The 280036-nt window shown below is 44.9% G+C and overlaps 5 protein-coding genes, 2 long non-coding RNA genes and 3 pseudogenes across 17 annotated transcripts in view; 6 read left to right on the top strand and 4 right to left on the bottom strand.

Annotated features, from left to right (window-relative positions):
* Positions 1-24860: 24860 nt before the first annotated feature.
* On the top strand, positions 24861-25686 carry LOC308419064 (large ribosomal subunit protein mL46-like; annotated as a pseudogene). The gene has a single exon. The product of its transcript is annotated as a large ribosomal subunit protein mL46-like (transcript).
* An 8974-nt stretch (positions 25687-34660) lies between these two features.
* On the bottom strand, positions 34661-39399 carry LOC308419251. The gene is made up of 4 exons (XR_013974986.1): positions 39044-39399; positions 38844-38907; positions 37428-37510; positions 34661-36319 (listed from the first exon to the last, which is right to left on the bottom strand). It is a non-coding gene; the product is annotated as an uncharacterized lncRNA (long non-coding RNA).
* Positions 39400-50425: 11026 nt separating this feature from the next.
* On the top strand, positions 50426-144089 carry HOMER2 (homer scaffold protein 2). Of its 2 annotated transcripts, none has more exons than XM_080914498.1 (9): positions 50426-50611; positions 105736-105892; positions 118212-118343; positions 128302-128394; positions 131706-131845; positions 134607-134763; positions 136630-136740; positions 137695-137775; positions 138595-144089. In XM_080914498.1, exons 1-9 carry the CDS (start codon positions 50607-50609, stop codon positions 138781-138783), a joined length of 1065 nt encoding a protein of 354 aa, XP_080770624.1. In that variant the 5' UTR covers positions 50426-50606; the 3' UTR covers positions 138784-144089. The 2 variants fall into 2 exon arrangements, with proteins under 2 accessions (XP_080770624.1, XP_080770623.1); XM_080914497.1 differs by having other exon boundaries at positions 50477-50611; positions 131739-131845.
* Positions 144090-152767: 8678 nt separating this feature from the next.
* Positions 152768-184893, bottom strand: WHAMM (WASP homolog associated with actin, golgi membranes and microtubules). Its single transcript, XM_080913655.1, has 10 exons — positions 184295-184893; positions 181689-181862; positions 171871-172021; positions 163273-163442; positions 161960-162125; positions 159307-159494; positions 157324-157410; positions 157153-157248; positions 155275-155692; positions 152768-153275 (listed from the first exon to the last, which is right to left on the bottom strand). The coding sequence occupies exons 1-10, from the start codon at positions 184880-184882 to the stop codon at positions 152986-152988; spliced, it is 2328 nt and encodes a 775-aa protein (XP_080769781.1). The 5' UTR covers positions 184883-184893; the 3' UTR covers positions 152768-152985.
* Positions 184894-188399: 3506 nt separating this feature from the next.
* Positions 188400-223845, top strand: FSD2 (fibronectin type III and SPRY domain containing 2). Of its 3 annotated transcripts, XM_080914681.1 has the most exons (13): positions 188400-188535; positions 195240-195896; positions 196234-196329; positions 200544-200774; positions 201793-201815; positions 203330-203451; positions 205298-205453; positions 209037-209171; positions 209853-210003; positions 212901-213034; positions 214669-214801; positions 219490-219666; positions 221543-223845. In XM_080914681.1, the coding sequence occupies exons 2-13, from the start codon at positions 195282-195284 to the stop codon at positions 221793-221795; spliced, it is 2226 nt and encodes a 741-aa protein (XP_080770807.1). In that variant the 5' UTR covers positions 188400-188535; positions 195240-195281; the 3' UTR covers positions 221796-223845. The 3 variants fall into 3 exon arrangements, with proteins under 3 accessions (XP_080770807.1, XP_080770808.1, XP_080770809.1); XM_080914682.1 differs by lacking the exon at positions 209037-209171; XM_080914683.1 differs by lacking the exon at positions 219490-219666.
* Positions 192672-193024, bottom strand: LOC308419196 (transcription elongation factor A protein-like 8; annotated as a pseudogene). Its single transcript has one exon. The product of its transcript is annotated as a transcription elongation factor A protein-like 8 (transcript).
* Positions 223846-225572: 1727 nt separating the features above from the next.
* On the bottom strand, positions 225573-233094 carry LOC308418752. Its single transcript, XR_013974967.1, has 3 exons — positions 232904-233094; positions 228161-228313; positions 225573-225917 (listed from the first exon to the last, which is right to left on the bottom strand). It is a non-coding gene; the product is annotated as an uncharacterized lncRNA (long non-coding RNA).
* Positions 233095-256509: 23415 nt separating this feature from the next.
* Positions 256510-257884, top strand: LOC308418761 (elongation factor 1-alpha 1-like; annotated as a pseudogene). Its single transcript has one exon. The product of its transcript is annotated as an elongation factor 1-alpha 1-like (transcript).
* A 5035-nt stretch (positions 257885-262919) lies between these two features.
* LOC308418961 (uncharacterized protein) lies at positions 262920-265321 on the top strand (the record flags this gene model as incomplete). The annotated part of the gene is made up of 5 exons (XM_080914463.1): positions 262920-262937; positions 263545-263676; positions 263922-264123; positions 264330-264577; positions 265289-265321. 5 exons carry the CDS (start codon positions 262920-262922, stop codon positions 265319-265321), a joined length of 633 nt encoding a protein of 210 aa, XP_080770589.1.
* Positions 265322-266062: 741 nt separating this feature from the next.
* The window catches only part of AP3B2 (adaptor related protein complex 3 subunit beta 2), a gene marked incomplete at its 5' end in the record, with an annotated part of 32460 nt that continues 18486 nt past the window's right edge, over positions 266063-280036 (top strand). For 2 of the 5 annotated variants that reach the window (XM_080913922.1, XM_080913921.1), the window contains 5 exons: positions 266063-266175; positions 273779-273854; positions 273981-274055; positions 274380-274475; positions 280023-280036. The exon at positions 280023-280036 is cut by the window's right edge and continues 147 nt beyond it. In XM_080913922.1, the coding sequence (XP_080770048.1) occupies positions 266063-266175; positions 273779-273854; positions 273981-274055; positions 274380-274475; positions 280023-280036 (374 nt within the window). Of the gene's footprint in view, positions 266176-270165; positions 270408-273778; positions 273855-273980; positions 274056-274379; positions 274476-280022 lie in introns of those variants that run through there. The other 3 variants (XM_080913920.1, XM_080913919.1, XM_080913923.1) reach the window with 2 other exon arrangements.

The following is a 280036-nucleotide window of genomic DNA, read 5'->3' as shown; positions in this document are numbered from 1 at the left end:
TGGGGGTGCAGGTCTCAGTGTTGAGGAGTAAGAGCTGTCAGGATCACAGAACCAGTATCATTACTGAGTAGGTAATGGAAGACAAACATGCGGAGAAGTGCAGGGTCCGCTGCTTCAGGCCTTGAAGGTGGCACTGAAGAGGAATTTCAGTTTCATTTAAGCCAAGTGTAAAAGTAGTGGAGAGCACAGAGTGATTAAGAGCTCAGTGGTGGTGCCCAGCCAGCCCTAGGGAGGTGGAGGTGGGCTCATGAGTTCAAGGTCACCCTCAGCTACATGAGACTCAGTCTTTTTAAAAAAAAATCCTGGTTTAATAGTTCATCATAAAAGTAACAATGGTGTGTGTGGTAACCACTGTATAAAAGAATTCTGTGTTTATAAATAGTCTTGTCTTGATTAGTTTCTTGTATTGATTGAACAGTTAAAGGCAAAGTCCCTGGGGAAACTAACATATTATACTCCCCTTTCTACAGAATTTAGTGTAGAATTCCAAAAGCTTACATTTAATGGGGGTGGGGAGGGCTTATAAATGTAGAAGTTAGAAGCCAAACTGAATCTCACACTATCAATAAAATGAAAACTGTCCATTTAAACAGTCAGCCTGGTGTTGTGAACTCCTGTAATCCCAGTACCCAGGAGGTGGAGAGGGGTGGGTGGGGAGGTCAAGGCTGCAAGAGACCCTGTCCAAAAAAAAAAAAAAAAAAAAAAAAAAAAAAAAAATCAAGATAACCTGAGTTGGGTCCCTAGAACCCACCTTGTAGACGGTGAGGACTGACTCCTGCAGCTTGTCCTCTGACCTCCCTATGTGCACTGTGGTACAAGGTCTCTCTCACCACGGATATACATGTACACTAGAAATAAGCCTGAGAAAAATGCATTTCAAAAGTGAATCAGTCAAGCTTCTTCTTAAGTACCTCTCCTCATAAGTAGAGAAGCAATTAGTAGAAATATCGTCAGCTTCTGTAACTTTTTCTAAAGTGCTAAATACCATGCAGGACAGACCAAGGACTATGTACTGTGAGTTTTAGAGACTGGTCCCCTGTCCCATGAGTCTCATGTGTCACTGTCCCAGCAGCAGAGACATTCAGGGAACCAAGGTTTGGAAGAGCTTACTGTCCAGATCCTCCTGCTGAGGACAGCAGAAACAGGACTTGCGGCCAGGTCATGGTCATGCCAAAGCTCACCATTTATTGTGCTATTAAACTCTTACTAATTACTGTGTCTCAGGGTCATATATTATCAAACCAGGGATACAATTCTTGTAAGGCACAGTTATATCAAGATGTGTAACACCGTCTATTAACATTTTCATAATACAAATACACCAACTGAAGGTGTATCATCACAGTTTCAGGAATGCTAAAAAGTTTACACATTTATACATAGTACACTCTTGTGTGCATGTCTATTATGTGTGTGTATTACACACCTTCAATAAAGTATAGTGAACTACTAGCCTTGAGGCAAAATATTTATTATGCATGTTATAAAGATAAATTGCTCTCTGAATCCTTTAGAAGGGTAACTGTGTCATACAATAAAAATAGATAAAATTTAAATGTGAATAATAGGTACCTGCAAGCATTTGCTAGCACTCTCTTTTTAAAAAGATATCTGTGTAGACTGGAAGGGTGGCTCAGCAGCTAGGAATGCTCACTAAAGAGTGTGGATTCAGTTCCCAGCACCTAATCAAGTGGTTCACAGCCTCCAGTTTTAGGAAATTCAGTACTCATTGGTCTCCTTGGGCACCTTTGTGCACATAAACTCATGAAAATATACTCATGTACATATTAAATGATACAAGTTTTATTTCTCATCTGTGGTATTAAGCCGTATTTTATGCTGTTGACATCTTTCTGAACTATAAATATTAATGTCAGTTATATTTTATACATCTGTGTGCGTGACAAGGCAATAAACACATTTATATTTCATTAAAAACAGAGTTTAGCCAGGCATGGTGGCTCATGCATGTATCTCAGCATTTGGAGGATTGCCCCAAGTTTGAGGCCAACTTGGCCTGGCCGGGACTAGGCAGTGAGGGTTTTTAGGCTAGCCTGGGCAGGATATTTGTTTAAAGACACATTTAAATTTTTAAAAAATCTGTGTCTCTGTGTGATCCTGCACATGTACACCATGTATGTGTGGGAAAATCAAGGGCAGAAAAGGGTGTGGGACCTCATGGAATTGAAATTACAGGTGGTTATGTGCAGTCTTGTGTGTGCTGATAACCAAACCCAGCTCCTTTGAAAGAGCAGTAAGTATAAAGCATATTTCAAATATTCACCTTAAAAAAACAATTTGTCCTCTGAATGTTAAGGAAAGCAGTACAAAATTCTTATTCCACATTATAGCAAATATCTCTGATACTGAAAACAGAGCCATGTGATCCTGTAGAATCAAAACGACCATGCACATCTCACGAATGCACTCGCCACACAGCTATCTGATTGCAGATGTGCTCAATTTTAAAGGCTTCTTCTCCTCTAAGAAAAAGGGTTTGTGCCCCAAACCCATAGTGTCCATCCTTTATCAGATATATAGCCCATTGTCCACCAATGAAGAGAGAACTAACATCACAAATTCTGGTGCTGTCCCGAAGTTCAGATTCATTCTCTACCTTGGTATGTTTCATAAATCTCAAATATGAAAACATACAGAGTCATGAACACCTTTTTTTACCAAGCCGCGATACCAAATTGGGTAAAGATGTAGCTCAAGATCTACAGCTACAAATCTTCATTTTGCAACCAAGAGCAAAATACACCATTACCAATAACCAGTGTCTACCTGGTACCGTTGTCAGTGCAGCAACATTTCCAAGTTTTCTGTCTGGTTCGGAGTTGGAAGTACAGAGGCAAACCCTTCCAGGGCTGGTGGTAAGTGGTGTAGCTACGACAATCATAGCCAACAGTCAATCAACTATTCTGGTAAATACAAACCCCTCATTCCTTGTCTACAAGGTTCATTTCCAAAATCAAAGGTGAAACATGTCCTGGCATGCTTTCTTCTTTTTAAAAATAATTTAAAACATTTTGAGATTATAATTCATCCTTCACCCCCCTTTCCCCTCACTCAACTCCTTCCATGTCTTCCTCTTGTTCTCTTTGAAATTCATGGCTTTTTAAATTATTGTTGAATTTATGACTTGCATATTTATATATTCCTAAATATATAAATACAACCCGTTCAGTCTGTGTAATGTTGCTTTTATGTATACGTTTTCAGGGCTGACCATTTGATACTGGATAACCAGTTGGAGTGCTCTTCCCTGGTGAAGACTTATTTTTCCTGCTCTCAGCATTCTTTAGTTGCTTGTAGCTCTTTGTCTAGGGTCAAAGCCTTGTGAGCGTTCCCTGTTGTATGATAGCATGTATTATGGTGTCATTCTTGTTTGGAACATGTTTAGGCAGCCATGTTGACGAAATTTCATGGTTATAGTAGCTTGTTTGGCATTTCTAAGAGACACAATCTCACAGCAAACTCACTGGTTCTCTGGCCCTTACACTCGTCTTGCCTGCTCCCCCACATGTAGATGTACCATTGGGATGGGCTCTACAGCTCTGCATTCTGGTTGGTTGTGGTATTCTGATATGGTCTCTATCTTCTTGATGAGGAGTGAGAACCATACTTATCTGTGGGTGTAATGATAGATATTTTCTGTGGGAAGCCACTGTATTCGCCATTACAAGATGGCGCCCAGCCCGAAGGGAGAGTGGCCAGTTTTGAGATAAACAACCTAAGTGCGCATGCACGCCTGCCTGTTTTTGCTGAATCATGGTGACTGAGTATGCTAATTAGGGCGCACAGAATGCACCAATCAGGTGGCGGCACAGTCCTCCTAAGCATATATAAGGAGAGCTGGTTTCTGGGCTAGGGGTCTTTCGCTACTGCAATCAAGCCCGCAATAAACGCCTGTAGAAGGATCCTGTTGTGGCGCGTCTTCCTTGCCGGCGAGATAGGCGATCGCTACAATTTTCAATGTAGTTAGGGATTATGTTGGTTCTATAAAGTGATGATTATACGTTTTCCTCTAAGATCTATGAAATCACTGGCCCTGGGTACTTAACTTGGCTAGATTTCCAGTACCAAGCATGATTTTCCTCTTGTTGAGCCTCCCTTAAGTCCAGTTAGACAGCTGTTCATTACCATCAAAGTATGTGTGCCACTATTGGACCCTTAGGTTTATGCTGCCATCCTGGTCATTGTTGTGGTTTATAGGTGTCATATCAAGGTAAGGCTATTGGTTGTTTCCCTCCTTTGGAAGCTTGCACAGTGCCTTCTGGTAACATGAAAGATAGTTCTCAGAGAGGAGGTTTTTAGTTCAGATCCACTTCAGGGTTCTGGGTTCTGTGTCCCAAGTGCATGGTGTCTTCAGCAATAGGGAGTTACCTCTGAGGGTTGGAGGGAATGAAGGGCAACAGCAGCCACTTATAATGTCCTGAGAGTGTCTTTGAAATCCCCAACCAACAATTCAAAAGATGGCTTCTCAAGCTTGGTATTAGGATTTTTGTTTGTTAGTCTATGGCTCTTATGGAGAACATTGTTATCCTAGAGAGAACTTCTTCATTGAACTATATATGTATATACAGATTTACATGTAATATAGTTTTTGGGTACATACATATCAGTATAATTTCTTATGACTTTTTCAGACTTCTTTATTGTATCCTATCCCTCTCTAATTACCCACCTCCATTTGCCCCGTTCCTCACTTCAGAGCATTTGTCCCCCACTGTTCCCCTCTCTGTTGTTCCATCCACCCTACAATGGTCTCTTTTTACTTTCTTGGTTTCTGCAATTACTCAAGATTATGTATTTACATCTGGAGACGTGGAGCTAGGAACCTCAGATGAGCGTGAACATGTGATCGTTGTCTCCCTGGTCCTGGGTTACCTCACTCAATGTGAATTTTTCTAGATCCATCCGTTTACCTCTGAGGATTTTATAATTTTATTTTTTTTTCAGCTGGATAATATTCCATCAAGTATATGTGCCACATTTTCATTATCTGTTCATCAGTTGAAAGACAAATAGGCTGTTTCCTTTTCTTATCTCTTATGAATAGAGCAGCAATGAACACGGCAGAGCAAGCATCTGTGGAATAGGACCAACATTCTTCATTCCTTAGGCATGTCTGGAGGGTTTACCTCCCACTACATTATGAAATTTTAATATCAACTGTTTGACATAGAAACACTTCAGAAAGAATGTTAGTCTGCAGCCTTCTTTAATTTACTTTGATGATACAGATTAATCTAGAAATCAGACAACCAAACAGCCTTCAAACTAGGAAATTCATTGCTGTATGAATATTTATGCTCCTTTCTGAAAGTTAAGTATCCCAAATTATTATTTATATACATCTTGTCATCAATGCATGTCTCTATACATAAAATAAATTAAATGGGGAATTGAAAGACTTTCAAATTGTCACGGTGCAGGCATACCAATCCTCTATCCCTCCACCCCCAAGTCAATAATGTATGTGTCTGTTATATCAGCTTTAATTATTACTCTAGGGAAAGTTAATTAAAACTATCCACCAGAAAATAGTTTTCATTAGTTTTGGGAGTATTGATTTGGTGGTTATTAGCATTTCATCAAAATTTAGTACAGTGATTTGAATGAGAATGGCCATATGGGCTCATATGTTGGAAACTTGGTTCCTACTTGGTGGAAGGATTCAGGACATGGCCTTCTTTGAGGAAGTGTATCACTGAGAATAGGCTTTGAAATTTCAAAACCTCATACCATTGTGAGCTCTCAACTGTTCATGGCTTCATACCTTTGCCCCACCATCACAGACTCTGACCCTCTGGTACCATGAGCTCAGTTAAACACTTTTATAAGTTGCCTTGGTCATGGTGCTTTGTCGCAGCAATAACAAAGTAACTAGGACAAGTAGACAAGAAATAATATGTTCAATTTATCAGTGTATTTTGAGTAAAAGCAAGTAAAAAACTTGTATAGTCAAACAGTTGATAACCTTTTAGTAATTAAAATAATACATTTCACAATCCAACAGATTTAAGATAAGACAATACTCTTATTTAATGTCATTACTTTTTATTTTTTATTTCTCTCTCTCTCTCTCTCTCTCGCTCTCTCTCTCTCTCTGTGTGTGTGTGTGGATACCCATGGAGGCCAGAAGAGCGGGTTGGCTTCCCTTGAAGCTGGGGCTGAAGGTGGTGGGGAACCCTCTAACAAGAGTACTGGGAAGCAAACTTAAGTCTTCTTCAAGATCAGAAGTTATCTCTAGTCCTATCACTAAATACTTAAAGTAAAACACTAATTTGTTATGTCTGTTGGAGAGTATTTGTTGTAGTAAATATTAAAAAGTAGCTTAACCTTATGCCCAAGCTAGTGCCGGCTCCCACAGGCACCATAGTACTGAAGGGATCTCTAACTTGGTGCTCTATGCCGCCTCTGTTAACTCCGGCGTGGATCACTCTACCGCCCCTGGTTTAATATTTACCGCAACAAGTATTAATTGTAAGAAATATGAAGTAATGGAAATTACAGCTAGTTTTCCTTTGGTGTCAAGAGAGGTAATGTCAACTCAAGCCTGTCATTTTTGAAAAAAAGCAGTAATAATAATATTTTCTATTAAGGCTAGATAAGGCAGCTCAGTAGGGAAGGGGATCCAAAGGCAGGCAACAGAGTCAGAGACAGCCCCTACTCCAGTTGTTAGGGGTCCCACATGAAGACCAAGCTGTACATCTGTTATATATGTGTAGAGGCCCTAGGTCCTTCCCACGATGGGGGGGGGGGGGAATGAAGGGATTGGGATTTCCAATTGGAGGGAGGGAAGCCATGATCCAGATGTAAGTTAGATTAAGTAATTAATGAAGAAAGGAGTTTTTCCTAGAGAGAATGAGAATACCATTAGCTGCTGTGTCAGGAAAAATGTAGTTAAGACCTTTTACCAGTCTGGATGTGGTGGCATATACTTGTAATCTCAGTGCAGGGTTAGGGGAATGGCTGAGGCAGGAGGATTCCATGAGTTAGTTCTAGGACAACTTGGCTATAAAGTGAGTTAAAGGGTAGCCTTGGCTGCAGAAGAAGACTCTCTCTCTCAAAACAAAACTATTTTTAACCTGCTATAATGATTTGCCTGGTTTTATTGTAAAATCGATCTTGTCTTATTTGTATTTGATAAACAGACATTAGATCTTTCTAATTTTTGGCAGGAATACAAATGCAGAAGCACAGACATGTCTTCAAATTGTTATAACATGGTCTCTGGCTGTTTTTAGTAACATTAATGAAGTTTAAAAGTAAAGAAAAACTAGGAGAGCTCATAGATGAAGATGTGGGAACACAGTGCTATCTCTGCAAGGTCAGCCAGGAGTGGTATTTAGTTCTATTTCTATTTCCACTTTACAGCATTTGATGCTTAGCTAACTTTGAAGAACAAAGAAGGTGTGGTGTTATAGTGGTAGCCTTGTAATAAATGTCAAGTAGCCAAACCTGCCAGATGACATCCTCAGAAGGTACTCAGATACCTAATGACTATGGAGAAGACATTCCAAATACTCCACACAGTGTACAGAAACAAAGTCTCACAACTAAAACTAAGGCTTCAAATCTTACAGACTTTCCAAGATGTTTTCAGTTATATTTTATCTACCTCAGACGTGTTCTTAAGCTGGAGATATGAAATATCCAGAAAGTCTAGAATGTCTTTGTAGTTTTTCTTTCTATGTAATATTTCCATTAGGAACAATCTAATTGCAATCCTGGCTGTTTTTAACATAATAATATAAATCAACAGTCTTAAATATTTTAAAAATCAGTTTCACTCTAGAAACATATAAAATAAAGACATGTCTCAGAATATCTGCCTCAAATTGATGTAACTGGATCTAACCAGTTAGCTTTTCTATTTAGTTTCCTAAAATATTAAATGATTTGAAAATTATACAAACTATAATTTGTGTTTCTGTTGCCGTGATAAACAGGACGACTAAAGCAACTTGGGGAGGAAAGGGTTTCTTCTTCTTCTTCTTCTTCTTCTTCTTCTTCTTCTTCTTCTTCTTCTTCTTCTTCTTCTTCTTCTTCTTCTTCCTCTTCCTCTTCCTCTTCCTCTTCCTCTTCCTCTTCCTCTTCCTCTTCCTCCTCCTCCTCCTCCTCCTCCTCCTCCTCCTCCTCCTCCTTCTCTTCCCCCTCCCCCTCCCCTTACTCCTCCTCCCCCTCCTCCTCCTTCTTCTTATAAAGATGACATTTAACTGGCTGGCTTACAGGTTTAGAGGATCAGTCCATTATCATCAAGGCAGGAGCATGGCAGCATCTAGGCAGACATGGGACTGAAGGAGCTGAGAGTTCTACCTCTTGTTCTGGAGGCTGCTAGCAGAAGACTGCCTTCCATGAAGCTAGGATGAGGGCATTAAAGTCTACACCCGCAGTGACACACCTACTCCAACAAGGCTACACTTCCTAATAGTGCCACTCCCTGGGCCAAGCATATACACCAAGTATTCCAACAACTGAATTATTCTGATTCTAGCTAGCCTGTATATAGAGACCCTTTCTCAAAAATAAAATAAAATAGCTAGGTATGGTGACATATGCCTCCAATTCTAGCAGTTGGGAGGTAGAAGCAGGCAGGTATCTGTGAGCTCAGGGACACTGTGATCGATAGTGAATCCTAAGCCAGCCAGGGCTACATAGTGAGACTTAGTCTCAAACCAACAAACAACAATAAAGTAAAATAAGTCAGAAAGGAGGGCTGAGACCAAACGCTTGTGGATCTGTGTTCACTAGTCCTCAGGTTCACAGTTGTGACTGATCGTGTATAATGTGTGCTTAGGAGCCAGTGGGACTTGCATATAATAAAGATCAGATTTGGATAATATCAGGATAACGATGGGCCTGTTTCCATTCAGCAATCGCTTATTCACATTTTATGTCTAGTCAGCAGTCAACAAATAGTTACCGCGTGTATCTACAGTGTAGTGAGCACTGGTGTGCTTGCTGGGAAGAAAACCTTGAACATGACGGGCAGAAAGTCCCCACCTTTAAGAAAACAAGTTCCTCCTGGAGAGCCAAGAGGAAAGAGGAGGTAGACAGACATCTCATCTTCAGTTCCCATTAACATCACTGATGTTCACAGTCTAGCAGATTGATGGACCACTGACCTAAATACATATGTTGCTTGGCTTCCTCAGCCTTAGAAAATGTTAGTCTTAATTTTTTTTTAGGTTTGCTCCCTCCAGGGCCCAGCCTTTTCCACCAGTCTTTACCATGTTACCACTGTCGGCTTCTCTTACTTTCATAGCTCCTATGCCTGCTCAGCTATCAGGCATTTAGGCCTAAATCCTTGAAGCTTAGAAAATGAAAGGAGAATAAGTAAGAAAATAATTTTGGGGACCTACAAACAAGTATATGTAGAAGTTGGACTGTTCAAAGTTCAGTATCAGCTTTGATTCTACCGAGCAACAGGGCTTCGGCTTCTTGAATGTGGGTATTCATAAGCTAGGATAGTGTTGCTGTGCAGAGCTTGTATTCACAGTAGATTATAGAAGGTTCATCAGAGGCTGTCATAGCAATGACGTTGTGAGGAAGTAGCAGATAGTGACTCATGGAGGGTGATAAATGCCCTTTGGAGGCCACAGATCTTTGAACTGCATGCCATCCATGCCTAGGACTATCCTGAGGTTCCTGAATGGCACCCCCACCTTGGTTATGGATTCTTCATGATCAATTCAGGTTATACTTTTCTTGCGCAGACAGCACTTGTACCTTCTGACAAAACCGTGTCAAGCAGGCTGGAGAGATGGCTCAGTGGAGGGAAGGGTTTCTTTCAGCTTATAGTTACAATCTGTCATCCAGGGAAGTCAGGGCTGGAAACTGGAGTAGGGAACTGAAGCTGAAGTCATGGAGACAAGTGCCTCTTCATGGCTTGCTCTCAGCTTGCTTTCTTACACCATCAGTGCTGTCTGCCTAGGAATGGTACCACCCATTGTGGGTGGACCTTCAACATCAGTCATTAATCAAGAAAATGGAAGTATTTTCTCAATTTGGATTCCCCTTTCTCAGGTATGTCTAAGTTTGCATGGGAGTTGACAAAATCCAGCCAGTATAGTAGCATATAGGAAATCCTAATTTATAAAAAAATTGTACGTTTCATTATCTGTATTACGCTACTACTATAAGTGAATAAACTCATACATTCACTCCAAAGTATCAATATTGAGATTTATGAAACATATATATTAAGACAAATGCACCAGCACTAGAACACATTGATAATATACCTTTTTAAAAAATGACTACAAATTTCTTTTATATGATGAACTTTTGGGTCAAGAAGCTTTTGAATTTGAGATTTCATCTTAAACCTGACAGAATAGCTAAGATCAATGATACAAATGACAGACAGCTCATGTTGGTGAGGATGTGGAGCAAGGGGAACAACCCTCCATTGCTGGTGTGAGTGCAAACTTGATTAACCTCTATGGGAGTCAATATAACAGTTCCTCAAAAAATTGGGAATCCATCTACCTAAAGACCCAGCTATATCACCCAAAGGACTTTCCACCATACCACAGGGACACTTGTTCAACTATGTTCATAGCAGCTTTATTCATAATACCAAAAACTGGAAACAACCCAAATGTCTCTCGACTGATGAATGGATACAGAAAATGTGGCACATTTACTGTATCCATTCATCAGTTGAGAGTACTATTCAGCTATTAGAAAACTTACATCATGAACCTTTTTGGGCAAATGAATGGAGTTAGAAAAAAGTCATCCTGAGTGAGACAACCCAGACCCAGAAAGACAAGCATGGAATGTGCTTACTTAGAACTGGATATTAGCTGCTAAGTAAAGGATAATCATGCAACAGTTCACAGACCCAGAGGCTAAGTAACAAGGACTCTAAGGGGGACATGCGTCTTGCTGGACAGGGGAAATAGACTTGGTGGTGGACTGGGGGAAGGTGGGGATGGGAAGAGGAGACATCAGATTGGAAAGGGAGGGATGAAGAGATTATTGGGAGAGATGCCTGGAATAGGGAGGCATTTAGAGGGTGATGTGGAAGCTCAGTGCAGTGGAAACTCCCTGGAACCTCTGAGAGTGACCCTAGGTTGACTCCTAGTAATGGAGCTATCTTCTGTAACCAGGCAAAGATTCTAGTGATAGGGCTGGGACACCAACCCAACCACAAGACCTTCAACCCACAACCTGTCTTGTCTGCAAGTTATTCTGGAGTGAGGGTGGCTCAGAGCTTGTGGGAGTGGCCAACCAGTGACTGGTCTAACCAGGCCCAAACCAGGAGAGGGAGCCCATGGCTGACACATTTTCTTGAAATTATTATCTGTATTAGTGATTGGAAGAGTCAATCACTCGATCCCAACAGGAAAAGCTTTATGAGAGACTCAGCTGAAGGACTGAGTTTAAATCCTGCAGGCCGAATAGTATTGCTTCTAGTTGCAAAGAGAAGGGTGGCTTTTGTTATGTCTTTAGAAACCCTGAAGCTTGTATATATGACATGTGTACTATAAAAATAGCACTAGATTTTTGCAGAGTCTTATATCTGTGACAGAGGATGTTACTAAATGTTTCTGGTTAAAGCCTTTAGACTCTGCTTAAGAGTCCCAGAAGCCATTTTGACTCTTATTGCAGGCTAGTATGTCTTTATTAACATTTTGTCACTTAATGCTGCTGAAACTTTTAGATGGCAAGCAGTGTGCTCTAGTAGCTTCAACATTTGTTTACTATCAGGTTAAATCAGCCATATTTGTTGCTGCATTTGTCATGATTATAATCAGTACCATACCATCAATGGATGAAAAACCATCTCTAATTGGTTGGTTATTTTCTGGTGCGTAAATGAGAAAGGTAAAGATAGTTTTAGCCAGACACTATGGTATATGCTTATAACCCCAGTAGCTGGAGAATGGAGACAAGAGCGTCTGGAGTTCCAATCATCCTCTACTGCATAGTGAATCTTGGGCCAGCCTGAGCTACATGAGACCCTGTCAAAAAAAAAAAAAAAAAAAAAAAGAAAAGAAATCAGGAACAAACCAGTCAACAGACAAACCAAAATGCTAGGTAAATGACCAAAGAAAGGTTAAGCATCTTGCCAGCTTCTGGGTAGAGACTGTCTCAGAACTTCTGGTTCATAGGTATGTTTTTTGACAAGGGCAAAGAAGGAACTTTCTTGTGGCATTAAAAGACTTAGAAGTTCTTCCTCTGATATCAGATGCTTTCTCTCAGAATTATTTTTATTAACACAGACTATTTTAACTGTATGTGAATCAAGTTTTGTGTTTCTGAATTCATCTAAAGCACTATTACAGATTAAGGCTTTGTTGATGCACAGTCTTTTAGTTTCTTTTGGAGGGGAGATTATCCGCACAGTTGAAATATCATTTCTAGGTTTGTTGCTTCTCCTCACTGGATCTTTACTGAGCTCTAGGTGTTTGGGTAATTAAATGATGACTCTTTTTAATGATGTTGTAAGCTTAACACGTTAGAGATGGGGAGGCATGAATTTTGGCTTCATGAGCATTGGAACTGTGGTTAACATCTCTATGCTGCCGTTTGTTTTCTGATGATCAGACCAAGGTGGAGACTAAATGTGTTTTGCTGGAGTCCGGCACCAGTGTCTCTTCATCCCCCGTGGCTGTCAGACACATCACAGGCTTATCTAGCTCTGGAAGTACACCACTCTGACACAGCACTCACAGCTACTGAGGCTCTACTGTAGCCTTTTCCTCTAATTCAAGAACTGCATCTTTTTTTTTTTTTTTTTTTTTTTTTAGGAATATAGATTTCCATTCCCAGCACAGCTTTCTGAAAGATGTCCTTATAGTATAGTATAAAGAATTATAAATTCTTTCTACAAATTGTTTTTTTAAAGATTGCTTGAATTTGTAATCTGCCTCTGAAAGCAAACATTCATATAGCAAGGACTTTCTAATATACTAAATGGATCAATAAACTCCAAGCTAATGGTGCTAGGTAAGAAGTTTCTTATGTAATTATCCAAGCAGGTTGATGATTTTAACAAAGTGGCACGAAATTACCAGTTAACTTGAAAATGGATTCTCTCTGGAGTCCAGGTGGGAAGTGGCAACTTCATTTACCTTGCAGTGGAGCTCATCTGACTGAAGCGCTGATTTTCTTGCAAACACAATTTCAACTTAGAATCTCTAGCTACTCCTCCCTGGGGGCCTCTACTAGAAAACCAAAACCCCTTTGCCTCTCTGACAAGTCCATCTGACTTTAACAAGCAGTTGTAACACACAGAAAGGGTTCAATAGTTTTCTTGTCTCCATAGTTTTCAGGACTGTCACTATTTTTGTAGTGTAGGAACCAGGTTCATTTTCATTCCTTATACAGTAGAAAATTCCAGAATGGCCTGTCATATTTCCCTTACATTACCCCATCTCCTGCCAACAACAAGCATTCCTTGCCCAATGGAATTTAAATTGCCATATTTTTGTTTTTAGGGTTTTTTTTAAGCAAAATTGTAAAATAGAAAATTCTATGAAAATGTTAACATCAGGTAGTTTAACGTTGTTAGAGACATTCTGCTTATCTTCCTTTGTTTTATTTTGTTTTAGTATTTTTCTGAATTTGAAAATTTCAAACAATATATTGTAATTATACCCACCTCAACTCCCTCTTGAACTCTTCCCAGATCCACCACCACCACTGTAGTCCCCAGCTTTATGTTCATTGACTCTAATTTGTGCCACCCATATACTGCTGGGTGTGGGACTGTCCACGGGAGTGTGGCCAATCTACAAAGAGTACATTCTTAAAGGAAATTTACTCTCCCTTTTTTGGAAGGCATCATCTATCCAAACCTCTTCAGCCGAGGTGGGGTCATGAACCACATGCTAAAATGTTGATTGGCTTGATCTTGCGCAGGTCTTAGGCAGGCTACCATATAGTTGCTATGAGTTCATGAGTGCAGCCCTTCAATAAAACATATAAAACATAACTCCTTAGCTATTCTTACATTCAGCTCAGTGACATTAAATATTTCACATTGTACAGCCATCATCTTTAGAACTTTTTATTTTCTTCCTAAATTAAAACTTTGTACTAATGGAACATTAACTTCCCATTTCCCTTTCTCCCTAGCCTTTTATAACCTCACTTCTGTCTTTTGTTTCTGTGAATCTGACCTCTTGGCATCTCTATTAAGTGGACTCATACTTTAGTTTCCTTTTGGTGACTGTTAGTTCATGTCAACATAATTTCTCTAAGATTCATTCACACTATAGCATGGATCAGCAGCACATTTTTCCTTTTTTAAGGTTAAGTAACATTTCATTGTGTGCTTATGCTATGTTTTAGTTAGCTTGGGTTGTCTCTGCAGATTATATAGATACAGGTAATGATTTGAGTCCTTCTTATCAATGCATATGGGCTTATATCTAAAATTGGAAATTCTGGATCAAATAGTAAATTCGTTAATAAATAAATTTTAAAATGTTTTAAAAAACATTTGGAGATACATACCTTTATTTCCAGAATTTGGGAGTCTGAGGCTGATGATTCTCTGAGTTTGAGACCAGCTTGGTCTACAGAGTGAGTTCCAGGACAGCCAGGGCTATACAGAGAAACACTGTATAAGCAAATCTAACCAACCAAACAACCAACCAACCAAACAAACAAAAAAACCAGGAAAGAAAGAAAGACACGAAAATTCTTGGGCCCCCATTATAGCTTGTTTTCCCTGGGCCTCACAGCACTGTATCAAAGAACACCACACAGAATTTGAAGGTGATGTACCTCTTAAGAGGATACCTGGCAAGGAAAAGACACTCAGTACCTTTTTAATGCCTTTTTCTATTTAGAGAAATGTTACTGGTTAATATTTTGAGGAACTGGTGTAATGTTTTCCCTAGTAGCATTTTCTTTTCCCACCAACAGGACACATGTCCTGGTTGGGTTTTTGTCAACTCAATAAAAAGCTAGACATATCTGAGAAGTGGAAATTTTAATTAAGAAAATGCCTTCATAAGTTTGTCCGGTGCATTTCCTAGATAAATGAATGGTGTGGGACGGTCCTGCCTAGGGAGGTAGTCCTGAGTTGTACAAGAAAGCATGCTAAGCAAGCTAAGGAATACAAGCCAGTAAACAACATTCTTTTATGGTCTCTGCTTCAGTTCCTGCCTTCAAGTCATTTTCTTGAGATCCTGTTGTGACTTCCTCAGTGGTGGAGTGTCATTTGAGAGTTGTAAGATTAGATGAATCCTTTTCTCCCCAGTTGCCTTTGGTTGTTGTATTTTATCACAGCAATAGGAAATTAACAAAAGATAACACAATTACTAGAACTTTAAGCCTTATCTTGACTTGCTGATGTGGATGCAAAACAGACTTAGCTCGGGTCCTGGGTAATAGTATCATGAAAAAGTCCAATTTTCAGATGCTGTAAGTGACAATAGATAGTGAGTATTGTTGTTTGAGCATCTTGTCTTTATTATTTATAGGTGGTTTCCTTCATTGGATGGCTGTCTTGGATAATTCATTCAAGGAAGATCACTTAACCCAGCTCTACAGAACCTGTGTCCTTTGCATACAGATGGCGATATTAGTGCAGGTATTGAGGTTACCTTTCTGGATCAGCAACTATTTGAGTAGGCACCGTCAGAGTGAGAACCCTGGTCAGATTTCACACAGAGCTTCAGGAGAGCTGCTGGTGACCTATTTTGCTTCTGCAGGTGTAATAAGGCAAAAGCATGCAACAACCACTTTAAAGATAATGCTAACAGCTAAGAGGTTGTGTAATGAATGCATTCAAGGCTACATCCAACAGAGGGGGCATGGAGCAGGTACTTCAGAAGCTTTGTGTTCACTTTGATTTTCCAGCTCAATAATCTTAAACCACATTAAACAACGTGCTAGTCCTTATGAGACAGGGTAGAAAGCCAGGATACGGTTAAGAGGCCATAGGAAAAGAAAAGAACTCCCCCATCATCCACTTCAGTCTGACTTGTCGCTCGCTGGCTGGAGACTGCCTTTCTCAGAAGCTGACTACAAACATGGGATTCTTTTTCTGAAGATACCACAACCAAGACTATTAAGATAACCAATATGAACCATGCCCAGGAGAAAATTCTACCTCTTAACGTCTCCGAATGACCTATGTAAAAAAAAAAATTACTTTGTTTCTATTTTGTATAATTTTACTAGTGTTTTTACCTTTGTTACATTTCTTTCTCATATGTAAGCCTGCTCCTGCTATCATAAATCAGCCTGCAAGTTCATTTATAAAAAAACTTCTGTGATAAGGAATGAATAAGTCAACACATTCTTCTCTCTTTCCTCAAACTTAGTTACATATTAATCCTTTCAACAGTATGACTCCCAGAGCTCCAAAGTTACTGATACAGCTGCTGCTCTGATACAGCTTCCTTTTTCCCTAACACCTCTTCTTGTCTCTCTTCAAGTTTGTCCTTTCCTCATTAATAAACTCACTGTTTGTTTCATTCTGGGTCAAGATGGAATTTGTTTCTGTAACAGGCAGCGTTTAATCAAGAAGCCTGGCCACACTGAGAGATGACCTGGTGTCCCTCAGCAGCAGTGTTGGACTTCGTTCCTTTACTGCCTGTGACACCTGCACTATACCTAGTGATTGTGCTTCTTAGTATCATTCCTGCTGTTGGTACCATTTCATCTCCATGTGTTGACGTCTTACAGTGTTACTCCTCACCACAAAACTTCTGATTTTCTTTAGGGTCAACCATTCTGTCCTCTGTGCCTTCAAAATATCACCCAAACCCTAAATAACACCTTAAGACAACCGTAGCAGAGCCTCCATTGTTATACTCCACTTAGAGCAGAGCCCTGGTAGCCTTTGCTACCTCTCTGCTCCCGTAGCCTTTCTGCCAAAAGGCAAAGCCACAAACTGCTTCTTTCATCACACTGATTGTGTTGAAAATAAATCCACTGAAGGTACATCTCACAGGCAGAATTCTATCATATTGCTAGTCCTTAGTGAAATGGAAAAGTAAGCAGACTTGTTTCCTTATCGGACAGGCAGGACTCATAAGGCATCAATTTCTCCAGATAGAAGAGGGGCATTTAAAAGGTAGTTGGTGCTTTTCTCTCACCAGGTATCCTTGTAAGAGTGACACTGTCAGGTGTGGGATGGTGGAGCACACCTTTAATCTCAGCATTCAAGAGACAGAGGCAGGTGGATCTCTGAGTTCAAAGCCAGCCTGGTCTACATAGTAAGTTCCAGAATGGCCTAGACTTGGTAGAGTAACCCTGTCTCTAAATAGATGAATGGATGGATGGATGGACGGACAGACAGACTTGTGGGTAGATAGATAATAGATAGATAAAAGAGTGACAATGTCTTCAAACCTTGTGCAGTACTCTCTGAAACACTGCTGTAAATGGAGGCAGATGGAGTGGCCTGGAAGCTCAGGAACTTTCTCTCCTTTTCTTTGTTGTGTGTGTGCACATACATGTGACATGGAGTGTGTGTACAGGTCTAAGGACAACTTGCACGAACTGGTTCTCCCCTCTACTGTGTGGATCCTAGGGATCAGACTCAGTCAGATCGCAACATGTTTCTCTCCTCTGGGTTCCCTTAAACGTATCCAACTTCTGGACTAGTATCAAAAATACTTGACTGTGAGCCTCTAGCAGATGCTACAGATGCGTGTGTCCTGCAGAGAAGGTCATGGCGGAGGTTAGTAGGATCACTATGATGTATAAGACCATTCCAGGCTTTTTGTAAACCACTAAAACGGGAGATCTATCCCACCCAATAAAGTACCAGTCATTGGCTGCTCTTTTGCTGTCATCCCACGTGAAGTCGCTGCTAACCCAGCCTATAGGCACCACCACCATTCAGGTCAGCAGGGGGCATTACTGGAGTACTGCGTGTGTGCAGTGTTGAAGACTGGAGACCGTGGAAGCCAGGGGAACCTCACTGATGAACATGCGGAAGTTTCCTGTCTTTGGGCTGATCATCCCAAGTGTTTGACAGTGGTGATGGCCGGCCACTCTTCATGTCACAGAGGACACTGCATTTTTTAAATTTGTGTTTGTTTATTGTTTATTTTTCCAGGAGCATGCTCACAGTCTTGCCAGTTTTTTTTTTTTGTCTATGGATGGACAAGATTGTATCGGTGCCCTGTCATATCATCAGTCAGTATTAAGCAAGTCCTGGCTTTGTAGAGAACAAGTACACTTTCTTACTTGCCGAACAAGTCAAGGCCTTCTTGGTTGATACATGTGCATTTATTTGCAGCCACTGCCTGGACAGCCATGGCACTGATCTCTGTTTGTTTGTGTGTCTGCTTCTCTTATGTGTGCTGCTGGCTAGTTCTTGTTATAAGCCTAAGCGTCTTTGCTCTGCCTGCCTCCTCATTAAATGTGTGTGCTACTCAGAGAATATATAGCGCCTATGAGACTTATCTAGAACTTTCTCTCAACCTTCCCTCACATAATATCCTATCCTCTGGGCAACTTTCCATAATACTTTCAGTAAAGTAATAACCATAGTTTAAATGTTAGAAATGTTCTCTGAGAACTCACAAACGGGATGTGCAAATCAGGGTGCTTATCTTGGGGACAAGTTGCTGTCCTCTCTCTTTTAAGAAGAGTCAAGTCCCCTGGGTCATTTTACAATCTTTATTTTGTTTATGTGTGGATGTGCTGTCTGGTTTTTATATAAACGTGACGCAAGTTAGGGTCATCTGGGAAGAAGGAACCATAATTGAGAGAATGTCACTATAGGGTTGGCCAGTGCCCTAAACCATTGAGCCATATCTCTAGCTCTTTCGTGGGTCTCAAATCTGAGATCTTGGTACACTTGTTATTTTGGTGGCAGGTGGCTTGTTCTTATGTGAGTCTAGTCTTGTTTAGTAACCTTTCAGAAAGAAAGCACTCGCCCACATAAATGCCCCTATCTGAACAGAGAGGTCTTTAAAGCACAGGGATTGAGGACGGATGCATGTGTGAACTGGGTCAAAGGTCATCTGGTAAGAAGGCACAAGGCTTGCATTGCATATTCCTCTAGAGCATCACTGGGCCCCTGGGCCCCTGGGCCAGCTGCCGGGCCTCAGTCTTCTCATTCACTTCCTGTTTTGCAGCATTCATTCCCTATGGTTCATCAGGCCCATTCCTTCTGCTCTACCTCATGGCTTGCCTTCTAGGCTTGTGTATCACCTGTGTTGTTTGGTCAGCACCCCTCTACGTTCCTCTAAAAGCTATTGCTGCTGTTCTTTGGTCCCTCTTCTGTCTTAAACTCTTCCATTATCTACTTCTCCCTCAGACTGGCTCAGGTTTCTTCAGTATCAAGGCCGAGACCCTGCTCTCAATCCTGGGAGCTTTTCACAAGTGGTATTTCAGCCCTGCAGTTCACATTTCCCACATTCTGACTCACCAGCCAGGCCTCTGTCCTTAGGCACTCCACTGACATCACTCTGGAAAAGTTCACCAGGGCTTAATTTGAGACTATCTATCTCCAGTCTCCTTCTTACCTGGTCAACATTTGATGTGTTCATCTCCTTACTCCTCCTTCCTTCTCTACCATCCTTCACTTACTGTTTCTTAAGATTCTCCTCTGCTCTGGTTGCTCTTTCCTATTGTTCTGCGTTGTGGTGTGATCTATTAATCTTTCCTATGATATTTTATGTGGCCACAGAAGGCACAACAAGGCTAGAGAAAACAAAGATACTACTCATAAGTGCTAGTGACCTCAAACAGGACCAGGGAAAACAAGAGTCAGAAGACAGATATGGTTATTGTGTTTATCAAAGAGAGGCTTCTGACTGAACCCTTTAATCTTAAAAAATTGCTTATCTATGGGTGATAAAGACCTTTGGTCTCACCCAAGTCAGAATGAGGTTTTTTTTTTTCTTTAAAAAAAAAAAAAAAAAAAAAAAAGATGTGATGCTTGGGCTGAGGATGTAATTTAGTTGGTATAAGTGCTTGCATGTGAGGTCTGTGAGGTGTTAGGTTCAATACTCTGTATGGCATGAAACCAGGCATGGTGATACATGCATGTAATTAGCTCTTAAGGAATGGAAGCTGAAGGGTCAGAAATTCTGGATCAGAAGTTCAAAGCTGGCTTGCGTCCAGAGCTGACCCTGTGCTACAGCTCTCTATACCCAGACCCTGCTGGGAGAGAGCTGGTCCTGCAAAAGTGGTGAATCACCTGAGAGCACAGGTAAGACCACCAGGATCCGACCCAGAACATGCAGGACACAGGAACCAAGGAGCAATCTGGGACAGGATCCTTCAGGTTTCTGTCTGTGCCCTGTGCTGACCCTGTGCCACAGCTATCTCTACCCAGACTCTGCTGGGAGATCTGGTCTCTCAGTAATACTGACACACAAGCTTACAGGGGTGTCAAGCCACTGTCAGAATCACCAAGACTAGTTAACACCAGAGGTAAGAAGATGGTGAGAGGCAAGTCCAATAACCTAAGCAACAAAAACAAAGGCCACGTGACATCATCAGAACCCAGTTCCCCCTCCACAGCAAGTCCTGGATACCCCAACACACCAAAAAAGCAAGATTCTGGTTTATAATTGCAACTCATGATGATGTCTGAGGACTTTGAGAAGGTAATAAATAACTCCCTTAAAGAAATACAGGACAACATGGGTAAAAAAGTAGAAACCCTTAGAGAATTACAGGAAGACACAAGCAAACAGGTTAAGGAATTGAACAAAACCATTCAGAATCTGAAAACAAAAATTGAAACAATAAGGAAATCACAAAAGGAGACAACCCTAGAGGTAGAAAACCCAGGAAAGATACCAGGAGTGATAGATGCAAGCATCACTAACAGAATACAAGAGATGGAAGATAGAATCTCAGGGGCAGAAGATACCATAGAAAATATCGACACAACAGTCAAAGAAAATACAAAGTGCAAAAAGCTCTTAACCCAAACATCCAGGAAACCCAGGACACAATGAGAAAATCAATCCTGGGGATAACAGGTATAGAAGAAAAGGAAGATTCTCAATTTAAAGGGCCAGTAAATACCTTCAACAAAATTAAAGAAGAAAACTTCCCTAACCTAACAAAAGAGATGCCCATAAACATACAAGATGCCTACAGAACTCTGAATAGAATAGACCAGAAATTCCTCATGTCACATAATAGTCAAAACAGAAAATGCACAAAACAAAGAATATTAAAAGTAGTAAGTGGAAAAGGCCAAATAACATACAAAGGCAGACCTATCAGAATCACACCAGATTTCTCAACAGAGAATATGAAAGCTAGAAGATTCTGGGCAGATGTCATACAGATCTTAAAAGACCACAAATGCTAGCCCAGGCTCCTATATCCAGCAAAAGTTTCAATTAACATAAATGGGGAAAACCAAGATATTCCATGACAAAACCAAATTTACACAATATCTGTCTACAAATCCAGCCCTACAAAGGATAATAGATGGAAAACTTCAACACAAGAAGGGAAACCAGACCCTAGAAAAAACAAGAAAGCAATCTTCTTTCAACTAACCCCAAAGAAAACAGCCAAACAAACATAATTACACCTCCAACAACAAAAATAACAGGAAACAAAAATCACTGGTCCCTAATATCTCTCAACATCAGCAGACTCAATTCCCCAATAAAAAGACACAGACTAACAGACTTGATACATAAGAAGGACCCAACACTTTGCTGCATATAGGAAACACACCTCAGTGACAAAGAGAGACACTACCCCAGTGTAAAAGGCTGGAAAATAATTTTCCAAGCAAATGGTCCCAAGGAAAACACTGGAGTAGCCATTCTAATATCAAATAAAATTGACTTTCAACCAAAAGTTATCAAATAAAGGTAAGGAAGGACACTTGATACTCCTCAAAGAAAAAATTCACCAAGATGAAATCTCAATTCTGAATTTCTATGCTCCAAATGCAAAGGCACTTATATTCATAAGAGAAACATTATTAAAGTCCAAAGCACACATTGCACTTCATACAATAATAGTAGGAGACTTCAACACCCCACTCTCATCAATGGACAGATCATGGAAACAGAAACTAAACAAAGATACAGTAAAACTAGCAGAAGTTATGAACCAAATTAATTTAACAGATATCTATAGAATATTTCATCACAAAACAAAAGGTCCTTCTCCAAAATTGACCATGTAATTGGTCATAAAACAGGCCTTAACAGATACAAGAAGATTGAAATAATCCCATGCATCCTATCAGATCACCATGGACTAAGACTGGTCTTCAATAACAACACAAACAACAGAAAGCCCACATACACATGGAAGCTGGATATCTACTCAATGATAACTTGGTCAAGGAAGAAATTAAAGACTTTTTAGAATTTAATGAAAATAAAGACACAACATACCCAAACATATAGGGACAATGAAAACAGTGCTAAGAAGAGAATTCATAGCATTGAGTGCTTTCAAAAAGAAACTGGAGAAAGCATACAATAGTAGCTTGACAGCACATCTAAAAGATCTAGAACAAAGAGGAGACCAATGCACCCAAGATGAGTAGAATGCAGGAAATACTCAAACTCAGGGCTGGAATAAACCCAGTAGAAACAAAAAGAACTATACAAAGTATCAACAAAACCAGGAGTTGGTTCTTTGATAAAATCAAGAAGATAGATAAACCCTTTGCTGAAGGGCACAGAGACAGCATTCAAACTAACAAAAATCAGAAATGAAAAAGGAGAAATAATGACAGAAACTTGGGAAATTAAAAAAAATCAGATCCTACTTTTAAAAACCTACATTCAACAAAACTGACAAATCTGGATGAAATGGATAATTTTCTAGACAAATACCAGGTACCAAAGTTAAATCAGCATCAAATAAGCCATCTAAACAGGCCCATAACTCCTAAAAAAATAGAAGCAGTCATCAAAAGTCTCCCAATCAAAATAAACCCAGGACCAGATGAATTTATTGCACAGTTCTATCAGACTTTCATAGAAGACCTAATACCAATACTCTCTAAACTATTAAATAGAAAACACAAAATAGAAACAGAAGGAACACTACCCAATTCCTTCTATTAAACCCCAATTGCACTTATACCTAAACTACACAAAGACCCAACAAAGCAAGAGAACTTCAGACCAATTTCCCTCATAAATATTGATGCAAAAATACTCAATAAAATTCTTGCAAACCGAATCCAAGAACACATCAAAACGATCATCCATCACAATCAAGTAGGCTTCATCCCACAAATGCAGGGATGGTGCAATATATGGAAATCCATCAACATAATCTAATATATAAACAAACTCAAAGAAAAAAAACTACATGATCATCTCATTAGATGTTGAAAAAGAATATGAAAAACATTGAACACACCTTTATGTTAAAAGTCTTGAAAAGAGCAGGAATTCAAGGCCCATACCTAAACATAGTAAAAGCAATATACAGCAAACCAGTAGCCAACATCAAACTAAATGGAGAGAGACGTGAAGCAATCCCACTAAAATCAGGGACTAGATAATGTTGCCCACTCTCTCCCTACCTATTCAATATAGTACTCAAAGTCCTAGCCAGAACAACTAGACAACAAAAGGAAGTCAAAGGGATACAAATTGGAAAGGAAGAAGTCAAAATATCATGATTTGTAGATGATATAATAGTATACTTAAGTGACCCCTAAAATTCCACCAGAGAATTTCTAGAACTGATAAACAACTTCAGCAAAGTGGCTGGATATAAAATTAACTCAAACAAATCAGTAGCCTTCCTATACTCAAAGGATAAACAAGCTGAGAAAGAAATTAGGGAAATGATACCCTTCACAGTAGTCACAAATAATATAAAATACCTTGGTGTGACTCTAACCAACCAATTGAAATATATGTATGATAAGAACTTTAAGTCTCTGAAGAAAGAAACTGAAGAAGATCTCAAAAAATGGAAAGATCTCCGATGCTCATGGATTGGCAGGATTAATATAGTAAAAATGGCCATCTTTCCAAAAGTAATCTATAGATTCAGTGCAATCCCCATCAAAATTCCAACTCAATTCTTCATAGAGTTAGAGCAATTTGCAAATTCATTTGGAATAACAAAAAATCCAGGATAGCCAAAACTATTCTCAACATTAAAAGAACTTCTGGGAGAATCACTCCCTGACTTCAAGCAGCTGTATTACAGAGAAAGAGTGATAAAAACTGGTATTTGTACAGAGACAGGAATGTAGATCAATGGAATAGAATTGAAGACCCAGATATGAACTCACATACCTATAATCACTTGATCTTTGACAAAGGAGGTAAAACCATCCTGTGGGAAAAAGACAGCATTTTCAACAAATGGTGCTGGTCCAACTGACAGTCAGCATGTAGAAGAATGCGAATCGATCCATACTCTTCTATCTGTATAAAGCTCAAGTCCAAGTGGATCAAGGATCTCCACATAAAACCAGATACACTCAAACTAATAAAAAAGAAAGTGGGGAAGAGCCTTAAACACATTGGCACAGGGGAAATTTTCCTGAACAGAGCACCAATGGTTTATGCTCTAAGATCAAGACTCGACAAATGGGACTTCATAAAATTGCAAAGCTTCTTTAAGGCAAAGGACACCGTCTAGAGGACAAAACGGCAACCAACAGATTGGGAAAAGATCCTCACCCATCCCACATCTGATAGAGGTTTAATATCCAATATATACAAAGAACTCACAAAGTTAGACTCCAGAGAATCAAATAATCCTATTAAAAAACAGGATACAGAGCTAAACAAAGAATTCTCAACTGAGGAATATTGAATGGTTGAGAAGCACCTAAAGAAATGTTCATCATCCTTAGTCATTAGGAAAATGCAAATCAAAACAATCCTGAAATTCTACCCCACACCAATCAAAATGGCTAAGATCAAAATCTCAGGTGACAATTTTTGGGGGTGGCTAGAGGCTGGTGGCAGTTTGACAGGCTCTGGGCAGGTAGTTCTTGTGACCTGTCCCGTGACCTGTCCCTTGAAACTGTGCCCTCAAGCAGCCGGTCTCCATGGCGTTTGTCCGGAGCCTTGTGTCTGCAGAGGCCACCGTTGATCACCTAGTTGCCCACCCCATTGCAGGAAGAGATGGAGGCTCTCTTACAGCAGGTAGAGGTACAGAGAAGCCTGTATTCAGACCATGAACTCCGTGCTCTGGATGAAGCTCAGCGACTGGCAAAGAAGAAAGCTGACCTTTATGATGAGAAGCAAGACCAGGGCATTATGCTCACACAAGACTTAGAAGATATATGGAAGCAGGCATTCCTCTATTTCAGACCTGGAGCTAGGGAAACAGAAACCGATAAAAGAAGTGACAGAACCTCGTTGCATCGCAAGCTAGACAGAGAAACCTTGTCCTCTTAGTCAGAGAAACTTGGAGACCAAGAATTTTGGATGTTTCCTCAAGTTGAGTGGCAGCCTGGTGAGACCCTTCGAGGGACAGCTGAGCGAATCCTGGCCACACTCTCAGAAAACAACAAGGAAGACAAGTTCCTAGGGAATGCACCTTGTGGCCACTACAAGTTCAAGTTCCCCAAGGTAATTCGGACAGAGTGACCTTGGGTCAAAGTCTTCTTCAAAGCTCTGCTGCTCACTAGCGACTTTGTGCAGGCTGGGGAAAAGGGTCGCTATGTGTGGGCCAGTAAGGAAGAGCTAGGTGACTATCTGCAGCCCAAGTACCTGGCTCAGGTCAGGCGATTTCTCCTGGACCTCTGATGAACTCAACTGCCTGTGAATGTTGCTTACACAAGTCAAGTGTTGGACCTCAGGAACAATGTCGATGGGCCATTTATGGAAACCTTTAAGCAGTAAACTCAATTCTGAGATTTAAATGTGTCTACTATTCTGTTGAATTTTGATTGTCCTTGGAGGACAACTGGCTTTGCCCATTGAAGAGGGGCCAAGGCAGAGTATTTCTCTATAACAAGTAAAAGCATTATATTACAGTGAATTAACAGACCTACTGGGCCCAGAAAATAAAGAAACGAATTGACCTAAAAACAAACAAACAAACAAACAAAAAAAAAACTCAGGTGACAGCAGATGCTGGTGAGGATGTGGAAAAAGAGGAACACTCCTCCATTGTTGGTGAGATTGCAAGCTGGTACAACCACTCTGGAAATCGGTCTGGTGATTCCTCAGAAAATTGGACATTGTACTATGTGAAAACCCAGTTATTCCACTTCTGGGCATATACCCCAAAGATGCTCCAACAAACAAGGACACATGTTCCACCGTGCTCATTGTAGCCTTATTTATAATATGCAGGAGCTGGAAAGAACCCAGATGTCCTTCAACAGAGGAATGGAAATGTGGTACATAACAGAGTCTACACCACTATTAAAAACAATGACTTTATGAAATTCTTAGGCAAATGAATGGAACTAGAAAATATCAGCCTGAGTTAGATAACCCAATAAACAAAAATACACCCATGGTATGCACTCACTGATATGTGGATATTAGCTCCAAAGGTTGGAATACCCAAGATACAATTCATAGACCATATGAAGCTTAAGAAGAAGGACGACCAAAGTGTGAATGCTTCAGTCCTTCTTAGAAGGGGGAACAAAAATATTATCAGGAGGAAATATAGAGACAAAGCTTGAAGCAGAAACTGAAGGAAAGGCCATCCAGAAACTGCCCCACCTGGGGACCCAGCCCATATTCAGCCATAAAACCCAAATAATATTGCTTATGCCCAGAAGTGTATGCTGACAGGAGCCTGATATATCTGTCTCCTGAGAGGCTCTGCCAGAGCATGACAGATACAGAGGCTGATGCTTGCAGCCAACCATAGAACTGAGAACAGGGTCCTTAATAGAGGAGGTAGAAGAATTGAAGGAGTTGAAGAACCCCATAAGAACAACACCAACCACCCAGAGCTTCTGGAGATTAAACCACTATCCAAAGAGTACACATGGACGGACCCATGGCTGCAGCTGCACATGTAGCATAGGATGGCCTTGTTAGGCATCAGTGGAAGAAGAGGCCCTTGGTCCTGCCAAGGCTTGATGCTGGAGTGTAGGGAAATGTCAGGGTGGGGAGGTGGGTGGGTGGGTAGGTGGGTGAAAACTCTCACAGAAGCAGGGGGAGGGGTGATGGGATAGGGGATATGGAGGAGTATTCGGGAAAGGGGATGACATTCGAAATGTAAATAAAATATATCCAATAAAACTAAAAAAAAGAATTCGAAGCCATCCTCAACTACCTAGTGAGAATGAGGCCAGCATGGACTGCATGAAACCTTATCTCAAAAAGTGAAAAAAAATACACATATATACATATATACATTTGTGTATACACACACACACACACACACACACACACACACACACACACACACACACACACTAGTGATTAATCCCAACTGTCAACTTGACAAGGTTTGGAATCACCTATGAAACCCATCTCTGATTATGGTTGTGAGGTTGTTTCCAAGGAGGTTTGACTGTTGTTGGGGGTTCAATCCCATAGCTGGGGTCATAGACTGAATAAATAAGAGAGAGAAGTTGAATATCCATATTCATTGCTTTCTCCTCCTTGACTGTGGACACCATGTGCTTACGTTCCTGCCACCATGCCTTTTCCTGCTGTGAAGGACAGTACTATTTAATTGTGAACCCAAATAAACCATTCCTTCATAAAGTTGCCTTTGTCAAGTATATTTCTCTATAGCAATGAGAAAAGTAATGGATGTATATATTTACCATCACAATATACAGAAAATTAATCCTTTGCACACAGCATACCTCTCTGTTTTTAGATGAGTCTATTCGTGTTTGTTCCTTGCTGAGTGACTTTACTGCGCTCACCTCAGATAGAAAGGCCAAACAATGGCAGAGAAACAGGTCTACCCTTGTAGCTTGGTGAACCAATGAATCAACATTGGTTCTTTACAAGAAAGCATGGGTGGTGGTTACTTACAGGACCATAGGGAACTTATGGGTAGCCACACCACCAAAGAGTTTTCCCTAAGTTCAAGAGATTGTTACCTTCTTATATATTCTTGAGTATACGCCTCACCCCTAACTTCCAAGATGGAAATGGGCCTGGTCTTGAGGGTCTTCTTACTCACTGCCACTCAAGATGTCAACAGTCATATCCAACCTCACGGAAAGAGCCACACAGCATCCTTAAATACTGGGGTCTCCTCTTGTTGTCTATGCTGTCTGTTCCTCAGTGGCTTCACTTTCCACCTCTGTGCAGACAACTCAGTGATGGCTTTCTCCAGTCATCCATCACATCTACGCTCCAGACTCATAAATACTCGTGTGTACTAGATTTTTCCATCTGGATCTCTAGCAGGCAACTGCAAGATCTATCTAAATAAGCATTCATCTTTCTTCTGGAACCTGTTTATCTACTTCTATTCCAGTTCATACGGAATTCTTCCTTCCAGTTACCGATGCCAGATGCCCAGTAGGCTTCCTGATTCTTTCCCCTTTCTTACTACACACACCCATTTCCTCTCTACGTGCCTTGTTGCTCTAGTTCTCTTCTTTGTGTTACTGTTAATTCTGGCCCTCGTCCTTTCTCACGTAGAACTGACAGCATCTAACTGATCCCTGTATTCACCCTTGCTCCCCTGAGAACCCCCTCTCCACTGTACAGATGGATGTCCTTACTTTGTGATTATGGAATAGACAGACTTGATAATAAATCGGCTGTTTCATATATACCTACCAGCCAGCTCAGAGTAGACTTTTTCTAAAACAAAACATCGATTACATTTGCACCTTCATCTATCCTTCCAGTGTCTTCCTCCCTCACCCCAGGCCAGAAATCAAATGCAGAGGTTTACATATGCTAGACAATTCTCTACCAACTGAGATACACCTCCACTAGCCTCCTTTGACAAATATTTGCTTCTCGGATACAGTTAAAGCTCCTTAAAGCATAATGCACAACCTACCAAGATTTAGCTCGTTCCAGGGTAGAGCTCATTGGTAGAACACTAGACTAGTGTGCACAGGCCTGAGGAGGAGCCACTTCAACACTAAGCATTGCAAATAAAGTTGATCTCTCTCTCTCTCTCTCTCTCTCTCTCTCTCTCTCTCTCTCTCTCTCTCTCTCTCTCTCTCATCCCTCACCTCCCGCCACTCTTCCAGAAAGAACTAAATGCACATCCATATCAAACTATAAGGTTCCTGGCAGGCCATATGCAGTGCTCCACGCACAGTTCCTTCTGTGTGCAGTTCAAACTTCCTGTAAACTTTAGACTCCTATTTTTTTTTTCCTTAGAAATCTGTAATACCCTCACCAGTCCCTATCTCCAGGTAGAACCAGTTTCCTCTTTTGTGGCTTTCACACACACACACACACACACACACACACATATTTACAACTTTGTAACAATTACTTATGACTCATTTACATCCATTCGAACTATAAACTCTTTGCGGTGAGCCTATCTTTCACATCTGTATCAATTAGCATAGAGTCTAGCAACCTGAGGCACAATCGGCACTCAGTTAATCCTTGTCAGCCTGGCCCCGCCAGTTTTGCATTTGATAAATCTTCCTACTCACTTCCTCCTCTTCCAGCAATCACCCAACCATTGACCTAACACTCGTCTTCTGTGTGTCCACTTTATTTGAATCTGTTTTTGAGGTAGGAGTTAGGTAGGGGTTAAGCAGTAGTTAGTTAGTTACAGGGAGCATTAATAAAAGCGTTACCCCACCTCCTGGTTCTGATCTCTAACTCCCACTGGCTAACATCCTGGAATTTCAACATCACTAACCAAACTACCCACCGAAGCACTACATTTTCCTTTCTGGGAATTAACATCAGTGGGGTTGTTGAAAGGGCCAAAGAACCACAACACTTAAGTGCAGATCTCCAGTCACCCAGGGCTTTTTTTTTTTTTTTGATTGATGTTTTTACCAGGTCACCCCCTTCTCTACAGGAAGGCCTCCACAATTCGTGAGGCTCTTCTTTCAGGACAGAATTCTGTGAATTTGAAGATATGAGGACCAGCAATGCTTCTCTTAATTTCTAAGCCTTGGTGGAGCTAAGTCGCAGAGCTCCCAGTCACAGGCGTGAGTACAGCTGAGACATGCAGCGCCCCTCCCCTAACACTCACACGGAGTCTCTTCTGTTTAACCCATAAACTCACCAGTTGTGTTCCACTCTGGCTTGTCCTGAAGTTCTTTCTTCCCTTGCAAGTCAAGATCCTGGTTGCTCTGCCAGAAATATCCAGGTGCATTTCCAGTTGCCAGTGACATTTTTAAATCCATCTTCTCTGCTGGAGCATAAGTGCCAGGAGTCCAGGGACCGTGTGTGACAGTTGTCCTGCATCTCTGCCATGCAGCAGAGCAGAGCAGTGTTTGCGAGTGTATGAATGGAAGGCTTCGGCTCGCTGCTCTCCCAGGGCTCTTCCAAGTCCCAATCTGTATTATTTTTGATTCTCAAAACTGTGACATAATCGAAAAGTTCTCCCTAAGCAGATGGTCCGAACAGTTGAAGTACCAGTTCGAATGGTTGGCAGATATGAAAGCAAACAGTTAAGAAAGTGAGTCAGAATGAAGGTGGTGCATCCAAGAGGCGTGGGAACATGAGCAAAGCTGGGTATCAGTGTCACAGGCACCCCTTAGCACCTGATGGTGTGTCCCATATGTCCCCTCATGTGTGCCGTGAGAGCGTCTTAGGTAGCTGCTTGACAGCCATCCTATGACTAAACCCCACTGGCAAGAGAGGAGTGAGTGTAAGCTAGTTTCTTTGCAGAGAGAAAAAAGGCCCTTTCCCTTCGTGTTTCATTCTAAGTTGCTCACTTTTGTAAACCAAACACAATGTCATTCATTTAAAATTTTGTTTCTATGCTGATGGAACTCTAGGAAAAAGCTTCCAATCTCAATATTCTCCAGATTGTGACCTCTCCTAGGTTTAATTCTATAGATATTTGTTGATATCCATTTTATTTCTAGGCCTAGGATCTTGGGGCATGGACAGAAAGCAAAAGAGGGTAACACAAACCATAAGACTAATTGAGGAACCACCCATAAGGTAGATATGATAGATCTGCATGTCTACAGTATTATAAAACAGCTCATGACAACTTGACAGTGCTCAGAAAACAGTCATTCTCACCAGATCCATGAATATAGAGGGTCTTCATTCAGGATAATGAAGAAATAAGCAAAGCAAAGGAGTTGGTGACTTGAACAGGCTTATAAGGCCTGTAGACACAACTTACCTCCCCCCCCCCCCATCTGCGGGAGATAAATTGCTGTGGGTGGAGACTAGATTGCTGTGGGTGGAGACTAGATTGCTGTGGGTGGAGACTAGATTGCTGTGGGTGGAGACTAGATTGCTGTGGGTGGAGACTAGATTGCTGTGGGTGGAGACTAGCCATTCTTCTGCGGTATATGGTTTAGAGAAGGACTCCAAATGCTGCTCAGTTTCTCCACAAGCCCCTTCACAGAGCTCCTGATTAGTTCTTTCTCCTGTGTCTGTACCATCAGGAGTCCTAGTGTGATCCTGACCTCATCATATATTCAGAATATGAACTGTGATTTAGGCTCACTTGGAAAAATATACTCCTTAACTTAACAGTGTTCCATTTGACATTGCAGAGCCCTGACTCCACTCCGAGCCCCCAATCCCTGAACCTCCGAGCCTCCACCCAAGGTCAGTTTGGCACAGAGCTAATGCTCTGTGGAGATCCTCAGTGTTTTTAGATGGAAAGAACAGTGACTTCGAGTAGACAACCTGAGTGACCTTCACAAACATTTTTCTGAGAAATGAGATTATTTTCTGTGGTCTAAATTATAAAAATTAACAAATGTTGGTGGGTAGTTTGCCTAAGTTCATACAAGCCAATGGGGATGGGGGGTTGGGGAGGGATGGTATTTCAGCTTGCCCATCTCTCTAAAAGCTTGTGCCTACATAGAAAGATACTGAGGAGTCTATGAAACACACTGGAGCTGTAGTTCTGGGAACTCAGAGCTGTATAACAGGTTGGTTCAGATTGTTTTGTGGTAAGAGATTAGAATGCAGACGTTCTATAGCATCAGTGAAGCATCAACATTTGCTTCCATTTTAGACACTTGAGCCAGAAGCTGGTGTCTATCTGGAGTCCAAATGACACACTGATGAAAGAAAAAAAAAGGGGGGGATGGGAGAGCAAGCGAGACAGGAAGGCAGGAGACTCCTGTTGTCCCTCTTTCCTACCCGTGGCTGTGTGACCATTCACACAGACTGAGATGTCTATTAGGTTCAATGCACAAATGCACACAGAGCTGTGTTCATCTCTTTGTGTCCCAGCACAGTTTATATAATCATTTAAGTCAGCCTCAAGGAGCCACCTCACCTGGGCTTGACTCCTATTCAGGAGGCCCTGAATCCTGTGGTAGCAGCACTGGAGGGAGTCTCCGTGTCGCTACCCACACCTTCCTAAGGTATGCAGGCATGACATTGTCAGAACTGAGGAACCTTCTTCTTGCATTCATGGTTATTGACCACTGAAGACTTCTTGGATAGTATCTTTAATCCTCAACTTGATTCATACAGTCCAGAGTCTGAGAGGAGAAGCCACAATTGAGGAGTGTTATAGGAATGTATACAAATGATTCTCTTAATTATTAGTTGATATATAAGGGCCCAGACCACTATAGGTGGCACCATTCTTGGGCAGGCAGTCCTAGAATGTATATAAAATCCAGCTAAGCATGAGCCAGAGCTGGAAAGGAGCATCCACCATAGTTCTTGGTCCAGGTTCCTGCCTTATGTTCCTGCCTTGACTTCCCTCGGTGATAGAGAATAATCTGGAAGTATAAGATGAAATAAAACCCTTCTTCCCTTAAGTTGCTTTGGATCATCCTGTTTGTCACAGTCACAGAAAGGAGACTAGCCAACACCCAGATTTTGTTCACAGAGGAAACCAAGAGAGACTGAAAACAAACCCATGATTGATAGGGGGTAAGATGCAGGTAGGGATTGACTACAAAGAGTGTGGGGATCTTTTGGGGGAGTCATGGGAATGTTCTAGAACACATTGCAAACACCATAAGTTCACTGCAACTCATTAACCCATGTACAGTGAACTCTCTGGTCTATAAATAACACTCAGAGAGAGGGGAGAAAAACAACAGGAAGAGAAAGGGCAAGCTGGGAAAGGAGCTGTGGACCAAGAGCCAAACAATGAGCTTGACCCTGGGGGAAGCCCTAGGATAATGTCATCAGAGCACAGAAGTCAGTTTCCAGTGTATGCTTTAGAAAGAGGGCATCCAGATATCAGCAATCCCTGTGGCAGAAAAAGATAGTTCCTGAATCCATCTTCTTCTTACAAGAGAAAGTTTGGAGGCGCTGGTCCAGGACTAGGCTGATCTTACAGAGTTGGTAGCAAGAGCTGTTCTTTCTTGCTTCCAGGAATCCTCTAAAATCGATTAGAATTTAAAAATTATTTCACAGTCAAAGTTGCCTCTGCAGAACAGGGCAGACAAGCTAGCTAGCCAACACTCCCGTCCTCAGTGCTGTGACCACCAAACTTTCAAAATGTCAGTTCTATGGGATTTTTCCTTACAGATGAGTAAGCCTGAATAAATGAGAGAAACCGAGCCTATGTTAATCACTGTGTTATTAAGATGCTCCTCACAACCTGTCCCAAACATAAACAAAACCTACGGCAACAAGAATGACACACCCATGCACTCATACATGTTACTCTGTCTTTAATTATATGTCCTCTCTTTGAACAACAGAACTACATACTGAAACAAGAAAAGACAACCCAGGAGGCAACAATTGTGCAAATACAGACATCCTGTTTGGATTTATTTATGTGTTTAGATTTGGGGAGGCAGGGTTTCTTTGTGTTCCTGGCTGTCCTGGAACTTGCTCTGTAGACCAGCCTGACTTTGAACTCAGAGACCCGCCTGCCTCCACCTCCCGAGTACTGGGATTAAAGGCATGTGCCACCACTGCCCATCTTATTTAGACTTTTTTAAATCAAGGGAAATCTATTTTGTTATATAAGTCTTCTATATACTGCAATAAGAGAGAAGACAAGAGAAGGTGGTAGACACACGAAGTTTATTTTCTAAACATTTCTTTTGTTGCTGGTTCTAATCTACTTTTTGTTTAAATAAAATACAACTGCATCATTTTCTCTCTTCCCTTCAAATTCTTTTATATCTTCCTCCAAGTCCCTTCCAAGTTTATGACCTATTATTCTTTAATTATTATTTTTTGTGTATACGCATGAATGAATATATAAATTCAACAATGTCAGGAAGTGTACTTTTGCTGTATTTTCTCATCAGCTCTGTCCTTTCCTCTCTGTCTTTCTCTCTTCTCCTCTCCTGCCTGCTTCAGAATCCTTGAGAGAGAAATGACAGAGTTCCTGATGTGTATGAAATGAACCATCCCAGTGCCCTTGGGAGCTTAGGACTATAGGGGGAGGTTGTGGTTTTTGTTTCGCTTTGTTGTTTTAATGCTCCACTCCCATCAAAGGATTTTAATTACCTTCAGCTGTACTTGGCCCAGCAGCCAGGTGTGAGCTGAGAATTTCCAGAAACTCAGTGTTGCTCACAGTCAAGAACTGACTTTTGTTAACCAGACTCAACAATGTTCTTTTAGTAAACCAGATGTGGGTTTATAACCTAAAATGAGAGACTCTTGTAGAGTGGCTTACTTCTCACCAGGGATCCAGGGCCCACCTTGCCCCCATTTGGGTGACCTGGTGTTTCTGGAGCCCATACGACGCCACATTTCCAACAGGTTCAGGAAGACAGTTGCTGCTCAGTAAACGTTTGCCAAGTGGAATTTAATATTGCCAGAGTCAAGTCGTTTTATCTGAATGATTTGTGACTGGACAGGAGCTGGGGGTGTTTTAATCCGCCACTGCTCAGCAAGACTGGCCATAAGGGCTGTTGTTGGGGGTTTCTTTTCTTTAGAAAGGGTGTCACCCAGCTTGGAGAAGTCACCTGGCACGATGTGACCCTACTCCATTTGTCTCTTTACTTTTGAAGTGAAAGATCTAAAGGTCGCACTGCATCTTGGGTAATAATGGAGTAATGGAGCAGGCAACCACAGACTGTCCACTGTTTGTCCTGAAATAGATTCTCCCGGAGAAGGAACAGCGGGCCTGTCATTCACTGAGTCGAATGGGAAACAACGATGGGAACAGAAGACCAAAAAAGGCGAGTGAGTCAGCCGCGTCCAGTTTAGCCCAGAGAGCAGCATGAGCTGGCTATTAGGGCTGTGCTCCGTGAAAATTACATTGTTTGTAAAGGAAGTGTCCTGTCTGTCTGTCAGGGCCCTAGCGACGGGGCCTCTGGCTGACAAGGAACCTCTTCTCCGTCTTCAAAATCACAGGCCCTTCCTGGACCCTCTCAAATCGCTTGCTGAGCTGGATACCCTAAGTTTCCCCCAAGGCTCCTGGAATCCCTCTCCTCTGTCCTTCAGGCAGGAAGAACTCCTGGTCTGAGGAACCGCTTTGCTGTCTTGGTAGCCACGATGCTGCCTTTTCCATCGGGTGCCTACGGCGCTGCCCTGGGCCTCGTCTCATTCCATAGGTTCACCTAGGAAGCCACACCTCTGCCTGTAGCTTCAGCCCACGCCTATGTTCTCCAGGTTGTGGAGGTCCACTGTGTGGATCCCACTGGAAGTCTCTCTCTCTCACTGCTGTCAGATGCCCTAGGTCCTCCTCATCAAACTCCACGTTCAGTTCAACAAACATCTCGTTCCTGGGCTTGATAGGATCTTGTGTGCATTTGGAGGATACTGAGAATCTATTCTAGCCAAGTGTGGTGGCTCCTGCCTGCAATCCTACCCATGGGAGGCTGAAGCAAAGGGATTGCCATGATTCTGAAGTCAATCTAAACTACATAGTGAGTTCCAGGCTAACTTGGGCAACGGGGTGAGACGCACCTCGAAACGAAACAATCTGTTAACAACAACCAAGGTTCTACTGTATCTTTCTCTTGTTTATCATTCATTCATTCGTTTGTTTGTTTGTTTGTTTGTTTGTTTGTTTATTGCTTTCCAGTACTTTCTAGACTCCTGAAAGCCTTGGCTGTTGGCCACTGTTCTTCTCTTCCCATACCCTCTCTAAGCTTGTTCATAACTGTGTCTTCAATCTTATGCACATAATTTTCAAATATGTGTGTTGGGTGCAATTGTTTACCTGTCTCCATCACCCTATGCACTTAAGGCATTTCTTTATTTCCTTAAAACATGCATTTACAGTAGCTCTAGCATCTGCTCTGTCCAGTGCAGGCCAGGATGGGGAGACCCCGTAGTAAGTCACACTGTGCCCACACAGGCCGCTTTAAGCACCTCTTTATGCTTACAACCATTTGTGGACGGTTTCTTCTGCTTTTTTTACACACGTTTTCAATTTCTGCAGTAAGGAAGTCTTCTATAATCTGGGAAAAAAGCAAGAGAAGAAACTAGAGCTGTCGTGGGTCAGGAGGTAGAGCGGAAGTGGAGCAGCAGTTCGGGGTCTCTCTTGCCAGTGGGGCTTCTGGCTGGTGTTTCTTAGACCCAAAGCTGCACATTGAAGCCAGGGTCTTGCATGTGCTGAGCACACGGAACACCCGGTTCATACCGTTCACACCGTTCACTGCAGCAGTTACACACGGCTCAATCCCTTCTCTTTCCTTCCCATGCTGCATGGCTACGGAGGTATCAGACATTACAATTAACGTTGAAGCTAAAGCCTCTGGTTTGCTATCCTTCTGTCAAAAGAAAGTCTTTTTTCCAGCCTCTCTCTGGAAAGGCACCATACTGGATCTACTTCTGTAGGCCCAGAACTCACTGTAGAGCACAGAGTGTGTTGGCCTTAGGATAGCTCCTTTCTCCAGCAATGGCTCCACCCACAGGTGACAGGAACCTAGCACATCAATTGCCATGGAAACAGCCAAAGCATTCCCAGAAGACATCAGTTCTGAATCCAATCTCCACCTGGGAGCAAGTCACTACCCCTACAAAAGACCGAAACCCCTCCTCCTCTCTTTCTTTTCTTCTCTTCGCCCCGCCTCAACCCCTGCCCCATCCCGTTCTATTAAAACCTCTCCAACGTGGAACCCTGTTTGGTGTGGTCTGTCTGGGCATGGGCGAGAAATCTAATTAACAGCAGAGTGACATAGTAAAATGTCATGCAGCTATGCAGAGGAAAAGCTCTGAGGCCAGCGAGATGGCTCAGTGGTTAGGGTCCAGTGCTGCTCTTACAGAGGTTTGCTCCCATGTTGGGCAACCCATACCGGCCTGTAACCCCAGATCCTGGGGATCCAACACTCTCTTCTGGCCTCTGAGGGCACCTGTACCCCATGTGCCATATAATTCACAGACACATACAGGTAAATAAAAATAAAAACGCATCTTGTTTTGAAAAGAAAAGTTCTTTTGTTGTTACAGAGCCATCTCCAAGATACGAAGGAAAGGTGAGCATCCGCCGAGCAGTGTTTAAATCCTGGCCGCCGGACTGCGTGCTTTAAACACAAGATCTGGCTGACAGGAGAGGGTGGACAGTACCTGATGCTCTGAACCGATCCCCAGAAACAACTCCCAGGCGGTGTCCTCTGGCTTCCACATACGAGTCATGGCATGTTCCACCCCTGCTCCCATACACAAATGTACAAATCAATCTTTTAAAAACATGAACTTTACAACGATTATGCATAAGTGACTATAATATAAATGAGTGGATGACAGCCTAAAATGCACATTAAATTTATATAATATGTCATATACTAATTATGCTAATTATATTAATATAGAATATATATATATACATATATATATATATTAGATGACTTGTCCACTCAGCGTTTTTAATGGAAAACTCCATTTACATATAGAACTAGGACAATAATTTGGGCCATGTTTACCCAAAGCTTCAATAATTAGCCACTTAGAGCCCCTCTAACTTAATTTCTATCCTAACCCCTTTCTCTCTCAAACTTGCTGAATGTCCCTGAAGCATGGCATCAGACATGTCCAGGCCCCTTCACGGGCATCCTTTTTGGATTTAATGCTTTGTGATTTGTAAAGACACCAAACCACTTTCCCCAGAGCCAATGACTAAATTCATTCTTAGCCATTGTGGGAGTTTGAATAAGGCCATCTCTAATCTGAAGGTGCTGCAGGGTGGGGCAAGGACCCCAAAAGTTTGTTTCCACTCAAACTTTGTCCACAGTGTTCCTGAGGAGCTCTTTCTCCTTGAGTGGCCCCTGATGCTGTATGGTAGTAGAAGCCAATCGTGAAATGTCAGGGAGCGCACTGAGACTCAGTTCTACTTCACAGGGCTCTGTGGGAAGAGCTCGCTCCTGCCTGATGCTCCCTCCCTTCTTGAGGACTGTAGTGAAGTTCACTTTGCACATTGTCTGCAATAGTAACACTGGCTGTCAGCTTCCTAAGACAATCAAGGAATAAGGGCTTCACTTAGGCACCACAGGTGACAAACGATCCTGACTGAAAGAAATTGTGGAATTCAAGTCTCTCTGTCCCTCTCCTCTGTCTCTCTCTGTCGTGTGTGTGTGTGTGTGTGTGTGTGTGTGTGTGTGTGTGTTTAGAAAGCATTTAATGACCCACATAAGCATCTATTTTGATTCTCTCAGCCAGTGCTGGGTATGGAATCCATAGTCTAGTCCATAGCCAGACACTACGGAACCCCATAAGTATGCATTTCCATGTAACTTGTCCTGAGGTTCACTCCAGTCTTTTGTGTTCTTCCCGATACTTTAGTGAACACTCTCCTTTATTGTGGGCCTATTGTCCTGGCCTGCACCAAATGTAGATGCACCCAAGAAGGTCTGAGCATAAGAGCTCTTTTCAGTTTATTCCCACTCTCATGTTGACTATGCATCCAAAGCCAAGTCCACTGTGCCCACTACAGCATCCACTGGTTTATCTACCCAGAGATCAAGCCCAGAACTGGGATAAACTCACCTCCCATCTGGAGACAGTGTGAGCCTGTATCTAATCTTCCGCTCAGCCTTTTACAGATGGGCACCTTGAGGCGCAGAACAGATGGATAAAATGTCTGAGTTAATAAGTTATCCCAGAGAAAAATCCAGAGGTCTGACACAAACATAGCCACTCCCCTCTACCACTGAACCCTCAAAGTGCATGGCTGCAGAGGACAGTACCTGTGACAAAGGACATTCGAAGTGGCAACTGCTTGTTCCTTCAGAGCCACTGTCCTTTACTTCAGCATCCCCTGAAGTGTCTTCTCTGGGAAACTAGTTAAAGCTTCATTGCTAATAAATGGCACTTACTTTAAGAATTGTCCAGGAGTTTCCAAAATCACAATGATGTGCTAAAAGTTTGCTGCAAAACAGCGAAAAACTTACATGACATTTTTAGCCCACTGTTCCCCACACCCAAGGAGCATGGGACCTTTCCTTAACGCAGAGCAGCCACTAGTACCCATGAAGACTCTCCACACTGTCCCACAGGTTTTGGTTATGACAAAGTCTTTCCTCATCTGAAGGAAGAAGCAGGCTCTCTGTACAAACAGCATCTGATCTGATTTTCCTTCTGACCACTGTTTGCAGAGGTGGCTGTGGGTATCAGGTGGTTATCTTGTGGTTGTGCAGTGAACACCGGAACAATATGACCAAATGAACCCCCCCCCAGCTCCACCCGCTGTCTTGTATCACAAGGGCACAAGGTGAATTTTGAGCTTCAGTGATTATTGTTGGTATCCGACGTCTTGTTCTATAAACACCACATTAGATTCAGTAGATAAGCTTCCCAACTTGTTTCCATGAAATGATCCAGCTGGATCCAAAGGGAGAATATGATGTCACCAGCTGCCTGTAGCTGTTCTCTAATTAATACCTGGCCAAAGAATACATGTCTCTTTTGTTCTAAATCAGGACTGTGTCTCATCGCCATTCCACTGTCAGGGATCCAGACTGGGATGAGCTGCCAGAGCACAGGATCATCGAGGGTCTTGGCCACAGAGCTGGCAGTAAGAGGCAATGGGATCCAGACATCCCGTGGAAGATGTGGAAGACACATAGAAGTCTGGGGCCCCAAGGACCCTGCAAGGGCTTGTAGCTGCTCAGTGGTCAGAAGAGCTCCCAGGAACCTACAGTGAGTCTGGCAGGGGGCCTTTGCCTTACAGCCCCAGGCAGCTTACTCATCCCCTCTTTGCTAATGAAACTCTTCCATTCTCTCTTCCTAAACTTGCTTTTCTTAAGAATCATTTCAGGCCATTGTGAAACATGCAGTTTCTCCAACTCTGCCCCAGCAGGTTTGATAAATGTTCTCCTTCTTCCCCAGTCTATGGTCAGATCACATTTCTCTGCCTTTTGTAAAAGGGAGAAAAGAAGCACACGTGGGCCTTACAATAGAAGCCAAATATTCTGGGGGCTTAAGTATAGGCAGAAAGTTCACCAGTGAGCAGCAATGTGAAGTAGGTGGTTTCCAGAGAAGACATCAGCCACTGTGAGGACCTAGATCTACAAATAAAGACTTTGCTTGGAGCTGGTGAATTAGAGGCAATCAGAACCACCGAGGTCTCCCAGATGGGGCTGGGGAGAGTGTGGGAGTGGGGCCGTGTGCCTGATAAACCATCTGTGGTCAATCTGGCACTTAGTAGGCGTTCAGTAAATATTTGCTACATTGAAATGGATAGTAAGCCTACATGTGTCATATTTTTATATTATTTGTTTGTTTTGTATGTTTTCATTTTACCAACAGAGGATTTTTTTATTCTTCAATAGTTGATATTTGATGAAGATAAATATCATCAAATTTATCTGAAGGGGGATTAATCTACATCTATAACGGAATGGTACCCTAGGTCCCGAGACTACCCTTTCATCCCCAGACTTCCTTCTCTGTTAATTCCACCCTTGTCTCCCTCCTCCTTACTTGTGTTCACTTAACACACTCTCCTGCATTCAGACACCCGCTTGTCAATGGCTCCTAAGTCTCCTTTCTAAACAGTTTACACATGACATCTAACTGTCTGCTCACATCTCCTTTTTCCCATTCTCAGGGTCTGGGGCATGGTAGAAAAGCATCCTGTCACTGATCTCTGGTCCAAGGGTGCCTGCTCTTGTTTGTTCCTTAGATTCCTGTATCCCAGCATATCTAATATTTCCCTTGCCATACTGATCCTCTGACTTGCTAATGTCTCTTTCCTTCCTGGGTTCTATATACATGTTTGCATGTGTGGACGATGCTAGCATCTCCATCGAACAGCTCTGTGCCCACATGATTCCAGGAGCTTCCAGCACATCTCTCATCTTGATTCTGCCTCAGAGATGACTTTGAGGTTCATCTCATGCGCTTATTGTTGTTGTTGCTACTGTTATTTTGTTAATGACCTACTATTTGGTGTTATTGTTCTGATAAAATACTAACCAACACTAATCTTCATCTTACAAGTTACAGACCTTCACTGAGGGAAATCAGTGCAGGAATTCAAAGCTGGAAGCTGGAGGCAGGAACTGAAGCAGAGACCGAAGAGGAAGGCTGCGTGCTAGCTTGCATTCACAATTCAGGGCTGCCTGTCCAGGAGTGGCGCCGCCCACAGTGGGCTGCTTGCATTCACAATTCAGGGCTGCCTGTCCAGGAGTGGTGCCGCCCACAGTGGGCTGGGCCCTCCCACAACAATCAGTAATCTAAAAAAATGTTTGTACTACAGACAGGCCCACAGGCCATCTGGGGGAAGCAGCTCCTCAGTTGAGGTTCCTTCTTCCCAAGTGATTCTAGTTTATGTCCAGTTGACAAAGACAAAGTGCATAGTTCGCATACAAAGTCACGGGTTTCACATTGTCCATAATGTTCATATTTCGTGCTCTTCTCTCCCCATTTCCTTCCACCTCTCTCACTATTGCCAATCCTTTCCTTCAACTCCAAATATCCCCACTTCTGCATTCATGTCTTATAAGGTACATTTAGAATACAGTATGTTTATACATACTGTATAACTATATATATATTTATATATTTATATATAACTATATATATATAATATATATTTATATATAACTATATTTATATATACTATATAGTATATAGTATGTTACACATACTCTCACATATGTTTCTTCTCCTTTTTTCCTTAAGATCTCTTCCTGGCACAGTCCCGTTTTACTTTCATATCCTGGTATGTATGAGCACATACATGCACACTATATAGTTTGGATATAAATTCCACACATGAGAAAACATGCAGTATTCGTCTCAGTCTGATTTATTCTGCTCAACGTAATGATCCCCAGTTCCACCATTTCTCTGAAAATGTGGTTTCATTCCTCTGTTTGGCTGAAACCCCACTGTGTACCTCATTCATCTGTCGATGGACACCAAGTCTGGCTCCATAGCTTAGGCTGGCCTTTTTGAACGTGACCTTTCCCAGATATCCTGATTTACAAACAGGTGCCAACTAGATAAACACAATCCATACAGTACCCATGTCCTCTATAGAGAGCAAACTGAATTTAGAATTTTCCCCCCACCCTGTGCCCACAGGAGGTATTTGCACTTGTTTGGTTTCACAGACACATTTGGATTTTTTGTTTTTTCTGCAGAGCCCTAACTCTCAGGGTGGCTCAGCCAATGAGCTCAGGTATGCTCTTTTTTGTTTCCATCAACTTCCAAACGCCTGGAGCTCCAGGGCTTCTCTGTGGACACCAGTGGGCTTAGAGAAGGCCACACTTTGAAGTCTGCTGGAATGAACGTTAAAGGGTTACTAATGTCTGGACACTTCTCTGACCAGTTGTGCTTTGTGGGGGCGGGGCTCTGGTGTGAGTAGTTTGTCAAGGCTCCCGAGGTGAGTTTACTGTTTAACCAAACTTGAGAATAACCTATTTGAAGCATCTATTTCCACTCTGTCTGCCTGAGAGCCTCAGCACTGTCTGCTCTCTAGGTAGCCCCTGGTTAGTTCAGGAACAACTCCACTCTGAGTCTGTCTTTCATCCAGAAACTCATCTGATAGGCTGTAGCTGGAACTGGGAAACAAAAGTAACAACACACTTACTCCTGCATTGGAGAGGTTTTTGCCAACACCCCAAATCTATTATTCTTGATTTTCATCAAGGTTTCTGCTCTGTCTCAGTCTCAGACAATGGCTGTCTTGAGAAGCTGCCCGCACACCCCACCCACCCCAGCCTGCTTGTTAAAGAGTCCATTCCCCTACCCACAGTGATGGACTCACGGATGGGCCTGTCCCCAAGGCAGGCCTGTCAGTCACAGTGAGACCCCATCAGAACATTTTGGTTTGACCTGTATTTCTTGCTAGACTTGAACATGAGACTCAAAAGAGAGCTTGTCTGAGTATGGGGCCCAAATAGAGAAAAACAAACAAGCTTAACCCAAGGGAGGGATTCAGTCCTTGAGGACCACGAGATAGTGGAGGAGATTCAGTTCCTTAAAGGAACAGGAAAGGTAACAGCCTGCAGGACAGCTCAGGTATCTGGGCAGCACCTGGATGCCTCTGTGCCCCTACAGGCTCTTGCAGCTGGCTGGCCAGCTAATGGTCATTTAGCGGGTCATTTCTATTTTCGCCTCAGAGGGTTGCATTCTGTTGGGAGTCAGCCACTGAGGTCCAGTCTCTCAAGGTTGTGGTGTTGTAAGAGGGTCAGCCCCACCCCAGCAGCTGCAACTTCCCCTCAATGAACTTCAAGCTGGTGCAGACCTCCTCCCCCTTGCATGTTCTTGACTGGAGCCTGTGTCTTGTAGGACTTTCTAGCAAGCTTCTCTTGCCTCTAGTCTCTGCCCCTTTAAATCATTCTCTCCACTGATCCCAAGAGGATCCAAGATATGCTGTCTCCCTGCATCAGAACTTACACTGGTATTCCTGCGGCAATCAATCAAATTCAAATATCTCGCTTGACTTCCTGACCACATCCCACCATCCACCACTGAGCCAGTCACATGAGCATTTCTGTCATCAGGGTATGTACGTGTCCTCCCCAGTAATGCCCGTGTCCCTATGGCTTTCCCTCCTAAATGTTCTTTAAGACCATACATTCCTTCTCTACATCCTCTCTCACGCAGAGGACTATCTCCTGGAATTTATTCATTCTCTTTGGCTGGCTAAGTTGTTTGGGGTTCCAGGCCTGCTCAGAATGGGTGCTCAGTAAAGGGAGATGAGTGGATAAAGCCTATCGAGAACTTCAGGAGTCTGCTAGGCTTGATGGACTTGGGAAAGATGCAGGACAGTAGGAACACCGAAGATTGTTTATAGTTCACGTTTCTAAGGAAAAGTTCTCAGCTAGTTTGGAAACTGGAGGGTTGGAGGTTGGTAGTCCAATTTTATCTACTATCACTTAGGAGAGACAGACTACACACTCCTCAGGCGAGCAAAAGTCTGTGGCAGGAAGCACCTGAGTTGTTTCCGTTAAGGGAATGGCCTCCAGGATTCTCTGACTCTAGGCGGTCTTAGTTTCTGAGATAGGGTCTCATATAGCTCAGCCAGCCTCCATATATAGTCCAGGATGACCTTGAATTCCCGACCCTCCAGCCTCTACTTCCCAGGCATCGGGATTACACTCAAGTACCAGTTTCCTGTTAAAATGTTGATTATGACCATATTAACTCAGTCACTAAGAAAACAGAAATGTCACCCTAGTTCTGCCACTAGAGTCAATACTGTAGCAAGGATGTAACACCAGGGATGGATCTAGGCACTTTCCAGTCATTATCTCATCTCCTCTTCCTGATGTCCAATGAAATAGCCCCACTTCAGAGACGAGAGAGATGAGGCCCAGAGAGGGAAGACCTTGCCCAAGGTCACAGGGATGTGGTCAATGGCTAAGCCAGGTCTCAATGCTGTGCCAGATGTGATGCCGGTCCCTCCGCGTGATCCTTCCGCTGTGATCCCTCTGCTCAGTCTCTGCTGTGATCCCTCCGCTGTGATCCTGCCACTGTGATGCCGCTGCCCTGTCATATGCACCATCATCTTAGAGCAGCTATAACCCAGATTATTTCATGAACTTTATATCTTTAAATACACAGTCCATCTTGATAAGTCCTGATGAATCTCCCTTTGAAATAGTTCTCTAGTCTGGGATCCATCTTTTACCCTTAGATAGAGGGCAGGGCCGGGGCCTCTTTAACTGCTCCCTGAGCTTTCCCTCTTTTGTTTTCTAGACTTCAAAGATCCCTTTTAGTATATTTTATTTATTCCTTGAGGATTTTATACACATACACGAACTTGGTTTGGGTACATCACCTCCCCTCCGACTCCGTCTAAGACTTCCCACTCTCAATCTCCCTCCCAACTTCCTGTCTCCCTTTTCCTCACTGAGTCCAATTATTGCTGCCTGTATTCACAAGGGTAAGGGGGTGTCCATCCACTAGACTCTGGTCACTAGAGCATGGACAGACGACCAAGGACCCCATCTCTGAGGAAATCTGACGCTCCCTCCCCGAAAAGCTTGTCACCTTCTTGTCCCTTCTCCCAGGAGACAGAGTGACCTTTAAAAAATGAAAACAGATCACGGCATTTCCAGCACATCCGTGGCTTCTCAGTGTGTTTGGATGAATCACAGATTCTCAGCCTAGCCCCGGGGTCCTGCACACCCCCTTCACCCGTCTCATGCTTTGCTAGACTTCCCGTATTCTACCCACACTGGCTGATCACTCCAGAGCCTTTAGAGTTTTCTCTGCCTAGGACCTCTTCAGCCATAACCCTGCTGACTCAGACTCTTCGTCTTCAGACTTCCTAAATGCCTCTTTAAAGAGGTCATTCCTCAGTAACCTAGCTTAGAGCCTTCAGTCACAACTTCATATCTTAGTGGTCAATTGGCTGGAGCATTCTCTGCAGTCTTCTACATCTGTGGCAGAAGGGCTGTGGCTTATTTTCCTGAGCACTGTGTTCCTAAAACCCATCATGGAACTGGGTACATAGTAGGTGAACAATATTTGTTGAAGGAATGATTGCTTTTCTATTTTTACACATATGGTCTAATGGCTTTTTATAGTAATTAATAATTTTTCATCACCTTATGTCTCTAATAGGATATTTGTTTCATATGCAGTTGAGTGAACTGGACCATTTCATGGTTGGAAACAGCATATCAGTCTCTGTATCGGTGATGTCAGACCCAGCTCACTAATGATAATGTTAAATCTAGATGCTCCATCTTAACTTTGCTGTTGAAAAAAGATATCTATCTATCTATCTATCTATCTATCTATATATATATATATATATATAGATAGATAGATAGGTTATAGGTTTCAAAATCAATTTAGTAGGCTGTGAGCAGGAATGCTTTTAGAGATGGTCCAGAATGAAAGTGTCAGAATGTACTTCAGGTGAGAGGAGAGGAATTATCCTGTATAACTTGTTTCTATTTGATTTAGATAAAATCATAGAGAGTGGAAACATCCAGTTGTCGTAAAATATACTTCTTACTCGGTTGCAGTTTTTAAAACTTCGTTGACTTCAGTGGCCCCATTTTTAGTTCTGTAGGTCTTGTCTTGATAAATCTCTTGTTCTAGTGCCACAGCAGCCTAACATATGTGCAAGACTGACTGTGTGTGTGTGTGTGAGAGAGAGAGAGAGAGAGAGAGAGAGAGAGAGAGAGAGAGAGACAGAGACAGAGAGACAGAGACAGAGACAGAGAGACAGAGAGACAAACAGATAGACAGACATGGAGAGACAGGACCTTCTCCTAGTCACCCTCTTTTATTTGTTGTTGTTTTATATGTATTCACCTCTATTTTATATGCTTTAGTGTTTTGTCTGCCTGCATGTCTTTATGAGAATGTCCGATCTCATTATATATAGTTGTGAGCTGCTATGGGAGTGCTGGGATTTGAATCCAGGTCCTCTGGAAGAACAGTCAGTGCCCTTAACTGCATTTCTTCTGACTTTGTTCTTGTTTTTAAGGCAGGGTCTTAATGTGTAGCTCTGGCTGTCCTGGAAGACTTACTATGTAAGACTGGCTGATCTTGAACTCAGGGATCTGATTGCCTCTGTCTCCTGAGTGCTTGGATTAAAGGAATAAGGTATTGTGGCTGCCCAGTTTCCCCCTTTAACATCTTATGTTACCACTAGATCCTTTGTTATTTAACTAAGGGACCAACAGGGCTACATTATTACCAAACTCTAGACTTGGTAAGTTTTGGATTTTTTTTTTTAAGTTTCATTTATTATTTGTGGGGCCAGAGAAGCTTGCATGCCATGGTGTACATGGGAGGTGAGAAAACATGTGTGGAGTGAGCTCTCTCCTGTGAGCCATCTAAACTGTCCAAACGCTCGTCAGACTCTCTCAGGACCTGAGGAGATGCCACATTGGTAGTTGCCATGTTCCAGTCTCCTCTGGTCTTGGAAGTTCTTCCATCTTTCCTTCCTTCCTTTCTTTCTTTCTTTCTTTCTTTCTTTCTTTCTTTCTTTCTTTCTTTCTTTCTTAAGATTTATTTATTTTATGTATGTGAGTACACTGTTGCTGTCTTCAGACACACCAGCAGAGGGCATCAGATGGTTGTGAGCCACCATGTGGTTGCTGGGAATTGAACTCAGGACCTTTGAAAGAGCAGTCAGTGCTCTTAACCACTGAGCTATCTCTCCAGCCCAACACTCGTTTTAAATTTTTTTTTCCAATTCCTATGTGTGTTTGTTTCTTATTTTTTATACAGTTCCCACTTCCATTCCTCCTGACCTCCCATCTTCCCAAGAGCCAACACTCCTCCATTTTTTTTCTGAAAAAAAAAAAAAAAAATCAGGCCTCCCAGGAATATCAACCAAACACAGAAACCCCTATATCAAGGCTGGATGAGGTAACCCAGTAAGAGAACAAAGGTCCCAGGAGCAGGCAAGAATCAGAGGCATGCCCCTCTCCCCCCAACCCACTGTCAGGAGTCCCACCAGAACACCAAGCTACACAATTATAATGTACCTGCAGAGACTGGAGCCCAGACCCATACAGGATCTGATTGTCCCCTCAGTGTCTGTGAGCTCCATGAACTCTGCTTAGTTGATTCTGTGTTCTCCTGGTATCCTTGACCCTTCTGGCTCCTATAATCCTTCCTCCCTGTCATTTTAGGGGTTCCCCTAGCTCTGTCCAGTGTTTGGTTGTAATCCTTCTGTTTCTAACTTGGCATCTCCCCTATCTGTTCTCTCCTGCATGCTCACTAGGTGTCCTTGGTCCCTCAGGTGCGCTCCAGGTAAACCTTGCCCCAGCCTTTCCTGCCTGAGGCAATACCTCTTCCCTTCTCCAGGACTAGCTCCTTTACTAGGCCCAGATCACATCTTCCCCTGTCTTTTTCAGCTTTGTCCCCATCACTGGCTCCTTTTATACCCAGCTAAGTGGCCTGCATAGGCCTTTCATCTTGGCCTCAATCACCATCCAGCAGAGAGTCTCTACATTTCAGCCTTCCTGAAATAGCAGATTTCACTTGTCGTCTCCATTGTAGACTAGGGCCACTGAGACCACAGGGAGGAGAGATGATCCAAAGTAGATGTTTGTCAGCATTGGTGTCCACAGAAGGCCTCTAACAGGGAAATGAAATGCCCATCTCCTGGGAAGAGTCCAAGATGATGAAAGAGTGGCTGTAAAGACTCCTCTAGAGGATGAGATGGAGTGCGGAACCATCAGAGAGAGCTCTCCGGGGGAGCCCTGGGGTGAAGGAGAGGATGGTAGTAGAGGGCACTTTCTGCATTCTGCTCTTCTGGAGGAGCTTGGAGAAGGTGAAGAAAGAACAACTTTCCCAGACCTTGAGTCTGATCCACCCTCTCCCTCCTCCCTCAGAGCCTTCTACGAAGAGGAACCTTGTTTAACCTTGGAGCAAGTGCTTGACCTCCGAGATGGTTCTGTCTCCTGCTGTCTGTAAAGCAGCCAGAGTTTTTCACCACCCCACCTACTCAGCTCATTACATCTTGCCAAGGTGATGTGGGCGCACCTGTCCATCGGAGGACCAGAAGGGACCTCCCAGCCAGGGCTTGGCTCCTTTACTCAGAGGGTCTCTTACCTTTCATACCCCAAATACACAGTCGCTGGCTCCTGCTTTTGATCCTCCTTCTGCTAGCTTCTTTCTTGGTCTCCACTAGTGACAGCTCCCCTTCAGCACCTTGGCACAGCCCTGGTCTTTGGAATTCAGCTTGTGTTAGAAGAACTTGCTCTGGGGCTGACTGTTCATTGGCTCTGAACAGAGTCACGTGTGCATAGACCCAGACCAATTTTGTGCAGATAGGGCTTGGTCTATTTACTTATTCATTCAACAAATATTTGTGGAAGACTTTGAATTCCCATTGTAGGTAGTGGGGAGTTACAACGATGGGCCAAAAGCCACGTCTTTCTAAGAGTTTGCAGGTGTGTCTGGAATATTAAACCAATAAATTCACATTACTAACAGTGAGTGCAAGGAAGAAAACTGTACACGCACAATGGTGTCTGTGACCTTAGATAAAGCCTCTGAAGGAAGCTGAGAATTGAAGCACAAGTAGGAATTCCGAGGAGGAAATCTTCCCGGACAGAGAATAGCACGTGGGAAGGCTGAGAGAATGGCCAGCTGGCTGGCGTGCAGAGAGCAAGGCAAAGTGAGAGGAGAAAGGGCTGGGGGTGGTAGTGGACTGGCCAGGCTCATCCCAAGGACAGTGGGAGGGAAGCCCCAGATCAACGTGCATTTAAGAAATTACTGACCACCGTTTAGAAATGGGGCGGGTGCTCTTGTGAAGTGAAAGTAGCTAGCCGGTCACATTTGCCCAAAGGGAAATGAGGGCAGGGACAGGGTGGGGGCCTTATTCTACTTGCTTGTCCTTGTCTCCCCCTCCCAGTCCCTGTCCAGGAATACCTGGCTTGTGTGGGCAATGTGCGCTCAGCAGAAGACAATCCCATGGAAGGCCCATAGTGGGGTGATGGTTAGGTTGGAGCCAGGGCTGGCTTTTGGTAGGAAATCAGGACCTGGTGTGTGTGAAATGGAGACATACTGCCTTTAGCCAAGCTTGACAAAGCCTCTTAAATTTTGCCAACTCGCTATGCTGAGGGGTGCGATTCTGTCTTTACCCAGGGAAGAGAGTTCAGGGCACCTGCTTTGGGCTGCAGGACCCTCCCTGCCATGTTAGCCTCCAGTATTTTAAGGCCACTCAGCTAGACAGGCGGGCTGGAAGACTAAGGTGGGCTTTAAGAGGTTGGGGAGCAGGTCGTGGTCCTTCCCATCTCGGACTCAGGGGACCTGAGCTTTAATCTGAGTATGTGACCTTGGTCACATCATTTCTCCTCCTGAGGGGGCTTCGGTTCCCTCGTCTGCAAACTAAAGGTGGCCAAAAAGTCCCTGCCAGCTGCGACTTCAAGTCCAGCAGGCAGGACATCCCGCCCGAGGCGCCTTGCCAAGCCTGGCAGGGCGCGCGGGTGCGGGGTCGACTCAGGAGAGGAGGGGGCTGCGGGAAGAAGCGGCGACTGCGCGGCAGCGCGGGGAGGGACTCAGCACACGCTGTCGCGCCCCCCGGCTCCAGGCGGGCGGCGGCGGCCCGGGGGCCACGAGGTTACGTAAGGAGCGGGCGGGAGGGACCGGCGGCTCCGCCCGAGCGCGGCCGCCCAGCCCCCGCCCTCCCGCCCGCCCGCGCCTGGCGGCGGCCCCGACACCGGCAGAGCAGCCGCGCAGCCGGCGGAATGGAGCGGCGCCGGGGCTGAGCCGGGCGCACTCGGGCCGCCGCATGTGCCGCGCGGGGAGCAGCTGCCGAGCGGCCGGAGAGCGAACGCCAGGGGCCCCGTCGGAGCGGCCGCAGGAACAGCGCCGGAGATGGGGTGAGTGAGCTCGTGGAGCGCCCGCGAGGGGCTACGGGCCGCCGGTCGCGTGCTGCGGCGGGAGCTCGGGGGTCGGGGGGCGGCCTGGCCGCTGACTTTGTGCCCGGAGCCCACGGCCCTTCCCGTCTCAGCCAGCCGGGCGCGGAGACACCTGGCGGGGACCCGCGCCCCGGCTGGTCTCGGCGCCTCGGCCATTCCGCGGTCTCCTTGCCCCTAGCGCGAGCAACTCCAGGGCCTGGGTTTGTGAGTGTGAAAAGCAGTTTGCCGTTCTTCACGGCTGCATTTACAGCCAGCGACATGGAAATCGAAGTTTTCCTGGAAAGGAAACACACCCAATAATAACCCCTCGGCATAGGAATAGTGGACTTGTAGGCAACGTTGAGATGGCTGGGGAAGGTGACTAGCTGTTAGGAACCTAGGTGAGGCTCCAGATGCTTGGGAGGGGAAGTTGGAGCACTCAGTTGAAGTGACTAATGCTTCTGAGTATATAAAGTAATTTTAAAAGCAGGATTGATATCTGTTCGGCGTCTCTCTGAACAGTAGGCTCTGTGAGTCAGGAGCCACTGTGCTAATAACACAGTAACTCTTTACGTCTGCTCACCGATGTGAGCGCACACTCACGGTGTTTCATCTCTGGGCTAGGAGGGGTGTTTGTGCTTGCTCTCCACAAGAGGAAACCGAGGCCAGGAGTAGTTTGGAGACTTCTCCCAGCTTGCACAGCTGAAACATTTGTAAAAGGAGAGAACCTAGTGTGTGGTTGCTCATGGGCAGAAGCTAGGCCACTGCCTGACCGCCCATGAGGATGGTTAAGGTCCAAAATCTGTCCTCTGCTGCTGAGCCCAGCATTCGTCAAGCAGCCTTCCATGGGACCCGGGCGTCTGTGCTGTGTAGGTCTAAGAGAACTTGCTTCCCTTTGGTGATGAGTGCAGTGGGAAGAGTCACCATTGCCCTGGTGGCTTGACCAGTCAGTCCCAATGGGTCAGTCAGTGGCTTTCGGTGCTTAGCCCCAGACAAGCCTCTGGAGTGGCGTTCCCTGTGGGGCTTGTAGAGTTTTGGAGGGAGCAGAGGCAAGCAAGGTAGTGCTTGGGGAAAGAGAACAGATGGCTGTTGATGACAGGAAGGGACATAGGGACAGAAGGGGACAGAAGGGCCCATCGGAAGTTTGCTTAGGAATATTGATGCCTCTCCAAGAGACTTACGTTGGACAGCTGGGAGTCCGGTGATAGACTGTCATTCTACCCAGAAGGCAGATTTTTGCAACATTTTCAGCCATTTCTCAGCAGACATGAAAGAACTGATTTTTGAGCAGCAGGAGTCTTTGATACTCTCAGGTTTCATACTTAAAAACAAAATCTTTGGGAAGGTGTTAGCAAATGTAGGTCTCAAGATGGAAGATAGAAGAACCTGGTAATTTTGCCTCTTCCTTTGCCTCTCCTTCTCAGATGACACAAAACCAGTGAGCCTACTTCAAAGCAGAAACAAATATTGAAACTCTGGGTAAGATAGGTTTGTGGGAATGAAAACGTTTACTCATAAAAGCTTAAAGAAAAAACCAGAAAATGATTTTTGTTTGTGTAAAAGCAGGGAGGAGTAGCTTGGGCATTTTGTTTAAACGCGGAACACGTCTTTCATGTAATTTTAACATTACTCAATAAATGGGTCTTACTCACTTCTTGTAGCTAATGGCTGACTTGCAGCTCTTACCTCTCCCTGCCATTTTACTGTGTATTTTCTTCTGTAGTTCATGTGACTGTACAAGCCATGGTTTGTAAGTTGAGATGGGGCTAAAGTCTGGATACTTAGTTTAGACAGAGAAGGTAGAGGGAGGGAACCATTTTAATAAAAAAGAGAACTCCCGTTATCCTTTCTGAGAGTTGTGTAGGGTGAGCATAGGAGGGAAGCACCAATGAGAGCAGCCTGTGGCAGACCTGGCTATAGTTTTGTCAGACCCCCTCAGGGCTCTCTAGAATGAATGAGACAAGAGTTTAAGGAAATTAAAAAAAAAAAAACTGTCTGCTTTCCTTCCTCCGGCGAGGGTATATTTCCCCTCAGGTGCTTACTGCCCTTTTCCTTCTGTGAAGTGTTCTGCATTAAGTATGTGACATCTCCAGTGTTTGCTTTCCTACTCAGATATGGCTGTTTTCAACTGGCTTCTTTCAGATGTTGCTTGCCCTTTCTGTGCATACCCCTGTCTCCTCTTTTTTGGTTCAAGTAACAGTCACAGACCCAAGGAACCCCTCCCTCCATCTTCCCACCCTTCCTACAGCAAGAATGTAGCTTGTAGTAAGAGTTTTGGCTTCTTTTCTTTATTTAAAGATTTATTTATTTATTATATGTGAGTACACTGGCACTGTCTTCAGACACACCAGAAGAGGGCATCAGATCTCATTCCAGATGGTTGTGAGCCACCATGTGGTTGCTGGGATTTGAACTCAGGACCTCTGGAAGAACAGTCAGTGCTCTTAACCACTGAGCCATCTCTCCTGCCCAAATTTTGGTTACTTTAAAAAACACAGAAATATTGTGAGAATGTTTTCATTTTAATCTCAGGCCTGGGATAAGGGGCTGCTTCAGATTGTCCATAGCAGCTGATTATGATTTGCCTCATGCTCTGGCAGGGGCGTGATTTTGCCAGCAGCAGATAGTCTCTCTGATTGTGTGACATTTTGGCATTCTGGGGACTTTTCAGAGGGTCTATAACTACTAGGGACTCAAAGAGGGTGGGTTGTTGGTTGGTTGCAGTTTGCTAAGTAGTCGTGTGCAAAGAAGAAACAACAAGAAGATATTAGATATTCTGACAGTGAAGATCAAACTTGCCCCCAAGGTACTTGATGCTCCTAACCATCAGGGAGTAATCCAATGATAGCTTTGCCCCATTTCCAACTATCCTTTCTTCTCTCCTGTCCAGTGTTAGGAAGTTTAAAGGCAGAAAAAGAATGGGGAAGAGTGTTAGAAAGAAGAACCCACAAAGTAGCCAAAGTCCGGATATAGTAGCTTTCTCTTTCCTGCCTGTTTTCTTGCTGGCCAGACTCTCTACTGATGTAGACTCCACCCAGACCCTTTCACCTTCCCAGAGGATCGCTTTAACTTCCCCTCAGCATCAGGATAGGAGCACATTTTAGCTCAGTACTGTCCCATAGAATTCTGGGCAGCACTGGAAATGTGCTGTAGCCATAGGGTTGGCTACAGCAGCCACTAGAGGCTACTGGGCACTTTAATGTACCTACTGTGTGCGACTCAAACAGTGACATGTAGCTGGTGGCTGCTCCCTCTCCTGATCCTGCATATCTGTCCTGTTTCTGTCCCTTTTCTTGTCCCTTTGATGACATCTCACAGACAGAGTACACACATTGTCCACATTCATTTTCTTTTCTACCACTTGTTTGACCTCCACACTCTAGTGTGGCCCCTGCCTTCTCCTCAGCATAGAAACTTCTAGATGCCAGACCCTCCCTTCTCCCAGCCTTCCTCAGTGTTCCTCACTGGAGACCCGTCCTCTTCCTTGAGAAGGCCCCCCTCTCAGCTCCTCTGACATCACACCCACTGCCTTTCCTTTCCTTTGCTTCTGAGGCTCAGCGTACCTACTGGCTGCTCCTTTGTCTGACTGCTGGTGGTGGCTATGCTTAGGAGCTGCTCCTGGTTCCCTTTCTCAGTCACTACGCCACTCTTGGTTATTTTATTGGTTATTTTATCCAATTCCTCAACTTATCCTGATCACCCACAAGCTCTAAAGATCACTGTCTAAATATCGGCAACCCTACATTTTTATTTCCGAGAAAGACCTGTGCCCATCCCGGGAGCTCTGGCTGGTGTTCACTTTCCCTCTGCTGTCCCACCAGCCGTCTTTTTGAGTCATCCCTGGAACCCCACCCCTACCCAATCCCATATCCAGGCTGCCATTGGCCCTGTGAGTTCTACTTCTCAAGTACACTCGAGCATTCTCACTCTCTCACAACCTCAGGGCTGGCTCCTGCCCGCCACTGCCTTCCTCTTGGAAGGATAAACTTTTCAACCCACCCCCAGCTTCCAGGCTGGGTTCCTGCCAGTCTAGTCTTTTCCTAGGAGCCAAGTGACTGGCTTTTAAGATTGCAAATCAGACCTTGTCACTCGCCTGTCTCAACACCCTTCAGCAGACAAAGGTGTGGGCTCATGGTCTCTCCAGTGTCACCAGTCACTGCAGGACCACCTACTCTATCCTGAAGATTCCTGGCCTCCTTCACAGAGGACCCCTTCATCCACCTCCTCCCACCTTTCCTAAGGACCACTTTCTTTCTTCCCCTCAACATCAGGACAGGAGCACATTCTAGCGAGGCACTGTCCATAGAACTCTCTGCAGTGCTGGGAATGTGCTAATCTGTCGTCCTGGGGCCTTTGGATGCTGAAATCCTCTTACCCTGGCTCTGCGGACACCAGAATCAGTCTTTCCGGCCACCACTCCCAAGGACTCTTCCCAGAACTGTCACCCACCCCCACCTGTGTAGCCTGCAGCCCCAAGCACAGCTGTCATTCCCCGGGCTTGGTTGACTCATTTATACCTGTCATCCTCCAATCATTTCATGAAGAGGGGACCGACCTTTTCACCATTGCACCCCAACATGTGGTACAGTGGCCTCACAGGCCTGCCATAAACCCATAAACATTGTATGATTAGGCTACTATCCGAACTGGGGGGCGGGGGCTTGCTTGGATACCAGCCCGAAAGGGCCTTCTATAGGATTTTCTTACATGGGCAGAGAGAGAGAGAGAGAGAGAGAGAGAGAGAGAGAGAGAGAGAGAGAGAGAGAGAGATATCACTTGGATGCAGTTTTGTTTTAATACCAAAGTGGGCCATTTGGTCTTTACTGTGATGTGAGTTAATTTGCAAGCCAGGTGCTGTCACTCGAGTATCTGTAAACTGTAGTCTAACGGTTGGTCTATTGTCAGCTGTTGTGACTTTAGCTGATTTTGTCGGTGTTTACAAATACAATCTACTGTATCACTGGCCGCCTGCGTGTCACGCTTGCTTGGTTTGTTCAGCCACAGGTTACTCTCAGTGGATGAACGCCACAGTCACCGGATACAGCTGGCTGCCTTTCTGTGATCTATACTGCTTAACTTTCTTCTGATGTACTTTCCCACCTCGGAGCCACACTGTGTCCTCTTACAAGTTGTGGGGCTTTACTTTGAGTTCTGAGTTAACTAACGTAGAGCCAGTCAGGGGCTGGAAAGTCAGCTCACTGGTTAAGAGCACTGGCTGCTCTTCCAGAGAATACAGGGTTAACTCCTAGTACCCACATGGTGGCTCACATTTGTCAGTCCCAGGGGATGGATCACCCTCTTCTCGCCTCCACAGGTACCAGGCACACACATGGTGACGCAGACAGAACACCCATCACAGAAAATTACATTTAAAAATATTTTAAAATGACTTTGGTTTCTTCTGGCCCAGTTTTTGTTTGTTTGTTTCTTTTTTTGTTTGTTTGTTTAGTTGTTGTTTGGCTTAACTAAGGTTTGAACCCTTCATCTGTGAGACATTTGTCTAGTGCTGCTGCAGCACCAAAGATGAGCAGGCCCACCAGTTAATTCCTGCCTCTGTGGGGTTTATATTTAAAAGGGGTGATGGTACTTGCTTTGTGTTTAAATGCTGTGAACAGCAACAAAACGTTATCATCTGAAGGGGTAAAAGGTGATGGGGGGATGTCTATGTGTTTGAGAATCTAGGGAGCATGTCTCGCTAGAGAGGAATCAAGAAGACTTGGCATCTTGGATTACTCTAGTTCATTTAAGTAGCAGTGTCTCCTTCAGTTCCTGTATTGGGAAAAGACAGAGAGTTCGGAAGAAACTAGATTCCAAATGCACAGATATCAGTCAAATAAGTAAACAGGTGTAGATAAATATTCTTTGGATTGTTTTTGTTTCGTTTATAAAATTCAGCTTATTAGACAACCCTGAAAGTAAGGGGTGGGCTCAAAGATGCGGTGGCAGAGGAGATTCTAGATAACCAGTTGGAAGGCCTTACTGAGAAGGGGGCTTACAGACCCAAAGGAAGCAAAGCAAGCCCAGAGGGAGCTGAGAGAAGAGTCAACAGCAAGTGCAAAGGCTCCGAGACAGGGGCATGCCTAGAATGTTAGCAAGCAGTGGAGAGGGCGGAGGGCTGGAACAGGGTGAGAGGAAGAGTGGAGAAGAGATCAGCAGGTAGCAGGAGCTGGACCAAGTGTCTGGGGTCACTTCTATTTTAGGAAATACCATCATGAGTGTTGGAGCCTCTTGTCATTCTTAACCTTGAGGGCAATTATGACTGAGTCGAGGTCGCATCTGTGGCTTGTAGACAGTCCCCTGAAGACAGGCTTGGAGCAGGTGATTTGCTTTTCTAAGGTCTCAGTGGTTTGTGGACATTACCACGTCTTTTTTCTGTAATGCCTCAGATAAGTGTGTGGTCACTCTTAGCACACTCGCCCAGAGCTCATTCATTGTCTTCTTCCTAGCTCAGTCTTTTGGAGAGTGTGTGTGTGTGTGTGTGTGTGTACGTTTACATGTATATGCTGAGCAGTGTCTGCACATGTGGTGAGAGGCAAAAGGTTGGCATTGTGTGTGTGTGTGTCTGTCTGTCTCGTGTTTTGAGACAGTGTCTTACTAAATCCAGAACCCATCATTTCAGTTAGCTTGGTGGCCAGTGAGCCTCGGGATCCACCCATCTCCCCATGCACATTTTAGCGTGTCACTAGATGTCTAGATGTATGTCTACAAAGGGAAATATATTTTTAACAAGATGAAATCATTTTTCATATCTGTTTTGTAACATTTTTTACAACCAAAGAAGAAAAAGTCTTGAGTAGACATCTTCTCCTGCCCATAATTATACAAATACATCATATTTAGATCTACACCTAATTCTAAGCTGTCATTTTGCCAAACTTGATACATTTTTTTTGTAAACCTGCTAAGAACAAGGCAGAGTATTTTTAAAATGTCTTTCCAACAGTTCCTTAAGGCAGTTGTTGGCTTCAAATGAATTACCAGGAGAGAGAGAGAGAGAGAGAGAGAGAGAGAGGAGAGAGAGACAGGAGAGAGAGAGAGACAGGAGAGAGAGACAGGAGAGAGAGAGACAGGAGAGAGAGAGAGAGAGAGAGAGAGAGAGAGAGAGAAAGAGAGAGAGAGAGAGAGAGAGAGAGAGAGAGAGAGAGAGAATGGTAGAACGCAATTAGTGTCGGGTAATTTGGGGGAGCCTGTGTAATTTTGGGTGAGTCACTGCTTCTCAGTGAACCGTGGTGAGAACATTAAGGACTTGTCTGTCGTCGTGGTGAGGGTGGGTGGTGGATGGAGACCCAGTGGTCTTACTAACTTAGAAATTCAGGGCAAAGTCATTCTACTTTAAGACTCAGATGGGATAGTTCTTTGGGAGCCCAAGCACCTGTGTCCCAGTTAGAAATCCTCTTTGTGCTTCAAAGGACTGTTGTCCTTCTCTTCAAAGGAAATTCCCCGAAGAGAGGACATCGCATTCTTTGCTTTATGTATAAGACAATTTTAAGACATAAAAAACAAGCACCAGGGCTGGGGTGTAGCCCAGTGTTAGAATCCTTGCCTAGGATGCTCCAGGCCCAGGGTACCATCTCCAGTATCACAGAGCACACATGCGTACACAAGAATAAACAGATTCAATAATGTCTTCTCAGCCCGAAGCAACTTCCAGAGGACGACTTCCCTTTGGCTAGTCAGGTGGGCACAGAAACTTATCATTTGACAAGAAAAGTTCCACTTTGCCATATACAAAGCAAAGAGCACCACACAGTGTGTTTACAATAGAGAAAAGGGTTCTCAGAACACCAGAGTCCCTGGGGTATGATCCTGACCTCATAGGGCTTCAGAGTTACACGTTGCTTAATGAACTGAGCAGAGAGATGTGTGGTGAGGAGCTGGAGCAGAAAGCTCCGTGTGTTGTTTCTGATTCCCTGGCCTCGTAAGCACTGCGTTGCTGTGTTCCTGCATCTTCTAAGCACTGGGCGTGCAGGCGCCCCCAGGCATATTTATAAGTTTGGAGGTGAGAGTTGGCATTATTCACGAGTCTCCTAGCATGCTGTGTTCTGTGTGGGACAAGGCAGGATGGAAGCCTCTTTGAAAGCACTACAGAGTCTCCAAATCTTCTGCCACCAAGGTGCTGTTAGTCATATGGTATCATTCTGGTAGAAATTATTTAAATTATATTTCAAATTAGCTTGTTAGAATAAAAATACTCTTGTGGGGAACACATTTAGACATTTGTCAAAGACAAAAGAGATTTTTTTTTTTCAACAACATTTTTATTCACAAACTTGATAGTCGTCATCTTATTCTCAGAGAAATTAGAGAACATGGACTCTCTGCCCGAAGAAGCCCTTTGGTACCTGGGTGCGTCCTGACCAAAGGAGGGCTATTGAGCTTGCCTCCCCCTCTGCTGGGAGGTGGGCTCCGGCAGGCTCTGCTGTTTGCCCTTCCTGAGGAAGCATAGGTCTGGATCCCACAAGAGAGTAGCTGAGCCCAGCCATCCCTTTGGTAGCTCTGAGGTATCCTGTCTGGGTCATGGGGTAGGGCAGTCCACAGGGACCTAATTAGTGAGGAACACTGCAAACCCCACAGCCTGTGCTGTGAAGCCCTTCTGGGATCTTTAATTGGGAAAGTGTTTAATTGGAGCTGTTCAGATAAGTGGAGAAAAGAGAGTTGCTTTGGCCTCTGTTGTCCTGGGAGAGAAGGGTAACTGAGACGGTCCTCAAGGGAAGAGGGATGCAGCCTGTTCCAGGATGCTCCAAGGGGCAGGACTGAAAGCTGTCAGTGAAGGTGCTGCTATCGAGGCGTAGTTTAGCTCATGTGACGAAGGGGTCTCTGCCTCCTCCAGGTGGACTCTCTCACCAGCACATTTGTCCTGCCCACTGTCAGTGGAGCTAAAATGGGTCAACCCCCAGCTTCCTGGTTGGCTGTGTGAGCTTTGATAAGTCCTTTCATCTCTGTTAGAAGCCCCTCCTTCCCTCCTTCCCTCTCCCCCCCTTCCCATCTCATTCCACTGAGCTACACCCCAGCCTCAAACGCACTGTATTTCACCTGTTGAATGGCTGAGAGGTGCTCAGGGAACAGTTAGTCCTGCTGCCAGAGCGAGGACCGACCTGGGCAGCGAGTTGGTTTGGGAGAGAAAGGAAGGCGGTAGAAGATAAGGGTAGAAGGCAGACACATGCTATCCCTGGTCTTCAGTCTGCAGCAGTGAAGGAATAGCTTCCATTTTGTAGGAAATAATAAAAATCTTAGGGAAGTTATTTTAGAAGAGGGTGTCGTGGAGAGTTAAGGGATTAGGAAGAAAGAGCTCACGGCAGCGTTCTCAACCTTCCTCCTTCTGCAATCCTTTAACACAGTCCCTAATGCTGTGATGACCTCCCACCCTATAAACATGTCCCCGTTGCTACGTCATAGCTATAATTTTGTTACTGCTATGAATTGCATTGTAAACATGTTTCCCCATGGTCTGAGGTGACCCCTATGAGAGGCTGAGAACTGCTGCCCTGATGAAAGAGCCACAGTCCAGGGGAGAAGGGAAGGAGGCAGAAAGCGAGAAGACAGATCGGGTAGAGATGATGCCAAGTGAGCCAAGGCCTCCTCCAGGACGGCACCTGCATGTGGGACCCTCCCTGGGGCTCGGAGGGTCTTCCCTATGCGCTTGCTTAACTTGGGCACGCATACGCTTATGTGACGAGAGTGTGGGGCTTTGCATTCTTGAGGACGTCCTCACAGTTGAATCTGAGAGAGTCAGCAAACCGTCCCAGCTCTCACCCAGGAAGGGGCTGAGCTGGGAGGAGAGCTTGAGCCCATTAGAGAATAAAAGTCGCGTTCTGTAGCCGTGCTTGCTGGAGGCCTGGGCCTTCATGACAGTCGCTGGAGGGAGAAACAGAGGCCGAGTTGTCAGAAATGTGGATGGTTCTAGGGTCTGTGGCTGGTAGTGGTGACCCTGGCTCACTGGGAGCGGAAGACCCCCAGACCCCCTTCTTCAAAGGGACACAACACACAGGAGTGGCGCACTGAGGGGTGGGACTGAAAAGAAGTAGAGGAGACTGGGTAGAGGAGCTTCGGGAGAGAGTGCTATTAACTGGATCATTTTCAGCCAGGCAAGTGACCTCCTGACCTCCAGAGGAGGTGAGACCCAGAAGGTGGCTACTGCTAAATACTGTAGCAGTGGGACTGTCAGGATGACGAGTGTGAGAACAGATTCAGCTACGTGTGTAAACACAGACCCATTCATAGGAGAACCTCACATAAGGAGCGAGGGCTGGGGGTTGGAGTAGAAAGTGGTTGGAGGGGCGTCAAGGTCAAAGGAAGGGTGGTTTTGGAGGCAGAGAGCAAAGCGAAGGGGACACTGGAGGTCTCAGAGGAAGAGGCTGTGATGTTGGAGGTAGGCAAGAAAGCGGTCCAGGAAGAGCAGGTGTGTGCCACAGCATCTTTGTCCAGTTGCATAGTTTGGGGCGCTGAGAGAGCCCCACATGTGTTGGCTCCACCACAGAGCTGCACTTCCCAGAAGTAATGTTCCACAGGAGGGAAGAAGCAAGAGTGGGCTGGATCTGTTGATCGCTCCCTTTTAGGGAACCAAAGCTTATCTAGGAGCTGGGGTTAGATCAAGAGGAAAGGGAATGAGCTAGTCAGCTGCTGCCGTGGACTGGGGCAGGGAGTTAGCTGAAGCAAATGCAGGCTTATCGCCAGCCTTCAGATGTCTCTTGAAGAATCGAGAAGATTATTTTAAAGGTGGCTACAGTAAGGCAACTTGCCAACATGCCAAGAGATCTAGGTGTAGGAGCAGAGGCAGGAAGCCCTAGGTCCTGTGCTCAGCAACTGTGGTCACTGAGCAGATTCTGAGAGTTTTGCCATCGGTAGGTACAGGATCCCATGTGAGGAAGGGGCTCCATCTTATGACTCACCTCTCTGTCCTTGCACCTCATTGTTCCCTTAACGTTCTTACAGACTTTCTCTTTTTAAAAAATGCATTAAAATTCTCCCCAGCATGACCTCTTTGAGTGATGAGATCTGTGAGAAGTGGATTTCCTTGCTCCTGGGAGCAGACAGCCTCCTGGAGGGAGTGGGCATTCATGCGCAGACCTGCAAGGAGAGCTGTGGCAGGAAGTGGCTGAAGGTGGCTGTGGCTGTGGTGTCTGCTGTCTTCCTACTTTATGTGACTTAGCATGTGTCCCGTGGAAGATAGCCTCGTGGTTTCCCCATGTTGCTGTCCCTCAGCCCATTCAGAATCCCCTGGCTGTGATGGCCAGAGAAACAAAACTTAGAACAAACCTTTGTTTCCTCCAGCATTTCCAGTTCTCTGGGCATGGGAGAGAGAGTGGGGAGTGGGGAGTGTTGAGTTGTGAGCAGACAGAGCTATCAGGTGGCATGCCATTCACAGTGGCCTGTATGACCACGTTGAGACATCTCTGTCACACTGATAATGGCCTTCAAATCTGCATTCATGAGGGCACTTGACATAAGCTGCCTGGGCGGCACCTGGACAAGCAGCAGTGACTCATTCCTTCAGCCTCATTAATGTGACATTTCCAGTATGTTTCGCCTAGCCCAACCTTCCTGTCCTCTCTGTATCCTGTAACACTTTGTGCCCCTCTACAATGTTCATCACATCAATCATTTCATTATAATTTGAAGCTGTGTCTCCAAGTGCCATAATTGGGCATGATATAGCACCCCCGCTAATCAAGCCAGTACCCTCTAATAGAAACATCTTGGTAATTATATATTTTCCAATATCACATCAAAAAAAAAAAAAAAAAAAAAAAAAAAGAAAAAGAAAAGAAAAAGAAAAAGAGACAGATGAAGCTAAAATCTTGATGTGTTTCAATCCACCAGGTCCAGGATACTATTTCAACACGGAAGCAGTGGTATGTAAAACAGATATGATCCTTGTCTAACTGCGATTTGCATTTTAAGGAATGAGACAGACTCTGCTTGTGAGCAACCCCTCCAACCCCCAAATAAATCCTATAAATGAATCCACCAGCAAAATCTCTGCAAGTTGTCCTCAAGGGGAAATACTCTAAAGATGACCAACTTCAAATTTTGTGCATAGGAGATGTGCCCCTGAAGTGGCCACTGCATGTGGAGACACAGGTGCACACATCAAGAGTGGACAGAGCTGTCCTGGATGCTTGAAAAACTGACATCAGACCATCATGGCAGGATCTAGGCAGGGGAAGGAAGGAGCCCAGGCTGGGGTTGGAGAGAGAAGTAGGCCAGGTTCAAATCAGGTGTGACTGTGGAAGTGGCAGGGACCTAGGTGGGTCCCTGAAGCAAAGAAGATGACTCTGTAGGTGAAGGTGCTTACTTGTCAAGCCTGATGACCTGAATTTAATCCCTGAAACTCACCTAGAGGAAGAAGAGAAGTGACTCTTGCAGATTGTCCTCCCATCCATCCACCCATCCACCCACCCATCCATCCATCCACCCACCCACTCACCCATCCATCTATCCATCCATCCACCCACCCATCCACTCACCCATCCATCTATCCACCCATCCACCCACCCATCCATCTATCCACCCATCCACCCACCCATCCATCTATCCACCCATCCACCCACCCATCCACCCACCCATCCATCCATCCACCCATCCACTCACCCATCCATCCATCCACCCACTCACCCATCCATCTATCCATCCATCCATCTATCCATCCATCCATCCATCCATCCATCCATCCATCCACCCACTCACCCATCCACCCACCCATCCATCTATCCATCTATCCACCCACCCATCCATCTATCCACCCATCCACTCACCCATTCATCCATCCACCCATCCACCCACCCATCCATCCATCCATCCATCCATCCATCCACCCACCCATCCATCTATCCATCCACCCATCCACCCACCCATCCATCTATCCACCCATCCATCTACCCACCCACTCACCCATCCATCTATCTATCCATACGCCCACCCATCCATCCACCCACCCATCCATCTATCCATCCATCCATCCACCCACTCACCCATCCATCCATCCATCCATCCATCCATCCATCCATCCAATAAATATCTCTGTTTCCACCCCATGTGTGTGAGCTGAGTAATGTTGAAGGACTGTGACAAGATCCTTATTAGATCCAAAGGCGATGACCGTTGTGCTCTGTGGAAAATGAAGGGACAAAGTTGGGGCAGGATAACTCTGTAGGTCAGAGTGAATGCTGAGGCTGTATAATCACATAGGAAGGTCTTGTTTCCATACATGGTTTGTTAGAAGTCTCACAGGATGATGACATGTGGGTCAAGAAGAGAGAGGACATAAAGGACTTTGACATAATGCTGCTAGCAGAGGTGAGGATCCTAGAAGAGAAACTATTAGGAAAGAGGGGCAGAAGCATAGGTATAACTGAGAAGGAAGCAGTTGATTATAGAACTGGGGCTCACCAGAGAAGCTAAAGAAAAAATGAGGACAGGGTTGAGCCTGGAGCGCCCATCCTCTTTTGGACAGCCAGATAAGAGAAGCTAGCAAAGAAGATGGAGAAGGCAAAACTTAGAGTAGCAGCTGGTGGGAAACATGCCAAGAAGGGCTTTGGCATCTCAGTGAGCTCCAGGGAGGTGGTATGTCTGCTGCTGGACCAGACTTAAGTCAGTGTCAAGGCAGGGCTAGGGGTCAGGTGGCGCTCACGGGAAGCAGGGAAGGAGAGTTACAGAGATGGGTAGACCTCTGTTTTGAAGTTGGCCTTAAGGGAGCAAGAAATCAAATGGCAGCTGAGGCTGAAGGGAAAGGTGGAGGGTTTTGATATGAGGGAGCGCCAGTGAGCCTAGCTGCAGAATGGAGTGGTTGCTGTCAGGGAAGGCAGGTGACAGAGAAACCTCATCCTTAAGATGATGAGAAGCTTGGTTCAGAGCAACAGGGAAGGACGGTGCTTTGGAGAAGCAAGGGAGATCTCTCTCTTTAAAAAGGAGGCTTGGGTGTGGTGGGAGGATCCTGGAGTCCCATGCCTCCTGCCTTTGACGAGTGGGAGGCTTGAGAGCAAGGGTGGAGGACAGGGTGGGGAGTTAGAGAGATGGCAGTGAGAACGTATTGTCTGGGAGAGGATGGCGAGGGTACCGCAGAAACACAAGCCTGTGAGCCAGTGGAGAATGACAGTTTGAGGTCAGAGAACACGAATTTGAAGTGAAACTCATCCACCCAGTTTGCCCAGTGGCTTGGGTGTGGGCTGTCTGCATTAGGTCAGGGTGCTGCCAGGTTGGGAGGCAGGATTTCTTTCTCCAGGATTATAACAGTGAGGGACCATGGATGAGTGTGGGCTAGCCAAGAAGGAATGTGAACCTAGGCCACAGCTGACGGAGAGGGGTTACGTCTGGATTGGAGAGCTCTGTGGGTTGGTATTGTTTAAATGGGCTAGAAGGATGGGCCATTCAGAGGTGGGGAATGGGCAGTTCATATTTTAGGATGACTGGGTCCAGCACATAGCTGTGGGCAAGGGTCACTGAAGGAGCAGGCAGAAGAAGGCACTGGCGTGGAGGAAGCCAAGGAAGATGGCACAGCGTGTTTGGGTCTTCTATGGGACTGGGGACATGGCATGGCTGGTGGAGAAGCTGTAGCTCTTGGTCAATGACAGTGACTTAGAGGCAGGTGCACAGGAAGCAGGTGCCTGGGATGGCCTGGGCTTGGAACAAGGACACCAGCTGCCTCTGTCTGTGCTCTGCATGCCAGTGTAAGAGGACAGAACAGCTTGTGGTTTGGAGGGGCTTGTCCTTGGGGTCAGCTGGTTTTAGTTACGGGGAATATTTGAGCAAGGACAGCTAGTACTGACTGAATTTCAGTGTTTTCAAAGGGCCCGTGAGGACCTTGGAGAAAAAGGGAAGACCCACCCAGACTTGGAAATACACGGATCAGGGGACCTTGGGTCATGGCTGTTCAGTGACACGCATACATTCTCTCTGGGGTGTTGTGTGGACGTGAGCAAGAGCTTTGGTGAGTTTGAAAAAGACCTGGGAATTTCCAGAGTTGGTGAGTTTTCTGTGAATCAGCTCAGGGAGGTGCTGAGTAAAACCCTTTAGGCTTTAGCTAAAGTGTGAAGGAGCTATAAAGAGGGAGACAGAAAGTCATGTTAAATCTTGGTTCTGGGTGGGTGCCCAAGGTCATTCAAATGCAGATGGTAGAAGGGTTTTTTGTGGAGAAGCAGAATGAGAGAGTCTGGACATCTGTTTCCGTGGAATTACTTAAAGAGACGGGTTGGGTTCTGCGTATGACTTTCCTGGGGAAAATGTCTGTCCATCCCTGATCATCAGCGAGGGACTGGAGAAACAATACCACCCAAGTCTAGCTTGATGAGCCAAGAAATTTAATTAGTATTACCTCCAGGAGCATGGGTGGGGGTCAGCTACAGGACAGTGGGCAACTTACTGGCAGCACTATTACTGAAGAAAGGACCTCTGACTTTAGCACTTAAGATCCATTTTACATTCTCTCGGAGTGGCAGACTTAGATAGTGTTGGCTCCCTTCTTCCACGAGGGAATATTAGTGGGACATCTTGGCAGGATTCTGTTAGGTAGCTCTGGTTTAAGGCAACAGCTGTGTTGGGTCTGGAGGACAGAGTTCCACACAGGGTTTTCCGCTTTATGATTCTGATTTCTTCTATTATAGCTTTCCCTTGTCTAATCAGATAAATATGTGTGAATAATTTTCTAATTGCTAGCATATATTTGTATAAAATTATGGGCTTTGTTGTGATGTTTTCACGTATATCTGAGATGCTACGACCATACTCATCCACTTTCTCCTTTTATTTATTTATTTATTATTGGATCATAGCTCCCCACTCCTCCCCTTCCCCCCTTACATAGCTCCTCCTCCAGTCTCCTTCCCTTCTCCTCTGAGAATCCTCTGGGTATCAACCCACCCTGGCACATCAAGTCACTGCAGGGCAGGGCGCATGCATCCTCTCCCACTGAGGCCAGACAAGGCAGCCCAGTTAGGGGAACTGGGTTCCATGGGCAGGCAACAGATTCTGGAACAGCCCCTGCTCCAGTTACTGGGGACCCGGATTAAGACCAATTGAGCTTCACATCAGCTACATATGTGTGGGGGGCCTAGGTCTAGCCTATGCTTGCTCTTTGGTTGACGGTTCAGTCTCTAAAAGCCCCCACGGGTCCAGGTTAGTTGCTTTCACCCTTTCTTGTCTCCCAGCTCCTCTTGTTTCTCACTGTAGCTTAATAAGCTCTTTTCTACCTTCCCATCTCTAAAAATGTACTTTGATTATGAGAAGGGTTCTTTAGCGTTTTAAAATATATTTTTTTAATTCTTTGAAAAGTTAATACAATATAGTTCGGTCATATTCACGGGCCCTCGTTTCTCTCTCACCTCTCTCCAAGCCCATCCCCGCCTGTCTACCCATCCCTGTTTCACAACTTCTGTCACTCTTGTTACAGCTTCCAGTCCAGTCTGTGCTGGTCATGTGCTCTTGGGGGTGGGGCCATCCACTGGAGCTCAGTGGGAGGACCAGGGGCCACACCCTTAAAGAAAACAGCTGATGTGAGTTCATGAGCACAGTGGCTTTGTGTGAGAAGGCAGTTAGTTATACTCTGGTCCTCTTTGGCCTCTTGCAATCTTCCCACTTCGCCTTCTGTGATGGTTCCTGAAGGGCAGGGGTGATGAAAATGGGTTGTCTGAGACTCCCTTCCCCAACAGAGCTGTAGATGTATGTCTGTGCTTTTCTGAGAGCGTGTTTTACCTATTTCCAAAGGGGTCCTTGCTTGACCCAAAAGAGATTAACTAAGAATTTGGGCGTATATGACCTAAAGAAAAGAATTATTGGACCTGGAGGTGAGGATAGGGGCAGGGGAGAGTTATCTGTATAGCTACCGAGGGTAAGGGGACCATGAGAGCACCTGTACTGTGGGTGTGCACGGAGGAGGCCTGAGATTCTGGCAAAAGCTTTGTCTACAGCTTCTTGTAGGAAGGAATTAGCACATTTGAGCTTGGCCAGTGTTTCCTGGTCCTCAGACACACACACACACACACACCCCAAGCAGTCATAGAGCTTAGGACTCCCAGATGTGCCGCTTAGGTCTGTCATCCCAGACACCTCTCCACATTTTCTTTCTGGAGACAGCTTGTTAAGTACTGCCTTAGTGGTTGGTGTCCCTCAGTGCCCAGGGTCCCCAGCTTCTTCCTTGGCAGTGGAAAATGTTTTATACATTGCCTTTAGGTGTGAGTAGCTCGTTAACATCCGATTCAGGACTCCATTACCAAGTTTTTCTCTGTGATCTGGAGTAGAAATCACAAAGCCTGGAGTAAGCACAGTTTTATCTTTTCAAGAACCCAGCTAACGCCCTGCACCCAGTGAATTCCCAGCTTCACTCTTACTTTGGCACCAATAGGATCTGTTTCGCTAAATTTAAAGGTGGTTCCCGTGGGATCAAGCTGCTGATTAATACATTGGCTTTCTCAAGCCTCCTTCTCCAGCCTTTCCTCGCTGGTCTTTTGTTTTCCTCCTCTCAATTTGTTTCTGAAAGTTGTTTGTTCCATTGTTATTGTTTTTGTTTGATTGTTTTTGAGGCAGGGTTTTGCTGGGTTTCTCAGGCTGGCCTTGATCTTACCACTGTCTTTGTGCCTCAGCCTCAAGTGCTGGGATCACAAGTTTACTCTGCTACCTCTACTTGGCTTGTTTTTTTTTGTTGTTGTTGTTGTTTTTTTTGTTTTGTTTTGTTTTGTTTTGTTTTAAAGCAGGAGAGCTTTATCAAGGGTAGAATATTCTGGAAAACTAGAATTGAGGCCTGACTGAAAGACATATTATTTGCTTCGAGGGAGGGAGCTAAATAAAGCTACTTGGCTTCTCCCATGAATTTTAAATGCTCTGTAAGCTTTGCCCCACCAAGAAAACAATGCCTCATGGCCTTGAATAATTAAACGGTGAACACTGAACCTGGCAGTATCGACCCACACTGGTCACACCGTGGTCTCAAGGGTAAAGCCAGCTGAGGGGCCTAAGGAGGTTGCAACAAAATCAATCAACTTTAAATGCTAAGCATTTGGCAAAATTGGTAAAACGGTTGAAATGTCACACGGGGGGGGGGGGGGGGGGGGAGACGGCATGTGTGACAAGAGCTTCTCCCAGCAGTGCCAGCCACAGCAGAGCAGTGACCTCTTTGTTGATCTTCTCTATTTCTCCACTGCCAAAGGCTGGCCAGGTGAGAAGACAGTAGCCTTAGGCAAGGTCTCTGTCTTCTCTACCACTAATACGGGCACTGGCTTTCCCACGTTCTCGATGGAAATTTCTGGACAATCTGTGAAGAAAGGAGAATCTATCTATCTATCATCTATCTATCTATCATCTATCTATCTGTCTATCATCTATCTATCTATCTATCTATCTATATCTATCTATCATCTATCTATCTGTCATCTATCTATCTATCTATCTATCTATCATCTATCTATCATTTATCTATCCATCTATCATCTATCTATCATTTATCTATCTATCAATCATCTGTCTGTCTATCTATCATCTGTCTGTCTGTCTATCTATCTATCTATCTATCTATCTATCTATCTATCTATCTATTTATCTACCTACCTACCTACCTACCTACTTTTTTCCCGAGAGTCATCCCTCCCTAGCAATGGTGGCATTTTGGATCAGCCCATCATTTCTTGGCTGCCTGCCCATCAGGTTTTATCTTGGAGGCCACAAAATGACATGGTAAACACACACAAAGTTGGCCACAAGGTCACAATGGTGACCACAGTGCCCGTGTGGAGCCTTTCTTGCCTTCTGTGGACCTGCTCTTTCCTGATCACCCATGTGCATTATTTCATCGAAGCATCCATGTTTCAAAAAAAAAAAAAAAAAAATGGAGCTTAAAGACACCAAGCCACTTGATTCAAATTGTGCGACCAAGGCACAGGTTTCACACATTGTCCTACGCAAAGGCACGACACTCTAAAGTTCAGATTTTGTACAACTTTCACAGTTGCGTGAGGGGGAACAAGAACACCTTTATTTACAAGAGTACAACTGAAGGTCTAGAGGAGAAGGCAGACTCGTCCCTCAGGGAGGTGTGGCCACAGAGTTTTAAGAGGGCAGAGGTTGAAAGTAAGATGAACTCTGACATGCACCACTTGACTGCAGATGTCATCTGCCCAACTCCTATGATAGTACAGCATCTCTCTCTCCCAGCCTTTCCCTGGTCCTTCCCCTCAGATTTCAGTAGTGATTGCCGGATGGCTGGACTTCAGTCTTGTATTGCTTCTTACAGCCGCTCATTAAGGTGTTATTTCCGATTACGCCATAGGAATGCAGATAAGTAAACCTGCTGGGCTGGATCTGTGCGTTGGTCTCTTCGATTCTGACCCTGACACACAGTGTGGCGATGAGCCCTCCAGAGCCTGTGCTGCTTGCTTGCTTCTGGCTATGACGCAATCCTTCCTGTTTTCCTCTGTCCACACTCAATGGCTACTCTCCTTATCTGAGTCTGAGCTGCACAAAAGCTGTCCTTTACTGTTGAACCACAGAGGCTTCAGGATTTGGTCCCCAGCCCTCTAGAGAAGTTGGGGTTTGAATTCTTAGGGGTTACACTAGTTCCTCTTTGCATATCTTACAAAAATTCTTTGATTTCTCTATAGGCTCTTTTTCCTGGAGTGAGTCCTTTATCCCCTAAAGGGAAAGTTAACCCAGTGAATCATAGATGCATTTGGCAAGGAACACTGAACTCATGTGATATGCAGCCTAGATGGGGTCTCACTAAGTGTTTATTGTTGGGAGAAAGTCACAGTTGAGGCCTTCTGTGGTCTGTGTTTAAAAGGGAAGTTTCAGGTAGCCTCTAACTTTTCTTGATAGACATGTAGATGTTTTCCTATATCCATGGGACCAAATATTTTGCTGGCTGAGGTAGGTGTGCACTCAAACATCTGATATAGAGGTCTCTGATCTTTCTACTTGGTCTTATCAGAGTCAATAGTTTTATTTGGTTGCCTGCATTCAAGAGGCGCAGTGAGAACAGCTTCCCTTGAGCCACTTGGGAGGTGGTTAGCCTAGTAAAACCAGCAGATTGGGCCCAGCAATGCCCTTTTTAGGTCCCCCAACCACACACTCATTGATTGATAATTACTGCGTACCTTTAGTGTTAGCAGAGACAGACTTGGCCTACCTTTGTAGACCCAGCAATGGTTCTCAATGTCCCTAACAATGTGACCCTTTAATACAGTTCCTCATGTTGTGGTGACCCCAACCATAAACTTATTTAGTTGTTACTTCATAATAATTTTGCAACTGTTATGAATTATAATGTCAATATCTGATATGCAGGAAATCTGATATGAGATCCCCAAAGGGTTTGCAACCCAAAGGTTGAGAACCTCTGCCTTTTTCCCTTTCATAAGGGAGCACAGCTAGAAGGTGCCATCTGTTAGCTAGAAAAAAGATCCTTCTCAGACACCAAATTTACTAACACCTCCAGACAGAACTGTGAGAAATACAGCTGCCCAGCCTCACTGCGTATTGTTATGGCCTGGAATGGACTTAGATGATGTGTATTTGTTTCAGAGAGAAGGCTCCAGGAAGTAAAGATCGTAGATGGGTCGGAGTTATTGTCATCACAAGTGAAGATTGTAGCTGGGTTGGAGTTACTGTCACAACAAGTTAAGACAGAGAGTAAGAGAGGCTGAGAGGGAGGAAAAAGCTTAGGTCTAAAAGGCCAGTTGGAAGGGTCATCTCTGCATGCACAGAAATCACCAAGAATCAAGGGGACTAACAGGGGGGTTGGGAGTTGATATAGCAACAAGGGCTTCTGGCTGTCAGTCTCATGATGAGTCAGACTTTAGATCATTTTGGCCTGGAATGATGTACAAGGATGAACTGGTTTACTCAGAAGCCAGCTGAGCATCCCAAGAATACTTCATCTTGAACATAGAGGAGAGGCAATGGGCTGAGGGGGTCTGGGATGGAAGGAGGGTAGAGAAACCAAAGGTATGGGCAGAACCAGATGCACAGTGGAACAGACGTTACAGGAGCCTGAAGCATCATGGGTATTCAGTGCAACCATTGTGTAATGAATGTTTATAAACTCCCTCTCCCTCCCTCCTTCTTCTCTCTCTCTCTCTCTCTCTCTCTCTCTCTCTCTCTCTCTGTGTGTGTGTGTGTGGTATTTGGATACAGGGTTTCTCTATGTAGCCTTGACTATCCTGGAACTTGCTCTGTAGACCAGGCTGGCCTCAAACTCAGAGATCCTCCTGTCTCTGTGTCGCAAGGGCTGAGATTAAAGGTGTGAGCCACCATTGGCTGGCTTGAACGAGTTACTTCATCTTTTCTTTTAGCTACTCACCTCTGCAAAAGAAGCAATGGTGCTAATCTCAAGGCTGTCAGGAAGATTGGGAGAGGTCTCTCCAGTGTCACTGGCCAGTATGATGCCCACACCAAAAACGACTGGTAAACATTGCAATCTCTAGATGCTACCTCCTCCAAAGCACTGCAGAGACCTTGATAGGACGGATCTCGGCATTGCTATAGGGCCACAGGAAGGCTCTTTCTGTTTAGAAGAGAGATTCCTTATGAGAGAGATATGAACTACCCTGGTGCTCAAGATAAAATGTGCTTGGAAATGGGTGAATCTGAGGATAGAAGTTTGAAGTGTGCTTTGAGAAGGCAAAAATGAAGTGGGATTGTGTTGGCACACAGACCATCTGGCCCCACAGGGGAGCTGGGTGACATGCCCTTAGTTCATGGGAACGAGCACGGGCTGTTCTGAGCCTCATTGCAGCCAGGACATATGAGCCCCAGCTGTCTGGACCTTCCTGCTGGCAGTTGAGCCCCCAGACTTTTCCAAAAGAGAAAAGGCATTCTAGAAGAGCCAATATGGAGGACCAGCCTAATTGTTCATGGCTTATTATCCACACAGCAGCCAGGGCATCTACAGGGTGTCAGGAAACCATGTGATTCTCTGCTTTTAGATCATCTGGATCTTTCAGAGACATCTGAACAGAGCCTTAGTGGGTGTTTGTGGCTGTCTTCTCTCATTCTCCCTCTCTCTGCGTGCCCTTCTCTCCTGCCTCTCTGTTGACACAAGCTCTGCTGTTCGGCTGTCTTGAACCTGGCTGTGAAACGGCAGATATGTCACAGTGAGAGCCTGTGAGTTTACCCAGTAAGCTGTGCTTTCTGCATCCCGTCAGGTCAGGTAGAGCACAGTGAGAAAGGTCACTTGTACAGGACACAAGGAACAGATTTCTAGTGGAAAAGTTCAAACTAGGGTTCCAGATACTGGGAGCTGAGCAGGTTGGGGCACTCCAGCATGCCACTGTGCGTACATGTGTGTGCCCACAGGCTTGCATAGCCAACAGCTCTACTGTAGAAGGTCATTCTCAGGTCCTGGTACCATCCAGCAAGGGGCTGCTTGCTTGACTTTTGGGATTGCACTGGGTCCTTAGCTTGGTATTGGTTTCTCTAAGCTATGTATGTTTTGGTTGTAGTCAAGGTGTTAGCTTCAAGCTCTGCTCTAAGATTCATTTGTATTAGTTTAAATGATGTGCATTTGTTTGTGCACAAAGAAAGGTCTATCTAAGCACGAGTGCAGGTGCCCACAGAGGGCAGGGGTATTGGGTCCCCTGAAGCTGGATTTACCCATAGCTATGAGCTGACTTAGTGGGTGATCATGACTTGTGTCCCCTACAAGGATGGTAAACACTCTTATTTGATGCACCATCTCTCCAGCCCTATACTTTCTCTCCTGGGGTACTCAGGGTCCACAGGAAAGAAGATCTGGTCCTGGCCTAAGGATTATTGAAGGGAGCTAATGACAGTACTCCGAGGTGAGGCAGAATACAACACGGGGACCACAGAAAAAGCAGAGAACAAGTTAAGCTTCAACGAGAGAACTCAGATTGATGGTCCTGATGCATTTGTGCTAGCCTTGTAGCATGTGGGGTTTTGACTAAGGGGAAGTGGGCTGGGTTGAGGCAGGGAGCTGTGAAAAGGGCATTCCTGGGGAGGGCACAGTTGATGGAAAAGACAGGAATAGCCTCCCAGGAGCTTCCATTGTGTTAAGCCTGTTGGCTGAGTACAGAGATTGGAGAGGAGGAGACCTCAAAGGCAGGAGTTGGGTGATGATTGGGGCTTCAGGTCAGGGACTGTCTTTACAACTGGCTTATGAATAGAGCCACAGGGTAGGTGCTTGTGTGGCTGGAGGGAGCTGGGCATAGATGGACCTGGGTAACACAAAGAAGCTAAGCACTCAGAAGGCTCTCTTGGTGTCTTGCTTGTTTGAGGTCCATGAGAGCTTTGTGTTAGATTTGCACTCTCTGGGTGTCCTCTGAGCCAGCATACACCCAGTGCCATTGGGCTTTGGAGAGCGGAGGGCACAAACTATTTTTGTGTTCCTTCAAATACCCATGTTTATTTTTAAACTCGGGACTTTGTAAAGCTGTATCATGCAGCCTTTGCTTTTGAGTAAAAAGGTTCTCTGAGGCCAGCGGAACCTGCAGAAGGTGTTCCTGGGCCATGCAGCTGCAAATGTCTCTGATTTTAGAAGGGAGAACTAATTTGCTTAAAAACAAATCCTGGAAAGAGGAAGCCCTCATGTGGCTGGCCAGTTCTTAACATGCGCTGACTGATCGGTGGCAGGCAGAGGCATTCATGGACGGGCTCCTTATTGGAGGCAGGTCCAGTCGGCAGGCTGGGGTGTACATCTGAACCTGCCATTCTCCATGATAGCCCAGACAGCAGCCTGAGGATTTAGAATAGAATGTCTCTTCATTTTAAGCATATGCAAGCTATAACTGAAAAAAAAAAGAAAGATTAACTTAGAGTTCAAGATGGAGGACTCATCTTGGGTGTATTTATTCTTTCTCTACCCAGAACCCATTAAAATGATAATAAAGAGATTAGCAAAGTGTAATCCCAGGGCACCCATATGAATAAGAGGGAATTAACAGAAATTGAGAGATTGGTACAAGTTTCTGGATTGTAAAGAGGAAGGGCAGAAAAGGCAGTGTCAGAAAGCAGGAGGAAGCCAGTCCAGCCTGCAGATTCCCAATGGCTCTCAGCTCAGCCAAGCCATCGGAGAGCATGGCAGTGGGAGATGGAGGCCCTGAGACGCTGTGCTTAGAGGGAATGGAGACAGGCAGGCATCACTGAGGCAGCCCAGGCTGGAGTCTCCCTCCGTCTGCACAGATATCCAACAGTGGAGAGTCAGTAAGAGAAGGAAGAGTCAATACCAGAAGATACCTCAGATAAAATGGGTGCATGAAAGGTTAGGGAAGCCTGCTGAATGGTTTCAGAAAGAAAGTAAGACTTTAACCTGTTGAAGAAATCACTGTGAATAATTAATTACAACAATTAATAATTAATTGATCATGAATATTTAATAACTGCTACTAGTTGGTTACTCTTGACCACTACTTCAATCCTTCTGTGAATATGCATTTGTGTTTCCTGTGATTACAGCTATGTGTATGTCAGAGTAAAAGTGGAGGTCAAAGAACAACCTGGGATATTGGACTTTATCTCCCACTTAATGAGAGATGACATAGTTGGCATTTTGCCATGTGTGTCCCAAGCTAACTGGCCTGTGAGCTTCCCAGGAGTCTCCTGTCTCTGCCTCCCATCGGGTTGGAGGACTGCTATGGGTGTGTGCTACCATGTTTGGCTCGAGGGTTCTGGACTCAAGTTCTCACACTTGTGGAGCGAACACTTCTTCGCTCAGCCTTCCTTCCAGTCCTGGGCTTCAGTTTTCAACCAGCTTGCCTCTGGCCTTGCAGTGTTGAGATTATAGGCAGGAGCCTCTGCACCCGATGCAATGCTGGGGGTTGAACCCATGTCTTCATGCATTCTAGGCAAGCACCCTGCCACCTGAGCCCACAGATTTTATACCTATTGTGGCAGGCTGAAGAGTGTCCCTTAGTGATAGCAGTCCTAATCTTCGCAGCCTAGAAACTAATCTCGTGTGGTGAAAGTCTTTGCAGAGGTGAGTGAATAATGAACTGTTTTTGGGAGAGTCTCCTGAATTATCCAGGCCCAAATCAGTCATGAGAGTGGGACCAGAGAGAGTAAAGAGAGTTTCCGACACAGCCGCCGAAGACTGCAGGGGAGGAGGATCTTTGCAGAGAAGTTGAGGAGACTTTGTAGCAGGTGTTGAAAAGGCCATGAGCCAATGAGCCAGTTCAGAACAGATTGTCCCCCGCAGAACAGCGGTTCTCAACCAAGGGGTTGTGTGCCAGACATCCTGCATATCAGATTCTTACATTATAATTCAGAACTAGCAAAATTACAGTTTTGAAGTAGCAACAAAGATAATTTTATGGTTGGGGGGGTCACCACAACATGACAAAATGTATTAATGTTAGTAAGGCTGAGAACCATTGGTTTACAGGGAACAGTGTTTAACTAGTCCAGTAATGTTCTCCTTTGAAAACAGTTACATAATGTTCAATTGTGTTTGTTAACTGACCTGATTCTTCCTGACTTTACAGTTAATATTGGTTTGACCTTTTGTAGATAAAGCTTGAACTCAGGATTTTGAGTTCAGTTTGATACTGATACGTCTTTGTTGGAATCTTAGGAGAACTGAATTGTTATGTTTGTAATGTATAATTATATGTGGTGGGAGGGGCCCCAACTGCATGGGTGCCAGGTAAAGTCTGAAAAGAGGTGGTTGATTGGCATACCTAATAACTGGTTCCTGTAGAGGGCAGAGCCATTTGTGCTGGGCATCTGGCCAGTAGATCAGCCTGTCCCTGGCCCCGTATTAACAAGCAGCCTATAGGGACTTTGCCAAGGAGGGCCCCTGGGCCAAGGAGGATGTTGGGTGGAACATACATGCTGACTTAGGGGTAGGAAGGGGAGAAACTCAAGGCTGTTTATCTGCCAACAGTGAAGAACTAAAAACACAGAGGCCATTGTAATCTAGTCAGTGATGTTGTGGACATATGGAACATATTTGTAGAGCACTTAGGCAAGAAGACAAGACTGTCCACAGCGCACAGCCCTGTGAGCCCATTGCCCTGCCCTGCCCCCTCCCCTCAGGGTTGTGACATTCCCCTCCAACAGGCCACTTCCAGCCCAACTGGCATCTTTCTACAAACTGGAAAAAGCCACTTAAGCTTTTCCTTAGGACTCCTTCCGGATATGTTCCTGGCCAGGCAGTTGACCAGCATAAACAGTACACATCTCCTCACAGCACAGTCTTCACCTGCAGCCGTTTGCAACTGTCCGTGAGCCATGGGCAGCAGCTGAGAAGGAAATTGAGGGCCTGGGCTTCCGGAGAAGACAGTCACAGAGCAGGTGTTTCTGCCCTGTGCTAGATGTGAGACTCCCAGGATTCTATGTTTCTATGGGGACAGATCACATGGTGCAGGGAAATGAGGTGCGTATATGGGGTTCAGGAGAGACATGTGAGTTGGAGATATATATCCAGGCATTATCATGTAGAGATGATGCTTAAAGCTGCGGAACGGCGAACAAATTGCACAGACAAAAATTTGGGGAACAAGTGCCCAGCAGAGGATCTGCTAGGATAGGTTCTAATGATTGGGTGGAGGAGGGAATTCAGGCCCCAACTGGAGGGGAGTCTGAGCACAGTGGTTCCCTGCGGCTTCATACTGTCCTCAGAGCAGCATCCACCTGGGATCCTTCTACACCTGTCCACCTCCTGTCCTGCCTCAGGACAGATGCAGGAAGAACTTCTGGTCAGCGGCCACCATAGCTTGTCCTTGTAGACAAGATGGGACTTGATATACTTCTGGCCTTGACAATAGGGAAGTAATAGAACAGAGCCTTCCCTTCCTGGACATATGCAGTGTAACTTCCACATTATGTTAAAATCAAATAATTAGGTTTGTTTGGGTTTGGGTCTTGAACTGCCAGTCCTCCTGCCTTAGCCTCCCAAGTTGCTGGGCTTGAAGGGATGCACCACTGTGCCTGTCCATATTCTTAGCTCAGTGATGTTTTGGACTCACTATGTGCTAATGAAGGGCTGGTGAGCGGCATTCGCCTCCATATCGCAGTAAGCTGGCCGGAAGCCTTGCACTGAGTAGGCCTCCTTCCTTGAAGACTTTCCCTGGGCTTCAGTCTTCTGTAGTCCTGCGTTCTCAGCACACCACTTCTCTGTGTATACACTAGAACTACTGCTGTCCCCACGAGATCTGCCTGGCTTCACCTTTACTGTCATGAGCCGTGTCCTTGGGTGTGAAGGTGACGCTGGCGGCCCCAGCAGCCCTCACCCAGGAACCTGGCACAGGAGTTAGGTGCCCACAGGACTCTATTCTTCCCGCAGACAAAGAGCAGCTGTTCGGCGTTCAGGCAGCTTGAGCTGGAAGCCAGCACGCCTGCATTCTTGAGGCCACCTTGGTGGGTTCCGGCAGATTAGCAGGCTGCTTGGCAGTCACATGTGACTTAGACCAATAAGTGGGAAAACAAATTCTCTTTCATAAATATTGCCTGGGAGGCCAAAAACTTCCGGTGATGGAACCCTAGGGAAAGGATGGGTGATCAACTGGTACTTCTCGGTCAGTAGGTTGGAAACCAGTACATTCACTGTGAGCGAGAAACGAAACCAGATGAGAACAAAACACAGGCCCTGGCTCTTTCCAGGGTGATGTGTGGTTTGGACCTACTGAGTACAGCACCTGGATGCTTGGGGACTCCTTGGGTGCCAAGCTCCTGCCCAGCTCTGCCTCTCTGTTATCTGTGTTCTCTCCTGTTCACTTTGTCCAGATAGTTCTGGACCTGCTCTTTAGCTTGGGAATCAAGACATGTGCCACTCTTTCCTGGACAGTTTTTATATTCCATTAAAGCTCCTTGTCTGGACTAAACTGATTCCTGATTGTTTTCACGGAAAACCCCAGGTCTATAGCCTTCAGCATTCAGGATGCCTCCTGAGGCATATAGGTGCTCACATGGACAGTCAAGAAGCCTAGAATCTCAAGCAAAGGCTGCTACTGTCTCATTTCCTTTACAATTGTAGCCTAAGTGGTTTTTTATATATGAGTAGGTGTATTTATGAAGATTGGCACAGCGGAATGCTGTTTTGTAACCTCCCTTTTTCACTGTGATCTCAGTCCTACTGTTGACCGGTCATTGTCAGAGCTCTGGTTTGGTGTGTGTCTGTGTGTGAGAGTGTGTTTGTGTTTCTGTGTGTTTGTGTGTGTGTGTGTCTCTGTATGTGTATATGTATGTGTGTTGTCTGTGTGTCTATGTGTGTCTCTGTGTGTGTGCATCTCTCTCTCTCTCTCTCTCTGTGTGTGTGTGTGTGTGTGTGTGTGTGTGTGGTTGCAGTTCTTTGATGCAATAGACATCAAGTGATGGAGTGATAATCAAATCCTTCCAGGTCAGGTGATTGTGTTCAGTAGAGGAAAGTCTAAAGGCCCAGGGAGAAGTCTCAGTCTCAGTGGATAAAGTACTTGCCATACATGTATGAGGTCTAGAGTCTGGATCCCCAGAGCCCTCATAAAACCTGAGCAGGCATGCCCAGTGCCTATAATCCCAACATTTTGAGACAAACAGGGAGTCCCCAGGGCAAGATGGCTAGTGATCTTTGAGTTCAACTGAGAGACCTTGTCACAATAAAAGAAAACAATGAGAGCCGTAAAAGGAAGACAGCTAATGTCAACTTTGAGCCTCTACATAAAGACACATGCATGTGCATGTACACAGATCCCCACATATGCAAACACATATGTATACACTCATGCCCAACAGACACAAAGAGGAAGGGACAGAGAAGGGTGCAGCTAGTTAGACTCATGTTATATACTGAGTTCAAGACCAGCCTGAACCTAGGAGACTTTGCCTTTAAAAAGTAACTAGCAAACAAAACCCCTAAAGACTAAATGAAACACAACAAGCCCCATGGTGGGTGAAGAGGAAAAGAAAGTTTCCATGAGGGGAAATGCTCATTAGAATTCATCATCATTTCAAAAGACAGACTCTTATTTTAAACGCTTTAGCCATTGCTCTGGGTGTATTGGTTACTCTGGGTTTATTTTCACTTTTTTTTTGTTTGTTTTAAAATATTTACACTTATTGTTTTTAATTTTCTGCACATGTTGTTGGGGTGTGCACACACACTTGTGTTCTGCATGCCCCTGGAGCTGGAGTTGCAGGTAACTGTAAGCTAATGTGTGTGCTGGGAACTAAGCTGTGGTCTTCTGCCAGAGGAGTAAGCCCTCTGACCTGCTAAGCCGTCTCTCCGGCCTCCATTTTTTGTTTGCAATAAGCAGCTCGTTGGTGATACTCATCTTGCAGACGATCCCTGCAGAATCCCTTTTTATTGCCATTAAACAGATAAGGTTGCTGGGTTTAAGGAGCACGCAGCTTTAAGCTTTCGACATTTGACAATGAACAGATTGCTACAGAGATCTGTCATATTGCCTTGCTCAACAGGGGCGGAGAGACGAGCACACAGCAGAATTTTTTAGCTTTAAAAAAAATTGTGGTAAAGTGCCCCCCCCAACATGGGACCACTTTGGTGTTTTTGAGGTACAGCTTGGTGCTCTGAGCATATTCTCGACACCGTGCGGTTCTGGCCACCAGCTCTGAATGTCTGAGAATTTTGTTCCTTCTCAGCTTCTGCAATTTGATGCTAAAAAGAACCTCATTATCTTACCTCGCATTTCTTGCCCTTGAGGTGTAATATCTTTCGGTTTGGGGAATGGAATTCCATGGCTTGTGTGTGCCAGGCAAGCGTTCCACACCCAGCCACTTCCTGAGAGCCAGAGCAGATGCGACTGTCTGTAAAGAGACAAGAGAGCTTTGTTTCCTGGGAACTGTCCAGTCCATACCCCTCCTGGCTCCCCTAAGCCCTGTTGCTCATTCCCTCTAAATCACCAGGCTTCCTGACTTCCCAGAATGCACTTGTTCTGTGTTCTTGCTCACCTAATTATGACTACTGATTGTCTAGTCTTCATCTGGCAGTAATGAGCAGTTCAAGGCCACTCTCCCTCCCCTTCCTCATCCTGAGGACTCACCCCATCCCCAGCCCCGTCAGGATTCGGCAGCCAACCAGCACTTAGTTCTAGTAAATATATGCCATGTAAAGTTACTGTGTCATCATTTCTGTCCATGTCAGTGGCATCAACTACCTTCACAGCATGGCTGTCACCAGCCTCCATCCCAGAACTTCATCTCAAGGCGAAGCTGTATATCTGGCCTGTTCGGCAATTACCCTAGCAGACCCAACCCAGTAATCACTGTTCTGTCTCTGTGCATTTGGAAATTTGACTCATGTGAATGGACTCGAGAATATTTACCCTTTTATGGCGGGTTTGCTTCACTTACACTTGTTTCTAAGGCTTGCCTATGTTAATGGGATGTAGTGGGTCCTTTCTACCTCTCGGCTATTGTGCAGAGTGTCACTTTGAACTTGAGTATATAAATTGCCTTTTGGCATCTATATTTTCCATCCTGTGGGTTTGGATTAGAAATGGAATTGCAGGACCATGTGCCAGTTCTGTACTTATGTTTTTCAGGTACCATTAGACCATTGCCCATGGTCTTAAGCACATGTTTTTGGACAAACAGCCTGAGGAGGGTGACGCTGGGTTCACAGACAGAAACTCTGCCTCTCAGGGAGTGTGGGACCTTGACCGTTTTGGGTACAGCTGTCAGTCAGTTCCCCACTGAGCCCTGCTTCCCGTTGAGAGCCTTGCTGTTGGGATAAATAACAGAAGCAAGGTGTGGGAGATGAGGGCTGGGCAAGGCTGTTGTCATGGGAGACACCAGGAGCCACACAAGGGGTCCCACCTGCACTAGGGAAGTTCCAGAAGAATCTGAAGCTTGCTTTTCCACACAGCTTAGGCCTTCTTGAAAGTAACTCAGATTTAAAGTAAGAAAAGTAGAGATTGCAGCTTTAAAAAAAATTTTCTTATTCACTTTATATCCAACATCATCCCCACCTCTCTGCCCAGTACCCCGTCACACAGGTCCCCCAATCCTCCCTCCCCTTCTTCTTTGAGAAGTGGGACCCCCTCTAGGTATCACCCCCACAACCCCATTCTTCCCCACATAAGTCACTGCAGGACTAGGCACATCCTTTCTTACCAAGGGATAGGGCTATCCATTTAGGGGTTTGAGATCCACAGGCAGGCAACGGGCTTAGGGACAGCTCCCTGTGTCTGTTCTTGGGGGACCCACATGAAGACCAAGCTGCTCATCTGCTTCATGTGTGCAGGAAACTTGTGTCCAGTACATGCTTTCTCTTTGGTTCATGACTCAGTCTCTTGGAGCCTCAAGGGTCTAGGTTAGTTGACTCTGTTGGCCTTCCTATGGAGTCTCTGTCCTCTCTGGTCCCTGTTCCGTCCCCCAATTCTTCTATAAGACTCCCAAGTTCCATCTATGCTTTACTGCTTACGTCTCTTTCCATTGGCTGCTGGGTGGAGCCTCTCAGACAGACCCTGGGCGTTTGTGGTCACTTCAACCTAGGGGCCTCGGAACCTCGTGAAGAGAATGCAAATCCTAGAAGGGTGTGTCTTCCTGGTCTTTGAAATCTGGCCTGTGTGCCACCTGCAAGCAAGCCTTCCAAGGTTACACTGCACACAAATCTTTTATTTCACTAATTTCTAACTTTCTTTTTTTCTCTCCAACCCCAGTTCTCTACGATTTTATTGCCTTCCAAAGTGTTAATTTTTTTTCTTGTGTTAATAAGAGACCCTGCAGTGAGCAGCCCAGGGTGACGTGAGCTCGCTCCTCACATAGGAGCTGCCCAGGAGTGGCAGTGGGGAGACCATATATTCACAATAACTGCCTGGCCCGGCTCAGCTTGTCTCCAGATTGGCACGCGACTTCTCTCGGAGGTGTGCTAAGCATCCTTTCCCCACCCCCACACAGCAGGAGAGCTGACTCTAAAAGACAGACAGTAACAAGTGTTGACAAGAAGGTGGATGAATTGGAACCCCATACATTGCTGGTGGGCAGACAAAATGGTGCAGCCACTTTGGCACCACAGAAAGGCATAGTTACTAAGTCGCCCACACCTTCCACTCCTAACTATATGTCCAAGAGCCAAGAATGTGTTTGCCTATATAAACCTTGTGCATGAATATTCATAGCATCATTATTTATAACAGTCCAAGTATGTATCAGCTGAAGAAGGGATAAGCAGAGTATAGTATACCCACACAAAGAAATACTATTCGTCCACAAAAAGAATGAAGGACTTGGGCTGGAGAGAGGGCTCAGCAGTTAAGGGGACCGCCTATTGCTCTAGAGAACCCAAGTTCAGTTCCCAGCTCCCATGACTAGGACTAAAACTATCTGTCACTTCAGCTTGGGGGACTCCAGTGTCTCTGACATATTTGGGCACCTGCACACACACACACACACACACACACACACACACACACACACACGTACAACTATAACATACATTAATACATGCTACATTATTGATGAGCTATGCTGAGTGGGGGAACAAATCAGAAAGAACCACATAATCTGTGGCTCCATTTGTTCTGTATAATTCAAAGAATGACCTGGTATAGCCATACTTTGATTTTGAATAAGTGAGTTTATTAACCAGAGAAGAATAATAAATAATAAATAGATTGATGATAGAATAAAACCACCTAACCAGGTGTTCAGAACTTCCAGAAGAAATGCCCTGGGGAAGCCCTACAAAGGCAGACAGTCTGAGTTCCTGACAGAGTCCCTGGGAAACAGTATGTCCTTGTGTAGGGCTTCCAAGTAAAGAAGGAACAGCAGCAGACAGGTGTCATCACCAAGTTGAGGGCTTTCAAACATCTAGAAGAAACCAATGAGGGAAGTTGAGGCAGTCTGCTAAAGTCCCCCAGTGAGTTTTCTCTCCACGAATGAATGTGTTTACCCAGCCCACCTTCCCCACTGTGGGCATTTCACATCTGGGCTTAACAAACATCTGTTGGAAATGCTTGGCCTTCCAGCTAGTCTCAAGGACGCAATGTTTTTACTGTTGGGCTATTTTGCTGTTCTGTCCCCTTACCCTTACCTGCATTGCCACAGAATTGGGAGTTTGGCAGCCTGTCCCCAGACAAGGAGCCTTGGAGGACACATATGCTTGGATCTGAAAAGCAGAGAAGGGGAGAGGACACACATTCAGGGCCAGCTCCTCGGTGAGCCCCAACAGCACATGACAGTTTTCCATACACTTTACACTGTAACAGGCGGCTTCATAGCCAGGAATATCAGTGTGGCCAGGAGGACTGCCGGTAAAGACAGGACCCAGTTACACCGACATCAGGTAGAGATGCTGACCAGCTCCTGAAAGCCAGGGGAGCCTGTACTTCACAAGGGCGGACTTAATGGTATCCAAATTATATCTCAATAAAAAGTGTAAAAAAGATTCATTGTTTATCTAAAATATAAACATGGCCAGAAAGCCCCTGTTTTTAATTTGACAATCTTGTCAACTCCATTCTTGCCATCTATTTCATGAACAAAGCTTTATTTGAGCACACACACAAAATAAGCATTTGCCGGAGGGACCAAGTGGTAGCAGAAATAAACCATCATAAGCATTTTTGTGGCATGTCTACACCTCTGCTTTTGTGTTTTACGCCTTTTGTAATTGACTTGGTGAGTTGCCAGCATCGCCACACCAAACGTTCTAATTTTAAACAAGCGTGGTTCCTCAGCAAACAAAAATAGCATTTCCCCACTCCCCAAGGTGGAAGTCAGGGTTGGAGCCATTCCCCCCAAGGATTGTCTTCCAGAACTGGGACTAGACTCCGCTTTGTGGGCTGCTGCCCAGTCCTAACAGGTACGAAGGGCTCCTAAAAACCGTCACTGGAACCAACCGTACTCATTTTCCAGTCAAAGAAAAAGCTCATTTTTAAACTTAAAAAAAAATCAAATCATGAAAGCATACTGTTACTCCTTTTGAAGATTTCTTTAACGTCTGGTGGAAATAGGAAGAGGGAACTTTTACAGGTTCTCTGGGCTCAACTGTCTCAGGTGAAAAGGGATTGTCTGCAGTAGCATTTTCTGGCTGTAATTAACACATGACAATATTCCTTTAGCAGGTTGCCATTCATACCAAAAAGGCATTTTATACACACCACCAATCTTCTTTTTAAAGCTTCAGTTTATTTATCTATTCTCTGATAATTTCATACACATATATATAAAGTATTGGCTTTCTTAGCCCCTGCCCCCACTCAGCCCACTTAGTGCTGCCTGAATGAGGCTTCACACCCCCCACCCCAGTGCATGGTGGGAGTTTGGCTGGCTTGATCTTGTGACAGTCTTGAGCATTCATCCCCAACTGCCGTGAGTTCATATGCATGACTGCATGCACCAACCTGTTCTGCTGCAGACGTTACTCTCTCTGACTCTTTCACTTTCTACTTCTTCTATGCTTTCCGAGCCCGTGTCGGGGAGCATGGTGTGGATGTCTTATTTAGAGCATCTCACGATTGATCATTCTCTATGTATTGACTTGTTATGGGTCTCCATATTAATCATCGACTGCAAAAGGAATCTTCTCTGATGGAGGTTGGGAGATGCACTAATCTATGGATATAAAGATAAGAATTTAGGGGGCAGTTTATTGTTACATCCACTTAGCAGACTTGGAGTACTAGATTTTCCCACAGGGCCTGTGTCCTAGCCAACTACAAGTTTTAGCTCAGTTATTGATACCAAACATAGGTTCCATCCTTTAGAGAGGGCTAAAGGCCACCTCCTAGACCCCACCTACTAAAGGTCCACTTCCCAATTTCCCACCTAGTTGTGGAAAAACCTTTAACACATGGATTCTGAGGGACAGTCATCGTCTAAGTATTAGCATTTATTTTCTCAACAAAACTAAAAAAAAAAAAAAAAACAAAAAAACTGGAGCAAAAACTGCAGAGTTCTCCTGTTCCCACCCATATTGTGTGATGATTAATCTCTGTCATCAACTTGAAGGGATTTAGAGGAACTTTGAAGACAAACCTCTTGGTGTTTATGTTAAGGTGTGTCCTGAGTCTGAGGAGGGAAAACCTACCCTTAGCTGTGTCTTCCCTGCCATAATGGACCATATCCTCACCCCATGACCCAGAATAAGGCTTTCCTTTTCTAAGATGCTTTTGGCAGATATTTGGTCACAGCAAAACCAAAACACAAGACCAAGACAGTATACCCACTGCCAGCTTCCTGTGCCGGTGTGGACTTGCTACAGTGAGTGAAACTACACTGGCATTGTTGTGACCCCATGTCTGCCATGTACCCACATCCTAGAGTTGTATGCTCTGTAGGTTTGGAAAAACAAGTAATGGTAGGAACTCACTGCTACTGCAGAATCGTGTGTAGTACTGTCATTACCTAGAGATTCCTTTCTCCCCCCACCATCCCTGTCCCCTCTCCTACAGCAGTCACTGATCCTCTTAAGGACGTCTCTGTAGGTCTCTACAGGTTTGCATTTTATAGGGTGTTGGACAGTTAGAATCTATAGGCCTTTTCAGATTGGCCCTGTGTCTTTCGTGGTTTACTCCTTGGTTACTTCCATTCAGGTTATACCTACAGTTTATCTACTCCCCTGTGAGGGATATCTTAGTTGGCTTTCATGTTTTGATAATTTTTAATGGAACTGTATTAATTTATATGTTTGTTGCAGTTTTCCTCTTAACTCAGCTAGTTCCCAAATAATGGGAGACTAGACTATTTATATTTATTTAACAAGCTTTAAGGGCATAGTAACTGAGCAGTATCACTCTATTGTAAACCTCAGCTAATATGACTACCTCCCAGTCAAACTGCCAGTGATACTTGCTCCAGGTGTTTTCTCATGGTGTCTCCTGGACTCTCTCTTTGTGGGAAATCCTCATCTTCTCTCTCACCCTGTCCATTCTCCCCGGGCTGGGAGAAAGTCCAGCCCTGTTCTCTCCCCTGCTCAGTCATTGAGTGACCAGCTTCTTTATTCACCAATCAGGGAATAATTGAGGAGCGGCATTTTACCGCCAGATACGAATGCATAGAAATCAGCAATCAGGGTAATCTTTACACAGTGCACAATAACATTATGCCCACAGAACTGCAATACACATCCGCATCCAGGTCTCATGTGGATGGTTTTTCATTCATTTGGGTAGGAAGAAAACTACGCTAAGAGAATGTTGGCAATGCTGTCTTTCAGATTTGCTACATTTTCACCAGCAGTGGATGGTGGTTCTTAGTGGTCCACATCCTTGGAACATTTGATGTTATTGGTGTTTAGGATTTTGGCTACCCTAATAGGTGTGTCATGGTATTTTGTCATTTTTACTAGCAGTTCTCCAATGACATATGGTGTTGACTGTTCTTTTTTAGGCTTGTTTGCTGGCTGCTGTGATTCAAATATTTATACCTTGTTGAAATTTCACCCTAATGCAACAGTATTGGGGGTTGGGTTGGCTTGACTTTGGGAAATGACTAGGTTATGCAAGTTGAGCCTTTGTGAGTGGGGTTAGGAACTCTTGTAGGAGGGCTTGTGGGGGATCTGGCCCTGTTCCCGTCTTCCATGAGTGTCTGTTGCATCTGGGAGTCAGATTTTGGGTCCTCAACAGACTATAAACCTGCCATTGCCTTGGTCCTTGGCTTCCCTGGCCTTAAAGCTGTGAAGAATACGTTTTTGGATTTTGTTTCTTTTCTTTTCTTTTCTTTTCTTTTCTTTCTTTCTTTCTTTCTTTCTTTCTTTCTTTCTTTCTTTCTTTCTTTCTTTCTTTCTTTCTTTTTTTTCCATTTAAATACATGGAACCACTTCACGGATTTGCCTTGTAGGGGCCAGTCTAATCTTCACTAAATTGTTCCCACTTTTAGTATAGGTGCTGCTTCAGTGAACACAACTCCATGCTTTTTAAGAATCCAGTCTATGGTATTTTGTTATACAGAACAGCATGGGCTGAGCTATATCAACTCTCTGTCCTTCCCACTGATAGTTCCTGAACACCAAAGATTGTTATGTATTTTGTGTTTCACCTATTTAAAAAAAAAAAAAAGATGTGTGTGTGTGTGTGTGTGTCTCATGGTGATGTTCAGTCTGTCCTGGACCCCCTGAACTCACACAAATTTTCTTGCTCTGCCCTCTACATAGAAGACTGGAGAGAAGGTTGCTCACCATGCCAGACATTTTTAGTTGGGTTGCTGTGTTCTTACCGTTGAGCCGTAAGTATTCTTTGTATATTTTTTTAGGACAATCCTTTCTCACATGAGAAAACCTAGCTCATCAGTTATTTCTTTCCTGAACTGTGGCTTTGCTGCTGTATTTTACAGTCATCACCACACCTGTGTCACAGCTGTATCACACTGTGTCACACCTGTGTCTCTCCACACCCGTGTCTCTCTACATTGCTTCTGTGCTATCTTAATCCAGAGACTTTACAGTTATGCATTTCACATTTAAGTCTGTAATCACTTTTAGTTCAGTTTGTGAATGGTGTAAGATCTGTATCTGGATTATTTTCCACGTCTGAATATACAGTTGTTCTAGCACAGTTATTGGAAAGAGTATCTTCTCAATGCCTTTTGCTCCTTGGCAGAGGTCTGTTGATATTTATGTGGGACTATTTCTAGAATTCTGTATTCTGATCTTTTGATCTATTTTTTTAACTCCCCCACCACACACACATTTTTCACTGTCTTGACTATTCTGTGTGACAAGTCAGTGGGTTTTAGTTGGGTTGCTGTGTTCTTATTGTTGAGCCATAAGTATTCTCTTCCTCCTCCTCCCTCTTCCCTCTTATTTCTGGAGTGGGGTGGGCATTGAACCCAGACCTTCCTGGATTCTAGATGAATACCCTACTACTGAACTGCGCTCCAGTCTCTTGTAATTCTTAAAGATGCCAAGGGTCTTTTGTGCCTCTCTGTCTTGGAATCCATTTATTTCTCAGTATCTGTAAAAATAACTTGCTGGCGTCTTGATTGGGCTGCACCATGTCTATTGATAAGTCTTGAGGAACTGACAACTTCACAACATTGACTCTTCTTGCCTATGTGTCTGGAATACATCTCTGCTGTAATTTGGACATGGCTCATCTTGTGATATAAAAAGTGGTAGAATCTTCTAGGAGGCAGGACCTAGTGAGAGGTGGCCTGGTCATTGGAGGCACTGCCAGCAGAAAGATCTATGCCACATGGGGGAAGTGAGTTATAAGAGAGCAGGTCTGTCTCCTCACCCTGCCCAGCTTCCTTCTCTTCCCATGTTTTCTCCTTCCATCTGTGTGTTAACGTGGCACCGTCCACTGTGATCAGACATTGGAGCTCTCCTAGAATTAAGCAGGCTCTGGTGCTGTTTCAGCAGTAGAACCAGGACAGGGTCTCCTCACTATTCCTCTGCTCACTTGTCCAGTTTAGACCCGTGTACCGTCGGTGCTCCGTCCTGAAGTCTATTTCTGATTTTCTACAAGACTTCGATGTGTGATCTGTGAGCAAGGGATCTTTATCTCATCCTTCCTAGTTTTATAATCATTTCTTTCTCTTGTCATATTGCATTGGATAGGGCTTTCAGCCTGGTGCTGAAAAAAAAAGGAAAATATTAAAACTTTGAGTTTCTCACCATTAACTACTATGTTACCAGGTTTTCTGTAACTGTCCTTAAGAAAGCTGAGAAAGGCCCCTCTGCTCATCGATGATTGGCAGATTTTTTTTTTCTTTTACATGAATGTGTATTAGGTTTTGTAAAACACCTTTTCTTATTGATATGACAATGTGATTTCTTTTCACTGTCCTATTAATGTGATGGATTACAGCAATTGATTTTCAAGTAGTGGACTGCTTTATATACTCTAGGGGGTCTTCCACTTGATTGTGATGTATACATTCTTTTTATACATTATCGGACTATATTTGATAGTTTATTGGTGAATTTTCCATTTGTTTTCATGAGAAGTATTAATCACACTCCCTTTGCTTCTGTCTCCGAAGGAGATTTTAAAGAACTTACATAATTTCTTCTCTAAACATTTGACAGAGTTTCTGAGTGAGCCTCCCCAAGCCCGGCGCTTCCTGTTTTCAGCCGCTGATTGTACTGTTTCTGCAGATCCTATCTTTGTATTGTCTGCTTCTTGATACACTTTAATATGGGTTATACATGTCAGTGGGCAATGAGTTCATCATTTTCTTCTGTCTTCTTAATGCCGTTGCGTGTGTGGTGGCGTTCTTTCTTCGTTTCTAAAATCAGTAACGTTTTCTCTTTTCGTAAGTTCATAGTAGCTGGACAATAGTCACTAGTAATCTTGATCCCTTTTGAAGAGTGAGCCTTTGGAACAGTCGACTTTCTACTTTCGTTGTCACAGATTTTCTGATCTAACTGCCTTTATTTATTTCCTTATGTTTTTATTCTGTATTTAATTTTCTTTTCCAGTTTTCTAAGATGGACACTTAGATGACTATTTAGCTCTTTCTTTTCGTCTTTTCTTCCTCCCTCCCTCCCCCTCCCTTCCTTTCCTCATGACACCATCTCTTTGCAGATTCCAGGCTTTGACTTCCAAATGCTGAGATGATAGCCTGGGTATGGAGGGGAAATTCCCGCTGTGTGTGTAGTGTGCTGTAGTGTAGAGTAGTGCGCTATAGTGTACTATACTGTAGGTGCATTTGTGTGCAGGTGCATGTGGTCAGTGAACAGGAGGTCAGGGTTGAGCATCTTCCTCAGGCATTCTCTACCATGGTTTTTCAGACAGAGTCTCTTACTGAACCTGGAGCTCCCTAAACTGGCTCGGGTGGCTGGCCGGTGAGCCTCAGGGATCCAGCTGCCTCTGTCCTCACTGCACGCCGCCCAGCTTCTCCACATGGGTGCTGGGGGGTCTTCATGCTCACACTTCATTAACAGAGCCGCCTCACCAGCCCTCCTCTTCTTCTGACTAAATCTGTGAATTTCCCTCTCGCCTTGTTTCATCCACACATTCTGGTAAGTTACATTTTTACTCTCATGTAGTCTTAAAATCATCATGCTATTTCTTCTTTGGCTCATGTACTATTTGAAAGTATGCTATTGAATATCTCAAGGATTTTGTAATTTCCAGCTCTTTTGTTATTGATTTATTCTATCCCCCTCCCTTTCTCTTTCTCCCTGCTGGGGTATGGAACCCATGGTCTCCTGCATGCTAGATCAACACCCTTCCAACCAAGCTACAGCACCACTGTGCTGGTTAGTTTTCGTCAACTTGACACAAACAGACATTCCTGGGAAGAGGGACTCTCAGCTGAGAAACTGCCCCCATTAACTGTGGAGTATGCCTGTGAGCGGTTTTCTGGATTAACAGTTGATATGACAGAGCCCAGGGTGGGTGGTGCCACCCCTTGGCAAATAGTCCTTGGTTATGTCACAAAAAAAAAAAGGCAGACTAAGCCATACATGGAGAGCAAACCAGTAAGCCTTCAGTGGCCTCTGCTTCAGTTCCTTCCTCCATGTTCCTGCCCTGGCTTCCTCCAGTGATGGGTTGGGATTTAATAAACCCTTTCCTCCCTTTCCTTCCCCAGGTTGGTTTTGGTCTGTGTTTTAACACAGCAACAGAAAGTCTAAAACACACCCACCTTATTATTGTCAGATACAAAGGAGACTCGAGTCCCCTAGACTCCAAAAGGCAGTTCGGGTATCCAAAAATGGGCTCAACCTAGACTATAAGAGGATTTCTGGTCATTAGATAAAAGCCAGCATCCCCTGGGAACTTATGAAGCTGGTTTCTCTTTACTGAAAGGAGTCATTTCCCTTATCACCGAGGAAGGGACAAATTGCTGTCTGCTATGCCTGGCACACGAAAGCACAGGCTGGCCTGCAGGCTCCCTCAGTACCACAGCACCTGGTACACATGTAAAGCCTGTGTTAGCCACCCTAGATCCCTCCATCTCACAGGCTTCCCTCACACAGCTATTTATTCTCCTTATAACCCTGCTATTTCCATCATATTCTCTGTCTCTCTTCCTCTCTCCCCTCCTTCTCTCCCTCCCTCTCTCCTGTTTCTCTTACTATCTTTTCTCTGTTCTCTCTCCCCTGCTTTTCTCCCCTCGCAGATAGCCCTAGCCATGTCCAGTCTGATGGCCACGTCTGGTCTGATGGCCATGTTCAGTCTTCTTTCTCTCTCTGCTATAGACTTCCAGATGCCTCTGGCTGTTCTTGGTGTCATATCAATAAAACCCTTCCCTTAACCACACCATGGAATGATGATATCATCAGTTTAGACAATTAAGTTCTAGTTTAAATCCACTCTCGGAGCAGATATTATGTGACTTTTATTCTTTTAAATTTGTTAAAATATATTTTGTGGCCCAGAATGTAGTCTGTCTTGATGAATTCCCCCAGTAAGCTGAGCAATGTGTAGTCTTGGGTTTTCTGTTCATTTGATGAAACAAGCTGTGGCTGTCCATTTATTTCCAGCCAACGGTTATGTTAGGTTCAGCTGTGCCCTGACTAATGCCCTGGTCTTCTGTCCTGGAGGATGGTCAACGTCTCCAAAGCCATGTGTGGCTTTGTTTGCTTTCGGTTCTGTCAGTTTTTGCTCGTAGGTTCCCTCAAGAGCACGGCCATCTTTAGCCTTCATAGCTTTTGTTGCTTTGAATTTGCTTAGTCTGGCTCTTTTCTACCCATTGATGAGTTAACTATTTGTTGTCTTTTTCTATTGGCTCTTTTAATCTATTTTGCCTTTATATTTAAAGTGAAGTTCTTGTCAATAACATATATTAGGGTTTGGTGAATCCAGTCTTATCTTTCAACTGATTATAATAATTTAAAACATTGGCATTTGAGGTGGTTGGAAATATAATTACATTATGTCTATCAGATGTGTTTATTTTTATTCACTTCTCTGTGCTGCTCTTGTTCTTTAACAACCCCCACTCTAGTGCACACATACTCATACATACACACTCACATACACTTATATACACAGACACACTCACACTCATACACACACCTCACTCACACATGAACACACACCCTTTACACACACACATACTTACACACTCACACATTTTACACACTCACATGCACACACATACAAACTTTTTTGACTTTATATCTTTCTTGTCTTCTATGTTTTGTGTTTCTGAGGAATTCAAGGTTACCATACCCTGGCTGACAGACAGAAGTGCTGATCTTAGGGTTTTATTGCCGTGAAGAGACATTATGACCTTTGCAACATTTTTTTTTAAATGCCCCATTCTTGGAGCATTTAGAATTTCTTTCTTTTTTTTTTAAAATAATGTATGAGTATGCTGTCACTGTCTTCCTGTCATCAGACACACCAGAAGAGGGCATCAGATCCTATTACAGATGGTTGTGAGCCACCATGTGGTTTCTGGGAATTGAACTCAGGACCTCTCGGAGCAGTCAGTACTCTTAACCGCCGAGCCATCTCTCCAGCCCCTGACCTTGGCAACTCTTATCAAGGGAAACATGTAAGTGGGGCTGCTTTAAGAGGTTTAGTTTGTTATCATTATGATGAGAAGCATAGCTGGAGAGGTAACTGAGAATTCTACATCTGGATCCACAGGCAGCAGAAAAAAAATGGGATACTAGACCTGGCTTAAGCTTCTGAGACCTCAAAGCTCCCAGTGACTTGCCACTACCTACTACAACAAGGCCACACCTACTATAACAAGGCCACACCTACTCCAAGGCCACACCTACTGCAACTAGGCCACACCTACTGCAACAAGGCCACACCTACTGCAACAAGGCCACACCCATTACAAGGCCACACCCACTACAAGGCCACACCTCCTAATAGTGCCATTCCCTGTGGACCTATGGGGCCATTTTCATTCAAACCCCCACAGTGTCTTCCACAATAGAATGGTAGAGTTCCTTCCTTCACCCTGTGTCATCTCTGTTTCTCATTTCACAATTACATATGCATGTGCCTGCATGGCCAGACACATTGCATAGCTTCCTGTCTGAACATCTGGTTACTTGTTTAAGTCATCTGAGCATAAGGACTGTTTGGTTTTACCATTCACTTATTGAGCCTGTCTCTCTTTGTCCATCTATATTCTGACATTTCCAGCTTCCTTTAATGTTTCCTGAAAGGCAGGGTGGTTATCAACAAACCCCACCAGCTTTATCTGAGACTCTTTTTTTTTTCTTCTGCACTCCCAGAGGATAATATTTCAGAGTACAGAATTTTAGACTGGTGGGTTTTTTTCTCCCTTCAACACATTAAACACCACACCCCACTGTCATCTTGTTTGCATAGTTTCTGGAGCAAGGTCATTTTTAGATTAGCTCCTTTATTGGTAAGGTAGGTAGTTCCTCCCTCACCCAACCTCTTTTTAAAGCTTTGTTTTCTATTTTCTGAAGGTTTGTTGTGATGAGTATTGATGTGCTTTGCTGGGGTTCCTTTGTCTGTTTTTTGTCCTGCTTTTTGTCAAGTTGAGTCACCTGGGAAGAGGAAACCGTGGTTGAGGAGTCTGTTCCACCAGACTGGCCGAGGGCAAGTCTGTGGGGTATTTTACTGATTGGTGATTGATGTGTGAGAGCCCAGCTCACTGGGCAGGGCCACCCCTGGGCAGCTGGTCCTTGTTTGTATAAGAAAGAAAGCTGAGCAAGCCATCGGAGATGAGCCAGCAAGCAGTGTCCCTCCAGGGTCTCTGCTTCAGTTCCTGCTCCAGGTTCCTGCCCTGAGCTCCTGAACTGGCTTCCTTCAGTGATGGATTGTAACCTGTAAGCCAACAGCCCTCCCCTGACCAGAGTCATTTTGTCCTCAGCGTTTTATCACAGCAACAGGAATCTGAACTAGAGCTTATGGTTTTCTTTAGCATTTACTTTGCTGTTCTCTGGCATCCCAGATCTGTGGTTTGGTGTCTGACATTAACTTGGGTGACATTTTCAGTCATCCTTACTTTAAATGCTACTTCATTTCTTGTTGTAGTTCTATTAGCATGCTACACCTTTCATAGTTTTCCCTCAGTTCTTGTATTGATGAGGAGTGAGGCCCCCACTCTTTACTCTTTGCTTTTCAGCTCTGAAACTTTCTACTGTCATAGCCTTAATTTTGGAAAAACTATCCTCAGCCCCATCCAGTTTGCTTGTGAGCTCACCCAAGGCATTATTCAGTTCTATTACAGTTTTTTATTATTACTACCACCACCATCATCACCATCACCACCACCACCACCATCATCACCACCACCACCACCACCATCATCATCACCATCACCACCACCACCACCATCATCATCACCATCACCATCATCACCACTACCACCATCATCACCATCACCACCACCACCACCATCATCATCACCACCACCACCACCATCATCATCTGTATGTGGTGCCTGTCTGTGGGCACCCATTCATACAAGTATGCATATCCACATACGTGTGGAGGTCAAAAGAAATTTCGTGCAGTTGGTTTTCTACTCCTGCCTTTACTCATTTTCTGGGGATCTAACTTAAGTCGTTAGGCTAGCACAGTAAGTGCTGTAAGTAAGTAAGCAGTAAGTAAGTAAGCACTGAACCGTTGCTGGCCCAGTTGTGGTTCATGTCTTCCACATTCCTGCTTGATGCTTGCTTAGAATTTCCATCTCTCTGCTTGATTAGCTATCTCTTTTTACCTTTCCCTATTAAACCTTTTATCTTATTAATCACAGCGTTGAGAAAATCCCGATCTGACCATTCCAAATAGTCTTTCCGTGTAATTTTCTGTCGTTGAAAGGTAGACATGACATACGGGATAAAAGGAACCGCAGTGAGTCAGCCTTCGGCAGTGCGGTGGCAGGCACTAGTGGATGGGAGAGGGTCCTCACGACCTCACAGTGGCTTCTAACATCCCCACTGCACAGGTAGGACTCGATAGCTGAGGGGCTGGAGTTGGGCATTTCCAATCTCCTGGCTCATGTAGGCTCTGATAATGCTCCTGGCACATTGGCTTCCTCTGAGGCAAGCCCCGGGAGAGCACAGCACTCTGCTGGTGTAAAGGGCGACTGTCCTCTCCCCCTGCTAGAAACATATCTGAGTTTTTCTTTGATCTTCATTGCCAGAACTTGGGGGGACTCCTGGAAGTAAATGTTTAAACAAACAGAGGTCTGCTGTAGGCACGACTTTTCTCATTGGTGTACTGAAGCTTGTACAGTGCCCCAGGAGTAGCTTTTAGTCTCTCCCTTCTTTCATTCACTCCCAGTACAGGTCCCAGGTACCCCTCTGCACTGCCTTTCCTACTATGCCACTTCTGGGCTCTATACTCAGCATCACCAGCTACCATAAAATATCAATTTTAATTTTTAAATTTAAATTTTTTTCTACTAATTTACTTACTTGTTCACATTACATCTTGGCCATAGTCTCCCTTCCCTCCCTCTGAGAAGGGGGAGGCCTACCCTGGGTATCAACCCACCCTGGCACATCAAGTCACTTCAGGACTAGGCACGTCCTCTCCCAGAGGCCACACAATGCATCCCAGTTAGGTGAACAGGATTCGTAGGCAGGCAACAGAGTCAGGGATAGACCCCCACTCCTTTTGTTGGGAGACCTGCCCTGTCGTGAAGACCAGGCTGCATATCTGCTACGTGGTGGGTGGGGGATGATGCTAGGTCTACTTTGTGTGTGCTCTTAGGTTGGTGGCTCAGTCTCTGGGAGCCCCCAAGGATCCAGATTAGCTGACTCTGTTGATCTTCCTGTGGAGTTTCTATCCCCCCAGGTCTCTCAGTTCTTCCCCTCAATACTTCCACCAGATTCCCTGAGTTCTGTCTAATGTTTGACTGTGGATCTCTGATCTGTTTCCATCACCTCCTGCATGGAGCCTCTCAGAGGACAGTTATGCTAAGCTCCTGTTTGCAAGCATTTCAGAGTATCATTGATAGTGTTAGGGATTGGTGCTTGCCCATGGGATGTGTCTCAAGTTTGGCCAGTCACTGGTTGACCATCCTCTCAGTCCCTGCTCCATCTTTGTCCCTGAACTTCTTTTAGGCAGGAAAAATTTGGGGTGGAAGGTTTTGTGGGTGGGTTAGTCTCCTCATCCCTCCACTGGGAGTCCTGCCTGGCTACAGGAGGCGGCCACTTCAGTCTCCACAGCTCCCACTGCTAGGACTCTCGGCTAGAGTCACCCTGGAGCCTCCCACATCCCAGGTCTCTGACATGTCCTAGAGATGCTCCCCCACCCCCTAATTTTATTTATTAACATATTTTCCCCTTTGTATTTCAGTGTAGCCCTTGTTCAGTCCTGGAATTCACTCTGTAGACCAGGGTGGCCTTGAACTTAGAGATCTACCTGCCCTGAATGCTAGGATCAAAGGCATGTGCCACCATGCCCACTTATTAAACATCTTTTTGAGGCAGAGTCTTACTTAGGCATCTTGAAACTTTCTATATAGACAAGGTTGGTCTCAAACTTAAGGTAATCCTCCTGTTTCTACTTGCCCAGAGCTGGCATTACAGGCATGTGTCATCACCCCTGACCCTTTTGGGTATATTAATGGGAGAGCAACAGATCATAAAATTCGACATACTCCGAGATAAAGTGGGTAAGAGGCAGCAAGGCATGACCTCACAAGTGAACTCATTGCTACTGATTGGTCAACTTATTTGTAAATACTTCTTAACAGTATCAGTACAAAACATCAAAGAAAATTCTAGTTTATTAGGACAGACCACTTATTCAAACATCTAATTTATTTTTTATCTTAGGTGAGTATAGATCCCTCAACATTTAAAACTGAGAACAGTATTTCCCTAGTCTTTTAAAGAATCCCTCTTTAGTTAAGATTGGAAACTGTGTTTCCAAGTCACAGCCTTGTATAGCACAGAGTGGGCTATATTGTGTTCCGATGTAGCCTAATATGAAAATCTGTGTGCACAGATGTGTTGTAACACAAGGAAGAACACAAACTGTTCCTTCAGTGAGATTTTTCACTTGCTTGAATTAGACTGTCCCAGAGATCATTAACCGCCGTGAGTCTCGAAAACTCACCGCCTGCTTTCCCAGAAATCATTGCTTGGATGTTTTCCAGTTCTGTGGGGTGGGGTTCATGGTGTGTGAGCTGTAAAATTCTGACTTTCTCACTCAAAATTTGTCCTAATCACCTAGATTTCTTTTGAAGATAGGGTCTCGTGTAGCCCACACTGGCCTCGTATTCACTATGTACCCAAAGGGTGGCCTAGAATTTCTGATCCTCCTGCCTCCACTTCCTGAGCACTGTGATTACAGGCTTGTGCCAGTCATGTCTGTCTTGCTCAGTACTGAGGCTCGAACCCAGGACTTAGTGGGTGCTCGGCAATCACTCCATCAGTTCAGCCAAATCCTCAGCCCTCCCTGGAAAGGATTTTGTAATATGATGGTTTAGATGTTCAATATGCTTTCCAGAGAATATGATGAATCTGTGCTGAAATTCTAAGGTGCTTCTGTAGGCGGCACACAGTGGACCGAATGTCCCATGCATGTCCAAAGTAGTCTGTAAGGGCAGGCTATACACCTATGTGACGCTTATATGACAGATGTATGTGTCACATAGCATCCATGTGACTTCCCAGCAGAATTGGTCTGAGAATGCTACTTAAAATTGCAATTACATAATTACGAGAACAAATATCTAAATCCACTTAACATTTATCCTACATATGTATTTTTTAGAAATGCATTTGGAAGAGAAAATTGCTTTGATAAAAATTTCCATGGAGCGCAGTCGACAGATGCTGGCCCTGAGACAAAGACCGATTTCCTTAGCACAGATGCACAGCTGGTTATGTCCAGCCATTAGGTTCATCTCAGAATGGCCCCTTCCTTAGCTGCCCAGGGGGCCTAGTGAATAAGACCCAGATCTCTGGCCACGAGTGAGGAAGATGTGTTTGGAGGAAGGAGAGGGGTGTCTACGCAGTATGGAGAGGTTCCATTTGAACCTGGAACTGCACTGTAATGAGTTCTCTTTTCTCTCCATCTGTCTGTGATGAAGCCTCAGCCTGCCTTCACCTCCTCACCTTCCCAGTAAGCTCTTTATTACTTTGTATCCTAAGTAAGCCTCACGGTCACCCAAGTGGAAATCCTTGCTTTCCTGGCTCATTTCTCTACTCCTGGCCATGCATTCACAGTACGTGGGCACGGATCAGATGTCCTCCCTCAAGGCAACCTCTGGCCCATGGAACTTAATTAGATCCACACACCACACTAGGAGAATGTGTGCCGAATGCTCTAAAAACTGCTGGACACACCAAGGAATAATGGCATCATTAATCAAGTCTGTCATCGTTTATTGGGGGCACTTGTCTCTTCTACTCTCTGGTGCAAATGTGACCTAAAGGGAAATCCCCTGTCAGTGGATGCGGAGGATCTATGACAAATGCTTCCCTCTGATTTATTAGGTGTGATAGGAATAATTGAACACAGTGGGGCAGCTGTGGTCCACATGAAGGGCTCAGACAGGCAGGGAAGCGGGCTCTGGTTCAGGCCAGGTCAAGTCCACCAAGTAGCTGTGCATTCCTGGAGCCAGGATAATCCTTTGTCCCTGAGCATGGACAGAACTGCCCGTGGCATGCACAGTTTTTTAGGCTTCTATTTATAGAATTTGTTCTTGCGTCACTTCTGGGTCTTTTGGCTAAGATCAAGTGTGTAGAATTTGTTCTTGCCCAGGCCGGTGTCTGCATATTCGCTGACACCTCCCTTCTGTTTGCTGTTAACTTTATAATAATACATTCCAACATCTGATACAGCGAAATGTCTCCCACGGCTCTTCATTTTCAGACTTTTTTTTTTTTCTTTTGGACTTGTTCACGTTATGAGTTTTCTCCACAAATGACTTTGTCTGGTCCTAAAAGTGATCCTGCTGATATTTTCATTATATTACTTATTGATTTAGAGGCAATTGACATCTTCATATTGATCTTCTATGTAAGAATGGGGCATATCATTTATTGATTTCTTCAGAGTACCTTTGAAGATCTTACATTTTTAAAATGTTTTGATTTGTATTTTTTAATGATTTATTTATTATTTTATATATGTGAGTACGCTGTCTTCAGACACACCAGAAGAGGACTTTGGATCCTATTACAGGTGTTTGTGAGCCACCATGTGGTTGCTGGGACTTGAACTCAGGACCTCTAGGAGAACAGTCAGTGTTCTTAACCACTGAGCCACCTCTCCAGCCCACCTTTTTTAATCATTTTAATTTTTGGTCAAAGTTTTATTTTTTAATATAGATTTTTGCATACTTCTTAAATAGATTTCTAGACACTATGTTCATGTGGTTGATATTATAAATGAGAATTTTAAAAAAAATTATTGTGATTTCTGTCTGGTTATTTGTACTCATTGGTTTTAATTAGTGATTTTATACCTTACCATTTTACTGAATTTTCCTATTCAGCCATTTTGCCAATAGTGGTAACCTTACTATTTGGATTTTGTAGGAGAGTAGAACCCCAGTGTGTTTGTGAATTAGATTTTTCTGCTTGAGAGAATGTGTGAGAATCTGTCTGCATCCTTTCGCCCCTTGTAGCTCTCTGTCTGGGCTCTGGGCATTTGGCCTTACTGGCAAGAGTCTGTTAACCATCTGGAATGCTGGCCAGAGGCCAGGGAAGCATCACTTCTGGTACTTGCTTGGTATCCTCAGAGAGAGCAAGGAATGTGACATGGTAATGCGGGACCAACTGGCATTTACAAGGCCTTAGGCACTATGAAAACAAAGCAAACTAAATAAAAATGGATTGCACATCAGACTTTATGAGATGCTATGGTAGGACTTCTGGCCAGCTGAGAGAGGAATTTTAGGTCCCCAAATGGCCCTGGTGTTGGCATGGTTGTAAGAAAGTGTAGATTCGGAAGTGCCGGAAGAAGGACTGGGGTAGGTTAGTTGTAGAATGCTTGCCCAGCGTGTGTGAGGCCCTGGGTGTGACCCAAAGTATCCCAAACAACAAAACATGAAGACCTGTCTTTAAATCCCCAAACCAATGTAAAACCAGGCTTGGTGGCATGTTTCTGTAACCTCAGCAATGGTAAGGTGGGAGGCAAGTAGAGGCAAGCAGAGACCTAGCTGCCTGGCTACCTAGCCTGGACTGTGTGGTGACTCTTTGCCAAACAAAAGGTGGGAGGTACCAAAGGAATGACCCCTGAGGTTGCTCTTTGACTTTTAAAGCAACACACACACACACACACACACACACACACACACACACATACACGGCAGTAGAAGTCAGTTTGGTAATGAGGCAGAGCAGGGTAGCTAGTCTGGAGCCTGTGAGTGTCCCCCAGCTTGGAGCTGGCCTGGGGAAGCTCTCCTTCAGTTACCGCAGGGGTGCTTATTTGAAGGGCTCAAGAGTCAGGACTGAACAGGGAGGGTTAGGAGACTTTGAAATGTTTAAATAGCTGCAAAAATAATTTCCAACTCACTTTTTGCAATTCAAATAAGAGTCATGAGGCTTTATAGATTTATGTCAGAAAACAGCCGGGCACTGAGCAAGTGAAAGATTACTTCAAGTTAAAACCTCATTTTTCCTTCTTTTCTGGAAAAAAAAAAAGTAGGCTTGCCAGTTCTTTGCAGAATCACTTTGCACACAGCCAGAAATCGCTCGACTCCGAAGCGGTAGCTCTGCCTAGGGGTTTTCATGTTCCAAACATACATATGTTGCACAGAGCGTCTAATTATTCTTAGGGACAATTACTGTCAGGTTCCAAAATGTGCTCAATGAGCAGCAATTGGTGTTTATTCAGCTTTTAAAAGACTGTGCAAGAGAACAGTAGGTTATATTGTCTGCCTGAAGAATCATTTCGCCATCCGGAAACATCTGCTTTCTATTTAAAGCTGCGGAGAAGGGATGGGAGTGTTTTCAAATATACTCCCGAGACCCAAACGCAGAGGAGAGGGGATGAAACTGGATCTGAAGGTGGTTTCTGGTCTTTGATCCACACTCTTCTGCTGGTCCCTGCTGGGAGGAGCCTGTGGCCTCCTGGGTGGGAAAGTCCCCATTCTGTAGATTCTCCTTATTGTGATTTGCACACATAGAGGACCTGACAGTGATATCCTACTTACAATACTATAACCTTCTCAGGTGAGGATAAATTAGCTCTCAAGATCGGAGTCTGTTTCTCTGAATTTGAAGCACTCTGGTTGTGTTCTTCTCAGTGCTAAGCATTGTCTTGTGACCCTGAGCTCTGTGTGGAGAATACTGTCCCCTCACAGCTGCCAGGAGGATCTGATGAGGATATTGCCATCTGTGTGGCCTGTTGTAGACAACCTATAAAGGACAGTGTATTAGTTCTCTATCTCACTGTGACAAACTACAACATCAGCTGCTTAAGCCAAAACTCCTGTAAGGCAGGAGTCTGAACGCCCCTTAGCTGATTTCGGTCCCGTGTCAGCTACTGTACTCAGGTAGGGGCTGAAGTCTCACAGGAAGGCTTGATTGCAGAAAGATCTGGCTTGGAATTCACATGGTTGTTGGTAGGATGGTGGCCCCTGACAATATGAGAGTGTCTTATAATGTGGGACTCTTAATATTCCCGAAAGCCAGCCAGCAAGGGAGAGCCCACTAAAAAACAAATCACAGTTGTGTATAATCACACACACAACAGCCTGTGAGGCTATATACTGCCCGCAGCTACTGTGTTAACTATTCTTGCAGGGCATGGTTAACAGGGAGTTAAAGTTTTTAGATTATGCCACTTACTGTGTGACCCAGGCAGGACTCCTGGCCATTTTGAGCCTCTCTCTCCCACCTGTACTGCACTTTCTCTACAGGATTATTGTGATCTTAAATGAGAAATCCCATATGCAGAATGCTAAGCAATTGGTAAATGTCAGCTCCTGGCTGTTCTTTTCATCCTGGTCTTTTTTTTTTTTTTTTTTCCTTCTTCTTCTTGAAATAACATTAGGCTTTTTGAATATCAGAAGAATAGCTTGAAACTCCCCAGTACACTCAGATTAGGTTATTCATGCGGAAATCCCAGTCCTGTGGGTGGCTTGCTGGGCTCCGAACTGCTTGCTATCAGAACAGCTGTGCAGACCCAGGTCCTGCCCAGTCTCATCTCCTTCCCCACCCCCATGCCCCCCCCCATTCTTCACCACTGTCTTTGTTTGCTGGGACCTCAGGACCAAGGAAGGTAGCCCTGGCCTCAGTAAGGCCATAGGTTTTTGGTAGGGTGGTCACTTAGATGTGTGGTGACATCCTAACACTGGGTGATCACTTGGATGTGTGGTGAGATCCTAACACTGGGTGATCACTTGGATGTGTGGTGACATCCTAACACTGGGTGATCACTTGGATGTGTGGTGAGATCCTAACACTGGGTGATCACTTGGATGTGTGGTGACATCCTAACACTGTCCCGTGGAAGGCCCGGGTCTGGTGACAGGGGTTTGCCCAGATGGACCTGCTATACTTCCTCACCTCAAGGTTGAGGTCCTAGGGGCAACTCAAGCTTTTCAGATTCCAGAGCTAAGAAGGCAAAGTGCTTACCTGACCCAAGTCATGCCAAGCAGACAGCAGGCTCTGCCATCTTACCTTGTCTTCCAGCTTCTCTCTTCTATTTGACTGTCTCATGCCCTCACTCCTGTAGGCTTTAAGGACACAGTACATACAGAAAGTCATTGCTGGAACACAGCAGGCCTACTCCCTTCTCTCTGTCCTCCCTGATGAGAGCACTGCCTCTGCTTTCTGACCAGAGAACCTCTGCCTCCCCTCAGCCCCCTCTCCTCAACCTTGGCATCCATAGAATCAGTTCTGGGACCCACTGTTGGCCCCTGCAGCTGTCAGAGACCTTTCAGGAGTAGACCAAGTCACTAACTGTCAACTGTGTCATCCTAGATGAGATACACTGGCTGTGGGGACTGTTGTTTTAAGGACAGGCACCTAGAACTCTTGTTATCAGAGAGGCCCCAGGCCCTTTCACTAGGGAGTCAGGTGCCAGGGGCTAGAGCAGATGGCTCATCACTACCATGAAGGTTTAGCAAACCCCTGTCCATACCCTGCACGCCTATACTCGGTCCCAGACCCCCCTCCTCACTGAACTAGCAGGAGGGGAGGTCCAAAAGCCAGGGCTCCATCCCTGAAAGGAGCTGATGCGGTGAGGGAGAGTGCCAAGACTCAGTCTAATTAATCCCCCAGACTTTCTGTGGGACAGCTGCTCACCTACCTCCTCTCACAGGAGCAGGCCATTGCATGAGAGCCCATTCTTTATAGCGTTGCAGTTACATGGTTAGAAAGCTACCGTGCCGGCTTGTGAGAGGCACAGCTGGGCCATCCAGACGGCAGACTTACCGCATTGTATTCATGGATATTCACTCCACACAGCGTGGCCCCTTGACAACAGATGTGAAACATTATGGCAAGAATCTTCCTTTTCTTTTCTTTCTACAGCTGTCAGGTAGCCCCCTGAAGGGTGTGGGTTTGCGGTGAAGCTTGTGCGAGAACTTGAGACTCACTGGTGGAAGTGCTGAGTAACCCACACTCCTGCTGTACTTTTTCCTGCTCCCTGGGCCTAGAGGGGAGCAGGACTGCCAGCCTCCTTCTGCTTCTGGATAGCAGCTCTAGAAGCAGCTACATTGGCTTTATACTTTTAGCACACTCTTCCAGATGGTCCTGAGTTCCTCTAACACCGCACAAATATCCACGATATTAACTGATATCTCTTGTATGAGGCTCAAAGAGTAAATTGCTTTCCTAGAATAAACTTTCCCCTTGAGAGCTGTGTTTCCAGTAATGAGTCTTCTGCAGGCGCTGGGGGGGAGGGGGGATAGGCAAGAGCTCAGAAACTCCTGCCCAGCCCCTCCCCACTGACAGCCACTTGAGACTTCCTTGCCCTTAAACTTCTGTGCCCACTCAGGAACCTGTTCTTTATCATCTATCTCCTTTGACCTCATCAGGACTTTGAAAATTAATTTGACTGAACCAAAAATCAAACCTTTAATCAATACTTACTAATCTATAGTATTCTGTGACTTTATTTTTGCATGTTGGTGGCCCTGCTCCCCAGTTCCTGTCTTATTTTGAACGTAGAAGGATTTTTGAGTGTGCCTACAAAGCTTTTCTTTAAGAAGCAGATTTGATGATGAGACTGTGTTTCTTTCTTCTTTCCTTCCTTCCTTCCTTCCTTCCTTCCTTCCTTCCTTCCTTCCTTTCTTCCTTCCTCCCTTCCTTCCTTCCTTCCTTCCTTCCTTCCTCCCTTCCTTCCTTCCTTTCTTTCTTTCTTCCTTCCTTCCTTCCATCTTTCCTTCCTTCCTTCCTTCTTTCCTTCCTTCCTTCCATCTTTCCTTCCTTCCATTTTTTCTTCCTTCCTTCCTTGCTTCCTTCCTTCCTTCCTTCTTTCCTTCCTTCTTTCCTTCCTTCCTTCCATCTTTTCTTCCTTCCTTCCTAACGTCCTTCCTTCCTTTCTTTCTTTCTTCCTTCCTTCCATCTTTCCTTCCTTCCTTCCTTCCTTTTATCCTTCCTTTCTTTCTTTCTTCCTTCCTTCCTTCCTTCCTTTCTTTCTTTCTTACTGTTACTTTGTTAAGCGGACATCTCAAAGCATGACTGTGATAGATTCTATTATAGTTTTAAAATCTTAGTTATTAATCCCTATTGTCAGGACCTAATTATTCTTTACTAAACAGAAAGAAACATAGTTAATGTGTTAATTTGGATAATTGTTTTACAGTCCAAGGAAGCGTTCACAGGCTGGTGGCTGAAAGAGACCTCAGTTCAGAGAGTAGGAGAGAGACTCAGCAGGGATTAGACCAGAAGGATCTGTGTGGAGCCTGCCAGCCCCCGCAGCTGGACTCTCACAGGTTTCGAAAGCAGACTGCTGATGCTTCCAGGGCTATGAAATAATTCTGTCATTCAAAACAGCTCCTCGGATCTGAGAAATACTTAAATATTAAGCTTCAAATGGGTTGCAGAATCCTAAAATTGACGCAGTCTCCAAAAATAATTTTTTAAAAAATTTTCTAAAATGAATTAGTTCCAAAGAATCCCTCACCCCCACAAATGCCAACAGGGTGTCAGGGAAAAAAAAAATAGAACTCTTGACAGCAATGTAAAAACTCTCAGTGAAGAATTTCACTTAAAGCAAATTGCTCATTAGGCCAGTTGCCCAGTGGCCTCCAGGTAGCTGCAGCTAAATGGAGTACAGGCAGCAAAAAACACTCCCAAGGATGCTGTCCTCCTCCTCCTCCTCCTCCTCCTCCTCCTCCTTCTCATTTTAATTGTTCTCATGCATATGTATCTTTGCCAATAAGCTACTTAAAATTGGATGAGACGGTGGGTGGCCTAGGAACCGTAAACTATGCATTAGGTCAGGTTTCATTAATTCACATAAACATCTGTCCTGTTGCAGAGAACAGCCCATCTTCACCACGCGGGCGCACGTCTTCCAGATTGACCCCAGCACCAAGAAGAACTGGGTGCCAGCAAGCAAGCAGGCCGTCACTGTTTCCTACTTCTACGATGTCACCAGGAACAGCTATCGGATCATCAGTGTGGACGGAGCCAAGGTACCGGCCTGCCAGACAGTTTTGACGTCCTCGCTTATTTTGATTCCAAAGCAGTCCGATGCGTTTGAAAGGCGTAGGGGGAAGCTGTGTCCCAAACCCTGCTGTCTTATCTCAGACCTACATAACAAGCGGAGCGTGGGCTACAGAACCGGCCGTGTGATCACATATCTTGCTCTTTCTTTTCCACCTAAAATCACGGCAAATGAGTAAAATCTCCCTGTTACCTCACTGTCTCCGTAATTAACATTTTAATGCCCTTGCAGTGGTTACTCTAAGAGCCAAGGATGATCTTAATTTGTTACGATGGCTTCAGTTTCTTGCTGTTACAGATACTAAGCATCCCCCCATGTAGTGGATATCCCCAGCCGTTCACTTTATGCCTCCTGCTTCCTTTGGAATGTTTGCTCTGGGTAGATTCCTACAGGTAATAGTATAGGTCATGCTGTCACCCGGATTCGTTCTTACAGCCTGTCTGAGGATGCTAGCTTATTGCACCCTTGCAGTCAATGAGTATTACCTCTAGTCTGGTTCTGCTCTTATTAGTCATGGGAATTAATTTTTACTAGGTAAGTTAGGAGTGCCTTTTTTCTCTTTGCTTTTTGTGGAGCAGGAGGTTGTGTTGTAGCTCAGGCTGGATGGGAACTGGAGGCAATCCTCCTGCCTCCGTCTCCTGAGAGCCGGAATTATAGGCATGGTCTATCATATCTTATCTAGTATTTCTTACAATCATGTTTATTCCTGATATTTCATCCCTCTGTTATTGTCCCTCTCTGTATTTTGGCCACGTTATTTGTGGGAAGAGGATGAAGGGACACCAGCCAAAGTCCTATCATGTCCTTAAAAATAAATAAGCCTTCTACATCAAAGTCTCTCTGCCTCTACTCTGTATCCACTGGATATGGATATCCACTGGATATTTTCCTGTGCTGCCATGTCACCTGACATTCAGTGTGTTTGAAGGTAAAATTCCCTGTTCACCATGTAAACCACAATTCTATTTCTATTTTCTAGTATTTGGTATAATAACCAAAACAGAGCGTGTCTTCTGGTTTGCTTTAATACTGGAGCCCTTGTTGCAGCCCCAGATTTGCTCGGACCCTAGCCGAATCCCTTTCCTGGTGGCTCCTCACCATGGTCCCGTGGTCCCCATGCACTCTGTGCCAAAGCCAGCTTTAGTCAGTAGAAAGCAAAAGAGCTGGGAGCTGGGCAGTAGAATGAGGCCTCTCCAGAGTCTCCTCTTAACAGTACAGAGAGAATGGGGGAGTCTCCATTAGGGTCCCTCTGGTAAGCAGGAGACCCTGCTAAGGCCTCCTCATCTGATGCAGCACCCTGGCTTTCCTCCAGGTGTCTCCTGACTTTCAGCACCATGACCTCTAGAGATGATTGGTCTCATGGTCCTTTCTTTTTCTTCCAACTTCCACAACCCTTCCTCCCTCAGCAAAGGATTCAAAATGCCTTCCTTTATATACATACATACACACACACACACACACGTGTGTGTGTGTGTATGTGTGTGTGTGTGTGTGTGTGTGTAGCTGAGGTCTAGGCATAGGTAGTGGGATTTTCTACTCTTGGGGAGGAAGGCTGGTACTGGTGCCCAGTTCCTATGACACTGGACCCATTCATTGGGTTGACATATGACTCACTCTGGCAACTGGAGAAGCTTTTCCTGACATTTTTTCATCCAGGGTGTGTCCCCTATCATTTCAGAGAGTAGCAGTTGCTCCGATGAACATCTTAGAATAAAGAAATCGTTCTCCCATCTAAGCAGCTGAGACAGAGAGCACTGGGGACATAGTATGGGGTGTCCCGTAGCAAGGACGTGTGACAGTGCCTGACAGGTAGTTGGTGCCTCATTTGCGATGAAGGGCCGCCTGAAGGGTACCTTGGTTTTAAAGTTTTATTTTATCTTATTTTTACTTCTGGGAGGCACAGTGGGATGGCTGTTGTAATTACCACGTCTGTGCTTCTAGCTGCAATCGCTTGGGCTCTCTCCAGGGTGTTCTGACAAGCACGGAGAATTGAGCTCACCTGCTCTCTTTCATCTGCGGAGTCTAGCAGCACATCTGCCATCCTTAGGTGGGCTTACACTTCTATCAGTTGAGTTAGCCACGGATTTACTGGGCTTAACTGTAGCTAAAACAGCGTCCTTATAGCGTGTGTGGGTTATTAGCTCGGCCTTTAGTCGTTTGTCAAACTGTCGGCCAGTGTATCGGTATTGCCTCTGCAGCTCTTGGCAGTGTGGTGGAAGCCAGCTAAAATGGCTCTGAGGAGTCAGGTGGGTGCAGGGGGCTGAGCTATGTGCTAGTTACGTAGTAGAGGTGACTCCAGCCTAGTGTGGGGTCATCACTGAGTTAGAGGCACAGAAGTAGGAACTGGAAACGTAGGCTGTGAGGCACCACTAGAATTTAGAGACTAAGCCAGAGTTTCTTGGTTGCCTCCAACCGTGTCCCTGTCCACCATATGTTCTTAAAGTCTACCGAGAGTTCCAGCTTCGCCACTGTGGTACAGAGAACTGTGACAGAGCCTTGTTTGGCAAAGAGAGCAAAAGGCTAGGGAATGTGGGTTGGACTCAGTCACTGAATTACTATCCCTGCGGCCAGGAGCTGGAGACAGGGCAGGTCTTTTGTCCCAATAGTACTGGATAGTCCAGAACCACCACAGTCTTGCTGGACTCTCCTTTGACAGCAGCAAGTAAGATGGACAGGAAACATCAAGAGAGAACCTTGTGCTTCTGGCTTCCATAGTTAGTGGAACATGGAGACAGGACCTCAGACTGTACTAGGTATTACCACCCAGCTACCCTTCTTTGCCCAATACTGAAGTCTTACTGCCTTGAACCCCAGCTCCTGCCCTGTATGAATACTTAAGATTTCTTGCCTTCCTTCCTGTTGCTGCAATAAATGTAGTATGCTGAGTTGCTTGCTAGACTACCTGTGCTGACATGAGGCCTCCACTTCTGGGCTCTGGTCTGCCATCTCCCCTCAACATCTCCACACAATCAACATGCCTCGTTTCTCTTTGTCTCTGAATAGCTGTCGTGGGTCACGTTCCCTTAGGCCTTACATCTCTCAAGCCACACATCCAGGCTCCAGATACCGTCAAGCATGGATGTGCCCATGCCCCAGGGGAGCCTGGCTGCCACACGGCTTCTCTCCACCACAGGAGAATGACTCTTGTGTTTAAGGCCTTTGATTGTAAGCTTTGATGCAGCACATGGGCATACCTTGATTACCTGAGGCAGACCTTGGTCCGGCTTCTCTTTATTGGCCTGGTCACATCACACCCATGGCCTCACAGAGCTTCTGCTTGGCACACACAGGCCAAATGTGCTTCCCAAAGCACAGGGTATCGATTACTGGAAAAGCAAACTTGTCCCTCTGGGATGGAGTAGATGTACTTCAGTCACAAGCTGCTGGCATGGAAGAGAGTCAAAGGTCATTTTGAGCCAAGGCCACACCAGACACAGTAGCTGTATAAACTCAGCTGCTGGAAGAACACAGGCTCTGCTGGAGGGTGGGGCTGGAGCCAGCACTCAACCCCTGCCATCCCAACCCAGCAAGCACCTCTTTCCTGTCATTGCCTGGAGGATAAAGGCACAGAGGGCTTGACCTACCTGAGAGAAGACAGCTGCTTAGGAAGACCTAATTCACCCTGTTCTTTATTTTTTTTTTCTTGAAACACAACACCTTTGTTCAGTGACAGTATGGCACGTGTCCTTTCCTGTTGTGCCCTAAAGACACGGCCTGATGAGAACCCTTGCTATGTGATACCTCCATGTTATTTAAGCCCTAGGAGGTGACTGCCCAGATCCTGGGTTCTCTGCATATGGAGTTAAGAAGAGGTCTGCCTGACTTGCTCTCTTGCCTCAGCCCAGGCAGAGTAGGTAGCGCCACAGACAAGTCCGAGAGTGAGTTATGAAGGGGAGTAAGCAGTGATAAGGGCAGGACTGGCTGTCCCCTCTCCAGGCCTGCAGCAGGTGAACCGTGTGCACAGGCGGAGAGTGAGCAGGGACAGGGTCACAGATGATGGACAGATGGGGACCACAGAAATATACCACCTGACTCCAGCCTCTTAGAGGCCTGCCGCGGCCGCATGATTTGTAGTGAGCTTTGCATAGGATGAGCCACTCCATTATGAAGAAGCTTGTATTTCCAGAGCATTTGTTAATTGAGCCATTGCAGCCTTGATTTCGCTGTGCTTTTGGCACTCTTTGTGGACCAAGTTAATCACTGTCATCCCTGTGAAAAGCTGCCTGTGCCTACGGGCAGGGTTTGCCTGAAGCAGGTGCTCCTCCCGGGTGTGCTGGATGACTCCCTGCCCTTGGCTCTTGGTTATTTATAGGATCACAGAAAACCTACATTAGCAGACCCGAGGGGTCATCTGTTCTACAAATATTTAGTAGTGCTCGCTGCACCGAAAGTTCTGCCTGTCCGTGGTACTTCAAAGGATAAAAGCAGCTGAAACCTTAGAATACAGGGTATTTGAGGAACGTAAAGTCGCTTTCAGAAACACCATCAGAAGCTGGTGAGGTGGCTCAGCAGGTAAAGGTGCTGCCAAGCTTCAAAGTCTGAGTTTGGTTCCCTGGGCCAGCATGATGGAAGGCGGGAACCAGCTCACAAAAGTTGACCTCCATAAATGCACAGTGGTATACATGTGCTCTCTCTTTCCTCCTTCCCCCCCCCCCACTCTCTCCTCTTCTCTCCCTTTCTCCCTCTCCCCCTCTCTTCCTCTCCCTCTCACCTCCCTTCCCCCTACTCCTCCCCAAACATAGATGGAATATTTTTAAAAAGTAGAGAACACAGGTTCCGATCTTCCACCCACCATTGTTATTTACTCTTTTGAAAAAATGTCAAGATTGTTAAGAGATTGAGTTTCTAGAATGTTCCTACCACCCGGTAGGTTTTCAGTAAATGTTACATTCTTTTCTTCCATTTCTGAGGCACAAGGAAAACATGGGATGGGAAGGTGGCATTTTGTTAATCTTCCTGGGGAGCAGACAGCCCATCTTTTGGTTGCTTTGCCTCAAAGTTTCTCATGGGAAACTGCTAATTCCTTCCAGCTAGGGCTTGGGACTGTTCTTTTCCTCTCCAGCCTTCTTCCAAGGCAAGTGCATGGTATTTTGGGCATTCTAAGAAAATGTGGTTCCAGTGACCTGCAAGGACTAGGTCTTTTATCAGGACACTGTTCCCTGTGGAAGTTGCAGCCCATATCAGAGTTTGTACCTGGTGCTTTACAAAGTAGACCACCCTCCTCAGGCCTTGCTTTCTCCCCATCTTTCTTCCCCTGTGGCTGGAAGACAGTTCTTCCCTGGTCTGCAGCATGTCTCTGTCTCCTCTCTCTGCCTCGTTCTTCCTCCTGCTCTGCCTCCACCTCTGTTTGTCAGCTTCTTCCTTGGTTGCTTCCTGGTGGTAGTGTCCTGCCTCAGGTTCCCTGATCCTGTATGACAGGCTGTGTGACTTCTTCCTTGCTTTCTCCACAGTCTGCGTGGACCCCACTCCTACATTGAAGATTAGACTCTAAATCCACCCCTTCTCTCTGTGTAAATTCAGCCCCTCCTCTCTCTGTAAGCCCAGCCCCCTCTCTTTTCCGGTGTGCTTGCCAGTGTCTCACCCTGAGACACCCTGATACACCCTGAAGATGAGCCTCCAGAACAACTCTGTTATAGGCTGGGTAACAGTTATTCTTGATGTATTAATACTAAATTGGACGTTCATGATCTCCTACTCAGCTAAAGTAGGTTCTTCAGTGCACAGGCCCTAGTCTGAAAACTTTAAGTCATTTTCCTTTTTTTATTTATTCACTTTACATCCCAGTATCCTCCTCCTCCTCCCAGTACCCCTAACACAAGTCCTCCTTCCATTAAGAGAACCCTTCCTCTTCTCTTTTGGAAAGGGGACTACTCCCTCTAGGTGTCACCCCACCAGACTTCCCAACTCCAACTCCCACACATTAAGTTGCTGTGGGACTACGTACATCCTCTCCCACTGTCATCCATTTAGGGCTCTAGATCCACAGGCAGATAGGCAACAGGCTCAGGGGCCAGCCACCAGTCCAATGTTGTGGACCCAGTCTGCAACTTAATAAATTCATTACAAATTGAAAACAACATAGCAAAGCACTGTGTTGACCTACTGAATATCTCACTGCACCGAACACACTAACCCACTGAATGCCCCAGCTCACACTGCACTGAACACACTAACCCACTGAATGTCCCAGCTCACACTGTGATGAACACACTAACCCACTGAATGCCCCAGCTCACACTGCAATGAACACACTAACCCACTGAATGTCCCGGCTCAGCCACACAGGTGTTACAGAGTCCCGCTGTTTACCCTGGTGACCACATGGCTGCTGTCCAGCAAAGGACTATGACAGGTATCACCAGCGGGGGAAAGATCAACATTTAGAGGGTATAGTATGTCTCTCAACTGCATGCCAAATGCCCTGTATTTCAGATCCAACACTGCAAAAATAAAATAAACAAAAATGTGAAGTATGATTTCTAATGACTGTGAATCATTTTCACACCATGATAAAAAGTCAGAGACTCTTAAGTAGAGTCATGTTCCATATTCCAAACATATGTGTGGGCCGCTCCCTAATTATGTGATCCTCATCTACCCATTAAGAGATTATCCTCTCCTGAAACTGTCACAGGCACTCCCTTGGTAATTTAGCCATTTGTGTGCACGAATGTGTGTGTGTGTCTTTATGTGTCTCTGTCTGTGTGTGTATGTGTGTGTGTGTGTGTGTCTCTGTGTGTATGTATGTGTGTGCATGTCTCTGTGTGTTTCTGTCTGTGTGTGTTTCTGTCTGTGTGTGTCTCTGTCTGTGTGTATATATGTGTGTGCATGTCTGTGTGTCTCTGTGTGTGTGTATGTATGTGTGTGCATGTCTGTGTATGTGTGTGTGTGTCCCCAAACCAGAGGTTGCAAACCTCTTCACAAGCTGGTGAATAATCTCTTGGCAGCTTTTCTGGTTTTCCTTTGTGGCAAGAAAATGTTCATAGACCCATAGACTCTATGTAAATGCTTAGTCCAGTAAAATCCGGTTTAAAACCACAGGTTATCTGTTGGATTTAGCCTAAGGATTATAGTGTGTTGACTCCTCCCTCAGTTAATATGCTATGTATTTTATCTGGCTTTGACTTTTATACTAATAGAATCCCATATGGGTTCTTTGATGACATCCTTTAAAAATATTAATGCTATGTTTTTGTGATTCAGCTATGCTAATGCCTGCAGCCCAGGTTAGTTTCCTGCCAGATAGCTTTTTATTATGAGCGTGTTTCAGTTTATTATGCATTCTGCTGGCGGTAGATACCACTGTTGCTAACACCACTGCTGTGAGTGACAGTTCCCATGCTCTATGCAAAGGTTTCCCATAGGATGGTCCTCAGAAGCGGATTTGTAAATGTCGAGAAACCCCATTTTGTTTGTTTGTTTTGAGACACCATCTCTCTGTATAGCCCTGGCTGTCCTGGAACTTGGTTTGTAGACCAGGCTGGCCTTGAATTCCTAGAGACCCACCTGACTCTGCCTCCTGAGAGCTGAGATTAAAGGAGTATGCCACCACCACCCCACCCACATTGTTGTTGTTGTTGTTGTTATTATTATTATTATTATTATTATTATTATTATTATTATTATTATTAAATAGTTTTGCTGACCTTTGGCAGCTCCCATTGTTCCATGCTCCTACCTTCAATGGCATTTGATGTATCTTGAATGTGGTGATCATACAAACTGATAACCTTTAGATAAGGTCATACTGCTACCAAACCTGAGCTGGTCAGTCTGCCCATCAACCTCGTTCTCGCCCAGGTCATTCTCTTGCCAGAGCTACGCTGCCCTCTGCCCCTTAAGTTCTCGTCTCTTTATCCTCCTGCCCACCCAACTGCACAGGGCACTTGACCATTGCACAGCCACAGCAGGTTAAGGTCTTTCCAGCTGGTTTTGTAGGTGTGCCTCCGGTCCAACATTTGAGCGGCTAAGTCAGGAAGATCTCAAGTTCAAGGTCAGCCTGGGCTCCAGCAAGGCAAATTAAAAAAAAAAAAAAAAAAAAAAAAAAAAAAAAAAAAAAAGTAAAGAAAAGAAACATTGTTTTTTAAAGGGTCTTCTTATGTGTTCACTTTCCTTCCTTCCTTTATGTCTTCCAAAGGTGAGAGTCAGTGCTGATTTAGAGTCTCTGAGAGATGCAAAAGCCTTCCAGGTGCAAATGCAGTTAGCTGGAAGGGACAGACAGGCCTGAGGGGCAGAAGGGAAGGGAGGAGCTCACTAGCTGCTTCCCAGCTTGCCCGAAGGACTCAGTCTCAGTGGACAGGCCAGGGGCAGCACAGGGGCAGCACCCATTTTACTGGCAAGAAAAGATTTTTTTTTGACAGCATGTGTACTGGGTTTGTCATTCCTGATGCTCTTGAAAGTCAATGCTCAGGGTTGTCTGGGGGCAGGCAGCAGACAGCTGTCTCCCTACCAGTGTGGCTAACTCTTCTGCTAGTGAAGTTGCTCAGTGCAGACATCTCAGGTAGTTAAGGTAAGGTAAAAGGATCCTGTGATGCTGAATTGTGGTCTTCCCTGCCACCGTTTCTTTTCTTCCCTCCCCTTCCTTCCTTCTGGGTCTAGGATGTCTCAGAACCTTGGGCGGGCAAGCCTGTTAGGTGCCAGCCAAGGAGCCCGCAGGGAGCCAGCCAGTGTGAGGAATTATAAGGGTAGTACTGCAGATGTGGCGTTCACTTTTCTCCCTCCTGGCTGATGTCCAGCTTTTAGATAAGGGCCCTGGCACTTTGACGCTGATGACAGGGAGGGGTGACCACAGAGCAGACCTTTCAGTGAGGGTTGAGGATACTGCAGCTCCCTCTGCAAGGTCAGCATCTTACATCCCAAGGACTTCCTGTTACCTGTGGTGGGGGGAGTACGGGGTGCAATTGTATGGGAGAGAGGGACGCCCTGGAGCTGGGAACAAAGGCAGGGCAAGCTTGGTTCCCGCTGCATGGCTGGACCCTTCTCTTGGGAGACAGAAGAGGAGATGGGATGAGTCTGGGTTATGGGCTGTGGTCTGACAGCTCCTTCCTGTCTCTACAGCACTTGCTGCAGGTAGAGGGGGAAACAGAGGAGCAGGTGCTAAGTGGTCTGGAATCCCTGCTCTGAGTGACGCATGAACTGTCACAGGCCTTGGAGAGCAGCAGCCCCGTGAGAGGCCACGTGTTTCCCATAAATACTGTAGAGTCCAGGACACCGTGAAGAGTGTGTCTGTGCTGCTTCAGCACTTTGTTCTGAGTGAGGTTTGAAGCTTCTAGTGGGCCAGTGTTCTCTCTGATAACAAGTAGGAGAAATGGGACTTTGGGGGCCCTTTGGGGCTCAAACCTAGGACCTTGTACACATGAAGCAAACACTACCCAAGAGCTGCATCCTTACTCCCGTGAATATGATTTAAGGGCATCAGAGAACTCTACCACAATGAGAGCCAGAGAGATGGACCACTGAGAGCCAAGATGGCGTCCTCTCCCGTAGACATCTGCCAGTCCTGGATGCAGACTGAAGGTTGGAGCTTAGCTCTGGCAGAGATGCTGCTGGGGAGGGGAATCAGCAACGCACTTAGCAGTGGCCAAAGAGACTCAACATGGAGGAGCTTCAACATGGTTGACTCTCCCTTCCCCATCCCAAACATCCTAATTTACAGTATATAGAAACCAACCCCTGCCAAGAATCAACAAAAACATGAAAGCCCCAGGGGTGGTAAGGAGTGGTCACTGGGCTCCTATACACCCTGTCATCTGGGCACTTACTGACTAGGGGCAGCTTAAGGCTGTGCACTGATCGGGGCCCTGCTGAAAGGCTGTTGCTGGTGGAGAAACCAGAGGAGATCCTGATGATGACAAGGCTTAAATGAGAGGAGGGGAGGCCTAAGTAACCACAACACATGGCCAAGTTCCCCTTCACAACTCGCTGGTTGGATGGTGGTAGAGGCAGGGGCATCATGCTCAGCTCTGTACAGATCTGAAGCCAGTGTACGAGGCTGGCCAAGTTGTAAAGATGTGGATTTGAAGGACCTGCCCTAAGTCCAGGAGTGAACCAAGGGAGACTGAGCCCCACCAGATCTGAAACCCAGGCTGACCCAGTGCAGCCCAGGGATGAAGGGATTTCCTGTCTACCTACTTTGCCCAGTAGAGGAGAGGAGGAACTTCCCCTGGCAGATGGTCCTGTTTTATGAAATTGTTGTGTATTTCAGCATGAGATTAGAAAAAAAATGACTGGACCTGCAGAAAGACGGGACCATATGCTTAGAATTAGGAAGGAGAAATCTAGAAAATGAAAGATTCAGAGATGGTCCAGATGTTAGTGTTTGCAGCAAGGATTTTAAAATAAATATAATTAATATATTGAGGAAATAGAGAAGAAATAAATAAGACAGGCAAGGAAAAATATCCTTAGGGATTTAGAATATTGATTGATTGACTGGCTGGCTGATTGGCTGACTGTGACTGACGGACTGATTGACTCTAACTGACTGTGACTGACTCTGACTGACTGACTCTAACTGACTGATTGACTCTGACTGTGACTGACTGACTGACTGACTGACTGACTGACTGACTGACTGACTGGCTGGCTGGCTGGCTGTGACTGACTGATTGACTCTGAATGACTGACACTGACTGTGACTGGCTGACTGACTGACTGACTGACTGACTGACTGACTGGCTGGCTGTGACTGACTGATTGACTCTGAATGACTGACACTGACTGTGACTGGCTGACTGACTGACTGACTGGCTGGCTGACTGACTGACTGACTGGCTAGCTGACTGACTGACTGACTGACTGGCTGACTGACTGACTGACTGGCTGGCTGGCTGACTGACTGACTGACTGACTGGCTGGCTGACTGACTGACTGACTGACTGACTGACTGACTGACTGGCTGGCTGGCTGGCTGGCTGAGACAAGGCTTCACTGGCCTGGAACTCACTCTGTACATGAGGCTAGCCTCTCACAAGAGATCTGCCTCTACCTTTCAATCGCCGGAATTACAGGTGTGCTCTACCATGCCTGGTCCTAGATTATATTTTCAAAATCTCAAATATGTTAGATTTTAAAAACAACTCAATAGAGGCAGGATGGCAGTGAATCTCAGAATGGGGAAAACTAAAGGAAGGTCAGTGCTAGTCTGACCACCTAATAAAACTAGCAACCAACTAATCCAAACTCTTCTTCCCTGTCCCTGTCCATCCCCTACATCCCACATCCACACAGTGCTGAGTGGATAGGTTTGACAAGCAGCTAGACCACATCAGCCACCAAGATCAGTGAATGAGAAAACAGATTGATTTCAAACGCCCAGATTGGCCACTGGACAAAGGGCTTAGTGGTTGGGAACACACAGTGCTCTTCCTCAGGACTCGATTTCAGTTCCAGCGCCCATGTTGGGTGACTTACAACCACCTTTATCTCCTACCTCAGGGCATCAACACCTTTGACCTCCACAGGCACCTACACTCGCAGGCAGCCAGTCTCCCTAACACATATACATAATTTAAAAAAAAATAAATCTTTTAAAAACGCACAGATTAAACCAGAGAGAACCAAGAATGTGGAGGCTAGTGGTATCCATTGTTAACCGTGTTAGACACACTCAGTGTTAACCATGTTAGACACACTCAGAAAGGTTTGGCATGTGAAAAACTGAAGTTGTGGAAAGAGGGGCAAGGAGAAAAGATGGCCCAGAAGCAATCTGTGGGGAGAATGCTGGGAATTTTCCCAAAGTTGATGAATTCACAGATCAGAGGAGCTAGGGACCCTCCCCTGAAGCAGGATGACTAGGCCTTGCTCTTGAACACACACACACACACACACACACACACCTGTCCACTTCATCACCTGTGTAGATCTTGGCTGCTGAACTTGGGATCTGCTGGTGGGGTGTTAATTGGTTTGTCTGGATATCTGAGTGGCAGGGCTTTCAAAAGTGGGAGGCAGTGGGGGTAGTTCCTCTGAATATGCACGTGGCATGCTTTTAAGGGTACTTTTATGCTTGGTATGTTTGGGGTAATACAACATGAGCTTTGGAAACCATGCTTTTCTTGGGAGAAGTATTTTCCTATTGGTAATGGGAAAGAGTCTGTTTTAGACTCTTCCGTTGTGAAGTGTCTGAAACGCCCTTTCTCCTGGTTGTGTGTCTACCCTGGTCAGAACAACTCAGGAGCAGACACAGCAGACAGAGGAAGCGCCCTGTGGCCACTGGCTTTGTCCGGAGAAGAGATTGAAAGGCTGTAGTTCAGAGTTAACACTTTCCCCTGGGCTGTCTCCTGCAGGTGATCATTAACAGTACTATCACCCCAAACATGACTTTCACCAAAACGTCACAGAAGTTCGGGCAGTGGGCTGACAGCAGAGCCAACACCGTGTTCGGTTTGGGATTCTCGTCGGAGCAGCAGCTCACGAAGGTACGTGTTCCTTCCCACCCCATCCCCTCCAGTAGCTGCCCTTGGTGGCACTGTGCTGCTGTGGGTGAGGGAAAGCCTTTTATGAAATCGCAAACTCCATAAAAACTGTGGTGTAAAGAAAGTTCATCAAGCCTGAGACATTCAGCTGGCCTCTACACACACTTGTCCATTGTCTGGCCACTACAGAGTCCAGAAACACAGGGCAAGAAGCAGAAGAAGAAGAGGACAGGAATAGTTACAATGTGAAATGTCTCCTATAGGCTCATGGTTTTGGTCCTGATGTTGCTGTTTGGGAAGGCTACAGAATCTTCAGGATGCGGGGCTTGATGGAGGAAGTGGCCCTATAGGAACCAGACTTGACGTTTTATAGCTTGGCCTCACTTCCTGTCCACTCTTGGTGCCAGTGTTTACCTCCCACCACCATGCCTTCCCAACTGTGATAAACCATAATCCTCCCACCCTTAAGGTTTTTCTTGGCAGGTATCTGGTCACAGCAGGAAAAGGAGTAAGTTACCAGGCCATTGGTTATCGTGCCAGACTCTCCTCCTACACCCTGTCCCACTAACTATACTACACCTGTGTGCTGTGACTCTGGAAGTGAGGGATGGGGTAGGGAGGTACTCTAGTAGGGAGAAGCACATTAGAGCTCAGCCAACCTGCTGCTTGATGAAGCCTCCCGGGACCTGCGGATCCTCTGGCCATTAGACTCTAGCTTCTCTGCCTTTGCAGAGTAGCTGCGTCTCCAGGCTTTCTAGGGCTTCGGCAACATTGTAAATAAGACACTTGACCAGTGGCTCTCACGAGCAGGTTGAAACACCTTCGGGGGTTAGTGACCCTTTCACTGGGTCATCTGTTCATGGGGTGTTTACAAATCACAGTGATGAAATAGCAACATTTTATGGTTGGGAATCATCACAAGGTGAGGAACTGTACCAAGGGGTCCCATTAGGAAGGATGGGAACCCCTGCTCTAGATGAAGGAGGGGAGGGCTGGCAGATGCATGGCCATCTCAGAAGCACAACCCCCCCGTGAATGAAGTTCTACTGTGTCTGTAGAGAAAGGGCCCAATGTGACCAGCTTCTCCAAGGAGCTGGCGGTTCCCTCTGCTCTCTGATGCTCATTGCTGTGCTGTGTTATTAGCTGACACTCTGTGGGGTCAGAGGTCAGGATGACGGTGGAGAGCAGGCCTATTTGTCCATAGGTCTTTTGATCAAAAGGAGGTTGTGTCTGGGCTCCCACAGAGCCCGCCCCGCTGCATGGCTCGGAAAGAGTTGTCTTCTGAAGAGTGGGGGTTTCTGAGGCGCAGTCACGTGGACTACGACTAATTTTTAAGGAGTGGCTATACTCGTGACCAGTAACATTGTTATTTCCCAAATGTCTCTGTCACTAATTGTTCAGATCTGTTTCTACCCTTTCCGTACACCACTGGCCTTAATGATTTTCCTGGGTTCAGTGTAGATGGCCACTTTTCTGGTAGCCGAGGGTAAGTGGGTGTTCCAAGGCCTCCAGGAGTGTCCCATTGTCATTCCAAAGCAGGAAACTGAAGTTCCATCTCCAGTCGCCCCTCCCCGCCCCCCACGAACCATGCTGTGTACCACAGAGAGGAGCTACAGACTGTCACCAAGTCTTCCATGATTTGGTGTGACTGCTAGAAACCAGCTTTTGGATGGCGTTGCAGAGCATGCTGGCATTTCTGAGTTTTACCTTGTGATCTTAGAAGGATTCTAACCCAAAAAGTAAAGTGACCAGATTTGCATTTCGGATAGGTATGTTTCTATTTTTATTTTACTTTTTCCTGGAAGCAAGTAAGATTCAGTTCAGGGTAGAGCTGAGGAAGATTTTGAAGAAGAGATGGAGAATTTTAAAGAATTTTAAACATTTAGCAGAACTTGTCAGCTGGGTGAGGGAGCCCAAGCCGCTGGGATGATGGTGGAAGGACATTGTCACCTCTTCTGAAATGGGGAAGGGGTGTGGGTGCAGAGCCATGGTGGCAGAGCAGACCAGGGTGCACTGAGACCTCAACTGGGGATTCGATGCCCGGGACCTGGGTCAGCAGTGAAGCAGGGGTTTGTGTGGTTTCCAACCCCAGGAGCTGCTGGGAAGTGAGAGAAGATGCTGGAGACCCCCTGTCTTACTCAGCATCCACACCCAGCCATTCATTCTTCAACCTACACAGATGGCCTTGTAGGCTCAAACTGCTGGGCAAATATCAGGGCCCCTGTGGGCCCAGCTTAGCTCATGCTTCTGCCTCTGTCCAGGCCCAGAAGTTCCTGGAGACCAGGGTAGTTTGAGAGAAGCACTCATAGCTTCCTGGTGCAATCCTTTCATTCTGTAGAGAAAAGAAGGCAGTGAGGACAGATGAAGGAGACGCTTCCATGGAAGAGAATCAGGACAACTCCAAACAAAAACTAGAACAAACTGTGAATGTTCCTGCCTTGGGACCTGAAAAGACCTTGATCTGAGCTACTTCTAGTTTCTCCCAGACGAAGGAAATGTCCTGTGATTAAGGAGGAGTGTCCCTTCTTCCTGAGTCCCCAGTCTCTGACAACACTGACATCTCTGCTCTGTGACTATGACCTGCCATCATCACAGAGATTTCTGAGACGAGCTCTCAGATATGTCCTTTATCCAAAAATACTTCAAATCAGCGTTTCCTTTTTCTTTGAAAGGAATGATTAACCACACACTGATAAATTGCCATGAACCGAGGCTAGCAGCCTCAACGAGGTGCAATTAGCTAGCACAAAGGGAACTGGGTCTGAAGGTTCCTAAGCTTATGACTGAAGGGCAGCTGTGACTGGGTGTTTCTGACTTCTCAGTGCAGGCACCCACAGACCTACAGCAGGATTGGTAACCAGACGTTGTGGGCTGGAGAAAGAAACCTCAATGTGGACATTTTCACTTAAGAACACTTCATATGTACTTCTCTCTCCAACCCCCAGGAAGAAAATAGACACCTTGTTCTTTGCAGCTTTCATTAGAAGGACCACTTTTTACTACCACAGTCCAGGAAGTATGGCACAGAAACGTTCTACTCCTTAGGCAGGCTTTCCAAAAATAATAAAAGTTATATATTCCTGGAATCGAATGGGGATCTGTGTGTCCACCCACTAGAAAAGACACAGTCCCTCAGCCTCCTGAGGAATGGCAGGAAGGAGCAGGCATGCTTTGCTAAGATGAGGTTCTGTAAAAAGCGTAGCAGAGATAGAACCAGGTAGACGGGTGAGGCAGTCATTAAAGTTCATCTTTCTGGCATCTGATCTCACACTCCCACTGTTCTGAGTTTGCTACCTTCACTCTCTGCAAACAGAGGAAACGTGTTCTTTAATTAGAGGTAATGGCCCAGAGTAGAATCTCCTCTGCTCCATGGTGGATGCAGGTCAACCCATCTGCATATATGGCATTTGCTTTCAGCTTCCACTATTTAATTTGGGGCATGGTACTTAACTTAATTGTCAACCTGACACTTGTAGAACCACCTGAGAAAGGGTCTCAAGGAGGTGTTGTCTACTTTGGGTTGGTCTATGGGCATCTCTGTAGGAAATTGTCTTTGTTAGTTAATTAAGGAGACTCAATCCACTGTGGGTGATACCATTCCCTAGGTAGGGGATCCTTGATGCAGTGTGAGAGTGAGGAAATTGAACTGAGCACAAGCAAGCAAGCAAGCACACATTCGTTTCTCTTTAACTGTGGATAGAACCAACTATCTCAAGCTCCTGATGCTGAGACTTCCCCACAATCACATGAAACTGTGAGCTAAAGTAAACCTTTTCTCCCATAAGTTGTTTCTTGTCAGATTATTTTAACCTCAGCAACAAAAATGAAGATAGGACAGGGGCCCATGAGATGGCTCAGTCTATGACAGCATCTGCCTCCAAGGCTAAAGACCTGAGTTCAAGCATTAGTACTCACATGGTATAAGGAGAGAACTCCTGCAAGGTATCCTCTGATTCCACATGCTTGCCATAAATAAATAAAATTTAACATATAACCCATATGTCCCCTCACATTCCCCTATTTATTCACTGTGGCTATAAGAGTAGCACCTAGTGGGGCTGGAGAGATGGCTCAGTGGTTAAGCATACTGACTACTCTTCCAGAGGTCCTAAGTTCAAATCCCAGCAACCACATGGTGGCTCACAACCATCTGTAATGAGATCTGATGCCCTCTTCTGGTGTGTCTGGAGACAGATACAGTGTACTTATATATAATAAATCTTTTTTTTTTTTAAGTTAAAAAATAAAAAAAAGAGCAGCACCTAGTATCCTGCTCTCCAGTCACCTGATTTAAGGCCAGTTTTCTACCAGCAATCGCTAGGCATTCTCTTGATATGTTTTAGTGAGAGTGCTTCTGACTGCAAGTAACACACAATATGGCACAGTGCTTAAATGATTACTATTAATCTTACGATGCAAAGGCCTGAGGCAGGCTGTGACTGGCACTGTGGTGGTTTGAATAAGTGACCCTCAGAGGTCCTTATATTTGAACACTTAGTCATCAGAGAGGGGCACTACTTGAGAAGGATTAGAAAGATCAGGAGTGTGGCCTTGTCAAAGGGAGTGTATCACTTGGGGTGGGCTTGGAGGTTTCAAAGGTTCACACCAAGCTCAACACCTCTCTCCATCTGCCTATGGATGTAACTCTCAGCTACAGCTCTAACATCATGCCTGCCGCCATGCTCCCTGTCATGATGTCAAGAAACTAACCCTCCAAAACTGTAGGCAATTCCCAATTAAATATTTTTTTTTAAGTGTTGCCTTAGTCATGGTGTCTTCACAGCAATATAACAGTGACTAAGACAGAGAGAGGGGTGTGTGTGTGTGAGAGAGAGAGGGGGGAGGAGGGAGGGAGGGAGGCAGACAGACAGACAGGGACAGAGACAGACAGACAGAGTGGTCTCCCAAAATAGCCCAGACTGGCACTTGTCCTCCTCTTGCCTTTGACTTCTGGGTGCTAAGACTGTAGGTGTACATCACTGGCCTTACCTATGGCTGCTGTGTTGGAAAGACTGTGGTGGAGACAGTAGTGGAAGTGTGACCCATTAGGAACCGATACTACAAACCCAGGTCAAAGATGACAGTGGCCTGAACCAGGACAGCAGTGGGAGTGTCAGAAACTGACCAGATTCAATGATCCATTGTGATGGAGACTCCAAGCAAATGCTTCCTTTCGTAAGCTTTGCGCTGGTCTCTATCCTCAAAGCAACAGAACAGTGACTGAGACACCCTGCTTCTGCCCTGTTGGCTCTGCAATTTTGGTGCCTTTTCTCCTGTCTGTTTTTTCGTTTGCTGGTCTTTCTCAAGCTCTAGTAGTCCTGCATTTGTGGAAGAAAGCAGGAGGCAGAGGGTGGCACCAGCACTTTCTGACAAACAAAAAATAGTGACAGACATCTTTGGTTTCCTTGCAAGCCCTGGGTGCCCAGCCTCCATTCCAAAAGGAGCTAAATAAATAATAAAGCAGGTGGTCATGACGAGCCTGGCCAACCGCGTTCCTCGCCGTTGCAGATCACAGTGAGATTCTGTTAGGCTAACAGAAAAAAATACTTGGGTTTTAGTGGATAAGCAATAGGTTCAGGTCTTCAAGAGCCGCCTCACTCCCAAATGGCTACACATAAGGTCAAGCAGTCTTGTTTTTCACAAATGATGATAATTTTGATGAAAATTATTGCAGCTTCAGAAACTTTAGAAAATGACCTCAGAATTAAAAGATAAACAAGCCACGTACTTGGCGGTATATTTCAGAAAATCCTGTTTTAATTATCCATCAGTTTATGAGGATCAGCCTAGGAAGCTGTAAGGAAATGTTGGTGGCATGGTGTAGTTACTACAGGAAACTGGTTAACAGAAGGGAGGAAATCGATTAAATCGTCTCGTGAGCCCTTCAGGATTGTGCAGCAATGAGGACAATTCAGTGGAAGGTTATATAAATGCTTAGAAATGTTAATGCCATGTTATTAATTTCAAAATTGGCTACGAAATGAGATCTGCAATGTTATTTCATTTTTAAAAGAAGTGGTGAATGCATGTATTTATATGCATCGTTTTCTGGGGTTACTGAGGTGGCTCAGCAGGTAAAGGGCCTTGCTGCAGGCATATCCTGATTTTGGTCCCTGGGGACCCACATCAAAATGCAGAGAGAGAGAGAGAGACTTGACACCACGGGCTACCCCCCAACAAACATGATAATGACGGAAAATTAAAACAATATCCTCCATGCTTACCGCATATGCTTTTCAATATAATAAATATTAGAAAGCTTTAGACCCAGAGGTGATTTCCACCAGATGATAACTTTCGGGGCCTTCTACCTGCCTCTGCTCTCCCGGTAGCATTCTCCCAGCATGCTCACGGGTTTTTGGGTTGCTTCCAGGTTTCCATTATTGTGGATAATGTGAGATTATGATCACTATATTGAAGGCCCCTTTTTTCATATTCTCAATTATCTTCTCTGCGGTTTCCCAGGAGCACTATCTCCGTGTCAGTAGGTATGAATATTTTTCTCACTCACAATATGTACTTCCAAATTGCTTCTCAGTGGGACTGTACCAAAACACGTACCAAACCAGAAAGCTCTCGCCAGCACTGGGGCTTGGGATTGTATTTAGCACACGCTAATTTTATAGGCAAAGAATGGCACCTCATTATTCTTGCTTCAAATCTCCAGCCAGGCTGAACTAACCCATTTATATGCTGTTTATTCGCTGTGTTTTGCTTGTGAATTTTACCATTATTTATTGACATTTTTATATTTTTCTTTTCATCTTGTGTTAACTCTGTCAAACAGTAATGGTTCTTTTTTATGGCTGAGGACACTTCCCTGGCTGCTCTTTCCCTTCTGAGAGAGTGAAGGTTTTTGTTTGTTTTGGTTTTTTGGGTTTTTTTTTTTTTTTTTTTGTCTTTGAATTTTGTTTTTTGTTTGTTTTTTCTTCTCTACATTTAAAAGCTTTGGATTGTTATACTATCAAACCTGTCACTTTTGTGACTTTCTTTCATGTCTTTTAAGTTTAGAGAAATTCTGTCCTAGCCTCCAGCCGTGGTTTCATAAATGCTTAATTCTGTTTGCACCGGGAATGATTTCCAAAGTCGGTCTTTTTCATACCTGCCTTTTAATTTATCAGGAGCTCAGCACACTGGCCTCCTACTTACTGTAGCTGAATAACCTTCCCATCAATTTAGCATTTGCCTTCTGCCCTAAACTCAGTTTTTTTTAACTGACAGGACCCAATTCTCACAGCCCATTCTGCTTTGTCCTATATATCAACTAGTAACGTATAGATTTGTTTTGTTTGTTTAACTTTTTGTTGTTGATCTGAGGTTCTGAGGTTTTTTTTTTTTTTTTTTTTTTTTGGGTTTGGTTCTTTTGGGTTTTTTTTTTTGTTTGTTTGTTTGTTTTGTTTTGTTTTGTTTTGTTTTGTTTTTTCTCTTTGAGATAGGGTCTCACACTATAGTCCAGGCTTAGAATTCATCATGTAGCCAAAGGCTTGGTGGCTTTCAATTCTGAGTAATCCTCCTGCCTCGGCTTCTTAAATGCTGAGATTATGGCATGATCCACCATGCTCAGCTTATAAAACATTTTAAATGAGCGGTTCTTAAAACCGCTATCTGACCTACCATCTGCATGCAGTACCTTGAGAGGCCAGAAGAGGGCACTAGAACCCCAGAACTGGAGTTGTGCCTGCTCTGTGGGTGCTGAGAACCAAAGCCCTGCAGTCTATAAGATCAGTAAGTGTTCTCAACAGCTAAGCCATCTCTCTGGCCCCATTCTTTTTTGTTACTTTAAAGCTTTTATCCTTTCCAGACTTAGAGTTCCTTTGTGGAGAGGGAGCAAGTCTTTGACAAGATTGTTTCCCTTCTCAGTAGGCATGCTTACAGCATGCTTGTGCCTGTTCTATGCCTGGGGCAGGGTGGCATAGTTTTTCAGAGCCTCTCCCCATTATAGTCCCTCAAAGAGGGAGTAGTATCATCTATCTGTCCCCAATCAGTCTCATGTGCTTAAGCATCAGGCAGTGATATTCCTCTGACAACTTTGGAGTGTTAGGTTTGAAGCCTCGTGTCTATGGCCTGGTTAGTGGGCCTACAGTGAAGGAAACACAGGCTGGAATAGAAAGCATGCCCATCTCTCCTCACATGGGGTTCTGTCTGTCAGGCTCAGAGGAGCCTGTGCTTACCCATATCAACCATGAGCACATAACAGAACCCCCAGAATTGTCAGGGTTGGACAACCTGCAGGCTTTTCCTGTTCCTCAGTGTTGCCATCTTAGCATTTTTAGATTTATAATAGTGTTATCTTTATGTCACTCTCTGTTCTAACAGCATACTGCTAATTAAACTCTTGCCTGTCGGCGACTATGAGCCAGTAACTGGTGTAATTGCCCTGTGACCTTAGGATTTTGTTTTCAAGATTCTCTAAGTGTTTACTTTAGACTATTCATATATGTGTGTCTGATTGTGGATTTATGTACTTGTATGCAGTACACAGAGACTCCAGAAAAAGGTGTTGGGTCCACTGGAGCTGAAGTTACAGGTGGTTAGGAGCCACCTGACCTGGGTGCTAGAAACCAAACTTAGGTCCTCTACAAGAGCACTGTGCTCTCTTAAATGTTGAGCCCTCTATCCTTTAGGGTTTTTAAATTATAGAAATATAGAGCTGGAGAGATGGCTCAGTGGTTAAGAACACTGACTGCTCTTCTAGAGGTCCTGAGTTCAAATCCCAGCAACTACATGGTGACTCACAACCATCTGTAATGAGATTTAATGCCCTCTTCTGGTGTGCCTGAAGACAGCTACAGTGTACTCACATACATAAAACAAATGAATAAATCTTTTAAAATGATAGAGATATTAAAACATTTTAAAAATAGAGAGCATAGGATAATAAACAGCGTATCAGGCAGGTGTCAGTTAATTGTGTTGGTCATTTCCTCATTGTATGACAAATGCAGCCTAAAGAAGGGTTTCTTTTGGCTCATTCTTTGAAGGTGTGGTTGGTCATCAGGGTAAGGAAGGCAGGAAGTGGCTGGCTGGTCCCAAAGCATCTCTGGACAGGAAGCAGGGAGATAAAAGCTGGTCCTCAGCTCCCAGCCCACAGGATGGGATCTACAGTCAGGCTGTGTCTTCCTCCTCAGTTAAACCTCTTTGGAAGATTATAAAGGAGTGCATCTCCAAGGTGGCTGCAAATCGAATCAAGCTGACCGTGAAGACCAACCACCATGTTAACATTTCACCATGCTTCTCCTTTCTTGAAGCATTTCTTTCTTTTCTTTTCTTTTTTTCTTTTCGAAGCATTTCAAAGTAAATTACATGATAATGAAACATAGGCTATGTATGATATTTTGCTGTTTTGTACCTAAAGCTTCCTCTAAACATTTTAGGTGTCTGGTTGTTGCTGCTGCTGCTTCTGTTCTGCCTTGGCGATGGTGCCAGTGTGATGGGTCTCGTTGTTTATATAGCCACCTGCCCTAGACCTCTTTATGTGGCATGAACTGGCTCTGAACTTTCAATTCTCTCAGCACAGTCTCCCAAGTTCTGGGGTTCCAGGTGTGCACACCACAGCCAGCCTTGTTTCCCTTTTTCATGGCATTAACTTACAAGTTTTTGAATGCCTCCAACAGAGCCTGTGGACTTTCTCATGGGTTCCTTCTGTGGAGAAGCTGTATTTCTTGTAATGTCTTTGTATGAGTTACTGTTAATCAGGGGATTCTTAATTCGTGCTCCCTCTTAGTTACTAGATACTAGATCCAGCTAGTATCTGTAACTCTGAAACTGGTTCCAGTCTGACCATGACTAGTGGTGTTTATTGGAAAAAGGGATTTCTTTATTTACTTTTGATGACAGAATTTTTCTGCTATTGGTACAGAACTTATAGGCTTAACATGGATACAAAATAACGAAGGCGGGTACTGGATATGGTCGTGAATAAGATTAAAGCAAAGCCCTAATAACTGATCCACGTGTTCAGTTTGCAGAGAAGTTCCAGGAGGTAAGAGAAGCCGCCAGGCTAGCCAGAGACAAGTCCCAGGAGAAAAACGAGACCTCAAGCAATCATTCCCAAGTAAGTAATTTGTCCCAGAAATGCATCTGAGTGTGATCAGTGATTGAGATTCTTTATTCCTTGTCACTCCTGGCAAGAAACAGGTAATTTTAGCAGCAGGATATTCTGAAGGCATTTCTTCAACCATTAGCCTGCTCATGGTGAGATGCAAGCGACATGTTTTCAGGAGACTTTGGGATTTCTCAGGTGTAGTTCTGTATTTCTGACAGAAAAGTATTGATACAGTCAGGGTTGCCTGCTCCTGGCCCATGAAGAACTTCTACACTCACAAGGTTTAAAGCTCAGGGTGTGGCTTTGTGGGACTGGGCTTACTCAGCCTGTTCAAGACCGAGATTTGTTCCCAGCATTTCCAAAGGGGCGGGGCTTCCTGCTAGGTCAGGGTTGCTGTGCTTTCCTGAATCTAGCAGCCCGGAGGATGGGCAGTGTTTAAGTGTGAGGTAGGGCAGTGTGTTTACTGATTGTTGGGAAGTCCATAGCAGAATGTCCCGGCTCAGCACCTCCTGCTCACTGGGGAAAACGCTTGATACAAGAGAATGTCAGGCTTCTCCCTAACTTCACAAAAGGCAGGTGGAGGATGGTGTTCTAAGTCTGAAGAGATCCACCTTTGACAGGATTTGAGTATGCTGTCTGCTTAAAAACATGATAATAATGGCTATAAAGCCCCTGGGTTCAGCCCCAGCAGGGGAGCAAGCACAGAAACATGTCTTGTCACCATGTGCTGTATCAACCACAAGACAGGCCGCTAGTTTATTACACCTTTCTGGCACTTTTTTTTATTACTACTGCTTTTAACCTTTTAAGAAAATACTTTTCAAGTCATGACCATTTCCTCCTGGTTCCCAGCATTCCTTTCGCATCCCGGCTGCAACGCTCAGGGGATATTCCAGTTTCATCATGGCTTGTTCCCTGGACTCCTGAGACAGCTGGGTTTTTTTTCTATTTTTTTCACTAACATAAATACCATGGTAATAAACGTTCCTGCCCATCTTTGAGCATTTGATTGCTTCTCTGCAGGATAAATTCTGGAAATGGAAACATGGGCAGAGGTGTGGGCATTTAAAGCATTGAGGTGCTCTTAGCCTACAGTGATGTTCAATTCCGACTCCCACAGCATGAGTAAGGCTTTTCTTCCCACACCTCACTAAGAAAATGTGTTGATTTGATGGATGAAAAGTGTATTGCCACTGGATTTTTTCATTTTTAGTGACACTAAATGTTTTCATGCTTTTATTGATTATGTGCATTTCTCCTTTTGTAATTATCAGTAGTCTTTCTTTACTTTTCAAACAAGTAAAATACTGATTTCTAAGGGCTTTACAAACTTTAATATAGTATTAAATATGTAATAATATTTTTTATTAATTCTTTGAGAATTTCACACAATGTATTCCTCCCATGTCCACCCCACCTCCCTCCCACCTTTTGTTCTTTCTTTCTTTCTAAATAATCTACCAAGTCCAATATTGCTGCCTTTAGACTCTTGGATGTGAGACTGTTCACAGGAGCATGGCTGACCTACGGGGCCACACCCTTAAAGAGAACTGATTCTTCCTCTTTCAGTAGACATCAACTATCTATAGCTGTTCAGTGTAGGATTAGCCGCTCTTGAACCCTACCCCCCCCCCATGCTAAAGTTGACCATATCCAAGGCTGTTTCAGACAACCACAGCCATTGGATTTTTAATGTGTGAAAATTTTAGACACATGTTATATAATGAACTTCCATGACCAGTTGTTTCATTGTGGCCCTTACTCCTTCTACCTGTCCTGTGTTTTAAAGGAATTCCAGGGTATCTGAGTACAAATACATCCAAATATATTTTTCAAAAAAGAGGACTCTTGGGCCAATCAGATGTCTCCCCAGGTGAGAGCACTGGGCACGAACCAAATGACTTAAATGATGTAAGTTCAGTCCCAGGAACATGCAGTGGAAGAAGAAGATGAACTCCTGGAAGATGTTCTCTGACCTAAACACGCAGACACACACACACACACACACACACAGACACACACACACAGATACACACACACAGACACACACACAAATACACACACAAACACAGACACACACATACAGACACACAGACACACACACAGACACACACACAAATACACACACAAACACAGACACACACATACACACATACATAGACACACACAGACACACACATACACACAGACACACACACAGATACAGACACACACAGACACACATGCACAGACACACACAGACACACACATACACACAGACACAGACACACACACAGACACACACACAAATACACACACAAACACAGACACACACATATATATACACATACATAGACACACACAGACACACACATACACACAGACACACACAGGCACATACACACAGATACAGACACACACACACAGACACACAGACACACACACAGACACACACACACAAATACAGAGACACACACACACAGAGGCACAGACACATACAGAGACACACACAGACACACACACACACACACAGGAGGGAGGGTAAATAAAATCTTTATTTTAATTTTTAAAAGTGACAAGGTTTTCAACATGGAAACGGTCTTTAAATTTTACTTTCAGTGCTCCTGCATATGTCTTCCCCAGGTTTCTGTTTATGTTTCGATTTTGTTTACAGCTTCTCGTTTGTAACGCAGAAATTAGGTCAGTCGAACTTACACGTGGTTCTCTTCCCGCTGCCTCTGTTTACCTTTATGCCTGATAGAGGCTGAATCAGAGCTAAGACCTTATTCAAGATTAGACGAGGTTTTTCCTTCTCGTGCCGTGGACCACTTCAGGGTATTAATAAGAGTGCCAGGCAGCACTCACAAGAGCTGACACGGCATCTGGTTCCTGTGTTTTAATAAGTACGTTGATCTGACTGTCGGTAGCCTCAGGACCCGTCCATTGCTCCCGTTTCTGACACTTTTCCTAGATGTTCCCCAGTCTCTGTTGTTTATACCAATCCTTTGTCCATTGTCCATTCTGTCCTGGGTATTTAAAGAGACCAGATATTCAAGTGTGGCCGGGATTGAACATAAAAAATAGGAGCATAAAGTTTGAATTTAAAAGGCTCTTAAGTGGTGGCCCCAGGTGTCGTCTGGTCAGTAAATCACAATTTGCCAATGCTGTGTGGAGTGCTCAGGGGCCCTTGTCTTGGTCAGCCTTTCTGCTGGCAAGTCTACACTGCATTCTGGTTCCATGAGTGGGTTTGTCCAGACTCATAAACTCATATTTTCTCATTATGCCTAATTTGCTGCAGTGTAAGGACAAGCAGTAACATGTGCAGATTTCACTTTGGCCAGGAATCCGGGTGTGAAACCCCATCTTCTCCTCAGGCATCCACCGTCAATGGGACGGACGACGAAAAGGCCTCCCATGCGACCCCAGCCGACACACACCTCAAGTCTGAGAACGACAAGCTGAAGATCGCTTTGACACAGAGGTGAGGTTGCTTCAGAACCCACACCCTCTGTTCTCCATGCTGTGCTTCCTGAAAGCCTTTCCCAGCAGGCAGTTGTCTTTCTCACCTCTGTGTCACTGTCACCTGGTGTCAGTGAGTGTGTATGAGAGGTTGGAGTAGGGTGTGTACGAAGATACACTTACATGTGCATGTGTGCAAGAGTGCGAGGATCTCTTATTGTTGAAGAAGACTTATTTATTCATCTCTGACCAGAAAGAGTCTTAAACATCCAAGGAAAGTATGTAAGAGCACAAGAAACAGTACTTCTCTCCGAGGAGCTGACACCCACACTCTCGGGGGTGTGCCCCATTATTTACCCAGGTTTCAGAGCTATGTTAAAAAAGCCATCAATACACTCCAATTCTGCTTTTTTTTAAAAAGACAAGGTCTAAAAACTATGAAAAATAATAAAAGTTACACACAAAATCTATCATAATCCTGTATATAACAATGGGATAGTGTTTAAAGAAGACATTTTCTCTATAAAATTAACTAGAACCATAAAACACATGAGAGTAGAGTTGAGAAATGTCCAGGATGACAGGAAGCAAAAGGTGTTGGTGTTGTTTTGAAAACAAAGAACAAGTCCCACTGCCAAAACCCACACTGGCTGGCTCATAGCTGCCTGTGATTTCATCTGCATGGGACCCAGCATTTTCTTTGGCCTCCGAGAACACAGCACCCATGCTATATGCACACCCATGTGCACGCATACTGGCTCTCACACCCCCACACATACACACACAAACAAATCTTTACAAATGTTTATAGTTAACACATAGTTCTACATACTTACCATATACAGTGTGACATCCAATATATACGGCGTGAGGTACTCAAATCAGCAATCCTTCAGTTCAAACACAGGGGGCTGGTAATTGGAAGTTGTAAGGAGCTGTGTAGTTGGCAATCTACTAGTTTCTTCTGTGTGGTTCTGTTCATTAGCATGATTCCCATAGTGATACCAAGGAGACTTCAATTTTAGATGACAACACATCCTGTGTTTCGGGACCTTCAGGACTAGCCCTAGGTACAGCCAGCATTACCCTCCTCACCTGACTGAAGACTTCAGCCAGATATTCCCAGTCCCCTCTTCCTGTCTAGGAGGCTCTCTTACCAGACTTCCCCATGTAAGAGCCATCCTACCTAGACTCTCCCGCTGGACTAGTTTGTGAAGGGACTGCCAGCCCAAGCTCACAGGCCTGAGGCAAGCTTCCCCTCTCCTAGCACTGCCTCCTTGCACTCTCTGTGGATAGTCTCTCCAGCCATCCACCGCCTCAGTTGAAGCCCTCTCACCCCCAAAGAACTGCCATTCACTGCCCTAGCTTAGCATCCTGGCCCCTCATGGAACTTGAGTCCTGTGATCTGACCTAGAAATTCCAGAAAGCACAGAGACTTTCAGATCCCACCTTCTGCGTCTGGATGCTGACTTTTAGATGCTTCAGAGACAACACTGACCAGTCTCTTCTCTCGCCAGGTGACTATGAGGTCTATTTTTGGTTGTTTAAGTCACAGTGGGGTGCCCCAATGAAAATATTCCAACCCTAAAAATAAATGTTTTCAGTGAAAGTGAGTCAGAGAAAACGCCATGAGGCCATTTTCCTACATCAGCTTAATTCTTAGTCCCCTTTGAAAGTCATCAGATAAAAACAATTTTACTATTTTTTTTTTTTTAGTTCAGTATTCGGCATTTAAAACCGAGAACATACAGTTTCCGGTCACATCATAGATTCATGAGGCTGTAGGTAGAAAGATAACATATTGTTCAGATATAGTTGTATATATTTAAATTTTTTTCTTTAAGTCTTTAGAAAAAGGACACTTCTTTTTCTCTGGGCAAAGTTTTTTCTTTGTGTATGGCACTGAGGATTTGAACTCTGATTCTTTGCTTTCACAACAACCATTCTTATCTAGTGACCCATCTTTCACCCCCTTTTTCTTGTTTTGCTTGGTTTTAGACAGGGTCTCCCAGGAACCTTGGCTGTAACTCACGGAGATCTGCCTGCCTCTGTCTCTCTGGTGCTAGGTTAAAGGTGTGCACCGCTATGCCTGGCTCTTGTTCTGTTTTGTTTGTGATGGTTTGATTTGGTTTGGTTTGGTTTTTGTTTTGAGGTAAGGTCTCTCACTTACCCAGAATTCACCAATCATTTCCACTGGCCGACAACAAATTCAGAGCCTCCTTCCTCTGCCTCCCAGCAGGGGTTTCCATCTGTGCTCTAAGTCAGACTCAGGTCCTCCTGCCCACCGTGACAAGCCCCTTACAGACTAAGCTGTTGCTCTGCCTGCCAATGGAGTTTCCTGCGGGTTTGTCCTGTCTGGCGCTGGTCATCAGCTCTGGTCACATTCAGTACTGTGACTATCTGGCTCTAAAACAAGGAAATGAAAGCAGGGCTAAGGGAAACCGAGGGAAGCCTGGCCCCTTTGGTTTGAAAGATCTTCACTGAGAGAGCTCAAAGCTGAGACTGGCTGTAGTATGTGCTCTGGAGAACGGCTCGATCCCAGCCCCTCTTCTAAGGCAACTTTTAAAGAAGTGGGCAAAGTGGCAAGTTCGCACCAGAGAGACTCCAGTCCCTTCTGCAGGTTGGGGCAAAGAGACCCAAAATTGACCGGTAGACTAAAGTTTGAGCTTTCCTGGGGGCGCGGGTCAAGGGATGGCCAGCTTCCCACTCCTCAGCAGATGGAGGTGCCCACCAGTGTGATGGATACCACCCCTAATCTCTGTCACCGCCCATCACCCCTCCAGTGCTGCCAATGTGAAGAAGTGGGAGATGGAGCTGCAGACCCTGCGGGAGAGCAACGCCCGGCTGACCACGGCGCTGCAGGAGTCGGCGGCCAGCGTGGAACAGTGGAAGAGGCAGTTCTCAGTCTGCAGGGATGAGAATGACAGGCTCCGCAGCAAGGTGGGTTTCAGCAGCCAGCGGGACAAGGCTGGCTGGGGCGGGCCGCGGGGAGCTCTTCACCCCACGGGCAGGAGGAAGACATTTTCACCTTCTCCTCCAAAGCTCCGTCTTCCTGCCTTTCTTAGTGGGACTTCAATCATGAAAATTATTGACCTTGAATTCCTGTTGCTAAGGGAAAGTGAACCAGAAATCCCTGTCATGGGTTCCCCGTACCCCCGCTAGGCTGGCCTTCTGCCGTAGGTGAGCATCCTGTGGTGTGACTTGGGCTCTCCAGTGGAGGAAAGGGAACCAAACGACAAATGAGAGATTGGTCCGGGAAATGCTGAATCTAATTTCACAGAGACCCTGTTCCCATCCAAATCATTATTTCTAAAAATGTAAATTTGGAAGCCAAAGAGTAATACAGTGTTAAGAGAGGAGAAAGGTGGGTGCCAACGCTGAGCAACTCTCTGTTGTCCTACTTTGATGACTGAGGGTTTAATTTAATTTTATTTAAAATTTCTCTGTAAGCAGCTCTAACCTCACTCTCATCTGAGTACTGTGGTACTGTGAGGACCCCGTGCAGAGACCCTCGCGTTGCTTTTCCTTTTCAGTTTCTTTTAGACTGTGATGTGTGGGCCCATGAACCCCGGAGTGTGAGCACACGGGCCTTCAGAGAACACTCCATAGTGCAGGATTTCTGGGGACATGGTTCTTGACCCACGTGTGTTACTTGCCCTGACTGGCTCGGGCAGAACCACTGTAGTGGAGCTTGGGCACTAACTGCCCACAGAGCTGCCTCTTGTCATTTTCATTTTCCATCGCTGTGACAAATGTGCTGACAGCCAGGGCACCAGGCCAGCTGCTGACTCTGCATGTTTCTATCTGAGCCCTGGCTGATCCTGCCTGCCAGAGAGATCGATTGCTCCTCATTTTCAAGTGAAAGATGGAATTTCTCCCTCTGGTATGAGTGTGTTAGCCAAAGGCAGTGCTGAGGTGTGGCCTAGTGTTACCCAGAGCAGGCTCCCTGGGAGGGCATGGGCCTCCCTCAGGCACTCTAAACGTGCTTGATTCCTAGGCTGGAGGTAGAAGCTGGGACTCAGTGTTGGCTGGGACTGATGGGTTAGCTCCTGGGGTTGGTGCAGCTACAGAGAAAGGCCTTATGTCAAAGACTGGCATCGTCTGAGTGTGGCAGTGCAGTGTGTCTGCTTTTGGATGGTCTGTTGGCTTCTCTCCCACCATCCACTCTGCACACACATTTTGGTTTCCAAGAACTGCTGAGCAGCCGGTGACGGTGTCAGGATACAAAGACTTGGTTCTGTCACTCCGCTTGGCTATCCTTTCTGCACAGTCAGACCCAGGAAAAGATGCAGGCTTGGGATTTGCCCATCAGCCTTGAAGATGGCACCCCACTCACACTGCTCCTCAGCCAGGGCCCTTCTGTGTGGAAGTCATCTTGCTATTCAGTGATTGAGATATCTTTGATTTCCATTTGGTAGCTCCCGTCCAGTAGCGCTGCTAAATTCTCTACTTCGCCATCTCAAACCCTCGAGACGAAACCGAGCAAGTCAGGACATGATTAAAATGATGTAAAAGGCATTCTTGGGGAAAAAAAAAAAAAAACAGATCAATTCAGGGGACATCTGGCCTCTGATGATCCTTAAAGCAAACCTGAGCCAGCTCCCATGTGGCCATGAGAGAAGTTCAGAAGCCCAGCACATAGGCTGGGTCTCACAGTTCACTGGCCCTACTGGGATTAAGTAGCAAATCTCAGGCAAACGGGCAGACAGCTCATGGGAGCTGCAGCGTACCTATACAGTGCTGTATTTGAGAAGAAAGCATAAAAGTCATCATGGCAAGCTCTCCTTGACTGTCCTGTCCTTTAAGATTGAGGAGCTGGAAGAACAGTGCGGAGAGATAAACAGGGAGAAGGAGAAGAACACCCAGCTGAAGAGGAGGATCGAGGAGCTGGAGTCAGAGGTCCGAGAGAAGGAGACGGTGAGTGAAGAGCTCTGAGAGGGGCCCTGGGGGTCCCCTGCCTTGTACGGCGACCTCTGATCTCTGTTCAAAGCAGGACAGATGGCGTGGGACGCTGGCAACTGCCTGGACTTCAGAATAAGGAATCAGGGCTGGGCTACAGTTCAGCTTCCCCTGAGAGCCAGAGCCTTCTATTTATGACATCCAAGAGTGAGCTGAGGGTGGAAGATATGGCTCAGTAGGTAGAGTGCTTGCCTAGCGTTCATAAATTCCTGGGGTTTGAGCCCCATGTGTGAACCACCATGGTAGCACATACCTAGAACCCCAGAGCTCGTAGAGGCAGAGGATCAGGAGTCCAAAGGCCACCTTCATTAACACCAGCCTGGGATACATGAGGTGCCTTCTGGGAAAAATAAAAGATTTCCCAAAAGCCACAGTCAGCTTTACAGAGTACCAGCCTGTGGGGGCAGAATTCAGCCGTCAGGCTCAGGTAGCTAGGCTTTTCCTTCCCACGGTCATTCAAATTCTGGGAGACAGAAAGTTAAGCACACGGCACTGGGACACGGGCAAGCCAGTGAGACCTCCCCAGGTCTCCGTTCTTACCATCACAAAGCAGCAACTGTAAAAATACATTTACATGCCATTACAGATTTCATGTGGTGATGTATCATATACTAGGTGCACCCTTAGAGCCATGCATGCTTCAGAATGGCATCCCTCCATTGTTATTCAAGTGAGCAAGACAGGTTCCCAGAGCAGCACACACCAGTGCACACACAAGTCAGCAATTCTCAAGAGTATGCTTTAATCTGTCTGTCTGTCTACTTACCTCTCCCTCCCTCCTCTCTCTGTCTCTGTCTCTGTTTCCGTCTCTCTCTCTCTCTCTCTCTCTCTCTCTCTCTCTCTCTCTGTGTGTGTGTGTGTGTGTGTGTGTGTGTGTGTGTGTGTGTCTTTAAAAATGTCTGTCTCCCTTAGGAGTTGAAAGATCTCCGAAAACAAAGTGAAATCATACCTCAGCTCATGTCCGAGTGTGAATATGTCTCTGAGAAGTTAGAGGTAAGGGTGTGCATTGTCTTGAGGTGATTGGCATGTCCCTAACTACTCCATTCCCTCTCAGGTTTACACCTAGGATGGTTCCCACTTACAAACTGCTAGTGATGATGCATCAGGAGCACCTCTGCTGCCTCAGTGGCTTACACAGAGGTTCTTGTGCACAGCCAGAGTGTGGGTGATAAGTTTCTCACTCACAGGAAATCCCTGCAGAACCACAGCCAGTCAGGAGGGGACATGAGAGTCGCCTGGGTGTCTGGACAGGGTCAGGTACAAGTCCACCCTGGCCTCTTTTTAGCTGTTGGATTTGGATGCTGACCTTAAACCTGCCTTCCTCACCACCTCAGCTCCCCAGTCTACAAAATGAGGGGTTTCCTTCTCCCCCAGTCCCCTTGACCTACACAAGGGGCACTTGATTGAATTACACAACCCCAGAACTGCATCGATAACCAGTTTCAGGGCACATGGTCAAGAAAGTCCTTGTTTAGCACCACAGAAGAAAGCTCTTCGGTGGCATTAAGAGTCCTCCCTCACAAAGGATGAGAGGTTGGGTAGAAGTTAAGAAAGCAGGCCACGTTACTGCCCACCTGCTCTGGCTTTGGTAGTGTCTAAACAAAGACCGGGCCTCAGACTTCTGGTTTTCTGTCGGAACCTCTGTGACATGGCCTTGAGCAGGTCTCTGCATTTCTGGTTGCTGCTTGGGGTGTTCAGGCCTTTTAATTCTTCTGTAGGAAAACCACCAGATGCCCCCTTACTGACCTGAGTGGTGAGTGTTTGGTTGGGGTTCGACAGTTTTCCTGACACCTCTCCCTTTTGTCTCATCAGGCAGCAGAAAGAGACAATCAAAACTTGGAAGACAAAGTGAGGTCTCTAAAGACGGACATCGAGGAGAGTAAATACCGCCAGCGCCACCTGAAGGGGGAGCTGAAGAGTTTCCTTGAGGTGCTGGATGGGAAGATCGATGACCTCCACGACTTCCGCCGGGGACTCTCCAAATTAGGCACAGATAACTAGGGCGGGGCGGGGCCTAGATGGGGAGCTGGAAGTGTGTGTGAGAGTTGAAGTAGGCATCTGGCATTCTCCATCTGCTTCTGTAAATGCAGGCGAGTTGTGTCTGTCTCTAGGCCAGTTGTGCCGTCCACTCACGCCTCCAGAATAGAACATTTCTCACTTCTCTGACTTTGTGAGGTTGTGGACAACTGGAAGCTTCTGCCTCAGGAATCCAGAACTTGGTCTACCTTAGCCATTTACAGTCAGGGCAGGGATGTTTAGATCTTCCCTTAAGGGCTGTTGCAACCCTGTAAACTGGGGAAGGGGGGGGTATTTTCTAATCCAAGTATCATTTTCCTTTACGACAAGCCTTTGGGCGCCTTCTGCTGTGTGGCATTTAGTGTGTGTGACTCTCCAGCAGATTCTAGACCGTGAGCACATGGAGGGAGCATCTTTTCCCAGTATGCATTTTGTTGCCTTAGCAGATGTAGCTAACCTTTTTAAGTTATGACATCATCATCCACAGAGTTCACACTCAAAAACTACACAATTGACACTTACCCAAAAAGAAATAATTGTCAAAAAAAAAAAAAAAACCCAACCAAACAAACCTTAAAATGTTTTAAGAAAATATACTATTTTGGGTTGGAGCTCATTCCTAGTTACCCTTGGCTGCATGTGGCCTTTGGGCTGTAGGTCAGATATACCTACTTGAAACGAACAATTTAGTGGAGACTTGTCCAATGGGAAGACAAACCAGAAATTTTGGGGTGAGCTTATGGACAGGGAATTACTTGTACCTACTATGACCCATCCTCCTCTGATTTGTTACAGTTGCAACAATGTTCTTTTTGTTGTTGTTGTTGTTGTTTTTTGTTTTGTTTGTTTTTGTTTTTAAATTTCAGACCAGATGCTTAAGCTGTGGGAAACAGAATACAGGGAGGGTGTCTAGCACAGTCTGGACACATAATAGGTGCTTAATAAACATTCATTCACTTAAACATATAAACAGAATTTAGTGTTTTAATCAAACCCCGTAGCAGAGCTCAGACCCTTGTTGAACAGCACATCATCTTTGTTGTGCTGAAGTAATTATCAGAAATGAATGCAGTTTACTATACTCAGACCTAGACGTGGCTGAGGCATGACAGGTAATCACAGTAATCACTGCAGACTGAGACCCTCCTGCAGGGACCCCTGCCATGATCCCTCTAGAGGACATTGCCTTTGGGGGACACCTTCTCTTCCAGGCCTGTAGTCGCAGACTTTCTGGGAACTGGGAAAGCGTGGTATAGGAGCTGCCCTGGGCTTAGAAGACAGGCTGAGCTCCCCGTGCTGGGTTTTGAACAATAGCAAAGCCATCCTGCAAGCTGTGAGGGTTCGAACCCCTCAGGTGGCAGCCCTTAGCCTTAGTGACAGCAACAGTCCTCCCAGGTCTGCCTTCCCTTTCCCGGTTCCTGCTAAGGAAGGGCCTGCAGCCAAAAATCTCTCTGCTCACAGAGAACTTCTTAGTGGAGCCATTGGACATTCAGGCTACAGGCATTCCTCCTCAGGAGATTGCACACAGGAAGCAAGGTGTGTTAAGTCCAACACTTCTAAATGCCTTGGGCAAGGAAAACATTGTTCGTACCCCTCTAAGAGCCCTCTAGCTGTGTCCACATGGGGTCAGAAATTCTCCCTCTGGAATGAGAAAACAGCCTGAGGAAGGGGCTAGGCCTGCATATTAGAAACCCAGGCCCTGTGGTGACTTCCAAGTCCCCATCTTTCCTTGCAGTGGCTGATGTGTCACTCTGAGCAAGGAACTCAGTTGGGATAAGGAAGGGAGGAAGGCTGGTGATATGGAAGGCTAGGGTATGTTAGGGGGTAACACCATCAAGTGGGATATTTTATTCAACAGAGTGGTCACCTCTGATGTAACCAGCCCAGGGTGCTGCCAGCCCTGCCTTTCCCACAGTTCCCAATGTTCTCAAGTCAGTAGCAGCTGCTCCTGCTGCACCAAGAGAACATAGACTGGAGACTGGGTTAGCTGTGACCCAGCGTGGGCTAAGGTTCTTCTTATCCTGGCCCCTTTGCCTGCCAGCAGCCTGGGCACATGTCTCCCAAGAGCAGTGGACACTAGGACCCTCAGCTTAGGTTCAGATGAGCCTCTGTAGGAGACATCATCACAAGGAGGGAGCTCTCCTGGCTGGCTGGAGTATGATCTGGTGACATGATCATATGAGGACACTTTCTAAAGCTACTGAATTGGAAATGTAGAAAGTTCTAGAAGTTGTGAGCACAGTAAGACTGTAAGGGTGAGACTCGTGATCCTTATTGTTAGCTACCAGAAGGTTTGGCAAGCTTCCTGTAGCCAGCAGGTGGGGGAAATAGAGTTTTTTTACTCTTGGACTCAAGCAGCCCCCAAACTGCCACAGCACATGAGCCTAAGAGACTACTAAGTCCCCTGAAGAGTGATTTAGGCTCCACAGTTAAAAACTGAAAAAAGCACTGAACCTCCCTTTGATCTGTTTCCTCTAAAGACCTCATGATTCTCCATTTGCTTTATTTTTTTAATGTTTATTTAATTTATGTATGTGAGTACACTGCAGCTGTCTTTAGACACACCAGGAAAGGGTGTCAGATCCCATTACAGATGGTTGTGAGCCACCATGTGGTTGATGGGAATTAAACTCAGGACCTCTGGAAGAGCAGTCAGTGCTCTTAACCGCTGAGCCATCTCTCCAGCCCCCTGCTTTTCTTTTAAGAACAATCATGACCCAGGAAGAGCCTGGACGGTCAACAATAGGCTGGCCCTGTCTGCAGCCTCGGGCACTGTAAAAGGTAGACCCTGTACGGAGCAAACCACCCACTGAAACTGTTCCGTATCCATCTACACTGGTGGAACATACCTTCATTTAACATGACGTCCAGCCCAGTCTTAGGGCTGTTGTCAACCTCGAACCCTGTGCAGATAGGTGTGAGCTGCTTCTGCCCAGCAGTTACAGCCACAGGGTGCTGCCTCCAGAGCCTGGTGTCAGATGAGATCTAGCAGTCTGCACCTTGATTAGCTGGAGTTCTGTTGTCATCTGCATGGAGCCCAACAGAGGCCAAGAAAACCCTCAGAACCCATTAACCATGATCCACATGCATTTCTGACCTGGGTCTGGGGTGGGGCAGTAGGGCTTCTGGTGCCTAGAGCTGAGAGACCACTGGAGGGAAGGATTGGGAGAGAAGCAGCTCATGCTAGACCCCCAATCATCTCCCCAGGAGCAGCCACTTTAGACCTTAACTGGGTGAGGTCATCAACAGGAAGCAGGGGCAGAGTAGCACGCCCAGAGTAACCCAGCTGTGGACAGCAGCGTGGGCTCTTGGGTCTCCTGGACCTTGACCCACTGTTCTCCTATGAGCCATATTGTCACTCTCTCCTTAGTGTCCCTTAAATGCCAAGAAGAAATAAACAATCTTCTGCCCTATTAAAAACATGTTGCGACTATATTAATTTCAGTGTGTCCACCACAGCAAAGAACAGCCGGCAGGGATGAGGCGGCATTGTTCCCCATACACAGTGAGGACTGTTTCTTTTGAATGATTCTTCTTTGTAGGGATCTCTGCAATGATCTCTGTGTTTGGAGAAGCCAGTTTGCTGGAACACTGTCTGGCTTTGAATTCTTTGCTGATGGCTTTAATGGAGGTACACTTGTCTTTTTAAAGAGGGGGGAGGCCTTCAATGGCAGACAGGCCCGGAGATGGTTGGCTGGTCCAGATGAGACACAGATGGGAGGCACAGACACATCCCGTGGGTAGAGTACACATGACAGGCTGTCCACAGGGGAAGCTGCTCTCCAACCAGCAAGTCCCACAGCCACAGCCTTTAGCCATGCTTTGGGTAGGTACATATTCTGCATTTGATGTGAGTGTGTGATAGCTCACATGCAGCCCAAAAGCATCAGGAGCTAGCCCATAGCAGGGGTTCTTCCTATAGACAAGACTCCTCTTCTGCAGACACCAGGGGCAACTGTGAATGAGACCCAACAGACCTCACACGCAGCCAGGTGCATGCTTGGAAACAGGGCAGTCAAGCAAAGATGCCCTTCAGGGAGCACCAGACACTGCTCTGTGAAGTGAATCACTAGAAGTTACACACGGTTGATTCTTGGGGACATCACTGGATTTTGAAGCACTTTCAACATTAACCAGAAGCTTTCAATTCAATGTCCACACATATCTTGAGTGATAGGCGCGATTTACCTAGACCATGACTTCTGAGTACATGGCTTCACCCCAAAGAAATCCACTATATTCTGGGGATAGTGGATGTGACAGTTTGGAGGCAGATCCCTAAATAGAAGTGTGAGATATTTACATGTCCTTTCCGTACACCTTTCTAAAGAATATAAATCCCTCTTTAAAAACAAGCCTGGCAAGAAGGTGACTTTGGCAGGGATTTTGAGCTGTATGAAATGTTCCTATGTGTGTGTGCATGCGGGCACTGGGGGAGGAAGCGTCAAGGAAAGCCAGAGACAAAATTAGCAATTCAACCACAACTCCACAACCAGGAGGAGTCTGAATATTTCTGGTGGTGGTGGTGAATGTTCTGGAATCCGGTTTTGTGTGAAATTGTACAGTTCTCTTTGACAGTGTAGCACTTGCTGCCGAGTGGCCATGGGTGACAGGGGTCCCTGCAGAGGCCCACACGGACCAGAGCAGGGGAGCAGCAGACCTGATGCCTCGCAGCGTGGGGAGCGTCGATGTCCCCGTGCTGTTCCACCTTTGACAGGAAGGCCTGATTGTCACTTCCATTGTGTGGGGCCTCACGATGTGATAGCAGGAAGGCATTTCTCACATCTCCACAAGAGCTTAATGCTTAGTATGGATTGGATAAGCAAATTGTTTCATGAGTCATTTTTTTAAAATACTTTTTTTTTTGGAATATAAGTAATAGATCATTTTTTTTCAATGAAACTAAAGATAAAGGAACAAAAAAAGATCACTGCTGTTCCACCATCTGATTGTAACCACTGTTAACCCGTGTGACTCCTCGGCGTCCCCATCTGATTGTAGCTAACCCGTGTGACTCCTCACACAGCTCCTTTTCTATGGAATGTCCTGGCCTCATACACACTCTTCTGATAACTCACTTGTCCCTTAGACGCTGTCTTGCAAACGTGTTTCTCTGTGGGTGGGTACACAACTATTACTTTTTAACCACTGTGCCGGTCACTCCTTGGATATTCAAGCTGTTTCCAGTTTTCTACTTTTGTAGTCAGGACCCAGTAAAAATTGTTCTGACATCTTTGTAAACTGTTTAGAATATTTGCTTAGAATAAATTTCTATTATTAGCCTTTTCTGATCTCCAGACCCTAGTTCCTTTCCTACCTAAACACGTGAGAGACTCCACTCACCAGCCCCTTCCTTGGTGATCAGCTGTTCAAGGCCTGTGAATAATTCTGGTCAGTGATGAGCAGAGGTGTCCGAGATGCCACCAGGACTGTGGAGTGCGCCGTGCCTGACCCCGGTGTCTCTGACCCTTCGCCAAGGCTTCTCCCAGCCTTGAGTGACTACATGGTCCTGGAACCCTGCCTTGCCTGTGGTTGGCACAGACATGTGGCACACATAGTGACAGACTTATGGGTTTTACCACCGGGATTTCAGGGTTGGGGATTTACTGCAGCATAACGTAGCCCCACTTTAACTAATAAGAAAGGAGGCATGCACATTATTAGGACTTTTAAATGTAGCACTTCATATTACCTTTCAGAAGTATGCCCCTACCAACTCTACCGTCCCTTGAGTATCTGTGAGCACCCCACTCCCTCTCTAGCTCTGCCATCATCATGGAGGCAGCAGATAAGAAGTCACATTTTTGTTTTCATTAAAGTATTATCCTCATTAGCAAGACCTGCCCCCTCTGCCTCCCAGGTGCTGGGATCAAAGATGTGTGCCACCGCCTGGCCTCAGGCCTGCCTTCTTATAAGGTCTTTAGTGGTCTCATTCATTTTTTTTCTTCCCTTTAAAGTATATGCATACTACTTGTGTGCCTGATATCTAAGGACCCTAGAAGAGAGGGCATCAGATCCCCTGGAACTGGAGTTACAGAAAGCTGTGAGCTGCCGTGTGGGTGCTGGGACTCAAACCCAGGTCCTCTGAAACTGTAGCTAGTGCACTTAACCACTGAGCCATCTTTCCACCACCCAACCTCCCTTTTGTTTGCTTTTTATTTTTATTTATTTATTTATTTTTGAAACAAGGTCTCAACCATATAACTGTGGCTAGCCTGGAACTCTCTGTGCAGACCACACTAGCCTTATATGTGTGGCAATCCTCCTGCCTCAGCCTTCCAAGTGCTGGAATAGGCTTGCTCCACCACATACAGAGGTCTCGTTGATTTCAAAGTTTTCTCATAAATGTTATAAAAAAGTTCTATCATGGCTTTTATAGAAATGCTTTCACATTAAGAAGAAATTTTTTTAGTCTTTTCCTTTTTGCTGTCATGTTTGTGAAAGTTTTTCTGATTCTAATCACAGCCTACTCTGTTCATTGGTGTATTGTTCTTGTACCTTCATTATCCTCCTTTCTTCTGTGGAATCTCTGATCTCAGCCAGGCATGGTGGGACTCTGTAATCCAGTAGTTAGGAGGTGGGGGACAATCATGGTGGGACTCTGTAATCCAGTAGTTAGGAGATGGGGGACAATCATGGTGGGACTCTATAATCCAGTAGTTAGGAGGTGGGGGACAATCATGGTGGGACTCTGTAATCCAGTAGTTAGGAGGTGGGGGACAATCATGGTGGGACTCTGTAATCCAGTAGTTAGGAGGTGGGGGACAATCATGGTGGGACTCTGTAATCCAGTAGTTAGGAGGTGGGGGACAATCATGGTGGGACTCTGTAATCCAGTAGTTAGGAGGTAGGGGACAATCATGGTGGGACTCTGTAATCCAGTAGTTAGGAGGTGGGGGACAATCATGGTGGGACTCTGTAATCCAGTAGTTAGAAGGTGGAAGACAATCAGCAGGAAAGAAAGTTTCAGGAGGCAGAGGCAGGCAGATCTCTGTGAGTTTGAGGCCAACCTGGTCTACAAAGTAAATTTCAGGCCAGCCAGGGTTGTACAGTGAAATCTTGACCCCAAAACAAAATCAACAAAACTACCCTTTTATTCTATTCCTAATTTATTTCTAAATTGTACCAACACTATTTTCAGGGGGTTGGGGAGGGTGACCCTTTCTCTACTGATATCAAATTGCATTTTATGTACCCCGCCTTTCTAGGGTGTGTAAGCAATGCTGTACTTAGTTACCTGTGTGCATAGTCTGCTGAGACTAGACTGTTTGGTAATGCTAACTTTAGGTTTAAAATCACCACTAATGATTTTTTTAATCTCCTAGTCTATTTTCTATACTAATATTTCCAAAAGAAATTCAGGGGCCATTTTGTAAATTTTGGAATCATTGGAAATTGAATTCATCTCTATAACCTCTTTTGTTTTGGTGAATTTATAATGTTCGGTCTATTTTTATAAAGGTAATTTTTCATTGTGGTTATTGCTGTAAATGAGATTGTTTCTAACAGTTTACTGTTATATAGGTATAACGCTGCTTTGTTAGTGAAAATCCTTTCCCTCGGGTTTCTATTTGAGGACAGCAAATAAACATTACATAAATTTAGACATAAAAAAAAAACACAGAAAATCAAAATCTCCTATAATTAAAATTTCCTCTGATCCAAGATGCTCAACCATTATGTAAAGTTCCCCCCCCCCCCCCACAGTGTTTTATCAGTTTGATAGTTTGACACAGCCCCTCTGCTGTGTGTGTTCTCTCGGAGAAGATCTTGACCATCAGGAAGCAGCGATCAATCTACCTCATTTTTATCTGCATAAGAATGTCTGCAAACAAGTCCATTTCATTTCTGTCTAGCCAGTCACTAATTCTTATTATTCTAATCCTTTTGGTCTTGATTTAATTTGCCTTCCTTGTAGGTGATAGCTTGATTGGTGATGGTAATATTACGTCGAGAATTTTTGCTTTCTTGCCTTCCCATACTGACCAGCCCCCCTGTAACAGTGACAAAGCTGTCTATGATTGTGCTAGTCTTGAACACGCCTCTTCACATACATTCCCCTTGGTAAGGATATTGCAGTGTCTTTGCAGAAGCACACATGCAACTCTTGGTTGTAAATTCAAGTCATGCTTTTGTGTCTCTAGTTTGCTAGCAATATTACAAGTCATGGGTGTTGGGGTTTTAGTCATGGGTGTTGGGGTTTTAGTCATGGGTGTTGGGGTTTTAGTCATGGGTGTTGGGGTTTTAGTCATGGGTGTTGGGTTTTAGTCATGGGTGTTGGGGTTTTAGTCATGGATGTTGGAGTTTTAGTCATGGATGTTGGGGTTTTAGTCATGGGTGTTGGGTTTTAGTCATGGATGTTGGGGTTTTAGTCATGGATGTTGGGGTTTTAGTCATGGGTGTTGGGTTTTAGTCATGGGTGTTGGGTTTTAGTCATGGGTGTTGGGTTTTAGTCATGGGTGTTGAGGTTTTAGTCATGGTGTTGAGGTTTTAGTCATGGGTGTTGGAGTTTTAGTCATGGATGTTGGGTTTTACAAATCATGGGTGTTGGGTTTTACAAATCATGGGTGTTAGGTCTTACAAATCATGGGTATTGGGTTTTAGTCATGGGTGTTGGATTTTAGGAAATGAATTTTTAACACCTATCAAGCTATTCATATAATTTTCTCTATCATGACTTATGATGCGTCGTTGTAGTTAAGCCCTCCCTCTGTTTCTCCAAAACCTTGATGTAGGCACAGTGCACTATTCTTTGAATATACATCTCCTTTTGATGTTAACAGTGGTTGCTCATGATTGGTTGGTCTTTGGTACATTTTTACTTTGTCTTATTTATGCTTTCAGATTTTTCTACAAAAGTTGCCTCTTACTTGCAGAATAAAATTAAGAGCTTTATAACGAGAAAAAGCTCTTCTTGATTTCATCTGTTCCTTTTATTTTGAAATTTCATATCTTATTAATATGATGAGTGTTTATGATTTTTCTGCTGTCTTTGTCAGGTGTTTTTATGTGAACTTCCTTTAAAATATATCTTGGGCCACTTTCTATCACCTTTTCTATGCCCTGGAATAGTTCAAATAATTTTCAGAACTCCTTGCTCTTTGAAGTTTTTATACCCTGTATAAAACTGTCCAAGTCTAGTGCCTTTTAAAGAAATAATCCTTCGATAATTTTAAAACGTTTTTCCATATCTATTGGTCTCTTCAATGTTTCTTCTTATTCTGTAAGATTTTCAACAATTTAACTTTTTCTAAATGATGGCTGTCTTTTGGGGCTCTGTTGATGTAGGATTGTATTATTTTCCCTTAGTGTTGTATGTCTATGTGTCCCATTTCTATTCTGATTAGTTTTTCAATAATTCGTCAATTTTTATTAATCTTTTCAAAAAAACAGCTCTGGAATTTATATGTACATTTCCAATTTTATCATTTTATGATTGTTCCCCCCACCCCCAGGAATTTTTCCAGCTTTTCAAGTTAAAGCCCACCTTGACTTCCTGCAAAGTGAAAGGCACGGTAGCTCCTGCTGTAAGCCTGTGACCTTCCTCTAAGATACCTGTATTCCATAAATGTTTATGTATGGTGTGATTGTTATAAATAACTTATCACTTCAGATTGGAGTTTATCTTTTACTGAGGAGTTATTATAAATTATACTTTTAGATTTCCCGGTCGTCCGTCTCGGTTGCTGTGCTTTTAACATTTTTTACAGACTCTGCTTTACCACCTTGTTGTCAAGGAGGGTACGGCCTGAACAACTTGTGAGTTCTGGAGTTCGTTAACATTTTGTTAAGTCCTAATAAGTTTTTAGTTTTATTAAGATACCCAGGACGTTGGAGAAGGTATATTCTTTGAAAGCAACAATATTTGACCTATGTATATTCATTTGGCATTAGTAAATATACTATTATGGACTTTTAAATTTTATTTTCTTAACTCATTAAAGACTAAGAAAGGCTTGTTCCCATTATGGTTCTATGTCTGTCCTTTTCTTATGTACTTAACAGTTTCTGCTTGCTTGTTTGCCATAGAAAAATGAGCCTTTTATACTTACGGAAAAATTGTTTTCCCAAAGACTTATATTCCTTGGTTTTACCTGGCTTTGTTGTAATAGAATTGTTTATGAAGAAATACATGGCTCAGTGAAATCTGTGTTTTTAAGCTGACAGAAACCTTTGGGAAGGCTTTTGTGCCTCAAGATGTTTTGGAAAGGCATGATGTCCTCTAGATGTCCTTCCTGAGCAGAACAAATGGCGCCAGTCTGGAGAGGCTCCCTAACTTTGGGAGCAGAATGGAGGTTCTTTTGAGCATGCAAACATTTTCACTTCCTGTTTGGGAGCAGCCTCTCACATAAGGGTGCTTGCGGGATGGATGGGTACCCCACAGCTTGTTACGTTTCTACCACTGTGTGACTCCTTTCCCTGCATATGCACTTTTCTTGTGGAGGGACTGGCTTTCTGAGAGAGCCAGTGAGAATGGACACCAGTTGCCTGGATACAGGAGAGAAAGCCAATCTCAGGGATACATCCTTCTAAAGCAGACCTTTCCAGAAGAATTTCAACGGACTCTGCACACAGGAGAGTCTGTGCCAGGCACAGAACCACCCTTTCCCAAATGTGTGGGAGGTGACTCCCAGCCCTCAGCTCAGGAATTTGTAGTTAAAGCCCCATTACTCTAGGCTCATATTCTGGGTTTGGTCTTTCACCCAAGGTGAGTCTTTGATGGTTTGGGGGGGGGGGGCTTGGGAAGTGAGGGCTCATGGGAAGAAGCACACGTATGCTGAGACACAGCAGCAGGCCTATAGCCAGCTGATGGACAGTTTCTCCTGCTCTTATCTGGCCTCTGACTATTTCTTTCCTTCTCCTGGTTTGTTTTTATTGGGTTTCCTGTGCTCTGTGGGAGGTCATTGCCCTAAGGCCTTCCTTTCCCACTGCCTGGAATAACCCAAGCAATTAAAATAACTGTTCTATACTTAGCATATTGCTTTGGGGGTGTTCACCCTGCCCTCCCCCTCACTTGTGTATACAGACCACCTGCATTCCAAGGCTGGCCCTGCTGGTGTCATCAGTGTCCTTCCTAGCACTTCACAGTGAGATGCAGGCCTATTATCTATGCTTACCACGTCTCCTCTCCTCCACGGCTGCTGTGGTTTCTGCCATCCCTGTCTGCTTGCTGGTGCCCTCATCCATATCTCCCATTTCCTGGTTACATTTCCTCTTACAGAAAGCTGCCAGATTTCTTATAAAACCCTGAGTAAATCAGCTTCCAGACCTGGCTCTTACAGCCTTTCTACCCCATAAGCTCACGCTGGAGAGGCCTGGCTACTGCATTTCACTGGGAATTCATGCTGAGCAATTCATGCTGTTCCTAAGTCTTAGAATGCTCTCCGTTCCAATCCCATGCCTCTCCTTAGGCCCAAGCTAAAGGTCCCACAAAATCCAACAACTCCTAGGGGCTTTTCATCCCATGAATAACTCTTAGCATATATAACAGGATTTTGTTTTGTTTAGAAAGCTGAGTATCCCAGGCTGGTCCTGACCACAGCTCCTCTCACTTTTGTGGCTGGTGTATTTCCTTTATTATTAATTCTTTATATTTTGTTATCTGTTTTTGTGAGGTGGACCTCGCACATCACAGCCTGTGTGAAGGACAACTTGCAGCTGTTGGTTCTTTCCTGCCACCATGCTAAATCCAAGAGTAGGAGGAGAAAAGAATGAATCCCTGACTGTCCAGTTAAGGCAAGATATATTTGGGGGTGCATATGCTACTAGCCAGCCCTCTGACTCACTCTACATCGGGATTTGAGAGAACAGCCCCTGCCTGCCTCCTGAGGTCCTTTTTATTGTAGAGATAAGTTGTACCCAGGGACAAGAATTGGCTGTTATACATCATTGGGAAGACACCTTGAAAGGGAAGGAACATGGTACACAGTATGTACATAATACAAGGTAATATAGATGGGGTTTAGGGTAGCTTGAAAAGCATGTAGTTTACATCCAATTTAAGAAACAGGAACTTATTCTTAATGACAAATAGGAACTTTAACTTCAGGCACTTAACACAGGAACATATCCTTTTAACTACAAACAGAACCTTAACCTGCACAGGACAAATAGGAACTGCCTCTTAAGTATCTGAACTGCAACAGAAGCCCTAACCCGCAGGGTACATTCTTCCTGCTTTGGTCTTACACATGTGGTTCTGGAGGTTGACAAGCTTGGTGACATGAGGCTTTGCTTATTGAGCCATCTAACCTGGCCTGATGTTAAAACTTAATGTGTATGTTTGTATGTGTGCCTATGTGCATTTATGTGCACCATGTGCATACAAATGGCTATGGAAGCCAGACGAGGATGTCAGATCCCCTGGAGCTAATTTACAGCAAGTTATGAGCCACTCAATCCAAGTCTGCAACAATGGGTGCTCTTACCCTTGAGCCATCTAAGTCCTCAGATGTTGGTGTTTCTAAGGATGATCTCAGAGCAGCTGCTCTCTGGGTGGCCCTCCTAGATAGAGTAAGGCCTCTGGACAGCCTCGGACCAACAGCCCCAAAAAGAAGTAAAAGGGGTTTATGGGAGGTTACCTGCATGGGCTGGGTGGATCCTGTATATTCAGTCTGCTCTGGCAGAGTTCAGAGGATACCACCAGTGTGTATGGCCACCCCAGACTCCATACCCCCCACCACCACCCCACTAGACTATTCACTTATCTTTGAGACTGGGGCTCACCTGTCCTAGGCTTGCCTGTCCTACGGCTTAGGACTTGGCTAGGGATGGTGTTGAACTCTGGATCCTTCCTGAGTGCTAGAATTAAAAGTATGCACCATTAAGCCTGGCTGTATCCATGCTAGGAATTAAATCCAGGGCTTTGTGTGTGTAAGGAATGCATTCTACCAACTAAGCAATTCCAGTCACTTAAGCTTCAGAGCAAGACAATGGACAGAGACAAGCAGTGTGGGACTGGGTAAGAATCTGCAGTAGGGCAGGGAGCTGCCCCGGGGCAGCAGCCAGTTCTCCAAAAGAGGCAGCAGGGCTGGCCCTCACCTTGCTGTCAAGCAGAAGTGCTTTGGAGACCACTGGGAGGTCAGACTCCAGAGGCGCACACTGCCCTCCATGGTCCTGAATCCCGGAGGCCAGGGGATGGGTTACTTTAGGGCTTGACTGAGGGGTAGGTAAGGGAAATAAATGAGCAGAAGGAGCTAGAGAAGTTTGCAATACTGAAACCACCACTGGGTCGGGAACGTCGGGAGAACTCGTTTGTGGAAAGGGTCACTTTTTGAATGAAAGGCTTCTCAAAACCTTTGGCAAAAGCAAGAGAGTTCACCCAAACCTGATACAGCTTCCAGACACCTTACAATCTTGAAATTACAATACGGAAGGGGGACAAAAAAAAAAAAAAAAAAAAAAAAAAAACAACTAAAAGATAGGCCAAGTCCTTTGGCCGGTTTTTCAAATCCAAATTCATTCCTGAGGAGCAGGAGGTCTGAGGCAACCAAAAGTACCCCTGCACCTGCGACAGAGCAGGCCCCTTCAGCAGTGTGGGGCGGGGCTCAGCCCTCTCCCGTCATGCCAGGCTAGTGCTGGCCGGTGGAAGGTCTCGGGAAACGAAAAATGTGGCTTCATTTAGTTTGGAATCCAGGACTGAGGACTGGGGTGAGTGGTTAAAGGAACAGAGGTGGGGCAGTGTGAGCAGCAACCAGATTGCTGCATATCGGTCCCTCTCCATCCCTGACTTGGCAGCGGTAAGTTCTCAGGAGGCCAGTCCCTGAGGTGAGCAATGTGGTTCGTGCCCTTAACACTTGCTGAGCTGACACCTTGGGAAGTTTCCAACCCACCCAGGCAGGAAGAGCTTTGCTTTCACAGCGGGTCAGAAACCATGTCCTCATAACACAGATGCACTATAAATATTGTTTATTATGAGTTTCTGTGTTCAATACACAAAATAAATTTTAAATATTTAAAGTAATTCTGTGATATATACAATTTATTCTGATTACTGCTAAAATCATGTTTACATTCAAGCCTTGAAGTCCGAGAAACGTCATACACATGGAAGCATGCTGTCTATGTGTACCACGGGTCTGTCCCTGCAGGTCAGTGACTCTGGAGTGAACAAAGTACCATTCCCAAGTCCAGCCTGCACACCTTCACTGTCTTCCCAGGGTTTCGGGCCTGCTGCAGCTGGATAGCCTAGTGGTCCCACTGGACAGGGCTCTGTTCATCACTGTCCTCGGAGTCGACAGACACTTTCTTGATTCTCTCCAGGGCTTCTCTGATGCTCCTCTCCAGGTCATTGGTTTTCTTTCTGCTGGGATCCACGCTTGGGCCAGTGTGGACTTTCTTTAGCTGCACCCCCTGCCTGATGGCAGCCAGAACTTGTTCATTGACCGAAGTGCGGGAAGGGGGCAAGGTGGGCATTTCTACTTTCCGCAGAGAGGCCCTGCCCTGCCGGAGAGAGGCCAGCACTTCATCCATAGAGCCTGAAATTAGAGAACAAGTATGATGAAGATCGGGCTTCCAGATAACATACCAGCTCATGCCATGATGTAACAGACATCATGCTACGGTGAAGCGCTGACCGTGCACAGATCAGCTCGGCACATGCTGTTTTAGTCAGGACAACCGGGCAGCTGATGGTTTATCCTACTTATAGACTAATTCTTCAGCCCTTCCTCAGTTACAGACCACAGCCACACCCACTTCTGTCAGTCAGAACATAGCCACATCCACTTTTGTCAGTCACAGAACATAGCCACACCCACACTTCTGTCAGTCAGACCACAGCTACACTCACTTCTGTCATTCAAAGACCACAGCCACACCCATCTTCTGCTCACATGACTTCAGACATCCTGAAGAGCTAAGGATGCCTAAGAGGAACAATCTGAACCACAGGCAAGACTAAGCTCCTGCTAGACTGTATCTTCTCCATTCCTTTCCCGTTAACAACGGTCTGCTCCACATCCCTCTTCTTCAGTCCTGGATGCTTCACCCGTGACCATGGTGAATATGTTTCAATACACAAGAAGGCTTAATGTACTTTATCAGCGTCTTAGTGAGGCTGAGGAGAGGCACTAGCACATTTCCTGCACAGTGTGTTTAATTCCACCCACCTTACTTGAGGTGGCTAAGGGTTCTATTTTTGAGGGTGTGAAATGCTGTCAAAACACAAATTAGCTCAGAGTTTCAAGACACTGGGGAGAAGCTATTTTTTCAAAAACTCTGGCACCCTGAGATCACGGGGGGAGGGGGGAAGTGTGTGAAACCTTTCCTCATCTGCCAGACACAGGGACATGAGTAAAGCTGCTAATTGACATCTGCCAGGTGAGCCTTCAGGATTACATTCATTTCTAGCTGAGGACGGAAGAGCTGGTCTAAGGCCAACAATGACTGTGTTACTCTGGACTGAAGATTTCTCCGGATCCCTTGGAGAACTGACTGGGCAAATCCCAAAGTTGAGAGTTCTAATTCACACTTCTTACTCTCCAGTACCACAGAGTAGTGTAAGCTGAGATCTGCCCATATCCAAACTCTAGTCCAGGAAGACAGAGACCACTGTTTAGTGAGAGGGTGCTGCAAACCCTACACACGGACTGCCTGCCACCTGAGCCTGGTTCTGGACACACTGAAGTCCCAAACTCAGAATAAGCAGAGTGCTCAATTAACCCAAACCAGCAGTAACTGTTCCACAGGCTTCTTGCTCATTCCTACCCCTATAACCATGTTCTAGGTAGAGCAGCTCAGCCAGAGCCCAGCAATTTACCAGGATTCATCTAAGACAATCCCTCCCAAAGCCGTGAGCATTGGGTCTTGGCAGGTTCAGGATAGTTTCCCTCCAAAGCTAATATCTAAAGTCAGAATTATGCACAAGGGGCTGGAGAGATGGCTCAGTGGTTAAGAGCTCTGACTATGTTCTTCGAGAGGTCCTGAGTTCAAATCCCAGCAACCACATGGTGGCTCACAACCATCTGTAATGGGTTCTGATGCCCTCTTCTGGTGTCTGAAGACAGCTACAGTGTACTCATATACATTAAATTTAAAAAAAGAATTATGCATGAGAACTGTGGCCTTGCTAAACAAATACTTGAGTGTATTCAGTGTGAAGACAAAAGGTGGTCCACTTTTCTGGTATTAACTTCAAAGCTTCAGTTCTGTGGATGACTCAGCTGTAGTCACAGCTGCACTGAGAAACACTGGTAGAACTCCCATCCACGATGAAGTCTTGGGAAGCCAATCCTTACCAGCTTCAGGGGTCGCACCGCATGGTCAGCAAATGCAGAAATGTGGTTTCAAGCTGAGTTGGCATTTATCAAACTTAATCTTGTCTAGACTAATTGCAATAGGAAAGTACTAACAACACAACAAATGGTGGCATACTCCGAGACTAGAAAATTTCAAAGAAGATGCTAAATTGAAACTAATATTTCTGCAACAGCTTAAGAACCCAGAGGGAGAGAGGGCAGAGCCGCAGTGGATTACCTGAACACTGGAAACCCTCCTGCCAATCACATGGTCTCCCAGCAGGCTTATCACAGGCTAGAGGGAATGGCTGGTCCTCTGTTGCCAAAGTCTTGAGCCCTAAATTCTGATGAGTGGTAGCTTGAAAAGAGGACAAAGCAGAGAGAGGAAGAGGTGGAGGAGGGGGAGGTAGTGGAGGAGGGGGAGGTGGCTGTGGTGGTAGTGACATATCTTCACTGGATCGGGAGAGTGTCTGGTCACTAACAGGAACGAAAGTGTGGACGGGTAAGGGAGCAGCACTTCCAGTTTTGCTGGAGGCAGGATAAGCCGTCTTGTGATGAGCTGTTGAGAACCTCTTCTGAGAGTGTCCTCCTGACAGGTTTGACACCATGGGTTCTGAGCAAGTCGTTTTCAGTGCAGACCGAGGAGCTGGACGCTTCTAAGGATGAAAAGCTAGTGAGAGATTGGCCACCATACAGGCTGTCAAATGTTACAACTCTGCAAACAAATCTATAAACCAACACTGCCCTGAGCACGGGGCATGCTAACCCATGAGCACTACCCCATGAGCACCTCCTGGCCAACACAGACGCACACTCCTGAGCCTGCTTCATGAAGCAGCAGCACCGATGCCTTAAACGTGGAACCACCCTGGGCCAGAGTGAAGCACTATCTTACAAAACAGAAAACAAAAAACCCACATTTATATTTGCTTTTGGGGGAAACTAGCCTAAACCTGCCAAAGCTCAGAACCTAGGGTCATACAGCACTTTCTGTGTGATACATGCAGATGAAAAGAGACACTTAGATGAGAATGCTCAGTGATGTGTAGGAGAGAGGAAACAGAAACCACCATCCCAACAGACCACTTTGGTTGTACTTACAGCCCAATGCTTCCTCCTTGATGATATTTTAGAAAAAGGAAGCTAGGTGAATCACTAGTACCTGTGCAGAGAACCTGTCTTCACCCCCAAAATGCACATAGAAAGCCAGGTGTGGTGGCAGGTGCCTGTAATCCCAGAGCTATGCTGAGTTCCAGGCTAATGAGACCTTGTCTCAAAAAACAGGTGGAAAACTTCTAAAGAATAACACGTGCGGTTGTCCTCTGACCCCCACAGACATGTGTGCTTAAATATACACATGAAAAATGAAAATAAAGAGAAGCCAGCTAACACCAATGGCAGCTAAGAGCCATTCAGAAAGGAGAGCAGAAACCCAACCAAGCATGTTTCAATGTCCTCAATAGCAGCGTGGTGGCTCACACTCACACAGCAGCTGTGACCAGGCACTGTGCACACATTCACACAGCAGCTATGACCAGGCATGGTGGCACACACTCATACAGCAGTTGGGGCTGACCCAGGAGAACTGAGTACTGGGTCACCCATTTTGAATGAGCATGGCTCCCATATCTGAATGCTTTGATCCCAGTTAAGGGCTGTTTAGGAAGGCTTAGGAGTAGTATTATTGGAGGAAGTATGTCACTGGGGGTGAGCTCTGAAGTTTTGAAAAGCCCAAGTCAGGCCCAACTCTCTGCCTTCTGCTTACAGATCAGATAGATGTAAGCTCTCAGCTCCTGCTCAGTACCACACTCTGACATGATAATAATTAACTACCCACAAAACTGTAAGCAACCCTGCCATGCTTTCTTCTATAAGTAACCCTGGTCGTGACATCTCTTCGCAGCAACAGAATGGTAACTACTGGAATACATCTTAAGACCCTGCCTCAGTCAAAAAAGGGAAGGCAGCAGTGGTTCATACTGAGGCTTTGAAAGGTGTTCCCAATTTGTGTTTTTATCAGTAATAGCATTTTAAACATTCTATGCTATGTGTTCATATATGTGAGTCTCATGTGTCTCCCAGATAAATAAGGGGAGTGATTAACTCTACCACTTACCTCCCTATATACTTTTAGCCGCTCAAGCGTTTTCTGTCGTTCGTGGTCTAGCCATTCTTTTTTCTTTTGTTCCTCTTCTTTCATTTTGTCTCTTTTCTATATGTAAACAAACACATCCTTATAAGATGCCCATAATTCCAGTTTTATATATAAAATCTCTCAGGTACTCACCATTTGAATACCGTGATGCTGGTGAAAATGTCTCACATTTTGTTTGGCCTGTTGCAGTCTGAGCTGATGATTTTCTCGGCACTGATCCTGGCGGGAGAATTTCAGTCACACACATGGTTGTTAGTAAGACATGAGCTGGAGTAGTGTTGAAAGCATTGCTAATATGTGACTAATGTGTAAGGTGGTAGTTTCGGTGAGGACCAATGAGAGCTCCTCTACAGTCTTTTGACAAGGGCCACCCAATTGAGATGAAGTGTCTTGACCATCTGTTTTATTACATTTAGCTATGTTTGTGAGGCTGCAAGCATACGTGCCACAGCATGTGCGGTCAGAGGACAAGCTGGAGCCAGCTGTCTCCTCATATCACATGGGTCCATTGTGGATACCTTTACACTACAGCCGTCTCAGGGCTCCAAAGCCATTCTAATGTGATCGCTCACACCCATGTGTTCATATTACAAATACTAATTCTATGTAGGATGATGTCAAGGCACAGACTTGCAAAGACACTGTTGCAGGAAATGACTTTTCTGTGGAAGAGTAGCATCCTCAAAGGCTGGAAAGGAAGAGCAACTGGGCATCTGCCTATAATCCAGGCCACTCAGAAGGCTGGGGTCAGCAGGTTGGGGCAGGGCTGTATAGCTCAGGGGCAGAGCACTTGTCTGACAAACAATTCCATGAGCAACTACTTTAAATGCAGGAACTTTCTCTTATTTTGGAAAAAAAATTTTTTTCTCAGTGTTTTTATGTAATTATACTGTTCTAGAATTAAGGAAGCAAATGAGGGGCTGGAGAGGTGGCTCACTGGTTAAGAGTAGCGTTAGTGTGCGCCTTTAGTCCTCTCAGGAGGCAGAGGCAAGCACAGCTCTGAGTTCGAGGCCAGCCTGGTTTTTGAGTTCCCTGTCTCAAAAAGAGCACTGGCTGTTCTTCCAGAGGACCTGGGTTCAATTCCCAGCACCCACATGGCAGTCCCCACCTGTCCATAAGCCCAGTTTCAGGGACCTGACATCCTCATACTCACAAGCAAAATAATGCACATGAAATAGAAATAACATTTTTAAATAAAGAAAGCAAATTAGTTCCTTTCTGCTTTGTATTTCCAAAGTCTGCCTTATTACTCTTTAGTCTGTTCTGATTTTCACTTTTTGGTTTTGTTTTTAGAAGACAGAACAAAGTTGGGTGGGTAGGGAGGTGGGGAGAATCTGGGAGGAGCAGGAGGGGAAAACACGATCAAATATATATTATATGAAAAAATTTTGCAACAAAAAAATCTGTTTTCTTTTTTTTTGTTGGTTTCACTGAATGTAAAGTATGAAGTAAGATGAACACTACATTTGTGACCGTCTTTATTTTAATCCATAGTGTAGAATAAAATGATATGCAGTACTAGTTTCTCCACAGTGTAGGTTTTACTTGGGACACCGGGGACTGAACTGATAATCCTACTTCCCAGTCAACTGTCCCTACAGCCATTTCTTAAATCAGAAGTGGTGTCTTCAGTAAGCTCCCTGGCTGCCTTGACCGTGCCGCAGCCTCTCAAGCAGCTGGGTTTCCAGGCTGCACGCCAGCACCACGAAAGGCCCTCTTTGTTTACCTTTATCTACTACGAATGTGTGGGCACACTTATCTATCAAACGTGTGATCACCATGGGTTTTGGAGACCAAACTGAGGTTATCAGGCTTGTGCCACATGCACTTTATGTGATGAACACCTCATGCCCTACTCTTACTTTGATGATAAAAGCACTCTACATATAGTAGGCATTCAATAAACAATTACTGAATGAACTAATTAAAATCTAGACATTAAGACAAACAGTTCCATCTTGAAATAAGCATAACTTCGTAACATTTTAAATACATTTAGCTCTAGCCATTGAGATCATGAACACACAGAGCATTAATCACTATGTGGGTAAACCTCTTAACCTTGTATTAAAAAAAAAAAAAAAGCCTAGACAGAGGAGCGGCTCGCCATGGTACCTTTCTGTTCCTGAGGTGGGCTCTCCTGGAGCAGATGCGGCCCCGCTGGGCCTCCAGCTGCTGGCACTGCTGGCTGAGCTCTGTCATCTTGCTGTTGTCACCAAGGTGCAGCTCCAGGTCAGGAGCCAGGCTCTGCAGCTCCTCAGGGCTTTCACACGGGTCGTAGTAGACCACTTCAGCCTGCTTCTCTAAAAAGATTCATGACTTTGCTTAGGCATGTTTTACTATAAGAAATAATTTAAAAACTATCTTTAAATGTAAAGAAAGACTGCTGTAATTACATCACGCAGGGAAAAACAATATTAACATTACATACACACATTTATTACATAGCTGCACAAAGTAACAATGTTCTCTCAAAACATGTTCCATGTGCTGGAAATAACATTTTAATGGCCACATAGTATTCACTAGAACAAACATTCTCAGAATGTCCTAGTGTTCTGTTAATTCTGATTTCATGGTGATAAGTGTGTGTGTGTGTGTGTGTGTGTGTGTGTGAGAGAGAGAGAGAGAGAGAGAGAGAGAGAGAGAGTCTATGTGTGCACTGGCTTACTTACATCTTCTTTAGCAAATGAAATGAAGGCTCGGGGTTCTTTACACCTACTGACTAAATGCCCCAACACAGCACAAACTCTCTCACCAGTCTTTAATCTTGATTACATATTCACTTTTAAAGACAAATGCTGCTTGTAACAACCCCAAGCCCTGCAGAGGCACACAGAAGTTTTCTATCTCTTCCCCAAACCTGAGTTGCAAAGGAAAACATGCTTCCAGACTAACGTTTTAAAATAAAAGTTCCCCCTAAATATATCAAGTATTCACAACGGAAAAGAGCTGCAAAGGCTTCGCACACCAGGACTGAACCAAATGCCAAGGCCCAGTGTGTGAGCCATGAACTGGCAGAGGCTTGAGGACGAGACTGAAAGTGTGGAAAGACCTACCATGATCTTGGGTGAGAAGGATCGAACTGCAAAACGACAATTCTCCCCTAGTAATCTCTAATTTTAAGCACAATCCCAACCAAAATTCCAGGGAGTTTTTGTTTGTTTAAAAGTTGCCAAAGTGATTCTAAAGTTCATGTGGAAGAATAAAGAAACAAGAAGGTCAGAGAGCATGAGGGAGCAGGTAATGGGAGAGGGGCTGCATGTGCGGTACAGGTGCAGAGCAAGATGGAGCCCATCCCAGGCCTCAGGAGTCAGAGATGACCACTGGGCAACACTTCCTGCACCTACACATGAGCTCATTGTGGGTTTTGTGGGTTTTTTTCTTTGTAAGCCTGCCCTGAGAACAGACTGGCACCACAATAGGCACCTGAGTTCTTTTTGTGGTCCTGAACTTTCAGTCCTGGAGTGTGCTATCAATAAACTATTCTTGTTTAACTGAGTTTGTGTGGCGATTCCTGAGCCCCAACAGTGCATACCTGTAACCCCAGGACTTGGGAAGTGAAGACAGAAGGGTTGGCGGTTAAAGGCCACCACTGACTGTGCAGTGATCCTGAGCCAGCTGGGCCACTTACATCAGTGTGTGTCCCCAGAACAAACATACAAAACCCAAAAGAATAAATGACTCTGTGTGTGTGTGTGTGTGTGTGTGTGTGTGTGTGTGTGTGTGTGTGTCTGTACACACCACAATGGGAGAAGAACTAGTGGGAGAGAAAGGTGATGTAGGATGGGTAAGAACAAAGAAGGTAATGGGGTGGCAAATTCAAGCAAAGCACAATGATTTTCACGTATAAAAATGCATTATAAAACATAAAAATGAAGCTGGGCAGTGGTGGTGTATGCCTTTAATCCCAGTAGTTGGGACACAGGCTGGTGGATCTCTGTGAGTTTGAAGCCAGCCCGATCTGCAGAGCTGGTTCCAGGATAATCAGGGCTACACTGAGAAATGCTGTCTTAAAACAACAAAAATTAAAATATCAATAAGGAAACTGACGTGAGGTGTAGTGGTGGACATCTGTGACCCTAGCCCTCAACAGGGCTGAGGAAGGAGGACTGCAGTGGGTTTGAGGTCAGCCACAGCCACATAGTACAGCTGCTCAGTGTCCTCTGTGGTATCTAGGGGTTTTCTAAGCCAGGCCTTGGAAAAAAAAGAGAGAGAAGAGGAAAGTAGTTCAAAGGACTGTTTAGTGCCATTTTAGCAGATATATATTAAAATGTCAAAAAAGCATTGCCCTTAACCCAACCATTCCATCTTAAATTATCATAAATTACCAGAAATCTGTGCTGCACTGGTGTTCAAGACAGGAAGAAACTAGAAATCACAACATGCCTTAAAAAACAGAATACTATGCAGCCATTAAAATTCTGTGAGTATCATCATCATCATAACTTAAATGAGTTTCTTATGTATTAGGTAAAAATAAGGTTACATGATATACTTTGAGTACATGGTTTTGGTTTTAAAAACTGATACTGATTTTTACATAGGTAGCATGTTTATAAAAAACAGCAAATTGCTTTCACTAAGTGCCTCTGTAATGGGCATAAGAACGTCTTTCTTTGTCTCTTGTACATCTGAATATACTACTGAAAAGAACTAAAAACATTCAGTAGATATAACTGGTCGTTTATAGGACGAAACTGATAATTGGTCTGTTTTTCCTAAAACATATGACTCATCTCTCTTTAATATAAACATTAGTGTTTACCTGTTATAAGTCTCTTAATGGAGTCCAACCGTGTGACAAGGATCATCTCCTCATTTTTCAGTATCTCAAGCTTAACATCATACAACTCTAACTGAATCTCGTAATACTGTATTTCTAGCTCATCCACAACATCTAAATTCTTTCCTTGGCCTGGAAGAGCTTTCACCTGGTTTGTATGGAGAAATCGAAAGAAACAGATTAATTAACATAGTGAAAGAGAACTGCAAAGCATTCTGGCTGTCTTCTACTCTTCCACGGTGCTAACTGTAAGAAAGGAGACAGGAAGAAACACATCTCAAGCGACAAACTTGAACTCATTCAACATTTTCTACACACACTTCACCTTACCCTTAAAACAAGTCAACATGTTCATAGTCTAGAAACGTAATGGCAATAAGACCGTGTCATGAGTGGAAGGTGTTACCCCAAGTTTGGATGTTGACACTCTAAACCCTAATGTGACTGTGTTGGAGGGAGCCTTTGGAGGTGATTAGCTTTGATGAGGTTGAGAGGGTGGGGCCATGTAGTGGAGAAGGTTCTTAGTGTACTTCCTCTCTCCAAGGACACAGGACAGGCCCTGTGAGCACAGCAAGAATGAGCGGCCACAGACAGAGAGCCCTCACCAGAGACACTGAATCCCAAGACACCTAGATCTTGGATATCTAGTCTCCAGAGCTGTGAGAAACAGTGAAATGTATTTGTAGTCACTCCAACTATGGTATCTTTTCACAAGCAGCCAGATTTAAGACAGCTACTGACAAGACTCTGCTTTAAAGTCCCAAGATTATAGGAACTATTTACCTGACTATGATTCTAAGCGTGTTCCTGAGCCCTAACAGTGCACACCTGTAACCCTAGGACTTGGGAAGTGAAAGCAGAACACGCTTAGCCATGCTGGGCTGAGACTCAGTGGTGGAGAACATGCTTAGCCATGCTGGGCTGAAACTCAGTGGTGGAGAACACACTTAGCCATGCTTGGCTGAGACTCAGTGGTGGAGAACACACTTAGCTCCTGCATGTAGGAGTTGGCTATAGAACACTGTCACATGCACGCAGACATATGCACAACTGTTTGCATGTATATGTACAAGAGTATATACTGACCATACTGCTAGACTGATTTTTAAAGTGAGTCCCCACTTCAATCCTGAACTCAAAGTTAGAGAACCAGGAAGGGAAGCTTCCTGGCCCACCCTCATTATAAGTAGCCTGTCTATGAAGTGTGTGCTGAGAAAAACAGAGCTATTAGCAATGCCTAGGATGAAAGGGCAAGCTAATAAAAATGTGAGAGAAAAGGTCTATTTCTGTCTTACCTTTCTCTTGATTTCAGCTTGTCTGTGTTTTAGACACAGCTCTTTGGCTCTCACAAGCTGCAGAGTCTCCCGAGCTAACATGAGCTTAAGATTTTCTAACCTGGGCATGGCTGTGGCCCAGGCAGCCTGGCCAAACCTCTTCCGATCCTGCTCCATTTGTTTCTGCATTCCTGAGTTATAATTAATAAAGCAAAACAAAAGTACAACTCATTAATAAATCCTGAGTTCTTTGTTGCCTCTTACTACTAAAACAATTATCACAAAAAGTAACACGTGGCCACTGATAAGAAAACTTCAGGTATTCAATTCATGTGCAAGACAATACCAGCTCATGACCCACCTCACTGAGACCCCTGCTTTAATATATTGGTCCAGACTACTTCTGTAGCTAGACAGGCTCCTGTGAACAGTCCGACTAAGACCATTAATCTACTTTTAGTCTAATTTCAAATCCTAATATATTGGTGTGTTGGTTAGTTTTCATCAACTTCATACAAACCAGAGTCACCTGGGAAGAGGAATGTTAACTGAGCAACTGGTTCCATCAACCTGTCCTGTAGGCATGTCTGTAGGGCATTTGTTGACCGATGATTGGTGTAGTGTGCCTAGCCCACTGTGGACGATGCCACTGCAATGCATGTGGTTCCCAGTTGTGTAAGAAAGCAAACTGTTGACAGCCAGGGATGCAGCCTCCAGCTCCAGCAGACACTCACTGAGAACCTGCAGACCACTGTGGCCAGAGAAACAGGTAGGCTAACTATAGAGCTTCACCTCTCCCTCAGCCTCTCCACGACCAATCCACTAATCTTATCCCTAGCTCTGCAGCAGACCATCTGCAGAGGACTCCCTTCCCCTCTGTCCCCTCCACCAGGGAATCACACATATTCCTCTCCAAACTGCCCCGTCCCTGCTTGATCCCAGTACCCAACTCCAACAGGCGTTCCTTGAGGAAGCAACAGGCTATTCCATCCAGGGAAGCAAGTAGGCTAATTGATGATCTTCACCTTTACCTCAGCTCCTCCAAGTGCAATCCCCAGTTTCATCTCCAGCACTGTAGCAGACCACCCGCTACAGTGAAACACTAAGCTTTCCTTTGTCTAGTGAACCCCTCCCAACATCCTCTCCTAGCCCATCACTATTCCTAAGTGCCAGCTCTCAACACCTAGAAACACCTGGAACCCACAGTGGCCACACCTCTCAGGATCCTAGAAGAAATTCCTAACCAGCAACATGCAGCCACCAAACTTCAAGAACCAGAGAGGGGGGAGGGGGGAAAACAGAAACCAAGGAACCAAACTCTCAACAACAAATACAAGACCAGATATCAGACCTAGAATTACAATCATCACCAGCCCAGATGCCTAGACACCAGCATAAAAACAACAACCAGGATAATATGTCTCCACTAGAGGCCAGCAACCCTAACACAATCAGCTGTAAGACAAAGACTTTAAAATAACCTTTATGGCTATGATAGAGGTCCTTAAAGAGGAAATTAATAAATCCTGTAAAGAAACCTATGATGGGCTGGAGAGATGTCTCAGTGGTTAAGAGCACTGACTGTTCCTCTAGAAGTCCTGAGTTCAATTCCCAGCAACCATATGGTGGCTCACAACCATCTATAATGAGATCCAATGTCCTCTTCTGGTGTGTCTGAAGACAGCAACAGTGTAATCACATACATAAAATAAATTAATTAGAAAAAAAGGAAAGAAGCCTATGAAAACACAAACAATAGAAGAAATTAATAAAACAGTTCAAGGCTGGAAAGTAGAAACAGAATCAATAAAGAAATCCCAAACTGAGAGAAATCTAGAAATGAAAAATTTAGAATTTCCAACAGGAACCTCAGAGGCAAGACTCTCCAACAAAACACAAGAGATGGAAGAAAGACTCTCAGCAGATAGAAGACATAGACACCTACTTCAGAAAAAGAAAGGAAGGAAAAAATCTTATATCTAAAAAAATTAAAAATTCTGGCACAAAACATCTAGGAAATCTGGAACTCTACAAAAAGACCAAATCTAAAAATAATAGAAATAAAGAAGGGGAGGAGACACCAGTCAAAGGTACAGAAATATTTTCAACAAAATCATAGAAATTTTTCCCAACCTAAACAAGATGCCTATCAAGATCCAAGACACTCTCAAGAACACCAAATAGACTGGACTAGGAAACAAAATCCACTTAGCACATAATAATCAAAACACTAAAAGTACAGAACAAAGAAAGAATATTAAAGCTACAAGGGAAAATGACCACGTACTATATAAAAATAACATAACCTATTAGAATAACACCTGTTTTCTCAATGGAAACTCTAAAAGCCAAAAGGGTCTCCTGGAGGATGTTCTACAGACATTAAGAGACCTCTATATACTCAGCAAAATTTCAATCACAATAGATGAGGAAAATAAGACATTCCATGATAAAACCAAATTTAAGCAATATTATTCTACAAATCCAGCCCTACAGAAGAGGCTATAAGGAAAAATTCAACATAAAAAGATTAACAACACCCAAGAAAACACAAGGGAATAAATAATTTCAGGCCTGCAAATCAAAAGAGGGGAAACAAACACATGCTCGCTCTCTCTCTCTCTCCTCTCTCTCTCTCTCTCTCTCTCTCTCTCTCTCTCTCTCTCTCTCTCTCTCAAGAATCAACAAATACCACTCATTGATAGCTCTTAATATTAATGGTCTCAATTACCACCCCAAAATATACAGACTAATTGATTGGCTGTGGAAACAGGATCCATCCTTAGGCATCACCTCTACCTTTGATAAAAGGATGGGAAAAGATATTCCAAGCAAATGGAATTATGCAGCAAGCTGGTGTAGTCACTTTAATATCTGACAAAACAGACTTCAACTAAAACCAATCAGAAGAAAGACTGACAACTCAAAGGAAAAACCCACCAAGAGGACATTGCAATTCTTTTCCTTGTTCTTCCTTCCTTCCTTCTTTCCTTCCTTCCTTCCTTCCTTCCTTCCTTCCTTCCTTCCTTCCTTCATGGGTTTTTGAGACAGGGTTTTTCTGTGTAGCTTAGGCTCTCCTACAATTCACTCTGTAGACCAGGTTGCTTCAAATTCAGAAACCTGCCTTCATTTGCCTCCTGAGTGCTGGGATTAAAGGCATATGCACCCACTACCCAGTGGCATTGTAATTCTTAACATCTATCCACCAAATACAAGACCACCCAAGTTTGCATACAAAAAAGCACTAATACAACTTTAATCACATATTGGCTTTCACTCACTGATAGTGGGAAACTTCAATACTCCAGTATCCCCAACAGACATATCATCTAGACAAAAACTAAACAGAAAAATGCTGGAGCTAACTGACATTTTAAACCAAATGGACCTAAAAGATATTTACTGAACATTTTACCCAAACACAAAAGAATGTACCTTCTTCTGAGCACCTCACATAACTTTCTCCAAAAAATGACCCAATACTTGGGCCCAAATCAAGCCACGAGATCCAAGAAAATTGAGACAATACCATATTCTAGCTGACCTCCATGGATAAAAGCTGGACTTCAACAACAGAAACAACAGGAAGCTTACAAACTCAAGGAAACTAAACAACTCTCTACTGAATGAAAAATGGGTCAAGATGTAAATTAAGAAATTACAGACTTTCTAGGATTGAATAAAAACAAATACACAACATACTCAAACTTAAGGGACACAATGAAGACAGTTCTAAGAGGCAAGTTCATAGCACTAGATGACTACATAAAAAAACTTGGAGAAATCTCATACTAGTAAGTTAACAGCATACTTGTAAACTCTAGAAAAAGAAGAAATCACATCCAAAAAGGAAGAGACAGAAAGAAATAATCAAACTCAGAGCTAAAACCAATATAATAAAAACAAACAAAAACCTACAAAGACTCAATGAAACAGAGTTGGTTCTTTGAAAAACTAGTAAGATTGGCAAGCCTATATTCAAATTAATTAAAAGGTGAAGACAGAATATCCAAATTAACAAAATTATAAACGAAAAGGGGAACATGACAACATATACTAAAAAAAATACCTAGAATCATAAGGACATACCTTAAAAACTTGCACTCCCCCAAACTGAAATTTTTTTTAATTATTAATTTTCTTGATACATACCACTTATTAAAGTAAAATCTAGACTAAACCCAAACCCTGTAAAACTACAACAGCAACAAAACTAGAATTACAGACCATTTTCCCTTATGAAGGTAGATGCAAATTTTCTCAATAAAATACTTCCAAACAAAGTCCAAGAGGATTCCAAAAAGATCAAGTACCATGATCAAGCTGGCTCCATCCCAGAGATACAGGGAGAGTTCAACATATATAATTCTATAAATATAATCCATATAAACATATGATTATATGGACATATACTCCATATAAACAAACTGAAAGGCAAATTCCACAAGATCATCTCATTAGATGCTAAAAGACTTTTGACAAAGTCCAACACCCCTTCATGATCATAATCCTGGAGAGATAAAAGTCCCAGGATACAGTGTCACACCTCCGCATAATAAAGGCAGTTAGTTTATAATGAGTCCATAGCCAACATCAACTTAAAGACTCAAAGCCACGCCACTAAAATCAGGAACAAGACACAATTGCCCATTCTTTCCTTATCTGTTCAATGTTAAGTCTGTCTCAACTAGACAACTGAAAGAGGGCTAGAGATGGCTCTGAGGTTAAGAACACTGGTTTCTTTTCCAGAGGTCGAGTTCAATTCCCAGCAACCACATGGTGGCTCACAACCATCTCTAATGGGATCTGATGCTCTCTTCTGGTGTGTCTGAAGACAGTGACAGTGTGCTTTTATATATATATATATATATATATATATATATATATATATATATATATATATATATATATATATATATATAGACAACTAAAAGAGAAGAAGGGGATATAAATTGGAAAAGAAGGAATCAAAGTACCTTCATTTGCAGATAATATGGCAGTATATACAGGAGACCCTAAAAATTCCACCAGGAAACTCCTATAATTGATAACATTTTGAGCAAAGTAGCTAGATACAGTAAAAATGGCCAATCACCCAATCTACAGATCAACACAAGCCCATTAAAATCTCAACACAATTCTTCACAGATCTTGAAAGAACAATTTTCTACTTCATATGAAAAACTCAAGATAGCTAAAACAATCCTGAATGATAAAAGAACTTCTGAATATCACAACCCCTGGATTTGTTGTATTACAGAGCTATAGTAGTAAAAACAGCATGGGACTAGCACAAAAAACTATCCCATTGATCAATGGAATCAAACTGAAGATTCAGATATAAATCCACACACCTACGAACATCTGATTTTTTTTATAAAGCAGCCAGAAATACTCTGAAAGGGGAAAAAAGGATCTTTAATAAATGGTGCTGGTCAGAGTGGACAACTGCATGTAGGAGAATGCAAATAGATCCATACTTATTCCCTGTAAAACTCAGCTACTGATCAAATGGATCAAAGACCTCAATACAAAAACCAGATATACTGAATCTATTAGACGACAAAGTGGGAAATAGCCTTGAACTCACTGGCACAGGAAAAGACTTTCTGAGCAGAACATCATTAGCACAGACACTAAGATCAACAATTAATAAATGGGACCTCATGAAACTAAAAAGCTTCTGAATAGCAAAGGACACTGCCATTCAGAAAAGGTGGTAGCCTACAGAATGGGAAAAGATTTTCACCAACTACACATCAGATAGAGAAGGGATGAATACCCAAACTATATAAAGAATACAAAAAGACTAGGTATCAAGAGAACAAATGACCCAGTTACAAATGGAGTACAGATCTGGACAGAGAATTCTCAATAAAAGAATCTCAAATGTCTGAGAAACATCTAAAAGAAATGTTCAACATCCTTAGCCATCAAAGAAATGCAAATCAAAACTCCATTGAGATTTCATCTTGACACCTGAGGATGCTGGTGGAAATGCAAACTTGTACATGTACTATGGAAATCAGTGTGGCAGTTCATCAGGATTATGTACCAATTGTTCAAACATGTTCATTGCTGCTCTATCCCAAGTAGCCAGGAATTATAAGTAACTTATACGTCCCTCAACAGAGGAATGGATAAAGAGAATGTGGTACATTTACAAATTAGAATATTACTCAGCTGTTAAAAAAATAGCATCATGAAAATTCTAGGCAAATAAATAGAACTAAAAAATGAAAAACCACCATAAGTGAGGTATCCCGGACCCAGAAAGACAAATATAATATAAATTCGTTACATGTGGCTATTAGCTATTAAGTCAATGATAACCAAGCTATAATCTGTAGACCCAAAGGTTGGACTAGGGGAGACAAATAGATCTCACTAGGAAGATGAAATCGTATAGATAGTTTTGGGTGGGGGAGGGACTAAAATGGGAAGACCAAGAGAAGAGAAGGGGATGAAAGAGGAATAGGGGGAGAGACAGCTAAATTAAGGGCCATCTGAGGGGTAGTATAGAAACCTAATACAGTAGAAGCTTCCTAAAATATTTATATATATTAAGATGATAAAAATAAAATTGCCAAATAATGGGGAGAGCCCCAACTGGCCATCTCTTGTGACAAAATGAAGCTTCCAGTACCAGGATTGGGTTACATCTAATTAAATTGTTGGCTAAAAGGGCCCTGTGGGAATTCCCCAAACCCAGGCTGTTGCCAAGATTACAGGTCGCTCTCCACAAACTGATGGCAAGGCCTCATTGCTGAAGACAGCACCTACAACTCATTGAACACGGAGTCACATTGGTGCCTGCCTGGGGCCTTTGCCCCTAAATTCTAGGGTCTTTAGCACAGGAAGGCACTCTGCATTAGAGGAACATAAACATCAACCCAGTCACGAAATCTCTGATCTACAATGGTGTCCTGCCTATAAGATATGGCAGCACAAAGCACAACCAATATCTTATTTGACTTAAGGCCCACTCAGGCTTACTCCAGAGATGGAACCCATACCCAGGGACCTAAAAAAAAAAATACTGTTGTTTAAAAAAAAGTAGTATTAGTAGTAATAAAATAACTCCTAATGACATTCTGCTATACTCATAGATCAGTGCCTTTGCTCAATCATCATCAGAGATGCTTCCTCTCGCACACAGGAGGGAAGTGTGTGTGTGTGTGTGTGTGTGTGTGTGTGTGTGTGTGTACATGTGCACAGGTTGAAACAAATACAGACATCCACAGTCAGACATTAGGTAGAAAACAAGAGACCTGAAATGCTCAGCCCTAAATGGTATCTCCATCAAATCCTTCCTCTCAGGGCTCAGGGAACTCTGTAAAGAGGAGACAGAGTGTAAGAGGGATGGAGAACAAGGCCCTCTAAATCAGCATGTTCAATGAACGAATGACTCAGAGACTGAGGCAGCGTGCACAGGTCTGCACAGGTCTGCTCTGGTTCTCTGTGTACACATTATGGCTCCCAGCTGAGTGATTCTATGTGATTCCTGAGTGTGGGAACAAGTGGGGCTGCTTCTCATATCTTCTCTTTAAGCTCTTTTCCTTCTGTTAGTTGTTTTGTCCAATTCGGATGTGTTGGGTTTTGTTTTATCTATGTTTTATTACTATCCCTTAGAAACCTGCTTATTTCCGAGAGACAGAAAAGGGGAGTGGTCCAGAGAAGGTGGGAGGAACTGGGAGTAGAGGGAGAACACTATAATCAGAATATATTACATGAGAGCAAAATCTATTTTCGATAAAAGAAAAGAGAAGGAGAAGGAAAGGAGGGAAGAGGGAAGGAAGGAGAGGGGGAGGGGAGTAAGGGAAGGAGAGAGGGAGATAAGAGAGCTAGCTGAGCAAGCAAATAAAAAAGCAAGCCAGTAAGCAGTATTCCTCCCAGGGCTGAGCCGCAGTTCCTGCCTTGGCTTCCCTCAGTGAAAAACTCTTAGCTGGAAGTTTTAGATGAAGTTATAGAGTTTATCACAGAAACAGAGAGTAATCTGGGACAACTGGGCTTCTACCTTTTGTTTTAAAAGATATCAAGGGTGACACTATGTGTATGTTTATATTATTGTATATCACACATACATATGATACCTTAACACACAGATTGAGCCCATGGGCTTGCTTTCAGTTGTATTTGTTTTGCTTTTCTTATGCATACGAGTACACAGGCACACCAGAAGAGGGCGTTACAGATGGCTGTGAGCCACCATGTGGTTGCTGGGATTTGAACTTGGGACCTCTGGAAGAGCAGTCAGTGCTCTAAACCACTGAGCCATCTCTCCAGCCCCTGCTTTCAGTTCTATTTGACCTCTTGAGCCAGAGCCTCGTAACTACCTCTGCACTCCATGTACAGTCAGTTATGACAAGTATCCTCTCAGGGGCCTTTCACCAACACCCAGGCAGACCTGACTGTTGCAGAGCCTGGCTTGTCTTATGGTGTAGTCCTGCCCGTCACTTAAGATGTGCTGGACAAGCACACACAGACTTCTCTCTGCTCACCCCCCTTCACTCCACCCCAGCACCCACAAATTATGCAGTCTGATACTGAAGATGCATGCAAATATTTTGAATAAAATGAAAATTACATCTATCTTAGTACAGTGGTTCTTAGTTTCACCTGTTAATGCTGTTACAGTTTCCTTAAAATAGTTCACAGTGATGTCCTGGATAGAAACCACTGCTTCTTCCGCCCGTCTGGTCCATTCACTGGCTTCCTTCTGTAGGGCAGCCACCCTTCTAGGACCCAGCTCATCCTCATCCAGGGACTTCTACGAAAGAATGATGTGATGCCATTAGGAAATTTTGCAGTGGCTGTGTGGACTGCAGTGACCACTCTTTTTACTGCTGCTTAGTCAGCTCCTGACTGAACATCAATGGGCCCTGTGCTGGGCATCACTGAAGACTGGGGTGCACTCTGGGTACTACAACTGTTCCAGGGTGCTGTTAGGTAATAATACACAGTTATGCAAATGAAGATGTCTGTTGTTCAGCACAAGTGTTGCATTTGCTGTAGTGTTTTTAGGAATCTTAAGTACTTAATACTTGAATGCATGTAATATGGCCACCTAAAATATATTCACATTTATGTGTTCAGGGTGGTGCCATTCATACCTATGGACTGAATGCCTGTGGCCCTGAAATTCACATGTGGGGACCTAAGTCCCCCATGGGAGGGTATGAAGCCATGAGGATACAGCTCTGTGGTTAGAACTGATGCCCTTATAAAAAAAGAAGCATTAAGGTCTCTCTGCCCTTTACCATGTAAGGACACATCAGGACAGCCAGCTAAACACTAGCAAACAAATTCCCAGACACCAGGTCTGCCAGCCCCTTGATCTTCAACTTCAGAGCCACCAGAACTATAAGGGAAAGTCTTGTTTAAAATTTCCCTGTCTGCAATGCGCTATTCTAACAGTCCAAACTCAGAACTCCTGTGCATCCAGGAAGGAAGGTGGTATATAGCTGGGTTCCAGCTACCACTTCCCACCCTAGAATAAAAAGACATATAACAAGTAATGAAGGCAGGCATGGTGACGCATGGTAACCTCACTGATTGGAAGGCTGAGGCAGGAGAATTGCCATGAATCGAGGTTACTGTGGGTTGTATGGCAAGATCTTATATCACAACCAACAAAGTATAACAAGACTTGGCATTGGTGCAAATGTGAGCGCACACTTAGGCACACTAAAACAGTGCACTTGATTTTGGAAACAGTCTGGCAGCCTTCAAAAACATTTTTAAAAACCAAAAGCTGCCTGCCCGCAGACTGCTGAGCACCCACAGGAGAGGCTCTCCCACCCGAGCCTTCGGTGAGTCCCCATTCCTCCCCACTGGCTATCCGGGGAGACCACCGGGAACTGTCGGGGCACAGGTAGTACAGTGCTGATGGGAACAGAATGTTCTGACACTCATCTGTGCCCAGAGCCAGAGACGGTCCACCTCAATCAGAACTCACAGCCTTGCCACAGAGCTGAACACCCAGGAGCAATCTCCCTTGTGAGCACACGGGCCCACAGGAGAGACAAGCTCCAGTCAGAGACAACAAGATCACCTAGCATCACAGATAATCCGATGGCAAGCACAAGAACCCAAGCAATGGAAACCAAGACAACCTGGCAACATCAGAACCCAGTTCTCCTACCACAGCAAGTAGTGGATTTCCCAGGACACCAGAAAAACACGATTTGTATTTAAAATCACACTTCATGATGATGATGATGGAGGTCCTCGAGAAGTGCATGAATAACTCCTTTAAAGAATTACAGGAGAACCAGGAGAAGACAGGAACACAAGGAGAAGCCCTTAAAGAGGAAACACAAAAATCAGTTAAAGAGCTACAGAAAAACATGACCAAACAGGTGAAGGAATTGAAAATAGAAACAATAAAGAAATCACAAAAGGAGACAAGTCTGGAAACAGAAAACCTAGGAAAGAGGTCAGGAGTCATAGATGTAAGCATCACATACAGAATACAAGGGATGGAAGAGAAAACAAAATCTCAGGGGCAGAAGATAACATTTTCAGAAAACATTAACACATCAGACAGAGAAAATGCAAAAAGCAAAAAGCTCCCAACCCAAAACATCCAGGATATCCAGGTTTGGACACAATGAGAAGACTAAACCTAAGAATAACAGGTATAGAAGAGAGTGAAGACTTTCAACTAAAAGGCCCAGTAAATATCTTCAACAAAATCATAGAAGAAAACTTCCCTAACCCAAAGAAAGAGATGACCATGGACATACAAGAAGCTTACAGAACTCCAATTAGATTGGAATAGAAAAGAAATTCCTCCCCATACATAATAGTCAAAACAACAAATGTTCAAACCAAAGAAAGAATACTAAAAGCAGTAAGAGAAAAAGGACAAGCAACATATAAAGGCAGAATGATCAGAATTACACCAGACTTCTCAACAGAGACTATGAAAGCTAGAAGATCCTGGACAGACATTATATAGACCATAAGACAAAAACAAATTTACACAGTATCTGACCACAAACCCAGCCCTAGAAAGGATAAGATGGAAAACTCCAACACAAGAAGGGATACTATACCCAAAGAAAAGCAAGAAAATAATCTTCTTGCAACAAAACCAAAAGAAGAAAAGCACACAAACATAATTCTACCTCTAACAACAAAAATAACAGGAAACAACAATCATTATTTCTTAATATCTCTTAACATCAGTGAACTCAAATCCCCAATAAAAAGACAATCTATCAGACTGGATACATAAACAGGATCCAGCATTTTGCTGCATACAGAAAACTCATCACAGTGACACTACCTCAGAGTAAAAGGCTGAGAAAAAATTTTCCAAGCAAATGGTCCCAAGAAACAAGCTGGAGTAGCCATTCTAATATTGAATAAAATAAATTTTCAACCAAAAGTTATCAAAAAAGATAAGGAAGGATGCTTTTTACTCATCACAGGAAAAATATATCAAGATGAACTCTCAATCCTGAATCCAAATACAAGAGCACCCACATTCATAAAAGAAACTCTATGAAAGCTCAAAGCATATATTGCATCACACACAATAATAGTGGGAGACTTCAACACCCCACTCTCATCAATGAACAGATCATGGAAGCATAAACTGAACAGAGACACAGTGAAACTAACAGAAGTTATGAACCAAATGGATTTAACAGACATCTATAGAACATTTCATCCTAATGCAAAAGAATCTTTCTCAACACCTCACAGTACCTTCTCCAAAACTGACCATATAGTTGGTCACAAAACAGTTCTCAACAAACACAAGATCAAAATACTCCCATACATCCTATCAGATCATCATGCACTAAGGCTGGTCTTTAATAACAACAAAATCAACAAAAAGCCCATATGCGCATGGAAGCTGAACAATGTTCTACTTAATGATAACATGGTCAAGGAAGAAATGAAGAAATTAAGTATTTTTTAGAATTTAACAAAAAATGAAGGAACAACATACACAAACCTATGGAATGCAATGAAAGCAGTACTAGGAGGAAAATTAATAGCTCTGAGTGCCTCCAAAAGGAAACTGGAGAGGGCATACACTAGCAACTTGACAGTACAGCTGAAAACTCTAGAACAAAAAGAAGCAGATACATCCAAGAGGAGTAGATGGCAGGAAATAATCAAACTCAGAACTGAAATCAACCAAGTAGAAACAAAAAAAAAAACTATACAACAAATCAACAAAACCAGGAGCTGGTTCTTTGAGAAAATCAACAAGATTGATAAATCTTAGCCAGACTAACTAGAGGGCGCAGAGAGAAATGAAAAAGGAAGACATAACAACAGAAAAAGAGGAAATTCAAGAAAGCATCAGATCCTACTACAAAAACCTATACTCAAAAAAATAGGAAAATCTAGAGGAAATGGACAATTTTCTAGAGAGATGCCAGGTACCAAAGTTAAATCAGAATCAGATAAACTATCTAAACAGTTTCATAACATCTACAGAAATATAAGTAGTCATCAAAAGCCTCCCAACCAAAAAAAGCCCAGGACCAGATAGGTTCAGTGCAGAATTCTATCCAACCTTTATAGAAGACTTAATACCAATACTCTCTAAACTATTCCACAAAATAGAAACAGAAGGAACACTACCCAACTCAGTCTTCGAAGCCACAATTACACTCATACCTAAACAACACAAAGACCCTACAAAGAATAAGAACTTCAGACCAATTTCCCTCATGCACATCAAGGCAAAAATACTCAATACAATTCTTGGAAACTGAATCCAAGAACACATCAAAACAATCATTCACCATGATCAAGTAGGCTTCATCCCTGGGATGCAAGGATGGTTCAATATATGAAAATCTATCAGCATAGTCCACTATATAAGCAAACTCAAAGAAAAAAAAAAGATCATCTCTTTAGATGCTGAAAAAGCATTTGACAAAATTCAACACCCCTTCATGTTAAAAGTCTTGAGAAGATCAGGAATTCAAGGCTCATACTTAAACATAATAAAAGCAATATACAGCAAACCAGTAGCCAGCATCAAACTAAATGGAGAGAAACTTGAAGCAATCCCAGTAAATCAGAGACTAGACAAGGATACCTACTCTCTCCATACCTATTCAATATAGTACTGGAAGTCCTAGCCAGAGCAATGAGACAACAAATGGCGGGCAAGGAATACAAATTGGAAAGGAAGAAGTCAAAATATCACTATTTGCAGATAATATGATAGTATACTTAAGTGACCCCCAAAATTCCACCAAAGAACTCCTACAGCTGATAAACAACATCAGCAAAATGGCTGGATATAAAATTAACTCGAACAAATCAGTAGCCTTCCTCTACACAAAGGATAAACAGGCTGAGAAAGAAATTAGAGAATCAACACCCTTTGCAATAGTTACAAAGAATATAACATACCTTGGTGTGACCCTAACCAAGCAAGTGAAAAATCTGTATGACAAGAACTTCAAATCTCTGAAGAAGGAAATTGAAGATCTCAGAAGATGGAAAGATCTCCCATGCTCATGGATTGGAAGGATCAACATAGTAAAAATGGCCATCTTACCAAAAGCAATCTACAGATTCAATACAATCCCCATCAAAATTCCAACTCAGTTCTTCATAGAGTTGGAAAGAGCAATGTGCAAATTCATGTGGAATAACAAAAAGCCCAGGACAAAACTATTCTCAACAATAAGTAATAATAGGGGAATCACCATCCCTGACCTCAAGCTGTATTACAGATCAATTGTGATTTTAAAAAAATGCATGGCATTGATAGAGAAACAGGCAGATAGATCAATGGAATAGAATTTAAGACCCAGAAATGAACCCACACACCTATGGTCACTTGATCTTTGACAAAGGAGCTAAAAACATTCAATGGAAAAAAGGACAGTCTCTTTAACAAATGGTGCTGGTTCAACTGGCAGTCAGAATGCAGAAAAAAGCAAATCAATCCATTTTATCTCCTTGTATAAAGCTCAAGTCCAAGTGGATCAAAGATCTCCACATAAAGCCAGGTACACAGAAACTATTAGACAAGAAAGTGGGGAAGAGCCTAGAACACTTAGGCACAGGGGAAATTTTCCTAAACAGAACACCAATGGCTTATGCGCTAAGATCAAGAATTGACAAATGAGACCTCATTAAATTACAAAGTTTCTGTGATGCTAAGGACATTGTCAAGAAAACAAAATGGCAACCCATCAGATTGGGAAAGGATCTTTACCAATCCTACATCTGATAGAGGGCTAATATCAATATATACAAAGAACTCAAGAAGTTAGACTCCACTCTTTGCCAGCACATCTGTTGGAACCTACCTCTACAGAAGACCAGCTTAAGACCAGCCTCGTGGGACTAAGCAACTATTAGATTCCTGGACTTCCCATTCATCACTTTCCACTGTTGGGTACTACAGACTGGTCTCTGGCACAGACAGAATATGGAATCTATATGCAGCTGAAAACGAGTTTGAAATTCTGATCCCCCAACCTCCACCTCCTGAAGGAGACTACAGGCTTGTGTGTCACCGTGTCTGGCTCATGTCACAAGAACGCAGAAGAAATTTGAAGTGGCAAAACCGATGTGATAAAGGGATTTGCCAATAAACTTGATTAGAAAAAAAAAAAAGAAGTTAGACTCCAGAGAATCAAATAATCCTATTAAAAAATAGGGTACAGAGCTAAACAAAGAATTCTCAACTGAGGAATATCGAATGGCTGAGAAGCACCTAAAGAAATATTCAACATCCTTAGTCATCAGGGAAATGCAAATCAAAACAATCCTGAGATTCTACCTCACAACAGTCAGAATAGCTAAGATCAAAAACTCAGGTGACAGCAGATGCTGGCAAGGATGTGGAGAAAGAAGAAAAGTCCTCCATTGTTGGTGGGGTTGTAAGCTGGTACAACCACTCTGGAAATCAGTCTGGTGGTTCCTCAGAAAATTGAACATAGCACTACCTGAGGACCCAGCTATACCACTCCTGGGTATATACCCAAAAGATGCTCCAACATATAACAAGGACACATGTTCCATCATGTTCATAGCAGCCTTATTTATAATAGCCAGATGCTGGAAATAACTCAGATGTCTTTCATCAAAGGAATGGATACAGAAAATGTGGTACATTTACACAATGGAGCTACTACTCAGCTGTTAGAAACGACTTTATAAAATTCCTAGGCAAAAATGGATGGAACTAGAAGCTATCATCCTGAGTGAGGTAACCCACTCACAAAAGAACACACATGGTATGCACTCACTGATAAGCAGATACTAGCCCCAGAAAGCTCTTAATACCCAAGAAACAATTCACAGATCTTATGAAGCTCACAAAGAAGGAAAGCCAGAATGTGATGCCTCAGTCCTTCTTAGAAGGGAGAACAAAATACTCATGGGAGGAAATACAGGGAAAATAGAGGAGCAAGGATTGAAGAAAAGATCATTCAGAAACTGAAAAAATATCACCTGGGGATCTACCCCATATGCAGCTAATAAACCCAAGCACTATTGCTGAGGCCAATTAGTGCTTACTGGCAGGAGGCAGATATGGATGCCCCCTCAGAGACAGTTGAGGATGCTTGCAGCTAACCATCAGACTGAACACGGGGACCCCAACTGAGGAGCTAGAGAAAGGTCTGAAAGAGCTGAAAGGGTCTGCAACTTAATGAGAACAACATTATCAACCAACCAAACCCTCCAGAACTCTCAGGGACTAAAACACCAACTAATGAGCACACATGGAGAGACCCATGGCTCCAGTTGCATTGTAGCAGAGGATGGCATTGTCTGGCATCAATGGGAGAAGATTGGTTCAGTGAAGGCAAGTTTTCCCAGAGTAGGGGAACACCAAGGCGCTGAGGTAGAGAGGGTAGTTGGGAAAGGGAGCACCCTCATGGAAACAAGTGGAGAGGGAGGGGAGATAAGAGTTGGGGGGGGGAATAACATCTGAAATGTAAATACAGAGAATATCCAATTTAAAATTTAATTAAAAAAAAACAAAAGCTAAATATTATCATGTGACCCAGCAGGTCCACTTCCTAGTATATACACAAGAGAAATGAAAGTAAGTCCTGTGGCTGTAATCACATTCAGGAAGCTAAGGTGGGAAGGTTGCTAGTTCAAGGTCATCCTGTGCTACATAGAGAGCAAGCCAAGATCCTGACTCAAAAAAGGAGGAAGATAGTCACAGGTGTGGTGGAAGAAAGGTACACACGCAGACGTTGACAGCAGCATTATTCATAATTATCTAAAAAGTGTGAACCAGCCAAGTGTTTACAAAGGGCAAATGGGTCAGACAGTCTATCCTCACAATGAGGGCAGTGGTCCTGGACTCAGTGAAGCCTGAGCACTAAGTGAGGAACAGTCACAGCTGCACACTGCAGTCCCCTGTGAGATTTCTATGGGCTGGAGACATGGCTCAGATGGGAAACTCACCTTGCCCGAGTTCAGTCAGATTCTAGAACTTACCTAGAGTCCAGAATCCATCTAAAGCCAGACACAGTAACAGATGCTCATAATCCAAACCGACATGAGCAATGGAGACAGGAGGATTCCCCAGCAGCTCATGGGTTACCGAGCCCACAGCCACACACAAACATGCACGTGCACATACCATATACAAGGATAAAGAGCTATACATAATAAAAATTCCACAGCAGCCAAGTACAGAGACAAAGTACATTAGGGATTACATAAAGTTAGAGAACATGAGAAATGACTGGTAGCTGGTATGGGGTTTCTTTTGAGGGTACAAAGTATTCTACTATTGTAGGCTGGTGAGATGGTTCAGTCAAAACACTTGCTGCCACACCTGATGACCCGAGTTCAATCCCCGGAACCGACGTGGTGGAAGGAGAAAAATCTAACCTCTACCATGTGTGCTATGCATGCGTGCACACACACTACTAAATGTTAAACATTAGTGTTCTATATTATATTATATAAGTGTTCTAATATTAGAGATGGCAATTGTTACACAACCTAAATGCATTAAAAACCACTGAAATGTATGATGTATGGTATATGAGTCATATCTAGATGATCATACGTGAGCACACACACACATGTAAGGACTCTAAAACAAGCCCTGGCAACAGTGATGGGAACCCCTTCATGGGGCTAGAGAAGTGCAAACAGCACAGCATCCTTCTATGCTCAGAGATGCCTGTGGAGAGATAGCCAGTGCCGGCAACTAAAGTCTCTCCTTGCTGTCTTCTGAGTCTAGCTGTTTGCGCACAAGACAATACTGATGATACCTTTTCTAAATAGGGTCACCCTGATGCAGTGGTTCTCAACCTGTGAGTTGTGACCCCTTTGGGGGCCAAACAACCCTTTCACCCGGGGTTACCTAAGACCATCAGAAAACAAGTATTTATATTATGATTCATAACAGTAGCAAAATTCCAGTTTTGTAACTTTGTAGCAATGGAAAGAATGTTACTGTTGGCAGTCACCACCACAAGAGGTGTTGTATTAGAGGTCATAGCACCAGAAAGGTTGAGAAGCACTGCCCTAATGGAATCAGAATAACAGTACTTGCTAAAGTTTAAGTTGCTGAAGTACAGTCCAAGGCCCTGCTATTTAAATTTGCCTCCCATTCCTAAGAAATCTACATGTGTCCTTACAGGTGGAAAACAAGTTAAAGATAATACACAGCTCATCAAACAGCACTAATGCTTCCAAACCTGCAGTGTTCCAAGGGGCCAAGAAAATGAGCAAAGCAGTAGCTTCACTTTTAGTCCATGTTCTCTCCTCTTTTTTTAAGATTTATTTATTTATTATATATAAGTACACTGTAGCTGTCTTCAGACACACCAGAAGAGGGCATCAGATCTCACTACAGATGGTGTGAGCCGCCATGGTGTTGCTGGGATTTGAACTCAGGACCTTTGGAAGAGCAGTCAGTGTTCTTAACCACTGAGCCATCTCTCCACACACCCCCCACCCTTGAGAAGGTTTGCACATACTCAGCAAACCATCCCCCTGAACCTCAGCCCTACCCCTTCCTTGCTTTTTATTTTGAACTGAGTCTTAACTCTGCTGCCCAGGCAGCCTTGGGCCTACCTCCTATATTCTGTACTTATAGACCTGTGCCACCAGGCCTGGCTTTTGTTGTTGTTGTGGTCTTATCAGTATTGAGAAAAAGTGCAGGGCCTTGAACACACTAGGCACACGCTCCACCACAGATGAACACTGCCTGTAATCCCAACACGTAGGAGGTGGAGGCAGGAGGATCAAAAATTCAAGGCTAGCCTCAGCTACATTGTAAATTTGAGGCCAATCAAGGCTACATGAGACCCTGTCTCTAAATAGACTAGTAAGTAAATAGCAATTACACACACACATACACCATCTAAATTTAAAGATGAACTCAAAGTGAAAACACACTGAACCTTATATGTGACTAAAATAATGCAGAGAAGGTAGTAAGATAAAAATACCAGGAAACATACCAAAATACCAAGCTTACATGAGGTTGCAACTTCTCGCATGTCTCTAAATGGCTGCAGTAAATACTGGTAGAATGTGGTTGCCATGGTAACTAATTCTTGATAGAGTTCATCTTCCTCTTGATAAACTTTCATTAATGCTACCATGGTGTTGGCTTTTCTGTGATCTTGAAGAACCTAGAGGGTAAAATGTAAACAGAGCTTGAATCTGGACATTTATAAAAATCATACCAAAAATAAATAAATAAAAGAAACCCAATATTCTCAATTTTAAAACAGCAGTTTTAAACTGCATGGACATGAAAATTTTCTCCAACTAAAGGCCCAATAACACAAAAGTAGTTACATAAGATGGCTATTCACAGTCATTCAACACTGGTTTTATGACTATTTGTGACTATTTAATAATGTGAAGATAATTATAATAATATCATTATCATGATGGCTCAAGCCTATAATCCCAACACTTGGGAGGCTAAAGCAAGAGTTTTACTGTGAGTCTGAGACTAGCCTGGGCTAAATAGTTCCAGGTCAGCCTGAGCTACAAAGCCAAGGTCCACCTCAAAGAAAACAAACATAAAGACTACATACACCTCTGCGGATACAATATACTTAGTTTTCTATCCCTCCATTTGCAGGCCCAAGATGAACAGTTGAATTTCACACATGAACAGCTCAATAGTATGAGGCAGACTAGACTGTGGTAGCAGGAAATGAACGTGAACAGGAGAATGCAACTCTCCAGTATTCACATGTTAAGACCTGGGGGGTGGGGGCTAAGAATACAAGAAATGAAGTGTCAGGAACCAAGTGTGAGCTGGGCCTGGTGGAAGGGACCTGTAATTCAGCTACTCTGGGAAGATAAGGCAGGAAGTGGCTCAGGCCCTCACTACAACTACTCTGGAAAGCTGAAACTGGTTAGTCAGACTCTGAAAACACAAAGGGAAGGAGCTGACTCATTGCTGCTCACATACACACACACACACAGAGAGAGAGAGAGAGAGAGAGAGAGAGAATGGAGAGAGAGAGAATGGAGAGAGAGAGAGAGACTCCAGGCCCAACCTCTAGTTAAAAGGCCAAGTCTGACATAAATGATCAGGTTAAGGACCAAATGCTGGTTGGCCTGAAAAATCTCCTGTAGTTTCCTCACTATTATAAAATGAAATCAACACCCACGAGAAGTAGGTGTATGAGTTATATAGAGCAAAGTGACCCCAACTGAGCAGAGTCTGCAAAGACTATAATCCCAGTCCTTCAGAGGCGGAAACAGAAGAGTCACCATAGTATGGGGGGCATCCTGAGCTACATTGTTAAGTTCCAGGACAGCCTGGGCTATATGAGACCCTGTCTCAAAACAAAGATCCCACAAACAGAATCCTTCTATAAAGCCATATTAGTTTTAAAAGACTCATTCTGGATTGAGCTTAAGACAGTGTACAACAATCAAGATTTTGCTATATGGCTTATACCTCCCCTTCCTCAAAAGAAACACAGCAAAACCACTGCTTAATAACAGCTCATAGTTAAGTTGTCTACTTGACACCTGGGAAGGGGAAGCAAGGACAGCAACTGCCTTTTTGATCAGCCTTCTCTCGGTTGCTAAGCGGATAGGAGAGGGTCTAGCAAATCTGGGTAGTTGGATACCTGGGGACAGGTGGTCCTGGGCTGAGAAAGGTATATACAAGCCAGGAACCAGCCTTCATCCAGAACCTTGATGATGGAATGTAACCTGTAAGGTAAACAAGCCCTTTGGCCAGAGTGGCCTTAGGCCAGGGTGTTTATCACAGCAACAGAAAACAAACTAGAAGGGTGGCTTAATAATGAAAAGCAGGAAATGTCCAAGGCGCAAGAAGCATCCAGAACAGGGAACTCTCTTCAGGGAGTTGTTGCTGGGTACAACATACATTTTCCCTAAATCCTTCCGTGAAATTGAAAAGCCCCCTCTCTTTAGGGTCTGTTAAGTTTGCCTCACAAATAATGAATTTGTGTGTCTCAAACTATCTCCTTCTGGTCCAAAAGAGCCTTCCTGTTGCTGCCATGAAAAGTTGATGAATAAAACCTCACTTCCCAAGCAAGGGCTTTTCAGTTGCTTGAAAAAAATAATAAAATCTTTACTGCTCGAAGAAAAATAATAAAACTATTTTAAATGTCATTCATCCTCTGAGATATTATAAGCCATCTCGTCTTCTCCAGAGAACCCCAAATTGCTTCCACTTAGCTTTATGTTTTTATTTCCTACCAGTGTGCCTTGTTTTTAGTTTTACTTTCAATATTCCGGACTTTCCAATCACAGCATCCTGCTCTGCTCAGAACAGGGAAAAGGTAAAGGGAGGAGCATGGCTCAGAACTGCAAGTAGACTTTTACTAATCCCAGGACTGGAGAGACTAAGGCAGAGGACTGTCCTGAGTTCAAAGCCAGCTTGGACCACAGACTGAGACCCTGTTTCAAAAACAAAAACAAATAACACACACACTCACAACCACTACTGTGTTTCAACTTCAAGGTCCCCACTCTCTCCCAGCTGAGACGCAGGTACACCAGCAATGCCCCGTGTGCGCCACGAGTGTCCGACGGACCCGCCCCCCCCTCCCAGCCTGGAGCCCCGTACCTGGCACAGCCGCGTGACGGTCCGGTCCACGCTCGAGCGCAGCGTCTTCTCGCGGAACTCGCTCAGGCCCTCGCAGTCTTCCGAGTCACTTGGGGCCGGGAAGAGCACGTCGCGCACGGTGGCACCGCCGCAGCCTTCGGCCGCTAGGTCCAGGTAGCGCTCCAGCTGTCGGCACAGCTCCTGCAGCGCCGCGTCGCCGGGGTCCGCAGGCGCCGGCCACACGAGCGCCCACAGGAGTGCCCACAGCTCCCGCCCCAGGCCCCAGCCGGCGCCGCTCGCCCTGTCCAGCTCCGGCGGCAGCGGTGGAAAGCAGCGCTCCAGGGTCGGCCACAGCGCCGCCAGCTGCCGGTGCGCGCCGCGGAAGCCGGCGGCCGACAGCGCCCCGGCCCAGCTGCAGCTCCGGTCGCCGGCCTCCTGCTGCCCGCGTCTCCGCCGCTGCGCCGTGCGGTCGTGACAGGTGACGGCGAACTGGCCCTCCGACGCGTTCCAAGCCACCAGGAAACGCAGCTGGTGGCGCTCGGGCTCTGGGAAGAGGTCCTCGCGCAGTGGCACCCAGCCTTCCAGGCTGTCGGGCTGCTCGCTCTCCATGGCCGCCGTAAGCGCTTAGACTGCTCCAGGCCACGACATTTTCCGGGAGCCGCTACTGTCAGTCAGAGGCGAGAAGCTCCCGCCCCCTCTCTGATTGGCTGTATGAGAAAGGCTGTCCGGGGTTGGTTAAGTTAGAGCCAATGAAAAGTCTTTTCGGGGAGGCCGGACAAGGTCTCTGGTTTACAACACTGGCTAACCTTGAACTCACTAAGTGAACTAGGCTAGCTTTGGATTCACAGTGGTCACAGTGCTCCGTCGTCTGAGTGCTGCCATTAAAGGCATACAATCACCATGCCCAGCAAAGATTTTATTTTTAAGCCCATGTATATATGAGCAGGACGACATTAAAACCTTTAGTACAGGTGCCAGAAGAGGGCATCATATCCCCTAGAACTGGATAGTTATGGAGCAGTTAACAGCCTAAAACTCTAAAAACAGTAATTCTTAGCTGTTGAGCCATCTCTCCAGCCCCTATCTTAGTTCTCAACATTAAAGTGAGGATTGCCCTCAAACAAGATCCTATTAAGTATGTAGCTCCTGAAACAAACATACTGGTAAGGTCAAACTTTAATTTAAACTCAACATTTACTTATTGAGGGAGGGCTTCAGGGTGTCAAGAAGTAGGTGGCAGACACATTTATTTTTGCCAGTGTAGTAAACTTAACTGAATTTCTGCTGTGTTGTACGTATATGTGTTGAGGTGGGTGAGGGGGAATGCCTACATATTTCTGCTTTGCAAGCTTCCTGGCTGGCAACTCAACATATTTAATACCATCTAACCCAGTTTCAGCTTGACAGCAAGAAAACTGAGACCTTGAGACCTAGAGTGGGAACTCATCTACAGTACACATACACTAAAGCCAAGCAAGATCATCCGGTTACTGAAGACCTGCCACTGGGAAATCAGATCAAGCCTATTGAAAGTGTTCTTGCTAACAAACATTTCCTCACTTGGGCCTACAAGACTCCTAAAGATTCCTGTGCTAAACCCGCATCATTTTAGATTCTGACAACAGACAGATACATAAAATCCTTTATGGTATAAGCCGCAGTGAGCCTTGAAGAAAAGGTCACACAAGTTCCCAGAAGAGGTGACTATCTATGATAAAGAAGCTGTGCCCTTGAGAGCAAGCAGTCCTTCCTACTGAGCACACAACCCTTTGGGAAGGGCCTTAAGATAAGGGTCAACTAAGCCACGCCTTGGTTGGGAATGCCTGAATATGCATATCTCCTTTTAAAATTTAATTTTTCCTAGAGAAGGATCTTTGTCCTTTCAGGTCTACTTGAGTCCTTAATGGGACACCAAGTTTTGTCCTTCAGATTGAAACTGAAATCTTTGACCTCACTGTATTTCTTCTGTTGGACCTTCACCACACCATCAGCCCTAGGCCTTCAGTTTGCTAATCACGGAAGCCTCTATAATCTTATGAGCCAATTCTTCAAAATAAATCTCTCTATTGTGTAAGCATCCTGTTAGTTTATTCTAAAGATCCTTGATGTTAATACAGAGTGTGTGTGTATGTATTTTCGCGTGTGCGCGTGCGCGAGTCTGCGTGTAGGAAGACATACATGTAGAATGGAATGATACTTTATATTTTTCCATTTATAAATATATCATGGGCATATTCACATAAAGAAATGTAGTCATGAGGCCGACTTGGTGATAAAGGCATGATAAAGACACACTTGCTTAGCAGAGACCCCTGGTTTTAGTCTCCCAAAACAATAGGCATCTACACCATTGTTTCTGAAATTTGCAAATATTGAGCAGACTATATCACAATTACCTAGTGAGTCGCATATTGATAAGAATAAATTAATTTTCCATTTCCGCCCATACTATATGGGACTGAAGGTAACTCGGTGGTATAACATGCTAAATATTGCAAGTGGCACGAGCCAGCAAGTCCAGATAATTTTTTTTTCATTATCTTTCCAATATTTTTGGATATACTGAAGTGATGGTATTTTTAAAACAGCCCAAACAGTAAAAACAAAATCTCTAGATCAAATAATCACATATAAACTTTCATAACCACAGACAGACTCTCAGAAGAAATAATTTCCCCTGAGTCCTAAACTCTATACACACCTCAGCAAGCTTCCATCATGTCAGAATGGCTGCTCTGAACACCTGGAGCTTCGCTTAGCATTTTTCCCTCTGGCTGTCAATTACATGCTTATGCACAGGGCTGACTTGGACCTAGATACAGCTTTACATCATCTTTCACGTCACAAGAATCCATTTGCCTGCATCCCGTCCTTTCTCATCACCTAATAGCACTTGAAGGAAATTGTTTAGAACCTGATTCATGCTTACTGGATAGAGGCTAGGAGGACAGTTTCTCTGGAGGAAGCTGTCAGGTTGGAGAGAGTAGGCCATGCCTCCTCCACACTATTCCCCTTCTGTCTCATGGCTCCTCCACCCCATGCTCCCTTCCAGCCCATGACTCCTCTGTCCCATGCCCTCACTACTCCATGCCCAGTGATGGGTCTTCGAAAGGGCCCCTAAGAGAGCTAGCTATGTTTGCTGCTGTTGGGGTGGTAGCTCACGATGAGAGGAAGGGCTGTTTTGTGGAGGTAGGAAGACTCCTTGGAGTCACTTGCATCTTACAACTTGCTGGAGCAAAGATGAGGCCTTCAAAAGAGACATCAAGGGGTGTCCTCGTTCCCCTTCCAAACAAAAGCTCCATACACAAAGGAGAACTCATTTACAAGGTCACAGTTGGTGGTGGAACGGCAGACAACTTTGGGGAGGAATAAAACAGACTTTGCCTGGTTGTGGGAACTTCAGCAGAGGGCCTTCCTAATGGGTTTCTCTAGACACGAGAGACTCAGACCTGAAAATGACACAGGCCCACAGCCCAGTGTCAGCAGCTAGTCATCGTCACCGCCACTTTTACAGCCAGCCCACTGCTCTCAGAGGAGTGTGTGGAGGGAAGCCTGACATGGCTCCTTCTCCGGAGACAGGCATCCTGCTAAAGAGGCCCACGCTACAGAAGAGAGAAGCATTGATGCTCGATAAACATTTGAATAAATTTATAGAACTGGATGTTCTATTGGTGACTTCAAGAGACCTAAAACTGTGTTGCCTAAGAAGGAACAGAAATCACAGGCTCTGCAGGATCTTCACTCAGAGAGAGGGAAACAGACCCCACACTGCAAAGGATGATGGGAGAGAAAACACGTTGCTTTCGCATTGCCTCCAGAGCTATTTGCTCAAAACACTCTGAAGTGGAAGGCACATGGCCCAGGAAGGTCAGCATCTCCATTCTGGCCTGGCCATGACAGCTCTAGTCTTTTATGTGAAGCCAGCCATCTGAGTCTTGGGTCTCAGCCCCCACAGTAAATGAAGTACTTCAGAGCACAGCATGTGACCTCCCCTGGTGACACTTGAGTGGTAAGAAGTGGCAAGGCGGCTGTGGCAGGTCTATATTTGGACTGTTACTCATGGCAGGCCTGTTGCTATTTGTGGTGGATGCTAGCTCATATTACTATCCAGCTTTGGCCCCTCACTTCTCAGGCAGGGCCAGCTTGCCGAGCATGCAGAGGTCACCGGGAAAGGGGAGCTGGCCAGACAGAAATCCAATTTTCCAGCAGAAACCTAGAACCTTGGAGTTAAAAGACGCATTTGTGGGCCTTTAAATGAGCAGGCAAGTTTTGGGATAATTATCTTTGGTGATGCAAACTGTATTATCTAATTGCAATAGCACAGCCACTGTGTTAATGGACCATCTTTCCTTTAGCTGGGAGGGGATATCTTAGGACACTACAAATATAAATTATACTTGATTGGGTCAATGGTTTCTATGCCTGCTTGAACTTGCAAGAATTCATATGGCCTGAAGATAGTACCAGGCATGAAAAGTGTCCTAAAACTGGCAGAAGTTGACAGTTCTTGACCTGCGGCTTTCGGGTCCATTTGCTAGAATGGTTTGGAGCTCCAGCCTCAGCAGTTAGCTGGCTATAGGATTGTGTTGATAAGCAAATGCTTTTACATTTAATCTGCCAGTGCATTCTGAAAACTCTTGACTTCTATGCTTCCACTCAAAGGCTGAAAAATGATGCTTTCTTGCTGGTTTTTCGTGTGTGCAAAAGACAACCTGCTCTTAAAGAAAGCCCTGGGGTCTGCGCTGAGCCCCGGCAAACTGGTTGGAACCATTTTCACTACACTGTAGAGCCAAGGTTGAAAGGGAAAGTTTCTTTAGCTGTACTTCAGGCGTTGCTAGGAGTTACACGGGTGAACATTTATAACTATATGCAAAATGATGTCTCTGCCACCGTGCTCTCACCTCTAGAAAACTCTTCCCAGCAGATTCTCAGATGTGTCAAGGCTTTCCCAATTAAATCATAATAAAGAGGCATCTTACACATAGGACTTAGGCAAATATCTTCTTTCTTTCTTTACTTTCGAGTCCTGTGTGTGGTTGTGCATGCATGAAGACATGTACATGAGTACAGATATGCACGGAGGCCAAAGGGGAGAGCCTAGTCAGGCGTGAATTACAGGCAGCTGTGGGTAGCCCTGTGTGTGTGCTGGGAATCAACCTGGACCCTCAGCAAGAGCAGTGAGCAGGAATAGCAGCTGAACCGGAACCCCAACCCAGGCTATGCGAGACTGTGGCAGAGAGATGAGGACTCACCTAATGTTTGCAGTGTAGACTGTGGTTCATTACTCCCCAAAACCTTCGTCATCAGTGTTCCCCCATTCTGATCCAATTAAGAAACCGAAGGAAAGTTAAAAAGTGTGAGAGCTGAGGGGAATCGAGTGCTGGGGCCTGGGCCCCGGGAGCCCCAGGCTTTGCTTCTGCTGAGCACACAGACCAGATGGTAACCACACTCCAAGAGCAGATGCTGGTGCGTTATTAGCATGCGTTCAAAAATTGTCAGTCTTCTTGCTGGTATGTTCCCCATGGCTCAGTTTGGTACTTTGTGCTCCAGCATCTGTCTGTCTGTCTATCTGTATGTATGTATGTCTCTGTCTCTGTCTCTCTGTCTCTGTCTCTGTCTCTCTCTCTCTGTCTCTCTCTCTCTCACACACACACACACACACACACACACACACACACAAGAGAGAGAGAGAGAGAGAGAGAGAGAGAGAGAGAGAGAGAGAGAGAGGTGCAAGTTTTATTTTTAGATCGCCTATTCTCCATGCATAGGAAGCCTAAGGTTAGATCTCAGCTGTCACTGGCCTGGTGACTGTCAGCACAGACAAATCCTTGACAAATTTATCATAAAGAAGCTCCTTGTTTACCCCCCCAAAATAGACCTCAGTTTTGACATATTAAGATCTAGAAATTGACTTAGGGGTTCCTTTAACCCTAGAACACCACCACATCTCTCTCTAGGCCACTAGGTTGGTCTTGTGTGGGGAAGAGTGATCTCCTTAGGCAGTGTGTTCAGCTGAGTGTGAGGGTGCTCAGTCCTAGGCCTTGGGACCTTCTCCATCACCAGCTGCCTTCGTGGGCCAAGCGTTCCCAGAGCAGCCAATTCCACTGTGGCCTTTTACTCCCCATCTCTGGTCCTCACCCTTGACAGGTGTCCAGGTAGCTTCTAAACTGGCCCAGTCAGAAGATGCTGGTCTAAATAATGACAATACCGGTAACAACAGGAACAAAAGTACTGGATGTTTATTGACAGCCTCATTTGAGCCATGTAATATATAGAACACTCACAACACTGGGTGATACCAATGAGTTCATCTCTGGTTTGGGGGCAAATGTCACACTATTAATGAAGGGGTAGAATGACTGGTCTTCATGAAGGACTCGACAGGTGCTGATTGGATAGGAGAGGTAGGTGGCTGAGCAGCAACAAAGAAGGAAGTGGCAAGATGTTAGCAGGAAGAACCTGGGTAAGATTTAACTAGTAGACATTAGGGGGAGGGGCCACTGAAGGAGCACAGAAGTCCACTAGCAAAGGGGTGTGTGTGTGTCATCAAGAGTGAAAAGTCAGGGATCCAAAAGAGCTGAGCCTGGCCAGTGATGAAGCCTTCGCAATTCAAGATGGCAGACTATGCTTCTGAGCGTATGTGCCAGGCAAAGCCATGGGGCCCACAGGCAGAAGACTGGAGAACAAACAGCTTCAAGAAATATTTCTGTCTGCAGAGCAGGTGTAATATTGGAGCCTCCAGGAGAAACTGTGATTTTAGTCTATGGGACCAGAGGCTGGGCATAAGGAGAGAGGGAAGACAGAAAGTAATGTGGCTGAGGAGTCATGTTCCAGTCCCCGATGGGGTGATAATCCCTTATGTCATTGTCTGGGATATCCACAAGAGCAGGACCCGTGTCTCACACCTAGTCTAGCACCTGATGGTGTCCTGTTCTCTGGAGTCTGCATTTTGCCATCACCAGGAACAGTCAATGCTCAGACAAATGAATAGAGAGCTAGAGCCCAGACAAGGAGAGACCAGTGGGGCTGGCAAGGAACCGCAGGTTTCCCCCAGTTGGTAGCTCTGAGAATGCAGATTTCCTTCCTGACCATTCTATGTTGCTCTAAGCCAGGAGTGCCAGAACTTCTGAACCTCTGGATGACCTTGGGGCTTGCCTTGTGCTGAAAGCTGAGGCAGCAGCCAGGGGCCAGGTAGGGATGAAGACCGGATAATGCTGATGGTCAGGCTTGCTCGCTGCTGCCGTGTCTGAGATATGGCCCCTGGGGAGGCCATTGCTCATCCTTCTGGGTTTCATTTCTAGACTACTGACCCACAACTTCATTCTCCCCTTCATCTCCCATGATGCAGAATCAGAGCTTACAGCAGGTATTAGCAGTAAGGCCTTATTTCCATGTAGTGGGAATACCAGAATAGTTGGGCATTCAGACATTCAAGATTGAGAAAATAGAACTTCAGGCTCTTAGAAAAGACTAAAATGTTCTATTGAGAATCATCCAGTACAATAAAGAATGAACTGATCAAGGTTGGATCATGATGACAGGGACCATAGTTGAATTTCCACAGCTAAAGAGGCAATTTGGGCCTTAGGAACCACCGAAGGGAAAATTAGACTTACACATAGGCAATGGGCACAGCAACCTGCAGGCACTGTAGATCCTTCAAAACTGTGTTATGTGAAAGCATATTCTATAAACAATGTCATTTGTTGATCATCTATGTATTTCTCTATAAAATATGCATATAGGACTTGAAGGTGAGGAAGTGACAGAGACAGCAGTTATTTATAAATTTTTTCTTATAATCATAAGTCTTTTTTTTGTCTATAATGATTGCCAATTTTATTCCTCTGGCTAAGCAATCCAGAGGTAATTTCAGGTTTACATTTCTTTTTGATAGTTCGTCAAGAGTTTAGTGCCTTTATTGCCTCTACAAACTGGTTACAAATTAATTTTAACTAATTCCCATTTATTAAAAAATCTGCAGTTCTTTGTGAGACACATATTCATTAAAAAATTAACATAAGCAAAAGGCAAAATTAAAACATACCACACCAAAAATAAGCACTGTTATGTTTTTGATACGTATAATTATACATGTACACACATAATTAGGAATTTTTCTATATATGTGAGCTGATCCTAAATATGCTGCTTTTCAATCTGCTTTTAATTGTGTGTTTCCATGCATAAGAGTGAAACTTTCCAACTGAAAGATAAATGTAAAAAATGGGTCAAAAATCCAAAATCCAATGAGATGCTGGTAACAACTAAACTACCTAAAAGAAAATACCGCTAGGTAATTATTATTAAAGGTAAAATGAAGTTCAAAGATACATCAGAAAATGCTAAGAGAAAGAAAGCAGCAGCCACATTTCAATGAGAGGGGAAAAAAATGATTTCAAGGCCTGAAGCACACAGGGTAAGGACGGCTTCAGGAACGTCTTTGCTTCCAATGCATCAGCACAAACTTGTTTCTTACTCTTCTTATCTCTTCCCTAAGCCTTTCCAACTCATCAACTCCTCTGATCCCTCTTCGGGGTTCAGATGCCTTGCGGGAGTGTCCTCTTTAGGCTCTGGGCTGGGCTCAGCAGGCTCTCCTCTAAGGTTTCCATCAGTTTCCTCCCTCACATTCTCTCCAGAAGCCGGAAGACTTTCTCCTGCCTGCTGTGGCAGATCTTCCAAAGGATAGCCTTCATCTGCTTTTAGTGTGTTCTGGGGTGTTCCTTCGTTCCCATCACAAGACTTTTGCATGTTTATTTTTTTCTTAATGAAGTAATCCTGTAGGTATCTGAAGATTTTCCTCTCTTCTTGCACCTCAATTTTGTCGCACTCCCCCCAAAAATCAAGAGTCCTGGAAGTAACAGGACCACTCTTCAAAACAGGACTGAACTGCTACTGAGGAAGCAGGCCTAGACTATAAGGACTTCTGCTATCATAAGTCTTTAAATAGTAAGTTCCCTTTTCTACTGAATCAAGATATCCAAATAATTTTTAGTTGAATGTAAACAGAATAGCATGTACACATTATAATTTTGGGTAATTTTCAAAATAAAACACAAATACATATGTAGGGTGTGTGTATGTGTGTGTATGCATGTGTGTGCGTGTATGTATCTTTATATGCATAAGTGTATGTATGTGTATATGTGCATGTGTGTATGAGTGTCTTTATATGAGTAAGTGTATGCATGTATGTGTGCATGTGTGTGTTTGTGTTTCTTTATATGAGTAAGTGTATGTGTATGTATATGTGTATGTGTGCATGTGTGTGTTTGTGTTTCTTTATATGAGTAAGTGTATGTGTATGTATATGTGCATGTGTGTGTTTGTGTTTCTTTATATGAGTAAGTGTATGTGTATGTATATGTGCATGTGTGTATGGGTGTGTCTTTATATGAGTAAGTGTATGCATGTATGTGTGCATGTGTGTGTTTGTGTTTCTTTATATGAGTAAGTGTATGTGTATGTATATGTGTATGTGTGTATGTGTGTGTCTTTATATGAGTAAGTGTATGCATGTATGTGTGCATGTGAGGTCAGATGTTGATGTCAGGTTCCTTCATTAATCACTCTCCCTGTATTTTTTGAGACAGAGACTGTCAATGAACCCAGAGCTCATTGATCGGTTAGGCTAGCCGATCAATAAACTCCAGGGGTCTGCCTGTCTCTGTCCCTTCCTCACCTCCCAGTGTTGGGATACAGACACATACCTGGCTTTTACATGATCTAAACTCCAGTCCCTGGGCTTATGTGACAGGCAAATTTCCTGACTGGGCCATCCCTCCATCCCAAAATGCATCATTTGATGAAGTGGACAGGACTTGGTTTATTTTTTTTAAAAAGGCTCAACCCAACCCAGGTTTGAAAATTACAGGCTCTAGAACTCAACAGGAATGAGTGAGTTTGTATTTTGCTTTTCAGTTTGTCAGGCAAAGTGGCCCTGCTCTCCTGTGTAGGTGGATGGGAACAGGGGTGGTTTATAACAAATGCCATTCCTTCCTTTCAGCTCCTTCTGAAATGAACGCCAAAATTATATAATGACCTATCATGAACATTTATTTTAAATAACATATCAGCTGACAACTTGATTAGATCCTCTTGCAATTTTGTTAGAAGCACAGAGCTGAAAAGCTCTTACCTTGAAGACATTTTTCTTCCCCATTCATTAATGTCACTCACTTTTGTCATCGATGCCAATCCTCCAGACTGTCCTTTCATCTAGCCCCCTGGAGGCTTTATTAAATCCCCAAGCAATGAAATCTTACTGCGCAATGTAATATCCAGAATGAACAGGAAGTATACTTTTGCTTTTATGATAAGAGAAGGGCTATTGAGAAATGAGAACCACAGAGGCTGGCTTGTTCCCAGGCAAAGCAGCTCTGAGAAAGGCTACATACAACCCAGAGGACCTAAACGCTGATAACTGTTCATAAAATCAGAACCTGAATTCCCCATGGAAAGCCCCGAGTACACGTGCCACAGTGTGGAAATCAGCATTATCGATGCTACCTTCTGAAGGAGCCTGACCGTGAACAAAAGAGGGGGATGGGAGCAGGAGGAAAGGGGGATTCGTTTTAGGACCACATCATTCACACTATGATTTCATAACAAATTATCCCACAGCTTATAACCTAAAATAATCAATATTTGTTTTCTTGCATAGCTTGTGAGGGCTGTGAGTGGAGAAGAAGAGGTCATGGAGTGACCCTAGTTATGGGTGATGCTCCTAATATACCTTTCTGTAGCATGTCTCCAACTCCCCCAGCTCACCAGCCAGCCTTAGGTCACCAGCGTCTCCGTGTGTTTTTGTTGAGCACTTGTGGGACAGTTCTGGCTGGGAATTGGTTTGCCATGGTGTGACTGTGACCATTAGCTTCTCAGATAAGATCAACCTACGTAGTAATCCCATGCTCAGCCACAGAAATCCCCTTCTTGGGAACTGATGATCACCTCTTCTGTGTCCTAGGGCTCCGAATATCCACTGACTGAGAAGGGCTGTTCTGTGTCGATGGAGGAGGAAGCAGGGGAGGAGCCAGGGCTGGGCAGGTCAGCAGCCCCCAAAGACTTCCACTTTTATCCCATGGACCTGTATGACTCTGAAGATAGACTGCAGCTCTTCCCAGGAGAAAGCAGCAAAACCAGGAGGGAAGTAACCCAAGCCGAACTGACCAATGAGCCGAGAGGAGCAGGGGACAGTAAGACTCTCCAGAAGGAAGTGGACGAGCTTGTCCATTTATACGGGCTTGAAGATGACCATGAATTAGGGGGTGAATTTGTGGGTGAACAGAGATTGGGAACTCTGGGGTATCCTTCTTATGGGATGAGGAGGAGGGACCCAGGCAGGGAGCAGAGAGACTGGGGATTTAGTGGTGAGGCAGCTGAGGCCGAGGACCTGGGCCCCCCTGACCAATGTCAAGACCTCCGGGAAGCCTACAGGTATACACATGGCCGTGCCAGCGAGGAGTATGAATGCTATGTCATCCCAGAGGAGGAAGATGAGGAAGAGCCTGCTGATGTCTTCTGTGTCACATGCAAAACTCCAGTAAGAACTGTTGAGAAGGATTTTGATATTCACAAGGAACATGAAGTTACCCCAATCCACAAAGCTCTGGAACATGCCAAGGTAACAGATCTCCTTCCATCTTTGTCTGGAGAGTGTCCTACATGCCTCTACAAGTATGGGATGTGAGCCTGGAGAGATAGTTCAGCAGTTAAGAGCACTGGCTGCTTTGCAAACGTCTTGGGTTCAATTCCCAGCACCCACATGGTGACACACAACCATCTGTAACAGCAGTCCCAGGGGCTCTGATGCCTTCTTCTAGGCTCTGTGTTTACCAGGAACACACATGGCGCATAGATATATACATGCAGGAAAACATCGGCACACATATTTTTTTAATTTAAAAAAAGATAGAATAAGCTTATCATTGATACTTTATTTGTCCTGCTCACTTCCGCAGGATGAAATTCACAAAAACATGTGCAAATTGGAACAGCAGATTATTGAGATGGAAAATTTCGCTAGCCACCTGGAAGAAGTGTTCATTACTGTGGAGGTAAGACCGTGCGTGTGTGGTGGTCTCACCACGTGTAGCTTCCATCTGTGGCCACATCAGGCAGCTGCTCCTAGTGAACCACAGACACCATTTCTTGGGATGTGAGAACCTGCCCCTTCCCCTCAGCTATCTACAGCACTTCACTGCCCCTGGGCAACTGCAGAGGTGACTGTCACTTGCCTTCATCCCCTCCTATGTCCTCTAAGTGGGAGAGGCTGGTGTGTGTGTGTATCTCCAGACCTACTACATGAGGTGTTTCAACTGTTGTTGTTGTTTTTGCTGTTGTTTGGTTGGGTAGTTAGTTGGTTGGTTTGGGTTTTTATTGACACGGGGTTTCTCTATGTATCCCTGCCTGTCCTAGAACTCACTCTGTAATTCAGACTGGCCTCAGATTTGGAGATCTACCCGCCTCTGCCTTCCACATGCTGGGATTAAAGTTGTCTGCCACTACTGCCCAGATTTATAAATGTTTATTGCATGAATAAGTAAAACAGAAACTTTCCAATCAAAGTACCAATTGCACAGGGTTTAATTTTGTTGTTGTTTCGTTTCGTTCTAACAGTGATGACTCCATGGTAGCACCATCCAGATGGTGAAGTGGACAGTTTCCTTCTGTCCTTGGAGTTGGTGTGGTGTGGGGAGGGTATGTGTGTGTTTGTTTGCAAGTACACGTGCACATGTGAAGACCAGAGGTCAAGTTTCTTCCTCAGCCACTCTGTACCTCTTTTTTTGTTTGTTTTGAGATTGGGTCTATCACTGAAACTGGAGCTCTTGATCTCTGCTAGTCTAACTGGCCAGAAAGACCAGGCGATCCCCTGTCTCAGCTGCCCTCAGTGTTGGACTACATATGATCACTGCTTCACCTGGCTTTGCATACAGGTGCCGGTTATCCTAATTGGGGTTTTCAGGCTGCCATGGCAACCACTTTACCAATTGAGCCTTGTACCCAAGCCCCGGTCCTTGGTGGGCTTTTTATTTGTTTGTTTGCTTGGTTTTGTCCTTTTCCTGCTTTGGGGCTCTCTCTGAGACTCCCTTGGATACCATCTGATGTCCTGCTGTATAACCAGACATAATTGTTGCCTTGCTCTCTGGAGTTTTAAATTATATGTATGTGGGGGTACCTATCATATCAAAGTTTTCCCCCTTTGAAAAGGTTTATTATGTATATTCATTGTACATGGAATTGTGCAGAGTAAGGACATTTTAACACATGTATATAACATATGTTGAGCATGTTCCCTCTTATCCCCCTGTTCCTCTCCCCTTCACACTCTGCTTGCTCCCTAGACACTCTCATGACCTGTGTACATACATAATTTTATGAAGATTTAGTAACAACAAATGAGAGAGAATATATATTTGTCTTCTGAGACTGGCTCAATTCATTTAATTATATTATCTCTAGCAGCATTCCATTTTCCTGCCAAAATTCCATTGTGTATATATGTTTTCTTTACCCATCCCTCTGTTGATGGACACTTTAGTTCATTCCATAACTTAGCTATTATAATAAACACAGATGTTCAATGTCTGTGGCAGGTTGACTTGGCCAAATGGGAAGTGCAGTTTCAGCTTTTTAGGAGACTCTGTACTGATTTCCATGGTGTCGGGACTAGTTTACATCAGAAACAGTAGTATATGCAAATTCCCTCTTGTCTACACACCAGACAGCAGTTCTCTGTCAAAACAGGTTTAAGTTTTTCACCCACCCCCACTCCAGCTGGTTATCGTTCCTCCAACTCAGACACTTCTAGCTGTGTGTAGGTCATACAAATAAGTATCTGTCCTGTCCCTTAACTTAGCCTCTTTGCAGGCTTTCTGACACCACAGTCAAGAATGCTAAAGAATCTGGGCCAAATGTGTCCAGTTGCTTGGTCTCTTGTTCAAAAGTGAAGTGAAAAACTCACAAACTGCCAAGTAGCCAAAAGAACTGACACAAAGCTGGATTACAGGACAGATCAGAAATGCACTGTTGAGAGTTCTAGGCCAGCCTGGTCCACATAGTGAGTTCCAGGACAGCCAGGGCTACACAGAGAGACCCTGTTCAAAAAGCCCAAAACACCGAAATGTTGACACATGATTGAGAGCATTCAGGGGCCTGGTCATTGTTTGGGGTTCCCTTTATTGTTTGGGGTTCCATTCATTGTTTGGGGTTCCCTTTATTGTTTGGGGTTCCCTTCATTGTTTGGGGTTCCCTTTATTGTTTGGGGTTCCCTTCATTGTTTGGGGTTCCCTTTATTGTTTGGGGTTCCCTTCATTGTTTGGGGTTCCTTTATTGTTTGGGGTTCCTTTATTGTTTGGGGTTCCCTTTATTGTTTGGGGTTCCTATAGGATTGAAAAGAGGATAATAATTTGGTAAATTCACCACTTTGACTTTGATTGCATGAACCCTTACTCACTGCCTATGCCCCTTTCCCGGATGCATCTGATTTTAATAATTACGTATACCCAATTGTGTGTGAACATAAGACAGTAAATAAAACATTCTGCCTTCTCTCTAAAAGTTCACTTTGAGAACACAGTTTGACATGCTTTGCTTGCACCCAAATCCAGTCTAGGCCGCGTCAGACCCTATCCCATAATCCTGCATTGTGTTATAGGATATGTTTGGATAGAAACAGGGTGCTGGCAGGGGTGGCTACGAAGAGTAAGTGTCCCCATTGTTTAAAGCATGTGTACACACAGTTCTGTGTAAATAGGGGTTCTAGGTTGCTAACAGATTGCTAGGTGCATTGTTCATAGTAGGGGATGCGCAGAGTTGCTAAGATGCAGCAAGGTTGCTAAGCTGTCCCCTGTGTTTGCATTGCCTCAAAGGGGACCTCACACCCTTTAGTGCCCTTCTATCTTCCCTCTGCCTCTCACCCTTTAATGACTATACGTGCAAGCAAAACTCAGATGTTTTAAGTTCCTTATGCTCTATTCTGTCATCTTATTCTCAGAACTAAGTCACTTCATCTCCAGCGAGGACTCTGGGAATATCCTGTCATCCTCATTGGGGACTTGTCTATTGCTTTCCCCTCTCGATATTCTGAGTGGGTCTTATGCTTAGCAACAACTGTTGGCATGGCTCCTAGAAGCTTCATTTGGATGAAACAATCAAAACCCGCTGGGCCTCATGGGATTCCAGTATGGAAAACGGAGGCAGAACACTGCATTTCCCAGCCTCTGTGCTCCCAGTTCACATACAATAGGTGGACCAGATGGTGCCTGCCTGTAATCCCAGCACTTGAAAAGCTAAGGCAAGAGGATTGCTGGGAATTCCAGGCTGGCCTGGCCTGCACAGCAGGTACCAGGCCATGCAGGGTCACCTAATAGAGGCTATGTCAAGAAAACAAGAAATAAATATGTAAATACCACCCATTCCAGAATATCGACATCCTCTTCCTGCATTTCTTCATCAGTCAGCCAGTGCGATTTGCCACAACCTCCCCCTCCCCTTCAGCTCTCATATCTCTCCTCATTGTCATGAACCAAGTAGATCTATATACTCCCGGTGTTCATATAATCCATGTAACAGTCAGTGGGGACAGATATTGTGAGGTGTGAGAATGCAGGATGGAATGGCAGACAGACATCTCTCAGGGCCAACATTTCTGCCTTGAAGTCAAAGCATCCAGCAACAAGCTGATTAACCATTGATAAGCTCCTAGAACGGTTGCCATGGTGATAGGAGGTAGCAAAAAAAAAAAAAAAAAAACCGGGGAGGATTGCAACAGCAGTAAGAAAAGACAGGAGACAGGAGTGGAGCACTTTCTGGTAAGATTCGGGGGTGGGGTGGAGCGACTGAGGACACATCTCAACTGGTGAAGTCTGAAGGCTTGAGTTTGACCCCTTAGGACCCACACAGAAAAGCTGAGTGTGTGGACAGTGCTTGTAAACCCAGTGCTGCGAGGCAGAGACAGGAGGAATTCCAGGGCTTGCTAGCCAGCCAGCCTACCTTAATTGGTATGTTCCATGCCAGTGAGAGACCCCGTGGATGGTACCTGAGGTACCTCTGGCTTTCACATGCATAAACATGTATGTGTACATACATGTTCAGTTACATTAATTAATTAAAGATCACTCCTGGGGGTCTAAGAAGGAGTCGCCTGTGTTCACTCCCCGGCGTTCCCTGCAGCATGATGCTGAGAGACAGAAGAGGATGAAGGGGTGAACAGGTCAGGGTTTCATGTCCCCGTCCACTAAAGTGATGGCCAAGGCCCACTGTTTTGCAGGAGAATTTTGGAAGACAGGAACAAAACTTCGAGTGCCATTACAACGAGATCTTGGAAACCCTTGCTCAAAAGTACGAAGAAAAAATTCAAGCTCTGGGGGAGAAGAAGAAAGAGAAGCTGGAAGCCTTATATGGACAACTGGTCAGCTGTGGAGAGAACCTCGATGCCTGCAGAGAGCTGATGGAAACCATAGAGGAAATGTGTCATGAGGAAAAGGTTGAGTTCTTAAAGGTCTGTGATGAAACAGGAAAGGAAGCGTGAAACCATGGTATAAGATGCCAGGTCTAGCCTTGGGTAGGCTAGTCTACCCTCTCTCCTAGAGAGTGGGAGGCTGTACCCCATCTCTCCACATCACTTCAGTGGCCAAGCAGGCAGGGACATTACTGGTTCTTTCCCTCCACCATTTCCCAGGTAGTTCCAAGCTTTGTCCCTCAGACCCTTGGTCATTGACTCTCCTGTAATCATGGAGTTGAGCCAGGACAGTATCCCGAGAGTTTCCTAGCTGCCTCTTGGTCTCTGGGTAAAAGCTGGTCCAGATTAATAGACTTCTTTAAATTTCCCTGTGCCGAGGGTGCCAGTTATAAATCTTGCTTTAGAACTTCATACATATGCCCCAAATCCATTTCTTAATTACGTTTAAGACCTATCAAATCTGGCCCAAACCCCGTATAGCAGAGTTATGGGAATTTCCACCTCAGTTAGTAATCTCACAAGGCCCCATGATCCCAGAGGGTTGAGGAGAGTTCTTCAGAATCGTCCTAGATGCTGAGTTTGACATCCCTCATGGTCCAAACCCACAGCTGTTTCTCAAAACTGTTCTCATGCTTCCTGCCCACTGTGATTATGGCAAGAGATCCATGAATAAGGGCAGAGAGCAATGTGACAGGTGCCACAACAATGCCCAACCTTGAGCCAGCGGTCCCAGGGTACCATTGTATCTCACTTCCAGAACGTAGGAAACAGCGCATTGCTTATGATGGTGAAAACTCACAGACAGCCACAGCGTCCTACAGCAGAGGAACTGTTAAGTAAATGAGTGTTTCTCTGCAGTCTGTGTAGTCAGTGGTTTAAAGGACCCTGTGCGACAACGGGAGGTGTGGGAGAGTAGAGGGAAATGCACGAGTGTGGTAGGTTTGTTAAAGTGGTTTCCCCCTTTCCCTAATTTGCAATGAAAAATGTTTACATTATTATATTGTCGGAAGAATTGTGTCCTAAATCGGTCTACTTACTATTTTCTCTCCCTTTTCAGGATGCGGTGGCCATGACTGACAGGTAATGTTTTCATCCTAACCTAGCTTCTTTTTTCCATTCTTTTCACCTCTAGACCCCGTCTCACTGGGTTCTTGCTTCCCTCTTCAGCTTCCGTGACTATAAATAAAACCGTGCTGGCTTTGGAATGGCAGTGTGGGGTCAGGAGGCCCTTTAGTGTCGATGCTTAGAATCTCTGGGCTGGAAGGGAACATGTGAGGTGAGGCCCATCCGGCAAGCCTATGCCCAGGCCCCGCCTTGGTCATGCTGTGGCAGAGAGCATGTACATTTTAAAGTCAGCTATGGCAGAGCATAAATCCTGCGATTGTAGTCATGCCGAGTCCAAGGCCCCACCTTCCCTATTTACAGACTGTTTCTCTGGGAACTTAATAAGGCAGGGTCTGTAAAGCTACCTGGGGACTTGATACTGTACATACTTGGAAAAAAGTGGGGGGAGGCTGGATTTCAAACCTTCCTTTGCCACCTAGAAGCCTTGTTACTGCCTGGGAGCAAATACGTCTGGAGCAGTCCTCCTCAACCTGTGGGTCGACACCTTCAGAAAACCTGTATTTCCGAGCAGAAGTGTAGGAAAGGGTGGCAAACATTTGGAAGGTTGAGGACTACGGGTCTAGAGCCTCCGGAGCAGCACCGTGAGGGAGGGCACTTGACAATGTAGAGTGCAGATCTTCAAAGTAGTCGCCCCAAGAACTCCTAGAGCTGTGGGATGACAGGGGAGTGGGGAAAGCACAAGGCTGCCTCCTGCTGATGGTGAGGCTCCACCCACCTTTAGGCTCAACCCTTCCTCTCTCTCCCCACCCCCAAGGCTTAGACAAAGATAGATGCTTTGGATAGGAGGTGTTCCCTAAAAGACTCCTGGGTTGAAGGCTTTGTTCTCAAAGCGGCCATGTTCAGAAGTGGGGATCTGGAGACATGATCGGACGGGTAGAGATCTCTTGTCCCTGCACCCTTTCTTCTTTTCCTTCTCTCTCTGTTTCCTGGCTTTCCTCCATTTTGCGCTCCCCCCCCCACATGCTTCCATCACAGGCCCAAGAACAGTAGAACCAGCTGACCAAGAACTGAAACCAAAGTAGACATTCTCTCTCTCTCAGCTGCTTGTCTCAGGGATTTGTCAAAGCAACAACATTGTAATACAGTCACCTCCAGTCCGCCATCTAATTGGATACCAATATCCAGAAGCATGTAAGAAAATGCAAGTTTAGCCAAGAGGCCTCTTCGTTCCCTCCTAGTGACCCAGCACTACAGATGTACCCTAAGAAGAAAGACCCTCCCTGCTTGTGTGAATGTGTGCTTTTAAAAACATGTATGGGGATGCTGCCTGCATGTATGTCTGTGCACCATGTGTGTACCTGCTGTTCTCAGAGGCCAGAAGTCACATCCCCTGGAATTGGAGTTACAGAGGGTTGTGAGCTGCCATGTGGTTGCTGGGAACTGAACCTAAGACCTCTGGAAGAGCACCCAGTGCTCCTAACTGCTGCTCCAACTCCCCAACCCCTGGGCGTGTCTTTTTATACCCACAGACTGGGGAAATTCCTGAAAACCAAAACTGACGTGGAACTCTCTGCACAGCCTGAGTTTGAAGACCAGACCCTGGACTTCTCTGATGTGGAACAGCTGATGGACTCCATCAATACCATCCCAGGTTTGACTCTGAGAGGGAGGGGGAGGGGAGAGAGTGCAGAGTCTAGTGAGGGGAATACACCATTCACAGGAAGATTAACACTGCAGAGTCTCCTTCCGTGAGGGGCCTGAAGTAGTCAAACTCACAGAATTAGAAAGCAGAATGGCAGCAGGCCAGGACTCCGGAAATGAGGACTGCTCCGAGAGTAGGTTCTAGATCTGCAAGGCAAATAAATCTCAGATGTGCTGGACAAGAATGGCAGCTGGAGTTAACAATACGGTATCCATGGTATCTTCCACTGCAATGGAAGGGAGTAGATCAGATGCTAAGTCGTGTTCCCACCTCCTCTTCCTTTCCCCCTCCCTCTCTCTCCCTCTCTCTCCCTCTCTCTCCCTCTCTCTCCCTCTCTCCTTCCCTCCCTCTCTCTCTCTCCCTCCCTTCCTTCTCCTCCCTCTTTCTCTCCCTCCCTCCTTCTCTCTCTCTCTCCCTCCTTCCCCCTCCCTCCCTTCTCCTGCCCCCCTCTCTTCCTCTCCCTCTTTCCCTCTCAGCCCTCTCTCTGTGTTGGGGCACACAAGCATTCACACTCATTCATGTGCACATGGATAGAGGCCAGAGAGTGACATCAGGCACCTTTCTCAATTGCTCCGCACGTGTGGTTTGAAAAAGGATCTCTCACTGAAAACTGGAGCTCCTGGGTTGTCAAGACTGTCTGGACAGCAAGCCGCAGGAATCCTCCGATCTCAAAGGCACACAACTGCCTGGCTTTTTACTCGGGTGCTGCGGATCCAACAAACTCAGGTCCTCGGGCTGATTTGGCTAGCACATCACTCACTGAGCTGTCTCTCTGCTCTTTCTCCTCTAAGGATCAGTAGTATTCCATTGAATTGTACTCCATACATTAAAAAAAAAAAAAAAAAATGTTCTCTTATCTTGGCCAATGTGAATAAGGCTACCGTGAAATAACTGTGTGAGGCATCTACAATTTCAGTTTAGTTCTTTTGGACATATCTAATGTAGGGCTGCCGACCCATTTGACAGGATCTCCTCTCCCTCACTCAGTGCTGGGGACTGAACCCAGTATATTCTATACCTCTGAGCTCTATTCCCAGCCCCTCCGTTCCTGTAAGCTAAGGTTTCTCAAGGTACTGCCCAGATGCTCTTGCTTCCTGGCCTCCGGGGGGTGACGTCACAGGCACTAGCCATTCCTTATTAATTTTTGGGTGGCCTGCCTTGCTGATTTCTACAATGGTTGCACAACAATGGTACATTTCCCTGGCAGTACACATGGCTTCCGCTCTCCAGATCCTTGCCAACACCCGTCATCCTTTGCTTTCTGAACACAGCTGTTCTAACAGGTGTGAGGCAATAGCTTGCTATGGCTTTTTGGGTGTTGTTCATGTGTTGTCTTTAGTTTTGTTGGGACAGTGTCCCCGGCTCACCTCACCCTTGTGATCCTGCCTCAGCCTCCCAGGTCCTGGGATTGCAGGCACACACAAGCACAAGCGCTCCGGTTATGGTTTCGATCTGCATTTCCCTCATGATAAGTGACGTTGAGCAGCTGGCCGTCCTCTTGGTAGCAGATTTGTGCGTCTTCTTTAGACTAAGCCCTGTTCAAGTCCTCCGCTCATTTTAAAATGACATTTATTTAGGAGCTTGTCTGCTTTGTTTGCCACTGAGTTTTGGAGGTTCCTCAGTGTTTTGAATATCAGCTATAAATACCTCCTGCCTATTCTCTATAGGCACAGTACACAGACACACATGCAGACAGAACACCCATACACACAGAATAATACAAGGAAACAAGATGTGGGCACACCCATCCCGCTCCTGCATGTAAGGCTCCTCCGTGCTCTTCTCCCTTTTCCAGCTCCCTCTGCTCCAGTGATAAATCCCCAGGCCCCCAACTCGGCCACCGGCTCTTCCGTGCGAGTGTGCTGGAGTCTCTACTCGGATGACACTGTGGAGAGCTATCAGCTGTCCTATAGGCCAGTGCAGGACAGCTCGTCTGGCAAGGACCGAGCAGGTAAGGTCCAGGGCCTGAAGAGCTGCTGCTGACAAGAATGCTTCAGGAAATGGCCCCTGCTCTCTGGTAGCAGCTCCGTACCCCCTCCCCCACCCCAGGAAAATGGCTTGTGTTAGCTAGGGTGGGGGCTACCCTTCCACCAACCTTCCCCTGTGAGCAGAGTATTTGTATTAGCCATTTGTTAGTTATTTTTCTTGTTACTGTGAACAGATGTTGGCTGAGAAATACTTTGGGAGGGGAGGGTCTGTTTGGCTCACAGTTTGAGGGTTCAGTCCACCAGTGCAGGGAGGCACGGCAGCACAGGCAGGAGGCAGCTGGTCACACTGTAGCCACAGTCAAGAAGCAGAGATGAAAGCTGGTGTCCACTCACTTTCTCCCTTATATTCAGTCTGGGACCTCAGCCCACTGGATGGTGGCACCCACATTCAGGGTGGCTCATCCGTCCTCAGCTAAACCTCTTTGGAAATGCCTTCATAGACATGGCCAATGGCTTGTCTCCTCAGTGATTCTAAATCTTACCAAGTTAAAAAATTAGGACTAATCATCATAGCCAGCTTCCTGTTGCTATAACAAAAATCAGAGACAAATAAACTTTTTCTTGGCTTTGTTTTGGCTTTGAGACAGGGTTTTTTTGTGTAGCCCTGACTGTCCTGGAACTAGCTGTGTAGACCAGGCTAGCCTCAAATTCATAGAGATCCACTTGTCTCTGCCTCATTGGTGCTGGAATTAAAGGTGTGCACTACTACCACAAATCAACCTTTAAGGAGGAAACTTGGTTGTAGCCCACAGTTTCTGTCTTTAATGGCACAGCATTATCAGAGCACAGTGTGGCAGAAAATCTGCTCACCCGATAACATTCACGGAGCCAAGAAAAACATGGAGGGGCTGGGGTACCAATATCCCCTTCAAGGTCATGTTCTCAATGATGTAACTTCCTCCCATGAGGCCCTACCTCCTAAAGAGCTCACCTTCTAGGGTCATAAACAAGGGACAGCCTCCAACACATAGCCATTGGGGGCACATACTTAAATCATAACAAGAAGGTGAGGTCAGACTGCGGAGAAACTACTCCCCAAGCCCCACAAACCTGAAGTAATTAGGTCTTTCCAGTGTGCTTCAGGTCTGGGCTTGTCAATCTCCGATTGACAGGTGAGGATGGCGGAGATGTCTATGGGTCACAGTTGTGGCAGAACCAAGTTATCAGGTTGCCGCTCACTGGGCTAAGCTCTACAGCTGGCAGGTATGGGCTCTGAATTAAGGGAGGTTAGAGCATTTCTGCCTAGGCACTGGGAAAGAGGAGATTTTAAAATTCTTTATTTTTATTATTATCTTTAGTAGTTTTTATTATTTGAAACTTTCATACAATGTATATTGACCATATCTATTGACCACCCCCCCTTCCTTCAGAAACCATTAACTACCTCCACTAGGGGTGCGGCCTCCAGGGCCCATCCCCATCCATACTGGAGATTTGATTGGCTAGATCTGTGCAGATGACCACAGCTGCTATCAGTTGATGAGTACCATGGCCATACCATGTCTAGAAGTAAGTCAGAGTGTCGCAGCTCTCTTCCCTATTTGCCCCCTTGATTCTTCCTGAGCCCTCTTATTTGAACTTCCCTACACCTTGGATTATGGGCCATTGATATAAAATGACCCACTGACAGCTAAGTACTCAAAATTATTTATATATTTGTAATTGGCATTTTAACCAATTATGAATCACTGAATTAACCATTACCCACTGTAAAGAGAAACTTCTCTCACCAACGTGAAGAGCAACACAAATCTATTGGTGCAAACATAAACATTTGGAATATAGCATTTGTCAAAATACAACAGTAGGTTCCCACTAGGGACTATGATCTCCCCTGGTCATGGACTTTTGACCAGGATTATAGCAGAAGGCATGAAATCATTTGTGTGGAGCAGATCTCACAACATACTAGGAAGTGGTTGGTTACCCTCATAATAGCAGGCCGCTATTGCACCAGGCCAGTGCTGCAGCATGAACAACCAGGGCTGGGGAAGATCACTATGCCTTTCTGCCCCACCCCCACTCTCAACAGTCTGTATAAGACCTTCTGGCACTGTGAGGGCTATGGAGCAGGAAGTTTCCATCCTATTTCTGACTGGATCTGATGGAGAGCCAACCGCAGTGCCGATTGCCTGTATTGTTTATGGGGTCTCAAGAGACCTCTCTGACCAGTAGGAAAGTAGTTGTGGTGGTTTGAATGAGAAATGTTCCCCACTGGCTCAGGTGCCCCACTGGAACACTTAGTCTCCAGTTGGTGGTGCTATGGGGACATTCAGGATGTAGTCTTGCCAGAGGAAACGTGTCACTTCCTGTTCCTCATCCTTCTTCCTGTACACCTCTCTCCTTTGAGCTGGTGGTCGATGAGCACTCAGCTTCCTGCTCCAGCTGCCATACCTGCCTGCTCTGTGCCTCCCCAACAAGGAACTCTTCCTTCTAAAACCAGAAGCCCCAATAAACTCTGTCTCCATAGATAACCAGTGTGTCACAGTGTTTTATCATAGCAACAGAAGAGTAGCCAATAAATACAGTAGCCTACTCTAAAACTGGGGTTTTCATCAATGGCCTCTGGCTTCAGAGACGTTTCATCCATGTAGGGTACTCATTTAGTAGAAACAGTTGTTGTTGATTACCAAGCGACAATTTTACGACTTTCTCATACCTTTTCATTGGTTAGATTTCTGAGAGAAGGTCTAAGTAGACCAGAGTAGCCTTGAACTCACAGCTATCTTCCTGCCTCAGCCTTCTTAGTAGTAGAATTACAGAAATGTGCAAAGCCATGAGTTAGCCTTATGTCAATTAGGTTTTGCTCTTTAACAATACTCCCTCCCCCCAATTTAGTGGCTTAAAATAACACATATTTATTATGTTATAATCTTATGGGTTGGTTAGACAATTCATATCTAAGACCCCCTGAGTGCAATCAGATGGACCAAGGTGGACCAATTCATTATGATTGTTAATCTCCATTGTCAATTTGAGGGAGTTAAAGTCACCATAGCGATACATCTCTTGCTGTGTCTATGAAGGTGTTTCCAGAAAGATTTAACAGAGCAGGCAAGACCCACCCTGAATGTGAATGGCACCATCCCATGGGAGGGGGTCCTAGACTATTAAACAGAGAAACCAGGCCTAGTGCTAGCGCTCAGCTTTGTATCCTGGGCATGGATACAGTGTGAGTAATGGCCTCATGTAGCTGCCATCTTGCCTTCCCTGCCCTGATGGAAATAAACCCTTCCTTAAGTTGCTTCTTATCAGGTAAAAAGAACTAATATCTTCTCTTCTGGCTTTAATTTGGGATAGCTGGTGCAGGGTGGCATGGGGACTTGTTTGAACTCTCCAAATAGTCTCCTGAGTCGCTAAACTGGTCACCAAGGTAAATCCCACTTCGAGGTCTAGGCAGCCAAAGCCTCTGAGCACCCACAGCAGGGTGTGCCTGCAGAGGAGGGAGGAGTGGGCAGCCCAGGCTCCTCTATTACAATGGGACACAGAAAAGTCCAGAGGCCTTTTAAGGTTTGAATTGTCACTTTTGTTTTCTTTTTCTTCCAGAGTTCACCATGACAGTCAAAGAAACCTATTGCTCAGTGACAAATCTAGAGCCAAATACCCAGTATGAGTTTTGGGTCATTGCTCAGAACAGGACTGGCCCCAGCCCCTCTAGCGAGCATGTCGTATACATGACAGGTACTGCCTGGCTTGTTCATTTTCATCCAAGGGAGCCGGGCATTGCAGGTTTCTAGGTGTGGCTGGGCTTTCTGCTTCCCTTGAAGGATAGAAAGAGCTCCGTGTGGTTTCCTCCTTGTATTTCATTTACTGCACTAGATCTCCCTGGATGGCCGGGACATTATCTTCATGGTTGGTCTGCTACCTGCAGTTATACAGACACTCGGGACTTGTCTGTATTAAGTTACTTTTCTATTGCTGCATTAAAACACCATGTCCAAGGCAACTGAAAGAAGGAAGGGTTTATTCGGGATTGTAGTTTCAGGGAGAGTCCCGGCAGAGACCTGGTGGTGGGTACGGCAGTAGGAGCATTTGAACTGCAAGTGTGGAGCAGAGGGAGAGAACTTGAAACGGTGTGAGTCCTTACATTCTCAAGCCTGCCTAGAGTGACGTACCTCCTTCAGCAAAACTAAAACTCTCCAAACAGGCCTACCAACTGGGAGCCAAGCATTCAAATGCCCTAGGTGATGATGGATATTTATTATTTGAACCATCACAGGTCTAGTGAGCACCCTCAGCCCCGGGAATGTCTGAGAGGAGTTCCCAGGCACTTGTATTGCTGTGGTGTTTGTCCACTGCTCTGAACAAAATGGCTGAAACTGAACCTAATGTTTGCTCGTATCTCCTTTCTCCTGTGTTTAGCCCCTTCTCCTCCCTCTATAAAAACCAAGGCAATCAGAAGCTGTGAAGAGGCTGCGCTGATTTGCTGGGAGTCTGGAAACCTGAATCCTGTGGACTCCTATACAGTGGAGCTAATCCAGGCAGAGACGCCAGAGGCCTCGGGGGTAACTGAGTGAGTCTTGAGAGTCTCCACTGTATATGCAGTGTGAGGACAAAGTCACAATTGGTGACACATAGCAGTCTTAATTAGGTTGTGTAGGGTGTTCAAGAAGCAGCTGGAATGTTATTATTGAATGATGAACACTAATGATGAGACCCATGTTACCTTTTTTTTAAATCCAGTTAAGGGCTGGGAGGCGGCAGACTATGTAAGAGTGCTGTGTGAGTGTGACTCAGGGTCTCCAGCCCACGTACAAAGCTGGGTGTGAATCCTCACCTCTAACCCCAATGCTATAGCAGGTGGAAACAGAGGATCGTTTGCTCTTACTGGCTGTTAGCCCAACTCCAGAGTCAATGAGAGACCCTGCCAATAAAACCAAAACAATCCAGTCATAGTGGTGCACACCTATAATTCTAGCACTTGGGAGGTGGAGGCAGGAGGATTGAGAGTTCAAGTTCATCTTCATCTTTATAGAAAACGCAAGGCCAGCACGGGTCTGAGACCCTGCCTTAAAAAAGATTTCCTTTCCATTCGTGTATCAAGAATTGATCACTGAGAGTTTCGTGATACTAGCGAACTAGAAAGACACATTCCGTGCCCTAAGGAGCTCATGGTGCAGGGAGGAAAATAAGTATAGGCAAACCAATAGACTACATGTAACACAACCCAGGGAGAGAAGGACGCAACGGAGACAGAGGTAGTGGGGGCAGGGCCTGTTTTTTGATAGCTGTTTAAACTGAGTCCAGGCTGGGAGGACTGAGCCTGAGAGGAGCAAGAGCAAGGCAGATGCTCTGAGGAGAGGGGAGGCTTCTGGGCATGACTGGGGTCAGGAGTGGGCTAGACACTCTGCAGGAACTGGAGCTAACATGATTAAAATCAGGGCACGGGGGAGAAGGCCATGGGAATGACAAAGGAGACTCAGTGGACAGTGGACAAAGGATACAGAACACTGGAGCCTTCTCCATCCGTCTGAGAGCGAGAGGCCTTCACAAGTCTGTGAGGAATCGGACATGGTGGCCACCAGGACCTTTGAGTCCCAGGAGTCTACTGCATGGCACCACAGAGGAAGTGTGGCTGCTTGGGCTTATAGCCAGGTAGTCAGGCCTACAGCTTACAGGTTAAGGCTCATCCAGCTGCCCAGCCCAGCACCTGCGTGGAGTCCCGGGTAGCTCTGCTGGGGACTTCAGGGGCGCTCTGAGCTGTCATGAGAATGGGAAAGGCCTCTGAGGCTAGCCGCTAGGAGCCTGTGTAAGAGCTGTGAACTTACTGTGGACTCTAGATGGGGCAGAGTGCAGAACGCTCTTCCGACTGGGGAGCTTCTAGAAAGAATGGCATAAACTATGGTGAGCAAATGTACTTGAAAGCAGGGACATGGAGGGATGCCATGGCATATCCACATTATCTCTGTGGGAATGACAAAAGCCTGGGAGAGATATTCTTGGCTCTCTTCATATGACCTTGTGTAAGACTAGATAGCATCAAGGGTACTCCCTTGCTGTGCTTGCATTTGCTTACGCTAACTGTAAACGTCACCTCATGTTTTGTTGGCTTAATAAAAATAAGGCATGCTTTGTTTACACTACTGGAGCTCAGACATTCAGAGTGCCCTGCTTATCCCACACAGAGCTTTGGCATTTTCCTTCGATCCACAGAGATGTATCCTCACCGGCTGGGGCCGGTTGAGAGCCTCAGAACCTAACATGCATCCTATCCATCTGTTCTTTCCAAGCTCTGTGCGCTTATAACCACAGCAAAGCTGAAGACAGTCAGAAGTCAGGGGAGGGGTCTAGTGATTTGGACCACGATAGCAATCCAGGTTTCTTTCACTATTTATAATAATCTGGGATTCATCCAATCCATAATGCTGGACCCCTCAGAGGACAGATCAGCAACTTGGGTGATCTGAGGTGATGCCTAACTCTCGCGGACCAACTGAATCACATGTCCAGTCACTGAAGGGAAGGCTCTAGCTTCTTCACAGGCTATGGCTCTTTTCCTCTCTTACTCATCCTATATAACAACCCTTCCCTCTCCAGCTCCTACTTTCTCTTTCTTGCCACGGGACCTTTGCACATGTGTCTTCTGCGCAGGAGACCAGTCTATCCTGGTTTGACCCAGTCACCTTCTAGTCACTCTTCAGAACTCAGCTTGAAAGTCACAACCACCCTTCAACACTGTAGCACACGCAGGCTTCTCATGAATGCCATGGGGCTCTCTGAAGCAATGCCTCTCTTCCCATACAGACTGCAGGTTCCCTGGGAATAGGGATTGTGTCCAGTTTCCCAGGACATATAGCATCTGGGATGGAAGGAACTTGGTTAATTACTGAATGAACAAGCAGAAGTGTCCGTCTGGCCCAGAGCTGCAACCTCCAAGATGGCATCCTGTCCTTAAATCTGCCCATGAGCACCATCTTGAAGACTTCGGTTGTCCATTTCAGTTGAACGGAAATGGGTCTGACAGCCGCAGAAATCCAGATGGTGTAATGAGTTTGTATTTCCATACAGCCCAGTTGAAATGAATTGGATTATTCTCTGTGGCAGTTGCTTTAAACAAAGTCATCTGTTCATAGACTGCTCGTACACTGAAAGGTTTCTATGGGTCCAGGAATGTTGGTCCTGCCCTCCGAGAGGTCATGGCCCTAACATGGCTAGAGACAAAAAAAGGTGCATCCTCCACAAATGCTCCAGTAGACACGCTGAGCACAGTGCAGCGTGCTTGGGAAACCTGGCTGGGGAGCTTGGAAGGGAGACAGTCAGACAGAGACTGGTAAGCAAGCTGTGAACTATGGGAGGCCTGTCCAGGGAGCTGAGCACTGGCTGTGCTGCTGTGGGTCAGAGGACAATGGGTGTGAAAAGGGAGGCTGGTGCCTGGGCTCCTGCTGACAGCTGCTCTGCTTCTGTGCATAGATCCGTTGTAGGCATCCCGACCTGTGAATCCCTGATACAGCTGCAGCCTAGGCACAGCTACACAATCTACGTTCGAGCCCTCAACATGGGGGGCACCAGTGCCCGGAGTGAGCCTGCTACAGTACACACCACAGGTCTGTAAGCCAGCCACACTCTTGGGACTCAAAATGAGCCACTTTGTTGCAGATTCAGTGCTGCTAAGAGTGCATTAGAAAACATAACTATCCCATTATGGACAGATGAGACATCAAAGCCATCAAAGCCCCATAGAACTTGGGTTGGCTGAGCTAGTACTAGAACTCAAGGCTTTTCTCCACACCCCTCAAGTACCAGAGGCTATCCCACTAGATCTGAGAGGCCTATATATTTCTTACCTGATGGGTTTGTTTGGTTTTGTTTTTTGAGATAGGGTTTTGCTCTATGGCTCAGGCTGGTCTCAAACTCAGTGTAGTCAAGCTGACCTGGAACTCAGGGTGATCCTTCTGCCTCATCCTCTCCAGTGCTGGGCATTACAGGTGTGAGTCAGCCCACCTGCTTTAGAAGAGGGCTTTTATGACATTCTCAAGAACTGCAAGTAGTCACAGCCACCTCCCTGTTCCTGTTGTCAGAACAAGCACCTCCCCTGTTAGAGGCCAGCCTCGTCCCTGCCTCCATGTTCTGTGTGACCATACTGGGTGCTGACATCCCTTCCCATGTGCCTTCACCAAGTCAGAGAACTGGCATGAACCCATGTCCAAGTTCTCAGTGAGCAGAGACGTCATTAGAAACATCCACCGCAGTGCCCTCAGCTTTCCCACCCCTGCAATGCTGCAGCTCTGCATCCCAGACCTCCCTGCAGCCTCCAAAACCTCCCAGAGGATGGTGCCCATGGACAGATGTGAGAACAGAATGCCTTCTTGGAGGCTGCAGCTCTGGGCCAGAGGGACACTTCTGCTTGTCCATTTAGTAGATGAACCAAGCTCAGTTCAAGCCAGCCGAGTGGGTGGCCTCCAGGTGAGCAGCAGCAGAGAGCCTAGCCAGTGTTTGGAAACAATTTCCCTTGACTGAACTCTTTCCCTGAAACACACTGTGCCTCCTGTCCCCACTGGCAGGAGAGATCTGTGAGAACACATTCATATTCCAGCCACATAGATGGGAAACTGGGTGTTTGGAAATTACAGATGCTTGCTCTAAAAAAACAAACAAACCACACTGAAAGCAGAGAATAAAGACACAGCCAGTTCTGTTTTCTTTCAGAGGCTGAGACAGGAGAATTACTACAAGTTCCAGGGTAGTTTATGCCACAAAATGGTTGCAGATGAGCCTGTGCAATTTAAAAAACAATACCAAAAAGCAAATTCCCTCAATTCGGTTTTCCTTGGCAAGGTTAGAAATTCTTACTGAGGCCCAAACGCTTAGAGCCTGCAAATTAAAATCCAGTGTCTAGGATCAAAGAGAGATGAGTAGTTCAGTCTGACTTCTATTATTTCTTAACCACCTGAGCCTCAGTTTTCTCATCTACAAAATGGAGACAGTAATGCCCCATCTAAGTACAGACATAAGGGCTAAGGGAGAGAAGACATACAGATTGCATGTGACTAATTGTACAAGTCCTGCCCCACAATAGTGGCCACACTATTCACATATGATCATGACTCTGCCAGGGGCACGGGTTCTGTGCATCCTTCAGGAAGAAGCCACACGCTTGGGTAATGCTCCTATCCTAGGCCAGGCCGGACAAGTCTTGCAATAACAGGTTGGGGTTTCTCGATGTTCCCCCCCTCCACAGGAAGCTACTTCCAATTGAACAAGGACACCTGCCATCCCTGGCTGACCATTTCTGACGATGGGTTTACAGTGGTTCGAAGTGAGAAGAAAAGTTTCAGGAGGGAGCTGCCACCCAGCAAGATGCAGTTTACCAGGTATCTGACTGCCTCCCCTAACCCCCACGGAGCATTTGGGAAATGTACATAATGCCAGTGTTACTCAGAAGAAGTTGGATTGTGATAAAGGATGGAGCTGGTAGGAGGGACCCAGAAGAGACTGCGCTGGCCTCTGCCCACAGAAGTCCTGGCTGTGGTCACTATGGGATATGGTCAGGCTATCGGGTCACACAGCGCAGGGACAGACACCAGGCACTGAGCACTTTCTTCTGTTGCTGTGAAGATCTCCCCTTAGTCCAGTGGTAGGTGACCTTTCACAGGGGTCACCTAAGACCTTCACAGAACACAGATATTTATGTTATAGTTCACAACAGGAGCAAAATTACAGTTATGAAGTAGTAACAAAAATAAGTTTATGGTTGGGGGTCACCACAACATATTAAAGGGTCACAGCATTAGGAAGGCTGAGATCCACTGCATTAGTTTGTCTTCAAGAGATGCAGTCCTGGCAGAGGTTCATTTGTAAAACAGTGCAGGGCTGCAGAGCCAGAGGGAATGGCCCTTTTGTGGGTTCTTTTGTAGCTTCTTAATGAGTTTAATGAATATTTATGAGGCAGGCAGCGAGTTCCTAAGGGAAAGGTGACTCTTTCCCTCCCACATCACAGTGGGTGACATCTTCTGAGCCTCTAGAAAAGACAAGAGGGGTCAGAGCCATGGTGCAAGTGATACATGAAGTCAGGTGTTCTACAGATTCGGACACTTTGTTAGCCCACCTGAGTTGGGGAAGCATCCTGGCTACTTAGTTTCTGGTGTAGCAGGAAGAACTAACTGTAGCTCAAAGATGTTTGTCATTCTGCCCTCCAGGAAACAGGAGAGCACCAGTTCCCCTGGGTCCTCATGGCTAATTGTTTGCCAGCCTCATTGCCCTCACACCAAAGAGCACATCACCTTAGACCAAAGCACTGGGTGGGTCAGATCCAAAAGTCTTACACAAGACTTGAGGGAGGGGTTGCCTGTGGGGCTGTCTGTCTGTCTGGACAGCTTGCTATCACCTTCCAGAGCTCAGTACTTTATGCTGAGCTATTATATTTTTCTTTCTGCAAGAAGTTAAAAGAGGCTTAAAATAAGGGCTACTATATAATATGGAGAAAAATAAAAGCAACAGAAGGGACAGATTAACCTCCCAGGCTGAATCTGTTCCCAGGCTTAAACCAGTAAACAGGCTCTCTACTTCCCAGTAGTCAGGGCAAAAGAGTTCAGAGGATCTGCTGAGGGAGAAAGAGGCTGGAGATAGAGGTCCACGCTGCTGCTAGACTAGCTCGAGAAGGCCTTTGCTCAGGTGAAGTCCATAATCAATCACAGACATTTCAGGGTGAGTGAGTATCAGGTTAATGCTGGTGTTTACTAAGAGAAGCTTTTCCTGTAGATTAAGCTTGGGAGGAGAGGCAGGCGAAGGTTTAAGAATAGAACAGTTGTGTGTAAGTATGTGCTTAAGGAGGTGCAGGTGCTCCCAAACGAGTCTCGCTTAAGTGGGTTTTCAGTTTATTCTAAGAGTCTCACATAGCTACGGATGAGCTTGAATGTCTCTTCTTCATGCCCCTGCTTCCCAAACACTGGGGTGACAGGCGGTTCACCACCATGTCTGACTCTGGAAAATGCTTTTTGATCATCTTTTTTGGCATTCTGCTTGAGCTGTCAAGCATCTCATCTTGAGACATTGGAAGAATTTAAGAGCCATTGTCTTGGCTCTGTGAGAGAGTCCAGCTGAGTTAGCTCCCACCATCTCCAGTTCCACTGATGGCTGTGCTGTGTGCAAGGGCGGAGGGGGAGGTATTGTCCCTGCCCACCCCTTCAAGCAGGTCAGACGTGCCTGTGAAAGAGGAGGCAGGGCACACAAGGCATCCTTGGAGCCTGACCCTGTTGTGTTAAATATTAATAAAGGAATGCGCACCATGATATGCTAATGCCAGCTACACTCTGGCTCCGCCGGTCTCTCCACCTCCATGGCTAGCCCCACGCAGAGACCACCTGTCTCTCGGCTCTCTTGCTGCCACCTCTGCTCGGTCACAACTCCCATTAACTACCTTCCCAAGGGTGGCACTGCCCACAGTGGGCTGAACTCTCTCACATCAAACACCAACAAGAAAATCCCACGCAAAGTTCTCATAGGCGAATCTGAGGGTGGCATTTCCTCAGTTCACTCACCAGATGACCCTAGTTTGTGTCAAGTTCACAAAAACAACTAGCACAGAGCCCCTAAGGAGAATTTCTTGAGAGGGCTGTGTTTGGGAGGCTGGCAGAATAGGTATGTGCTTTGCATGTGCTTTGCATGTGCATGCAAGCGCTCGAGCACACACACATGCACGCGAACACGAGTGGGAATAGTGACAAATCAGTGCCCTTGGAGCTCTACTCTTTAGATGGTAAGAATTATTGGAGACTCACAGCAGAACAGTACCCTATTGGATTTACATTTTAGAAAGAGCAGAGTCCATGGAAAAGTTAGAGATAGAAGGGGCAGAGACAGGTAGATGGGAACCAAGGAGCCTTGATTAAGCAGAAGGGTGGATCAGAGATGCCACACATTCAGCATATGTTTAGGGAAGAAAACTAGTCTGAGGGCAGCAGAGGGGTAGGAGGAGGGACTGTATGGCCACTGCCATGAAGTACTACATGTGTCCAGTCATTAAGACAACTTTTCTAGGGTCAGGTGCTCACTGATCCCATTTGACAGATGAGAGAACTGAGGCATAGAGGAGTAACTTGCCAAAGGATACTGTGACAGGTTTGGGGTTTTAGTGATATGCCAGTGGACATGGAGGTCATGTATGGAAGCCAGTGGACAACCGCAGGCGTTCTTGGGAGCCATCCACCTTGTTTTTGAGACATGGCCTTACTGGGTTGGGGCTCAGCTAGTAGGCTAGGCAAGCTGGTCACTGAGCCCTAGAATCTGCCACATGGCCATACCAGATTTATGCCTGCCTTCCCTCCTTCCTTTTCAAGACATTGTTTCTCTGTATAGCCCTGGCTGTCATGGAACTCAGTCTGTAAGCCAGGCTGGCCTTGAACTGAGAGATTCCCCTGCCTCTGCCTGGGATTAAAGTGCTAGGATTAAAGAAGTACACCCCTACTTAGCTACTTTATGTATTTTTAAATTATACTATTTTGTGTGTACAAATGTTAGCTAGAATGGGCATATCTGTGCACTGCATGCGTGTCTGGTGCCCACAGGGTCCAAACAAGTGTCAGATGTCCTGGAACAGGAGTTGCACACTTCTGAGCTGCTGTGGGGGGTACTAAGAAGCAAACACAGTGGTCAAGTAACTACTGAGTCATCTCTCCAGCCCCCTACTTTATTTTTCACATAAGTCCTGAGCCTTGAACTCAGGTCCTTATGCTTACAATGAGTGGATGTCCCCAGCACCTCTGTAGTTAGTGTTAATCAAAAAGGAAGAGCGGAGAGGTACGTACCTTCTTCGAAACTTTAAACAGGGCTCTGGCATTGAGAGGTGTGGGAACAGGATGCTTTGCATTTGAGACAGTGAACTTGCAGCAGATAGAGATGTGGGCTGCCTTCCCAAAGCTTTGCTTGGGCAATCAGGGAGGGGCTTAGAGAGGAAGAAAATGTCTGTCACTTAGACAAAAAGCCTGAGTCTTTCATACTGCCCAGTGTCCACCCTGGGGACAGTGGGTGAGAAGGCACAGAATCACAGCCCAGACTCTGAGAGCAGGTGAGAGCGTAGCAGCAAGCTCGTTTATTAATTCTTGGGGAACATCCTTTATATTCTCCACCCGCATCCTATTGGTCCGGAGCAAGCGTGTCTTCCAATGGCAGTTCCCACTGGCTGTCACTGACTGATCAATCTCTAGGCGCTCAGGCAGGCTTCAGTTTGACCTTCAAGTGGAAGTTGCCTCAGAGACTACAAGGGCCCACTTGCTGTTTCCTTAAGTTTATGTGGAAGCGGACATCACCCTGGCAGCGGGGCCTTTCTGTTCCTCCTGCAAAATGGTCAGGCCAGCACAGGAATCTTGAACTGGATGCTCACTTTAAAGGTTCTGGTGTGATCCAACTGCAAGAGAGACCTTCCTCCATGGAGCACTTTGCTGTTGGTGGCTCCCAGGGGAGGACTGGGGATTGGTTTTGATGACAGGGAAGGGAATGTGTTACTTGGCTTTTGGATCACCCTCTGAATCTTTTTTCCCCAGTACGTTTTATATCATCATCATCATTATTTTGTGTGTTGTGCGTGTGTACAGGTGAACATGTGCCATGGCAATGTGGGGACGGGTGGAGGACAATGGGGCTGACTCTCTCCTAACACCTTCTGTGGGACCTGGGGATGGGACTCGGGTGCCAGGCTTGCCCAGCAAACACTTTTACACCAGCGTAAAGGGTACCTCAGACATCCTTCTGGCTGGTCACAGACGGCAAGCACATGGTGGCTTGACTGCTGTGCGGCAGGTTCTGAGTCCCTCCCACCTGACAACGATATATCTAGCGTCATTCCTAGAAATGCCTTAGCCATCTGAAGGACACAACAGAACCTGTTCTGTAGTTTTACTGTTACTTCATCCATGTTACATACCAGGCAGTGCATTAGCTATGCCTATGACACAATAAAATATGTCCCCGCTTTTTGGTAGGACCCAGAGTCTTTTGCACGCTACACAAGAATGCTAACGGCCCAGCCTAGTTCAGCCTGCGCTTCTACCCTTTCTAAAACCAGGTGTGTGGCTGTCATGGGAAGTCTAATTCCTGTCCGAGGACGCCATTACTGGGAGGTGGAAGTGGATGAGCATGTGGACTACACTGTTGGTGTGGCCTGTGAAGATGTCCCTAAACAGGAAGACCTGGGAGCAAACTGCTTTTCCTGGTGCATGAGGCACACATTTGCCTCCACAAGGTAAAGTCAGTCTGGACATCCAGAGCAGGGATTTGAAAGTCAAAAGAATATTTTTTACTGATAGTAACCAAGGCACACGTTTGCTTAGAAAATAGTCTCGGGTATGGCAAGAGATGTTGCCACCCACTTCACCTGAAAAAGAAGAGCATCTAAAGCCCCTTGGGTACCAACAGTGTCTATACTCCCCCCCACCTTGAGTCAGTATCATAACTGTGTAGCCCTGGCTAACCTAGAATGCACTATATAAAACAGGCTAGCCTTAAGACTCAAGAGATTCATCTGTTTCTGCCTTCCAAATACTGGGATTAAAGGCATGTTCCACCAGGCCTGGCTCATACTGTCCTGTATTTTTATAGGACAAAGGCCTCCCTTGCAGCAGCATCTACCCACTGTGGACCATCAGAGCTTGGCTTCTAACCCAGGGAGTTTGCCTCCAGAAGTATAGGTCTTAAGCTCCTGTATTTCATCCTCAGAGCTGCTGAGAAAGCCATTCCATCTTGTCAGTGTAGCTAAGGGTTCCCATACCACAGCTTCTGCCACTGAGCACTTCATAGACTAGTCCAGCATAGAATGGTCCCAGATACATGGGGGGGGCGGGATCTCAGAGTCCTGGCCAATGCACAAAATGCTTAGACTTACAAAAGCCATGGCTACCACCTTCCTTTACTTGAAAACTGCAAAACAAAACACACAGGCATGACCCAAGGCCCTATCAGCACCTCTGAAAAGATGCAGCCTCTGACCAGTGGTGGTGGTGGTGTGTGCCTTTAAACTTGAGGCAGAGGCATCTCTGAGTTTGAGGCTAGCCTGGTCTAAAGATGAACTAGTTCTAGAAAATCCAGGGCTATACAGAGAAATCTTGTCTTGAAAAACTTAAAAAAAAAAGGTACTGTCCAAGAGAACAGTAGCTCTCTCAGAGAGCAAATTAGACTGAACTCTGCTAACCATGAGAACCATTTTAGGAATGCAAGAGCCACTCTAAGGAAGACAGGTACTTTGTCTGAAGTAAGAATAGAGGCCTTGTTTAGAAAGAACATGGGTCGGACTGAAGCCAGGAAGCCTGGGAGTCGGTGTTTAACAGGGGCATTGGGAGATGAGGTACATTTTGGCTGCTAGAATGAAAGAAAGCAAGGGTGGGGCTGATAGACATTTCTAGCAATCAGGAGGGAAGAAAGAAGAAAGGAGGACACCATGTGAGGGTGGGAACCGGCCTCTAGAACCCATATCGCGGTCTTGAGTCTGTTGGTAGAGAGAAGCTGCTCTGTTTAAAGGAGTGAGCTGAGCTGAGATGGAGACCAGCTGCCTGACACTTTAGTGATGATCTATGGAGTCTGAGTCAATAGACCAGACAAAGTGGCTCTTCAGATGTCTATGTCCTGTGGCTACATTAGATTTTGGCCCGTTTTCAAAGCACACGGGATACATAGCAGAAAGGGTGTAGATCATTCCCACACTCACCTGTGACAGCCAGGTGACAACCCCTGCTCAGGGGCAAGTTTAAGAGCTAGAGCCATGGAGTCCTAGTTCGGGCTGTAGAGGCCTGCTTTTAGTGAAGGCCCCCTCAGTTCAAATTCTTCATTCCAATGTGTCACACACTGGCTTCAAATGTTTCCTTTCCCTGCAAACTCTGACACAGTGGAAGTTTATGGTTGTGCATAAAATCTTTTTAGGTGCAGAGTTCACTCAAGAAAGTCCAAAACTGTGTTTAGGACAAACGTTAGAAAGAAGTCATTTGAAAATGCCATGTTACTTGGTAGTCACTGACTACAAGAAAGGGACAAGACTGGAGGAGTGTGAATCAAGTCAGTATAAAACACTCTGCAAACAGCTCGCCCATAGTTTCCAAACCTTTGTTGTATCAACATTAAATTTTCAGGCATCGGTATGAGTTCCTGCACAACAGGACAACTCCAGACATAAGGATCACAGTTGCTCCGAAGAAGATTGGCGTCCTGCTAGACTACGAGAACTCCACACTGTCGTTTTTCAACGTGGACATTGCTCAGCACCTGTACACGTTTAGCTGTGAGCTCCACCAATTTGTGCATCCCTGTTTTTCCTTGGAAAAGTCTGGATGCCTAAAGATCTACAATGGCATTTCAATGCCAAAGCATGTCACTTTCTTTTAGGCCCTTCCTCAGCCACCCTCACCTCGCTGGCTGAACTTGGTATTCAAGGCTCCCACTGCCAGCAGAAGCTAAAGCTCACGTTAGTGTCCTGGAACCCCTTTCACCTGATGGGGACTCATCCTGTGTGCTGTACCCCGATGCTAGGAGAGCCTTTATCAGGCCAGGCTGTTAAGTGAGGACTCTGTGGGGTCCAACTCTCACAGTGTAAAATTGCAGTTTGTGACATGCAAAGTATTTTGAGTCTCCTAAACTTATAGACCTAGGGAGAGGGTCAGGGAAGTCATGATGGTATCAGCAGCTCTTGTACATTTGTGACATTTTACTGTTTACCAAGAACAGACTAGAAAGGCAAGAAACTCTCTACAGAAAAGGAAGGAAGTCAGATGCCCATTTAAGGTCTTTGTGGTAGACTGAGTAAGAATGGTTCTTCACATAGGCTCGGACATTTGAATGCTTAGTCACAGGTTGGGGAGGAGGTAGGAGGAGCACTACTGGAAAAGGATTAGACCTACTAGGAGGTGTGGCTTTGTGGTTCAGAACCCACCTCTCCTCTACTGGTCCCGCGCCATGCTTCCAGCCATGATAAGATAATGGGCTAAACCTCTGAAAGTGTAAGCCAGCCCCCACTTACATCTTCCTTTTAAGCACTACCCTGGTCACGGTGTCTCTTCGCAGCAACAGAATAATGACTAATACAGAATATGGTGTCGAGGACAGGGATATTGCTGTAACAGCCTTGACCTTGCTGTTTGCTGGAAGAATATGAAAGACTTTGGGACTTTGGACTAGAAAAGTGGCTCAATACATTTTTTGTGTTTGACTAATGAGAGCACAGAAGACACTACAGAGGTGATTTGAACTTCAGGGGATCAAGAAGTTAAGAGCGGATGAAAATTAGTAAATGGCCAATAGATTAGTAAATAGCCAACAGACCATTCTTTTGATCAAAGAATTTGGCTGCCTTTTTTTTTTTTTTTTTTTTTTTTTTTTTTTGCCATTGCCCTAAAAATATGCCTGAGGCCAAATTGAAGCTTGAAGCTTTTTTTTTTTTTTGGATTAACAAAGGAGATTTCAAGACAGCTAAGAGGCTAGGGGTGACTCTTACGCATATCTATAGTGAAAAGGAGTAAAGGGAGCAGGAACACTACAAAATGTACAGTTTGAGGAGAAAAGGAAAACCAGAAAATGATTGGTTAGAACCAAGTATTGTGCTGAAGGAGTCAAGTTTAAAGAAAAGCCAAGGCCAAATGGAATAAATAAAGGGAGTGGTGTCCTTAGGGCAACACCCCACCCAGCTAAGCCAGCAACTTGTGAAAGGAATCAAAAGGAAACATTAAGCAGTAAAGGAAACCATCAACAGAAAGCTGGTGCAAACTAACTGAAAGAGGGGCCAAGTGCCAGCCCAGCAAGCAGAACTAGGTAGCTTCAGCCATGTGGTTCTTTCTGGCTTTACAGTTAAGAGTACGAGAGAGGTTGTGGAATTTTCCTCCACAGGTAAGGAAAGCCACTGAGGCCAGGCATGTCAGGAGTGTCCCTGTGTGGAGGCCCAGGAAGGATATGAAACTGTAAAGGTGAAGCCCAATTGCCTTGGAAACTTCATGATGTTTGAGATACTAGAGACCTGGGATTTGTGCAGGGGAGAGCTGCTAGAGGGTATGGAACCCACCCCAGAGAGAAGTGCTGCAGTCAGCAAAGCTGAAAGGAGTTGGGGATCTGACTTTAGACATGGAGATGCAGAACTGGAGTTAGCTTTGTTAGGTTTAGGTCTTGCTTTGGTCCAGTATTTCCTCAATATGCTCCCTTTCCTCCCCTTTGGAACGGTAAGGTCTACTCTGAGCCGGTATTGTTGGGATTCTGTAAACCACACCCCTCAGTTACCTGACACTATAAAGGGGGCTGCTTGCCCCTCCTCTCTCTTGCTCTCCCACCCTTGCCCCCCCCATGTGCTCATGGCTGGCCCCTACTCCTCTACCTCTCTACTCTTCTCTCTCTGCCCCTACCACCCTCTTAACTTCCCCCATGACCTGAATAAACTCTATTCTGTACTGTACCGTCTTGTGGCTGGTCTCTCAGGGGGAAGGGATCCCCAACATGGGCCCCCCAGAGGCACCTCCATGGAGCATACCCCCCCCCCCGCACTCTCTTCATCCTTTTCCTAACATTGGTGTCGAAACACAGGATGTCATCTTTTAACAAGTATGCCGTCTGCTTTTTTTATTTTGACCTTATGGGTGATACAGTTAAGAGATTATCATGAATGTCAGAAGAAACACTGAACTCTGGACTTGAAAACAGTGTTAGTGTTGTGATAACCACAGAATAGTGACTAAGACAACCACCTACCCCAATGCTTCCTAACAAAGGCTGGCAGCGGCACAGCAGTGTACACTTCCAAAACACGCTGTCTTCTGCTTCCTGGTGGTTCTCAGTCCAGTCTAATTCTGAAATCACCTCTACAATGCCTAAAGGCAGAGACAGTGTGTGCTTTGTTTATAACTTGACTTTGGGGGCTAACACGCTGTGTGAACAGGTACCTTTGTTGTCCACCACTGCTCCTTGGATTCATGCTGCTCTTGGTGGGAAGGATGGCAGGGCCCTTTCAAAACTACAGCAAATACTGCAGGGAGGAAGAAAATCTTAAGGGAGACAGTGTGAAGAACAGAGCCTTACTGCCACATCCACACTTGGGAATGGAGTGGAATGCCAAGGAAGGGTCAGGGATAGCGGAGATAAGAGAAAGAGCATTAGCGAGGATTCATTCGAGAAACTGTCATGAAGTGAAAAGCAGCCAGATTTGAAACCAAGAACTGGGTCTGACTACTATTTGCCTGGAACCTACAGACCCGATTCCCTTCAAACAAAGGAAAAATAGTATTTGTGTCATAAGGATGTGATGCTTCACGGCAAATCTGAGTGACAAGTAATGAGTGACATGTGGTGTATTCACGTTTCAAAGCCATCGTCAACTCACCATGGTCAAAGCTGGGCCCTAGAGAGGAGCCACTCGAGCCAGCAGGTCTCGGACGCCATGCCTCACTGTCTTCATGCCAGTTAGTGACCGTGGTGCCTGCCACTCCAGCTGCAGAGTCAGAACTTCACCTGAGGGCTGGAGAGATGCCTCAGAGGTTAAGTACACCGACTGCTCTTCCAGAGGTTCCGAGTTCAAATCCCAGCAACCACATGGTGGCTCACAACCCTCTGTGATGGGATCCGATGCCCTCTTCTGGTGTGTCTGAAGACAGCAACAGTGTACTCACATAAAAATTAATTAAAAAACAAAAAAAAACAAAAAAAAAAAAAACCTTTATCTGCAAAAAACCAGGAAACTGTTGAGTACTATGTCCTCTGATGCTGCCAGCACAGGCATATCCTACTCACTAGTGGCCCAGGGAAACATTCTTCTCTGTTGAACCTTGTTTTCTAACCCACCCAAATTCTGACTCAATAACAACTCTCATCTGGACTGTGCAAGCAGCAGTTCAGACTCCTGATTTATCACTTACCCGGAGAGGTTAACAGCTGTCTATCTGTCCATCCATCTGTCTCTGTCCCCTGCAGAGTGTGCCCGCTCTCTCCCTCTCTCTCCCCACCCCACACACACACACAGTGTGCCTCTTACCCTGACATAAGGTACTGCGGATGTAAACACAGAGCTGGCTGAAGCTGTTGATGAAATACGCATGTGTATATAGTGAAAGACAGTCTCGGCTTCTGAAACTACCAAATGGGAAATGTGGGCCACAGACATGGCCAGTTTGAGTTCTGAGTTCTAGTGCGATTTCTGGGTGCTTTGCACATAACACAAACATGGAGACATGACTAAAACATGATACTCAAAAGATTTTGATACTTTTTTTTTATTTAACAAGATATCTATATCTTTGACATTTAAAATTTACTAGAATAAGGGATAACCAACTTCAAGCATCACAGTTACTAACCATAAAGAACTTTATTTAAACATGTAATCTTTAGGAAGAAAAAAAAATATTAAAAAAAGGGAAGTCCTGCTGGGCTTTGTGATATGTGCCAAGTCCTCACAATCCTAAGTAGAAGCTGATGAAACTAAATTTCAACCAGGGTTTACCTCATGAACATGTTCAGCTGCAACCTCTGGTAAAGCTGTTAGAAAACAAAACAGAACAACACTTTTAAAATGTTTAAGTGTATTTGTTTGTTTGAGATAGGATCTCACTATATAGCTGAGGATGGGAGTATTCCAACTTGGTATTTATACTAAGCTAGCCTTGAACTCCATGCTCTTTAAACGCTGACACCACAGTGGCACAATCCTTGATACTGAGCAGATAAGCCACACCCCGTCACCACCTGCTCTCCTCCAGCTTTACCTGAGTCACTGTGTAGCTCCTGACTGAGTGAGCACACAGGTGTTGGCTCCCCACCCTAGCAAAAAGGAGAGTCCGTAAAGCCTTCACAGGACAGTGGGTGGGAACTAGCAAGCATTCAGTAGCCTAACGATATATAACACATAGCAGATAGAATGAACACGGTTAGGAACATGGGCTATAAAACGGCACTGACTTCTGGTAAAACTAAATAGTTTCCATTTACAGAATTATTTTTCTTATTTAGGTTTCCGTTGGTGGTGGTCGCTATTTGGTTTTGGTTTTTTGAGACAGTGTCTCACCAGGTAGCCCAAGATGACTTTGTACTTGTGGCAAGCCTCCTGCTTCAGCTTCCCAAATGCTGGGATTACATTAATGAGCCACCATGAATGGCAAAAAGGTGCTGTGTTTAATTACTGGCCCCTGGGGCTGGTGAGATGGCTCAGCAGGTAAGGGTGCTTCTTACTAGACCTGAGGACCCGGGTTCAATCCCCAAACCAACATAGTGGAAGGAGAGACTCTGCAAGTTGTCTTTGAACTTCCTTCACCCCCCCCACACAATCAGTTCTCTGCTGGTTCAAATGATAGTAATCACTTGTGCACAAGCAATATCATATTTCTGAAGTGTGTACTTGGCCTTCAGTACAAAGAGACCAGGTTTATGGGCAGCTGGGCAGTCTCAGGGTCTCATCCTCACATCTGGTGTACTGTCACCCTGCATGACCCCCACACAATTTACTGTAGTGTGGTACTGTGTAAATCACAGTACACTTTTTGAATTCTTGAAACCTGCAGTACAGGAAACACGGTCTCAACTTTCTAACCCACCCGTCCGATCCCCAGGCACCTTCCTATCACTAGTAGAGACTGCGTGCATTCTCATGTAGTTCACTCCACCCACTTCCTGTGGGAAGTAGGCAGTGGCTGTTGGTAGATAAGTAGGTCTTGAATTTATTTTGCAAACAAGACCTGTTCTATCTACCTTTTCATGTAGGAGGCTAAAGGCAGAGTCAGCTTGACTTCAAGGACTCTATTGTCTTAGTCTCCAGAAGAAAGTGACTAAATCTAACACTTAAAATTTTACATTTTAACTGGGCATGCCTACAATCCCCAAACCTAGAAGGTAAAGGCAGAAAGATCAAGGGTTCAAGGCCATCCTCTGCTACATAGCAAATCTGAAGTCAGCCTGGGCTACATAAGACACTATATGAAGAAACAAAAGTAGAAGTTGGGCATGCTGGCGCAACCTTGTAATCCTGGCACTGAGGAGGCTGAAACAGAAGGACTGCCACAAGTCTAAGGCTGTCAGGACAGCAAAATGAGATCCAAATCTTAAACCACTGCTCTTAAAATGCCTAGATATTACAGAGAAGATCTCTAAGAGATATGAGCGCTGTAGGCTTGCTTCCCCCACTTCCCACGTTAACAGAGCTAAATCCAAGGCAACAGTTTGCCTGTCGGTGTCTGCCTTTAGCAAGGACTGTACCCACGGCTTGGCACCACTGCCACTCAAAAGAGCCACTGCCTGGTTCTTGTCACTTCCCCGTGTGCCACCACATCCCTGTCTGTTTTCTGCTGACACCAATCCTGGGATAAGTGAGGCTCCACGTCTGCAGGGCTGACTCCCCTCCTTTCTCAGACTCTGAGAGAATATGGCTTCTCGTGCTCTCACTCAGATTTGGCAGAAGTAACCATGGTTTGTTCACACATCGCTTTTCCACAAGCCAGCCAGCATTTTGCCACCTACTATTTCCTTGCACATGGCAAATGTTAATCTGAAAGGGGGAGAAGCAGCAAGAGCCACACGAGAAGTGACAACAAGGACGGCCTGCTGGAAAAGGGAAGGAGCTTGGTACTGTCTTTTTACCATGTACACTGTGTATGTCATCAACTAGGTGATCCTAACACCTAGAGCGGCACCTCCCTGTCCCCCTAATGGCTGTATGGCTCAAAATCACCTCTGAGAAGCACTGGCTAACTCCCACCTCTCTCAAGCAGAGCTGTACACTGCACACTCACCGTTTATAGAACACTCGAGTGTTGATATTGCGATCCCTGGCTTGTGTCTTCCCCATTGAATTACACACATCTAAGGCATGGTTGTGGCTGCGTAATCTCTGAATGATCCAAGCACAGGAACGACTGCTCTCTGCTTCCTGCTAATACATATACCTGAAGGGAGAAACGAGACATCAACTTATCCTGTAAATCAAAGGAAAGCTTTGTCATTAGAAACCAAAGCAGCTGTCCAGCGTAGGCTCTTGGGGCTGTAGGATGAGGCTAAGTTCTCTTCCGTCCCCACACACCTAGGGCTCTGACACAGTCCATCAATAATTGTGGTGACTTCTAATCTGTGTAGAGAACAAGTGTGGAAGAATCAAGAGTAGTGTTGGATGTATATCGTATGTTCCTCCATCAATACAAGAGAGCTGTGATACATTTAACACTTGGTGTAGCACTGACTATTCCTCAGATAGCCCAAAGATCTATGATATGTTATTTTAGAAGTTCTGATCATAAGTTTGGCTCATAATCCCTGGTCCAGACTAGTATGTGTAAATATCCTGATAAGTTTAACCCTACCTGACATTTTAAGGATGACTCAGTTTGGTTTCCATTGTTGTGAAGAGAAACTATGACCAAGGCAACTCTTATAAAGGACAACTTCTACTTGAGGCTGGCTTACAGTTTCAGAGGTTCAGTCCATTATCATTAAGGCCGGAAACATGGCAGTGTTGGAGACAGACCTGGTGCTTAAAGAGCCAAGAGTTCTATATCTTGATCCACAGGCAGCAGGAGACTATATGTCATACTGGGTATAACCTGAGCATAGGAGATATCATAGCCTGCCCCCACAGTGACACACTTCAGGCAACAAGGCCATACCAACTCTAACAAGGCCACACTTCTAAAAAGTGCCACTCTCTATGGACCAAGCAAACACCTATACTTATTCAAACTACCTCAAGGCACAACATAATGATACTGGCGATCTTTAGTTTACTGTAGAGGGCACAAAGTCCTGGTGCTCACATATGAGCACTAGAGAAACCAGGAATACTAAACATGCTGGGTTGTCTCTTCAAAGGAAGAGATGTATAATTTATTCTCATGTTGTTAAAAGCTTGGAGACCTCTGTGTTAGCCATGCCTGCCTTTATCCCTTAGACACAGACCTGGAGGTGGTAAATAATGTAGTGACTTTGTACCATCAGTATGACTGAGACCGCACAGATCTTCTTGGAGATTTTCTCCAAGACCCTTGAGATAATACATGTAGTCTACATGGAATCCATCTTTATGGTGAACTCCATATCCACTGTAAAGAAATGACATATACTTTGAAAAGAGTTTCAAAGTAAGCATGCCCTGTTGTGCACACGGGATTATGATATCCAAGGAAACATTTTCCTAATGTACTACATAAAACAGACCTAAAATTAAACCACCAGGTCAGACTCTAGAACTTTCAACAATGCTGACTATTAACTTAAGTCAAACTGGCCTTCCTTCTTGCCTCACGGGGATCGACATGACACTGCTGACCATGGTATTTGCAGAGACATGTCCTCTTCCTCCCCCCTCCAGTTTATAAACTAAGATTTATGATGATGATGATGATGATGATGATGATGATGATGGTAGAGGAAATTACACCCTGTAAGGTTAATAACAAACCTGTAAAACCATAGCTATTTCCTGGATTACTTCTTAAATGTGAAGTACCTTTAAAAATCATTTAATAGACTCCCTCACAAAGTGACATAGAACAACAGCTAAAGTAACTCAGTGCTTACTAAGAGTCTTTCTCGATAGATGACCAGATTTAGATGTTCCCCGAGTGGAAACCAAGCAGAGGTTCTCATCATTATTGAAATCTCATTCTTTCTAACAAGGCAGTGGATGGAAGGTCAAAAATTTTCATAGTAGGATTCCTTATTTGACAAAGATTTCTACATAAGGGTCCCCTCCTCCCCAACTTTGATGCTGGGCATCAAACTCAGGGCTTTTTCCACACAAGGTACCCACCATACCAGAGTTACATCCCCAGCCCAATATGAGAAAACCTAAATATCATTTACTTGCATGACAACACCAGTCAGCAATGTGCATGTGTTTTTGTATACTTACCCATCAACTCAAAACTCACGGGCATTCGAAACAGAGAAGGGAAGTGGGTGTGGAACAGCACAGCCTGCAGGTTCCTGGCAGATCAGACACAGACCAAGAGAAGGAGGAGATATGGAAACTACCTAGTGTTGCTCAATGAACTGCTAAGTCTGGAGAAGTAGGTCTGAGCTGGCTACCTTAAGACACCTAAAGCCGTGAAGGCTGGGCTACAGCTCTCTGGTGATACACTTGTCTAGCATGCTTGAGGCCCTGGTATCAATCCCTAGCATGAGTGGCAGGCAACAGGATTTCTAAAGGAAATACAAAATGTAAGCCATTTGCATTCTTGTGTCTACAATTATACAGCTTCTAGAGGTGTGACGCTGTGCGATACGTATTGCTGCATGTTCAGGTGACACTTCTGATCATAACACGATTACAACAGTGACCATGTGCCTATAAAACACAGTTATTTCTGTAACATTTGGATCAAACCATGCAAACCCAGAGCCTGGTGCATGCTAACTGAACACTCCAGCACTGGCCTATAGTCCCAGCTCTTATACCTTTTATTTGGGGACAAGGTCTCTCGGTTATCCAGACAGTTCTTCAACTGCCATCCTCCTGATATAACTTCCCAGGAACATTGAATTTCAGATCTGTATTATCAGGCCTGGATAGGAAGCACTTATGCTTAAAATATGCTTCCTATGAGAGCCTCTGAAAACCCCCAAAGTTAAGTAAGATTAAAACACTTTTATCAAAATAAGACATTATTTGTCCTCCCCCTTCTTCAGTGACAATAATTTAGAATCCACATACAGTGTGGACTGCTTCTTTATTCTTGTCCTTACAACATGTATCAAATCAGATTTCATTTTCTTCTTTTCTTGTTTTTGTTGTTGTTGTTGTTTGGTTTGTTTGTTTGCAGATAGGTTTTCAAACCTCTGTGTAGCCTTGCCTGTCCTACAACTCGCCCTGTAGACCAGGGTAGCCTTGAACTCACAGAGATCCACCTGCCTCTGCTTCCCAATCGCTGGGATTAAAGGCATGTGATACCATCACATGGCTAGCTTTCATTTTCTAATAGCACAAATATCAATAGTCTACAAATGTTCTTTTGAGCTCTCAATAATTTAAAGGTTATCTTGAGATCAAACATTTGAAATTTGTTTTCAGGTAATGCTTATGGACCCCCCATAGTGAATACCTACTTGAATGAGTTCCTTATTACTAAGGTCTCTTGTACATCATGCTAATGTTTCTGTGTTTGCTAATATGCAGTTGCTTTTTTGGACCTCTTAGGCTCCCTTCCTTGACAGGTTTCCACTGTCCTATTTGTTTCCATTGTAGTATAAGAAAGATTATAGTACTAATGCAGGACACACTTAAAAACAAAGGCAGGTGGTTACAGTGAACTCTACAGCATTTCTCCTCAACCTGTAGACAGCTTACAATTTCTTTATAGTGGATTTTTCAAAGAGTCTAGGGTAGAGTTCTACAGGTTATTACACCAAAGCCACAGTTAAAGTTCAAGTAGGTATTCAGCTACAAGCTTTCTGGTGGGGAGCTCAGATCTTGCTGAAGATCCCCAGGGTTTTCTATGCAGTCACAGGTAACAAGGTAATGAAAGTTCCCATCTTTGCATTGTTACTACACCGTACCCTAGAAACAGCAGATATGACAAACTCATCTCCAACTAGGGCGCTACTTCTCAGCATTCCAAATGCTGTCATTCCCAGCTCACACTGTGCTGACCCCAACAAACAACTGCTTTTGTTGCTACTTCATAACTGTAATTTTGCTACTGTTATGAATCATAATGTAAATATCTGTGTTTTCCAACGGTATTAGGCGACCCCTGTGAAAGGGTCATTTGACCCCAAAGGGGTGGTGGCCCACAGGTTGAGAAAGACTGATCAATGACTTTTCTTTGGTGGACTCACATCTTATCTAAACTTTATATACATTAATATTGATATATATATAATATTTTCTATTTGTGTGTGTGTCTATGTGAGTGAATGACATATGTGTGATGCACAAGGAGGCCAGAATAGTGTGTTGGACTCCTTGGGTCCTTAGATACAGATGATTTGTGAGCAATCCACCCACCCCAACAAAAAGCAAATTAAAAACAATTTGTATAGATCCCTTTGTACAAGAATCCTCCGAGATTTTAGTCATGACTCTGTCCTTAACAAATCATGCGACTTTCCTCGGTCTCCTTGCTGCCCTTCGGTTGAAGTGGAGATGAGATGTATCATCAAGGCGGCTTTGTTCCACTTCTAACATTAAATGACTTTGTTTACATATTCAAGAATTTTTTAAATTCAAGAATTTTTAAAAACATCCACTGCATGTGCGCACGCGCGCTAAAATTACTGCAACAAGTGATTCCTCAAGCAAGAGTCATCGATTCTGAATGCCTGAATTTATAGAGCCAATATTCAACAGACTCTGTGCATGTGAATATGTATGTTTGTAGGTATGCGTGTATGTACGTACGTATGCATGTGTATGTGCTTAAACTTCAGTCTGTGACTGCGTCTTTCTTCTTCCATATCGACCCACCATTCCGTGGGCTAGCAACCCTCTTTAAAAAGATGGAGAAAACCAAGCACAGAGGACGATTGATAGCCGGGCAACTTACCCATCTCCTCTCCCATTCCTGGGACGCCTGCCACGTCAGCCACTGACCCGGACACCATAGTCAACCGCCGCACAAGGTGGCCAAATACTGGCCCAACTTCGCGAAACAAAAGCTGCCCAGCATCAGGTGTCAGGCTTTCGGTCGCAATTTCCCCCTCCTTCCGGTGGAAATCGAGTCCTTTTCCGGTTTCTTGGTTGTAGGGAGGAAGTTCCACCTCCGGCACAGCGCGGCTCAGTAAAGCTTGGCTGTTCCCTGTGCGCATGCTCAGAGCGAGTCCTCTGCTGCTTGGCGATTGGGTGCTTGCAGACCCCCGACCAGCCCACGGATCCCGGGTGGGTGTGGAGAGCTGTTCCGTGCTCGGAGTGTGCTATTCTCTGCTCCCCTGACAGACACCATCCTGAGGACTGAAGTCAGCCGCCCTGCCGCCCCGCTCCTGCGACACCCCTCTGCGACCTTGTGCCACCCAGCCCAGAAGTTTCTTAGTGTTCAGTCTTGCCACCCTGCTTAATTAGAGCACGGTCTGCACTGCACCTCAGTAGCCTTTACTCAGTAGCTCTCCTCAGTCGCCCTGGTTGCAAGCCCATGCATCTTCATTGAGGAACAAATGCAGAACTTCCTAGCCTTAGTCAGGGATCTGGTACTTTTGGGTCTGGGAAGATAAGTAAAATCACTTTTGGATTAATTTCCTGGGGGCGGGCCTTAAATGTTGCAAAACTAAAACAACAGACATTTGACATTTGCGTCTTGGTGGAGTTAGGCTTCCTCTGTTATTTTGAATAGATATCTTTGCCTTAGTCTCTGGTGATCGCTAAAAATCTTGTGTGTGCTTTGACTGGAAGCAGCACTGCTCTACTCTGTTGTCAAATGGTTTTCTCTTTATCTCTGCTTATTTCAGCGTTTTATAAGGACATCCATCCTGGTGAATTTAAAGGCTCAGCTTGTTCCTGTTTACTCACATACGGCCTTATTTCCAAGTTCACATTGTGAGGTTGCAGGAAGGAATTAAGATTTCAGGGTGGTATTTACTTCCTACCCCCACTGAGCTGTCAGAGTTCTCCAGGAATGTACAACCCCAAAAGCTGGGTGTAAACAGGTTTAGAGCAAGGAGTTCAGAGTTCTTTTGGATCCTAAGAGTTTGGAGCCAGAATTTGAAGCAAAAAGAAAACAAAAATTGGTCTGTAAGCATAGGTATAAAGAAAAGATCTTGGGACTGGAGAGATGGCTCAGTGGTTAAAAGCATTGACTGCACTTCCAGAGGTCCTGAGTTCAAATCCCAGCAACTACATGGTGGCTCACAACCATCTGCAATGAAATCTGATGCCCTTTTCAGGTGTGTCTGAAGACAGCTACAGTGTACTCACATACATAAAACAAATAAATAAATCTTAAAAAAAAAAAAAAAAAAAAGACAGGATCTTACATGCAATCCAAACCTGAAAGGTTTTTGGATTCAATATACAAAATCAGAAGCAAAAAAAAAAAAAAAAAAAAAAAAAAAAAAAAAAAAAAAGTTAATTTGTTATCAGTTTGAGCCAAATTCCACGTTCTCTTACTCATTTATGAAGATGTAACTTTTCTGGGCATGGTAGCACATTACTGCACTACTTTAGTCCCAGCTCTCAGAGGCAAAGGCAGATCTCTGTGAGTTCGGAACCAGACTGGTCTACATGAAGAGTTCCAAGCCAGCCACAGCGACATAGTATGAAGAAGAAAGGAGGAGGAGGAAAGAAGGAAGGACAGAGAGTCAGGGCTACACAGTGAGACAATTATACTCACTTTCTAGGCATGGCCTGTGTTTTTCTCACCCCGAAGTAGACACACACTGGCTCTTCTGCCTGGAATAGAGCATCAAGTTGCACATACTTTACTTGCCTGATTTGCTGTCATGAAGGCTGTTATTTCATTATTTATTTAATGTATATGAGTACATGGTAGCTGTCTTCTCTGGAAGAACAGTCAGTGTTCTTAACCACTGAGCCACCTCTCTACCCTCATGGACACTGTATTTTAACATAGGAAAATTCTCAGACCATTTACTATCAGTAGTGTGTTTTTAAGCTTTATTTATTTATTATATATAAGTACACTGTAGCTGTCTTCAGACACACCAGAAAAGAGCATCAGATGGTTGTGAGCCACCATGTGGTTGCTGGCAATTGAACTCAGGACCTCTGGAAGAGCAGTCAGTGCTCTTAACCACTGAGCCATCTCATCTCTCCAGCCCCAGGAGTGTCTTAATAACTAAACCCAGCAAAGATAGCTCAAGAGAAAACTTGGAGTTAAACTTATCAATAGATAAAGCTCTTGACAGATCACTAATGTTACCTAGCAGTCTATCTAGATAGACTTAAAAAACAAAAACAAAAAAAAGGTTTCCCCAGAAGTGCTTAACATTTAAAAACCTATCCTGCATTTTGTTGTGTTTATAATTTAGAAGTTTAATACTATATAATTAGCTAAAAGGTTAACATTTAAAAATCCAGTGTCCACTTAGAGAAATGAGAATAGATAGCAGTTTGATGAAAAGATTTTAGCAGAAACCTATTGTAAACATGAAACTTAAAGTTCTTATCACAGGAAAGAGTAAAATGTGACCATTCATTTTTACTTTTAATATTCAACATGATGGTAGATTTTCTACCCAGAGCAATAAAAAAAAAAAAAGGCAGAATCATTAGGAAATAAATGAAAATATTTTTCAAATGACATGATTCTTTTTCTAAAAGGATTGTAGCAATAACCTATTAGAAGGTGTGGCAGAGGTTCATTGTTCATAGGTTCAAAGGTTAATTGTTAAAACTTGTTATATACCAGTGGCAAAGTGTGAAAAATAGAACCCACTCAGGTCAGCGAGATGATTCACAGCTAAAGGCACTTGCAGACAATTTTGATGATCTGAGTTCAATCTCTGGAACTCATGTGGTAGAAGGAGAGACCTGATGTCTACCAGGTTGTCCTCTGACAGCACATGGTGTGTGCACGCACGCGTGCGCGCACGCGCGCGCACACACACACACACACACACACACACACACACAAATATTTTTCAGTTAAAAAAATCCATTGAAAGATGCCAATATAAAATACCTGTGAATTCACTGAACAAAAGACGTATGAGATTTAAGACAAACATAAAATATTGTTGAAAGAGTTAAATAGCCAAGTAGGAAGGGATTTTATCTTTTCTCCTGGAAATTTCAGTGTTTTAATGATAACATTTTATTGCAAATTAATGAAGCACTTTGATTAGAATACTAAAAGTCTTTGCAAATAACTTTTAGGTCAAAGTATATTATTCTTTTATGACACTATTAGCTTCCATTTATTGATATTTAGAATCTGCTATAAGTGATATTAATAGGCATGCCTGTGACTCTGCTGTACTGTTTAAGTGCTGGTATTCGTTCTTTCTTAGTTATTTTTATTTTATGTGCATTGGTATTTTGCCTATGTGTGTTTACATGAAGGTGTCAGATCCCCTGGAACTTGAGTTGCATACAAGTGTGAGCTGCCATGTAAGTACTGGGAATTGAACCTCAGTCCTCTGGAAGAGCAGCCAGTGCTCTTAACCACCGAGCCATCTCTCCAGCCCTCTAATGTCTCTTTAAATGCCAGCACTCAGCTGGAGAGATAGATGGCTTGATGGTTAAGAGCACTGAATGCTCTTCCAGAGGTCCTGAATTCAATTCCTAGTAACAACATGGTGGCTCATAACCATCTATAATGGGATCCAGTGCCTTCTTCTGGTGTGTCTGAAGACAGCTACAGTGTATTCATATAAGTGAAATAAATTTCTTTAAAAATTGAAAAACAGGAGAGAAACATTAGTCTTTAAATTGATGTGTGTGTGTGTGTGTGTGTGTGTGTGTGTGTTTATGTCAGAATAAAGTCCAAGAATGGAGTCGTTGTGAGGAATCTGAGTGCTTGCTTAGAAAACTCCAAGAAAATAAAAGTCTTGTGACCTCAGTTTCTTCAAAAACACAGACTTGTTCTTGTTCTTTATGCTCCTCCCAGGTGTAGTAGATAAAAGTGAGTTTACTTTATCTGTTGTTATTCATACTGTTGCTGTAAAGTTCCCCCCAACACATGCCTATGAGCTCATTATGTTTTTTTTTTTCCCCGTATAAACTGCTCTGGACGGTGTTTGTGGTCATAGCCTCAGCCCATGTGTTCTATAACCCTGCCCTGTTTAACTAAGAGCAGAGTCTGGGTGGTTTGTGTGGCACAAACCCCTGAGCTCGAACAGGTGGCAAGTGTCTTATTAACTCTCAGATCATATATTACACATCACATGGGTGTGTGTGTGTGTGTTGGGGGGAGAGAGAGAGAGAGAGAGAGAGAGGTCATGGAGCTGAGAGGACTTACTGAAGGCAGAGAGCTATTACAAATGCAAAGAGGTAGTTAGATATTAACCTGGTTGAGAGCTGCTGAAAGCCACGGCACTGGGGCACCGAGTCCTGAGGTTGATTTAGCACCACTGACAGAGGTGAGGAACCATTGAGGAAGCACAGGACCACATTCAAACAGACTGATGGAAATCTAAGTGAGCTGCTTGGATTGAACCACGTACAACAGTGGAAACCATGCTGAGCTAAAGCCACTGGAATGTCAGAAATTCTCTTCCTGTGGATCTCTTAATGCACAACCTGATGATCAGATCACATGTCTGTGGGGCCACCACAGTCACAGTGTTAGGTGTCCTTTCCTTTTTTGTGATTCAGGTGAGGGTGTGACTTTTGTTTAAAAAGACCTCAGGTGTCTGGCATGGTTTTAGTACAGATATATACCCGTGCATAGCCAATCTATTTTGGTAAGCTCATAGGAGGTACATTTTTACTTACATGAATAAGTTATTTATCAACCCATACCTCATGGTTCATGCTGGACAACTGGTGGTATTTACATATACACGTAAGTCAGGGGCTGGGGTATAGCTCAGTCAGTAAAGAACTTGGTTTTCTTTGTTTCTCCAAAATGTATTCTTTAAGTATTTAGTTACTACATCTGTGTTCATATGGGACTATGTTGCAGTAAATATTAAAAAATAGAACGGGTTTGTCTTTTACCGGCCCTGTGGTCTCACTCTGGTTTTAGCTCAGAGTCTCGCGCTCCTCTGGTACCTGGTCCCAGCCGCCAACACGGCCCAACTTGTCCGCTCAACTACCTTCCCTGGTGGCTTACTACCGCCTGTTCTCTGCCTCTATCCTGGGGTGTTTCTGTACCCCCAAGTCCTACACAAACAACTCTACAGCCCAATTGCTTTTCATACAGGTTTATATGTTCAACTCTCAATCCACAAACCCTCTACACAACAAGATTACATTAAATAGACAAAGATACAAACTGCCCTTCGTATAAGATGCTAGACCTATAAAATCCTTAATGTTTATATCTATTTAATGCCAATTAGTATCACCAGCTGGTCCTTGGGAACCTCCATGTTGCCACGACCTCTAACCTCCGTCCTCTCACCTCCTCTGCCTCTCCAACCTCTGACCTCTCTTCCTTTGACCTTTTAGACCTCCCTTCTCTCCACCCCCTCACCCTGCCCAGTCACTGGCTTTCCTTTATTTTACTAATTAAAATGGGAAGGTTCAGTTGGAGTTTCTGGAGTAGACAGCCCTTCTTGAGGAAGTGGAATTAACATTAAAATACAAACAGCTTCGGGACAATCTACAGGACTATGATTTATCTGTCTTTTTTGTATAAGAGTTCCATTTTATCACGTGTGATGCATTCCAGCTGTATCATCTGCTCCATGATGTTAGCATGACCCTGTGCCCTCAGGTCTCCCCTGTCCATCATAGGTCATAGCTGGATTTTCAGTCCTTTCTATCACTGTTTCATTTCTAGGAGCAGATCAGTAACTAACTGGCTAACAGCCAACTCCCCCCCCCATCTCCTCAGCCACCTCGGCTCATTCCTCCCTCTTTCTTCAGAGCCTACCCAACAATGCTCAGATTTCTGCACAGCTGTCCTGCTCTCATCCCACCCACACAGCGCCATAGAATCTCAGGGTCAAACTAACTGTTCAAACTCAAATTCAAGCCTTTCCCTAAGCTGCCCTGGTATAGCGTTAACAGAATACACCCACTAATGCGTACTGTCTAAGAAGACACAGCAAAAACACTGCATTGGGCCCTGCCATTGAAAGACCAGGACAAAGCTTGACCCCCTAACAGGTAAAGGAGAAGACCCCTAGAAGGTAGAGTAGAGCCAAAAATGCAGGTTAGCCCGTTCTGCAACACTATCCTTCGACTCCACGAACTGGCTGACCATAAAGAACTCATGGCCTTAAGGTCAGGGTGACTCTGTTTCAGAAACTGACTGACAGTAAAAACATAAAAGTTAAATAACACATATTAAACAATCTTGAGAAACCAGGTGTTTCCCTTATGATTCTTCACTGGTATTTTTGGTATTCTCCAATGACGTACCCCCCCCCCACCCCGGTTGTGATTTGTCTTCCTTAAAAACCCCTACTCTCAGCCACTCGGGGTCAGACTCCTCTACTCCTGCGTGGGATATGAGTCTCGACCCCAGGGCACTGGTCAATTAAAAAACTTCATGTAATTGTAGCAAGGACGGTCTCTTGTGAGTTCTTGTGGGGGGTCATGTTATCCTGAGACTTGACTGAGGGTCTCCCCTCTGCGGGGGTCTTTTACCATCTCTCTCCATGCCTTACAATTATTCATTCCTGAAAATATCCACAAAATGCTTGTAGGCAGATTTGCTTGCAGAAACACTATAGATGAGAAAGAACTAATGTTCATCCCTAAGAACCAAGGGAAAAAGATTCAAAACCTGTTTTTATATTTTGTGATATTTTTGTTTTGTTTTTGAATTATTTGTTTGTTTCTGAGACAGAGTCAACTTTCTATAACCCAAACTGAAAAACCTATAACTCAACCTTACCAAACTTGCAGTGATCCTCCTGCCTCAGCCTCCCAAGCACTGGTCAAAGGCCTCCTAAATGGAGAAATCACCCTGCCCCTCCTGATAAAGAAATCCAACTCAAGTTAAACGTTCCATTCTGGAACAAACAGCAATTCTCAAACAAACCACAAAAATTCTTGGCCCCCCTCTCATTGCCTATAAACCCTCAGTTTACCCAGCCCCCACAGCACACGGTCTCTGCCCACTCAGGCCCCCTACCCTTCAAAGTTCTAGTAAAGGGCAATCTGCCTCTGTGAGGTCAGTCTCCTCAGTCCTTTATTTCCAAGCTACCTTGGTCAATCACAATCTAACGCAAGGTATATCTTGTATTTTAACAAGTTAATTCAAGACATTGGAAGGACACTAGAACCCGAGGTATTTCGTGGGCACCAAGATATCTGAGGTAATCTGAAGTATTGGCTACACATGGGACCCCACAAACAGATGTAAGGCATGAGATAGCAAGTAGGAGCTGAACTCTGCAGCTGTGTTCTTGGCTGTGGTTATCACAGCAGCTGCTGTGACAGACGGGACTGGTAGACCTCTGATTTCGCTTCCAGCACCAGCATGGGGGCTCGTCTCTTCCAGGTGCATCTTCCAAAAGCGGGGAAAAATCCCAAGCAAAGAGGCCAGGTGAAGCAGCTTCCTAACCAGCTGGGCCTTCCATCACTAGAACGACACAGCCGAGTGACCACTGGGGTTGCAGAGGACACCATGCCTGCTAATGACTGTACTCATCTTTCTCCAGTGGTCCTTTCCCTCTGTGAGCTCTCACAAAGAGCTGACACCCCACCCCCAGTAATCTGTTTCCAACTGTGCACGAACACACCTGGACATCAGTGTGATGGTGATCTCTTAAGGCCAAGATCTGGCTTAAAGCAAACCCTCTTTCCTCAGCACTGTTCCTTGAGTGGAGGCTGCTGAATGTGAGGAGATGGATTGACAGGAAGAATGGTGTGTAAAGACAGGAGGCTAGGTGCTAGGAAGATGTGATTGCTCTCAACGCACTCCTTAGCATCCAGAAGAACGTTGATTCCACCTCTCCAGAATCCTACACCCTGCCTCACTTTTTCCTTGAAGAAAGCAACTGGAAGCTGATTCCATGCTCTCAGCCTTCCTTCACCTTTGTTTCTCCATTTTCCTGAGTTCTGCCCCCACATTCTTCTCTCTGCTGTGTGTGTGTGTGTGTGTGTGTGTGTGTGTGTGTAGGTGTAGGCCAGGATTTGTATTCATCTGAGATATAGAATTCACATTTGAACCATTCAGGGTATGAGCCTGCCATTCTCCCTCTCTCCTGGCAAGTCTCCAAACATTGAGCTACACCTCAAGCCCCCAGATCGGCTTCCTTGCCTTTATTCATACTGGAAGTGCTCTTCAAATGTCTGGGGGACAGCATTCATATTTAAAGCTGAGGAAATAAATTGGAGTATGAATTGCCTTGCATGGGACATGTCTGCTGACCAGGATGGTGGGACAGAAGATGACTGAGAAATAGTCTATAGTTAGAAACACTGTGTGCTCCTCACTCCATCCCTATAGGAAAAAGAACTTATAGGTGAGGGCTTGGGAGATTTGGGAGATGGCTGTGTCAGTGACATGCTTGCATAGCAAGCATGAAGGCCTGATTTTGATATCCAGAACCCTACCCTAACCAGCAAAGTCCAGGCCAGTGAAACTGTGATTTTATTCTGAGGGGCTACTAAGCAGAGTAAACTTAAAACACACACAGAGACACAGACAGACAGACAGACAGACAGACAGACAGACAGACAGATACACACTATACACCTATACAAGCACACCATGCATTATACAAATTCTTACAAGATTTTGTAAAGCTAAAGGGAAGAGCCTAAAAATTTCTATAGAAGGAAAATTGAATTTGCCCCAAAAGATGAAAACTGGAATGTTGTTTCATTTTCAGGGGAGGAAAATGTGTGAGAAGACACTGAAGCAACATCTCCAAAGACAAGTAGAAAAATCTGCGCCTTTCCCCTGGTGCTGAGGCTTAAACCTAGAATCATTTGACATTACTATCAGTTTAAGGATATATTCTGGAGAGAACTAAATGTGTTAACCAGTCAAAATGAATCTAACCTAGAAAATACAATGCAGCAAGCTTTATTTTTTTGTGAAGGTTTAAAGTGCCTTTATTTTTTATGTAAGAAGCCTTACGGTTATTAAAGAAGAGAAAATGTAGCTAATAAAAATTTGCTACATACAAAATATTTTTATTAAGTACTAATGTAATGAGCATAAAATTGAAATAAATATATCTCTGAAAGTTCAGTTGTAAATAAACATTAAAGTATATTTATTTTCATCTTCATATTAATTACATGTAGTCTTTTAAAATACATTAAAATTAAGATTTCTGTTTATGAGTATCTTACATGTCTATAAGCATGTGATGTATGTACCTGGTAACATGAGAAGAGTAAACAGGGCATGAACTCCTATAAGTAATGAGAAACTAACAGAGGCTCTTGGCAAGAACAATATTTGCTTTTAACTGTTAAGGTATCTCTCCAGCCCCTGCAGCAAGCTTTAAAAATAATTTAAAAATATTCGACAGGATGCCAGAGGTTAAAGGGGTGGCTAGAAAATAAGATTTCGATGCTGAACAACAGCTACAAACATATGTATTAGCACATGCTTTATTTTTATCAGAGAGGTTATTAGAAACCACAAGGAATGGGGTTTCAGGAAGAACATAATATTTGAAATATGTACATTAAAATCCAACATGATTTTTAGAACTGGGAGGGTGGAAGCAAAGCCTTAGCTTGAGCTTCATGAAGCAATCCTTCTGTACTGCTGGCAAGGATTTTGTTTACATTTCTTATTGTAAAGATGTAGTATTGACACAATGTTAGATGAAATGACGGAACAGATTAGAGGTCCCAGGAACAAATCCATTCACATGGACACTTGATATAACCAAAGAGATGCTGGAGACCAGTAAGAAACTTGTTTAATGAATAGACCTGGATCAACTCATCAAATGAAAGAGGAAAAAAAAAAAAGATTAAACAGAGTCCCCATCTCCTATCACATATAATTCTATATGAAAATTAAATTAAAACTTTCAGGGCTGTGGAAATAGCTCTAGAAAGAAAAACACTTGGTGCACCGGCCTCGAAGCCTGAGTTCAGGTTCCTAGAAACCTGTGGTAGCAAGTATCTGTAACCTCAGCATTCCAACCTCCAGATAGCAGGCATAGATCAGAGAAGCTCTGACTTCATATGTGCCATGGGGTACACACACGTAGACTTTCAGAAAAAAAAAGAAGACATTACCCAGGAACATTCTTAAATAAAATATAAATTCTGACTAGGATGAAATGACTGCTAAATTTTTCTATTAAAATTAAATCAATTCAACAGGCAGCATCACAATGAGATATTTGCAATACATATAACTAAAGACTGTATAAAATCACCAAGACGATAAGAAAAACCAAGTAGCATCATTCACCTAGTCTAAGATGTGATCACAGATAGGGTAGACCAGGAAGGAGTCACTTGGTTAAGTGGAAATATTTGTCTCATTACTTTCTTTAAGACAACTCATTGGGCTAGTCAAGAATTTCTCTTTCTAAATTCTAGACTATGTATAAACACACTTCTCCCCAACCCATCATTTGGTTTACTTCTATTGAACATGTTTTACTAAAAATGTACTTAAAAATTTTTAAATTGCATTAATTGATTGATTGATTGATTGATTGATTCAGAGTCTCTCTGTGTAGTCCTGGCTGTAGTAGAACTAACTCACTGTGTAGACCAGGCTAGCCTTGAACTCATAGAGATCCTCCTGATTTTGCCTCTGCAAGCATTAAAGGCATACACCACAACACCACAATACATGTATTTCTTTGGAATTTATTTTTATTTGTATCCATTGGTGGTTTGCCTGCATGTATATCAGTGTGACATGTTTGATCCCCTGGAACTAGAGTTATACATGAATGCTGAGAATTGAACCTTGGCTCTCTGGAAGAACAGCCAGTGCTCTAATCCACTGAACCATCTCTTCAGCCCCCATTTATTTATTTATTTATTTATTTATTTATTTATTTATTTATTTATTTATTTATTAGGTATACATTTAGGTAGGGTACACTCATGTCTCGGTACAAGTGTTGCAATCATAGAAAACTTTCAGAAGTTGACTTTGTCTTTCTACCATCAGGTTTCAGTGATCAAACTCAGGCTGTCAGGCTTGGTGACAAATGCCTTTACCCACTGAGCCCTTTCACAAACCTTATCAATGTCCATTTTATTGATGGAAATGGATCCTGTTATTTTAGCCCACTCAGAGTTCATTTATTCAGCAAACACTCATCAAGACGGCCTATACTTAATCCCAATACATGCAGATAATGTGCTGCCTTGACTCCCCACCCCAACACACACGATGGAATGCTTGGGAATGGTTGTCCTGGTTTGTCATGAGCTACTGCAATTGAGACACACGCTGAGCAGTAGGAGATGGGAAGGCTACTGACACCTACACAGTCCATGCTGAACTTGGGCAGACGAATGACAATCAAACTAAGCAGAAAGAAAGGTTTGAAAATGCTTCTATTGCTGAAACTATTACCTTTCTAATCATGGTGTGGACGGTTGTGTGAGCAAGCTCATTTTGTAGAAAGAACTCTGGGTGTTAATGCAGGAAGTAGCTTGGGGTTTATTTTATTTTGCTTTGTTTTTGTGACAGGGACTCATAGCACAGACAACCTTAGAACTCAAGATCTTCCTCCCTTGGCCTCCCAAGCACTGGGAGTATTGGAGTCTGTCACCAGTCCCAGTTAGGTTGATTATTTTGTTTTGTGTTGTATTTATCATTAGCTGGCCTAGAACTCTCTACATAGATAAGTATGGCCTTGAACGCATGGAAATCTGCCTACTTTTACTTCCACAGTTCTTGCCTCTTACAGAAGTCCTCCCTAAGGTTTATACTTGAGTCACTTTGAAGGAAGCTGGTGTATTTCTACAGAGCTACCAGATGCCATCTTAGCCAGGAGCCTCCGCTCTAAGATTCTTGACTATCTTCAGGCCCTTTTGAAAAACATCTTGTCTTAACTCTGAGGCTGGGAATACAAATGTCTCTTTAAAATTAGTCTCTATTTGAATTTGACACATAGTGTCGCAACTATTTCCTTAACAGGTACTTTGTTCTCACATTGTATCTGCTGTAACAAAACCACCGAGGTTATTTCTGTCCAAAGTCTGGCACATTGCACATACTATTGAGTAAGGATTATAACCAATGTGGACTTTTGTGTCCAGCCTAGATAGAATACAAGGAACGGTGACACTAAAATGACCATAGAAAGAATGAGCTCTATAGCCCAGTGATGGTGGCACACACTTTTAGTCCCAGTACTAGGGAAGCAGACCTCTGAGTTTGAGACCAGCCTGGTCTACAGAGTGGGTTTCAGGACAGTCAGGGCTACATAGAGAAACCCTATCTTAGAAAAAAAAAAAGAGCTATATGAAACTACAGATTTCAAGATACTAGACATCAGGTAATGGGGACAATTGCCTCTGGGAATGGCCTCGGGAGAAACATGAAGGGGGAAGGAGGGCTGTGATTTACTCAGGTTTACAGTTTTACAAAGAACTGTCAAGGAAGAGCAGAGGGAGAACTCAAGCAGAACCCAGTAGGCTCGTAGAGGTGAAGAGAGAGCTGAGGCTCCTAGGGGAACCAAGGCAGATAGTTTCTAGAGCAGTGTGTGCTCAGAGAACTTTTAATGGATCATTTAATTCAACTGAGTATTGATCAGCTTAAGTGTGTCAAGAAACTACCTGAGTCTTTTTGAAACAGTCTTTCTCTGTGGTCCAGGCTAGCCTAGAACTCTTGTTGCTCCTGGGTGCTGGAGTTGGTAGCATGTGCCACTACTATAGCTTGCTCAGTTAGTTTCTTTAAAAAACAAAAAACCTATCACTAAACTTGATCTCCTGCGGCTTAGGCTGGCTTAGAACTCTCTATGTAGCTAAGAATGACCTTGAACTCCTGACTCTCCTTCCCTTTGCTTCCAAACACCAGCAGAATGACCAAGGTGTACCACCACCCTGGGCTCCGGTAGTTTCTTGATGTACATAAGCTGATCCAAAAAGGACAAAGAAAAAGGAAAAGAAACTTTGTTCCCACTTGTAAATTTCAGCATCTAAAAGGCTGAAGCAGGAGGGCTGCCATGAGTTTAAGGTTAGCCTAGGCCACACAGTGAACTCCAACATGGGTTACTAAGAGAGACCTGGTGTTATAAAGTCAAAGGGATGGAGCAGGGGAGGAAGTAAGGGAAGGAGGAGCAGAAGAAGGAAACTACCTGAGTCCTGGAGGAATTAGAGTTAAGGTACCATGGTTCTCAGGCTGATCTGGGGTGGGGCATCCATTCCCATCAGGAAGAATGGAGAAGCTACTAATTCCCTGAATATTGGTGACTGTGCTGTAAATACCCTTACTTCCTGCTGGGGAATAATTACTCCAGTTCAAAAACCACAGGTCTCTACCTAGAAAAATGTAAAAGGAAGATTTAGAGGAACAAAACTGTTTCCAAGGTGAACCACATCTGTTAATAAAGCTTTGTAGCAACGCAAAAATACAGAGCAGCTCTAAAAAGTAACCTCAGATGTCCACCTGAAGACCAGTGGGTGTAGACCTTACCTGCTTGTGGGTGGTGGGGAGAATGATACAGGAGCTAAATCTAGATAGGAAAATGCAACACAGTGTGATCAAGCAACAAATCAGTCAAAACCGGCAAAGAATTGCCAAGGATGAAATTGTTAGAAGAAAATACTGCAAAGTATGACAATTGTATACTACATGTCCAAAAATAACTGCATTAATGAAAAGACTAAAAACATCCCTATAAAAGTACCAAAAATGATTGCAAAAAATGTCATCTCATGTTGAGATAAAATAACTTTAACTGGATCCACATCAGCTCAGACAGCAAACAGACTGGTGAATTTTTAGCACCATAATTGAAACTATTCAACAAGAAACAGAGAAGAAAAATTATCTTAAAACGAAGAACAGAGTGTCAGTGAACTGTGGAGCAATCCCAAAGGTACTTATATACATACCAATTATTGTCCTTTAAGGACACGAGGGAGGGCAGGGTAGAAAAAGGGTATTGAAAACTTAGCGGTCAGATATAGTAGCAAATTCTTGTAATTCCATCACTTTGGAGGCAGAGGCAGGAGGATGCCCATGAGTGGAAGGCTAGCCTCATCTATGTGGCAGGCTCTAGGCTAGCCAGAGCTATAGAGAAACACCCTGTCTCGAGGAGGGAGCAGAGAGAAAAAGAAAAGGCAAAACACAGTGACTCAAATGGATAAATATTATAAATCCACAGGAGAAAGATTAATAGATACCAAGAAGCATGAAGAAAGCATGATACAATATGTCAAGTCATAACATAGTCAAACATTTCAGAACCAGCAAAAGAGAAAAAAAGCGTTGAAACGAAACCAAAGTTATTCCTGGCTACGCATATTCTTCCAGGGAGGCTGGGGCAGGTAAGTCGTGAGTTTGGAGCCAACCTGGTCGATGTAATGAGACTCGGTATGAAAACAAAGAAGCATAAACAAATCCCAAGCAAACAAAGAATAGATCCTTCACTCTGCTCCCTGCCTCTTGGCCCAGTCTTACCACACGCCACACTCCACTGCTTGCCCACTTAGCCAGGAACTAACTGTTCGTTCACCTGGAGTGGCTTCTGTCAAGTATGTTGTCAGAAACAATGGGGAAAGTAAGCAACACAGAAAGATGGTATGGAGAAGTTAGGTCACGGCTGTGGTAAATCTGACCTCGTGGCTTCCAGGCCTCTGGAGTAAAGGTGGAAGAGTTCGAAGACCAAGTCGAAAATGCAGAGGAAGGGATTCTCCGCTTTTAAAACAACTGCTGAAGAAATGCAGTGACAGGAGAGACGGTCACATCAGTTAGGCAGTAGAGAAAGGTGCAAGGGAGAAGTGAGATTTCTACCTTCTGCTTCTTATCCTAAGGTGGCACCTGTGAATTCCCAAACATTACCTGAACAAATTTCCCATCCTTAGAAAGGTAGCTCTAGTCTCTCAAGGTGTTCCAGTCTCCAGGAGGCTGCCAGCCCCTCTACTTTTGTTCTGACTTCATGGGGCCAGCCTAGGGAAAATTGTTTTATTTTTTTACCCCCCCCCCCCGGGGGGGGTAATTGAGAGTGAGTCTATAGGCCACTAACAAGTAGCACTGCTTGGGGGCCAAAATGAATGGGAAACTCAATCGTGGTTTGAAAAGCTTTGGCGAGGTGATATTTTATACCCAGGCAGTAAGGGAATTGGTGTGGCTCCAGTAAACACAGGAATAGAGTGGTCATTTCTGGATGAGAAAGCACTTACAGGAAGAGCTTGTATGTGCTTCTGTATCTGTATCCCGGTGTTGCTCCTTCTAAACAGTCCTTTCTAGAGGTTCAAACGTATCCACATTCTTTGAAGCCCTTGTCACTTTGGCCATCTCATGCTCTCCATGACACTTAGCCTCCCACAGACAGTGTATCTTGGCCACAAGAAGCTTCGGCCTGAGGACTCACTGCTTTTCTCAAGCAAACCAGCTCTGTGCTATCCTTGATTCCTGCCCCTGTGCCTGTTCCTGCTGCTCTCATCCCCAGCTGATGGGCTTGGATGAATAGGGCTGTGTAAATGGGGTGAGTTGGAGGCCCTCGGCTTTGATTGGAGTGTTTTAAGGTTTCTATAAATTCCCTTCATTGGAGAGCCCCTTGCCAGTGCTTGACCTAGGCTGTGGTTTTCTGCCTGGGAGGGTTGGCTTCTTTACTCCCCTCAAGAATAAAGGAGAATGCAAAGGTCCTAGTTTCTCTTGCAACACTGTAGCTTGACCTGTCTGTTTTGATGTGCACCTATGTAGGGGTCAGCTCCAAAGGTGGCAAGCCTCCTTGTTGTGGGTAGTCAGGTACTCCAGACAAATGATACCTTGGTCTTCTCGTAACATAAGGTCCTAGGCTGTTTGCAGGAGCACTGATGTCCTGTGAGGCAGCAGTAGGCACAGCAAATCGCTTCTCCGGTGGATTTGATTGGCTAGTAGCTAGGAAGTGGGCTTTTGCAAAGATCCCCACAGTTGAATGGGTTTTTTAAAACCATTGCTGTAAACAGTGAGAAGGTAGTTTGCCCTCTTCATGTCTATTTCCCTTCCAGATAGTTGCACCCTAAAGACAGCTGTGTTGTTCCACTCTCCTACTTTGCTCCCTCAAGATAAAAACAGGGGTTGACTTATGTCCTGCTCCTGAATACATGTAAAATTTGTACAAAAATATCTTCTATGAAAACGATTTGTAATCTGTAGACATTACTTGGGCGATGTCTTGAGATGTAAAATCCCATCCTTTGGGTTGAGGGGTTTTTTGTTTTGTTTTGTTTTTCTCCAAATAAATCCAGGCTTTAAACTTGAAGAAAGAAAGGAAGAAAGAAAGAAAGAAAGAAAGAAAGAAAGAAATTAACCACAAAGGCACAAACATGGGAAGAGGACTTGGAGGCAGGAGGTGGGAGAATTTTGTAGGGGGATAGGAAGCCCATGGAAGAGGATGGAGTGATTAGTGTGAGCTGAATATATTACATATATGCATGAAATTGTCAAAGAATGAACATTTAAAATGCCACTTAGAAGACGGTCTCCTAGGCTGAACCTCTCGGGTGCACAGAAGCTGTGGTAGAAATGACGGAGGATATCTTGAGCTGGTGGTAGAACACATCACCCTCAATGTGCTGGATTAGCAGATGTGCAACATGTGGGGGCTGTAGAGCCATGAGTTTTTTGTCAAGGTTCCAATAAACTGCTAAGATCAGGCAGTGAATGGCAGGGCCTGAGTCCCAACAACAAGACCAAAAGAGACCATCATATGAAGTTGTGAAGATGAACCCTAAGTTGCAGTGGAGACCCCAGGATGTTGGAGATGCTGGGACTGGTACATCCTGCAAAGAAGATAGGTACAGATGTTGGTGAGGGTGTTTCTAGAGATACTCAACTGAATAGGGAAGTGTCACCATGAATCTGTATAGCATCATCCCAGTGACTGGGCTGGGGTCCTAGACAGAATAAAAATAGGAAAAGGAGGAAGTCAGGAGGTTCTAGAGGTTCTAGTCAGCATGGCCCCCATAGACTCATGTGTTTGAATGCTTGGACATAAGGAGTGGCACCATTGAGAGGTGTGGCCTTGTTGCAGTAGGTATGATCTTGTTGGAGGAGGTGTGTCACTGTGAGGGCGGGCTTTGAGTTCTCCTAAGCTCGAGCTCTGCCCAGAGTAGAATGTAGTCTCCTTCTGTTGCCTGAAGATCAAGACATAGAACTCTCTGCTCCTTCTCCAGCACCATGTCTAACTGGAAGCCGCCATGCTTCCCACCATGATGATAATGGATTAAAACCTCTGAAACTGTAAGGTAGCCCTAATTAAAAGCTGTTCTTTGTAAGAGTTGCTTTGCCATGATGTCTCTTAATAGCAATGAAACCATAACTAAGACACATGCATTCACACACACACACACACACACACTGGCTGTCTATCAACAGAAAGTCCAAGAATCCAGTAGTTGTTCAGTCCTCAAGGCTGAATGTCTCAGGTGGCCTTTCATATATGCCGGAACCCCAAAGAAGTCGTCTCTAATGCCAGTGAAGGTCTGAACTTGCCAGCAAGGGCAAGGGCAAGCAAGCAAAGGACAAAGGGCTTCCTTCTTTGTTATCCTTTACACAAGCTGCCACCAGAAGGTGTGGCCTAGATTAATGATGGATTTCTCCATCTCAAAAGATCTAGATTAAAGGTGGGACTTCCCACTTCAAATCATTTAATTAAGAAAAATCCTTCACAAGTCAATCTACTCACTTGAATTTTATAGATTACTCCAGATATAGTCAAGTTGACAAATCCTTCAAAACAAACAAACAAAACCCCAACTTTTCCTCACCCACTAAATCACAGTAAGTTAAAATTTTAAAGTAAATAAAGAAAATAAAAGGGAGGGCTCGGGAAATGGCTTGGTGGATACAGTGCTTGCAGCATTTGTTCAGCTCCCCAGCACCCTGCAAAAGCCAGGCATGGTGACATAAATCTGCAACCCCAGCACTGGGAGTGAGTCCTGGAGGGGCCTGCTAGCCAATCAGACTCCGTAAAACAGTAAGCTCCAGGGTTAAGGAAAGACCCTATCTCAAAAAGTAAGAAAACAAATCAAGTAAAGCACCCAATATTAACCTGTGGCTCTGCATGTGCTCACACAGATGTTTACTTCATACATATGTGCACACATATACATCATAAATCAAGGGAACGTGTGATTTCTGGGAACCGAAAGATCAGGTAGAGTCAGAAGGAAAATGTCTCGGGTATTTCTCAGGGCAAATGAATCACAAAGTATAACTCCATTATTCAACCTAAATTTGTACTTTTCAGCCTTTCATCTTCTCCACTTCAGGCTCTCACTTGTGAGTCTATGACTTTGAGCTGGGACACTTTCATCTGTGCCTGTCTTCTTTGTAGGTTTCAAGAATGTTTCTCACCTCTGGTTGGTACAAGAGTCTTGACTCTGTTCTTATCACAACTCAAAACCTAGACCCCTATTCCATGGAACCTGAAGGCATGTGTCAGCAGAACAGGTCTCTAGTCTCACAGAGCTTAACACATCAGGTCAGAGTCTGCTGAAGCACCAGGTCATGTGTGTGTGTGTGTGTGTGTGTGTGTGTGTGTGTGTGTGTGTAGATGACAGTGCTTTTTTCTTTGTCTCTTCCTCAAAGGAGTTGGACAGGCACTAGACTGCCTTCTCTCAGAATAGTCCTGAGCAGAAGTGAATAGCTTGCCACAGGCCAGGCATAAAACTTCATGAGTTATGTATTCTACCTTCTTGTAGCACTTTTTTGGATACCCATCAAATGATTATTAGAGTAGCTGGAAAGAGCATAGGTGATGCTGTTTACAAGTGGACAGGATGCAAATCAAAGACTATGGTAGAAGGAACCTTAATCCCTCATCTACCTCGGTAGAGAAGAGACACTGAGGAAGGCTAGGGATAAGCCCCTTGAAAGGATTTGTGGGTATTCAGCCTCCACCTCTCCTCATGTTCTTTTCTTCTGTTCTTTCTGCCACTGACTTCCTCACTGGCTCACCCTAAAAAAGGAACAAAAGTCTCTCCAGCCTATGTTGGTTTGTTTTTGAGACAGTCTCTTGCCATGTAGACCGGGTTGGTTTCCAACTAGGATCATCCTTCCCCAGCTTCCCAGGTGCTGAGATTACAGATGTGCACTTCTTCGATGCTGGTCTCACAATGGGTTCCCTGTATTGTTTCCATAAAAAGGTCTATTTACTATTTGAGAAAGGAATTGTTTAGGAACATCACATGGCCAAACAACAAACAAACGAACAAAACACCACAAGCCACAATGCTCGCCACTAAAAATGAGATAAGAAGTGGGGGTCTTTATGGAATTTTTATGGATCTTTATGGAATCTTTATGGATCTTTATGAGGGAAGATTCCCAACCTCAGCCTCTGGCCTTCGCAAGTAAGTACACAGGCATGAGTATATGTATACATACTCCTACACACATAGGCAAACACACACACACACACACACACACACACCTATCTTCCATAAAAGACCAGGCCACATAGTTTTCTTTTGCTTTGGTATTTAGTATAGCACTGAAGAGCACTGACATTTAGTTAAAATTGGGTTGTTTTACATTCATTTTAGTTTTAAAAATAATGGATGAAAATACTGTCTCTCCTTCTGTTTTTTTTTTTTTTTTTTTTTTTTTTTTTTTTTTTTTTTTTTGAGGCAGAGTCTAGCATGTCAGCCTGGCTATCCTGAAATTCATGATGGCCTTAAAGTTGTAGTAATCCTCCTGCTTCTGCTTCCTGAGTGACGGGATTACAGTGTGTGTGCCTACCTGTAATAGAAGGTGCCATGGACATTTACCGTGAAGACTGGGACGTTTGGCTCCCAGTGGACCACGCCTCCAGAATAAGCGCTTTGCTCACCTCTGCTGTCCTGGCTGCAGATTAGTTCCCACTTGTGTTCATGGTAAAATTCCTGCAGGAGAGAACACAGCTGACTCAGTCTGTGTCCTGTGGACAGTGAGTTGTACCAACTGTGGCAGGATAGTCATTAGCAAGCAGAAACTTTGAAACCAAGCAGACCTGGGCTTTGTGCCCTTGAACTAACAATGTAATCCATTTCCATCTTTAAAATGAATCAGTATTTCTATAAAGCCTGGCACATACAATTTAATCTTACTTATAATTATTTTAGCACTTAGGGCTAAATATTTAAATAAATTCATTGTTTAGACTGGCAACCCTAGGCTTCAATATCCAAGAGAAAATGCCTACAAAGAAAGAGCCTTTTACAAATCCAGAGAAGATACTCCCTCACTGTGACATCCTTTCCTTTTTCCTTTTTCTCAATGAAGCTGTATCATAGGCACAGCCTGCCAAGCCCCAGGGGAACATCATCCAATCGCTCACCTTCTACTTGTCTTCCTTCTCTTGATTTACTAATGGATGCCTTCAACACTGTTTGACAGACATCACAGTTTTGGTGAATTTTAAAAGGATTGCTAGGGCTTCTCTAAAAAGGTATTGTAAAAAGAATGGCTTAAACCACAGAGATTTATTATCCCCGTTTTAAGGGCGTGAAGTCTGAGAGCCAAATGTCCACAGGATTCATTTTTTAGGAATCTGTGCAGGAACACCTTTCCATGCCTCTTTCTAAGCTACTTGCTGCTAGTTTGCTGGCATTCTTGGGGAGTCTCCTGTATGCCCTGATTTGCAGATATCTGTCCACTGTGTGTCTGTCTGTCTATATGTATACATCTCTGTGTTCCCTGAGAGCAACAATTACACTGGGTTGGGACTCACCCTAGGAACACCCTTAATAACTACAGCTGTGCATAGTTACCGACTGATATTTTCTGAGAGTTGCAACATTGTGGCATTCTGTCATTTCGAGTTTAAGTTGCCTTCTCTAACTATGGTGTCTTTTGTGATATGTAATCTTATCCAGCTACTGTTATGGCAAAGATGAAGAGAGTGGAGGAGATGGTGAGGTATGGGGGAAGGGAGAGCTTCTGGTGGGCCCATGTTGGGCATCCCTTCCCCCTGAGGGACCAGCCACAGAATGGTATAGAATAGAATAGAGTTTATTCAGGCCTTGGGGAGGGGAGTTAAGGGGGTAGTAGGGGCAGAAAGAGAGAGAGAAAAAAAAGGGGAAGAGAGAGGAGTAGAGGAGAAGTCAGCCTTGAGCATATGGAGAGGGGGGAAGGGAATGGGGAGAGAGGGACAAAGGAGTAAGAGGACAAGAAAGCAAAAGAAGAGAGCAAGAGAGCAAGGAGGGGGCAAGCAGCCCCTTTTATAGTGCCAGGTCACTGTGGGGTGGAGATTAGAGAGAATCCTAACAAGTACATTTGCACAGGTGATCCATTGTTGACTAGAATTCACAACATGTGCCTGAGACAAATTTCCTGGCATAGTCTAGCTTCAAGTCTTTACAGCAGGGGCTTGGGATGGGATGAGGATGGCATCCTTCTCCTGGACAATCCACTGTTCCTATAGTAACAGCAGAGAGACATAACACACCTGCTGTGGACGGCACAGCTACAGGCGTCCTCTGTAGTGGTTTGCCCAGCGTTTGTCACATTGATGAGAAGACTGGCCATGAATGCCAAGAAGGAGGATCTGTGATTCTGGTCTGCATCCATTCCTGGAAGACACTAGAAACGGCCCCAGAATCTTGCAGGGTTAAAGTATTGGAGCCCTTTGCCACCTTTTGAGCAGCCAATATCAGAACTGTTTCTGAGCTACAGATCTGAAGGGTCAGTCAGTGGAAACCCCCAACTCCACTCTGTTGTGACCACTAGGGATCAGCACACATGCTCTGCTGCCTACCCCACCTATGGGCATTGCCACACAATACTCCTGCAAGACAAACAGAGAAAGTGGCTTGAAATACAATACACATTGTATTAAAGTCCACTGCTTACAACTGAAGAAGCCAGAGAGATTAGACATACACCAAGAGGTCTCATTGAGAGAAACCCCTTGCTAAAACCTTTCATGGATATGGGAAAGTGGTCCTCCCAACAGATGTATATCAACATTAAAAACAATAAATATGAGAAAACTAAATGATACTTCGTAGATTTCATAACTCTAGAGTAACAGATTCCAAAGTGGATGATAGAGAATTCAAATGTATTTTTTTTTTCAAAAAGTTCAATAATGTCTCTGAAAATGAATTTAAACAATCAAATTGGCTAGAGAAAGCAATTCAAAATATGTATGAGTATTTAATGTATTTAGTAAAGAGAAATTCTGGGGGTTGTTTTGTTTGTTTGTTTGTTTGGTTTTGTCTCCACAGAGTTTCTCTGTGTAGCCCTTGGCTGTCCTGGAACTCATTCTGTAGACTGGGCTGACCTTGAACTCAGAGATCCACCTGCCTACAAACCACCAGGTTTCAAACTTGGGACAAATACCTGAGATACCAATTTAACATACCGTAGTGGACCTGGCCACCAGGTTCTCCCGCCAGTCCCTCAGTCCCTGCCTGTTACAGGGCCCTCTTGGCTGTCATTCTCTGCCCCCTACCCTGAATGCTGCAGCTCAGGGCTGCCCTTCCCCCCATAATCCAGCCAGTTTGGTTGCCTGCTCTGTACTTTTGGCCTCCTGCCTGTAGTACTTAATTCCCTTACCCTTCCCCTCCCCCTTCCCCTCCTCTCCCCCTTCCCCTCCCCCTACCCTCCCCTTCCCCTTCCTCCTCCCCTTCCCCTCCCCTTCCCCTTCCTCCTCCCCTTCCCCTCCCCTTCCCCTTCCCTTCCCCTTCCCCTTCCTCCTCCCCTTCCCTCTCCCCTCCCCTTCCCCTCCCCTTCCCCCTTCCCTCCCCTTCCCCTTTCCCCTCCCTTCCCCTCCCCTTCCTCCTCCCCTTCCCCTCCCTCCTCCCCTTCCCCCTCCCCTCCCCCCTCCCCTCCCCTTCCCCCTCCCCTTCCCTTCCCCTCCACTTCCCCCTTCCCTCCCCTTCCCCTCCCCTTCCTCCTCCCCTTCCCCTCCCCTTCCCCTTCCTCCTCCCCTTCCCCCTCCCTTCCCCTTCCTCCTCCTCTCCCCTCCCTTTCCCCCTCCCTTTCCCCCTCCCTTCCCCTTCCTCCTCCCCTCCCCTTCCCCCTCCCCTCCCCTTCCCCCTCCCTTCCCCTCCCCCTTCCCCTCCCTTCCCCTTCCCCTCCCCTTCTCCCCACACAGTCCAGCTCAGGGCCTCTGGCTGTGCTCGCCCACATACCTGCCTGATAAACTCTCTCCTCCACCGTACCTAAGAGCAGTTGTGTTTTCTTTCTCTCCCTTTTTCTTTTCTTTTTCATTCACCTCATGCTGGGATTAAAGGTGTGTGCTACCACTGCACCAGCTAAGACAGATTTTTTAAAAAACCAAGCAAACAAAAACCCAAAAATCATGCAATGAAAAGCTTAGTCAATCAGAATTTTAAAAAATCAGCTGAAAACCTCGATACACCAGATCAAGTAGAAGAAATAACATTGGCACTTCAAATTGTTTCTTCCAATATAATATGTTTAGATGCTTTTTCAAAACAGGTTTGCCGTCAGAACACAGGTGTTGTGAAAGCCACAGCTAAATCAAAGCAAAAATGGGAAAGGAAAAGACTCACATCAACATCGTCGTAATTGGACACGTAGATTCTGGCAAGTCCATTACAACTGGCCACCTGATCTACAAATGCGGTGGGATCAACAAATGAACCATCAAAAAAAAGTTTGAGAAGGAGGCTGCCGAGATGGGAAAAGGCTCCTTCAAGTACGCCTGGGTCTTGGACAAACTTAAAGCTGAGCGTGAGTGTGGTATCACTATTGACATCTCCCTGTGGAAATTTGAGACCAGCAAACACTACGTGACTATCATTGATGCCCCAGGGCACAGAGACTTCATCAAAAACATGATTACTGGTACATCTCAGGCTGACTGTGCTGTCCTGATTGTTGCTGCTGGTGTTGGTGAATTTGAAGCTGGTATCTCCAAGAACGGGCAGACCCGTGAGCATGCTCTTCTGGCTTACACCCTGGGTGTGAAACAGCTAATTGTTGGTGTCAACAAAATGGATTCCACCGAGCCACCATACAGTCAGAAGAGATACGAGGAAATCATTAAGGAAGTCAGTACCCACATTAAGAAAATTGGCTACAACCTTGACACAGTAGCATTTGTGCCAATTTCTGGTTGGAATGGTGACAACATGCTGGAGCCAAGTGCTAATATGCCATGGTTCAAGGGATGGAAAGTCACCTGAAAGATGGCAGTGCCAACAGCACCACGCTGCTGGAAGTTTGGACTGCATCCTTCCACCAACTCGTCCAACTGACAAACCTCTGCGACTGCTCCTCCAGGATTTCTACATCGGGGGTATTGGGACTGTCCCCGTGGGCCGAGTGGAAACTGGTGTTCTCAAACCTGGCATGGTGGTTACCTTTGCTCCAGTCAATGTAACAACTGAAGTCAAGTCTGTTGAAATGCACCACGAAGCTTAGAGTGAAGCTCTTCCTTGGGACAATGTGGGCTTCAATGTAAAGAACGTGTTTGTCAAAGATCTTAGACGTGGCAATGTTGCTGGTGACTGCAAAAATGACCCACCAATGGAAGCAGCTGGCTTCACTGCTCAGGTGATTATCCTGAACCATCCAGGACAAATTAGTGCTGGCTGTGCTCCTGTCCTGGATTGTCACACAGCCCACATAACAGGCAAGTTTGCTGAGCTTAAATAAAGATAGATCGTCGTTCTGGTAAGAAGCTGGAAGATGGCCCCAAATTCTTGAAGTCTGGTGATGCTGCCATTGTTGGTATGGTTTCTGGCAAGCCCATGTGTGTTGAGAACTTCTCTGACTATCCTCCACTGGGTTAGTGACATGAGGCAGACAGTTGCTGTGGGTGCCATCAAAGCTGTGGACAAGAAGGCTGCTGGAGCTGGCAAAGTCACCAAGTCTGCCCAGAAAGCTCAGAAGGCTAAATGAATATTACCCCTAACACCTGCCACCCAAGCCTTAATCAGTGGTGGAAGAACGGTCTCAGAATGTTTGTCTTAATTGGCCATTTAAGTTTAATAGTAAAAGACTGGTTGATGATAACAATGCATCATAAAAACTTCAGAAGGAAAGAATGTTTTGTGAACTATTTTTTGTGTGTGTGTGTGTGGCAGTTTTAAGTTATTAGTTCTCAAAATCAGTACTTTTTAATGGAAACAACTTGACCAAAAATCTGTCACAGAATTTTGAGACCTATTAAAACAAGTTTAATAATAATAATAATAATAATAATAATAATAATAATATGTTTAGACAGAAACAAACACCAAACAAACAGACCCAAGAAAGACTGAAGAGGGCCTTTGAGAGCTCTCAGCAGCTTTTATAGTCTGAGCAGGAAGTGCTCATTCAGAAGGTTCCGGAGCTGACTGGTTCAAGTACACTGACCTCAGCAGATTAATCCGACAAGGTGATCCCTGCCCCTGGCCTCTCTCTGTCTTTTCCTTTCTTTAATAGTTTCTTGGTCACCATAGGGAAACAGCTCTGCTCTGCCATGTGCTTTCACCATGACAGCTGGTGACCAAGGCCTCTGAAACACAACCCCAAGTAAATCTTTCTCAAGTATTTTATCCTCAAGTAGTTTGCTATAGTAATGGAAAACTGACTATCATAACCAGCAAATATCTGCCCCATCAGTATAACAGAAGAAAAAGAGGTACAAGCCAAAGATGCAATTGATTTAACGGAGTATTAGCAGACAAATCCACAGTTTTAGGAAAGATGTGGGGATACTGTTTTCGCTCCCTCTTCTGGGTGTAAGACTCTCTTGGTATCTTCGCTGTGCTGGGTGAAGGGATGAATTCCCTGGTTTATGCTTATTTTCTCCTTTCCAAAGGAAAATCCCTGCTGTGCATAATAATTTTGGTTGAAAGTATCTTTCAGAACTTGAAGCGCTTCATTAACGTCCAGTGGGCCTTCAGAGTTTCTCCTGGGAAATCTGCATGTCTAATGAGCGTCCCTTTAAATATAACACAGTGCACTTCTTAAGTTTCAGTATTTCTTGCTCTATACTTTTTTAGAAAGAGGATTGACAATAGTTTTAGGCCAGCCTGATCTACATACCAGTTCGATGCTGGTCAGGGGTACATACTGAGAACCAGTCACAGAAAAACAAACAAACAAACAAACAAACAAACAAATCCAATAACAACAATGAAAAGAAATTCTAGAATTAGAAATAAATTTAAAACTCTGAGATGATTTTGGTAGCAGGTGGGGGTGTCGTAAGAAAAGGTAAATTAAAAGAAAAAAAAAAAAAAAAACCAGCCGGATACATATCTGGCTCCAAGTAAAAATATACTAGATATATAAGGATGATAGCATTAATTGAAGAAGAGAAAACAGTGGAGCAGAAAAATGTGAAGAAATGAAAGCAAAAGGTGAAAGACAAATATTCATTAAAACTGCTGGACCAGTGACAAGGTAAATGTGAAGATAAGGCCTCTGCACACAACACAATCAAACCTCTGAGAGCAAAGATAAGGAGGGACTGGAGAGCAGCCAGAACAACAGGCGCTGGAAAGTTCAACAGTACGCACCACTGTCGACTTCTCACCGGGAAGGAGGATGTTCAGATGCCATGGAAAGACATCTCCACAGGACCAGGGCTATAAAAAAAAGGACACAGAAGCACAGTTCTGTGTCCAAGAGGATGAATAAGACAAGGATGTTTTTGAATTAAACTAAGAGGGTTCACATCATTCTACTGCTCCCCGAGAAATGCTGAAGAAATGTCATCTGTCTATAGGGAAGCGGTATCAGAGAAACAATTAGACCTTCCGAGGAGTAACGATAAGGGGAGGCTTTCTTCTCTCTTAAAATACAAGGCGGCTTAAAGCAAAATGTATAAAATTGCTCCTTGAGGGTATAGTGTAATGACAGACATAAGATATGGGCAGGGATGGTGGCACCGGATAGTACAGACCTATAGCACTGATGGCTCCTACACTGCATGCGCAGTTGCCAGGTCTCTAATTAAGTAGCTGTGTGAAGTGGTTATTATTAGCCTCAGGCTCTAGCCAATTATGTTAACTGGCCAGCCTGGAAACTAGTTATATTGAAAGTTCTAAAGAGACTGTTACCATATAAGAAAGAGAATTGGAGCTCAATCCCAGCAGATTAGAATGGGATCTGTTTGAGTCAGGTCTCATAGACACAGGGTGTATAACCCAGACTGGTCTGGAACTTACTGTGTGGCTTGGGATGATCTCAAACTTTCAAATCATCCTGTTTTAGCCTCCTGGGTGTTGGGATAACAGATGCATGCTAGCATGCCCATCCTAAATTGAATTAGTAAAAAAAATATTCAAACATACCAAAAGGAGACAAGAAAGGTAGAACAAAAGAACACAGCACATATCCAGAAGGAAAAAAAAAAACAGATAAATAATGGCAGACCAAAGTCTAATCAATTGCTGCATTAAATGCCTTTAGATAGAAAAGGAAGACCCAGTAATATTGTATTATGAATGCATTTTAAATACAGTGACATAAAGTCAGACACATGGTGTGCATCCACGGTGTCAGGCACTCAGCAGGCTGAGTAAGAAGATCGCTGGGGCCTAGAGTTGAGACCAGCCTGAGCAATAAGTGAGACCCCATCTCAAACTCAGAAATCAATATAAAGACTCAAGCAGAGTGCAAGTCAATGTGGAAAAGGAAGGACTATGAGGATAAAAGACGCAGACGCGGTTAGCAAGCATGGCATTAGATAGTCTTCAACTCAAGCATTAGCAGAGATACAGGGGGACTTTCATAAATGTCAGGTCACCCAAAGAGGTCACAACCATAAGATGCTTCTACTTGCAGTAAGAGTTTCAAACTCCACAGAGCAAATTCTAACAGAATGAAAGGAAGACAGTTCTGTAACTGTAGATGACAAGAAGCCTTATCATCCTTTCTAACCGACTGAAAACCTATAAAAATGAACAAAGTTCGTATGAGGTGGTATGCGCAATTTCACCAACAATCTTGACCTAGCATTCACTTGCAGAACACTATACCTAAACCTGCAAAATGTGAAGCGTGCTCACTAGACCAGACCATAAAGCAAACTTCAGTAAATCCATGGGGATTGAAGGCTAGCTCCTAGTCTCTGACAAAGGTAGGGTGCAGATTACCACAGGCCAGGGAAGGGGAGGAACTGGTCCTGAGACAAACAGGCAGTCATTATATCAGATATCAGATGTTGAAAGGTGGAGGGAAAAAGAGGCACCATTTACCTACCTGGACCCCAGCCCACCAGCTCTGGCTTCCTGCCTGCCCCCAGGATCATTGGGTACTGATGCTCAGAATCTGACCCCAGGACTTCCTGGTTAGCCCCTTTATCTGCCAGACCCATGGCCAACTTGCCTTCTTTCCTCTGGCCGCAGAAGACAAACGTCTCACAAAGGAGTGAAGTAGTTACTGCGAGGTAAGCTGTTTGCATTAAGGGCTCAGATTAGTGTGGGGTCACCATGACCAGAGCCTCCATCAGGGGAAGGATGGTCAGAAAAGTTGGACCTCCACTCTGACCTTGTTTAGTAGATCTAAACACTGGGTTGCCTGGCTGGGAGCAGTGACCCCAAAGGGGTGCAGTTGCAGAAACACCTCTGCCACTGCTGTGTTTCTGTTAGCCAGGGTGAGAGAAGGAAAAGCTCAGATCTCCAAGCAAATATTCCCAACAGTGTGGGCAGTGTTGTCAGGCCCTATGCGGTGGAAATGGGATGCTTGTCTCCTACGCTCTAATGGCTCCAGGGTGTCGCTCTTTCTCCCTCTACCACATGACTAAATGAATGCTAAATGTTTCTCTCTCTCTTTTTTTTTAAATTGAACAACTTTATTTAAAAATACACAAAGATAAATGTACAGATTCTAAGCATTTATGCACAAAAGTATGCGAATACATTTTTGTCAGTACTTGATTTTTTTTTAAAGGTTTGATAGTATGCATTAAAATCTTACTAGTTACAATGAGCATAAAGTGCATGTAAAACAAGATGTAACCTGGAAATAGTCAAAGTTTTCTTGGTGAAATGTTTCTTTCTCAAGGAAGAACACAGGGCTCAATATTCCTGGTGCTGGGGCCTGGAAGTGGGGATTCCATATGTCTTTAGAGAAAGTCCCCAGCACGGGAAAGCCCTATACACTGGCTTAGTCAGAGTGAATTTCTATATATTAATATATATATATATATATAATATATTCACTGGTTTACAACTTTTTGTGATGTAATCTTAACCTTCCCAAGAGCCATTTCCCCTGCTTCTGAATGAGAAAGAGAGCAGAATCTACAGAACATTGTCACTAGAGCTAACTGGGGTCTTCATACAGCTTTGGCAAATATACATTAGTATCATTTTGGGCGGAGCACCGGCCAGTGACCTGGATTCCTGTTTGAAGGTGCACAGCATAGGCACAGCAGCAAGAGTGCCTCCCTGCCGGCACCCCTAACCCCAGTGGGAAATATGAGGGAGTGTCTGGGCTTTCCAGTTGAATGATTGATTCCCTCTGATCTCTGAGGCAGGGGTCACAGAGAGGCCACCAGTCTTTGGGACCTATTGTTCTTCTCCTCTGAGCCCTCCACTTGGTGCCCAAATGTGCACGCACAGGCAAATGTGCAAGTCCAGGAGCCAGCTAAACCTTAGATAAACAAACCCTGCCTTCTGGCCTTGTATTAATCACAAAGAGTTCTCTAAGAGCTACACAATGGTCAGGTTCTCCATCCTTACTGTTCCCAGTTCACAGATGAGGAAGCTGAAGGAGGGAGGGAGGGAAGGAAGGAGGGAGGGAGGGAGGGAAAGAGACAGAGAGAAACAGAGGGGGGACTTTTTGATATCCTATCTGGAGAGGTGGCATAGGTCTCTCAATCTGTGACCAGCCATCTATCGTAGGCTTAAGGCACAACACCCAAATATTGAGCCACCAGAGCAGGGAGGAGAGAGGTGAAGCGGCAGGTGGTAATGGCTGATTTCTCTTTCCCTAGATGAGCCTCACATCCCAGGTAAATGGCTTCCTCAGACAGGGTGGCTGCCATCTCAGCAGGGGCTAGGACGGTCTACCCTCTTCCACTGCTGTGACTTTTGCTTGACTCGGTGGGTACGGGATGAGAGGGGAGCTGGAAAGAGTACTCTCCCTGTTGGGTGGATGTTGGGTAGATAACTCCTGACCAAGGACACACACACACACACACACACACACACACACAAAGATACCCAGAGCCCTGGGGTCATGGTCACTTGTTGCTCCAGGTCCCTTCACTCTCTTCCTTCCCCCGCCCCTGCCAATCTCTCCCCACCACTTCTGAAACCAAAGCAACACAGGCAGTGAAATCACCCTCTGTTCCCAGTAAACCCAGGAAACTAAACTGGATTTCTCAGTTCATTCTAGAAAAAAAAAAAAAGATATTTATTTCATGGGACCCAGATGGTTGTGTGAACACAGATTAGCAAGAGTTGATGTACTTCAATTTCCTCCTGAGAATAAGAATATTCAACTGATCTTGAGAATTATAACAAGGAACAAACGAATGCACGCTTGCTACTGAGGTTATTGGACTTGGGAGAGATCGGCCTTGGCCCAACCTCACTGCACTTTTCCTGTTTCTTCAGGTCTTCTGCTCAACCCAGGTATCAGCCGACACCCAGAAGGCAGCGTTGCTTGTAGGAATGGCAACATGGACGACTGACAAGGAAGGAGATTGGAGCAGGGGGAGGGAGAGTGAAAGGAATCAGGAGAAGTGGGTAACTAGGAGTGGGGAGGAGGTCCCAACTGTGGGACATCATGGTGAATCTAGTGGGTGGCTCAAGGCAGTGTATATCCTTGATTTCCAGGCCTCTGGAGTTCCTTAAGGACAGGGAGGCAGGAGTAAAGCAGAAAAGACCTTTAGCCTAGGGTGCGACCCTAAGCCAGGTCTACCATCTGGTGAGTGGAATGACCTAGCTGTCCTTGTGCGCGCCCTGCAGTCTGTGACTGTTTCTTCTCCTAGACGCTGGTAGGGGCCTCCAGCACCCTTCAGTTCTTCTTCTCCGAGGCGTTCATGGGTCAGCACTTCCAGGTGGTGGAGTTAGACAACTGTGAGCCTCAGCCTGGAGACCTGTTCCTATTCAAGTTGCGGTCCCCTAAGGCACGGTGGTTCGGGGCCCACGTGGGTGTTTACTGCGGCCACGGAGAGATCATACATTTTGAGGGTGAGCAAAAGAAATTTGGCCACTTGTGAGCAAGCTGTGCTCCGGGATAAAAACTGGGATGAAGGTGTGGGTCTCTGAAGACTGGGGAGAGAAGGTTGGGCAGCCAGGGTGCGGGGCTTCAATTTAAGGAAATCCTGGGGCAGAGTACAGAGTTGCACAGAAGCTAGCTCCGAGTTTGCCCTGATTTGGGTCGGCTATCCCCACAGGCAGGACCTCCAGCAACAGTGGAGTACAAACCCTTCTGGGTTACTGCGAGGGTGTCGTGTGTAAGCAGGGGCACCGAGCTCTGCAGCGCTCCCGACAGCTCTGGCGTGTGCTACGTAGACGCGATGGCGTTGACCCTAGGGTGCTGGAGAGCCGCGTGCGAGACGCTATGGACAACGATCCCCCTCCCTACCACCCCACTAGCAGCAACTGCGTGCACTTTGCACTGAATCTGTTGGGCGTGGATTCAGTAAGTGCCTCTCTTCTACGTACATCTCGTCCCAGCCTGAGTCTGCTAACAAATGCACCTAATCAGTGTGCTCCAACACAATCCAGACGGTTCCTCTCTCCACTGCACCAGACGGGCTTCTTTCACCTTAAGCTCTTTACTCTGGCGGTCCAAAAGTCCCCAGAAAAAAAAAAATAGGGGTGTCTATTTGTTAAAGTCATACACTTTGAAACACCTTTTCGCGTCGTTGCCAGGTAGACCTCAGGCTCCTGTTCTTAGATTCTGAACAGATCTACTGACTATGACCAATCTCCAACCCAGGTGCTGGTCCAACTCCATCCTTCTTTTTGCAATAGAGTTTTCTATTGACCCAAAGTCTGCTTTTCTCAGTTCTACCCTTTTCCAAACAGCCCGCCAATTCTGATCTTAGAGAGCTGGGCATCCTAGTCCACAAATCAAGACTCAGACTTTGGGAACTCTTCTATTCTCTAAGCCTGGCCAGAAGTTCCCAGTCATTCAAGCTCACCTCCAAACCTCTAGCCTGAAGATATACAACTCAGGCATCAGACTAGTTCAGGGCGCTCTCTCTAATCCAGACCTAGCTACGGTCCTTCCTTCCTTTTCTCCTTCCTTCTTTGAGTCTTGGGAGCTAAGCTTGACAAATCTCAAAGTCCTGGAGAACTGGCAATTACACCAGGGCCTAACTCAATCCCCTTCTCCCTTCCCTCCTAGATGTCAATGGACAGGAACTTAACCAGGGATTAATGAGACCTTGGGGCCTCCTGAATGGGCCAGAAGAGGCTTCAGAAAGGATCATTAAAGTATTTTACCAAACGCAATTAGGATGTTAGTCACTCCACCTGGACTGCTTCGCTCCCAGAATGCCCTTAGCACTTGCTTCCTGGGTCAGCCTGCCCTTAAATTCCCCTTCTTCCAGGAAGTTGCTACGCTTCCCAGTGAGTAAGCGGGTTATCCTCAGAGGGATTTGGACTGTGAGAAAAAGGTTGGAAAGGCATCCACTCCTAAAACTCCAAGATAGATGTCCCAACCCATGCCTGCCAGTATGGCCTTCTTTCACTGCCCCCCCCCCCACTCTCCTTCACTGCGTAGGTGGGCGGGTCCCTGGAGGTCAGGTGATCGGGAGGGCGGTGGCAGGAGGTCCGCATCCCTCCAAAGACTGACTATACAGTCATCAGCCCAGCAGCCTCCCTGACAGTGAGAGACCTTTAGAAGCTTGCAATTGCCTTAAGTGTGGAGACACGGGTGCCAGGGAGTTCTGAGATATTGGGGTGAGGCAGGCACTGTTTCTCCTTCCCTGTCCGCTCACCCCAACCCTGCACTCCGCGGGTGGTGCCGGTCCCTTTAAGAACCTTAGCGCTCAGCCCTGATTGCTGAATCTGCGCGCTGCCTCCGCCTCGCAGATTGCAGCTCTGCAGAGCTCGGCGTGCATCGTCTTCCTCGGCCCAAGCCCAAGCCGGCCGCTCAGCCACCCCTCGGCGCAGATCCATGTCGGCCGCTCCGGCCTACAGCGAAGACAAGGGCGGCTCAGCCGGCCCCGGGGAGCCGGAATATGGCCACGACCCGGCGAGCGGCGGTATCTTCTCCTCCGACTACAAGCGGTGAGCTAGCGAGCGCCGGCCGGCTGCGGCTGGCGCGCAGGCACCATGGACAGCGCCCGAGAGGCCGCGGCCCAGCCGACCGGGACCCGCCCTGCGAGCTCCGCCGGGTTCCCGCAGCTGGGTCACTTCGCCTTAACCTACGCGGGGGCGGGGACCCGAGGCTGGTGGGGGAGGGACCAGCCAGGCCGGGTTCTTAAGGAACAGCAGAGACCAAGTATTTATTTGCTGGGTGGGTTGGCTGAAAAAGAAACCAAACCAAAATCCCCAAACCCAATTCCGTAGGGGAGGGGTCTGAATTGTGAACTGGAGTTTGAGTGTGGTCCACTCCAGGAAGCCGGCCCTGGGATGTAGACAGAGAAACTGGCTCCTCCTGCAAATTCATTTCTCCATCCTCCACCTCATTCTTACTCTTGTCCCCCAACTCTAACCCCAACCCCCCACATTGCCCTATGATTCAGCCTTACTTGGTTTGGCTATGGTTCAGTCTCTTACCCTTGACCCATTCATTTATTTGTTCATAAATTCAATAGCACATTTACTAATGGCCCATGGACCTGCTAGTCATGTAACAGGGTAGCGAACAGGAGCCAACAGATTGCTCCAACAGGGAGCAAAATTGAAGGCCTGACAATTCAAGGGTCAGGAAGAGAGCGCAAGATGTGTTTCAGAAAGGTACTCACGTGTTAGAAATGGGTCTGGGGTTTCAGGGAAATAACCACACCATCCAGAGCACAGGGGGCAAACAAATGTACTTCTGCAGAAGGGTGATTCAAACAGGCAGGTGCACCTGGTGGGAATCCACTGGACTTTATTACTAAGGACAGGGTGACCCTGTCCCTCACTCTGCGTGGTCAGTGCTAGGCCTCATATGCTCAGTTGGCTGTGAACCCTTTAAAGCCAGGGAACTGATAAGCAAAGTGCAACTTTTGAGGACAGGACGAAGCTGTGAGCACATACTTTGTTCTCAGATGTTAGGCTGTGAGCCTGTCAGAATTCATAGCCCCTATGGCTGACAGGCCTCTACTGGGAAGAGTATACCTGAGACAAAAGAGATGGAGACTGTGCTGACTCTATATACATTTAATAAAACTCCACTGGTGTAAAAGATGTACAATTGGGTGTGTGATGGTGCTCGCCTTTAATCCCAGCACCCAGACAAAGAAGCAAACAGATTTCTTAAGTTCAAAACCAACCTGGTCTTCATAGCAAGTTCTAGGACAGCCAAGGCTACAAACAGACAAACCTTTCATTTACAAGCCAGGGTTACAAATAAATAAGCCTATTTAATTTATATTTCCTATGTCCCAGAGGACTAAGGAAAGCAACGGTGTAGGTTCTTCTGATGAAACTGTGTAGCTAGAATCGCTGCAAGTCACTAGAATGAATGAGGGCTCTAAGCAAGTGCTGCCGCCAGGTTTGTATGTTGGAAGGATCTCAGGCTGGACAGGAAGAGACAAGGGAAGGAGATGTCAGTGGGCAGGGTATGGGGATGGCCTAAATCTAAGATGCTTAAACTGTGGGTGATGTATTTATAAAAAGACAAAGAAATGTCCTGGGGTTTGGCACCAATATTAGGAAAAAGATAAAGAGAGTGGAAGGAATGTGTTCTATGGAGGTGTGGTGAGGCATGGGGGGAAGGGAGATGCCTCTGGGGGACCCATGCTGAGCATCAGGACTGTATAGTATAGAATAGAGTTTATTCAGGGCATGGGGAGGGGAGTTAAGAGGGTAGTAGAGGCAGAGAAAGAGAAGAGGAAAAGAGGAGTAAAGACGTAGAGGCCAGCCATGAGCATGTGGAGAGAAAAGGGGGGAGGAAATGGGGAGAGGAGAGACAAAGGGTAAGAGCAAGAGGGTAAGAGAGTGAGGAGGGGGCAAGCAGCCCCTTTTATAGTGCCAGGTCACTGTGGGGTGGGGTTTGGAAGAAGCCTAACAGCGGGTCCCAACCAGGTCTGTTAACTCAATGCAGTATTCACAAAAAGGTTGACAACACTGGAGGATACTGAACACACAAAAATGAAAACTTAGTGAAAATCAAGCGATAGAACTCGGGTTTCCAATCTACGCCGCACACTGTGGCTTTACTGCTACCGTGAGTCTCACTGTATAACATTCACACTTTGCAAAGGTGATTCCATCACACCACTGACACTGTTGGACACACCTTGGTGCACAAGGTGATCCCTGGAGACTGCAGAGCTTTCAACTGTACCATACAAGGTCTTCTGCTCTTAGGAAAACATAATGGTTTAATTACAGAAATAAAGACGTCCGTCATTCCTTGGCATGCATCATCAGATTAGTATATCTTTAGATTATAATGTTATACAGACACCTCTATCACATTACTATGAAAATTTGCTTTAGTCTTGAGTGGTAAAATTATATGTGTACTAAATAACTGTTTTTGGTAACTTTTCACTATTTTTATATGAAGGTGTGAGTGTGCATATGTGTGTGAAGTGTACATGTATTTTGTATGGGCACATGTATGACCAGGTGGGCATGTCATTCGACTACAGGAGGATTTCCTTTTCGGTCACTCTCTGCCTTGCACCTTTGGTGAAGGGTCTCTCACTGAACTAGCCTTTTGGTTTTTCGAGACAAGGTTTCTCTGTGCAGCCCTGGCTGTCCTGGAACCCTTTCTGTAGCCCAGCTGGCATCGAACTCAGAGAGCTGCACCTGCCTCTGCTTCCAGTGCTAGGATGGGATTAAAGGCATGCAGCATCGTCACCTGACTTGAACTCAAGTTTTTTATTCAAACACTTAATTGCTGAGTCATTCCTTCAGCCCCAAAGAGTTGTTTCAAAATAAATTTCTTTTTGATTTATTTCCAGTAAATGTTTGATTTGTATATCTGTTTTATATACCTGTAAACATGTAAACCTGGAGTCATGTAAAAAAAATTCTCAGATGCAAAGAGGTACTAAGTAGAAAATGTTCGTGCCCTGACCTAGACTAGGGGAGGCAAAGGAGATTTAAGGGCTTACTTTTTCCTATTGTGTGATCAAATATCTGACAGAAGCAATTTGAGCAAGGATTTATTTTGGCTCCTAGTTTGAGAATATACATTATGGGGGGGTATAATAGTAAGTTTGATGTAGCAGTCAGCCTCAGTCATGAAGCCAAGAGGATGGGGCTTCATGCTCTCTCTCCTCCCCACCCCAGTCTGCTATAATTCTTTTTCCTAATTTATTTTCACTTTATGCATGTGGGTGGTTTGCTTGCATGCATGTCTGTGCACCGCATTGTGTCTGTGCCTATGGAGGCCAGAAGAGGGTGTCAGATCCCCTAGAACTGGAGTTATAAACAGTTGTGAGCTGACACGTGGTTGCTGAGAATTGACTCAGGGTCCTCTGGAAGGGCAGCCAGAACTCAAGCATTGAACCATCTCTATAGCCCCCATTTTCTCCTTTTTATTCAGTCGGGGTGCCCAGTTCATTGGATGCTGCTACCCACATGTAGGGTGGGTCTTTCCGCCTCCATTAGACCAATGGAAACACTCGCTCACAGGCCAGCCTACAGATGAGTCTGTGTCATGACTAACTCCACAAGCTGGCACTGGAAGGACTGATGAGGATCAAGAGGCTGGGCCAGAAGGAGCAGTGGTGGGGGGATGGGAGAGGTAGGGGGTTGGAATGGGGGTGGGGGGGTGATACATGAGATTTCTAGGGAAGAGGGAAACACAATTCTGAGAAAATTTAGATTCATTTTGCTATGAGATTTGAAGTGAAAAACAAAAACAAAAGAAAAGAAAACAACAACAAAGCTCTTCCCCTAAACTTATCATCCCAGAGCCTGGGGTGGGCTCAGTCCTTCTGTCTAGCCATCCGTACCTCCTGTGGCTTTGCTTCTGAGCATAAAAGAGGAAACCAGATCCTCCTAGGAGGCCAGTGTCTGGTTACTGAGTTACAGGGCGGGGCCTCCTGGTGGCAGTGGGCAGTGACAAGCAGGCCCAGCTCAGTACCCTCTTGGAGCTGGACCTGATGCCAGATGCAGCGATTCCTGCAGCTCCCAGGGACTGTAGTAAGACCAGGGGCCAGAGGGGCCGATCAGGAGGAGGCTTCCAGTCCTGTGCTAGGTCCTGACGGTGGGCCCCCACCATGGTACCAGGCTTTGAAGCCGGAGGAACTTCGGTGGCTGCAGGCTCCTGAGGAAGATACAACCCCAGAAACATTGACTGAAGGGCCTTTTCTTGAGGTTGGCCAAGGCCAGACCCAGAGCCAGCCACTAAGGTACAATCCCACTTCTATGTCCCCTCCCCCAGAGAGCTGAGGAAGTCGGGGAATGGGTAGTTGCTGCTGTTAGCCCAGATCCTTTATGTCTTAGCTCCTCAGACAGAGGGGTACTAGGTGTTCATGTCCAGGCTTGAGGGCCTGCAGGTAGAGGTCACAGGACACCTGAAGGCTGAGTTTGAACAGGGGATAAAGGAGCTCAACTCCCTGGAAACTCTGAGGGGAGGGAGGTTGTAAAGCGTTCAAGGCTTTCGGTCCCAGCTTGACTGTTCTCTCCCACAGGACCCCTGTCCTCAGTGGTGTCAGGATAAAGTGTGGAGACAGAAAAAACCCCACAGTCCAAGTCTGGCCAGTCTGTCTGGGTGGTGGACTGTAACTTGGGAAGGGAAACCAATAGCCCCTGAGGAGGTGGGTGGATGTGTTTGATCCCAAGGTTATCTGTGACACACCTGGGCACTCTAGCCACCATCAGGAAAGTCTGCTAATCCACAGTAGGTCGGGGTCAGGTTGGAAGGAGGGAAAGGTAAAGGGATCTGACTGGGAAATGAATATTTTATGACCTCGGGCATGGTTGTGTACCTCTCCCTTCTGTCTCTTGGGAACTTGAAGGCAGTGGGAAGAGGGGGAACAACAGGGGGATGAGGTCCGTCTCTCCCCAGAAGGGAAAGGGGACAAGGCAGTCTCACCCCAAGAGGTCTAAAATGGGTTGTGGGCATTTGAAGATCATTCTGTCTGCTCTGTTTTTTATACCCAGCTCCTGAAATGCATTAGTAGTTTTTGGAGTGGGATGCCCTGGGGTGTGTGCATTTGACAGGGACCTGAGGCATCTTAGGTGTGGCAAGGACACCCTGGTGTCAGGCAACTTCTGGGGAGTACAGTTACAGGCATCTATTCGAACCTGCTCTGTCTACTGCAGGCCATTGGCCCTACACCCCAGCCCCCCAGGTTGGGCCCTCAGGATCCCCTCCTTTTGGTGAATGAGCCTTAAGTGACCAAATTTATTAAGGTTGTCTAAGTATTAGATCTGGCTGTGGTGTGTGACTGTAAGGGGCCTGTGGAGTGTATGTCTGTGCATGGTGTTGGAGATTGGATAAGTCTCTTGTAGCATATGTATTATAGATGTGTAGACAAAGTGTGTCTGGGGCTTTATGTATTGAGAATGCTTCTATGGTGGGATGCTGTATGGTTTGTGTATATTTCTGTGAGTTTGTGTGTTTCTCTGGGGTCTGTGGTTGAAGCCTCATGTATATGGTTATTTGTGTCTATGAGGGATGTGTGTATAGCATGGTTCTATTTCTAGAGTATAGACATATCCACAGGGGTGAAAGTGTGTGCAGTACATGTGAAAAGTACTTGATTGTTAATCATGGAGTACGTATTTGGAGGGGTACAGCAGTGCACACTTACACGTGCACACTTACACACTGGCAAAGTTCTGTCAGCCTCCAAAGTCTGTACAAATAGTCTGTGCGTCTGTCCCCACTTCAACACAACACCTCTGAGTAACTGATAACCAGGTCTATGTTTGGGGGTGCTGTGTGACTTTTCCTGGAGTGATATGAATAGATACAGATTCACCCCAGATATGGCACCAAAGAAACAATTCTACCTAAGTCCATCTCAGTGATCCAGGGAGTTCCAGAAGTATGGCTGAGCAGTTACCTACTGGAGAATGGGCGACTCCGAAGTGGCTACATCACTGAAAAGCCCACTGCCCAGAACTCATAGAGATCCACTTGCCTCTCCTCCTGAGTAAGGAGTAAAGGTGTTCGCCATCCTGCCCAGCTGTCCTAGATTTTCATGGTTGATGAAGTGAAACATAAACAAAACAAACAAACCAAAAACCAGAAGCTGGGTTACGTTTTTTTTTTTGGGAACAGGGTCTCATGATCCTCCTGCCTCCTATTCCTGAGCACTGGGATGTGCCACCATGCCTGAGATATGTGGGTATCAAACTCAGGACTTTACAAAGCTAAGCAAGCCTCTTAACAGCTGAGCTTTATCTCCAGACCCCAGAATAAAAACTTTCTGTCTCACAGTTCATAAGGCCAGAAATGGTGGTATTAGCAAAGCCATGTGCCCTGAGAAACCCAGAGAGGAATTCGTTCCAAATTTCGGTGGCTCAGTGGCAATCACTGATACTTCTTGGCTTACAGAAGAAAATCTTCAGTCCCATGTCTTTACAGCGTTCTCTTTGTGACTCTCTGTCACTCTGAGTGGGATCACCAGAGGATCTGGGTGGGATGGTACATACTAGTAATCTGCAGGAGCTGAGACAGGAGAATCATGAGGCTGAGGAAGGAGCCCAGCTTGGGCTCTGTCTTAAACAAACCAGGAGACATACTGGACAAGGTAGCTACCCAGCTATGGTATAGCTTCCTTTAACTTCAGTACAGGCAGTCCCTAATTAATGATGGCTCGCCCATCCTGTGAGTTTTTTGAATTTATGGTGCTGAGAAAGTGGTGTACATTTCATACAAAGTATTTTGAGTTTTGTTCCTTTCCCAGGCTAGCAACGTGCAGTGTGATAGTTTGATGCTGAGCCCATCAATCAGCTAATATAAGACAGCTAATACACACTGAGGATGGGCCAGTATACCCTATGATGTTTGGTTGTTGAAGTGTAGTAAATATATTTTAATTTGTTCATATCTTAATATGTTCACTTTATACTGGGTTTATGAGAATATATGCCATTATATCAAGAAACATCTTTATATATGAAGGGGTGAGCGTGTGTGTGTGTGTGTGTATATATGTGTGTGTGTGTGTGTGTGTGTGTGTGTGTGTGTGTGTGTGTGTGTTTGGAAGCCAGAGGTCACCCCTGGGCATCATTCCTTAGAAGTCATCCACCTGGTTTTGTTTTGTTTTTTCCAGCCAGAGTCTCTCCCTGGGACCTGGGGCTCACACTGTAGCCTAGGCTGGCTGGCCAGTGAGCCCTGGGGACCTTCCTGTCTTCACCTCCCCAGTGCTGGGATTACAGGCACTTTCTACCTCACAAAGCCTTTATGTGGGTGCTGGAGCTTGAACTCAGGCCCTTATGATTATGGGGCAAACACTTTACCAGCTGAGCTGTGCTCCACCCACATCCTTAATAAATCTGTTTCCAAGAATTCTGAGGCATCAGGGGGTTAGGATTTCAACATCCTTTCTTTTGCTCCTGGGGAATGCAATCCAGCCCATAATAGTGGCTGGTCAACATGTTTCTCCTGAAACCCTAATTTGTAGTTTGTCTATTCCTACTCCCCACCCCTACTTCTTGGATCTGGTTCCACTCTAGACTGGACTTGGCCTGAGTCTGCCTGGACCCTGGTGACCCATGCCCCCCTGCTTCCTCACCTGACCGTCTGTACCCTCCTCCCCCCCCCCAGGCATGACGATCTGAAAGAGATGTTGGACACCAACAAGGACTCCCTCAAGCTGGAGGCCATGAAGAGGATTGTGGCAGTAAGAAGGGCTTCCCACGGGTTATAGGTCTGGGTGTCCAAGGACAGTGACCCTGGCTGTGTATAGGTTCTTGCCTTAACCACTGTGCTTCCTCCACCTCCTCTCCCTACCCGACCCAACTCCCAGATGATCGCCCGGGGGAAGAATGCCTCAGACCTGTTCCCTGCAGTGGTGAAGAACGTGGCCTGTAAGAACATAGAGGTAAGTACCATCCGGCAACAATCTCCAATCCCAACCCAGGACTAAACTCAAGCAGGGCTCAGGGCACAGAAGGAAAGGATTCATCCCTTGAGGCTTGGCTTATTCAGACTGTTCCTGACCTAGAAGACACTGTCCTTATGTCCCTGAACTGAATGTGAATCTGGGTTGAGGACTGGGAACACACTCAAGGCTTCTGTCTTCTATTGGAAGAACCTGACCCCATGAACCACAGCTGCACAGAGAGGCGGTGGTGATGGTATCGGGGGGGAGGTGAAAGTCCCTCCCCCTGCTAGGGAACCTGCCAAGACCCCTGCTCTCCCGTAGGTGAAAAAGCTCGTCTACGTGTACCTGGTCCGATATGCTGAGGAGCAGCAAGACCTGGCTCTACTGTCCATCTCTACTTTCCAACGCGGCCTAAAGGTCAGAGGTCTGCATGGGGTCTGGGCCTCACTGGAACTGTATGGGAGGAGTGGGGCCAGGCAGGAGCTATGAATGAATATGCAGGCTCTGGATCTCTTCCTAATTGCAGAGGTTGGGAAGATCAGGCTCAGAGGAGAGTGAAGGACCACTGTGAGGCCTCAACAGGTAGAAGAAGAACTTAAAAGGCCAAGTGGTGATGGTAATGGTGCAGACCTTTAATCCCAGCACTTGGGAGGTAGAGGTAGGGGGATCTCTGTGAGTTTGAGGCCAGCCAGGATACACATTGAAACCCAGTTTAAAACAAAACAAAACAAAACAAAACCAGAACGTACGATAGCTATTGGGTGCCCAGAGCCCATGCCACTCAACCTGAGATGCCTATGATAAAGCTTTGTCTTGATTTATTTTCTATTGCTACAACCAGGTAATAAATTGGGTAATTTGTAAAGAATAAGCTTATTCTTCTCTCAGTCCTGGAAGCTGGATGGTCCAAGGTGGCACATGGTGTCACATAGTGAGAGAGACCCATATAAGAGACGGCCACTCTCAGGCCATTAATCCATTCTCCAGGAGCCCTCCTGACTCAGTCACATCTTAAAGGTTCCTCTGAGGTGGTCTTACTAGTCAGGGTATGGGTTACATCTCAACTTAAGTTTTAGTACACATCTCAACTTAAGTTTTAGTAGAGACTTTGTTTTTTTTTTTTTTTTTTTTTTTTTTTAGTAGCAGGTTGTCCCCAGTATGAACCATTTGATCCCAGACTGTAGAGACTCTCAGTCCTTATGTCTGCTGATAGAAGAGTGTGAATTGTGATACACATCAGGCACATGCCAATCCACTGAGGAAGAATTCTGATGAACAGCCTTTTTACTTTCCACCTGCTAGGCAAGACAGAGATTTTGCTGAGAGCCAGCTTCCGATTCAGGAGATTGGTCTTCCCCTGGGAGGCTGGCTGCCAAGGTCACTGCAGAAGTCAAAGAACCACCTGTCCCAACTGAGTCTGGGAATCCCAGTCTCTATGGGCTCTGTATGGCTAGTGATTCCAGAATTGGAAAAAAATTGGCCTTTCTGCTTTTTAGCATAGGAGGTCATTGTCATGCATCAGACACACAAGAGTATTAAAAACAAAACAAAACAAAAACAAATAAAAACACCCTTTAAATACCCACATCACATCAATTCCTGAAGAATGAATCTGAGACAGACAGAAATTAGAATCACCTAAATGGAGGGACAGTGGAGATCCAGGTTTTTTAGTAGGAGGCAGTGGGCTGAAAACCCCCTCACTAAACTGTGAATATCTCTCTGGTTGTCTGCCTCCTCCTCCTGTACAGGGGCCTAGGGTTGAATTTATGAACTCTTGCTCAGGTCTCCCCTGAGTGCCTGCTGACTGGTTTAGGTTCTTCCGTGGACACATGGGCAGCCCCCTCTCTCCCTCGGTATCTGTTTCAGAAGTTCTGGTTATGATTTCAATTGCCCGATCCTTCTACATGTTCAGTTTGGATTTCTCTTGGGGTTATACCTCATCCTTCTCAGAGCCCTACACTTCTGTAGCTGCTGGGCTGACTGGGGACCAACTGCTGCTCTCTGGGGCTCAGTTCTGGTTGAATCAGCTGGGCTGGCAGGAAAGGTGGGCAGTCTGCTCTCAGTGAAAGGTAGGAAGCATGGTTACTTTTATATACAGTAATTAGTCCATAGATTGAGTGTAGTATTTGTATGATAAAATACTAGACTGGTCTTTCAAATCAAAACTGTGGTTTACAAAAATAGATTTTTGTAAAATCTATTCTGAAATCTATTCAGAAACTGCAGCACATATCTTTGGATTTTCTTGAAGTTTCTACAATCTGTCTCTTACCCCCTGTAAGAAATCTCAACTGGCCCAACTCAATGAAAAACCACAAACCAAACCCCAAACCAAAACAAAACAAAACAAAAACCAAACCAAAACAAAAAACACCCCCAAAACTCTCTAGAACAGTTGTCAACAAATCTTTAAATATTTAGGTTTTGTAGGTTACAGTGTTTCAAACATGAACACACATGAAATTGCTAGATTTTGTGTTAAAGAAGTGAACATAGTTATATTCTAATTGTTATTCTTTTTTTTTTTTTTAAAGGCAGCTAATAGATTGGCCCTGAGGTCAACAGCCTTTATTGTTGAACATCTCTGATGTGTCACCAGTGGCAGGGACCACATTCCTTCATAAAGCCACAAGCACACATACCCCTTGTCCCCCGCCCCTTTGGTACACAGACAGGGTTTCTGTGTATAGCCTTGGCTGTCCTAGAACTCATTTTGTAGACCAGGCTAGCCTTAAATTCAGAGATCCTCCTGCCTCTGCCTCCCAAGTGCTGAGATTTAAACCACTGCCAGAACCTCTTTCCACATGGCTCTCTGTTTCTTTCCTAACCATTCATCCATTCATTACATTATACTGGAACTTCTGTACTATAATTTAAATTTTTAAAAAAATTGGTTTGTCTCTTGTGTATCTCTCCTACTTTTCATATATATATAATTACATTTATTTATTTTTGTGTGTGCAAGCATGTGCAGTGGTCAGATCTTCTACCCTGTGGATCCTGGGGTTCAAGCTCAGAAGAATCAGGCCTAGTGGCCAGAGCTTTAAGCCCTGAGTCATCCTGCTGGCCCATATGTTTTCTCTTTTCTGATTGGTCATGCATTCCTACACAAGGCAGTACTGTTTTGTAAATGGTCTCAGAACACAACCAGAGTTTTCTGTTCTAGATTACTGAGTTTGGGGCCTGTTTGGACCACTGTGTATGCTCAGGTTCTATTTTTACCAGCTAACCGGAAGCCATGTTTCTGTTTTTTCTTTTTATCAACGTTTCTTTCAGTCCTGTGGCTGGTAAACAGATCACCTAGACTGCTGTCACTCTGTCTCTGTGGGTGTCCCCGGGATCTCCTGTGAAACTCATGTCATTTAATCAGTCCCCCAGCATCACTGATACAGGATCCTCTGCAGTACCAGAGGTTGAACCAGGCCCTCAAACTTACTATTGTGTTTCATCCTCAGCCTCCCTCACATGAAATCCCCCCCCCCCATTTCTTTTGGTGTTTTGAGACAGGGCTGGCCGGGAACTCGCCATGTAATACAAGCAGCCCGGAACTCACAATTCTTCCGTCTCCCTTGGCTCTTTTCATTTTTATTTATTTGAGGACACAGCTTTACTAAGTTGCCCAGGGTGGTGGCTTCAGACATTCAGTCATGCCTCAGCTTTTCTAGTACATGGGACTGCATGTACCACACCCAGTGCAAGGCTTTGGACTTCACTTTTGTCCCCAAATCTGTGTCTTCCTCCAAAACAGTAAGCAGTTATCAGTTTGCAGTGTGTGGCATATAGTGTCTCCAGGTTATCAGTTTGTTAATAAATTAAGTTGTGGACCCACAGAACTGTATAGTCAGCCAGCATTTTTCTGTCTTACTTTGGAAGATCCTAAAAGCAAGGAGAAAAAATATATATACTTCACGTATAAAGGGCTAAGATGATACACAGATAAAATGTGTAGTATGTGTTTTTCCTTCCAGCCCCAAGCTCCCGAAAATAATAACTTCGAGACTCAAATATATTTACAAAAATACCTAGGACATATAGTTAGGCATGTTCCTTGACTGGCTTATAATTTAATAATTCCATTATTCTAAATTCTGCCTCATGGTTATTTACCTGGTCCTTAGTTATATGTGACTGTTTTTTCCTCTAAGTCTGGGGCCCAATCCTTCTGAGCCTGGTTCTGTCTCAGAATCCTTACTGCCTATTGGATGTCCTGCCTTCTATTTTCTGCCTCAGCTACAGGCCAACCAGCTTTAATTGACAGGTGTTGCATCCATACGGTACACAAGAGATTTTCTCTACAAAAAGGAAGGCCCAAATTCTGCTCCTAAAATGCTTACAGGATTATTGTGAAATCGAAGGCCTACAGAGGGGCAATGCAGGAAGTGTTAGGAAAGACTCCCAGAATGCCTTGATGAAATCAAGAACTACAATGATAACATTTACCAGCCTAATTACCTCTCCCCAAATGAAAACATGTTTTTTTTTGTTCCTGTGATCATTTTAAAAATTATTTTTAAAATGGTCAAAGAAAATACAGGCTCCTGCTTTTCAAACAATGCTGCTAAACCACACCATTAAAAACCAGTCCCAGGATTTTGCCAGTGATTATCATCACATTCACACCTGGTTTTGTGGGGCTCTTTGTTCACTTAAAAAATCAAGGTGCCAGCTGACTTCCTTGTAGTAGGCCTGCACAATTGTCTACCGCTCTTCAAGATTAGGCACTGTTTCCAGAAATAATTCTCAACCTTCCAAATCTGTAACCTCATGTGCTGACCCTCAGACATAAAACTGTTTGCCTGGTCACTTCATAACTAATTTTGCCACGATTACAAATCATAATGTAAATATCTGACATGCAGGGTATCTGATATGTGACCCCCAAGAAAGCAGCAGAAACTCCTGGGTTGAGAACCATTGGGTTATAACCCCCTGGGGAAGATAGTGCAAAGCTCTGTGGTCAGGGCAAGAGAATGCATGCTGTTACCAGACATGTATACGATGCCATCTGAACAGGAGACACATACATATGGGTTTTAAATGTTAGAGAAGGGCAACTTCTGGTAGGCTGGTGGGGGAGGGGCATGGACCAGTGAACTCTGGAAGAGGGCAGCTTACACTTTCTGGCCGGCTCTGCAGGCATAGACAGATGCTGACTCCCAAGAAAGTCTTTGAGAAGCTATGAAGTTCTGAAGTTTCCTATACTTTCTGAAACAAAGCTGCTTCTTGACACACTGGTTTTGGCACCACATTTTGGTAGCCAGAGCCAGGAGGTGGTGGCCCCAAGTGTTGTTCAACAGCACTGGCCCTGCTGAGACAAATACATCTACTCACCCTACATATGGAGCCTATGACAGACCAGAGTATGAATGCCATCCACGTATAACATGGAGAACCAATAAGTTTTATTGGGGTTACTCATGGGAACAGGAATGCCTCACAGACAGCTGTATCACCAAGACCACCCCAGCCAGCATGGAGGACAGCTCACAAAAGCTGGGAACCTGGGGCACACAGCGCAGCCTGCAGGCAGCTCAGCAGGTTGCAGAGTGTGCTTTCCAGGTGACTCTGTCTGAAGCTCTTGCAGACAGCTCCACGGGTGGGTTGCTGCTTCTCCTAGGCAGCTGGTCTGGTCTTAGAGTCTTGGCAGCTCAGCATCTCTTAGTCTGAGAGGACTCTCAGCTTGTATCACTTATTCTGACAGGGAGGGGCCTAGTCAGTGTGGCCAGTTTCAGGATCTTCTTGAAGTTATGGATCTTTCCTGCAGGATGTAGTGTTTCAATCTCAGATGACACTATACAGGACACCAAGGTACCAGACACAAGCCAGCCCTTGTCAGGAGGTCAGGAGGTAGGGAAGCACGTTCTGGTGGTAAGAGTCAGGAATAGTAATTCCCAGAAGTGTGTGATCTTCCCATTAGGGAACAAAATGCCTTCTCAGGCCTGTCTCTACTTCTGCCTGTAGGATCCCAACCAGCT

The sequence above is a fragment of the Micromys minutus genome (assembly GCF_963924665.1).
Source record: "Micromys minutus genome assembly, chromosome: 3".
In the NCBI taxonomy this organism is placed as follows: domain Eukaryota; kingdom Metazoa; phylum Chordata; class Mammalia; order Rodentia; family Muridae; genus Micromys; species Micromys minutus.
Note: the sequence above shows the minus strand (reverse complement) of the source record. Positions and strands in the feature narration are given on the sequence as shown.

Coding starts and splice junctions, on each gene's coding strand:
- WHAMM (XM_080913655.1), bottom strand. CDS start 184,882: ATGGAGAGCGAGCAGCCCGACAGCCTGGAAGGCTGGGTGCCACTGCGC. Junction 172,022..181,688: donor CATGTAAGCTTGGTATTTTG/GTATGTTTCCTG, acceptor ATTCTTTCGTAG/AAGTCCCTGGATGAGGATGA. Junction 163,443..171,870: donor AACTGTAACAGCATTAACAG/GTGAAACTAAGA, acceptor ATTATAACTCAG/GAATGCAGAAACAAATGGAG.
- FSD2 (XM_080914681.1), top strand. CDS start 195,282: ATGGAGGAGGAAGCAGGGGAGGAGCCAGGGCTGGGCAGGTCAGCAGCC. Junction 196,330..200,543: donor AAGTGTTCATTACTGTGGAG/GTAAGACCGTGC, acceptor ACTGTTTTGCAG/GAGAATTTTGGAAGACAGGA. Junction 203,452..205,297: donor CTCCATCAATACCATCCCAG/GTTTGACTCTGA, acceptor TCCCTTTTCCAG/CTCCCTCTGCTCCAGTGATA.
- HOMER2 (XM_080914498.1), top strand. Junction 105,893..118,211: donor TCAGTGTGGACGGAGCCAAG/GTACCGGCCTGC, acceptor TGTCTCCTGCAG/GTGATCATTAACAGTACTAT. Junction 134,764..136,629: donor ATGACAGGCTCCGCAGCAAG/GTGGGTTTCAGC, acceptor CTGTCCTTTAAG/ATTGAGGAGCTGGAAGAACA.